The sequence below is a fragment of the Schistocerca serialis genome, chromosome 8, assembly GCF_023864345.2.
Source record: "Schistocerca serialis cubense isolate TAMUIC-IGC-003099 chromosome 8, iqSchSeri2.2, whole genome shotgun sequence".
Classification (NCBI taxonomy): domain Eukaryota; kingdom Metazoa; phylum Arthropoda; class Insecta; order Orthoptera; family Acrididae; genus Schistocerca; species Schistocerca serialis.
The window spans coordinates 52,461,423-52,736,932 of record NC_064645.1 but is presented as its reverse complement, the minus strand read 5'-3'; the positions used below and the strand labels follow the sequence as shown (position 1 = coordinate 52,736,932).

The 275,510-nt window shown below is 39.8% G+C and overlaps 1 protein-coding gene and 1 non-coding gene across 9 annotated transcripts; both read right to left on the bottom strand.

The window, feature by feature from the left end:
- Positions 1–101,740: 101,740 nt before the first annotated feature.
- Positions 101,741–274,266, bottom strand: LOC126416105 (gastrula zinc finger protein XlCGF17.1). Of its 8 annotated transcripts, XM_050083607.1 has the most exons (10): positions 274,057–274,264; positions 270,035–270,130; positions 248,647–248,804; positions 244,768–245,011; positions 242,327–242,568; positions 225,548–225,619; positions 201,351–201,422; positions 189,203–189,283; positions 168,644–168,681; positions 141,781–144,716 (listed from the first exon to the last, which is right to left on the bottom strand). In XM_050083607.1, exons 6-10 carry the CDS (start codon positions 225,605–225,607, stop codon positions 143,948–143,950), a joined length of 1,020 nt encoding a protein of 339 aa, XP_049939564.1. In that variant the 5' UTR covers positions 225,608–225,619; positions 242,327–242,568; positions 244,768–245,011; positions 248,647–248,804; positions 270,035–270,130; positions 274,057–274,264; the 3' UTR covers positions 141,781–143,947. The 8 variants fall into 8 exon arrangements, with proteins under 8 accessions (XP_049939570.1, XP_049939564.1, XP_049939566.1 ...); XM_050083609.1 differs by lacking the exon at positions 244,768–245,011; XM_050083610.1 differs by lacking the exon at positions 248,647–248,804.
- Positions 202,882–202,954, bottom strand: Trnat-agu (transfer RNA threonine (anticodon AGU)). The gene has a single exon. It is a non-coding gene; the product is annotated as a tRNA-Thr (tRNA).
- Positions 274,267–275,510: the final 1,244 nt, after the last annotated feature.

Genomic DNA, 275,510 nt, shown 5'->3' with positions numbered 1-275,510 from the left:
GCCCAACAAATTGAGAAGTATTGAGAAGAAAATAGACAATGATTTGTCTGTGTTGATCATGCTAAGTGTAGTTCCAGCAAGTTTCCAATCTTCATTATGAATGTGGGGAATGAAGATGTCACTATTAGTGGTAATTAACTAGTCATTGGTTAATCCAAGAAAGAACAGAAACACCAGTTTTTCGAGACAAATAAAACCACAAGTTTCGCACTGGCAGCTGGTAAGCACACCAAAACTGTAAACATTAGTTGCAATTAACTGAATTCCAAGTCGATAAAATGCTACTAACATCAGAAAATTCGTCATTAGTCGAATAAGTGGAGAACTAGAAAGAAACCAAACAAACAGAATTCAGATAATTCCTTATAAAGCTGAAAATGACAATGTTTGATGGCTCTTATTGCATCCTCATGTCAAAGTGTTTTCTGGATGCACAGAGCACATAATGACTAAAGGAGACATTCTCAACAACTTAGAAGTTATAAAAATTACAAAAGTTAGAGTAGCAGATTGTAGCAGTATTGAGTAGGCTTGAAAGGGTAATGTTAATCTTTAAGTTCTAGTGGTGACAATAACAAACTGGTCACAATTAACAAAGTTTTTATATGTTCCAGCATTTGGAATCTAGTGACTGACAAATAGTCAACCAATAATATGTGGGTTATGCATATTGTTCAGTGATGTACAGGATGCTATATTCTATAGGCATGATGCAGTTACCCACATATAGCGACTGCAGCTCAGGTGGTATAATATTGAGCCCTGCTCGTGATGTAATAACATACTATTTTCTATTTCTATCGTACTATTAAGATTTAACGATATAATTTAAGCACTAAGTCAATGAAATGAACTGGAAGTCAGTGAATATGTACGCCCAGAATAATGTGAGCGGCATAACATTATTGTCTGTGTTTTGTTCTACATAAGAATGCGCGCTCGTCTTTTCTTTCTTCTTCTTTAATCACGCTCATTTCTGACAGCACTTTACGCTATCAGGCTCCTATTTTGTTCCATTTCTTCAAATGAACTGAACTTGTATTCCTGTTAGGAATTTATGTAATCATTCCATTATTATCGCCAATTACGACTATTTTATTATTGTCAATACTTTATTCTATCGATCCAGAGTTTAGCTAAGATTATTGTAATTTCCTAGTATTTCGCCGAAATACGGCACAATTCTTTGTTATGTTCAAAACTGTGAGAATTATTCACAAAATGCTATATTTCAGTACAAAAAATTATTTTGTTAAATGATAATTGTTTAATTTAAGATTTCTACTTTCATTTCGTAGTAGCAATCACAGATCCCAATTTATAAATGTTATAGATTTTTTTACTACATTTTTTCTTACAATGCCAACACTTTACTCACAAGATTAAATTAAATCATTCAGTATCTCTCATGAGGCGAGAAGCTAGTTAGAAATTTCCTTGAGATTACAAAAACACAAATGAAACGCTTTCAGCATGCTACAAGTCTACTGAACTTTACTTCAAGCAACGAAAGGTAAAAAAGAGTAGAATAAACTAAGAAGTAAAGTGATCATCTTATGCCCTCGATAGTATTGTGTGCATTTTCTGATAAAAATAATTTTTGTTTTGAAAACTAAAAAGTGGCATGTGTGAAATACTTAATTCATTTACTTTTAGTTAATGATAAGAAGTGATACCTCTAATTAATCCATGTACTAATAGTTGTGTGTGACATTTAAGTAATAAAAATAACCAGTCTCATGCTCATATTTAAAAATGAAAATCAATAATAATTGGGATACATTAAGTTGAAGAAATTCAGCTTGATAATCACAAAAATACTAATTTGTCTGAATTATGATAAGAACTTGAGATTTCGTCAATCTGGTATTTCAAGTCATAATTAGTTTGAAATATTTATTCAAATATTGAATTATTACAAGTATATGAATATACCTATGCTTATTTTACATCCATTACAATTTATGATAGCCAAAGCATAAATTACCATAATCATATCCATCCATATTTATAAAATACTGTTGTTAAAGCTTTAGTATAGTGGCTGGAATGTATCAGATGCATAAAGTCTATCATCATGCAAATTCTGTAGAAATTGACAGTATTCATTATAGGAAAGAAGACTGTGACACCTGAATCAAATAGGTACAGATTTATTAATGCTAGAAATGGGTATTGACTGTATTGGAAGCCATCAATTTAGGTGTTTATTGCACAAAAGGGAAACAGTCTCGATAAAAGTTTTTAAAAAACATCAAACAGAAGAGCAGAATGTCTACATGAAACAGATAATTCTCATGTTTGTGGACCAGTGCTCATGGCACTGGAGATAGAGCAAATGATCTTTTTACTTTTGTGGATGATATGTCAAGGAAACCACTAAATTACTTGCTAAAAATCATCAAAAGAACTGTGTGATACTTTCATTGCGATCAAAGTATAATACAATGTAGCTGGTCGAAGAATGTAAGTACTGTACTTACATCAAATAATTTTAAAAATTTTACAGTCAGCATATGTAGGCCTTGTTTAAGAGGTATATTATTCGACATCAGACGACAAGTACGTTTACACCAGACCAAAACGTATTTTCAGAATGCCTTATTTGGACCTTCAGTGAAAAGTAAAATTGAGTTAACTGATGCAGGACTGCAGAAAAAGTTTCGAGGAAAAGCCACCATCACTGTTATTTATCTGAAATGTAGCTCTCCAACAAAGGCTGTCCAGAATGTTACTCCTGAAGATTTATAGTGTAGTCATCACATAAATTTGAGTCATCTACAAATCTTTGAACGTCGAGCAATTTTACATTAACTGAGAGAGAAATGAATGAAGTTATAAGGCGAATCCAAAGATTTTTAAGGTCTCAAGTGCACCACCTAAGAGTCAATTCACACTTGATAGTGCGTCATCTCATATCATGCCAAAACACTCCACAGTGCATTTCAAATGGTGGCATCCACACAGGCTGTCAATGGCACAGAATGTCACATTATATCATGTCACATCACTGGCAAGGTTTCTCGGTTAGAAAGCTTTGAAGGTGACACTGATGGGAGGAACTGTGTCATCAAAACCAAACATAAGAAGTTAACCTGTTTTCGTCACAGTATCTTATGTTATAGAAGCGGATTTCATGCTTTTATTTCTTCTTAATCTTCATTTTATTATTTTGCTTTCTTTTCATGCCAAATTGAAAATGTTCCATGAAGACTTTGATAAATTTTTTCTTTGAGTGTTCTTACATAAACGAGACCAAATATCTGAAGGCAAAAAATTGTTCAAAACTCATCGTTATGAATAATTATTCATTACGAAATTTGCTTTGGCGATTAATAAAATTTGTCGCCATTAGTTCCTCAATCCTGATGTTGAACTCCGACTTTTTGTATCACTAATGGTGTCTCATAACCTCATGTTCCCCATTTAGTAATGGGCTAAGCAAATCGACATGATGTGAGATGATGTCCTTGTGAGTACACCTTGATGTTGAAGTGAAATGAAATGATGTGACATCCCGTTCTGTTGATGTATAGCGTAAGCTGGTCTTATTTCATGGGCAATCAGACCAAATGCTCATCTCTGAAACAGACCATGATCAGTATACAGAAAAATGCAGACTTTGAAACGTTTTTAGGTCACACAATGCAGTTGCAACCATTTGCCACAAAGGGATAAAAGAAGGAAGATTAGGATTTACTGTCACATTGACATTGAGGTCATTAGATATGGGAAAAGTAATAGGATAGTCGACAGACCATATGGGACATATATTTTAGTAAACGACGCAATTGCTATCTTTAATCACAAAACTTCAGTAAATAAATTAAATTACTTCTCTAACAGTTTCATCAGTAACTATTTTATAAATCAACTGTTCACTATAATATAAACTTTCTCATTACTATGGGATACCAACCAATAAGAAAATCATTTCCCTACACTAAAGTTTATGGCATGGATTTGAATAAATCGATGTCTAAAGTTGTTGAAATTAATCTGCAGATCTCTTTCATCACAGAGGTAATCTACAAGTACAAGCATCTGTGGATGAATATAGACTTATCATACATAAAACAATAAAGTGCTAAACAAAATTTAAAAATGTATCTTAAAATTGTTGACTACTACTGTCAGATTCAAGCTGTTTTCAATTTATTGACTGGTTTGATGAATATATGTTATTTCAGTATTATCCATTGAGTCACTTGAAATCATTTTGTGCTTTGCTACATCTCTAGCATACAATGTACTTCACATGCAACATGACCACTTTTACTAATCTTTGATGGCAAATGTTAGAATAAAATGTACTGATTTTTCATTAAAGTTATAACACTAATTCTGATTTTAGGACTCAGATCAGGGTCCTTTCACAGATTTAGATTAGATTACATTCAGTTTTCTTTCCACAGACTCAAAAATTAGATGATTCACATGGGTGTGGAAGACGTCAGAGAACCTAAAATGAAAAATATGAAACACTTGAATATAATACTCACTACCTTATCATTTTTCAGAAGATTGTCAAAATATGTGAATACATTACAGTGAAGTGGAAATGCTAATATTTACTGGATTAATACACTGTCAGAATGAAAATAGTTATGTACTTTTAATAAATTTATCAAACACAAAATACTTACTCTTGACTGTTGTGACCAAAAGCTCTCAACACTGAAATCTAACAGACATTTTTACTAAGTCAGTCTAACAGTCCTGTTAAGATATTCATCTATAGAGTAGAAAGAGTTGCTTATCAAAAGGTCTTTCAAACTCTATTTACACTGTGCTTTATCTGATAGCAAGTTTTTAATGGTTGCTGGCAATTTGTTGAAAATGTATTTTCCTAAATACTGGACCCTTTTTTGAACCAAGGTAAGGAATTTTAGCTTTATATGTAGACTGTTCTTATTCCTAATATTCGTTCTATGCATTGAGCTGTAAATAGAGACTTATTATTTGTAACAAATTTCATTAAGGAATAAATATACTGAGAAACAGTGGTTAGAATACAAAGTTCTCTGTACAGGTTTCTACATGATGTTCTTGAATTTACACCACCAATGACTCTTATTACACGTTTTTGCACTCTAAAAGGTTTTGCTCAGTTTGACAAGTTATCCCACAGTATGATCCCATATGACATAGAATGAAAGTAAGTAAAGTATGCAAGTTTTTTATATTTGTGTCTCCTACATCTAGTAACATTCTCACTGAAAACACAGACTTGTTTAGGCGCTTCAGCAGTTCTGTGATATGCAATCCCAACTGACTTTAATATCGAATTGTAATCTCAGAAATTTAACACTGTCAACCTCTTCACTCTGTATGTCTTCATGTGATACACTCATGCTGGAAGGAAATTTCTTACAGGTTCTGAACTGTAACTCATATAGTGGGTCTTTTCAAAATTTAACTACAGTGAATTAGCTTTAAATCAATTATTAATGTCAGTGAAAATTTGATTAACAGCAATTTTTAAATCTTTACTTGACTTGCTACTTACTGCAATGTTTTTTATCGTCTGCAAACAAAACAAACTTGGCATCTGGAAATTTAACAGATGAGAGGTGATTAATATATACAAGAATTGATTCCCAATTAGATGAAGACTGACTGCATGCTGCACTGGTATTTCGTAACAACGCCCTTTGTTTGCTGTTAGGTAAGTATCAAACTATTTCGCAGCACTGCCAGTGACACCACAATATTCAGATTTGAATAAGAGAATGCTGCGATTCACACAGTCAGAGGCTTTTGTCAAGTCCTATAAAATACCAGTAGCCTCTAATTTTTTATCTAATAAATCAAGGACGCTCTCACTGTACATGTAAATAGGCTTCTCTATATCAGAACTCCCCCACCTCCCATGAACCATGGACCTTGCCGTTGGTGAGGAGGCTTGCAAGGCGCAACGATACAGATAGCCGTACCGTAGGTGCAACCACAACGGGAGGGGGGGGGGTATCTGTCGAGATGCCAGACAAACGTGTGGTTCCTGAAGAGGGCAGCAGCCTTTTCAGTAGTTGCTAGGGCAACAGTCTGGATGATTGACTGATCTGGACCTGTAACACTAACCAAAATGGCCTTGCTGTTGTGGTACTGCGAATGGCTGAAAGCAAGGGGAAACTACAGCTGTAATTTTTCCCGAGGGCACGCAGCTTTACTGTATGATTAAATGATGATGGTGTCCTCTTGGGTAAAATATTCAGGAGGTAAAATAGTCCCCCATTCGATCTCCGGGTGGGGACTACTCAGGAGGATGTCATTATCAGGAGAAGGAAAACTGGCGTTCTAAGGGTCGGAGCGTGGAATGTCAGATCCCTTAATCGGGCAGGTAGGTTAGAAAATTTAAACAGGGAAATGGGTAGGGTAAACTTAGATATAGTGGGAATTAGTGAAGTTCGGTGGCAGGAGTAACAAGACTTTTGGTCAGTTGAATACAGGGTTATAAATACAAAACCAAATAGGGGTAATGCAGGAGTAGGTTTAATAATGAATAAAAAATAGGAGTGTGTATAAGCTACTACAAACAGCATAGTGAATGCATTATTGTGGCCAAGATAGACAAAAAGTCCAAACCTACTACAGTAGTACAAGTTTATATGACAACTAGCTCTGCAGATGATGAAGAAATTGATGAAATGTATGATGAGATAAAAGAAATTATTCAGGTAGTGAAGGGAGACGAAAATTTAATAGTCATGGGTGACTGGAATTCGTCAGTAGGAAGAGGAAGAGAAGGAAACGTAGTAGGTGAATATGGATTGGGGCTAAGAAATGAATGAGGAAGCCACCTCGTAGAATTTTGCACAGAGCATAACTTAACCATAGCTAACACTTGGTACAAGAATCACAAAAGAAGGTTGTACAAGCAGGTTTCAGACCAAACCGCAGCTGTGTCGATCAAGTTCTCTCACTCACGACGTACATTGAAGCTGGGTTCCAAAGAAAGCTTAAAACCTCTGCAGCATTCATAGACCTGTCAGCTGCCTACGACACAGTCTGGAGAGAAGGCATTATTTATAAGTTCCTCCGCATAATCCCATGTAAACTAACAGCTCGCCTACTAAACAACATGCTGAATGACAGAACGATCCAAGTCACCATGGGTTCAGATATTAGTTCACCGAGGAAATTAAAAAATGGCCTACCTCAAGGACCGGTGCTTGCACCACTCCTCTTCAATCTCTACATTGCAGACATACCGGAAACAAGATCAAAGAAGTTTGGCTACGCCGGTGACTGGGTCCTTGCAACGAGAAGTCAGTCATTTGAAGGGGCAGAGGAGACCCTAACAGCTGACTTGGAGAAGATGGGAGAATATTTCCGAAAATGGCACCTGCAACCTAACGCCAACAAAACAGAAGTGTCATGTTTTCACCTAAACAATAAAGCGGCTAAGAGGGAGCTCAGAATAAAATTCGAGACCACATGGCTTACCCACAATCAAACCCCAAAGTACCTAGGTATGACCCTCGATAGAACACTCTCTTTCAAAGGTCACCTAATGAAAACAGCAGAGAAACTAAAAACAAGGAATAATATTATACAGAAGCTCTGTGGAACGACATGGGGAGCGGCAGCTACTACGTTACGGACATCAGCCTTAAGTCTCGTCTTCTCAGCTGCCGAATATTGTGCGCCGGTATGGCTAAACAGCCCCCACACCCATAGAATCGATGCACAGCTCAATAACACAATGAGAATGATCGCTGGTGTAATAAAGACTACACCCGTGGAATGGCTCCCAGTACTAAGCCACATACCACCCCCTAACCTACGCCGCACAAACGCTCTTATAAGAGAGTACAAAAAGATAATGAGCAATCGGAATCTACCCATCCATGAGAATTTTGAAGATGCCACCCAAAGCGGCCTCCGCTCCAGAAGGTCACCCATCAGAACCGCAAAAGCCACATCTGCAACAGAGGAAGAATTCAACATAACCAGCGCCTGGCACCAAGAATGGTCCTTAAAGAACATCAGCAAACTTCCATGTATCTCCCAGAAGCCTCCAGGTTTTGACTTATCACGCAAAACCTGGGCAACTTTAAACAGAATTAGAACTAAACATGGCAGATGCGCCTATTCCCTCTACCAGCGGGGCATGACAGAATCGCCGCTATGTCAATGTGGAGAAAATCAAACTATCCGGCACATAATAGAAGACTGCCCCAGGACAGCCTATGATGGGACTCCAGAAGATTTCCTGATGGCGACTCCAGAATCAATTGCATATATTAACTCATTAGATGTTTGCTTGTAATTACTTCCAAACTACTATAACTTTGTATAACTACTGTAACATGTGTATTATGTGTAATTTTGTATAATTTTGTATAATTCTGTATAACTATTGTAATAACTGTAAGAATATCAAATGCCAAATTATTACAATTTTGCATATTGACTGTAATAACAATTGTGTCTAAATGCCATACGCTAAATAAAAAATATACATGGAAGAAGCCTGGAGATACTAAAAGGTTTCAGATAGATTATATAATGGGAAGACAGAGATTTGGGAACCAGATTTTAAATTGTAAGACATTTCCAGGGGCAGATGTGGACTCTGACCACAATCTATTGGTTATGAACTGTAGATTAAAACTGAAGAAACTGCAAAAAGGTGGGAATTTATGGAGATGGGACATGGATAATCTGACTAAACCAGAGGTTGTACAGAGTTTCAGGGAAAACTTAAGGGAACAATTGACAGGAATGGGGGAAAGAAATACAGTAGAAGAAGAATGCGTAGCTTTGAGGGATGAAATAGTGAAGGCAGCAGAGGATCAATTAGGTAAAAAGACGAAGGCTAGTAGAAATTCTTGGGTAACAGAATAAATATTGAATGTAATTGATGAAAGGAGGAAATATAAAAATGCAGTAAATGAAGCAGGCAAAAAGGAATACAAACATTTCAAAAATGAGATCGACAGGAAGTGCAAAATGGCTAAGCAGGGATGGCTAGAGGACAAATGTAAGGACATAGAGGCTTATCTCACTGGGGGTAAGATAGATACTGTCTACAGGAAAATTAAAGAGACCTTTGGAGAAAAGCGAAATACTTGTATGAATATCAAGGGCTCAGATGGAAGCCCAGTTCTAATCAAAGAAGGGAAAGCAGAAAGGTGGAAGGAGTATATAGAGGGTCTATACAAGGGTGATGTACTTGAGGACAATATTATGGAAATGGAAGAGGATGTAGATGAAGATGAAATGGGAGATACGATACTGCGTGAAGAGTCTGATAGAGCACTGAAAGACCTAAGTCGAAACAAGGCCCCAGGAGTAGACAACATTCCATTAGAACTACTGACAGCCTTGGGAGAGCCAGGCCTAACGAAACTCTACCATCTGGTGACCAAGATGTATGAGACAGCGAAATACCCTCAGACTTCAAGAAGAATATAATAATTCCAATCCCAAAGAAAGCAGGTGTTGACAGATGTCAAAACTACCGAACTGTCAGTTTAATAAGTCACAGCTGCAAAATACTAACGCGAATTCTTTACAGACGAATGGAAAAACCGCTAGAAGCCGACCTCGCGACCTCGGGGAAGATCAGTTTGGATTCCGTAGATATGTTGGAACATGTGAGGCAATACCGTCTGTACGACTTATCTTAGAAGAAAGATTAAGGAAAGACAAACCTACGTTTCTAGAATTTGTAGACTTAGAGAAAGCTTTTGACAATGCTGACTGGAATACTCTCTTTCAAATTCTGAAGGTGGCAGGGGTAAAATACAGGGAGCGAATGGGTATTTACAATTTGTACAGAAATGTGATGGCAGTTATAAGAGTCGAGGGACATGAAAGGGAAGCAATGGTTGGGAAGGGAGTGAGACAGGGTTGTAGCTCTCGCCAATGCTATTCAATCTGTAAATTGAGCAAATAGTAAAGGAAACAAAAGAAAAGTTCGGAGTATGTATTAAAATCCATGGAGAAGAATTAAAAACTTTGAGGTTCGCCGATGACATTGCAATTCTGTAAGAGACAGCAAAGGACTTGGAAGAGCAGTTGAACGGAATGGACAGTGTCTTGAAAGGAGGGTATAAGATGAACATTAACAAAAGCAAAATGAGGATAATGGAATATAGTCAAATTAAGTTGGGTGATGCTGAGGGAATTAAATTAGGAAATGAGACACCTAAAGTAGTAAAGGAGTTTTGCTATTTGGGGAGCAAAATAACTGATGATGGTCGAAGTAGAGAGGATATGAAATGTAGGCTGGCAATGGCAAGGCAAGCGTTTCTGAAGAAGAAACATCGAGTATTGATTTAAGTGTCAGGAGGTCGTTTCTGAAAGTATTTGTATGGAGTGTAGCCATGTATGGAAGTGAAACATGGACGATAAATAGTTTAGGCAAGAAGGGAATAGAAGCTTTCGAAATGTGGTGCTACAGAAGAATGCTGAAGATTAGATGTGTAGATCACATAACTAATGAGGAGGTATTGAACAGAATTGGGGAGAAGAGGAGTTTGTGGCACAACTTGACTAGAAGAAGGGATCGGTTGGTAGGACATGTTCTGAGGCATCAAGGGATCACCAACTTAGTACTGGAGGGCAGGGTAGAGGGTAAAAATTGTAGAGGGAGACCAAGAGATGAATACACTAAGCAGATTCAGAAGGATGTAGGCTGCAGTAGGTACTGGGAGATGAAGAAGCTTGCACAGGATAGAGTAGCATGGAGAGCTGCATCAAACCAGTCTCAGGACTGCAGACCACAACAACAACATATCAGAACCCTTAAGGAATCCAAACTGTGACTTGGACAATATGTTATTTGTAGTCAGAGATTAATGACATGCTTGAACACAATTTTTCCAAACACTTTTGAAAAGCAAGCAAGAGTGAAATTGATCGATAGTTTGACAGTATCTCTTTATCCCTCTTCTTGTAAAGAGGCGTAATTTCACCGTATCTTAGCCAGCTTCGAAATGTTCTGCTGATAAGAGATTGAGTACACAAATGACTTGAGATAAAACTCAACTCGCGTAGACACTGTTTGATTTACTTTGTTGATATGTTATCTTAACCTCTAGAATACTTTGATTTTAAGGATTTTATGATAAATGCTACTTCTTTGGGAGATGTAAGTGTCTTTTCCATTTTACGGAAGATATTTGTAAAGACTGGTCTCAGATAGTCCATTGCACAGTCCGCAGAACCTGAAAACCCCAAGCTGTCAGTAACTGAAACAAAGTATTTATTTAAGAGGTTTGCGACATTACATGCACTTGTTACCAAAGTCCTATTTATTTTTAGAGCTATCTGTTCCTCTTCCTTTTTGGACCCACCTGTCTCTGTCTTCACTATATCCCTTATAGTTTTTAATTTGTTGTGAGCCGTAACTATCTTTCTCTCAAAATGGATTACTTGCTTCGATACTTTGCTGTCTTCTTTGTAATGCATTACAGTGCTAACATCAGAGCAGTTCCTGGATATTAGATACAGTTTCCTTTTTGTCCCACATGGTATCTTTATTCCTTCTGTAATCCACAGTTTATTTTTAGAATTCTTTTTGATTTGAGTTACCTTTATGGGTAAACAATTTTCAAAAGATGAAATAGCTTTATTAATGAGTGCTTTGTATTTTCCATTTGAGTCAGAAATATTGTAAACATCTATTCAACTTATGTCTTTGAGCAACCTCCTAAAATTCTCAATTTTTGAGTGATTTATTACCATCCTGTACTCAGATTAAATAGATTTTTTTATCCTGATAAGTTACAACATTGAAGATAACATGATACATGTCACAATCAGATAGCCCACTTACTACTGGTTTTATGATATGACTTTTATCAGTAGATTTTTCTACAAAGATATTATAAATGGTAGCAAAGTTCACAGCTGGAATTAAATTGAATGACGGTGTTATTGACTGCAATAATTGTTCACTGACAATCCTTTTCTATAAATCCACATTAATATCACCAGGAGCCACTATTTCCTTGTTTTTTACTGTGAGTTGGGACAACAGAGCTTTGAGATTTCTTTATGAAGAGGTTAAGGTTTCCTGAAGGTGCTCTGTGTATACTTACTATTATAAAGGACTTATTATGAAACACTTCTTCTGTTCCACAAGCTTATAAGTGCTGCCCTGAGCAAAATTTATTAACATCAGTATTCTTGAAATTAAAATAGTTTCTGACAAATGTGGCAACACCCCTCTTCTCCATATTTTCTAAACAGAAATAAGAAGATAACTAGAATCCTGTAATATTTAACATATTTAGTATGACATGGATCAATGGTGGTCTGAATACACGCAGTAAGTTAAGTTATGTCAATATATTTACAAGGAAATACATTATAAGAAGTGTCCCATATATTTTTACATTTCTAATGAAAACACTACTTTGAAACTTCGTGGAAGATTAAAACTGTGTGCCCGACCGAGACTCGAACTCGGGACCTTTGCCTTTCGCCTTTCTGTAAAGGTTGGAAGGTAGGAGACGAGACACTGGCAGAAGTAAAGCTGTGAGGACCAGGCGTGAGTCGTGCTTCGGTAGCTCAGATGGTAGAGCACTTGCCCGCGAAAGGCAAAGGTCCCGAGTTCGAGTCTCGGTCGGGCGCACAGTTTTAATCTGCCAGGAAGTTTCATATCAGCGCACACTCCGCTGCAGAGTGAAAATCTCATTCTGGAAACATCCCCCAGGCTGTGGCTAAGCCATGTCTATGCAGTATCCTTTCTTTCAGGAGTGCTAGTTCTGCAAGGTTCGCAGGAGAGCTTCTGTAAAGTTTGGAAGGTAGGAGACGAGATACTGGCAGAAGTAAAGCTGTGAGGACCAGGCGTGAGTCGTGCTTCGGTGGCTCAGATGGTAGAGCACCTGCCCGCGAAAGGCAAAGGTCCCGAGTTCGAGTCTCGGTCGGGCACACAGTTTTAATCTGCCAGGAAGTTTCACACTCCGCTGCAGAGTGAAAATCTCATTCTGAAAACACTACTTTGTTTGGAGCTATGATGTAAAGTTGTACATTGATGTCAGAGAGTACTGTATTGTTCTACTGATACACTTAATTATTTTCTGACACAAATAAAAACTGATACTGGCCATTTAAGTTGTTATGAGATGATAAGGCGAACCAAATGAATTAATGTGATGATATATAGAAGTACATGACAATATTACGTAATGGACAGATCGTTACTCACTATGTTAAACCACAAAAAGCACAGCAAAAGTCCTGCTAAACACGTAAGCTTTCAGCTAAAAGTCCTTCTTCTAAAGCAGACAACACAAACACATTCACACAACCATAGAGCTCACACACATATGAAAACTGTCCCTGGCTAATGAGGCCATATATAAGAAGGTAAAAGGGAAAATACAGGAAAAAGAGAAACAAAAGGAACGACACAGAGTAAAGTAATTAATTAGAAGATAGATAATAAGTTAGGAAAACAGCACTCGACGTGGAATGGAGGAAACTCCATTAGGCAAAATTAAACAGTGGAAAATCCAGGATGAAACAATGACAATATTATGAAAATGATAAATTGCTACTCATCATAAGGAGGAGAAATTGAGATGCAAATAGCCACAACAGAAAAACTGCTAAACATGTGAACTTCTGGCAAAAAAGCTTCTCCTTAAGTAGATAACACATGCACATTCATGCAAGCACACATATATCTCTCTCTCTCTGTCACACACACACACACACACACACACACACACACACATACACACCACACATGTAATTACTTTCTCTGGCCATCAGATTGTGTGTGAGTCGTAGTATGTGTGTTGTCTACTTTAGACGAAGCCTTTTGGCCAAAAGCTCAGACATTTAGTACTTTTTATTCTGTTCCTCTTGAGATGTGGTGCCTTATATCGCTCCTGTCTAGAGCCTGTGTATTGGGAGAATGCCTCATGCGTGCACAGTGACAGATGGTCTGAAGCGGGTTGAGTACATAGCTCTAATTTTCATCTGATAGAGGACAGTAGCAGACAGGACTAAAAAGAACGAACTATAATGCAGTTAAGAATTTTGACCACCAGAGTCCAGTAGTTCTCAGAGACATTCAAGAAACAGGTCAAGAGAATGTTTTTGTTATGTATATTTCTAGAAGGCTTTTTTGTTTATTTATATTTGTACAGTTTTTATATGCTTTTAGTACTGTGAATGATGCGTGAATGTGGTCTAAATTAATTACATAGATCATTGTTCTACTGATGATTGCTGTACGAACTACATGACGAAGTTTTAAGACAGTGAGAATGCAGATGATGGGGATTTTTGTAAGTAAGTAAGTTTATGGCATAAGGAAAGCCAATTCTTGTGCAAATGAAAACAGTTAATAATGTAAAATATAAACAAAATATCAGAATGTTAAATATTTTTTGGGGGAAAAACTACAGTACAAAAGCGTGTTATTTGTTGATTGGTTAGTCAAGAAAACCGCGGACTATCGCGGGAGGATAATGTTTTTCTATTGGCGTTAAAAAATACTGACCAATCAGAACGGAGTATTCTTCACACGTCTTTTCTCTTGGAGATAAAGAATGCTGACAGCAGTCTAAGAAGTCTAAGGAGTCCTTTCAATGAAACGGTCGTGTGTAGTATGAGCTCTGAAGGAAGTTGAAATTTGCCGGTTTTAGTTCTGATACATGTTTCAAAAGTGTTTTAAAGTGAAGGCATATTTATACCGGTTTTTTTTTAGAAAGTAAGGATTTTTTAAGTAATTTTGTGTATGAGAAAAGTAATTCCACGTGGCATATTAAGCAGATCGGTGATTAAAAACTTGACTGCATTAGACACCGATAAACTTAATAGTATGGGGAGCATTTTCATTTAAGAACAATCCGTGCGTAGTACCTGTTCATATTTCGGGAAATTTCCTACCATAAACGTGCAAACGTGAATGGAACAGTTTTTGCATGACTTTGTTAGGATTAGCACAGGCTTGGAAATGAATGCATACATTATCAAGGTTCAAAATCCACCAAAGTTTTGCAAGTATTTTCGCCTTTCATTCAAAATTTAGACCTTTTAACTATTCTTGGAATAGTTACGCTGTATGCAGCCTGGTGTGAGTTGCAGTACAGTAGGTTTCTGCTCAGTTTCTCCTAGTGGCGATCTGCTGCAACGAGTTCGCAGGTAGGTGCGGGTAAAGGACGAAAGAAACTGCGCCGCCGCACATGGTGCATCGGTGCCGGGAAAACATTTAAAAAGCCGTAGTACATTGAATCCATGGTTGAGAGAAATTATGTGAAAGACTGTATAGTGAGCGATAATGAAAAATTTAGTAAATCAGTACACGTAGAATTTTGAACGGAACCCACATCGTGTCGCCGGAGAGACTGACAAGAAAGAAGATGTTAAACGGTCAACATAACGAGGGTGCATCGAAGCAGCAGACGGCGTCATAGTGGTATCAATGAGCAGCAGTATGGCAGCGCAGCTCTGCCAACTTACACGACGAACTGGGACCCTGAAACTAAGTTTGTTACATTTGTTGAGTGTGTGTGCTGAAAGACTGAGTAACATAGAAAGTGATAAAGATTTTGTAAATACGATAAGAGAGGAAGAGATCTCATTCAGTGTAAGTGCTTCACAAACTTGCACACTAGAACAGAGGGAAGGGGTAGATGTTAAAGTAAGAGAGGAGGTTTTGATGATATTTCTGTGTTATTTACAGACAGTAGAGTCGAATCCGCTTCGAGGATGTCAGTTATTGTAAGTAGTGGGGATAATATAAATCCTGAAAGTGACATTAAGCATGAAATCGGTAACAACCAATTGAGTGATGACAGTGTTGGTAGCGTTACTGAATCAAATGTGTCAAATGTGGATACCAAATTTCATATAGTACCGGTGGAATAAGGTAAACAGGAAACAGTAATGCAGAAAATAGAACCTGGAAGTATACATTAATGGGTTCTAGGGAAGATGGAAACAAACAACATACTAATTTGGATGAAACAATTGATAGGAAATTAGTAAATTTGATGAAAAACACGAAAAGGAGACTGCTGTTTCAAAAGAAATGTGGAAAAATTATTTGAATTCTTTAGGAAATAAAGTGGATGGCAGAACTTCCCAATTTGAGAATAACTGCCAACAATTCATTACAACTGTAAAAAGTGAATTAACAGATGCCTTGAAAAAGTTGCTATTGGAAACAACAAATGGCAGAGGTAAAAGTAGCGGTGGTAGAGCCTATATGTGTAAATGATCACAAATTGATAGACAGTAATATCGGTTCTGAATATGCCAAATGTATGAATGAAGTAAAAAGTGTGTCTGACCAAGTGGGTGTGTCTGTAGAAAATGTTCTTCAGCTAACTAACCACGCAGAAGAGTTTGAAAATCAGTTGGATGAGCATAGCAGTAGATTACATCAAGTTGAAACTAGCTTCAAGCATGGAATTAACAGTAGTGGTTGTAGTTTTGTGGTAGAATCGTCTGAAATATCATATGTCACTAACAGGCAGTTTTTACGTTTTTATACGACAGGAAATGTACATCCAAAACAATTTTGGAATGATTTTGAAGGTGTTCTAGGTAGTTTGTGGTCAGACAGACAAAAAATAGCGTTTATTACATCTAAATTCTTGAGAGAGACTAGAACTTGTGGGGGGGGGGAAGCTGTCACTAATGAACAGTACGATACACTAGATAAATTTAATGAGGCGTTTTCTAAAGAATATTCGTACAAGCAAAAACAAATGGATTTGTTAAGTAGCTTCTGGGCTGGGGAAAAGTTTAATCCCAGAAAGGAAAGCGTAAGAAAGTTCGCGTTAAAGTGGATGACAAATTTGTCAGATTTAAACGATAAAGTCGAGGCAGAACAAATATTTATGGGCCTGGAAGGTAAACTGCCCATGAACTGGCGAAACAAAATTATTACAGCTCTGGGGGACGACGTTCATAAATTCATTAGTTATTTGGAGAGAGTTGAGAAGTTGTTGCATAAGGAGGAGCATGCATATCGCAATATCAGACCACCAAAAAATACAGAACCGCAGCAGAATGTAAACGTTAACAGAATTTGCGTGTACCGTGGAAATAGCAGGAGCAGAGGTGCCGGGGGGTGGTGCTATCCAGCAAAAGACAGGCGAAATAATGGGGAGCAGGTGCGAGAGGATGATGATGCGCCAAGGCGACAGCAAATGGTGGTAAACCTAAGAAATGGCGCAGAATCCCAGAATCCGTCAAACTAAATGCGGCCTGCGAAAGTGAAGTTTACCAGACGGGAAGCAGTAATTTGAACCCGCTAGCAAAACCTTTTGTACGTGTTGGCACTAAACAGACAGGTATTATAAGTGAGGTGCAGAAGAAGGCAATAACAGCAGTCAAAACGAGTTACATAAAAATCTGTACATTTAACAGACGTTTAGGGGATTTTTTGGGCAGACATAAAATAAGAACTGACGAAATTGGCGACGTATTAGCGGAAAATGTGACAAAACCTGATTGCCAGAAAGGCTTTAGCAACCAAGTGGAAGTCGAGTCATGTTTTGGCGAACAAGAAAGTACAGAAGCTTCAGAATTACGGGAGATTAGTGATGTCAATGTAGAAGAAATACTAGCGTCTATAAATGACGATATATGTGAGGCTATAAGGGAGAGGCAGGAAAATGGTGACCAAAATGGGGTTCAGTCAAGTAATTGAAAAACAAGACAGAGAGAAAATGGAGAATGGCGAAACGCCAGAAAAAAATTTGGAGCTGTTATTAGTGGACAGAATAGTTGGTATGGGGAATAAAAGTGATGAGGGCAATTCTGCAAAAATCTGTGTAGTTCCTGGAAACAGGGAAGGTTTCGGTAGAAGGGAAGTTGTGAACGATTTGTTGCAGGAGGGTTCTGGCACTAGCAGTGAAAGGAAGGTGTTGAGTCAGCCACTAATTAGTCTGCAAGTGTGTTACGAAGAAGTACAGCATTTAGCAGATAGTGGCAGTGATTTATGTACTGTGAGTAAAAGTTGTAATAATGCCAGTAATGGGGTGCAGATAATTGTAGCTACTGGAAAAGTTAAAAAACCTGTTAAAAACAAAGTTCTGTTGCCAGTAAAAATGAATGGTGTGCAAGTACCCCGTAACTTCCTTATAATACCTTATATATGTATAAAAATGCTAATTGGTATAGATTTCTTTAACAGTACAAAGGGAGATTAAATTTTAATGAAACTGTAGTAATTTTTGAAATAAATGGGAAAGATGTGGTTGAAACACTTTTCGAAAAAATAATTTGACCAAAGAAGAAGTAGCCAGTATTCCAATTAGGTATTGTAGAAGGATGGAAGATTTAGAGGGCTACAATTAGTATGGGGATGATGTGGGAGTGGACCCTGAGGAAATGAAAGTGGTACAAGAAAAATAGAACAAAAAGTAAAAGAGGTGACAGCCTTAGAGGAGCATCAAAGGGACAAATTAAAAGAAGTACTACTCGAAATGAATCTTTGATCAACCTGGCTTAATCAAGGAATATGAATGTTACTTAAATGTAAAAGACGACACTCCTTTTTTTCAAAACACCAATTGTCATCGCTGAACTACACAGGAAAGCAGTCAGAGATCTGATACAAAATATGATTAAATGGGGAATGGCAGAAAAGGCTGTGAGCATATATAACAATCTGGTGATTGTAGTAACTAAAAAATATGGATCCGTAAGATTAATGCTGGACACTACGGCTTTAAATAAAGTAGTGTTAATTTAACAGATCTAATTATTATACATCCATGGATGTGACATGTGATTATTGGAATCTGCCATTGGCCCATGAGACTAGAAAATATACTGCTTCTTTATCTGAAGGCGCATGTTATCAATATATGGTGGTACCCTTTGGTTTATGTATGTATATATATATATATATATATATATATATATATATATATATATATGTGTGTGTGTGTGTGTGTGTGTGTGTGTGTGTGTGTGTGTGTGTATTTGTCAGAGTTATGAACTACTTAAGAAAATGACAATGATTGTAGATGGTATTTAATTTCGGCTGCCACATGTGGAGAACATTGTATTTTGTTAAATAAAGTTTATGACGTTGTTGAAAAAGGGGAGTTCAAATTGAAATTTTGCTAAGAAAGAATAAAAATTTTAAGTTATATTATTAGTGGAAAAAGGATAATGCTAGACCCAGAAAAATTGAAGGCTATTCAGGAGTACAAAGCTCCGAATAGTAAAATGAATTTAAAAGGTGTAACGTATGACTATGTTTACGATGTTGCTCATCAAGCCATATACGTTATCTCGCATTTCTAGCTGCTTCTCTCACACAATTAATGATAAAAATTCAGAAACTCAGGGTCGCCACCAGTCCAAGCCCTTCCTAAGCATTTAGAGAAAAAAAGGAGCTGGAAAATTATTAGTTTAATTACTTTAATAATTTAATTACAATTATGCAAATTTCTTTAAGTAGACAGATAAATAGCACTCCATGGTGTGCATGAAGCAACTTTATTAATTCAGTGTTGGTAATCGGAGTAAGTGGGTAAGATCAACACCACAGAATTTATCTTTCAGATAGATTATTTATTGAATCTAAGTATTTGGCTGCACATCCTAACTACACATAACTGGTGCCTGACTAGAAATATTTAAGTAACAATTACATGAGAATATAACAGAGCACAATTTAACTACAGCAACAAGAAACACAGAAAATGGGGGTGGGCACAATGATAGTATCATCTCCTTTGCATTCATATCATAAAAATATCTCAGTGAGATTCGCCTTGCAATTCTATGCATGCACTATTCTGGACAGAGGTTTAACCAATGCATGAGGTTGTATGATAATTATTCAACATACTAACTGCGTCTGGTGATTGCACATGGCCGAACTAGAGCATGTGGTGCATTCTGTATCAAACTGTTGTGCTGCTTTGTAGAAAGCACACGAAAGAACAGATGTTCTTGCAGAAATTGTAGCTCATTAAACAAGCAAACTGTTAAAATAAAGCCTTTAAGAGCTACGATCCGTACTCACCAAGCGTTCACCAAAGAGTGCCGTTTCCTCTTTCAAGATTACCTAGCTCCCCGTGCAGCAGAAGCTACCAGAGGGGTAGCCCTCCGTCACCAACCTCACACACAAAAACAGCTTCAACACAGCCCTTGACTAAGATGGGTAAACCTCTCTGTTCAGGTATTGGAAACCTAAGTTGGTCATCCTGTGCTCTCCTTCGATCGAGAAGCAACATCGTCTGCTCCCAGCAGACGATGACCAATTCAGCGATTCCCACAAAACAAAACCGAAACCCCACATTAAAACACACATATAATATTCAATAGGCCTTATTTGAGTGCTCAGTCTTTCTGGAAGAGTTCATGAATTGTGCTAAAATCATGAAGTAAAGTGAATAAGTTGTACTGAATTCGACAAGCATCTCATGAAACGACTTCACAGAGACATATCAAAGGGATGTTCAGATTATTTGGATTTTACAGGCGTTTTGTACCAGGGCAATTATTTAATGCACCATGTTGAAGAAATCTGTTGAAAAAAATGTACCATACAAATGGACCAATGAATCTGAAATTGCATTTGAGGAACTAAAGAACACCTTATGTGAAAGCCAAATACTTCATCAACACGATTTTTTCAAACCTTCTTGCTTAATGGCAGACGTGTGTGGATACGGTATTGCAGTAGAGCTGTTTCAAGTGCATGAAGAAGGAGCTGAAGAGATTCCTAAAGCTATTGCATTCGCAAGCCGATCGTTGTAACAATCTGAGAAAAACTATTGCATTTCGGAACAAGAGGCGCTAGCGATCATTTTTGGCTTGGAAAAATGTAATTAATACCTGTTGGGACACAAAGTAATTGTATTCAGCTACCATAGGGCGTTGACATATTTGCAGACATGCAAATTGAAACACACAAGATCAACCAGGTGGTATTTATACTTGCAACAGTACGATCATGAAATTAAATACATAAAAGGATCTGAGAATTTTCTAGCTGATGCATTATTCATAGAGGGTGAGTAGAAGATAATGAGAATAATGAAAATATGTTGACAGACAAAGGAGGAATCCGTATATTCGCAACCATAATGAAAATTGATGACGAGGGACAGTTGAAAAATGTGAGTAAAGAATCAAGAAGGGAACAAAACCAAGATGAAAATTTGAAGTTAGTAAAAAGTTATTTAGGTGACCCAGCTTACCCTAAAGTTGCCATATATTATAAGAAGCATCAGAAGATTTTATTCTGTAGGAGAAAAAATGCGGATAGGCAATGGAAGGTTTGCTTCCTTGTACAACAGGTTAACTTACTAAATGACTATATACACAAACGATTTGGGCATTATGGGGCCAGAAAATGTGTAGCCAAAATTACTGAAACAGTGATCTTTAATAATATGTGGAGGCATGTAAAAACAAGGGTTGAAATGTGTGACAGATGCCAAAAAGTCAGGTCAAATAACATAATAATTCAAGGCCAAAATTATAGTGTTGAGCCACAAAGTAAATTGTACCTTGTGCCCTGTGTTATTTTCAGTCTATTACCTGTGTCATGAGGTGCTGTGAATACGTTTTCATGTTGGTGGATGGGTTGTGGTGTTTTTATTTTTTTAATATTTATATTTTGATTAAATTATTATTCTCTTGTGAAGATTCAGAAATCTGTTGTGAGTTTGGCACCACTTCTTGGCGGGAAGAGCAAAGACTTTTCAAAAATTTAAGTACTGTATTTGATAGTTTATATGTCACCTGAAATCGTTTGCAGAAGGCGTAGCATTCTTAATATTAACACTTAATTTATTTGTGTCATGATCATGTTCGATCATGACCGGACATGAGACATAGCAACTACAAGCAGAGAAACCTAAGGGACTAGACAGAGCTGGGAATTTTCTTTGTTATACTACATCACACATTAAAAGAAATTGGATTTAAACCACAAACAAGGAAAATAGCAATGCGTCTTCTGCCTTAACTACGATGTTTGCCAACATGCAGTCAGTCCCTGGTAGCTGTATGTTGCCATTAATAGGAGATGGATAGTATAGAAATACTTTAAGTAATAAGCAGGCACTACAGCACTCAGAGCACAATAACCATTGGGTTAAGAAATGTTATTGATCTAAAAAAAAATAAGTCCAGAGTTAGATGTGAGCTAAGCTTGGATGCCTCAGAGGGCATTACAATCTATGTAGTGCTAGGCCTTTGACAAACTCCAGGTGCTTGAGTTATTGAAAATGCTATTTCAGTTTCTTTTTGTATTGGCAATCTTTCTCTTCGGTCTTTCTGAGCTGAATCTATCATCTTTAATTTTCTTCGCTATGAGTGAAAGCAAAGTGTTTGAGAGCCTCAGAGGGCGATTTGGTTTCTTATGACGGGACAAGTTTCATGGTGAGAGAAATGAGAGCCCAATTGTAATGCAGTGAAGTGAGGACATAATTATGTTTACACAGGAAAATAATTAAGGTACAAAGGTGATGATGTAAAGGGAAAGTAGAAAAAGGGTGCATTATCCTGCTGAAATCTGATGGTAAGGATTGACTTTAGTAATATGAGAGGTTATTCCATGGTGTGTGGAAGTGTACAAAACATTAATGTATCAGTTAAATAAAGGCAGATAGGAAGGAATATGTAAAAATAAATTGGAGGCTGAGGGAAATGTAGGGAAACGAAAGTAACCAGATGTGACAAGTGCATTTAATAAAGGAGATTTTGACGATGAACACTAAAGTGTAGTGGTCAGGAAAAGATGTGTTGTAATGATGAAAAGGTATACACAGTTGCCACATAATTATAGGAAGTTTAACAAATGTGACAATTTATACATGGACAAAGCTGAAGAACATTTATTATGAAAGGAATATGAATGAATGTGGAGGTTATATATATATATATATATATATATATATATATATATATATATATATATATATAATGTTGATTTCTGTTCAATAGTGGTAACAATTAAGTGTTCCAAATAGAGAATGCATAAAAGTGGTAAATATGTATTATAAATTGTTTTAAATCATTGCTTTGTGTTAAATGCGTTTTTCACAATTAAATGTTCTCAAGTTGAGTTAAAGTACAGAAAAAGTTTAAGTTTTGCTTTCAATACCAACTAGTTTTTTTTAAAAAAACTCATGAAGACTTCTAAAGGAAATAAATCTTGTAGTAGATTTGATCTTGCTCATTAAAGTAAAATAAAGAAGCAACACTGTGTTAATTTACTTTCATTTGAAGTCAAACGACATAAGAAATTTGTATATAATTTCTTGTAATAATAAGTGTTTGTGTATTAGGATGTATGTAAAGAAAGTAGTCTTAGATGGAAGTATAGTTTCAGGGACAACATTGCATGTAAACCCTGGAAGGACAGATATGTGGAGAATCGAGAAATGTTCTGGACTCTACAATGCGAAGGTGCCATAATCAAAAACAAGGGAAATATCTGTGAAGAAAAGATGATAGTGATGTGCTGGTGCTAAGATAGGATAAAATACCATTATTAAATGGAAGGTAACAATCATAGCACCTTTAATTAAAAAAGTAAATAAGTAGTTAACATTAAAAGACTTTCATAAAAAATGAATTCAAAAATGTTGAAAAAGTTATTAAAAAGTTGAAACTTTATTTTGAAAATCTTCACCAAATTTTGCCAAGTAAGAAAGATTCCCATAAAGAAATTAAAAGATTAGGCTACGTTAGTTGTAGAGTGTCAAGTTCAGACAAATAAATTTGTAACTTTAGTATATCAGAATGAGGATTTTTTGAAAGATTTGTATTTTGAAGCCAACAACTTGCAAGCAACAGGGTTAGGCACTTTTTCTGTCACCTGGATCTCCTGGGTCATCAAGATATATGAGACATTTTGAGGATTAGGCTGCATGGTCACCATCGCAATTGATACAGATGGGACAAGGAGATAGACAATCGCACTCTTGAGCATCCCTACCACAAGTAACACATTTGGCTGTTTTTACACGATATTTGTATGTGATTGTAGCATTAACACTAGTAGAAGGGCATCGGGTTTGGAATGTATGGTCAGAGCATGGCAGATTCATAGCCTGCTTTTATCTTAGATGGAAGCCAGCTGTGCAACTAGCCACCAAATCTTTGCCTACAGCAGTGAAATGACTTGCTACACAACTGGCAGTCCGGAAAGGACAGAAGGAATGCCCCTGCAAAGACTTTTAATGTCCCTCCGACCAACAAACATCTGAGTCCATCTGCCAACTGCAAAGGCTTCAAAGAAGTCAAAGACAAATCGTTTTCACCTTTGCCGACTCGGAGTGTCCTCCGACCTCTGTGTTGATGGTGTGCACTGCCAACCGTTTTTCTGCCCTGGAATCTGCAGATTGACTCAGTAAGAATGCCAACACCGCTGTAGATCTCACGTAACAGGACCCTCCAGCCTCTGGGTCCTGTAGCAGTGGGTCGTTGAAGGCTGGCACTCGGCAGCCGCCGAGGTGATGACTTTACATTTTTTTCCCTCGTCCCCTTTCCCTTTCATGAACCTCCTCCAATGGAATGTTCACGGCATGAGATTCAACAAGGAAAAATTATGGTTGCTCTTTGAATTGCAGTGACCACTTTTTTCTGCTTCCAGGAAACAAAATTGCATCCTCACGATCGTTCTGACCTCTCACATTTCTCTGCAGTCAGCTTTGACCTTTCCCTGGAGGACAGCATTCCATGTCATGGGTTATTCAGCTTATCCATGATGATATTTAAAGTCAAACCATCTCACTGAACACTTGGTTGCAAGCTGCTGTACTCCGTATTTTCCTTCCTCGCCTCACTTTCCTCTATGTACCATCCACATCTCTCCATCATTTGGTGTCATCAGGGCAGACTTCCTCCAGCTTACTGATCAATTCCTTCACTCCGTTTTGCTTCTTGGTGACTTTAATGCGCACCATCCCCATTGGGCTCTTCCAGAACCTGTCTGACTGACTGACCTCAATCAACTCTACCTCATATACCTTAACACAGGAGCACCCACATTCCTTTCAGACTCTGTTGTTGTTGTTGTGGTCTTCAGTCCTGAGACTGGTTTGATGCAGCTCTCCATGCTACTCTATCCAGTGCAAGCTTCTTCATCTTCCAGTACCTACTGCAACCTACATCCTTCTGAGACTGCTTAGTGTATTCATCTCTTGGCCTCCCTCTTCGATTTTTACCCTACACGCTGCCCCCTAATGCTAAATTTGTGATCCCTTGATGCCTCTGAACATGTCCTACCAACCAGTCCCTTCTTTTTGTCAAGTTGTGCCACAAACTCCTCTTCTCCCCAATTCTATTCAATACCTCCTCATTAGGGCCATAGACACGGGTTCACAGGTAGATGCCGTGTTTCTTCACTTCCGCAAGGCGTTCGATACAGTTCCCCACAGTCGTTTAACGAACAAAGTAAGAGGATATGGACTATCAGACCAATTGTGTGATTGGATTGAAGAGTTCCTAGCTAACAGAACGCAGCATGTCATTCTCAATGGAGAGAAGTCTTCCAAAGTAAGAGTGATTTCGGGTGTCATAGGACCGTTGCTATTCACAATATACATAAATGACCTTGTGGATGATATCGGAAGTTCACTGAGGCTTTTTGCAGATGATGCTGCGGTGTATCGAGAGGTTGTAACAATGGAAAATTGTACTGAAATGCAGGAGGATCTGCAGCGAATTGACGCATGGTGCAGGGAATGGCAATTGAATCTCAATGTACACAAGTGTAATGTGCTGCGAATACATAGAAAGATAGATCCCTTATCATTCAGCTACAAAATAGCAGGTCAGCAATTGGAAGCAGTTAATTCCATAAATTATCTGGAAGTACGCATTAGGAGTGATTTAAAATGGAATGATCATATAAAGTTGATCGTCGGTAAAGCAGATGCCAGACTGAGATTCATTGGAAGAATCATAAGGAAATGCAATCCGAAAACAAAGGAAGTAGGTTACAGTACGCTTGTTCGCCCACTGCTTGAATACTGCTCAGTAAGTGTGGGATCCGTATGAGATAGGGTTGATAGAAGAGATAGAGAAGATCCAACGGAGAGCAGCGCGCTTCGTTACAGGATCATTTAGTAATCGCGAAAGCGTTATGGAGATGATAGATAAACTCCAGTGGAAGACTCTGCAGGAGAGATGCTCAGTAGCTCGGTACGGGCTTTTGTTGAAGTTTCGAGAACATACCTTCACCGAGGAGTCAAGTAGTATATTGCTCCCTCCTACGTGTATCTCGCAAAGAGACCATGAGGATAAAATCAGGAGATTAGAGCCAACACTGAAGCATACCGACAATCCTTCTTTCCACGAACAATACGAGACTGGAATAGAAGGGAGAACCGATAGAGATACTCAGGGTATCCTCCGTCACACACCGTCAGGTCGCTTGCGGAGTATGGATGTAGATGTAGATCTACCCATTTAATCTTCAGCATTCTTCTGTAGCACCACATTTCGAAAGCTTCTATTCTCTTCTTGCCTGAACTATTTATCGTCCATGTTTCACTTCCATACATGGCTACACTCCATATAAATACTTTCAGAAACGATTTCCTGACACTTAAATCAATATTCGATGTTAACAAATTTCTCTTCTTCAGAAACGCTTTCCTTGCCATTGCCAGTCTACATTTTATATCCTCTCTACTTCGACCATCATCAGTTATTTTGCTCCCCAAATAGCAAAACTCCTTTACTACTTTAAGTGTCTCATTTCCTAATCTAATTCCTTCAGCATCACCCGACTTAATTCGACTACATTCCATTATCCTCGTTTTGCTTTTGTTGATGTTCATCTTATATCCTCCTTTTAAGACACTGTCCATTTGGTTCAACTGCTCTTCCAAGTCCTTTGCTGTCTCTGACAGAATTACAATGTCATCGGCGAACCTCAAAGTTTTTATTTCTTCTCCATAGACTTTAATACCTACTCTGAATTTTTCTTTTGTTTCCTTTACTGCTTGCTCAATATACAGATTGAATAACATCGGGGAGAGGCTACAACCCTGTCTCACTCCCTTCCCAACCACTGCTTCCCTTTCATGTCCCTCGACTCTTATAACTGCCATCTGGTTTCTGTACAAATTGTAAATAGCCTTTCGCTCCCTGTATTTCATCCCCGCCACCTTTAGAATTTGAAAGAGAGTATTCCAGACAACATTGTCAAAAGCTTTCTCTAAGTCTAGAAATGCTAGAAATGTAGGTTTGCCTTTCCTTAATCTAACGCATAATTATGAAAACAACAGCTATCAGAGCGGCAGAGACCAAAATCGTGTAACGTGTCCCTCAATGATGCTCAGAATAAAAAATGGCCAAATACCAATCACGTTGTAAACATTGCAGAAGTGAGTCACGGGAGCGGCAGCACCCCGCCTCCCCAGACTGTCGGCCTTGATACCCTGCCGCTGACCGAAAACGAGAAAGAGGGTATGACGCTAATACACAATTATTTCATACGGTATGGCAAAGAAATCGGTATGCGAGATGACCTATACACATATAAGACAAATGATACAAAAAGAATAAACTATGAAGTACAGGCAATGATTGATGCCAACATAGAAACAAGAGATGTGCATGTGATACTATACACAGGAGAGGTTACAAATCTTGTTTCGTATAGCTTGTTGAGTGAAATAAAAGGGAAACGACGCCCACCTATTTACCTGTGCAGAATTGCCATTTTTTAGCAGCTATAGGAAATAAGTCAAAAGGCATCGAGTTACAAACCTATATTCCAATAACTTCTATGGAACCACAATTATTTTTACATTCCTAGAGGTTGAAACACTAATAGTTAACTGTCTCCTAGGAATGGATTTTTTCAGGCAATATTAAGTGAAAATTAACCTAGGCAATGGCTAATGCTACCTTTACTTAGGCAATGACATAACTTCAGTTGATTGAATAAAAACTAACTCTCGTATGAATAACCAGTTACCGCACGGGATTAACCGAGCAGTCTAGGGGGCTGCAGTCATGGACTGTGCGGCTGGTCCCGGCGGAGGTTCGAATCCTCCCTCGGGCATGGGTGTGTGTGTTTGTCCATAGAATAATTTAGGTTAAGTAGTGTGTAAGCTTGGGGACTGATGGCCTTAGCAGTTAAGTCCCATAAGATTTCACACACATTTGAACATTTGAACAATAACCAGTTAGCAGATAATGTGAGTATCCATCTGATGAATACAGAGGTATCTACGTGAACAACCAATGTAATGAACAGATCACAGAGGAAACGACAATTTCACACATTATTCAGGGCAGTTGGTTAGTTAGTGTTCCACCGAACCATCTCACGGAAACTGTCATGATGTGGAACGTGTCTAGTGCATAAGAAATGAACACATGATTCAAGTTTTAAACCTTAAAAATTTTGTACCTACCCCATTTCCGTAAAATGACAAAATATGCATAATTGTACCTATAGATTCATTTATTCCTATTCAAGAATTCATTTGTGGTATAGAAGGAGTTGTCAAGGAGACATGATTTCAATTGATTTTTAAAACCATTACCGCTGTCTGTCAAACATTTTATTTGATCTAGTGAATTATCAGAAAGTTTTACAGCAGCACATTTTACCCCTTTCTGTGCCGGAGATAGGTTAATTAGAGGATAGTGTAAGTCTTTCTTTCTTCTTGTATTATAATCATGAATGTCACTGTTGTTTTTAAAATAGTCCATGCTGTTGAGAACAAATTTCATTAGGAGCAAGTAAGCTGTGAGCTGTTGTACGAATTCATAACCTTTTAAAGAGATGTCTACAAGATGTGTGACTATGAGCCCTGGACATTATTCTAACTACTTTCTTCTGAGCAGTGAATAATTTTTGCCTAAGTTTCGAGCTACCCCAAAATATTTTTCTACATGACATCAGAGAGATAAAGAGTGCAAAGTACGTTAGCTTGCTAATTTCTATTCCTCAAAATTAGCAATTATTCTCACTGCAAAAGTTGCTGAACCTAGTCGCTTTAGGAGATCCCAAATATGAATTTTTCAATTAAGATTCTCATCTATATGTACACCCAAAAACTTAGTATGCTCTACCCTGGCTTCTGACTTCTGCTGATGCGTTATACGGGGTGTTCAAAAAGTCGCTCCGCAGTGCTGTGTAGTTAGCCGCGCGATCCGTATGCCGTAGTGAATATACTGAAATGAAACACAGTGAAATACAAGTTATTAATTTATTGAATATTCATTTTTACTTACAAATTTTCGCATTAAATGTTGAATGGGTCCCCTCCCCCCCTGTTGTTGAATACACAATTCAATTCGTCTAATTATGTTTCCAAACACAATCTGGAAAGTGGATATTGCAGTTTTCAATTCATCGGTGGATTTTGGACGGTTTTTATACACAGTTGCTTTCGCTGTACCCCAGAAGAAAAGTCAGGTGATGTTAGGTCAAGCGATCGTGGAGGCCAAAGTCCCTGTGAAATTATACGATCACCAAAAACTTCAGCAAGCAGTGACATTGAAACGCGAGCTGTATGCACGGTTGCACCATCTTGTTGAAAACAGCCGTAGAGTATTTCACTTAACACAAGTTCTCCTGTAAATGGGTACAGAATATCACTGAAGTATCGTTGTGCATTTATTGTTTCATTGAAAAACTAAGGCAGCCAAACAATCATACGGCACTGCGGAGAGACTTTTTGAACACCCCATGTTCATTGAAGGAACTGTACACCTTGGTGTAGAAAACTGGATGTTCTGTGTTCAGAGCAAGGCCATTCGCAGAAAACCAATCAATAATTTTTCCAAAGACATTATTTGTATCATTTTCTATTGGCGTTTCTTCTACTGGCTTAATAATTATGCTTGTATCGTTAGCAAACAGTGTCAGTTTAGTTCCTTGTTTCAGATAAGAACGGAGGTCATTCACATATGTCAAGAACTGAAGGGGATCCATGATCGAACCCCATGGAACACCTAATGTAATTTCGCCCCATTTGGATGAAATCGGAAACTTCCTTAAGTCATTTTGTTATGATGACGACGAACGAGTCGTCGCCAATGTTGACTGGTGGTCAATGCTAAATAAAAACATATAAATCACAGCAGGTTTGTCAGTAACGTCGGTAAGGTGCTGGCTGCATGGTCTGGATCTGCAACGGCTAAAATAATTAGAAGTCGTTGGTAAAATATAATATATATTGTACTTAACTGGTTGTACAGGATTCTTCTTGGCTGCAAACATATAAACAGTTATATTAAGGCCTCACTTAGGCCATACATTACTAAGCGCCTTGTTAGAGGTTGCTTCCTATCAGCTGAAGGCTATGCTATTTTACTACTTCATGTCCCGAGCAGGAGAGGACGAGAGCTAGCTAGAAACTTGATACAAGCCGCGGATCGGCGCCAGCGGCGCTGTCTTGACTCGCGGGTCCAACAATACTAATACAGACCGCAACCGATAACTGCAACCCCTAACAAGTGTGGTATCGAAAATTGATATCACACACTTAAACCATACAAAGAAACTTTTTGCTTCCTGTTCTGTAGGTATGACTTCAACCACTCATATGCTGTTGGGTTTATGCAATAGAATTCTAATTTCTGTAACATAATGAGACGGTTCACACAGTCTAAGCTTTGGATAAGTCACAGAAAATACCTATTGGTGACAATTTACTAATTAAGGACTCTATTATGTGGGTAGTGAAATTGTATAATGCTGTTTCAGTGGAACAGCATTATTGAAATCCAATCTGTGATTTGATAAGAATCCCATTACTGTTGAGACAGCTAACCACTCTTGAGTACTCCTTCTCAATGATTTTTTAAAATGCTGTCAGCAAGGATATTGGCCGGTAATTACTGACACCTGTTTTGTAGAGAGGCTTGACAGTGGCATATTCTAACATGTCTGGGAAGATAACTTGAGATAGTGATGCATTACAGATGTGACAGAACATCAGCTGCAACTGCTCCACATTGTTTTAATGTCTTATCACACACCAACAGAACATTTATTTTTCCAAGATTTAATGGTTTTACTTATTTCACAACAGTTTGTTAGAAGAAAACTAATCTGACTAGGATCTGTCAAAATTACATGTACTGCTTGGGTTTTTCTTTTGAACTATTCTCACCAATTTTTTTACCTACACTTAGGTACTTGTGAACTGTCAGTTAAGATGGTCTAATTATCTTCAATAGTAATACTACCTACCCCAGGGGTTAATTTTCCTGCCTCTCTTCTAATAACATTCCATGCTGATTTGATTTTATTGCCCGAGTTGTTAATTTCATCTGTAATATACATATTATTTGATTTTCTAACAACTTTTTTCAGTAAATTACAAAAATTTTTATAGTGTAAAATTACTTCTGGATCTTTACTAATTCTTGGTGCCTCATATAATTTTCTTTATCTTTCTGAAGCCTCTTTAACACCTGTAGTGATCCAAGGTTTCTTTGGAAACTGTTTGATGTTACGTTTAGTAATTTTTTTGGAGCAACAGTGTTCAAAAAGGGATATAAATTTATCAAGAAACATTTTGCATTTATCATTGGCATTTGGCTCAATGTACACATCTCCCCAATTAACATTTCTTAAACGTTCTCAGCAGTGTTTTATAGATACCAGGTGATCAGCAATACACTTTTACTTAATGGTTTCTGAATTGTACACACTGCCAAGTTTTGTAAGCTTATCAGTTGTGCATCATGTTCTGATAAATCATTTATCACAGGAAAAGTATGTGTTAGTTTTACGTCCCCTTGTTGTACAAATACATTATCTATTAGAGTGCTACTGTCTTGAGCTGTATGTGTACGGAAATTGATAGCTGATTTTACGTTATATGTCATTAATACACTTCTAGTTCACATTGAAATCATCACAGATTAATATCTTCTTCTTTTTGTCTGACTGACAGCATAATAGGAAGTCAAGTTTTTTATGGGTAGCTCCCAATCTCCTAATGGGGATGTGTACAATGTAGCTAATATAAAAACTACATTATCTAGCTGCAGTTAACACTCACACAAACTACAAAGTGCTGATCGACACAAAATGTGCTTACTTCTACAGTTTTGTAGTTATACTCTTGTTTTGTGTAAATGGCAACTGCTTCTTTATCCATGCTAGATCTGCAAGTGTAAGATGCTAAATTATACCCATTTATACTGACACTTTTCATACCCACAGTTATCGGGTGTTCAGACAGACAAAGTATCATTTCATTTCTGAAATCATTTAAACACACTAACAGCTCATCTACTTTATTTTTTATTCCCCTGATATTTCGATGAAGTAAATTGATACTATCCTTAACTTTATACCTATTTACTGTACATAAAGCTTCTCTGATTCTATTTTTCTTGATTATTCTCTGTCTGTCTGGACTTCGGCTTTAACCTGAAAAAAACTGTCTGCCTGCTCCCATTAACCACAGGGATCATCCTGTGTGTGACTGTGGCCCCCTTTACAGTATCTGCTAATAGAGAAGCTATCTTTGCCCTTCCTATCTAGGTGCAGGCCATGTGTAGTGTATCCCCACAAACCAATAGCATAAACTAAGCCACACATTGCTATGGGCACAAAATTGCCAGAAAGACTTTGACGCTATAAAACAGTCTTTGGTAAACTCTGTCATATTAGCGCATCCTGATATAACACAAGTATTTTGCCTCAGTACCATGCATTCTTCAAGGGTCTGGAGGCTATATTGTTTCAGATATACCATGACAATGAAAATTAAAAAGTAAATATAATCTGTTTTACTAGTCGCACATTGATAGAATGGGAAAGAGCTTATTCTGCAACCGAGCTTGAAGTGCTTGCACTAGTATGAGGATTTCGCAAATTCTAGTACTTCCTACAGGGAAATTACACCAAAGTATATTGTGACCAACAAGCACTTTCTTTCTTACTGACATGAAAAAGGCAGCACAAAAGGTTAGCCAGATGGTGTTGTTTTCTTCAAGGGTTCGGTTATGAGGTAATTTATATCAAAAGTAAAAAGAGTATTTTGGCAGATGCTCTGTCTTGACTTCCACAAGGATTAAACGAATATGCAGAATCAACAGAACAAAATCTGACTTTAGGATTCTACTCATACAAAATGGTACATAGAGGCCCTATTATGTGAAAATGTGTGAAAATATGAGTCAGCTTCGAGAGGAAGAAACTTGATGGAACAAGTTAGGGCGACAACTAATAAGTACTAGCAAAGAAGACTTGAGAACATGTTATAAGTTTAATAATGGAGTTTTGTTTTATCATCGAATGTCTTAGTCTGGTAAGTGGTATGTTTGTTTACCCTAAGTGTATGTAGACAGTTTTATCAGATATGCACATAACTACAGGGGTCACTATTGTGTAGCCAAGTGTGCTCAGAAACGAATGTCATATTGCTATTTCTCTAATGTTAGATGTAGAGCACAACAGGTCATCAAGAGCTTTGTAATCTGTCAAAATACCAAACATTTCAACAGGTCACGATTCAATGAATTACATGCTATTAAACCAGTAAAATCCCTTGATGTTGTATCAGTCAATGCCACAGGATCTTTTCTGATGGCAAAAGGAGGAGTGAAATATGTATGGTATGTTTTCTACATATCTGCAGCTGTCTGCCACTATAACTCTAAAGACAACACCTGTAATCAAGCGGATTGTGAGAGAATATTTTGTGAGAGTGAGTAAACCAAAAGCTATTCTGACTGATAAAGCAACTAACTTCACAAGAGCGAAGTGGAAAGAATTTGTCGAGTCACAAAACATAAAAAAATATTTATGTACCAAAATTTCATCCCATGGCCAGCTAAACAGAACGGGTATTTCGGGAGTTTAACAGTTTCATTAGAAGGTATACACCACACGGACACACTGAGTGGGCTGAATACATGATGTCGTTTTAGCAAATAGTAAATAATTTGCCACACTCATAAACAGGCTTTACACCAATTGAATTAATATAAGAGAAGTATAAAGTCGACGACTAAGCCATTACCTAAATTTTCTGAGGAAGAGATACCTTTAGAAAAAAAGGTTAGACAAGCCTTAATAACGCTGGAAGTACAGGTACGAGGTAGGAAGAAACAATATAACAAAAGAACAGGTCGCACAACTACTTTTCACATTGGACAGGAGGTCAACCAAACGCAAAAAGCTTAACAAAAAATGACAGTTGTTATACACAGGACCGCACATTTTTCACAGAATACCACACTTGGGATGCTATTTGTTGAGTAACCCAAGAAAAGGGAAAATATGTGGATTATATCCACTGAAGATATCAAAGAATTTATACACTAAAAAAAAAGAAGTCAATGCACCTCAACCACCTCAGCGCCTAAAGCTCTTACAGAAAATACAACAATCTATAATTGTTATAGAAATTTGGAGAGCCTATCTGATAGTAAAAAAATGAAAACACTTCTAGAATATGACTCAATATACCTTTTTCACTAAACTACATGCAAAATATCCATATTACTTTTGAAATAAATTGGAGAATCTCATAATGAATGTTAGACTAGGTACAATCCAAGGCAAATACGAAGATTCTTTGAAGTATTTTATGAAAATTTTGTTACTCTATTCAGAGCAAAATGGCAATACACAAACTATACGTTAAATACATTTTATGGGAACAGTGAATATGAATGACAATACAGTCTGGCAGTCTGCACTTGGTGCAGCCAAAGAGCAGGTGTTAGCTGAGTTTCAGGAGGTAAACATTTCCCCTTCTCTCTTCCCACTTTTGACATAGTCCGCAGTGGCCACATTCGCACATGTGCTCCATACCCAAGACACTAGTGTACCAATCAACAAACAATGATTGACAGCAAGAGAGATAGTGCATCATTCAAATGTTAATTAATAAAAATGCGAAAATAAGACATAATTGGGCAATGGGAATACTGTGAAAAAACTGCATTATGTAAGACCATATTAAAGTAAATTCGAACTAAGTGAAGTAGCCGTTTTTCCATGTTACATATACAACTAGTTATGGGAACAAACAGTACACTTGACGACCCATATCGTTAGCCATTTGATTAACAGCAAGAATGAACATATATAACAAGTATTATTATTACACACTTTGTATTTTCTACACTGATTTTGCAAGTATGAAATATTTTATCTCATGACATGCCCATTACCACATCATTACCTGAGAAATTTCAAAACCAACTTCACAACGTATGACCATTTGTAGATGTAGGACTATGTACAAGAAGAAAGATGTATCAAAGTAAGGAGCCTTATACAAAAGAAATTATTTACATGGAAAGAACTATGGTCATGCATGAGGAAAGAACTATTTACAGAAAGGTTACGATTACACTAAAGTAACAAATAAAACAAATGTTAACAACTAAGCTAGAAGAGGAACAGGCTAATGAATGTAGTGATGGTACTAAAATTAAGTGTGATTTATGCTACACAATCTACATCTGCTTACAATAGGAAAGAACTACACTACTTATATGAAACTACAACCTATTACACTATGATGAATATCCAGTACTTTACAGTATTCTATTGAAAACTATCTCTGTGTTAAAGTGAACATGAAAAACTAATGTACTGTATATGAAGAAATACAAAAAAGAAAAAATGCAATTCTGTGCAACTGATTAAAATGGCAACAACTTTGCATAGCCAGCAACTACAGGTCTCAAGGAAAGTGAAGGTTCATTATGGCAAATAAGCATTATTTACACACAGTGCAACTGGCAAAATACTGTCAAACAGTGCATAAGCAAGTATGAAATATTGACAAACATATACTCTGAGAAGTATGAAGACAAAACGTTATTAGCAAAAATACTAAGCATACTGAGTTGTACCTCAAATGTGCAGATGTGTAACTGAACATGTTGACTGACCTATTGGCAATTATGCATAATTAGGAAGTTGTGCAGTAATACGAATTTTGTAAAGAATGATGTCCTGCTTGGTGGAGGGATTGAATCGGAGGTGGAAGGTACCAAACAGAAGGGCCCCTCCAACATATTAGTTTATAAGTTATGTATAATTGTGATTGTGTGTGAATTTATCGAAAGGAGGATAAATAGGTCGATTTAGACTCAGTATGGTGAAACAGCTGAACTCGAGTGTAGATCTGACAGTTGAAGAGTGATAATGAGTACAGTGGATCGCACATTAACTTAGCCTGAGTGTTAAGTGATTACCTAGACCTTTGAGTGCTATGTCCAATGAAATACATACATGATTATGCAAGTCATATCTGAGGGTACATTAACACTTATGTTCACATTGTACAAAGTGTAATACAAAACTAGCATTGCATAAATTTGAATTCTATATTCAAGCACAGAGTTACCAGTGAACCTGAACATAAAACGCAATGAAAACGTACATACATATATATAAGGATGTAGCATACAAAGACGGTTTCAACAGTGATAATCTGAGTGAAAAATATAAATATTAAATAAAAGATTTTTGAGACATAAGTAGGAATATAAGAACCACTATGCTGTGAGTAGAACATGGATTTACAACCAGTATTTCAACTGTCCTCGTAGGAAGTAGCGTAAATTGTTTGTGAAAACAAATACTAATACAAGAAGATGCATAATGTTTGTCTTAAGCAGAAGTTCCTTGAAGAATTTCCTATGCTTTCGCTTTCCTTGCATAGTAGTGAAATTGCTTTTGATTTTGTTGATGATAATATCATTTTCTGGTTGTCAAGGGAGATGCAAAGATTTTGAGAAGTAAATTCTTCACTTGTGGAGAGAAATAACAAGGAGAAAATTTTCTTAGAGGTAAAATAAAGATGTTAGCAAAAATTAATTATGAGGAACCTCCAATAAGAATATAGATAAAATTTTGTTGTAACTGTGGTTGTATGACATTTATTTGTTTCATGTGCTTGTAAATATATTCACATATATTTTGTAAACCTGTGAAAACCAACTTTACACTACATCAGGGGTATTAGAAACTGCAAAGACTGCATTGTTTTTGAAATGTTAATCACTAGTGCATTTGACTAATTTATTATGAAGTTTGTGTCTAGTATATAAGATAACAACAGGAGAAACAAAATAGAAGCAATAGAAAGATACTCCATTCTAACACTATTGTAATACTTCTTGCTTTAGCTCAATTTCCCCACATTAGTGGATGTTCAGAGTTACCACTTCATACATGTCAAAACAAACAACCATTGACACTGTTCACAATAAGATACATTGCCTACACTAACCAGGCGAAAATTACCATATGTTTCTTTCGAAATTCTCTTTCTATCAAGTTATTGTGTGATTATAATGTTACAAACTGCATTCTAAAAACAGACATTGAAGATGTCCACCATTGCACAACACTTCAAGGAGTCACTTGCAAGAAAGATAGTTTCTCTTTACTCACCCTACTGCACTGACGATGCTGTATGTGAACCCACGACATTGCTTGAAGCCTCTCGGGATTCTGACACCAGTTATAGCTGAGACAGGTAGGTGCGAGTATTTATTGAACTGGCAGCTAATTACATTCACATAGCAGTATTGTTTATAGGGCAGCTGGTGCATAGAACCTAATGGGACATTGTAATAGAGCCATACAAGCAATACAAGAATAATTACCAGTTTATTAATCATAATCAGTATAGCAGTCAAAGATGTCGTCTTGCTCCGGTAAGTGCCCAGTGTGCAGGCTGTCTGTGAGCAGCGGCACATGATGGCTCAATACGCAGAACCAAGAGGTGGCCAGCTATACAGAGTTATCAGCCAGGCAGATGGTAGACGAAGAAACGATGCCAGCAACTGGCCATCGTACAGATGTATCGGGCCTTGGGCCCTATTCTATATCGTTCATACCGATCGGTGCAGTAGGTTAGTCTCAGTAGTGACGTCATTTTCGGTTCTTTATTCGAATTTCCTATTCAGAATTATTACTACATTAAAAAAAAGTTTTCGGTCAATGTTCTCTCAAAATACCTATTATTTTACGCAATTAAGAGTTTAAAGATAATTAAATATTAAGACATCGGCTCTGCTTACGTTTATTACATGAGTGTTAGCTGAAATTACTAGTGACTTCGCATGGTTTACTCATTAAGTATCAAAACGCATTTTAAACTTTTAAGTAACAATTCAAAGGAATTTTGTGAAGCCTGATAGTGGAAACCTTCCAAAATTTCATGCATTTACGGCTTACGCCTGCATCATTCGGCAACGAAGTCAGCCTGCGTCTCTTTCGACTCTAATTACATAAAATAAAGCTCGTGTAGTACACAAGCTGCAGTATCGATGTTGATAAAGCGACGAAGTGGACCCCTGGATACATACTTTGAAGTTGGCTGAAGTCAGCCAGTAGATGACCACAGCTGGATGAGACCAGTTCATTTCCTGGCAGTATCAGGACTTGGTGCAGTCCATAGATCTGCAGCTAGTGGAGGCAGCATCTAGTAGTCGTTGAGGCTGAATGATCCTCATCACTTCGACAACTAGCCTGGGGTACTTCTCAGTGCTGGCAGAGGATGGTGACAGATATTCCAGAAGAGCAGGTGTCAAGCAGTTCGGCTTGGCCCTCTTGTGACAGGTTATCAGTTTGGGTCATGTAAGTCCTGGAAGTGGTGCAGAACCAGGGTTGGACGTGGTTTATCTAAGTCACCACTGCGATGGTCTATCCCTCCGTTGAAAGGCAGGGGGGAGCTAGTCATGTTCCAGCCAGACTCACCTTAGTGCCCGTGCGGAGATTTCTGTCACGTCAACTCAGCCTCTTTCAGTTTCCGATCGAGAAATGCCGTGAAAGCTTTCTTCTCACTCGGCTGCAAGTTATGGACACCGATTTCATAGGCAGTGGCGCAGCAGTTATTTCCGCTTCCATGCTGATTACAAAGAAGTCAGCAACAAGAGCAAGATGTCGTTGGAATGACATATCAACAATGAAGTATTTCTTTATAGAGGATGGTCAGAAACTGTCTGAAAATCTTGCAGCGGTATCACAGAGTAGATTGTGCTGCGAAATAATTGTTAAGAAAAAAATTCGGTACCTTGCGCCATTTCCGAGTTAATTAGCATTGAAGTTAGCCAGTCACGCCGTTACAGCGCAATTTCAAGTGGCGCGATAGAAACAGCGTCGTCAAACGTGCTCTTCATTTGGTTTCTTAAAACCGAAAAACAGAGTAATAAAAAAATTGGACAGGGACCGCTAGTACGCGTCGAAACCAAGCCAAAGGTTGAGAAGTCCCATGTACTATCATCTACGCTATAAGAACAAGTAACACTAATTGTATCTTGTGGGCCACTTGAATCTGTAGACACAGCAGTCTGATGGGTAACTTTAGTGCTCATTAACTCGAAGACGGCGCAACGTACCGAATTTTTTCTTAACAATGGTTTCTCAGCACAACTATCCTGTGACACCCTTACAAGGTTTTGAGACTGTTTCTGATCACCCTGTATAATATGTTGTGGAGGGAGAGGGAAAGAAAACAAACAAAAATACTCCTGTTATAAACGGTATTACAGAAAACATTACATTTCTTTCATTGTTCCACAACAAGGTCCACTCCCCCCTTTGGCGTCATATGGGGTAATCTTACAGTTGCCAATCACATTTTACTCAGCGGTCACTGATTCATATTTGTCAACAAACATTTTCAATTGGAGCACAGCAAGTGAGGGGCAGCCTTTGTCTTCAATATTATGCAGATCATATACTGGAAACAATTCTTTAATCCACTTAAATTTTTCCAAACCCTTCACAAAGACAAGCAACTTAACAGCAATATCTGAGCGTATAGCATTCAGCGTCGTCTGCAATGCAATACTAGCTGAACCATTACTATGATGGTGGTGACTTGACATTAGCATTTCGTTGAAGTTGTATCCAACTCATAGCAGGGCATTGTCCACTCTAGAATGAAACCACCAGAAGCGACCACGCTACTTCGAGCACCACACAACATAGACTGTTTATGGTGCGACATCTTTGGCAATCAAAGAAGGCGTTGTACATGGCCTGTAAAGAAAAGGGAACATAACGATGAGAAATCCCACACAAAATCATACTCCCTCCCTAAGCACGTGAGAGGCTTTTTTGCTTGCCTTGAGTGAGATTTCTGACAGATTACTGATCAGTTATGGTTATCAAAGCTTGTTATATACTCTAAAGATCCAAGATGGCCGCACTTCCGATCACAAGATCATTATGTCACTACCAATCGAGAAATTACGGAACTTCTTTCACATGTACACCATTAAATCTCCCATATATGGACGTACTATGCGAATCGTTATCCCAGTGTGTACGATGATGGAAGTAGACCACACGCAACACTCATTACTTTCACACAACAGCACTTAACAGTATGGTGTCCTGATGCAAGACGAGCAAGTGCAATGCTCGTTGTTTTGACACTGGGTGTTAGGAGTAACTAGGATGCACTGATATAAGATGGACAGGTGCACTGTCCATTGTTTTCAAAAAATAATAAGTAAGTTATCCTTGTAGAAGGCCACTGTGCATAGGCACAATGCTGATACAGTGAAATGAATCAACTGAATCGGTAGTTTGAGGAAGGCAAGAAGTACCAAAAAATCAATTTTTTTTCACCAAACGTGTGTTAGCACGTTGTGGGCTCTAAAATGGGATCGAAAACCATTCATGCGCCGGCTAAATCGAACTTGGTAATATCCGTTAGTTTGAAGACGGAAACATATACCAGTTTCGAGTTCGTCCACCTCAACTCCATAACAGCTCATGTTCGTATCTGTTTTCAGCTGCTTCAAACCTCGTCTTTGCAGTGCATCAGAGTATTGTTTTGTGTTTAATGTTTGACGTCTGAGTGTAGATTCTAAGGGGATGTGTTTAAAAAATAAAGCTATGCTTTCTAATTAATCCTGATATGGTGCCTGATAGGAATAACCAACGACATGGACTATGCTTATTAGTCTCTGTGATGAGTCATTTTCATTTCGTATCTGCACTTCATCAACTGAGACATGATTCCCCATACACCTTTCCGTATGACAGGAGCTCGACTTGAAATAAATACGCCCAGAAAATGAAGTTAACTTCGCAACAAAATGAATTACTAACGCAATGAATAATGAAGAATCATGCGAGTCTTCAGAGGAAAGTACGCAGTGCAAGAACCTCTCAAGCATACCATACATTTCATTCGGACTGATCGACTGGGATTCAATAAGGAACAAATTATCGATTACTGGGTGAAGAAATAGCATGGGGGAGCTAGCGTTGGTTTCTGCAGGCGTTAGCAATCTCTTGGTTGTACTACTGAGTTACCCATTTGATCACATGTTTGATTTATTGGTTTACCTTCAACTTGGGTAATAAAAATATAAGGGATAGAGAACGTGACAATTACCTGATTCACATGCAACTGGTCTCATTAGAATCAATGATCTTGTTAGAGATTTAATCGATACGCAGGATAAAAATTGCGACAGGAACGCAACAACAGGAGGAGGAATAAAGTTCAGCCCTCAGAACACTCCTAATCGCGTATAACAACTGAATTATATGCACGCCGCAATGGTCACCAACCCTGCTGGACAGAATAAGCAGATTCCAAACGCACTGAGAATTTTAATATTTTGCTTCACATTAAGCGGTTTATCCTGCCATCATGAATCAGCCACTGGAGTAAGCACGCGAGGAATTTATTATGGAACTGAATCTTAAGCAATAACAGTTGCTAGTGGTGGACTTGGGAACATGTGGATGGTGTTACGAGACAAACCTACGCTGAGTTCCAACAAAGAAATCATCACTCAATTTAATGAAATTAACTCGAAAAGTAAGTTCACATTATTTACGATTAATACATAACCCGAGTATCAACCATTGAGATAGAAATTCCATTACACTTGGGCACCTACCGTTTGTTTCGAGATTAACACAATGGGCAACCACCTAAATCAAAATTACTGGGGCCGCTGCAACTCTTCTGTAACATACACAAGCCTGCAAAAAAAAAACACGAGTGCCGTGACAGAGCACCCGGAAACCGTTCGATGTTCACGAAGGGGGTGATCTACGCTCAGTGACTTACCACACATTCAAGTTCGACCCCTGGGTTTATCTATGCTTCTACCTCTAGTCTATGTTCTCTGCAGAACCTGCCATATATATCTATGGAGTGATCATAGCCTCCTTTGCATGTTCTCAATATCAGACTGGGCTAGTCACGTGATTTTGTGTGAATATTACGCGTATTCGTTTTGTTTTAAATTCGTTCCTGCACGGTTTAGTATTAGAAAACTGCAGTGCTGCAATATTGTTCTCGCTACAGATGTAAAGAGAAATGTGTGAAAGGAGAACCAATTGATTGAAAATCGGTATGTAGAAGAAATGTATAACTGAAAATGTATTGACGTAAGGCGCTTAATATGTTGGAAAAATTTGAGACACAGTATTATAAAGTCCAGTACTGTAAAGCTAACTTTTGCGATTTTTTAGCCATGTGCTTATGACACAAGCGTTAACTAAATTTGCGAATCTGTCTGAGTAAACTGCCAACCAGTGACAACATATCTGTGGCCGCGCGGGATTAGCCGAGCGGTCTAAGGCGCTACAGTCATAAGACTGTGCGGCTGGTCCCGGCGGAGGTTCGAGTCCTCCCTCGGGTATGGGTGTGTATGTTTGTCCTTAGGCTAATTTAGGTTAAGTAGTGTGCTGTGTAAGCTTAGGGACTTATGACCTTAGCAGTTAAGTCCCATAAGATTTCACACATATTTGAACATTTTTGTTCTATGTTCATATGCAGATAAAATTTATACGTGACAGATTAATTTCCTCCAATTTACGCAGGTTCTCAAACCGTTGTGTGTGTATAAGTATTTCAGCATGAGGCAGTTTCCTACATTCTGTGATTTTTGTGTTCTAGTTTCCCGAAAGCTGAACAAATTCAAAAATTGAAAATAATGGTGGACAAACAGGTGATGTGATTAGCTTATTTACTCTCACAGTTTTATTGTTCCAAATGAATTGTTTTAGTGACATTTCCACGCTGAGTACAGTGTCATTGTAACGTAAGTCATTAAAACACATTCGACAATACCAATAAGTGCAACACAAAACGTAAAAAGATATTGTTGACTCTCACTTCTTTTATTGTTTCAGAATTTGAGCTATGATCTTGTATTTTTTATTTTTTCGCGCATAATGTATGGTTTTTCTTTTCTCATGAGGTAGCGAAATTTTTTTAGATATTTTACGTCTTTGTGAAAAGCAGAAGTGTCAATGAAGAAAAACTGGAAATAATGGTATAAATAGTGGTGTAAGTCGCATATTACCTGTAACAATTTCATAGTTCCAAATGCTTTGTTTTTTTTTTGTGACACTTCAGCACTCCATATGGTGGCATTGTAACGTAATGAATTATAACAGAGATTCGACAATACGAATATGAGCAATACAAAATGTAAACAAATATTGTTAGATGTCACATTTTTCTGAAAAAACTTAAATAAAGCGGTATCTGAGCTATGACATTGTGACGAAAAAGCACAATACTCTTGCTCCTCATATCTTTAAGATAGCTTCAGTTGCACGTATTAAATAAATTATTAAGATGTCTATAAAACACATATACAATGTTTCACGGTGTTTATGAAGTGATCTATCTGTACCAGGAAAGTAATAATACTCAAAATACTGTAAGCCACAGTCGCCAGTAGGGGCGGCTGTGGCTAAGCACTACACAGGCTAAAATGCGCCGTCCCAGAATCACTTGACTTGAGCTGCAGGAGATGTTGCAGACAGAATTTTTCTTCTGCGCATTCGAATGCTAATTCCATAGATATTTATACTCTGAGGAGTCTGCCTAAGAATAAACGGCATCCTTGACATGCGTCTATGGCTACACCAGCAAGTATTCAAACACGCGTTTTAGAAGCAAGTATACATAATGGACGTTAAGCGAAGGGAAAAAAGAGCAGATGGAACGTATGCCAGTGAATAAATGAAACTCTATTGTCATTCTTCCTCACAGACCGCTGCCCACCAGTCCAGGCAAATTAAAACCAAAAAGATATAGCAATCGCAGCATGCACCAAACATAAAAAAAACACAATGAAATATGGAACGGCGCATACTGTACCTTCTCAGGGTCTTCTTCATTGAAAATAGCTGAATAATAGTTATTGACACAGTAACTGTTCTAGTCGTTTTTAAAACGTGTTCATTTGGCATTTAAAATGTCAGGTCATGTTTTTCTTGCAGGCCTGTGTTTCAATTATTTGGTGTTGAGGTTGTTCGCTGTAATGTATTCATCCACCTCTGAAAGTGATACTGACTACACTACAGCAAAAAAGAAGAAATCCGTCGTCCAGAAACAGTTATACGACTTCGTGGTGACAAGTAGGCTACACGAGTATTGGGACAGATATAACAGCAGTAAGGCAAATAATAGTGGTATTATTTTATTCATTTTTAGGTGAAGAACACCGTAGCTGTTTTTTTTTTTAATTTACGCTGTAGGAAATACTGCAACCAGCCACGAGGTTTTTTTTATGTTTTCATTGTACCATACAAGCTTCAGGCCTGATCCCATCGTCAAATGGTAGCATGACTTCTTTGCAAACTTTGTTATAAACTATGTAATCATAAAAATTTTGTTATGTTTTAGGACGCAAATGTAAAATCTTTTGTAAACTATGCATCACAAAAACTTTCTTATATTTTAGGACACAAATGTATGACAACGCTATCATTTGACGATACGTTCAGGCTTGAAAATAGTAATAGTACGACAAAATCATTATAAAAAATGCGTGGCTGGTTACAGTACTTTCTACAGTGTAATAATACACTCCTGGAAATGGAAAAAAGAACACATTGACACCGGTGTGTCAGACCCACCATACTTGCTCCGGACACTGCGAGAGGGCTGTACAAGCAATGATCACACGCACGGCACAGCGGACACACCAGGAACCGCGGTGTTGGCCGTCGAATGGCGCTAGCTGCGCAGCATTTGTGCACCGCCGCCGTCAGTGTCAGCCAGTTTGCCGTGGCATACGGAGCTCCATCGCAGTCTTTAACACTGGTAGCATGCCGCGACAGCGTGGACGTGAACCGTATGTGCAGTTGACGGACTTTGAGCGAGGGCGTATAGTGGGCATGCGGGAGGCCGGGTGGACGTACCGCCGAATTGCTCAACACGTGGGGCGTGAGGTCTCCACAGTACATCGATGTTGTCGCCAGTGGTCGGCGGAAGGTGCACGTGCCCGTCGACCTGGGACCGGACCGCAGCGACGCACGGATGCACGCCAAGACCGTAGGATCCTACTCAGTGCCGTAGGGGATCGCACCGCCACTTCCCAGCAAATTAGGGACACCGTTGCTCCTGGGGTATCGGCGAGGACCATTCGCAACCGTCTCCATGAAGCTGGGCTACGGTCCCGCACACCGTTAGGCCGTCTTCCGCTAACGCCCCAACATCGTGCAGCCCGCCTCCAGTGGTGTCGCGACAGGCGTGAATGGAGGGACGAATGGAGACGTGTCGTCTTCAGCGATGAGAGTCGCTTCTGCCTTGGTGCCAATGATGGTCGTATGCGTGTTTGGCGCCGTGCAGGTGAGCGCCACAATCAGGACTGCATACGACCGAGGCACACAGGGCCAACACCCGGCATCATGGTGTGGGGAGCGATCTCCTACACTGGCCGTACACCACTGGTGATCGTCGAGGGGACACTGAATAGTGCACGGTACATCCAAACCGTCATCGAACCCATCGTTCTACCATTCCTAGACCGGCAAGGGAACTTGCTGTTCCAACAGGACAATGCACGTCCGCATGTATCCCGTGCCACCCAACGTGCTCTAGAAGGTGTAAGTCAACTACCCTGGCCAGCAAGATCTCCGGATCTGTCCCCCATTGAGCATGTTTGGGACTGGATGAAGCGTCGTCTCACGCGGTCTGCACGTCCAGCACGAACGCTGGTCCAACTGAGGCGCCAGGTGGAAATGGCATGGCAAGCCGTTCCACAGGACTACATCCAGCATCTCTACGATCGTCTCCATGGGAGAATAGCAGCCTGCATTGCTGCGAAAGGTGGATATACACTGTACTAGTGCCGACATTGTGCATGCTCTGTTGCCTGTGTCTATGTGCCCGTGGTTCTGTCAGTGTGATCATGTGATGTATCTGACCCCAGGAATGTGTCAATAAAGTTTCCCCTTCCTGGGACAATGAATTCACGGTGTTCTTATTTCAATTTCCAGGAGTGTAGTTGTGTTTGCTCTTGTGAACGTAAATGTATTGAAAGGTTAAGAGTAGATGAGGAGGAAATTTGCTTGAAAACTTTGCCTGATGTACGTTCTAAGAATGACATGATGACCATGTATGACCTCTTTTGTGAAAAATATCCACATCTTTCGAAGGAAGTGAAATATGACGTTTATAGGAAGCACTTCCACGAAAATTACAATGATACATTCGACGTCTTCAAATCGATGTCTGTACTACCTGCGTAGAAGCCTACATCTGAACAACAATGCAAAGGAAGCTGCCGTCGCCGGAAAGACTGTTCATGTTTGTCAGGTTCAGAAATTTTACAATACACTCATATAAATATCTAATAACTCGAAAGGTTGGAGCGCTCGTACTTGACTTTGCAACACCCTCTTTTGCCAAAACTGTCTGTCAGGAAATGTTCTGTCAGGGGAAACTCTGTTTATATGTACTCTGCGTAAACGACATGAAGACAAATGCGGCAGATATCTGTATTTATCCAGAAGAAGAAGCTAAACGTGGACCTGACGAAATGTGTAGGATGCTGTGATTGAAAATAAAGAATATAGACCCCGAGATTGAAGAACTTCGCCTTTTCAGTGATGCCTGCGGAGGTCAAAACCGCAGCAACACTGTTGTGTAGCCGGCCGGGGTGGCCGAGCGGCTCTAGGTGCTACAGTCTGGAACCGCGCGACCGCCTCGGTCGCTGGCTCGAATCGTGCCTCGGGCATGGGTGTGTGATGTCCTTAGGTTAGTTAGGTTTAAGTAGTTCTAAGTTCTAGGGGACTGATGACCTCAGACGTTAAGTCCATACTGCTCAGAGCCATTTGAACCATTTGAACTTCAGTGTGCTTTATCGTGGCGCTGGTTGCTACTGGGCGATTTACAATTTTTTTCAGTACTTCCCATTGCGGGGACACTCCTTTCATCAATGTGATCGCAATTTTGGGACCGAAAAAAGGGAAATGAGATAACTGCAGTCTATTTAAAATTACTTAATAGTTAATACTACATGCATTGGAGCTGGTTCCCTTCCGGTTACTCGTCTGGCATTCTTTCGCGATGTGTTTGGACCCCGAATCATGATTCTGGCATTTTTATTTCGTATTTCATCATGCATGATAACCACACCAAAACCAACGTAGTACACACATAACGATGCTAATGAAATACACACATTTCATACATAGCACTAACTAAACACTACTGGATACTCACGCACAAGATTCGTTTCATCGTTACGTATGCGGTTATCACAACCACAGAGATCGTCTTACATAAGCTTCGCACGACAGTGTGTGAAACCAATTTTTTTGAAGATTGCGGTTCACTGTTGCGAATGAGTGATCACGGTCAAACACACAACAAACTGATTCAATGTTGTGCTACAGCATAATGGTTAGCACATAAAACTGACGTTTCGATGGTCGTATCTTCGAATCTTTTCAAATATCGCGAAATGTTTTTCATTTCTAAATCTTATCAAAAGACTTTGATTATCATTTTTTATTCAGTTAATTGGTTTAAATGTAATGTTTATTTATAATCCTTTGCAACATCATTTCCATCCTCGTCTTGACTTTATTTGCTTTTATTTTTCTACATGCCATTCTGTTTTCGTCTGGAATCTGTCTGAGTCACGTATAACCTGCAACCAAGTGCCAACAGAGACTGCTCATCGGCTGGTAACACAGCACCTTGTGTAATTAGTTTGGAGCTGTTTCCAAGTAACCGATGATAGCGAAAAATTACAGTTTGCTTTCAGCACTGAAACTGAATTTTTCTGTCTTGAGTATGCTCGTAGACGTTAGCTTTAATATCTGTGAACAATGCGACTGTGAGTTAAGTTCTGCCGCAGGTTACTGACAACCGCTACTTGGATACACTGCACATCACAAGGATGTGGTTAGCTTAGGACATAACTTTCAGTTCGGTGCTACGAAATGCGCCACCTGTCGCAATTCCCTCATTGGTCAGGGCTGTCGGGGGAGCATTTCGCATTTCCGACATTCCTCACGGCGGCCACTTCCGACATTGCTCCGTGTTCCACACTGACAGCATTTGTAATGTGATTAGCCGAGTTCGTGCGTTACGGTACCTGTAACCGAACGGTAGCTGGCCGCTGATGCGGCAACACCGTAGTGGCAAGTGGCAGCGTCAATAACCAAGTAATTTTAAGTGGACTATAAACAGAATTTACATACCACAAAGATATACTGATTTTTTTCAGTTCTCAGGGAAGACAGCATTCTATGTCACGCACATCTCTGTTGAAAGTATCCTGAATTTCAAGAACTGGTGGCCTAAGCTATATATATATATATATATATATATATATATATATATATATATATATATAAAAACTGCGTCCCTGGAAAAACCCTCACTTTCGGTTTCCAAATACATGCAGTTGGAATATTTCTTCCCATAGGTTGCTTAACGGCATCTGAGTTCTCTCATGGTGTAATTACAAACAGAAATGGCGTACAATGGAAAAATTCCCACGCAAGACAAAAAGATCCAGGATGTATGCAAGATAGTTATTATATTCCATATGAGTACAGACCATTGTATGAGGTCGTGTTGATGAGACCAACAACGGCTACTGAAGGGTTCGTGAAAGTGAAGGGCACTAATAAAATTCAGAATAAGTGTCATAGATAATACTTTCGGAACATAGGAGTAGTATAGACATTTCCTGTATATGTCGCTCTGAGAACCTTTTGTGAAAATATAATTATTTGTTATTTTGAAATAATAAGTTTAATGCCTAATTCGTAATCAGTTCGAAGAAAAGAACAAATATTTGGTTTTTAATACCGTGACGCATCTTTCAGGACTATCCAATTCATATTTCGAAGGTTAACGTAAAGGATCTCAAATAACAGTTTCATTAAGAGAAAGTTAAAAATAAGAACAGGAGACAGTTTCTTGTATTTTCTCATAAAGGCAGGTTTTGGATTCGTTCCCTTTTTCAAACTATCGGTTTAGTTGGGAATACAACTGGGTTTATTTGTTTTTAATGAGTCGTAATGGGTCGCCTGACCAGGAATAGATGTAGGAAAAATTGTAGGACAAATTAAAGGAGCTTGGAATCTAAATCAGGACTGAGATTAACAGTTATTAATTGCTCTGATGATTGACATAAATCAACTGAGGTTAACAGAGAGCAAAGTTCTGTATAATTGAAATTATATTACAAAACGACGGTAACACAGTTGCAGGTATCAAAAACAGTGGAAGACCGTACGGACCTATCACAACGAGATCTGTTCATCTGGCCAGCTTGCATAATCAGAGTCAATGATACAGCAACAAGCCACAAATGCAACCAGAATAAGTAACAAAAGTTACATGGAGAAGTGGGCTGGTAGCGATTTGCACAGAATGTGGATCACTGCTACTGTACTTGTGCTAGTTAAACAGCTGCCGTGAGCCAAACAGCACCAGGCAGAATGCTCTCCTTGCACTGACCTGGAACAGAATACCCAGAATATAAGTTCAAAGACCTCAACTCTGTACCCTCTAAAAAGTCCTGCAAGGAGGGGATGCTGTTGCAATTGTGATGGGCGAGAATTCATCAAAAGCAGGACAAAGTGACTATAGCTTTCCTCGTTTTATAAACAAGACGCACATTTTTGAGCACGAAGTTGGTACTCGGCTGAAGTAGGGTCTTCACGATTGGTCAATCTCAAGTGACAAGCACTCTGCCCTAACTGAAGCAGTACTATTAACTGAACCACATTTTCAGACTGAAGGAAACAGTGTGTCCCATCGCTGGTGACGTGGGTGGTGCCATGACATTTGAACCTTCATGCAAAAAACTGAAGACTGGGAGCCCACAGCTGCGAAGACGTTAATGAAAGATATTAGCTCCGATAATTAAATCACATTTTATCGTAAAACCAGCCATGGTTACTGGGCCAAAGTTAGTTTTGAACCATGACAGAAAACATTGCTCAGTAAGCTATTAAAATTTCTTCGTCCCCAAATATTTAAACTTTAACACATTATTATTGGTGCTCAACTACAGCTCTGCCCAGTTGGCAATCAATGCGAGAGGAATCATGGCTTAAGTTCCGAGTGGGTGGCGTAAAGTCGCATTAACGACATTTTTTAGTCGCACATGCTGGTGAAGAGTGCATAATAACTAACACAAAGTAAAGCACAGGCGAGATCGCTCAGTGCTCTACGGGCAAACTAGTATCCAAAAAATCCTAAAATCAGTTTGGTGAATACTACAGGACATTTTTGGCAGCCACCGTTAGACCGAAAAACTCACAGCTACTTCCGCCACGTGTCCCGAGAGCACACAAAACACGAAACCAGTCGTCTTCACGCCATACACAAAATCACTTTTGTGACACTTCATGATTTCGCTACATCCTTCAAAACATTACAACAGGGGCCAGAAACTAATGGTATCCCCAAAAGAATAATTCACTGTCTCATTAGAAAACTTATGTCACACAGCATATGGGTTCAGGGTAAAAAAACAAAACAATCACGTGTCGAATCATAAAAAAGCAATTTTAGAGGAACGACACCATAATTCATTATCTTCTTCCTAGTTCTGAAAGAAAACTGCAAGTAATGATGTGAGGCTTTAGCGATAGCTCTCGCTGATGGTGACAGCATCCCAATCTGAAACATGTGTGAAACAGCCATTTTGCTTCGGCAGTAAAGAACCGTTGCCCCATGCAATTTTGCATCCAGCATACGTGGCCGACGCACACATTTAAAAGTGAAAGTAACTTCAGACTGTGCTTCTCTCTGTGAGGCCCACACGTTTAGTCATTCGTAACTCGCCTCAAAAGCTAATCAAATGTACAAGACTCTATAATTAAAGTTCCAGTTCAAAAACGCTGTAGAAGGAGAACCACTGTTCGGAATGATGTCAGATTTGAACAGCACATTATTCACAATGAGTGAAACGCCATGGAAGAAAGAAATTGTAAAGAAAATTTGAAAAATAGATGACGCTGTAAGCCTTAGAATATGCACACCGAAAGATGCACGGCACATGACTGTTCCTCAGTTTGCAGATGAGACGCCCAGTGTGACTGTCTTCATGAAGGATCGTGTGCTCCTGGTAAAGATCTTTTACAAGAATGATGACTGTGCCCTGCAGATATTCTGGACACTCAACAGTATGAAAAAAGACATTGGTCTGATGTCTGCTAAGAGTCCGGAGAAAATGAAAATGATAACAAGTTGGACATGCCTGCAAGCACAGTGCGTAAAATCCTACAACACATTCTGTATTGCTATCCACAAAAAATCGTGTACACTGAGGATCTGCTTCCTGGTGACCTGCTAGCAGGACAAACAGTCGCTCTGAAATTCCTTGTTCCCATGGAGGTGGACAATGAATAGCCATGGAACATTCTGTGGATAAACGAAGCCCATTTACATCTCCAAGACATGTCAATAAGCAGAACTGCAGAATATGGGGAACGGAAATCCTCACACACATCAACTGGTACCACTTCATTTCACAAAGGTAACTTTGTGGTGCGGGTTGACAGCATAATTATTCGTAGGGCTGTATTGTTTCGAGGAGATGTTTCCTGCAGCCACCGTTACTTGTACTGCCACTGGTAAATGCTACGAGAGTCTTTTGCACATCAACATCAATGCCACCATTCAACAGCCAGGATCTATGGGTATTACAATTTTTATGCATGGCAGTGCGCACACTGCACACCCACTGAAGTGGCTGGTGCAGAGTCATTTTGAAAATGCTAGAATTATCAGCCATCATTCCTCTAGAGCCTGACCATCCAAATCAGCTGATCATATCCCATGTGATTTCTGGCTGTGGGGTTGTATAAAAGATGTGTTCAGTGATAAAACTGCAAACGTTGCTGAACGGAAGGCACCATTGCACATTGCATTCTGAACATGACCCCCGATACAGTCCAATCTGCTGTGGAATGTAATCTTTCTCGATTTCAACTTGTAACAGAAAACAGTGCACAGCGAATTGAAGATGTCTTGCACCAGTATCACGACAGTTAGAAACCGATGTCATTTTCCTTTTTATGTGGTTTTTGTCCCAGGCCATTTAAAAACCGATTTCATTTTGATTTTCATGGGGTTTTTCGTCTCGGGACAATTAAAAACATATTTTTTCTATCAAATGGGCCACAACCTTGCTGTGTTGGATGGTCTTACCTAACCAACACTACCAAAATGTAAACTGCCGAACTACTGCAGTCAAGCACATTGAACACTGTGGATGGTGTGATGTATAACTCAAATAATAGCTGTCGTATTGCCATTCATATGTCATTTGTATCCGACCCCATTTATGTTAAGATGCTTACAGTGCTAAACTTTTCGAAGTATGTGACTTGAGGTGTGACAAATTTTTCGTACTTACACCTGTGGAAGCCATAACTTTTGAATGAGAGATGTACTTCAAGTCGATATGCTAAACCTATATTTATTAATTACGTTGACTTGCTCAATAATTCTTTTGTTGTGAATGTGACTTGAGGTGTGACAAATTTTTCGTACTTGCACCTGTGGAAGCCATAACTTTTGAATGAGAGATGTACTTCAAGTCGATATGCTAAACCTATATTTATTAATTACGTTGACTTGCTCAATAATTCTTTTGTTGTGAATGTAACACACTGACGCTTTCATAGTTTTAATGTATTCCAATTCATAAAAGGACGTACGAGCGTTATGGTGAGTGGCTTTGTGTGGGTAGTGCCGTGTGCAAAGAGCGCGAACAAAGGCAGGGATAGGAAGCAGCAGTGGGACGTGGCTGTGTCGTTTTGGCAGATGCAAGTGTGTGTAGGTGAGTTAGATTCGTTATAGTAAAAATATTAAGTGTTCCTTTTTTAATATGAGTGGTATCAAGGAGAAGATGGCTGGGTTGGATGATAGGTAAAGTCATCTCCGTAATGCAAATAGTCGAAGTGCAAGAAATTCCGAATGCCTTGATGGCAACATGTCATGTACCTAACCAGGGTGTAACCAGGTGAAATGTATAAAGGCATATATGTAATGATGACTATCAGTACAGAGACGGGAAGACACCATCCACCAGTCCATAGAAACTACCTCGTCTCAACTCGTAACAACAAAAGACAAGGCAGGAAACTGCTATTTAATAACTTTCAGATAGGTTCAGAAAACCGCTGGTCCGTAATTTCAGTTTGTGTTCAGATTAGCAACAATATTACAGTCACTGAAATTCTTGTAAAGCTATTTTACCTTGAACAGCAATCCTCTTTTCTAAAGTAAATTCAGTTTAAATATCGGTATAAATAACCAAGTGAAATAGAGGCAAAGTTTAAAGACAAAATCTTGTCATTTTAAACAGCGTTATTTTATTATGCTCCTTCAGAGCAGCTCTATTACGGTAGTACCGTGTGCAAAGAGCGCGAACAAAGGCAGGGATAGGAAGCAGCAGTGAGACGTGGCTGTGTCGTAACAATAGATGCAAGTGTGTGAAGGCGAGTTAGATTTGTTCTAATAAAAATATTAAGTGTTCCTTTTTTAATATGATGGCTGGGTTGGATGATAGGAAAAGTCGTCTCCATATTGCAAATAGCTAGAGTGCAAGAATTTCCGACCACCTTGATGGCAACATGACATGCACCTAACCAGGGTGTAACCAGGTGAAATGTATAAAGGCCTATACGTAATGATGACTACCAGTACAGAGACGTGAAGACACCATCCACCAGTCCATCTCAACTACCTCATCTCAACTCGTAACAACAAAAGACAAGGCAGGATACTGCTCTTTAATAACTTTCAGATAGGTTCAGAAAACCACTGGTCCATAATTTCAGTTTGTGTTCAGATTAGCAACAATATTACAAGTCACTGAAATTCTTGTAAAGCTATTTTACCTTAAACAGCATTCCTCTTTTCTAAAGTAAATTCAGTTCAAATATCAGTATAAATAACCAAATGAAATACAGGCACAGTTTAAAGATTAAATCTTGTCATTTTAAACTCCATTATTTTACAAGGTTATGCGCTCCTTCAGAGCAGCTCTATTAGGGAAAAGACAATATTATAGCTCTTTATAGTTCAGTTGTTTAAAAAATTATCTTTCATTTAATGAAAAATTTCCTGAAAAGGACTATGAAAGTTAACATCAATTTGGTACATTCTCACTCACTGTACATAACTATAACATTGCTTCAGTGGCAAGTACGTTAAGAAAGCAAAAGTTCAGTTTGTGTATTAAACCGGGGACCTAGAAACGATGGAGAGGCTTCGTCCTGCTGTAGCCCTCAGTGTTTCACAACCCCACAACAGGCCACAGCAGTCCACCCACCTCACTGCTGCCCCACACCGAACCCAGGGTTATTGTGCAGTTCGGCCCCAGTGGAGACCCTCCGCCTCCCCTCCCCCCCCCCCCCCCCCCCGCCCCCAGGAGCGTCTCGTATTAGACAAAATGTAACCCCAAATGTCTGCGTGGTAGAGTAATGATGGTGTACGTGTATGTGGAGACAGTGTTTGTACACCAATTGCCGACATAGTGTAAATGAGGCGGAATGAAAGGAACCAGCCCACATTCGCTGAGGTAGATGAAAACCGCCTTAAAAACTATCAACAGGCTGGCCAGAACACTGGACATCGACACTAATCCGCCGGGCGCGTTCGTGCCGTCTCCGGTACGCCTTCCCACTCGGGAAGCAGTGCGTTAAACTGCAGCCAGGCAGGCAAGTTCAGTTTTCTTTTCCATCTTGCATCTGAGTACACAAAGAAATAAAATTTCATTTGCGCTAGTAACTTTACAGTAGAACAACATGTGAGTAAAGTCATCTAAATATTGCTAAAATTAATTTCATGTTAGAGTTTCAGTACGTTCATCCTGCAGAAATGTAGAACAAAATTTGCTTGTTCAGAGCTGGTGACCAATATTAGTACATTAGTTAAAATTTTGTACAGGGCAGAATTCACGGCAAGTAATCAATTGTCTCTTTGGGTCTTGCTGAGATTGTCTGCTGTTACAACTGCTGATTGGAATCCAAAACACAGAAGAGCAAGTCAGGCAGGATGTTTAATTGTGTAGGAAATTTCCTACCTAGGATTGAACCCCTGATCAATGTTTTGCTTCAATGATAAAGTTCGATTAAGCATATACAGGGTGAACATTAAGTATACAAACTGCAGGGATGGAAATGGAGAAAAAATGGTCCTATGAACATGTGTCCAGAAATAGACGGTGTGCATGAAATGGCAACAAATCATCCCAGAACACAGTACAGAGCTGCACTGCATCCGCATCACAACATATGTGTAAAGTGGGCTCCATGGGATTGCAGGTGTTGGGAATAGTAGCGGTTGTCATGCAGGATACACATAATGGTACTTTGGCTTATGCCATGTTGGTAGTCCATTTTCCTGGAGCTTGTACAAGGGTTCATCTCAATATCCTGTAGAACCTGGTCCTCCAGAGCTTGTGTACACACAGTCCGCCACCTCCAAGCATGTTCGCCTGTCTGAAAGAACGCAAGAGCACACAGACGCCCAAAAAGGGCTTGAAATGTTGTGTGACGTGGTTGGCTCTATGACGGAATTGGTTTTGGTATAGCTATGCTGCCTCTCGACCATTTGAATCTGCTTCGCCGTACACAGCAACCATCTAAAATATTTCCTGACATGAATACCGGACCATTCTACTGCTTACAGTGCACTGCATCAATCACACACATTGCAACACACAAAGAACACATGGTACGAGGGCAGAGGAACTGTCACTGATCAGCTCCATCTGCAGTGCCAACGACGCATTTCCAGACACATGGTCATGGGACCTCTTTTCCTCCATTTTCAGTCAGGAATCCTTACCTGCAGTTTTTCGGTTTTATTGATGTTAATCCTATATTTTGTGGTTATACAAAATTAATGTTTTCATTGGGAACACATTACAAACAAGTGTCATTATTCAGTAACTGAATTAGATAAAGTGGAAATATTGTATGTAGTATCTTGCTAATGATCAGCTGGTCAAATGACAGCGAAAAGCGTTGTAGAACGCGAAGGACAGGGCTGGCAACCTGTGTTTTTATGGACGAGGGCCACAGGACCACTCACGGCAGCAAAAAATCACCAAACGTGCAAGAGAAGAAGCAGACTGTGTCTGTCAATTCTAGCCAAGTGAACAAATCAAAAAATCAATATATCACTACACCACTAACACAAATACAGTTCATTGACGAGATTAGGGCTAAGGAGAGCCAGCTGTATCTGATATTACGGGGACTGAAATTAAATAAACTTCACTTACAGTGTAGATAAAAATAGATGTCAAAGGAGCAACATACAAGCTATACGATTGTAATTAAGGGTTTTACTCTCTATACCGCATTCCAGTCCAACAATAAATAATAACATTAATATAAAATAAATTATAGGCCCGTTGGAACACAAAATTTAAAACCAAACAGAGCCACTGCACCTGTGGGCTGAGTGACAGGATTTATTTTTAAAATTTTTAAAATATTATGTGTCGCCACAACAACAGAGTAATTAAGGTAACCTTCAGTTTCCTAAGTTTTGGCGTTGTAAAATAGATTCCACAATTCGTAAGTCTACAGCGACAGTCTGTAAAACAGTAGGAAGTCGGTCATTCAGAATAGTTTAGCAGTTTGTACTTGACTAACTGAAATTTTTAGTTAGGTGTGAACGAGATTAGCACAAGACAGCATCAGGTCATAATGTACCATACGAGACATCGATCACAAAATCGCGGAAAATACTGTATGACAGAATGACAATTTAGAAGATGGTTCTTGCATGATACCAGCAGTGAAAACAAAATTTTTCATACGTGTATGTAGGCAATACAAGTGTATTATGCGACCCATTAAGTGGATCTACACCGATTAGAAAAATGGAACAGAATTTCGATGTAAAAATTAAAACTGAACCAAATGTAAAAATGGAGGCGGTATAGGTGGGTACCGGCACTGATTTAGTGACTGTTAAGGCTCACATTAATAGTATAGGTATGGGGATTGCCACCAATATAAATGCGAATATGGCGCACGTCAATAATAATGTGTAACAGATCAACACAAATATGGTACCGATGGAAACTAATATGATGTAGATGGCGACTAAAATATCAGAAATGGAAACAAACAAGACGAAACTGAAAAACGAAATTAATACTCAAATGAGAACTGAATATGTTAAAACAGAAACCATGCTATCTGATTTGGATACAAATTTGTCAGGGAAAACTGACGCGAAATGGCAAAGCCAGTGCATAACTGAAGTTAGCAACCCGGTAAATAAAGTGAAGACTGTGGTAATTAAATTCATACAAAGTTTGCTGATATTGAAGAAATAGTCAAGAACTTGGGTTATTGCATACAACAGCAAGAAGCCACAATAATTCGTAACAAGATGGAATTGTTGTGTGTGCAGCTACAGAATCAGACACTGAATACGTGTAAACTTTTCATAACACAAAAATCTGAGATTTTCAGTACAAAGGACGAGATAAATTTAGCAATTGATAAACTTAGTAATTTAAAAGATAAATTTAATAACTGATTCGCAAACAAGAAATATTAAGCAATGGGGACTGAAATTGGACGTGGAGAATTTGACATTCTCTGAATTTAATAGTAAGTTTCAGGAAGAGTTTTGAACTATCCAGAAACAGGGCCAATGTGGTCAGAGTTTATCAACACACAACTGCCAGAACATGGATGGGGATCCAGGAAGAAACATTGTGGATCATGGTTTAAGAGATTAGAGTATCTGAAAAGTAGAAGATCGAATCATAGATAGCTTGGGAGCTTCGCAAAAAGCTGCAAGATATTTCCAAGCGACATGTAGGAAACAACCACCTTAATTTTGAAGATTTCATAGAAAAAATGGAGAATGGAGATAGAGGGCACGAAACTCGTTACCAAAGTGGGTTCTGGAATCACAATGGCCTTGAATGACATAATAGGAATGAGTCACAAGTAAACATGATTTAGAGCAGGTTTTGAGCGCGAGTACTCGCGTCTGCTCAGGCACGTGCTCGCAAGCAGGTGCAAGGTCGTGGAGTAGGGGGGAGGGGAGGGAGGGGAAATGCGCGCGCACGTATGAAAAGGACCGCAGCGTCCCTGTTGAATTCGCGCCGACTGTGTAACGTTAAAAGTACTACGATCAGCTCTAACAGTCACTTCGCTGGTTAAGAATCTTGTCAAGTCGCAGTTGTGTAACCCCAACCATGCTTTCGCAGTTCAACCCCCATTGGGAGGAATTGTATCTGTTTACAGAAAAAGATGGTATTGCAAAATGTTTAGTATGTCACAAAACGCTGAATTCTTTTAGGAAATTTAATTTGCAGCGACATTATATGTCGTACCACGCGAAAGACTACGGAAGTGGAAAATTTGATGGACCAGATCGTGCACAGGAAGTTATTAAACTTAAAAGGAAGCTATCCGAAGAAGATCTGAATGACGAAGAAAAATCAACTGAGGCAGCTCTCAGAGTGAGCTACAAAATTGCTTTGTTTTTAGCAAAATCCCTGCGCCCCTTCACTGATGACGATTTAATAAAAGATGTTTGGTAGTTGCAGCGGAACATTTGTGTCCGTCTCAAGTTGAACAGTTTCGTTTTGCGCATCTGACATGACCATTATGCGTCGCATACAGGAGATGGCAGACGACGTCCAGAGCCAGCTTGCAAATATCTATAAAGATTTTATGGCGTATTCTCTAGCTCTCGACGAAAGTGCTGATATCACTGGAACAGCGCAGCTTTCCATATTTATTAGAGGTGTTAATAGAGATCTTCAGGTGAGGAAGGAGCTCCCCGATGTAGTAGCCATGAAGAACACTACAACCGGAGGTGATATTTTACGTAGTGTTGAAGAAAGTGTTGAAAATATAGGATTGTCGTGGAATTATTTAGTTTCAGTGTCTACAGACGGTGCACCAGCGATGACAGGGAAAAAATTAGGTTTCGTTGCGCTGTTGAAGGATAAAATGCAAAAACTGACCGTGCCGAATGAAATAAGGGGCGTTCACTGTGTGATCCACCAGGAAAACTTATGTGCAAAGAGTATCACTCTAAAAAATGTGATGAGTGTTGTTGTTCATACAACCAATTATATAAGGAAGCATGGGCTACAACACAGACAATTTAAAAGCTGGCAGATTTAACTAGCCATCTGAATGCTTTGAACATTTCACTACAAGGTAAAGATCTGGTAATTACTCATTTCATAGATCGAATACGAGCTTTTAAAATGAAATTGACACTTTGGGTGAGCTGGAAACAGGAAATCTAGCTCATTTTCCTAAATTGTCATCCATTCAAGATGTTCACAAAGACTGGGAACGTTATTCACATAGTTTAGTTGTCCTTAAGGAAGAATTTGATCAACGCTTTCAAGATCTGACAGCACTAGACAGTGATTCTGATCTGTTCTCCTCTCCATATTCAGCGAATATTGAAGAGATTCGTCCCGAGCTGCAACTAGAAATTATTGACCTGCAGTGTGACAGAGAATACAGAGACAAATTTCAGAACAAGAAAAACATTTTGGAATTTTACAGACACTTCCCTCAGGATATATTTCCTCATCTGCACAAACTGGTGGCTACAATAATATCAGTGTTCGGTTCCATGTATGTTTGTGAATAACTGTTCTCTGCAATGAAATGTAACAAGACACGCCTGAGAAACGCATTGTCTGATCGAAATTTAAACTGCACACTGCGCCTACGATGCACAAGAACAATTACTCCAAACATAGACGCAATTGTAAAGGGCAAAAAGTACAAGATAACAGAGAATCCCACACTTCAGTGACACCTTTTATTGTGTAACAGTTCACAAATTAATACGAATGTAGAGGCATACACTAAGCTAATAAAATTATGTGGCACGTGTACATTCTCCTTTATTTGTTTCATTTGCACAGTAATAATTCGTGAGTGATATCCCTGCAGGTGGCCGCGGATTTACGTTGACTGGCGGCAACTGTTGTGTGCCCCACGTGACTCTCCCCACTCTCCGCTCTGGTCCGGTAGTGGGGGCATCGTGCCGCGCCTTGCTGCTCATAGCAGTGCATTGCTGCTCCGCGAGGACGTATGTTGTGAAGCCCTGATTTAGAGGAAGTCAAGGAGGTTATTTCCACTGGGGAAGAGGAAACTTTATTGGTAATAGGATGCAAGATGAACCAGAAAACTAAGAGCCACAAAGATCGAGGGCCTAACAAGTGCAAAAAGGAACAAAAGGCCCATGATTAATAGTGGCCGGTCTAAGAAATACAGGGGAAAGAAAAAGTTGGGGGGGGGGGGGGGGGGAGGAGAACGCTAAGCAATGTGTGCATGAAGAGCAATCCACAAACCGAAACTGTAAAAGAAGTAACGTCATGATACAAACTGAGGAGAGAGAAGGAGAAATGATTATTAGGGAGGACGAGATGGTAGAAGTTGAAGCAGAAGTTGGGGTTCAACGTAGAGAAGCTGGTAGTGTTCGAGGTCTATGAGCAGAATTATATAGCTAACTGCCAAATATGGGATATTGCTGTCAGATGTGATGACAGTGCAGAATGAAAGCAGAAGCAGGAAGTGAGCAATGTTAATGAAAAGAGAAAATTCAATCAACATATCGAGGAACTGCGATGAAGAGAAGACATAAAGGGAAAGGGAGGCAGCAGAGGGAAGCTTGGTGCAGAGATGCATCCATATTCAGAGATTATCATGTTCACACAATACACTGGACAACCAGACCAGCAACTTCTGTAGAAGAGATTAATTCTGACCCAGTCATGCAGTTAATAGAGAGCTGTGCCGATTTCAATGGGGATGTAGTGGTAGCAGATGTGCATAACTAAAAAACGTGGAGTATGCCAGCACAAAAGATGAGGTATCTGACATTGTAGGAATTTATGCACTCGACAGTTACGAGAAATATTTGAGCAGCTATGATGATGGGTTCATTTTTTCTGACAGAAAAGTTGATGGAATTGATTTAAACTTGCGCGAATTGTTCAGAGAAGAGGTGGGGCAAGAAGAATAGGTACCATGAAAGCGCACCATTGAAGACGACAAAGACAGGTATGATTCAGGTAGATTGTCAATTGAAGATAATGAAGAAATGTAAGGAATATACAGACTAACATCAAAATTCTTAGTGTCAGTTCTAGCTAAAGAAAATAAAACCGAAATCCAGCAGGAAAATATTGAAGATGTAAAAGAAGAGGAAGTTTCCGAAATTGCAGTGGAGGAACATAATCAAATGGACACTATAGAGGAGGATGCAGTCTTACAATATGTAGACACTGAGATACGAGGGAAAGAAGAATAGTAGGTAAAGCTGAAGCAGAGGGAGAAACCTCCAGTTAAGACTTTTAGTATAAAGATGGGACAGATATCATGGCAAGACCTTGCAGCTGACAAAGTTTTGTTATGGGAACAAGAGGAAGACTGTAAGGAGGACACTAAGATGCAAATCATAATTCGCATTAAAGTACATGGACAGGAAATATTTCTGCTTTCGGACACAGGAGTGCAAATAAGTGCCATTTCGAAAGCTTTTTTCGAAATGATCAGGCAAGAACTAGGTGTTGGGTCTTAAAGTTATAGGTGCTATGTGAAAGAGCAGCAAACCTATATCGTACCAGTATTATACATCTACATTTACATGGCTGCTATGCAAATCACACATAAGAGCTTGGCATTTGGTCCACTGAACCACCTTCACAATAATTCTCTGTTTTTCCACTCTCAAACAGCACACGGAAAAAATGAACGCCTACATCTTTCCATGTGAGCTCTGATTTCCCTTTTTTTTATGAGAATCGTTTCTCCCTATGTATGTCGGCGTTAACAAAATATTTTTGCGTTCGGAGGATAATATTGGTGATTGAAATTTCGTGAGAAGATCCCGCCGCAACGAGAAACACCTTTGTTTTAATAATGTTCGCTCCAAATTCTGTATCAAGTCCATGATACTCTGTCTCCTATTTTTTGATAATATAAAGCGTGCTGCCCTTCATTGAACTTTCTCGATTCACTCCATTAATCCTATCTGGCAAGGATCCCACACTGTGCAGTAATACTCCAGACGAGGATGGACAAGCGTAGCGTAGGCAGTCTCTTTAACAGATATGTTGTATCTTCTAAGTGTTCTGCCAAAAAGTTGCACACTTTGGTTCGCCTTCTCCACAGAATTTCCTATGTGTTCTTTCCCATTTAAGTTGTTTGTACTTATAATTCCCTAACATTTAGTTGTATTTTTGTATTTACAAACAATAGATTTATTGTGTAACCAAAGTTTAATGGATTCCTTTTAGCATTCATATGGATGACCTCACACCTTTCATTATTTAGGGCCACTTGCAAATATCGCACCAAACAGATATCTAAATCGTTTTGCCATTGGTTTTGATCTTCTGATGACTTTACTAGACGATAAACAACAGCATCCTCTGCAAACAACCTAACTGATTACTATCACCTAACATAAGGACAGTGTGGGGCAAGGGCAAGAAGAGGACAGAAAAAAAGATTGAATGTCTAGCATTCAGCAACATGGCCCATCCACTTGCAGAAGTCAATAGTGACAAATGCAACCAGTTGAGGGCCACCACAGGTGATAAAACATAAATAAGTATTAGAAACCGTGGCTGTGGACATTTTCGGTCCACTACCCAAGACAGTGGCAGCTTTTGTTTATATATTCGTGGCCACAGATTTATTTTCGAAATATGCAATATTGTACTTGGTAAAGGAGGCCACATCAAAGGTGGTATATAACGAAATGGATAGAGACTATTTTCAAAATATTGGGAAACCAAAGAGGATGCTCTTGGATAATGGAGTGCAATTTTACTCAAAGCAATGGCGAGAAAGACTGCATCAAGTGGAAGTAGTCCATATGACAGCATACCATCCATCAAGCAATTTGGCAGAATGGTAGATGCAGGAGACAGGCCGACTGTGTAGAACTTACTGCAATAGGAACCACAAAGGATAGGGGTACATGTAGGTGACTTCAAAGAAATCATGAATTCACTAATAAACGAGACCACTTGTTTCACTCCGGAAGAGATTCTGAAAGAAAAGCGATCTAAGAATTTGGTAGAGCTACTAGGATTTCCTCCCCGAGATTAGTCAGATATCAATATGAAAATGACAGTGCTCAAGAAAAGGTGCAAAAGTAAGCTGAGACAAGAATTCGTCATCTAGATGAAAAAATTAAGATGCCAAAATTTAAAATATCTCATGCTCTCTGCCAGGCACTTAAATATGACTTGCGGAGTATCCAGGTAGGTGTATAAGTAGATGCTCATGAAAACCCACAAGGCCAGTGAAATTAACCCTGAAGTAAGCAAGATTAAATTTGTGTATAATGGACCATTTAAGATATTGAACAGTCCAAACGTAAATATATACTATCTGGAGTACCCCGTGACAGGCAGATGCCTGGGTGTCAGGAATACAGTTCACCTAAAACACTATGAACCGACAGTTCATGCAAATTAATGTAAATATAGCAAAATTAATGAAAATTAAATGTTTTACTCAATTACATGTTGAGTCTTAACAGGAAGGAGTGAATACTACACACACATACACATACACACACACACACACACACACACACACACACACACACACACACACACACACACACATATATATATATATATATATATATATATATATATATATATATATATATGGTGTTACAAAAAGGTATGGCCAAACTTTCAGGAAACATTCCTCACACACAAATAAAGAAGAGATGTTATGTGGACATGTGTCTGGAAACGCTTAATTTCAATGTTAGAGCTCATTTTAGTTTCGTCAGTATGTACTGTACTTCCTCGATTTACCGCCAGTTGGTCCAATTGAAGGAAGGTAGTGTTGACTTCGGTGCTTGTGTTGACATGTGACTCATTACTCTACAGTACTAGCATCAAGCACATCAGTACGTAGCATCAACAGATTAGCGTTCATCACGAACGTGGTTTTGCAGTCAGTGCAAAGTTTACAAATGCGGAGTTGGCAGATGCCCATTTGATGTATGGATTAGCACGGGGCAATAGCCGTGGCGCGATACGTTTGTATCGAGACAGATTTCCAGAACGAAGGTGTCCCGACAGGTAGACGTTCGAAGCAATTGATCGGCGTCTTAGGGAGCACGGAACATTCCAGCCTATGACTCGCGACTGGGGAAGACCCAGAACGACGAGGACACCTGCAATGGACGAGGCAATTCTTTGTGCAGTTGACGATAACCCTAATGTCAACGTCAGGGAAGTTGCTGCTGTACAAGGTAACGTTGACCACGTCACTGTATGGAGAGTGCTACGGGAGAACCAGTTGTTTCCGTACCATCTACACCGTGTGCAGCAGCTGATTGGCCTCCACGGGTACACTTCTGCGAATGGTTCATGCAACAATATGTCAATCCTCATTTCAGTGCAAATGTTCTCCTTACAGATGAGGCTTCATTCCAACGTGATCAAATTGTAAATTTTCACAGTCAACATGCGTGGGATGACGAGAATCCGCACGCAATTGTGCAATCACGTCATCAACACAGATTTTCTGTGAACGTTTGGGCAGGCATTGTTGGTGATGTCTTGATTGGGCCCCATGTTCTTCCACCTACGCTCAATGGAGCACGTTATCATGATTTCACACGGGATACTCTGCCTGTGCTGCTAGAACAAGTGCCTTTACAAGTACGACACAACTTGTGGTTCATGCACGATGGAGCTCCTGCACATTTCAGTCGAAGTGTTTGTACGCTTCTCAACAACAGATTCGGTGACCGATGGATTGGTAGAGGTGGACCAATTCCATGGCCTCCACGCTCTCCTGACCTCAACCCTCTTGACTTTCACTTATGGGGGCATTTGAAAGCTCTTGTCTACGCAACCCCGGTACCAAATGTAGAGACTCTTCGTGCTCGTATTGTGGATGGCTGTGATACAATACGCCATTCTCCAGGACTGCATCAGCACATCAGGGATTCTATGCGATGGAGGGTGGATGCATGTATCCTTGCTAACGGAGGACATTTTGAACATTTCCTGTAACAAAGTGTTTGAAGTCACGCTGGTACGTTCTGTTGCTGTGTGTTTCCATTCCATGGTTAATGTGATTTGAAGAGAAGTAATAAAATGAGCTCTAACATGGAAAGTAAGCGTTTCCGGACACATGTCCACATAACATATTTTCTTTCTTTTTGTGTGAGGAATGTTTCCTGAAAGTTTGGTCGTACCTTTTTGTAACACCCTGAGTGTGTGTCTATATATATATATATATATATATATATATATATATATATATATATATATAGTTAGTATTTATTTAAATGTGCTCTTCATGTCAAAATCTTATTCTAAAAGAGTTTTCTAAGGCACAGAGCACCCAAACCCAAATAAGAGTATGCAAATATGCGAAACTGTGGTTTATGTTTATCCTTGAATGTATAAAGTTGAATAAATTCCATAGTGAAGTGGAAAGAGTGACCAAAACACTCACTAAAAATTAGTGGATATGAAGTGAGAAAAAAGGATGGGCAGAAAGCTGAAGGACGATCAAAGAGTGGGTCACCGACCTGAAAAAAAAATTACATTAAATTGTAAGCACAAGGTTGGAAAATATTTCATATGGTAATCTATATGACGATGTGTTAATTATTTCAGTAAAACTTAAGTAATTTGAATTTATTGTCAACACTTCATGAAAATAGGTTGAAAAACGTATGTTGTAAAAAGTCTCTTATGTATCAAAACAAGTGTAGAATAAGATAGTAATGATTTTAATATATTTTTGACATATTATCTTGTTGGAAAATTCCAACATGTAAATTTTCCGTTTTCATGCAAAGAAGGTTATATTGTGAAGAATAGTTCTTGCTGAATTGTCCCTTGAGGGTATTTCAGCAAAGAAGTGGGGCGTCGTCTCCATAAGGCAAACAGCCGGAGTGCAAGAGTTTCTGACTGCCTTGACGACAACATGACATGCTCCTAACAAGAGTGTAACAGCATCGAAATGTATAAAGGTGTAAATGTAATGATGACTACCAGTATGGAGACGTGAAGACATCATCCAGCCACCAATCCATCTCAACTATGGCGTCTCAACTTGTAAGGATCAAAGGCAATACAGAAAACTGTTGTTTAATAACTTTCAGATGGGTTCAGAAAACCGCCAGTCAGTAATTTCAGTTTGTGGTCGTATTACCAAATATTACAAGTCACTAAAATTTTTGTAAACTTCTATAACCTTAGACAGCATTCCTCTTTCCTAAAGTAAATGCAATTTAAATATCGTTATAAATAAGCAAGTTAAGTATTAGCACAGTTCAAAGACAAAATCTTTTTATTTTAAATACCATTATATTATGATGTTATATGCCCATTCAAGCAGCTCTGTTAGTGAAAAGACAATATGGTCGCTTTTTTTAGATAAGTTGTTTAAAAATTATTTTTCATTTAATGAAGAAAGCTACTGATAAGAACTGTTCACAAACAGCAAGATGGCGTAACATTCTGGATCAGAAACAAAGTGCAAAAGTTTTATTTTTCTGTGTAAAAAGCAGCCACACACCATCCAACAAACCTGCTCACATGGTTGCAGATGACATGATGTTCGCTAAGTAAAAAGACGGAAACAGAAAAAAAGAGCACAGAAAATATGTCACAAACAGCGCCAATAATTGCTTGAAACATGCTGTAGCATACAATATATAATATTAAAAAACCACACTGATGATGGTGATATATGTCGCCGAAACTAGTTTGGGATAATAAAGAAATAAACGAATAACTAGGTGTTTTGCATCAAGGCGGACTCAATTTGTGGTATTACTGTTTAACATCAGTTCAGTACATTCTTGGTCACTGTACATAACAATAACATTGCATCAGTAGCGAGTACGTTAAGAATAATAAAGGTTCACTTTACTTCTCCATCTTGCATCTGAGTACACAAAGAAATAAAATTTCATTCGTGCAGGTAACTTTGCAATAGAACAACAAGTGCGTAAAGTCATCTAAATATTGCTAAAATTAATTTCATAATAGAATTTCAATATGTTCACATTTCCTTCAAAAATGTTGAACAAAATTTGCTCGTTCAGAGCTGGCGACTGCTATTAGTACAATTAGTTAAATTTTTTTACAGAGTATAATTGATGGTATGTGTTCAGTTCTCTCGTCGGGTTTGGCTGAAATTGTCTGCTGTTACGACCACAGATTGTAATCCAAAATGCACGGAAGACATGAGGTGTTGCTCTGTACGAAAAGTCGGGCAGTGTTTCACCTAGGAGCGAACCCCCAATCAAAGTTATGTTTCGATGACAAAGTAGGATTAACCATATATTTTGTGCCTTATCCAAACTAAATATTTTCATTAGGAAGACATCCCAAACAAGTGTTATTATTTAATAAATGAATTAGATACAGTGCGAATATTGCATGCAGTATTTTGCTAATGCTCATCTGGGTGAAGTAACAGTGAAATACCTTGTAGAACGCAAAGAACAAGGCCGGAACCCTGAGTTTTAATGAAACAGGACCAGTCACTGCAGCAAAACGTGCAGGTGAAGAAGTAGTGTGTGGCTGCCGATTCCAGCCAAGTTAACAAATCAAAAAAATTATTATTCACTAAACCTCACGACGCTAGCAAACAAAATAGTCCATTGACGAGACTGGGAGTAAGGGGAGCCAGTTATATTTAACATTACAACGACTGAAATTAAATAAACTTCACTTACACTGTAGACGAAAGAGATGTCAAAGTAACAACACGCAAGCAATGAGATTTGTATTTGTCGTTAAGGGTGCTATTATTTATACCTCATTACAATCTAGTAACAAATAATAATATTAATATAATGTAAATTATAGTCCCATTGGAACATAGAAGAAAATGCAAAACCAAATTGTGCTGTGCAAGTGCCATCTGTTGGCCAAATTTTCATTAATTGTATGTGTGTGTGTGTGTGTGTGTGTGTGTGTGTTTGTCCCTGTGTCAATCACATACTGTTCAAATTTGACTGCATCTGAACAGTGGTTCTCTTTCTGCACCATTTTGAAACTGGAACATATAACTCTATCGACACCCTGTACATGCACACAACATTGTAACCACAACGAAACACACACTTGCACAAAATTACACAAAGTTAATTCATTGCTAATCTATATAAAAAAAGGCTTGGGTGTGTACACACCGACAGACTGTTCTGCATGATTCCCGACTCATGGCTGTGGTGATAGCAGCCCTTGGCCTCATGCTGTTAGTAAGGGAATTTGGTCGTGGTGAATGACAGTGAATGTGTGTGGCGAGCAAAAGTCCGCGAAATATGGAGCATTTATTGTTTCACTCGGCTCACATAACAAGATGCTTGTGTAGTATTGTCATTCAGACTTCAGTAAGGACATGCAATTTCAAACAGATCACTTTTTAATCTCTCAGCGCGTTTTCGTCAATCATACTTTACTGACGATCAACAGAGAGACAAAGAAAAATATCCAGATAGACTCAGAGATAAAAATACTTGTAAGTAAGAAATGAATAAACAAAGTACAGTAATTTTGGGTAAACAATTCGCTTATTCTTCATGAGTATAATCCTTTTCATAATTTAGTGCATTTTCATAAATCTCTTCACTCATTCTCCTTTTGTATTATTCTTCATGAATATAATCATTATTATACTTCTCTCAGTTATTGTGGATGATTTAATACTACTTATCACACATAATTTCATTTCCAGACAAGATGACACACTTTTATGTGAATTCACAATGAAGAAAACCAGCGTGAAGAAACAAAAGAAAAGAGGAAAGATTAGTGACACTTACTAAAACGCGCACAAGAGTGCAACGAATAAGAGACAGCAGAAGCGAGGAACAAAAAGCAAACATTAATGAAGCAGTGCAACTCAGAGTGTCTTTACTCAGATACTGTAAATCAGATAATCAACATCAAACCCAAAATGCACACAATAGTGACACAGCTGGCCAATATACGTAACAATAAATGCGTTCTGTTACAATAACATGTATAAATACAATGAACGTCCGAAAATACTCATCAGAAAAAATGAACAAGACATGCAAATTCTGCTCCACAAAAAATTTTAAAGGCAAAACTCTAGGTATGTGCTGTATGAGTGGTAAAGCCAAATGTTCAAGTGCTATTTCGTGAGCGTCTATGCAAAGAGGTACAAGGCAGTGAAACTACCGCTAATCGGTAAATGGTAGGATGTCCACGACTGTTCACAGAATGGAGGGTTTGGAGGCTTGTCTACTCTTAAAGTAGGATAGATGGTGAGCTGTGCCACCTCTGCTGAAACACTAGGATGCTGGTGTACGCACAAGCCTTTTGGAGCATACTGTTCATAGTATATTATCGAGTATGGAGCTCCGCAGCAAAAAACCTCTGTGTGTTCACATGTTTAGCCAATGACACCGTCAATCATGATTGCAATGGGCAAGGCACCAACCAGATTCGTCACTCGATCAATGAAACATGTCGATTCTTTGGGTGAATCACATTTTTGGTACACTAGGTCGATGGTTGTCTCCATGAAAGCTGTCGGCTCGAGACATGCAACACGCCACGAATGCAGGCTGGTGGGAGCAGTATTATGCTATGGGAGACATTCTCCAGCACTTTCTTGAGCCCTGCAGCAGTAATCGAAGACACACTGACAGCTGTGAACCACCTGAGTCCCTTCATGCTTGATATGTTACCCGATGTCTACATCATCTTCCAGCAGTATAATTGTCCACGTCTCAGAGCCAGACCCGTGCTACAGTAGCTTAATGAGCATTATAGTGGACTCACGTTGATGTCTCAGCGACCAAATTTGCCTGGTGTAAGTCCTATGAAAGCCTCCTGGACGCCGCCATCGCATACAAAAATCAGTGCCTCAATATTTATACTAATTACATGACCTGTGCACAGACATCAAATGCCACAACCTCCACAAACCTAACAACAAATCGCCAGATCCGTGATATGCAGAATTGGTGATATATTTCGTTCCAAAGATGGACAAACAAGTTATTATGTAGGCGATCATAATGTTTCGACTTATCAGTATATCTGCTATCTAGGAACAGCTCCAATGTTAGCATTGTAATGCATTACAAAGACTACTGCCAGATATTGAAGCGAGTAATCCAGAAATCTAAGCAGCATTATCACGAGAAAAAGATAATCACATCAGGCCACAAAATAAAAGCTGCATGGTTTATAATGAAGACAGAGACAGGAGGGGCCAGAAAGGAAGAGGAACAGATAGCTCTAAAAGTAAATGAGGCATTGGTAACAAGTGGTTGTAGTGCTGCAAACCTTTTAAACACATACTTTGTTCTTACCGTGAAATGACACTCATTTCTCAAAAAGAAGTAGCATCCATTATAAAATTCTTAAAATTAAATTATTCTAGTAGTTATGATAATATATCAGTGAAGTTAATCAAAGACTGCTCACTTCAATTCTATCTCAAATTATTTATGTAATCAATCTCTTATAAGCGGATTAATTCCAGACTGGCTAAAATAGGCTGAAATTAAGCCTGTTTACAAGAAGGTGAATAAAGAGATACCATCAAACTATCGAAAAGTCACAGTCTGGGTTCCTTAAATGTTCCAATATAGAGAAGGCTATTTACACTACAGTGAGAAGGTACTTAATTCATGTGATAACTAATTAGAGGCTACAGGCATTTTCTGTGGCTTGTCAAAAGCCTATGAGTAAATCACAGCATACTCTTGCATAAATTAGAGTATTATGGTGTCACTGGCAGTGCTGCTCGAGGCTTGCCTAATAAACAGGAAACAAAGGGGGTCATTGTGAAATACCTGTGCAATAAGCAATCGGTCTTTGTCCGATTGAGAATTAATTACATGTAGTATTCCTCAAGGTTCCATGTTGGGTTCACCGCTTTTTCTTGTATACATTAATGACCTCTCGTCTATTACACTGCCAGATGCCAAGCTTGTTTTGTTTACCAGTGATACATACATTGCAATAAATAGCAAATAAAGTACAGATTTAGAAATGGTTTCTAAAAAAAATTTCACTGCCGTTAAGAAATAGTTTAAAGCTAATTCACTGTCATTAAACTTCGAAAAAATCCACTATATGCAATTCAGAAACTGTAGGAGATTTCCTTCCAGGATGTGTATAACATATAAAGACATGGAGATAGAAGACGCTGACAGTGTTAGATTTCTGGGATTACAACTCATTAATAAATTCAGTTGGGAAGGGCATACCACAGAACTGGTGAAGCGCCTAAACAAGTCTGTCTTTGCAATGTGAATGGTATCAGATGTAGGAAAAATAAATATAAAAACAACTTGCATACTTTGGTTACTTTCACTCTACACTGAAGCGCCAAAGAAACTGGAATAGGCATGCGTATTCAAATACAGAGGGATCTAAACAGGCAGAATACAGCGCTGCGTTCAGCAACGCCTATATAAGAAAACAAGTATCTGGCGCAGTAGTTAGATCGGTTACTACGGCTATAATGGCAGATTATCCAGATTTGAGTGAGTTTGAACATGGTGTTATAATCGGTGCACGAGCGATGGGACACAGCATCTCCGAGGTAGCGATGAAATGGGGATTTTTCAGTACGACCATTTCATGAATGTAAAGTGAATGTCAGGAATCCGGTAAAACAACAAATCTCCAACATCGCTGTGGGCGGGAAAAGATCCTACAAGAACGGGGCCAATGAAGACTGTCAACGTGACAGAAGAGCAACCTTTACGCAAATTGCTGCAGATTTGAATGCTGGGCCATCAACAAGTGTCAGCGTGCGAACCACTGAACGAAGCATCATCGATATAGGCTTTTGGAGGCGAGGGCGCACTCCTGTACCCTTGATGACAGCACAACACAAAGCTATACACCTCTTCTGGGCCCGTCTACAACGACATTGGACTGTTGATGACTGGAAACATTTTGCCTGATCAGACGAGTCTCGTCTCAAATTGTATCGAGCAGACAGACGTGTATGGGTATGGAGACAACCTCATGAATCCATGGGCCCTGATTGTCAGCAGGGGACTGTTCGAGCTGGTGGAGGCTCTGTAATGGTGTGGGGCACGTGCAGTTGGAGTGATATGGGACTGTTGATAGGTCTAATGCGACTCTGACAGGTTACACGTACGTAGGCAACCTGTCTGATCATCTGCATCCATTCATGTCTATTGTGCATTCCGACGGATTTGGGCAATTCCAGCAGAACACTGCGACACCTCACACGTCCAGAATTGCTACAGAGTGGCTCCAGTTTAAACACTTCTGCTGGCCATCAAACTCCCCACACATAAACATTATTGAGCATATCTGTGATGCCTTGGAACGTGCTATTCAGAGGAGATCTTCACCCCCTTATACTCTTACGGATTTATGGACAGCCCTGCAGGATTCATCATGTCAATTCCCTCCAGCACTACTTCCGCCATTAGTCGAGTGCATGCCACGTCGTGGTGCAGCACTTCTGCGTGCTCGTGGGGGCCCTACACGATATTATGGAAATGTACCAGTTTCTTTGGTTCTTCAGTGCAATATGTCACAGGGGGTTATATTCTGTGGTAACTAGTCAAACAGAGCAAAAGCTTTTAGATGTGAAAATAAGGCTCATTTGTGGTGTAAATTCAAGAACATCATGTAGAAACCTGTTCGAGGGACTATGTATTCTAACCACTGCTTCTCAATATAATTATTCCTTTTAAAATTTGCTGCAAAAGTTCTAACCAACAGCTCAATACATAGTATCAGTAACAGGAATAAAAACAATCTACATCAACACCTAAAAACACTTACCTTGGTCTAAAAAAGGGTCCAATATTCAGGAACACACATTTTCAATAAATTGCCAGCAACCATTAAAAACATGATTTACTATAAAACATGGCTTAAACAGAATATGAAAGGCTTTTTTGTAGGCAACACCTTCCATTCTATAGATGAATATCTTAACGGGGACTGTTAGACCAACTTAAGTACGATTGTCAGTTAGATTTCAGTTTTTGTAGCACTGGGTCACAACAGTTAAGATTAGGTATTTTGTGTATAATAAATTTATTAAAAGTGCATAACTATGTTTCGTTCTGACAGTGTATTAATTCTGTACATATTAGCAGTTACTGTTCACTGTAATGTACTCACATATCTTGACAATCTCTTGACAAATGAACAAAAACTGAATCTCATATAATCAACTATGCAGAAGCATCTGGCATATGCCATCGCTAAAACTATCTATTTACCACAAGGAAACATCTACTTTTTTGCATCAGAGATGTATTGCTCTGGTACCTGTATCTTTGCTTTTTCAGTTCAGCATTGTTGCTTACGATGTAATTCGATTCTGAATTTATTTCTGTCCGTTCCTTTCTACTTTAAAGTGCATACACTCTGTAATTCATTTCATTCAGGTGTGTACATGAAATGAAGCGTTAGTCACAAGATCGGCAAAGAATAAAAATATCTACCAAACTGCGTAAAAAAAATGTCCTAGTTGATGAACGACGCAGCCAGCTCCAAATAGCTTGTAAATGTTTTATTTTAGTACCATAACCAGTTTTGGACTACTATGCCCATCTTCATATATGTATATGATGTAAAATAATTGTGTTCACTTATGTACATTCAGCATTCGAGTATATGGCGATTTGTTTCATTTATTTATAATTCACGACTCTTGATCGAGAGATCGTTAGTGCTCAGTGATGTCTATTTATCCCTGTTATGTTACATCCTCTTTAGCGGCCCCCAGAAAGTGAATAATACTGTGCAATATAATAGGCGTACTGCAAGTCTGCTCAATAATATTGTCGATTATATTGTCAATAATACTGTGCAATAAAATTATGGTTTGGAATGCTGGATGATAAAGACGCTGCTACTGTGAAAATTGCTGTACTTTGTTGCAAGAATAAAAAAAAAGTTTCTCATAACTTTTTGAGTGGTGTTGGAGATCCAACGTTTCATACATTAATGGAAATGGTTCTCCCCATACAATGGCAGGCATTCCCGTACATAGGCACTTCCCTGCCCCCCCCCCCCCCCCCCCCAAAAAAAAAGACCATAAAAATTTCTGCTGACATCCATGTGTCCATCATCAAAAAACAAAATAATGTAATGAGAGAGACGGTTCTAACAAATCATCTGCGTCTTCATCATACTTTGCTAGCTACCTAATGGTGTGTGGCGCAGGGTATTTCTTGTTAGCTGGCCGTTGTGGCCGAGCGGTTCTAGGCGCTTCAGTCCGGAACCGCGCTGCTGTTACGGTCGCAGGTTCGAATCCTGCCTCTGGCATGGATGTGTGTCATGTCCTTAGGTTAGTCAGGTTTACGCAGTTCTAAGTCTAGGGGACTGATGACCTCAGATGTTAAGTCCCATAGTGCTTAGAGCCATTTGAACCATTTTGAACCATACTTCTTGCTAATGGTACTACTAACTGATTCTCGCTACCCTGTTCCATTCGGGAATGGCGAATGAGAAGAATGATTGTTGAGCATATTTTTTGTTCTATCATAGGAACAACAAAAATGCGTGACTTTTTTCACCAGACGCGTTTCGCTTTATTGAGATAAAGCATGATCAGTAGTCTGTAATTAAGTTGTTTACATTTTGTTTTGCTTTAAGATCGAAAAACAGTTCGTTAAGAATATGTTGGTTTGTACTTATGGTGATTTTCGCTTGATTCCTCGCTTACATTACCCTCGAAAACTCTAAAGCAACTATGGACAATATGCCAACACAAATGAAGAAGAAGAATGATTGTCGATAAGGCTCTGTATTGGCTCCAATTTCTCGAATATTCTCGTCATTGTCATTACGTGGGAGGAAGTAATGCGCTCTCTCGAAATTTCAATGGTAAACCTCTCGATGTGCACAATGCCTTTTTCGTAAAGTCTGTCAATGGAGTTTGTTGAGCATGTTGAAAACGCTCTCGAGCCAACTAAATGAGCCCGTGACGAAACACCCTGCTCTTCGTTTTGGATCTTCTCTATCTCTTCTATCAGCCCTACCTGGTAAGGATTCCGTATTGATGAACACTACTCAAGAATAGGTCGAACAACCAACCGCCTTGTACGCCACCTCTTTCGTGGACGAGTTACAGTTTCTTATGAATCTCAGTCTGGAATCTGCTTTTCCTACTATTTCACTTACGGTCGCTCTGGATAGTTACTCCTAGATACTTCACAGTAGATACTGCTTCCAGCAGTTTTTCAGGTCAATAATGTAGTTGTACAGAAATGGCTTTCTTTACCTATGTATGCAAAACATATACTCATTAAGTTCAGGGTCATCTGCCAGAGCTTGCACCATTCATCAGTACTTCGCAGGTCATTCTGCAAATCGATCATGTGGCGTTTCTACTTTGTTACAGACAACCGCATCATCTGCAAACGGTCTTAAAGAGCATCCGACACCCTCTACTCTAACAGGTCCAGATATTGTGTGCGGGAGGGGGCAAGCTGGGCTCTCTGTCCTGGGCGAATTTTCAGGGGCGCCAAATTCATATTCTCGAGGTAAAAACCTTGGTTCTCAAAGCACCCAGCATTCAGCGCACGATAGTCTATCGATTATTCATATGATTTTGAAACGCGTCCCTGTTGGTTTTTGAACATTTTAAACATATCCTAAATTTAGTTCTGAACGAATCATAAGGTTATTTTTGAATGTGTGCGTAGTATACGTGATGTCTGTGCCAGGGAAATCCCCGTCGGATCAAGAAATAAAAAAACTTTCTCCCAGACAAAAGTGGGCAGGGCTGTAAGAGATGAGCCGAATAAACCCAGACGGGTGAATATCAATCGCTGGTTGTTTATGTGGTTGCTTGGATGAGCAAAATGACAAGTATTATTATAATTATTAGCGAAATCCATAGATTCAGACTAACTGGAATAACAGGTAAGAAAGATTACATATTATCTTCTCGGTGTATCCAAGAAAATGAAATTTTGACAGAAAATTTTTGCCAGATTGCTACACTACTAAGGCCCAGTGGTACAGTCCCCGGTGAGCAGTCGCTAAGTTCTATCCTCGGAATAGCGCGGATAACTAAGCGGTGATTCTGGCAGTGTCAGCGAAGTTAACTGCAGAACAAGTTTTGAGAATGACAGGAATATTTACAGAATTAATGATGACAAGATTGTTTGTTAGAACGAGGAAGGAGAAGAAACAGGGACATCACAAAAATTATATCGAAGAATATGACGATTCCAAATTTATCCACAAATTTTGTACTACTACTATTTTTGATCTCGTGCTTGAGAAACTGGAGCATATGAATGAAATGTGAAACTATTTCCTAACATAAACTGCTTGTAGTAGGCATAATGGGCATTTAATATAGCTAGTTCGTGAATTATATTCAGTTGTGCTATTTATGTAAATGGGGTAGATAAAAATGACTATTTGTGCCAAAACATTCTCTATTATTTGACGAGTGTTACAATAACAGCAATATTAGTAATGCCTATTTCATTTTATCTAGCAGACAGTGACAACATGGACGTAATCAAATCGAGAAACCACGCAAGTCGTGGGTTCTATTCGTATTAACAGATTTTCCAGTATTAGACAACATTCTTATTTTTCACGTAGCAAAGTGTTCCACAAATTTTGACGAGGTAATAGATTCTTTCGCAGAAAGGAAAGTACACCGTGTAAAGCCGTAGCAAGGTGAGATAGGAAGGGAAAAAAAAAGTGCTGGGATCTAGGAGTTGAAGAAATGTGTGCTGCCTTGCTTGTCTCTTGTCATTACTGGTTTTAAGTTTCCTATATTTAATTTTATGTCACACCAAAGAGAAAGATATTAGCTAATAGGCAATGAAGAGAGTACATTTCCTGACGAGTTCTTATTCTCCTGGTCGCAAAATAATCCCACCCAGTATTAACTGTGAGTTTTATTTAAAGGGGGGTAGCATGTCAAACCACCCGGCTGGGAGCAGGCCAGGCACCACAGCACATTTTAATTTCCATTGTTCTGAATATAGGTTTGATGCCTTCCATTACAAAACATACACGTTTGAATTCCACAGAGCGAAATACAGTGACATGCGATAGAAGAATGCTGTGGGAAAAGGCACGCTTAAGACTAAATAACATGTCTTACATTTCCTCGAACATATCGATGTTTTAAAATTTTTGACGTCCTATCTCAAAAGCTTAAGGGTAGAGGAGGGGGAGGGCGGGAGAGGGGGGAGGGTACTATCAAGTTTTTGCCCCGGTTCGGAAATATCGTAGATACGGGGCTGACTATAAACAGTAACGGCCTTTTCACAGTTCCTTGAAGTGCTCCGCAAATTACTTGTACATCTATTCCGTTCCGTTAACAGCGACGTGTTGAGTTTTACCTGCAACAATGTCTTGTATCTAGTCGCAAATCTGGTCCGATACTCAATAAGCTCTCTTTTTTTCACTAAACGGCAGCGCGGTATGGTGCCAATGCCTTTCTGAAGTCAAGGAAAACGGCATCAACCTGAGCGCTACAGATCTCATTAAGCAACAGAGCCAACTGAGTTTCGCAAGATCTCTGTTTGCAGAATCCATATTGATTTTTATAGCGGAGATTTTCGTTCTCCAAAAACGTCACAATTCTTGGTCATAAAACATTTTCCGAAATTCTGCAACAAATTGACATCAACGATAACGGTCCATAATTGTGTGCCTCTGTCCAACAGTCCTCCTTGAAAAGCGGAGTGACCTGCACTTTTTCCAGTCCCTAGGTACCCCTCCTTGCTCCAACAATCCATGGTAAACTGCTACTAGAAGGGGAGTAAGTTCTTCCGAATAATCTTTGTAGAATCTTATAGGTTTCTAATCTGATTCTGACGTTTTTCATTGCTAAGTGATTGTAGTTCCTTTGCTGTTTTGCGATCGGTTATATGAATATCTGCCATTCTTACGTTCGTCTGATGTTCGAAAGGAAGGGTACGACCTTCTGCGGTGAAACAATTTCACGCTCTCCTTGCGATCATTTTCGATCCGTTCAGCTTTTGTCAGATAAGTTTTGACTTCTCTTGAATCTCAGATGAAGCTCTCTTTGTTTACAAAGTAATTTTGTAACACAGCTATTAAACCACAGTGTGTTTTTCCCATCCCCTTGTTCGGAACATAATTATCTAAGACATACTGAACGATGCTTTTGGTTTTGTTTTTGATTTGTCCTACACATCTTCGTCCTCATCAAGTAATATTTCATGATGACTACTCAGATACTGCGTAATTAGTGTTCTGTCACCATTGTTAAGCAAAAATATCTTCCTACCGTACTTAACATTCCTTATCATAGTTGCTATCACAGCCTTGTGATCACTGCTATTTATTTATTTACTCATTCATCCATAGACGAATTTCTTTGTGCGGTTGGATGTCGTCACACACACACACACACACACACACACACACACAATTCCCAGTCCCTAAGCTTACACACTATTTAACCTAAATTATCCTAAGGAGAAACACACACACCCATGCCTGAGGCAGGACTCGAACCTCCGCCGGGACCAGCCACCCAGTCCATGATTGCAGTGCCTTAGACCGTCTTTTTTTTTTTTTTTTTTCCATCGTTGTGTTTCGTCGTTTCCGTTCAAGTTCGTTTGTTGATCCTTGATCTTTCCACTTAGTTTTTTATTACAGCTCGCTAACCGAACACGCTGAGCCACGGTGCCGGACCGCTCGGCTAATCCCGCGCGGCAACACATTTTACACACGGGCTATGCACAAGATCTCGTTGCCAATCAATAACCATAGAATACCATTTAACAGAGGTCTAATGCACTCAGCACAAAGTATCGTATGCACGACTATACATACTGGAAAAATACTTTTTTCACATGTCTCCAACACTCCCCATAAGTCTTCTTTGTTGGTACTTCTTGGAATCTTCATGCCTAAGTATTGATTAACTTCCCCTAAGTCATGCATATTAAATTCACACTGTAACTGTTTTTTTCCTTTTTAAAGGTCAATTTTATTTTCACTATTGGTCAAAATAAAAAGATCATCAACTCATATGACCATGACCGCAATTTCCTCCTTGCTCCTTCCATAAAATATCCCTGGATTTGCTTTTGACTGTAACATGCCCATTTTATCAAAGTTTTATGTAAATATTTGCCCCAATCATCTACTTTATACCAAACATTCCTTTCTTCAGACACAAAATTTTCCTTTTCCCTTGATACAATATTTTAACTTCATTAGGTGGTATCACATATGCTTACTCTTCCAGCTTTCCATTCAGGTAGGCTGTTTTCACATCAATTTGATGAATCAATATGTCATCCCTTTCTGCTAGAGCTAAAAGTTCACTGGTGGTGAGAAATTCTTGTTACTGTCTATGGTATTCCTTCTCTTTGACATTATCCTTTAACTACCAATCTAGCCTTGAATTTTGGTATTGCACTCTCAGGAATTTTAATATTGAATGCCCATCTTGTTCTTAGTGGCTTTTTATTTTCAGACATGTCAACTCATTCATACGTATCATTGTCCAAAAATGATTGTAATTCTTTTTTCAATAGCCTCTTTCCAACTTTTAGCATTGGTACTTACCAAGAAAAGAGGCCGCAGCCTTTTCAGTAGTTGCAGGGGTAACAGTCTGGATGAGTGACTGATCTGGCCTTGGTACACTAACCAAAATGGCATTGCTGTGCTGGTACTGCGAACGGCTGAAGGCAAGGGGAAAATACAGCTGTAATTTTTCCCGAGGGCATGCAGCTTTACTGTATGGTTAAATGATGATGGAGTCCTCTTGGGTAAAATATTTCGGAGGTAAAATAGTCCCCCATTCAAATCTCCGGGTGGGGACTACTCAGGAGGACGTCGTTATCAGGAGAAAGAAAATTGGCGTTCTATGGATTGGAGCGTGGAATGTCAGATCCCTTAATCGGGCAGGTTGGTTAGAAAATGTAAAGAGGGAAATGGATAGGTTAAAGTTAGATATAGTGGGAATTAGTGAAGTTCGGTGGCAGGAGGAACAAGATTTTTGGTCAGTTGAATACAGGGTTATAAATACAAAATCAAATAGGGGTAATGCAGGAGTAGGTTTAGTAATGAATAATAAAATAGGAGTGCGGGTAAGCTACTACAAACAGCATAGTGAATGCATTCTTGTAGCCAAGATAGACATGAAGCCCACACCTACTACAGTAGTAGAAGTTTATATGCCAACTAGCTCTGCAGATGATGAAGAAATTGATGAAATGTATGATGAGATAAAATAAATTATTCAGGTAGTGAAGGAAGACGAAAATTTAATAGTCATGGGTGACTGGAATTCGAGAGTAGGAAAAGGGAGAGAAGGAAACATAGTAGGTAAATATGGATTGGGGCTAAGAAATGAAAGAGGAAGCCGTATGGTAGAATTTTGCACAGAGCATAACTTAATCATAGCTAACACTTGGTTCACGAATCATAAAAGAAGGTTGTATACATGGAAGAATCCTGGAGATACTAGAAGGTATCAGATAGATTATATAATGGTGAGACCGAGATTTAGGAACCAGGTTTTAAATTGTAAGACATTTCCAGGGGAAGATGTGGACTCTGACCACAATCTATTGGTTATGAACTGTAGATTAAAACTGAAGAAACTGCAAAACAGTGGGAATTTAAGGAGATGGGACCTGGATAAACTGACTAAACCAGAGGTTGTACAGAGTTTCAGGGAGAGCATAAGGGAACATTTGACAGGAATGGGGGAAAGAAATACAGTAGAAGAAGAATGGGTAGCTCTGAGGGATGAAGTAGTGAAGGCAGCAGAGGATCAAGTAGGTAAAAAGACGAGGGCTAGTAGAAATCCTTGGGTAACAGAAGAAATATTGAATTTAAATGATGAAAGGAGAAAATATCAAAACGCAGTAAATGATGCAGGCAAAAAGGAATACTAACGTTTCAAAAATGAGATCGACATGAAGTGCAAAATGGCTAAGCAGAGATGGCTAGAGGACAAATGTAAGGGTGTAGAGGCATGTATCACTAAGGGAAAATTAAAGAGACCTTTGGAGAAAAGAGAACCACTTATATGAATATCAAAAGCTCAGATTGGAACCCAGTTCTAAGCAAAGAAGGGAAAGCAGAAAGGTGGAAGGAGTAATTAGAGGGTCTATACAGGGGCGATGTACTTGAGGACAATATTATGGAAATGGAAGAGGATGTAGATGAAGATGAAATGGGAGATACCATACTGCGTGAAGAGCTTGACAGAGCACTGATAGACCTGAGTCGAAACAAGGCCCTGGGAGTAGACAACATTCCATTAGAACTACTGACGGCCTTGGGAGAGCCAGTCCTGATGAAACTCTACCATCTGGTGAGCAAGATGTATGAGACAGGCGAAATACCCTCAGACTTCAAGAAGAATATAATAATTCCAATCCCAAAGAAAGCAGGTGTTGCCAGATGTGAAAATTACCGAACTATCAGTTTAATAAGTCACAGCTGCAAAATACTAACGTGTATTCTTTACAGACAAATGGAAAAACTGGTAGAAGTTTGGATTCTGTAGAATGTTGGAACACGTGAGTCAATACTGACCCTACGACTTATGTTTGAAGAAAGATTAAGGAAAGGGAAACCTACATTTCTAGCATTTGTAGACTTAGAGAAAACTTTTGACAATGTTGACTGCAATACTCTCTTTCAAATTCTAAAGGTGGCAGGGGTAAAATACAGGGAACGAAAGGCTATTTACAATTTGTACAGAAACCAGATGGCAGTTATAAGAGTCGAGGGACATGAAAGGGAAGCAGTGGTTGGGAAAGGAGTGAGACAGGGTTGTTAGCCTCTCCCTGATGTTATTCAATCTGTATATTGAGCAAATAGTAAAGGAAACAAAACAAAATTCGGAGTAGGTATTAAAATCCATGGAGAAGAAATAAAAACTTTGAGGTTCGCTGATGATATTGTAATTCTGTCAGAGACATCAAAAGACTTGGAAGAGCAGTTGAACGGAATGGACAGTGTCTTGAAAGGAGGATATAAGATGAACATCAACAAAAGAAAAATGAGGATAATGGAATGTAGTCAAATTAAGCCAGGTGATGCTGAGGGAATTAGATTAGGAAATGAGGCACTTAAAGTAGTAAAGGAGTTTTGCTATTTGGGGAGCAAAATAACTGATGAAGGTCGAAGTAGAGAGGATATAAAATATAGAATAGCAATGGCAAGGAAAGCGTTTCTGAACAAGAGAAATTTGTTAACATCGAGTATAGATTTAAGTGTCAGGAAGTCGTTTCTGAAAGTATGTGTATGGAGTGTAGCCATGTATGGAAGTGAAACATGGATGATAAATAGTTCGGACAAAAAGAGAATAGAAGCTTTCGAAATGTGGTGCTACAGAAGAATGCTCAAGATTAGATGGGTAGATCACATAACTAATGAGGAGGTATTGAATAGGATTGGGGAGAAGAGGAGTTTATGGGAAAACTTGACAAGAAGAAGGGACCGGTTGGTAGGACATGTTCTGAGGCATCAAGGGATCACAAATTTAGCACTGGAGGTCAGCGTGGAAGGTAAAAATTGTAGAGGGAGACCAAGAGATGAATACACTAAGCAGATTCAGAAGGATGTAGGTTACAGTAAGTACTGGGAGATGAAGAAGCTTGCACAGAATAGAGTAGCATGGAGAGCTGCATCAAACCAGTCTCAGGACTGAAGACCACAACAACAACAACAACAACAACAACAACAACAACAACAACTTACTAAGGCTTCATCAATTGTGGAGGGTTCACTGTTGAAGGTTTGGGTAACACACATTTCATACTCTGGATGTTGTTTTGGTTTTATTATACATGTGGAACACCTTAAATTGACTTACTCTATTGAATCTTCTTCCACAATTTTATTCTCAGATAGCACATTAGTTTGCTCTTTATTCTTATTTTTTTGTTTCAGTTTCCATTTCTTTTTCAGCACTATCACACTTTATATTTGGTTGAATTACTGTATTATTGTAACTATTTTACTTTATTTTAAATTTAGAATCCTGTAAAAATACTTTGTACCAACTGCTTATTATCTTCTTATTCACAGCATTAAAAAATTTGGGTCCTTTTAAATGCCCACAGTAACCAATAAAAATATATTTCTGAGATTTTGCATCTCATTTACCTCTTAATGGTTTTGGAATCTGAACTATGGCTTCACACGTAAAGACTTTTAAGTCTGTTAGGTCTGGTTTCTTCCCTATCCATACTTCACAAGTTGCCTTGTTTCTCACTGCTTTAGTAGGTAAGTTACTTAAGTACACCACATTTGACATGGCCTTTGCTCCCCAAAAACAATTAGGTAGCTCAGCATACTTCTTGCCTTCTCTACAATGGTTCTCTCAGGACATTCTGCAACTTCGTTCTGAGAAGGGCTACAGCAAATGGTAGTCTGATGCCTGATACCCATTTCATTTAGCTTCTCCTTGAGCTGTCTGTTCGCATATTCTGACCCATTGTCTGATGTAATAATTTTAATTTTCTTCCCAATATTGTGAGAAGGAAAGTTGCTACTCACAATACACACACACACACACACACACACACACACACACACACACACACATGCACGACTGCAGTCTCAGGCAAGTGAAACCACAATCCATCCTGCATTTTCCATTGTTTAATTTTCTACCCGATTTGTCTTTTGATCACTTTGCGATAAACAGCAAATACATCATTCAATTGATCCTTCATACTTATAAAGAAAACATGAATGTATCTATAAAAGTTATCTGTGACCAGCAGGAAATAGTAGTTACCTCTTAAGGATTTATTTTCCATAGATCCACAGAGATCTGTGTGAATGAGTTGCAAGACCTCTGCAGATCTGCTTTCACTTGATTTTAATGGCAGTCTGGCCTGCTACATATGCAAATACACCTCATATTGCACATTATTGTTTCCATGAAAATTCCATCCCAGTTGCCATATTCTTCAATAAGGCCATACTTTTTCTGTTCAAATGTCCAAGTCTCCTATGCCACAAGAAACCTATTGCACCATAAACGGGGTGATTTCTAGTTTCAGCAATATCTTGAATGATATTTAATTTGTAAATACCTCTTACATTAGTTGCAGTAACAACAATATCACCACAAGAGTCGATTATTTTGGCTCCCACTATATAAAAGATGACCTTGTTACCCTTATTTACTATTCTGCTTACTGACAGCAAATTAGCTGCAATTTTCTTCACATAGTGTACATCATGGGCAATAACAATTTGTTTTTCCCATTCACTGGCAGATTAAGATCAACTTTTCCTGTGAGGTCACACTTTAACTTAGACCCATCAACTGTGGAAATTCCAGTGTCAGTCCTTGAGTGAACATCATACAAAACTGATGCAGCTTTAATAATGTGTACAGATGCTCTTGAACCTAGAAATCGTTTTGCATGTTTGTAACTCACTTCACTAAAAGAATAAAAAGCAGAAAGTACCTTACCATTATGGGTAATTTTTCTCTCAGTAATACTAGAGTTAACGTGCTTCTTGTCTTTAATACTCAACCTTTTATTACACTGTGATGAAAAATGTCCAATCTTCTGGCATCTGAAACATTTTATTGGTTTCTTCTTTGTGTATTTATAGTATAAAGCCAATGCTGTTTCTATTTGGAGCATAAGAATCCGGCTCATTTTTCGCACCCTGTCGAATCCTTACCTTCACACTATCAGCTGTAATTGGTACTTCTGAACTTTCCAAACCCCTAGTCATAAGTGAATATTTCTATGGTAGACCAGCTAACAATAAAATGCCGATCCATTCTTTTGCACTTTCAAAAACAATATTCCTCAAATGGTTTGAGACAGAAATTATTTTGTTCATGTATTTGTCCAAACATTTGCATTTCTTCAATGTTGTTGTTATCAGCCCACAAAGCAATCTTACATTTCTAGTTAAATTTCCATCTTCAAATGCATTTTGCAGTGTGTCCTGTACCTTCTTTGCTAATGTAACATTTTCTCTGTGAACATAATTTACTGAATCAATCACTATATACAAGAAAAGTCTCAAAAAAGCTCAGTATGGAAAACTGAAAACCTATTTCTCTCTCAATGGGAAATAATGCAGAACTGTTAATAATGCTGAGAACAAGAAATGTAAGGAAAATGTACGCTATTTGGAAGCTGTGAGAAGTTTACTGTACTTATGACAGACTTCCAGACCAGACAGTGCATTTGCCACAAATTTTGTAAGCAAGTTTTGTAATGATTCAAGGTAAAACACAGGATGGCAATCAAGAGGATATTCAGATACTTAAAGGGAATTACTGATTAGTAGCTGAAGTATTCTAAACAGGGAAATGTAAATTTACAAGGGTACAGTGATGCAGACTGGAGAAGTAAGCTGGAAAGCAGACACTCCATCACTGGAAGTTCCTTGAAACTAATGGGAGGATTGATATCCTGGTCATGTAAGAGACAGAGGACAGTTGCTTTGAGCAATGTGGAGCTGCATATATGGCCTCATCCTTCACTATCCAAGAGGTTCAGTGCATCAGGACACTGATGGGTGAAATAGAATCTCTTACAAAAATAAAACTAACTGTTTGTGATAATATGGTAACTATTAAATTTGTCAACAATTATGTAACCAGTGTAAGATCCAAACATACTGACATAAAGCATCACTTCATAACAGATCACCCAATGGAGGGAAATATTGCCAGCAATTTTCCATGCACAGGGAAGAAATGTTATCAGATGTCCTAACCAAAGCCCCTCAATAAGGACATCTCTCACCTTTGATGGGCCGTGTTCAGTATCTGACAAATATTTCTTCAAGAGGGAGTGTTGGAGAAATGTGAACAAAGTATTTTTCCAGTGTGTATATTTGTGCATATGATACATTGAACTGAGTGCATTAAACTTCAGTTAAATGTTATTCTATGGTTATTGATTGGCAATGAGGTCTTGTGCATAGCCTACTGTAAAATGCTTTATTAAAGTATAAGGTTTTCTTTTGTCCCTAAACAATTTTTCTATAACATTTTTCCTGTGCTAAACTAAAGAATCCAACAGAAAGAGCCTGCTTCAAACAAGACAAATGAACCATAAGACCCCTCAGATAATACACCTTAGCTTTGTATTGCACAGAGTAAATTACAAACTACAGTGTATTTTGTTGCTTACAAGCATATCCATCCTCGATGTCTACTTTGTAATTGATCAACCTGATTATTTATGTGTAACAATTTTATGTTGTATGAACTCTTTAATGGAGTAAAAACTATTTTTAGTAAATTTTCTTTAAGATATATTTTAGATTTATAGAGGTCCTTTATGTTTTTGATATCTTTTGGCAGATTTTTACATATCTTGAGTCGTTGGTAAAACATAGTGGTTTGGGTTTTTGTTCTATTAATTCTATCCAGGTACAAGCAGTCACCGTATCCTGTTTGATAACCATGTATGGGGCTGTTTGCTGCATATTTCTCAATATCTTTGTGTATAAAAACTGAATTTTTGAATGCACATTCACTTGGAACTGACAGACTATGCATTATTTGAATAGCACAATGTAGTGGCCCCTTTTGTAACCCTTGCTCATTATTCTCATGGCTTGTTTTTGCGATATGAACACATTTTAAATATTCTAAGCATTTGCACCCCAGAATATTGTGCCATAACTGACATTAGATTGTATGTTTGCATTATATGTTGCTTTTAGGCAAAAGCTATTTCGCTCTGTGGTTAATGTTCCTGAGACATAGCATGCTGTGGTAATTATTTTCCCAAGTATAATGATAAACAGTAACTGACCATGCACTGGAAAGATATGTACCCAATAGAACAGTTGATAACAGCAGGGAACGGCCATGGTATACAACCACTGTAAACAAACTTCTAAAGGAACAGAGATTATTGTTTAACAGGTGTGAAACAAAGGGTAGGCCTACAGATAAAGAGATGATGAATGGAATTTGTTTGCTGTCAAGAGAGAAATGCATGGAGACTTCGGAGACCACCGCAGCAAAGTATTGTCAAATGATCTTTCACAAAATACAAAGAATTTCTGCTCATATTTAAAGGATGTTAGTGTCATCTAAGTTAGTGCAGTCCCTAGCGGATGAGACAGGAACAGAAATTGAGGGTAGCAAATCAAAAGCTGAAATGCTTAACTCTGTTTTCAAATGTTCATTTGCAAAGGAAAACCCAAGAGAATTGTCCTAATTTAATCCTTGTACCACTGAAAAGATGAGCAAAATAATTATGTGTCACTGGTCTTAAGAAACAGCTGAAATTGTTCAAGTTGAACAAAGCTCCTGGGCCCAATGAAATCCCAATCAGGTTCTATACTGAATTTGGGGCTGAGTTAGCCCCTCTTGTAACTCTAATCTATTGTAGACACTCAAACAAAATAAGAAGGGTAGGTGAAATGATCAACAAAACTACTGTCCAAAATCCTTGACATTCATTTGTTGTAGAATCTTAGAGATGACAAATTTTGAAATGAGCTTTCCAAAAAGATTAGTTAAAATCAACTCATCTAGCCATAGACACAAATTCTTGGATCACATCTGGCATTAAAAACTCTTCCAAGACTATGAAAAGACTAAACTCTGAAATGAAAACCAATACTGACCCTAATTTCAAAAAAACATGTTAGTAACTACAAAAAGGTATACAGAAGGGTAATTAATCTAGCAAAAGTATTAAGTAATGATACACTAATAAGGATGTCAGACAGTAAAACAAGGACCACATGGGAAATTGTTAAAAGAGAAATAGTACATATTGCCAATTTATTGTTCAGTGAAGGTGTGTTCCCCAAAGGCTAAAAATTTCTAAAGTTAAATCATTATTCAAAAATGGGGATATACAAAGGTAGAAAACTATAGACCTATATCCCTCCTTCTATCTTTATCAAAAATTTTTGAAAAACTGATGAAAATAAGACTCATAAGCTACCTTGACACCTTCAATCTTCTAAATTGTAATCAACATGGTTTTCGTACAGATTACAGCACAGAAACAGCTATACAGGCCTATATGAAAGAAATTATTAGAAATTTAGGCAATAACAAATGTGTGGTAGGAATCAATCTAGATCTTTCCAAGGCCTTCGATACAGTGGATCATCAAATTCTCCTTGACAAACTGGAGGCAATAGGCATCAGAGGAACTGGGAGGAAATGGTTTGAATCCTATCTCCAAGATAGAACTCAGGTCATCTCAGAATAAGCAAAAAATAAAGTGGGTATCTGATGCTAAGGAAGTGGCAGTAGGTGTCCCTCAGGGTAGTGTTCTTGGCCCCCTATTATTCCTAATCTATATAAATGACATTGAAAGATACAGCAGATCATCAAAAATTATGTTATTTGCAGATGATACAAGCATAATTATAAGTGATGACAGCAAATCCTTATTCACGACAGCTGAAAAGGTCCTGAAGAGTGTGCAACAGTGGTTTTACGCTAATAAGTTAACACTCAATTTAAATAAAACAAATTACATACAGTATGGTAAAGTAAATGAGAAGGATGATCACCATTTATCATTGAGTGACCATGAAATAGAGAAAGTCTGGTCTACAAAATTTTTGGGCATGTACATTGATCAGCACTTGAGCTGGAAAGACCATGTCACATACATAACCAAAAAACTCAATTCAGCATGTTTTGCACTGAGAATAATTTCTAGAGTTTGCAGTGCAGAGCGTACAAGATTAGTGTATATGGCTTATTTTGATTCTATTACATCCTATGGAATAACATTCTGGAGTGCAACTAAATGTTGCTTGAGAGAGGTTTTTAAATTACAGGAAAGGGCCATTAGAATTATTACACACAGCTCCCCACAAACACACTGCAAGCCCTTGTTCATGCAGCTAAATATACTTACAGTACAATCTTTGTGCATATAAAAAAGCATTCTGCGTACAAGAACACACTTGAGTAGTTTATGTGTAAATTCAGATCTTCATGACTACAATACACATATCTGTAAGAATCTGCATGCAGAAAGAACAAGAAAAACAAAACTCAAAAACATGTGAGCCACTATGGAATAAAGCTGTATAATGCTCTGCCAATCTGCATCAGGGGAACAGAAGATGAAGGAAAATTTAAGTCTGAATTTAAAACGTTTATGATAAATAAATGTTTTTATAGCATAGAGAAATATTTTGAATCCTTAAATCACTAACTGATAATTGTATTGTCAATATCATGTTCGCATTGTCAGTTCTATGTCTCATTTATACTCTTTTTAACTCTAACTCTAACTCTAAAATTATGTTTTCCAAAATGTATGAAATATATATAAATCCATCACATACGGTACATGTTAAAGGAGAATGTAAAAGAACAACAGATTACTTCAATGTTTTAATTTTCAACATAATGTTAATTTTGTGTGTTTGATATAAATTTGTAATATTCTGCTGTGCATATTGTGGACAGTATTATGACAATTCCTATATCATGTATATGATGAAAAGAATGATAAATGAAATGAAATATATTCTGAGCTTAAACGTAATGAGGTATATTGAACAGAATGACCTCCTCCATGCCAACTAACATCAATTCCAAAAACATCAATCATATGAAACCCAATGCACACTTTTATCACTTGAAATTTGGGATGTCTCTATCCTCTGCACTCTTGTCTGCTAGGTAAGGCTTAAACTGTTTATTCACCCCCCCCCCCCTCCCCTCCCTTCTTCCAAGTGCTTCAAGTTTACCTAGAAGTATTTCATGATCAACTGTGTCAAATGCTTTACCGAGGTCTACGAAAATGCCTGTTACTTGTTCCTTTTATCTATGGCTTGTAAAACTACTTTTGTAAATTTTGCTGTAGCAGCTTATGTTCCATTTCCAGACATGAAGCTAAATTGTTCTTTGCACAGAAGTTGGTGTTTGTTTAATTATCCATGAGTCTGTTTTTGATAATAGTTTCTATTATTTTTGGAAAGGAAGAAAGTAATGCAACTGGTCTGTAGTTCTCTGTTTTCTGTATCACCTTTTTTTTATGGGAGGAACTTTTGCATGCTTTAGGTAATTGGGGGAAGCAACCTGATGAGAATGACTGATATATATGTCTGTTAGGGGTGTTTTTCTGCTGCTAACATAGTCTTTTAGTAGGCACACTGGAACTTCATCTAGACCTGTGGACATTTTACTCTTTAACATGTATGTACAATCCTACGGATTTCCTCCCCAGTGGTGGGTACCAGCAGAATTGTGTAAGCTACATTGTCATTTATAGGTGTATTGTGTATTTTTGGAAGCTTTTGTTGCGGTTTGGTTGCTATATTACTGAAGTACTTGTTTTCAAGGTTGGCTAGGTCCTTAGGGTTATCTGTTAAACTATCTTTCTTTCTAATTTTTGTGTTCATCTGCTTTGGCTTTGCGTTACCAGTTTCTCGTTTTACTATATTCCAAATGGCTTTGCTTTTATTGTTTTGAGTTCTGTACGGTCTTATCATTTTGGATTCTTTTTGACTCATGCAGCAGTTTCTGTACATCCTTTTGTATCAGAGGAAGCACTGTACGATGGCTGGGTCACTTTTGTTTTCTTTAATAAAACTGAGATATTTGAGTTTCAGAGGATTTTCTGATAGCTTTTTTACCCAGTTCTTTCTACTAGATTTCCCAGCAGAATGAACTATCATAGGAAATGCCTCCTCGTATTTTAATTTGAATATCTTCATAAATTTGTTGAATTTTTCATTTACACGTGTTCCTGAACATACTTCTGACCATGACTGGATGGTGATCTCCATTGCAAATTTGCACCTTTTTGATTTCGAAAACACCCTTCTGTAGCTAAGCACTTTTGTTTGTTTCTTTGTAGATATTTTGAGTTCCATAATTTGACCAAAATGGTCTGATACCCCAAGGTTTTAAACAGCTACCTTACAGCTTTTATAGTTGATATATCTTTTAGAATATGGTCAATAGTTGAGAATAAGTGATTGGTTATTCTTGTGGCATTTATTACCTGTTGTGAGATACCATAACTGTACAGGATCTTATAGAATCTGTTTCTGACTTCATACATTTGCATCATATTGTAATTTAAATCTCCACAAATAATAATATGTCCTTTAGTATCTTGTCCAGCTCTTGTATTAATTTAGTGAAAAAGGTTTTGACATAACCATTAGGAGACCACAGTTTTTAAGTGTATTTTGCTCTATAAACTCTACTACTGGGAGTTTGTAATGTTTATCTTCGCTCAGACAAATCAGACACTTCTAACTAAGTCCTCTTTTAACATAACTACATGACATTCCACCCCTCTTTATTGTTCTGCTATACTAACAAGCTAATTCTTAAGAAGGTAAAACTATGAATTCAATTTCAGTTCCTTTGCACCAGTGTTCAGTAATGCGATCAATCAAGATATCTGTGGCTTCCATTTTAACTTCTAATTGTTGCAATTTTGTGTCTTATTGACTGCACATTCTGCCGTATTTTAATTTGAATATCTTCATGAATTTGTTGAATTTTTCATTTACACGTGTTCCTGAACATACTTCTGACCATGACTGGATGGTGATCTCCATTGCAAATTTGCACCTTTTTGATTTCGAAAACACCCTTCTGTAGCTAAGCACTTTTGTTTGTTTCTTTGTAGATATTTTGAGTTCCATAATTTGACCAAAATGGTCTGATACCCCAAGGTTTTAAACAGCTATCTTACAGCTTTTATAGTTGATATATCTTTTAGAATATGGTCAATAGTTGAGAATAAGTGATTGGTTATTCTTGTGGTATTTATTACCTGTTGTGAGATACCATAACTGTACAGGATCTTATAGAATCTGTTTCTGACTTCATACATTTGCATCATATTGAAATTTAAATCTCCACAAATAATAATATGTCCTTTAGTATCTTGTCCAGCTCTTGTATTAATTTAGTGAAAAAGGTTTTGACATAACCATTAGGAGACCACAGTTTTTAAGTGTATTTTGCTCTATAAACTCTACTACTGGGAGTTTGTAATGTTTATCTTCACTCAGACAAATCAGACACTTCTAACTAAGTCCTCTTTTAACATAACTACATGACATTCCACCCCTCTTTATTGTTCTGCTATACTAACAAGCTAATTCTTAAGAAGGTAAAACTATGAATTCAATTTCAGTTCCTTTGCACCAGTGTTCAGTAATGCGATCAATCAAGATATCTGTGGCTTCCATTTTAACTTCTATTTGTTGCAATTTTGTGTCTTATTGACTGCACATTCTGGTCAAATACTGTTACATAATTGAAGTTACTTATCTTGGGCACTTCTGCTTCCTACCTTCTATTAAAAAATCTGTTAGATGGGAAAGTAGCACTGTTCTCTTTTTACTCACACTCACACATGCTTGCCCTACTGCTGCTGCTGCTAATATTACAGCTGTTGATTCCAGCCCTGCTTGTGGTAATGATGCTGCTCCCATCACCATTGTTCTTCTCCTTTTGTCCACTTCACTGCATCCCAGATCTTCTGTTGCTTGTGATTTTATGTTACTTGCTGTTACTACTGTTGTTGTAGCTGTTGATGCTGACACTGATTCCTCTTCTGCCAATGTTATTTAAGCTGTCCCATTTGCAACTGTTGCTTCTGTGGCATCTGTATGTATGAGGGCAGGCTTATCTTCAATAGCCAGTTGCTGGTTGCCTTCCTGACTGCAGCCTCTTTTGTCTGAAGGTTACGTTGTCTCCACTGGAATTGGATCATTTATTTCACTGTTTATGTAAATAGTATGGATTAACTCACCAAATTTTTTACATAAATAGGATTTCCGTTTCTTGTTTAAGAGCATTCCACGTTTTGTGAAGAACATTATTTCCAAATCAGTTATATAAAGAAAGAAAACATTATCCATTGATCTGCAGATTTTTTGGTAAACCTTCCTACACTTTAACTGATTCGATCAGTTCAAGTCTGTTTGTTGCTAGGAGGTCTAAGACATTACTATCACTAGTTAGTTCTCTATCTGCTCAAAGTAATTTTCAGATAAGATGTTCAGAATAATGTCACATGAATCTCTGTCTCTGACTGCAATTTTGATAACATAACTCTCCCAATCTTTGCCTGGCAAGTGATTATCTATTATGCTATAATAGCTTGCTACTGGCAATTCTTTTGAAAACTTCAAACTTACAGTATCTGAGACATAGTTAAGGAAATATGTCATACAATAATACATTTACTAAAGGATTACATTCAGGTAACTAATGTATACACACAAGTAAATACCTATACGATACTTTTATTCATAACTTTGGATCACATTGGGGTCACCATTGTGGGATTTGGGTAATGAACAAGACGTTCATGATATGTAATGACTGTCAATGTTACTGATCCACATAGACAATATTTATTTATACCCATTATACGGACAGGTACAACTTAAACACTTGATGTCTCAGAACACACTGCCCCAGGTCCAGAGATACTGTTATTGTAGCGATATTCTTGGGGACGGAAGTCCATAGAACTTGTGTCCCCACAGACTCATTTTCCACAACAACAGATCTAACCTATCCTAACCTAACCCTACCTCCTTGGTCTGTGTAGCATGCAAGAGACTGTCAAGAAAATTGTTAGTACTGCCCACAGATGGCACAAGATTCCTGGGTAGTGCAATGTATTTCCAAAGTTTAGGATGTTCTCAATTTTACTGTACAACCTCTCAATCTCATTCCTAGATGGTCAGTAATATTTTGTATCAGTATATATAGTCTTACTGATTGTCTAGGGACCGTTTTATGCTGCCTTCTTTAAATAGAACAAAACACTGTGGTTGCTGTGACAGCTTTTTGGACATTTTAAATGCTCACTATGTCTGGATTATTAAAGATATATTTTTAAGAAATCAAAAATTCATGACTTATAGTGATTTTAGTTTAATATCTACCAAAATGCACAACTCTCAGTACAGTCTGCAAATCTTGGAACTGGAAATGGAGTGTGCTTCTACAGCATGTGTGTATAGTAGATGCGTTCTATGAAAGAGCAATGAAATTAATTTTCATATCTCTGGCATGAAAGCTTATGCTGGAAGCCCAGTCATTAAACTGACCATTTTATGCAAATAACTCATCCAAATCTCATGTACTACAGTGCAGTGAAATATTTTAGATGTTTTGTGTCTTCAAGGGAATGTAGGAACACGACAAAATATTTCATAACTTTTGTATAATAAGCATCCCTTCTAAATGTTGTCACATGCATTTTCTCTGATGTTTTGGCAGGTATTTGTACTTTTGTTTGCACACTGCATAGCTCGAGTCAGTCCAAACAAATAATGCTCATCATGCGTTTCAAATGTCACCCAGAGTCGATGGAAGGCAACAGTTTCTTTCCCGTTACAGTAAAAATGATTTTTGAAGCAGAAGCTTATGTGCCTATTCAATAGAGCAATCCAAAATTAGTTAAGTACAGTATTTGTTATATCTAGGCATATATGAATTGAAAGGTACAGTAAAACATGAAGCATAACAAGTATTCCAACAGCAATAGAGCAGTGCACTGCATCACATGATGGTAGTGGGTCAGGGTGATGCTGTTGCTGTTGGAGTACTGTTTTACTGTCCCTGTTAACACAAATTGCCCAAATGAATATCGTACAAGACTAATTTGGGTCCGCTCTAATGATGATCACCATCATCACCATCACTTGAAGGACGTGATGAGCAATATGCATTTGGGCTGACTCCATCTACACATAGCAAAACCAAAATTACAAATATTTGCTGAAGCACCAGAGAATGTAACTGATGACTCTTAGGACTCACTGAGAATATTCCAACTGTACTACTTACTCGCTGGGTAAATGACTCCATTGGAAGAATTGAAACAGAGAAGTGGTGGCAGAACTATCCTTTATATGAAATACATAGTAAATACATAACACATATCCTTCAACAAATGTAATATGCCTTGTTGTAGATGAGCACTTCATATTTTCTTTAATTAGATTTTTAAATATTATAGCGATTCATACATTACAGTATCTTCATGACGGGTAGTTTATAGAACTACAAAGTCACAGCAGTAGATGGTTCATACAGCTGCAGAGAGCTTGAACAGTACATGTATCACAGCTTTCAGTACTTACAGTAGCTTGGTAATGTGAGAAAACACTCGCTACATAAGAAGGTGTCTTGTATGCCGACATATAGATCAAGCGTTACCTGTAGAATAGGTGCCAAACAGTCGCAATTTTAATTAAAAATATTAATAATAAAACTCATTTTTGTATAGCAAATGATAAGGGAAGTATCCATAATTATGGTATTACTATTACAGTGTAAACTTCAAGCTTCACTAAATGAAGTGGGAGGAGTAACCCTATAGTACAAAAAAGAAGCACAAAACAGTACAATGTTGTGGAGTAGTTTTTGTAGAACACCAAGTCAGTCAGTCGAAGATTAGACATGATCCAAATGAGATCTTATAGTTTTTCATTTTTGACTTAATTTTTTTATTCCATATAAGAGGTAAATTCCTGTACAGTTCAAGGAGCTCATCTATATTACACCCGCAATGAAGGTATCCTTGTGGTTCATTTATTAATGTTAGCTGCCCACAGTTCTATTAAAAGCCACACATTATTAATTTACAGTATGGTAGTCCTACCAACTGCAAGAAACATCATCAGAAGAACTGCAACACAGAGCAGGTTCTAGACTGTCTAAATGTCTTCTCAAGTATGGCCCAACCACATCTTGCCTCCCTAAGAGAAATGGTTTTGACGAATGTGTCTATATGGCACCAAGGTAACTGCTCATGGTTGAAGCATCTGCTTTGAATTATCAGTGCTAGAGGGATGATGTAAAAAGTGGAAGAGTTAACAAGTGAGTTGTATGTTCCATGGGTGCCTTTGCATGATGTACTGTAATGGATCAGTATACAGAATATTAACTTAATTGGATATTAAATAATTGTGGCAACATGCTAACCATTTACAGATGAGTTTATATAACAGAAAACAGTCTTTAGATTAATAACACAACTAAGAATGCAACACTTGTGTATTGAATAAACTACAAGTTTTGGATTGTTATTACTCTGTGTTAGAGAATCACTTTTTCAGATTACTTTCAAATTTAGCTTTCCACCCATACAGCATTTAATATCAATGGGTGAATCAATAATCTTGGTAATAGCATTATTCATCCCTTTCTCACTTAAAGTCTGTTTTCATGAAGACTAATGTGTTGTGACTCTGATCTTTCAAAGTGCTGCCGTGCAGTTACACGCGTCCTCTACATGCGGCGCTGTCTGCCAGCTATGCAGCAGCAGTGCCACCTAAGCGGCCAGCCAGCCAGCGGCCGCTAGACTTGGACTCAGTTATAATTTGACTGTTTAAGTGTACACACATCTTACTCTGTTTACTTGATCTGTGACTTTCATGTATTGCGTCTTCCTTGAAATATATTTGTTCAACTTGAAGTTATTACAATTGGCGATAAGGTAGTGATTTTTCTTTTCCATCGTTGACCCACATGTTTCCATGGCTACTTTAGAGCAACTATTGCAAGGTCTCATAGAACAGCAAGTGCTTCTCACAAATGCGGTTCGTGATTTCGTTGGGGCATCAAATGCGGGGCATCTCTCATTGTTGTCTCTACCTACTTTCCCTACTTACGATGAGATGGCGGAAGACTAGTCTGATTACAAAAAACGTCTCCGACAGCACTTCTTGGCATTTCATGTCACGGATGAACAAACATGTAAGTCTCTGTTCCTTTCATGGATTTCACCTCAAATGTATCGGTTGTTGTTACAGTTGGCTCCTTTTAAAGATCCTGCGTCTTTGTCCTTTGCTGAAATGTGCTCACTTTTGTCCGTCTATTTTCAAAAGCAAACGCGTGTTGCCTTTTATCATTGTCAAAAACAACCGAATCAGTCCTATCGCGCTTGGGCTGCTGAACTTCATGGCTTCAGTAGAAAGTGCCAATTTGATATTGAAGTTCACAAATTCCTACGTCGATTCCATGGTACGGGATGCTATTATCTGATTGGCACCTGACAAAGAAGTTAGGCAACGTGCCCTTCAGTTCGCAAATCCGACTCTGGATGAAGTCCTATCCATCGCTCAGTCTTTTCAAATTTCTCGCGCCGCTGGAGCGCAAATAGAGGCATGGGGCAACGTCGGGGAAATACAACCTCTGTGCGATGTTGATGAAACGTGTGGTGTGTCCCCGCTGGCCGATGTGGCCGCAGTACACTCCCAAGCACAGCCTCAACCTAACCGTAAACAAACCTCTATGAAACTGCTGCAAAACCCACAGCAACTTCCTTGATGTCCGCGGTGTTTTATAAAACATTCATGAGAAGATTGTCCACAATGTTGGGCCTTGTGTCACAAATGCAAAAAAAAAGGGTCATGTGTCATCCGTTTGCAAATCTGACTGCATACATGATGTTCATGAACATGACACTGATTCTGATTCTGTGCTGTCTGTCAATTGTACTTCTTCCCTTTCAGGGAAGTTATTCCTCACTGTCCAAATACTTGGTCGAGATGTTCGCAGCAGCATGGATACTGGTTCTGCTGCCACTATCATCAGTTCTCAGATGTATCTTCAGTCGGGTTCTCCAATCCTGTCACCTGTCACTAGGCAATTACGGACTTACAATAAACAGAAGATTTCTCTCTTGGGACAATTTGATGCTGAGGTATCTTACAAATCTGTCATTTGCACTGTTCCCATATTTGTGGTCGACCATAGTAATGTGGAGAATCTTTTTGGTTTCGATGCCTTTCGCGTTTTTGGGTTCTCCATAGATGACTCTGTCAATATTGTCTCTGATGCTATTCCTTATGCTCAATTGGATTCCTTGTCGATGACATTTTTGTCCCTTTTTTCTCCTGGGTTAGGCCGTGCAAACGACTTTGAAGCTCATATCACACTCAAACCCACTGCTTGGCCTAAGTTTTTTCGGGCTCGGCCCATTCCTGTGGCCCTTCGTGATCAGGTCAAACGGGAGCTGGATCGTCTCACTGCTTCAGGAGTGTTGCTTCCTGTCACTTCCAGTGAGTGGTCCTCTCCTGTCATTGTTGTTGCTATGCCAAATGGTGATATTCGTCTCTGTGGCGATTTCAAAGCCACTGTAAATGCTCAATGCCTTATCGACACTTACCCTATGCCTCGACCTGAAGAATTGTTCATTAAACTTGCTGGAGGCCAGTATTTTTATAAACTTGACCTGTGAGAAGTTTATCATAAACTTCCTCTCGACGCTGCTTCCCGGCAGTTTCTGGTCCTTAACACGCCTTTCGGCCTCTATCAATACCAACGCTTGCCATTTGGGGTTGCCAGCGCCCCTGCTCTCTTTCAGCAATTCTTGGAACAATTATTGCTCACTGTCCCTGGGTGTATAAATTACCAGGACGACATTGTTGTCACTGGCTCCACCACTGACAAACATCTTCAAAATCTCCGCACACTTTTTCATGTCTTACAGACTGCCGGTCTTAAGTGTAATCTTCAGAAATCAAAATTTTTTCAGGCATCTTTCACGTACTTGGGGTTTCAACTCATTCAGGATGGTATTCGTCCACTTCAGCAAACTGTCACTGCCTTCCTCACCGTACATCTGTTACGGAACTGCAGGCCTTCTTGGGGAAAATAGCATACTATCACAAGTTTTTACCATCTGCTGCTTCGGTGGCTCAACCATTGCATCGCCTGTTGCATAAAAACATGCCTATTCACTGGTCCACATCATGCAATGCGGCTTTCCAGAAATTGAAGACTATGCTGAAACAGGCCCCATGCCTGGCTACTTATCAACCTGGACAACATCTTGTTCTTGCCATGGATGCCTCTCCATATGGAGTAGGTGCAATCCTTGCGCACCATTTTTCTGACAACTCATTGCTTATGCCTCCAAAACGCTCACGAATACCCAACAAAAGTATTCTCAAATTTGGCCATTATTTATGCTCTTCATAAGTTTGGTGTTTTTCTCTATGGATCCAAATTTCATCTTGTTACGGATCACAAACCACTTGTTTCCTTGTTTCATCTATCAACGTCACTTCCCAACAAGGCTGCACACCGCCTCCAGTGTTGGGCTCTTTATTGTCTCGTTTCAATTATGAGATTCATTTCTGGCCGATGGCTCAACATGCGAATGTGGATGCACTGTCTTGCCTTCCCATGGGTCCTGATCTGGCATTCGATAGGGACAAACTTTTGTATTTCCACCTGGATGTTGCCAAGCAGTGGGTTGTGGACGGGTTCCCCATCACCGGGGACCGGTTGGCAGCTGCTACGGGTTCTGACCCTACCCTCTCCCGGGTTTTAAGCTGTATTCAGAAGGGTTGGCTAGATCATCCATCCGCTAAGACTTCTGATCCGTTGCGGAACTACTACGCTTTGCGTTACCGCCTCACGGCTAGGGATGGTGTACTAAATGAAAGTAATCAGTGTAAGTTAACTTACTAATTTGCCTCTCTTTATCATCATTGTCATCAGATACTAAAGGCAACACCTTGCTGTAGTCACCCTTCTCTCCCCCTGGACATCTTCACCATCTGACAACAGTTACTACATTTCATTCCACTGACAACGATTTGTAATAAGAAGTTCTGGACCTGCCTCTTGATTTTTTCACAGGATTTTTTCTTCTAAGATGTTTGTCATGAACATGTTATGTCAAACTAGGTGTCCAGTTAATTTAATTTTTCTTTTCTGTGTCATGTTAATTGATGATCTTTTCTCTTTAATTTCTTTTAGTATTTGTTTATTAGTTTTTTTTCAGAAAGGATTTTTTGCAGCTTTTTTTACATATCCACATCTCTATTGCTTCTACAAGCAATTGCTTCTGCAACCTGCTCTCCAAGACATACAATAACAAGAACCACAAAACGAGGTGCATTGAGTTGTTTCAGAAGATCAAAAATGTGTTACTTCCAATTTAAATTCTACTAATTGTGAAGCTCCACTAACTATTTTCACTTGTCAGAAAAATGTTCATTGTCTACAGTTGATAAATTATGAAGTACTACTTTCTACATTTTTTGTTGTGTTGTGAGGCATCTATTAGAACTATGATTCAATCCCCTCATTTTTTAAACAAAGTGTTGTTATTTAGACACTCAAATCCCTTGTAGAGGCCCAAGAAAATACAAACTGATATTGTTTTCTTAACTAATCCTTGCAAGATATGGTGAATGAATATATAGATTTAGACCTAGCTTTAAATAATTTTTGTGATGTGGCATCTACCGGTTTATCTGAACAATGGTACAAGGAAAATCAATTAAGTCTTATAAATATAAGCAGATTTAAATTAGCAACTCATTACTGCCACAGTTTATGTAAAAATGGTAAGGAAAATGAATTAAGTCTTATGAATATAAGCAAATTTACATTAGCAACTCATTACTGCCATAGTTTACATAAAAATGGTAGAGTATGCATTTATATAAGAACAGGATTACAGTTTAAACAAAAACAGAAGTGGACCATCTAAATATTGAAAAACGTTTCAAATCATGTGCCACAGAGATAAAAACTGAGGAGAAGAGTAAAAAACTAATTGTCATATCAATATATCACCAGTGGGTAAAATTTTTTAAAAACCTCAAGGCAGTTTAAGCACTTTCTATAAGAATAAAGTGAAATTATTTTTATGTGGGGAATTCAACATTATTATGTTGATTGAAAATGAAGAAAGGAGACAGTTTCTGAGTACCCTAAACAGCTTTAAAGCGGAACCACTCTTTACAGTTATAAGATATAAGTGGGAATATAAAAGACATTTTTGCCCGGAAAAAGTAAATACTTTTATTCAGATGTTAGCAAAGGAAACCTGGGAAAATGTATTTTAAAAAACAACCAGTGACTCATACAAAGCTTTCTCGAGAACTTTCAGGTCTCTATTTGAGATGTGTTTTCCAAAAAAGGTTACAAAAATCAGTGTCATGCCAAGGAACAAAGTCCACTGGATGTCTCCTGCTGTCAGAGTATCTAGTCAAAGTCTAAAACATCCCAGTCAAATTAAAAAGGGCAACAAGGATAAACACTTTACAGACTATGTTAAGATATATAAGAACATTTATAGCAAGGTGATTAAAAAAGTGAAAACAATACACAATGACAAAGTATTTTTGAGTCAGCAAACACACAAAGATCAGTATGGAATGTAGTACAAAAAATAAATAAATGAAAATCTTAGAAGTCAAGATGACATTGTTTAAAATTATCATCATGGTGGGTTACTAAAAAGTCTTATCATAGTAAGTTAAAGAATAGTGGAACTTCTGTCCCAAGAGAACAAAGTGTCAATTCAATATTGCTATGCCTCACAAATAAGTCAAAAGTTCTAAGAATAAGAAAAAAAACAGGAATAAAATGTCTTCAGGGATTGATGAAGTACCTGGTTCAGTCCTCATAAACTGTACTGCCACCATATCAGAACCACTATCACACATTATAAACATATCATTATCAGAAGGAGTGTTTCCTCAAAGACTAAAAATTAAAAAAATAAAACCACTGTATAAAAAGAGTAATACATATGAAGTGGAAAATTATAGTCCATTAGCTTTATTATTTCCAAAAGTAATAGAGACAGTCATGAAACACAGAATTACAAATTTCCTTGAAAAATTCAATCTCTTGTCTGCAAACCAGCACAGTTTTCACAAAGGAATGAGTACAGAGTCAGCTATTTCCCATTTCACTGACAGTATCATAATGGGACTAGATAGAAACAACAGTACAATAGGAATAAATCTGGACTTATCGAAGGGTTCTGATACTGTCCAACATGATATCTTGCTAGATACAAGCTATTGGTATATGATGAGTTGTAAAAAAAATGGTTTCAATCTTATCTCCATAATAGAAGACAGATAGTATAAATTGTCTCAGCCAACATTAAAAACCAAAGTATTCCTTACAGATCTGATTTTCGGATTGTTCCAATTGGGGTACCACATGTAAGTCTTCCAGGGCCTCTCTGATTTCTAATTTCTGTAAATGACATCAAAATTCCAGTCAGTGGTACTCATATAACCCTGTTTGCTGATGGTACAAATATTGTTGTAACTGATGTAAACCAAATATTGCCAACATCTGCAACTATAGTTTAGGGATATTTACAAAAATGGTTTGAAATGAACAAATTAACTTTAAATATTTCAAAAACTAATTACTTCCATTACACAAAAACAAAGTCACAAAATTACATGGACCGCACAATTCAAAACAAAGAAGTTAAGAGAGTAGGTGTAACAAAATTTTTAGGTGTTCATATAGATGAAAATTGCTAGCAAGATAAGTTCTGCTTGCTTTGCACTATATGTAATTAGTAATGTGTCTAGTAAACAATGTAGCAGAACTGTCTACTTTGCTTACATTCACACTGCTGTTACCTACAGCCTCACTTTATGGGGGTCATAACACGTCAAATCTGAAAACCATCTTCACACTACAGAAAGAAGCTGTTGGAATAATTACCAACAGTTCAAGGCTAATACCCTCCAAGCAGCTATTTCAACAGCTAAACATTCTACTTTTACAATGCCTCTAAATGCAAAAAAGTGTAATTAACATAAAAAGGAGCATTGAAAATTTAAAAACCAACATGTATCCATGTAAAAAGAGTATACAAGGCTATTGCACAGAAACAAATAAACTTTCAAGGTACAAAACTGTGTAACAAACCTCCAGCACATATAACAGAAATAAAAACTTGTCTACATTTAAGGAAGCAAAGCAAGTTTTTAATGACCAACCACTATTCCAGTGTAAACAAATACCTTCAGCAACCTAGTTGCAAACAATTATACCTAAGTACTAGCTGATACTATATGCCAGAGTCAATATCACAAGTTTACTACTACTACTACTACCTCTACTTTAGATATCACTATCTGTTGAACAACACTCATGAAATCCAAATTATCACTTGATAAGTGCTTTATTATTGCCAACACGGAAAGCTATTGTGTCATAAATTACCAATTCAAAATACTTTGAAAATGGTGTCAGTGGAGAAACAGATTAATAATTATTGCCATTTTATATAAAGTTTTTTGAATTGCATATTTCAATCTCTGTCAAAAAATACCTAGAGTTAGTGATGCATTATATATCTTAAAGAGGATGATACTTCTTACATGACAACAGCTCTTCAGAACTATATTGGAAATATCATCAGCTACATGGGTATGAGCTTTTATTTTTGAGAGAGATTATTATTTCTATGATTTCAGATAGGAGGGTAGGTAAGACCCTGATTTTTCTGTTCAGTTCCTTGACACTATAGTCTCTACAACATTTAAAAATAATTATTAAAAGACATTATCATTGTGAGAAATCACTTATAACTTTTGTATTCACATTGATAGAGCTGTTATATTGTTACATGATCTGTTGTCCTGTCTCTTGCTTTACTGTGTTCCATGTAGACTTAGTTCATTATCCAAATGGTTAATTTCAGATGCATATGCTTACTCAGGGACTTCTAAATGTTCATTCTTAAAAACATGGGTAAATTTTTTATGAGCAAGCAAATCTGGTTCTTTACTTGTCCTTGTTAACATATAAACTTTCCTTCCCCATACATAAGAAACTATAATCCCATTAGAAACATTTTTGCATAGTTTTTTAATGTTGTTTCTGATTAGTTAACTGGGAAAGCTATCGTCAAATAACGACACAAGTGTGAAATGGAATATCTTAAATTTTTGTTGAAGGAAAATCAACAGCCAGTTTTGAGATTTGTGTGTGTGTGTGCAGGGGGGGGGGGGGGGGGGGGGGAGGGGCAGAAAATAATACTTACACCACCATGGTGCAAGGTAGTTGTTTTGTCACAACTAAGTGAACAAAAACAAGATATATAGATATTAAGCTACTCTCCTATGAGAATAAGGGAGCTGCTGCTATTTGCACACAGGGACAATATTACATGTTTCCTTGGTGTTTTGTCAGCAATACAAAAGATTTATTTGCAGGAGTACCAGAACAGAGACCAGTTCGATAGATCAAATGATAGGAATAATAGTGATGTTAATAGAACGGAGGTGAATAGAAGTGACAATAATCAGAAATAGGATTTCTGGATGAGTAACCATCTGAGGAGTGATTAGAGTAATTCAAGATGGCAGAGTAGTTGTTGATGATGATGTTTGGTTTGTGGGGTGCTCAGCTGCATGGTCATCAGTGCCCGTACAAAGTACCAATTTTTAACCAGTGCAATGTTTAATTCAATCCAATCTAGCAACTGTCACAAATAGTGATGATGATTATGATGATGATGAAGACAACACAAACACCCAGTCCCCGGGCAGAGAAAATCCCCAACCCAGTCAGGAATCGAACCCGGGACCCCGTAATCCAGAGGCAGCAATGCAAGCCACTAGACCACGAACTGCAGACAGAGTACTTGTTCTCAATATAGGAGAACAGTTACAGACACCAAGACAAAATCAGGAAAACAAGTGTCTGTGGAGGCCCCAACTGGGGCATATTAGAAAGAGGAACAAAATATAATTTTATGAACCAATGTAGAAGGAATAAAAGAATGAAGAGAACTAGGGAGGAAATAAATGATCACACAGTATAGTAAAGAAACATCTGATTTGGCTAAGAGAATAATTACTGATTAGTCTACAAGAAAATATTTTGAATTCAATGGTCCTAAAAGTGGGTGGGATAGAACTTTTAGCTGAGCAAAGCATGCAGAAGAGATATGAAGAAGATTTCAAGAATAATATCGGAATAAAGAAAGCAGAAAGCCTTGTACAGAACAGAGACCAGGAGCGTGTAGAACTGTGAGCCAAAAAAAAAAAAAAAAAAAAAAAAAAAATTGTGTGTGAGCTACATTGAAAGAGAAATATGTCAGTGATAATGCACAGGTGCCAGGATTGAGCAATGAGGAAGAAGAGTCCGATAATTTTGTAGATAAAGTGAAAACATTTATTTATGTTGAAACCAAGTAACTACATATTCATCTATAATACAGTAGTCCCACAGTGGTGTATAGTGGAGGGTACTTTGTGTAAAACTGTTACTTCCTCCTTTCCTGTCTCAGTTGCAAATGGTCCACAGAATGAGCAATTGTTGCTAGGCTTTCATGTAAGCTCAAATATTTCTTTTTTCGAGATTTCTGTAGGCGGGAGTAATATATTGGTTGATTATCCTAGCAATGTACACTCCACAATGTTAACCATAAGCTACACCATGATATACAATGCCTCTCTCGTAGCATCTGCTGCTGGAGATGGATGGGCAACTCTGTGACACTTTTGGACTTATTAAATAAACCTGTATTATTAAATAAACCTGTAATGAAAAGCACTGCTCTTTCTTGGATCTTCTCTACTTACTCATGTACTAGTGCCAAAGTAAGTGTGAGGAGGAGGAGGAGGAGGAGGAGGAGGAGGAGAAAACAGTATTGGAAAAAATAGAAGCTAGAGAGATTGTCAATCAAAATTTTAGTTTGTCATTGGCAAAGAGACTATGGCAGTTTAAAACAGGGCATAGAGAAAATAAACATTCATTAAGCAGTGTAACTCATGAACTGGACCATAGGAAGCAAGTCAGGGGTAATCTGTTACGAGCAGTAGAACAATTAGAGGTGCAAGCCATGCATGATTCTCCAAAAACTGTAAAAGACAAGACTGATCAGATGATCTGTTTTGAGCATTACCCCAAAGTGTTTTCAGGTAAACACAGGAAGAAGAGACAGCCAACATGTTTTGCTGTTACTTAACAGGGACCTGTATTCAACAAAATTAAACTCAAATAATTCTTTTAAGCCATTGTTTCTAACAGTATATGCTTCAAAATATTTGTAAATTAGCAGCCTATCTGCTACTGAGTGAACAGTATTTTGCAAAACATGAGCACAGCCAACAACAGCAAGTGATTTTACTGAGCGGGGTTTGCAGTGGTTAGCACACTTGACTTGCACTCAGGACTACAATGGTTCAAACACACATCTGGCCATCCAGATTTAGGGATTCCACGATTTCCTTAAATTATTTCAGGCAAATGTGAGAATGGTTCCATGGAAATGGCATGGCTGATTTCCTTTTCTAATCCAATGGGACTGATGAACTTGCTGTTTGGTCCCCTCCTCAAATCAACCAACCAACCAAGTGATTTATTTAATTTTGCTTGAAGTTTCTGGTAACCATTACGAATTCCATTATGGTTGCTTCCCCAAAACTAGTATTTGCATTGTTTGCAGAAAATGTAGCTACTTTGTCAACTGAACCATATTTTGTGAAAATTTTCTCAATAAAATGAATTTGAGTATCAACTGTTTCATTTGGAACATCACTATTATCCAAAATTTTGATCTTTGTGCTGAAACCAGGAATGTGATATTGTACCATTAATGGAATCACTTTTATTGCTTTACATTTTCATGCATCAGTCATAATAAAAGAATATTTAAAAGATATTTTGGTTTTTGCAATCCCTCGAACACATTAACAACAATTGCTTCAATTTTAGTTGTAGCACAACAATGTTTAGACCTGTCAAACAGTTTATGAACCAAAGAAGAAGTAAAGTCATTTGACTGAGAGCTACAACTGTGAAAGACAGCATGATAGGCGAACATATGTTATTCAGCAGCCAGTTTTAATCAGGCATTCCTGTACTGTCTCTCTTAAAAATTGAATTAATCTCCTTGTTACTTCTATATGCCGATGATGCGTCCTTGTACTTCTTGTTTTGGGAGTGATCATTTATGTCATTTTTCTCATCATGACCTATTGAAAATACTGATCAGCAAACCATACACTCAACATTATCGTTTATGCCACTTCTTTAAAAATATTATTCCCTTGACGTTTCTTTAAATGAACACTTCCATTTCTTTAAATGAACATTTTCACCAGACACCATACTATCTGAGTTTAACATTCACATTCACTGACTACTAACAATATTAAGTAGTAACTATGTCTTCACAGCTGATGATCTGGTGACTTTCACTCCTAAATCATTACTGTTGTCAATTGTTTCAAAAACTGGTAGTCTTGAAGTTTTGTCACTGAGTGAGTGAAATCTGCCAACAGTTCACTGTCCTTTCATTCAACTGCTGGCTCTTAGGACAAGTGTGTATATAAGCACTGCTAACAAATGCAGTGTCACTCACATTCATCACAACATTAACTTCCATATGGCTACAGTCCCAAGAGCAGAAATGATTTAAGTGATGATCCTTTATGCCTCATTTGGTTTTATTTGTCTTGAGGAACATAAAGCAGAAGATCGGCAAGTTAAGGCCAGCCAACGGGGTTACACAACACCTGCTTTCCTGCTCAATATATCTCTTACTCTTTCTTTAGGCATAAGCCGAGTTAAACCAAATGCAGTATAAATTGTGAGAATACAATTTCTATAATGTTCTCCTTCTAAGAAATTTACTTTTCACAAACATTTAATTAAATGAGAAGTATTATTGCATGATTTTGTTTCTGACTAAAAACCAGGCCAATTATGTGTCCCAAATGATTTTATTGGGACACTGGAAGATTTATGTGAAAACTGGGACTGTCCAGACAAAACCAAGACATCTGGTCAGCCTACACCCTAAGTGGTAGCTTATGTCACCTGGGCCATAAACAAGCCCTTTTAGTACCAAATGGTGTAAGTGAGATCCATGACAGAAACAGTCACAGAACAGTAACGGAATTGAGGGACTAACAACAAAAAAGATTATTAATGTCTGTTTTGGCTATGTTAATTTTTGGTTAACTTGACATAAATTACTTGACATGAGTAAAACTGTATCCAGATGATATTTTAGGTGGAAAAATTGCAAAAAACCCATCACACCTCAATGAAATAATTGAATATCAGAAAATTAAGTAATTCAAAATGATGCATGAAAGCTGTTGCATTTTAACATGTTGGAGAAGTTGGGATTTGTGAAAATGTCAAGACAGTCACATTAATCAATTTTTAAGTTTCAGGTTTCCACACAGCACAAAAACAAAATTTCAAATCAAAATTCAAAATCATGGACATGGACGATGTCAACACCATTAAGGCCAATTCACACCTTCCATCACGGCACCGTCACGTCACTGCACTATCATATCAAGGTGTATTCATACCGTCTGTCACATCAAGTCAATTCAAGTCACATGACCTCGACTTGCATTGCTGTCCTCAACTGTTCTTTTTGCGGGAATTGCAATGTTCACTAGATCAACTTTTTTTACACGTGAAGTGAATGTACAAAACACAGTAACTTATATGCGTGTATGCTGCAGCCCACATCTGTACATTTACATGTTGTATTTTGCTTTCAGCAGTTCAAGTGCCTTATTTGCACTGTGGTTAGCTAGTTAAACCACAAATATTGACCATTGACGTTCGCAAAACTTTTCACACTAAGTTCAGAGAGCTGCCTAACAATAAATAGGTCTACCACAAATACATATTTAAAAAAACTTGCAGTGTCTGAAGGTTTCAGTACATTCTGCATATAACACTAAAAATGCCTCACAATATACAAATAAATTCCACCTATTAATCAGTCTGATTCTACCCACTGTACATTTTTTCACTTCAAGTTGCAGCCATGTTGCAATCCATTTCATTGTAAAATATTAAATAAGGTACCAGTATCTATAAAAATCCACTTTATAATTGTAGTGGAGGGCAAGTAATTTAGTGTGCTCATGTTGTACAAATTGGATTGCTGTTTCACTGCTTCAATTACCTGTCGTCATTTTAAATTTTAACAAAAGAAATAGCTAAACAAAACAATTTATAGCATATACTGAACAATAAACACTGCCCATGGCTGTGTATTGGGAGGAAATTATATCATAGGTCATGTGATCAGCAATGGTTGGATGATGTCAGCTGTCAAAACTTTCTTCCATAGAAACCTTGGTGGTGCCATAATGTGACATGACAGAATGGGACAGCCAGTGTGGATGCCGCCATTTGAAATGCATTGCAGAATGTTTTGATGGTAAGTGATGTGATTTATTGTGACATGACATGACAGCCAGTGTGAATTGGCCTTTACTGACCAAAACTGAAATGCAATAATGGACAAGTAATATGATGAAATAAATCTGGAAATCAGTTACATGGGTGATCGACATAATAGACAACCGAAAAACGTAAGTACATTATTTCTTTGTGCAGTTGCAAAACAGTGGGTAGGTCATGTGAACTGTCAACCTTTATTTTTATGTATGCATATTTAAGCCAAGACTTCAAGGTAGAGAAGCAAAAAGAGTGTGCCAATGAATTATTACTGAAATCTATTTGAATGATTCACAGACTTCTTAGATCAGTCTCTGAGTGATTTCAATAAAGAATTAAAAAACAGTTTCGTTGGTGAAATTGGGGCAATAGCAAGTGATCTAAGTAATAGTTTAGAGGGTAAACCTGATATTATGAATAATGAAGTAAAAAAACTGAAAAACAAAATTCCAAACTTTTGTAACCAGGTCACAGCACTGAAAACAGAACTTGTAGTAGAACCAGAGCATAAACAATCAGATACATGGTTTATCTTCATTGAAAACAACATTATAAATGTAAAATTAAATCAGAAAAAGCCACTGAAAACATCTGTACTGTAAAAAATGAGATTTCGCCCAGGTGATATCGAAAATGTAATTTTTAATGTGGGCAGGTTGGCAGTAGTGGATGATTGTCAACAAACTGCTACAAAAGTCAGAAATGAAATTGCTTGTACCAATGTTGAACCCATAATTTATGCAAATGTCATTTGAGACTAGGAAAAATGTATGTCAAGTACTATTCAAATGAAGATACTGTGTGACTTGTAGACTTACCTGAGAAACAGTCTACCATGTGTTTGATTCCAACTGAGACTACAGGATGATATGTTATGTCAAATGTAAATAACAATGAACCTGCTAATTTAGTTCTGACATATTGGTCACTATTATTGAGAGTCAGTTACACTGTCATTTTTGACAGCATCATCCACATCTTTGCATCATGGTTGCCTTGTTTGGAATATCAGCAGCATTGCCATTGTCATCTACCAGGATAACAATGGGAGGATCTTTGTGGAGACCATTGCTGTTAGCTTCTTTCTAGTTAGGAACTAGTGTTTTGGATTTTTAAAGCACCCAGCTTGCTTGACAGCAAATTTCATTAGAAGTTTCAGTGGGCTTCACATCACTTATTATTTCACAGGAAGTGTTATTCCATGGTGATAGCATAAAGTTAAATCCCTTCTTGAGTGCTGAGATTGCACCAGTGTCAGTCATTCTTGGCATCATCTTGGTAATGGTGCAATCTGATAATTTAAATTCTGCATTATGTTATTCTTTCAAAAGTCTCTGGTTTTATGTGGTCCTCTTCAATGATGACATTTGTTGCCCTACTGTGGCTGCATCAATCAAGTCTGAGTGTATGGCTTCCTTCATGATTTACATGGAGGAAGATTCATCCGGCCATAACAGTGTTGATATGATGGAGTATGGCAAACAATGGGACTGTGTTCCCAACATAGCAGTGTAGAAGGGAGGCTAAATAACTTAACAGATTAGCCTTTTAGCCTTTTCTCATGCAGTTTCTCTGGGCATTTTATGCTACACTCATTCTCTACCCAAAAAGGTACACAATGCATATGTTCATGCTTTCTTGAATTAAATCTTACTCCAATGAGCTTTTGGTAAAACGGCCCTCAGTCACTGTGAGGTGGGGACTGAGTGCTGTTTGGTTACTGCCCTTACTGTTATAGTTATGGTACTGGCTGAGAGGTCACAAGTGATCAGTCCATTGCTATATAGGACAATACTACCATACTACATCTGCTGCAGCCACTTTAATTTCATGAAGACTGGGATCCACATGGTTCTCAGCAGCAAACTGCCATTGTTATTTTTTGTATTATCAGATATTTTTATCTTTGTAGCTTCTTTAATAGAGTTGCAGAAACAATTACCCTTTATGACAACAGAGTCACTATTGAATGAAATTTTACATCCATTTCTGAATGCATGTTCAGCTACTGACAATTTCTATGACTAGCTCAGCTGCTCGAGGGAGTGTTCTAACATATGCATGATCTGCCTGATGTTATACTATCTACATTTACATGGTATTTTATACACAACAGGAATTTTGAAGCCTACATTTACATTCACAGAGCTCATGAAATGGCATATTTTAGCTGGACCCCTGAGGACTGACTTGATGTTATGTGTCTTCAGGAGACAGTTAATCTTTCCTATCACTGAACAGTAAAATGGCAAAAAAACAAGCTTTTTACGTTCCTCCTTAGTGGTTTTCTGGTTGTGGCTATGTCTTGCAACTGGTTGTCACAATGGTTTTTTGTTGCAGACATTCCCAGTGAAAACTTTGTGTAAGTGAATCAGTTCTCATTGTAAGTTTTCAGCAACGGAGAAAACTTTTGTTTGACGAATCAAGGTTCTTACAATATTGTGCTTGTGGGTTTGGGTGGTGCTGGCTGAAAGCAACAAAGACCCACACAATCACTCTGTCTCACAGTCCTTAATATAACAAAGAAGGGTGAAAGGTGCTATATGTGGAATTAAAACAGAAGTAAAACCACATAAGAGCTAAAAGAAAGGGACATGGAAATGTGACTGGCAACCACCTCCCTAAAATTTTAGGAAACTAGTTGGACACATCACGAAACCAAAAAACTCTAACCACATTCATTTTACCATCACTTAAAATAGAGGGCATGTCTGCCACCAAATCAGCAGCTGCCCTATGGTCTGAAAATAAAACACAGTTCAGTAAAATGTGGTGCACAGTGATCTATATGCCACAAGCACCACACATTGGAGGGTCCTCTCACTGGAGCAAGAAGCATAACATCAGAGGACTGTGGTCTAAGCGAATATAAGGAGGACCTCATCCCATCTTCATGACTGGAAGGACCCACAGTACAACCATGTAGTGGGCTTTACGAAACACGGCTTATTATCTTTCACTTTCAACCACTCGTCTTCCCATTGAAACATGACCCTGTATCTCAACAACGAGGTAATAGCATGCAGTGGGGTGGCACACTGAAACAGCTGAGGACCATGATACGCCTCCTTGGCTGCTACATCTGCCATTTTATTCCCTGCAACACCCATGTGCCCTGGTACCCAGCAGAAAGACATGAAAGATGAAGGAAGGCATCCTGGATATCCTGGAATACTTTACGCTGTGTAAAAACATTGTAGAGAGTGATGGGCACTCAGGGAGTCAGAAAAGACAAGGAATTTAGCACTCGAAGATCATCTCATGTGCTCCAGTGCCTGTAAGATCGCATAGAGTTCCCTGTCAAATACAGTAAAGTTTCGACACAGTTGGACCTTGAGGACATGATCAAGGAAAACAAAAGTGCAACCAATGGAGTCCCAATGTTTTGACCCATCCTTAATGACAACTGTAGCATTGTGGTGCTCATTTAAAATGGCAGAAAATAAAGTATTAAAAACATATGCAAGAGTGCAATCTCTCCTGTACTGCACTAAATCTAAAATCACCCTGGGCCTCTGTAGTAACCATGGTGGCAGGTGGTTAAAACACTGTATTTGGGGCTGCACATGCTCCACACCAAGTGACTCCAGCACACGCTGCACACAGATCCCAAATGGCAGTGTTGCTCATGGACAATTGGAGAAAAAGCATTCCAGAGGTGGATGAGCAACAGTATGCTATGCTGGTGAAGTCAGAGCTGCAAGGAACTTACACACATGATACACCATGAGGAACTGTTACCATATGGTGAGTGACAGTTCCCCAGCCTCAGCACAGAGACTGGCTATGGTGCTGGTCTAGCCTGATCCCCTCATGGTGCATAGATCAATGATCTTCAGGCAAGAGGTCTCAGTGACCCGTACACTGTGCAGTCATAGTCTAACTGTGAACACACAAAAGTTCTATAAAACTGGAGCAGATGCACCCTCTCTGCTCCCCAAGACCTGTGGCTAAGGCAATTTATGACATTCAGTGCCTTCTAGGTTCTGACTTTCAGGTCTCTCAGGTGTGCTAATCAAGGCCGTTTGGAGTCAAAAAAAGATTGCAAGACATGTAAATTAAAAATATGACAAGAACGATTAAAATGAATGCACACACACGTACCACACACACACACTTCTCTGCAGGAAACTGAAAACCTGCCTTTGCAGCCCACTCCTCTAACCTCTGTTCTGTAAGTTGCAATTGGCAGGTCACTGTTGCAACACTGAAGGAGGAACAGAAAACAGGGAAATCGTGGGGAGCACTGTACAGGACTCCTCACTGTAGTCGTGATACTGTTTATGGCTATAGCAAAGAGGGTAGCCCTTAGAACACTGCCTTGAGGAACACCATTCTCCTGCACAAAATCGATCTGACCAACTCAGGACCTAAAATAGCGCTTAGACAGGAAAGACTGTACGAAGATTGGGGGATGGCCAAGATAGCCCCATTGATGAAGGTGCTTGAGAATACTGTGTCTCCAAGTAGTGTCGTACGTCGTGCTCATACCAGAGAAGATAGCAAGGCAGCGATGATTATATGGTAAAGCCTGCTGAATAACCATCTCTGGTGGGGTCAGGTTGTCAACAGTGGATCGAAATATCTGGAATCTATGCTGAAAGCGGCTAAGGAGTTGTCTGATCTCTAACCACCACATCAAACAACAGTTAACTGTTCACTCCAGGTATTTCCTACACATCTCATTGCAGCAACACTCCAGTAACTACTAGGAAATGTGCAGTGCTTGCCTGGTTTGAGAAGAGGTATCAAAATCACCTCTCTCCACGCATTAGGAAAGTTAGCTGTCCACTATACAAAATTAAAACATTTGATGAGGATTTGCTTTGATGCTGCTGGCAAATGTCAAAGCATGCACTACTGGATTTGATCGTGACTGGGTATAGTATCATGAGGCTCAGGCAATACCAGTTCCAACTCCCACATGGAGAAAGGGCAGTTGCAAGACTCAAAATGTGGGATCTGAAGTCCAACTTTCCCCTCTCTGCAGTCGCACGGTAATGGTGGAAAGCTGGATCTTGGCTGGTATTGACAGTAGTTTCTGCAAAAGCCTCTGCCAGTGTCTGAGCAATGTCTCCAGGCATTGTTTAGTGACACTCCTCTATCAGCAGTGCTTCTATTGGCAAATTAATGTGTTTATCAGAAATCCTCCTGATGGTTTCCCATACTTTTGTAGAATAAGTTAAATGGTTGATGGAGTCCAGGAATGCTTATCATGACATTTTCTTGCTTTCCTTAGTTACGGGTTGAGCCTTGACCTTGCAACCTTAAATGCTGTCAGATTATCTGCTGTTGGGAGATACTTAAAATGTTGAAGAGCAGTACACCTAGCCCAGATTGCTGAGTGGCACTCAATGGCCTACTAGGTACATGTTGCCTCCAAAGATGACTTGAGGACATAGGGATCAATTACTTGGCAGCATGATGGATCATTCATTTAACGTGGTCCACCCATTCCTGGACACTGTCATGATGTTCAAACACAACCAGTTGGCTGAACAGCATCCACTTAGCCCTGGTGACCATCCATTGTGGCTTCTCTTCAGGTAATGCTCCATCCAGTAGGTGAATGCAGATCAGATAGTGATTACTGGAATGAAGGTCATCAGTAACTTCCCACTAAACAGAGTCTATGAGGCCTGGAGAGCAGAAATGTCCCAGTAGCAGCACAGAAATGTCTGCCCCCAGTAGCTGAGTGGTCAGCATGACAGACTGTCAATCCTAAGGGCCCAGGTTCGATTGCCGGCTGGGTCGGAGATTTTCTCCGCTCAGGGACTGGGTGTTGTGTTGTCCTAATCATCATCATTTCATCCCCATCAACGCGCAGGTCGCCGAAGTGGCATCAACTAAAATGACCTGCACCAAGCGAATGGTCTACCCGACGGGGGGCCCTAGCCACACGATATTTCATTTCAGCACAGAAATGGGTGGGAATACCTGTGTTGAGGCTGCACAGCTCAGGATATGTCAGGAGGCTCTCCAAATTCTTACCCCTAGGACAAGTAGAGGTCGATCCCCACAAGATATGATGGGCATTGAAGTTCCCCAGTACGAGAAATGGATGCAGGAGTTGTTTCGCAAGATGTGTGAGAGCCTCAGAATCTACTGCATCTTGCAAGGTAGACACAGTGAGCAAGCAGTGATCCTCTGACACACACGAATTTCAATGGCAACTATTTGTAGGTCAGTAGCCTGGGGGAGAGCACAGGAGTCATGTGTGTTATTGACAAACGCAGCAACCCCTCCCGTGGCTCTGCCCCCAGTCAGCTCATCCTTTTCATGAAGCGTATAGCCCCGTAGCTCAGGGGTGTCAGTGGCTATAAAACGTGTTCTTTGTAAACACAGGCACAGGGGGCATTCCAGTGCTAGCAGTTTCAGTTTCTTCACATCTATCCTAAACCCGTTAATGTTCCACTGTAATGTGGGAGCCATCTATCATGGGGGTTGCACTTTCATCCTGTCTTTCCACCAGGGAGGGGAGCTCGTAATGGGTGGAGGCTCAGTCTTGCAGTGAGATGATTGCCGCAGGCCAACATCAAGGTCCATTAGCACTACAGAGTAATGTGAGAGACATCAGTTAGGATGATGTTGACATCGTTGGACTATTTACTTCATGACTCTCTTGGTGGTGGACGCTTGTTCTTACATATTTTGCCCTTGGTGAGCTTCCGAGCTGTAACTGTGTTAGTGGTAGTGGTAGTGGCAGCATTGGACGGTGGACCAGGAGGAATAGGGTGCTTCACATTAACAACTGTGGCCTTGTCTAATGTTTTGGGAGGCAGTATAGGCTTTGAAGTAACTGCAGCAGCACAAGTACACTGACATATGCAGGTGCTAGTGCTGAGACTAGCAACCTCTGTTTGTGTAGCAGGATCGGTTTTCTGTACTGGCTGTTTAACACCTAAAGCAAAGGAGGTAGCAAATGTCAGGGGCTACATGGTTTTATAAATCTTTTTGGTCTCACCATAGAAGATCCGTCTTGTGGTTTTCATCTCCTGTATCTTCTGTTCTGCAAGGAAGATATTAGCCCCTACTCCAGACAGGGTAAGACCCAGTGGAATTCACACACTTTGGAGGAGATGAACATCTGTCTTCTTCACGGGCAGTCATCACATTTGCCACAAGTGGCTTCTCCCTTACATCCAAGAGTGGTGTGTCCAAAGGGCTTGTTTTGGTTCAAAAATGGTTCAAATGGCTCTGAGCACTATGGGACTCAACTGCTGTGGTCATAAGTCCCCTAGAACTTAGAACTACTTAAACCTAACTAACCTAAGGACATCACACACATCCATGCCCGAGGCAGGATTCGAACCTGCGACCGTAGCGGTCGTGCGGTTCCAGACTGTAGCGCCTTTAGCTTGTTTTGGGTTAGGGACAGAAGACTGCAGGCTTAAATGAAGGAAATCCACCTTAATATGATGTGGGGGCTTTCTACTACTAAAAGTGGTGGTGATGGTGATGATGATGATGATGATGGATTGTGGGGTGCTCAGCTGCATGGTTTTCAGTGCCCGTACAAATTCCCAATCTTTACACAGTCCAATCTCACCACTTTCATGAATGGTGATGAAATTATGAGGACAATACAAGCACCCAGTCCTTGAAAAGTGAGAATGACTGAGTCAGATTTAATCAGATCACCTTACCCCCTTTTCTTAATATTCTGCACATCTAAAGTGTCTTCTTGAGCTCACTCAACTTTCAGGTCCTCTTTGCTGATATCCACCAGGTCCCTGAAGGTCACAACACCTTTGCTGTGGTTTAATGTGGCGTGGAGCTCAGTATCAATGGCATATTCCCAACGGTTTTGGCTTTCTGCAGGTTTGTCAGTTGTTGAGAACTTGAAGTTTGAACCAACAGAGTCCCATTTCATAGCTGCTTAACAGATTTTAAGGTATCTGCAATCCTCTCTAAATCCTTTTGAATGTACAGTGGTGAGACTTGTCAAAACTTCCCTCTTTCCTTTTAACTAGTAAAAACACACTCTGACTAGCAGCATGTATTCAGTTACTATACAAACTGGAAATCCAAAATGGTTCTTAATTGGAGGTTGGCTATTGGCTACACGAACCCTTTTATTAGAAGTGGTGTTTGTACCTTCCAGTAGCCCTTCCTTTCTGCTGGGAGGAGGAAAGAAAAATTTTGAAGGCTCAATCCCAGTCCCAAGAGCACCTAGGGAAATAACAGTCCAGTCAAACAGAGCCCCACCACCTGATTAAACCTTAGGCGACTGAGGTGCGGCAGGTCCTCCAGAGTTGTCTGCTAACGACTGTTTCAGCTCCGCAGCCAAGCATCTCATCAACACACAGCACAACTAAAGATTGAGGGTTTTTTATATAGATTCTTACAATCCTCGTGGTCAAGCCGAGACCCACATTCCCTGTGACACATGACATTCCACTGCCACACCGTACAGTGGTCTCTGGGGCATGGCCAGAGCTTACAGTGACAGGGGACTGGCAGTGCTTACCAGTCTCCATGTCAGGAGGAATTGCAGGGTCACCAAGCCCATACTCAGTAAATGAATGCTGGGTCCCTGAGGGCAGAAGGAGTACAAGGCACCATGTGTTTCAACATCCACCGTGAACTTGATGTGGTTATCAGTGCTACTGAGGTGCTTCAGGAACTCTCCCACTGTTTCACACCTGTGACCACTTAATTGAATACATTTTCAGCATAGAGGACAGAGGCAATTTGATGTTTTGGTAGATGTGTTCAAGACAATGTCCTCAAAGGTATCCACGAACAGATTAACTGTGGCCTGCATACAGGTATAGAGCAAGTAGACTGGCGAGCTGTTTCACCAGCTGCATGTCAGCAGTCAACTGGTATTAATGATAAGCCATGGGGATGCCTGCCAAAGATACACAACATCTACATTCAACAGAGTAATGGACACTACTGTGGTTATACAGCCACATGCTGATGAGCCAAAACTTTACAATCATCTGCTTAATAGCATGTTGGTACACCTTTTTCAATACATCGGCATTTCTGTGTGGCATTGCTTATTGTTCGTCAACTGCAGTTCCTCTTTTGAAGAGAAATATCACTGTCCACAGTCAACAGATGCTCCGAGTGAAATACAAACCACTAAGTCGTGGGCAGTGTTCCCTCCACGTCACTCCGTATGGCAGTCTCTGGCTGCAGAGAAATACTACATAATTATTTAAATGCTGGATCTGATTTATATATTATTTCAGTCAGTACAAAATTCAGACATTCAAGTTTGTAATGGTATAGAAATGTGTGTATGAAATTCATTTTTAGTACCACAACATATGGCATCTGAGGTGGATATAACAAAGTGTGTTTTGAAGTAATCAAGTGCTATGTTGTTGTTATTAATATTAATTAATTTAGGTAATGGATCTTGTTTGCTGTAGAGCAGTAGTTGTGTGTTGTTTCTGGGAATTGTTTTTGTGCAGTTGTCGGAAGGACGAGGTCCCATGTCAGGGAATGTATTTATGCGACAATGCAGTGCCACTCGTACCAGTCTGCCATCATCACTTATGATGACAGCATTGTCTTAGTCAGATCCGGCAGTGAGTTGTGCAAGAAGCCAGAACCATCTATCAAAGTGAATAGTCAATTGTACATTGAATTGAGACTATAACTCTGAATTGTATCAAATGACAAGTTTTAGTGTTCAGCAAACGTAACGTATACATACACATTCCTGTATACATGGTTTGTTTCCAAGTTAAGTATTCTATCTTGTTCCAAGTTTTAATAAAGTGATCAAATATTTTGTGAATGTTGTAGTATCCACTCTACCTCCTCCAGAAGTAAATCTGGGCTTGCTACAACCCACTACAGGGCTGTCACGAATGTCTCAAGTGGTTTTTGTCTGGTACTACAATGGTGATAATTATGCGCGCACATTTATTCCAGTGCATTGCCTCCCGTCCTGGTCTGCCCTGTGAATGTTTTTAATTTCACTGTTTTCAGCAGCCAACATAATATTACTACATTTTTTGTGCCCACTATAAAGTGTTGAACCATATTTGAGCCCCATCAAGTTGTTCAGTTTCGGGAACAGCAGATTGAATTATTGCTGCTCAGTGCACAACAAATGACAACCTTACTGTCGCACCATGCAGCTCCACAACCGATTGCTGCTCTCCAAGTTCTGTCAGTTTAACAGTAAAGGAGAGGACTGGTTGGAACACCACACCCAACTAGAGGCACATTTCACAGCATACGATATTAAAGGTAAGGTGCACACTGCTTTTTTTCTCCCAACACAAGGAGCCAAAGTGTACAGGCTGTGTGTCAAGTTTTTCCTAACTCTCATCTAGAAGATGCTGCCTCTGAGGAACTCATTCACAAACTCGACATACATTATGAATCATAGATTCATGTAACAGCAGCAAGATTTAGATTTTTTCATCTTAGGAAGCAGCCTGAACAGCCATTAAAACAGTGATAGCTGAACTTAGAGGGCTACCAAGATACTGCAGGTTCAGTGTTCCTGTGGATCAAGTTTCAGCGAAGTGTAATGTGATGACGCAGTGTAAAATGTGTCAGAGGCACACATTCATGTTGCTATTCTAAAATTGCCAGATCCAGATCTGAAAACAGTTTTTCCACCTGTATGTCTCAAAGTGTTGTGGATATGACTGAAGTTGACTTAGAAGCTCTCTCTTGTTCATAGTACATAAGACACTCAGTCTGAAATTCATGCTATCGTTAAAGTAAATAAAAACAGGGCCCAGATTAAAAATAAACATAAACCCTTTCAGTCTCATGTTATAATGGTGTACTTCAGAATAATGTGAGGAAGTCTTGCCCTCTGTGTTTTTCAAATCATGATAGGAAAGCTTTACATGTCCTGATGCATAGTGTTTCCAGCGTGGTAAATATGGCCATGTCTGGACAGTCTGTTTACAACACCTCCAGGGTCACTGCTTGTGAGGCAGCATAGCTATCAGGAAGTGAAAGTGGCATAATCATTACAGCTGGCGCCAAAGAAAGCTTACATTTCCATATTGCGAAAACCTTCTGCTGTAGTCCAGTCAGAACAACAAACTTTTTGTCCAATTAAGAGTGGCTCAAGAGACAATTAAATTTCAGTTAGACACAGGTGCATCTGTTTCCTGTATCAATAACGACACGTATGAAATGATCAGCAGCCCATGGCTACTTCTGTTTGTCTGCATTTAAGATACACAGAATACCAACACTTGGAATGTGCAGTTAGCCAGCAATTTTTCATCATGTTACATTTCATGTACTAATTCTAGAAACAATGATAACTTTTTCAGTTTAGAATTGTTTGATTTGGTCAACCTGGATATACAAGATAATGTGTTACAAATCAGTGTTTCAGTGCCTCATACTATTGTTTCTTACTTGTGTAATAAGTACTGTGAACCCTTTTAATGACGATTAGGAAGGGCTAAAATTTTGAGATGACTGGGCGGGGACTACTCAAAAGAACGTCGTTATCAGGAGAAACAAAATTGGCATTCTACATGTTGGAGCATAGAATGTCAGGTCCCTTAATCGTGACAGGTAGGTTAGAAAATTTAAGAATGGAAATGGATAGGTTAAAGTTAGATATAGTGGGAATTAGTGTTCGGTGGCAGGAGGAACAAGACTTCTGGTCAGGTGAATACAGGGTTATAAATACAAAATCAAATACGAGTAATGCAGGAGTAGGTCTAATAATGAATTTAAAAAAATATGAATGCAGGTAAGCTACTACAAACAGCATAATGAACGCTTTATTGTGGCCAAGATAGATACGAAGCCCACACCTACTACAGTAGTACAAGTTTATATGTCAACTAGCTCCGCAGATGACGAAGAGATTGATGAAATGTATGATGAGATAAAATAAATTATTCAGATAGTGAAGGGAGGCGAAAATTTAATAGTCATGGGTGACTGGAATTCGGGAGTAGGAAAAGGAAGAGAAGGTAATGTAGTAGGTGAATATGGAATGGGGGTAAGGAATGAAAGAGGAAGCCGCCTGGTAGAATTTTGCACAGAGCGTAATTTAATCATAGCTAACACTTGGTTTAAGAATCAGGAAAGAAGGTTGTACATGTGGAAGAGGCCTAGAGACACTGGAAGGTTACAGATAGATTATATAATGGTGAGACAGAGATTTAGGAACCAAGTTTTAAATTGTAAGACATTTCCAGGGGCAGATGTGGATTCTGACCACACTCTATTGATTATGAATTGTAGATTAAAACTGAAGAACTGCAAAAATGTGGGAATTGAAGGAGATGGACCTGGATAAACTGAAAGAACCAGAGGTTGTAGACAGTTTCAGAGAGAGCATTAGGGAATGATTGACAAGAACTGGGGAAAGAAATACAGTAGAAAAAGAATGGGTAGCTTTGAGAGATGAAATAGTGAAGACAGCAGAGGCTCAAGTAGGTAAACAGATGAGGGCTAATAGAAATCCTTGGCTAACAGAAGAGATATTGAATTTAATTGTTGAAAAGAAAAAATATAAAAATGCAGTAAATGAAGCAGGCAAAAAGGAATACAAACATCTCGAAAATGAGATCAACAGGAAGTGCAAAATGGCTCAGACAGAATAGCTTGAGGACAAATGAAAGCATATAGAGGCATATATCACTAGGGAAACCAGTTCTAAGCAAAGAAGGGAAAGCAGAAAGGTGGAAGGAGTATATAGAGGGTCTATACAAGGGCGATGTACTTGAGGGCAATATTATGGAAATGAAAGAGGATGTAGGTGAAGATGAAATGGAGGATATGATATTGCGTGAAGAATTTGACAGAGCACTGAAAGACCTAAGTCAAAACAAGGCCCTGGGAGTAGACAACATTCCATTAGAACTACTGATAGCCTTGGGAGAGCCAGCACTGACAAAACTCTACCATCTGATGAGCATGATGTAAGACACAGGCGAAATACCCTCAGACTTCAAGAAGAATATAGTAATTCCAATCCCAAAGAAAGCAGATGTCAACAGGTGTGAAAATACAGAACTATCAGTTTAATAAGTCATGGTTGCAAAACATTAAGACAAATTCTTTACAGACGAATGGAAAACCTGGTAGAAGCTGACCTCAAGGAAGATCAGTTTGGATTCCATAGAAATGTTGGAACAGATGAGGCAACACTGACCCTACAAGCTAGATTAAGAAATGGCACACCTACGCTTCAAGCATTTATAAACTTAGGGAAAGCTTTTGGCAACGTTGACTGGAATATTCTCTTTCAAATTCTGAAGGTGGCAAGGGTCAAATAAAGGGAGCAAAAGGCTATTTACAATTTGTATACAAACCAGATGGCAGTTATAAGAGTCGAGGCGCATGAAAGGGAAGCAGTGGTTGGGAAGGGAATGAGACAGGGTTGTAGCTTATCCCCGATGTTATTCAATCTATACACTGAGCAAGCAGTAAAGGAAAAAAATGAAAAATTTGGAGTAGGAATTAAAACCCATGGAGAAGAAATAAAAACTTTGAGGTTTGGTAAAAGGAGGCTATAAGATGAAAATCAACAAAAGCAAAACGACGATAATGGAATGTAGTCTAATTAAATCAGGTGATGCCGAGGGAATTAGATTAGGAAATGAGACACTTAAAGTAGTAAATGAGTTTTGCTATTTGGGGAGCAAAACACTGATGATGGTCGAAGTAGGGAGGATATAAAATGTAGACTGGCTATGGAAAGAAAAGGATTTCTGAAGAAGAGAATTTGTTAACATCAATATACATTTAAGTGTCAGGAAGTCTTTTCTCAAAGTATTTGTATGGAGTGTAGCCATGTATGGATGTGAAATGTGGACGATAAATAGTTTGGACAAGAAGAGAATAGAAGCTTTTGAAATGTGGTGCTACAGAGAATAGAAGGTTTTGAAATGTGGTGCTACAGTAGAATGTTGAAGATTAGATCGGTAGATCACATAACTAATGAGGAGATACTGAATATAATTGGGGAGAAGAGGAATTTGTAGCACAACTTGTCTAGAAGAAGGGATCGGTTGGTAGAACATGTTTTGAAGCATCACAGGATTACCAATTTAGTATTGGAGGGCAGCATGGAGGGTAAAAATCGTAGAGGAAGACCAAGAGATGAATACACTAAGCAGATTCAGAAGGATGTAGAGTGTAGTAGTTACTTGGAAACGAAGAAGCTTGCACAGGATAGAGTAGCATGAAGAGCTGCATCAAACCAGTCTCTGGACTGAAGACCACAACAACAACAACGACAACAACAGGTTTTCCAAACCATCAAGGAGCTACAGGCTGTCATGGGCAAGCTGAGATATTACATTAAGTTTATTGCAATCGAAATTGCTGCTCTGCTGAACAAGTTTTGCCAGAAAAACTGAGAATGTCGGGACACATTTCAGTGGTTAAAGGATGCATTGTTAAGATATCGTCATCTGACTCATTTTAATCCAGCGAAGCCTGTTGTGTTAGCCGTGGGTGCAACTTCTTACTGGATTTGAAGCTGTGCCTATACATCTAATCAGTTTTTCTAATCGACCTACTGTTTTTGTGTTGAAAACCCTCAACAAAGTGCAGTACAATTATAGTCAACTTGAAAAAGAGTGCTTGCTATTATCAATGGTGATATCAAATTCCACTTATGAGTACGGTCAGAAATTCTGTTTCGTTTTGTTAAAGACTTTACTCAATGCTTCCAAAACTGTCTCACCATGGACAGTGCAAAAATTGCAATGTTGGGCTCTGTTGTTGTTGGATTATCAATACCAGTTGTACAGGCCCACAGCGCAACATTTGAGTGCCGATGTCCCTGAGTTTGATTCATCCGGGGAATTTTGTTATCAAATTCACACTCAACATTTTGACATTCCTCATATTTTTCCTCAATGTTTGGCATATTGCTAGAGCAACTGCTTTAGACTGAGCTTTTCGGCTTGTTTTGCAATAAGTGTGCCATGGGTGACGTAGGTTGAAAGAAATCCACCACCCAGTTGCAAGTCGCTACTTTTTGCATTGTCACACACTGTCCGTACAGTCAGGTGTTCTACTGCCAATACCGAGAATGACGATGCACTGGTTGTGATTCCTCACTCTCTCCAGCCGGAAGTTTTGTCTTTATTGCATCAATGTCAGGCAACTTGCCTGAGGTCACGGGCACCCACAGTTAGCAAATGACCTCTGATTGCACGGTGTGTGCAGAGCATCAGTCTGCACTGCTGAAACGCTTTGCTCAGTGGCCACATATGTCCAGACTGTGGCAACACGACTGTGTTGATTTCATGTGTCCATTCTGACACATGAGATGGTTGTTGGTTGTAGATGCATACAGTAAATTTTCTTTTGTAGTCCCCCATGAAATCAATCACTACTTCTAGTACTGTACTGGGTTTGTCTTCTGTTTTCTGTCTCTGTGGTCTTCCAAGGTCCTTATGTCAGACAAGGAACCACAATGCAAGTCAGTCGATTTTAAACAGTTTTGTGCAGCTAACGACATACACCGTGTAAATACAGCTCTTTTTCACCCTCAGTCTAATGGTGAAGCTGAAAAATTTGTTTAAATGTACACAAGTCACATGGAAAAACTCGGTTCTTTCCACTCACAGGAGCAAACTTAACGATTTCTCTTTCCTTCCACTGCTCCTTGGCACATGACAGGGAGTCACTGCTGAAATTATTACATGGTCTTCGTCACTATACACTGTTGCATCTTCAGTGGCCTCTGCAAAAGCAGTTTGTTCTGCAGTGTCTGACAAAGTTTCAGCTGCAGGAGGAAGTTTGTGGCAAGAAACAGCATCAGGAGCACAGTGTAATCACTCAAGTCTTGGGTTGTCATTCTTACATCATTCAAGGTTCCTCCGGGATGAATCAGCATCACCAGAACCAGCTGCAGAGCTCTTACATCTGTGGTTCTGTCGCAGAATTTTTGCCCACATACCCAGCACGCTGCTGGGGTCCGCAACACGAATCCTCTCCACTCGTTGCAGTTGGCTGTGATCAGAGTGGTGCCATTGAAAATTGGCATTGTGCTGTCACCATCACCTTTCTTAATGGTCCTTATACTGTCCCCAGTGAAATACTAAGAAAAGACTTACAAAACAATATTTATAAATAAGAGACATTTAAAAATTGAATAATAAGTGGACAGTAGCCACTCAGACGAACATACATTTTTCTCATGTATCTGTATTATAATAATTTCTCTGTGTAAGTTGCAAGTGAAAAGAAATATAACAAAATGATCTAAAGAGACGACAAGATACGCTCTTTTGTTAATTTTTTAGTCATCTTCACCTCTGCTCTTGTCTTGGTTGCGTGTAGACCGACATCTTGCGAGTGCTGGGAAATTTAAGCATATTTGTACTAATTAAGCAGATAATATACTGATTTAAAATTATTGTTCACTTTTTATTTGTAAGAGGTGATCCCAATTTCATGTCCAGCTTCCTTGATTTAATCTGCATTCGAGTAATTTACAGTGCAACAATCGCAGCGGCCGATGCAGCCAACGACGCCATTACATGGCAACATGAACTCATAAAAATTAGCGGAAGCAAAAAACTCGTCTACTATTAACATAATATACATTTTTCTCCACAGCTGCCCGACGTCGCAGAAAATAAGTAGCTTTAAGACTCTTATTTTCAGTACAACAGCCGAGAGCCAGGGCCAGGACTCCAACTACAGTGCAATGGTTACCGGAGGTAAGAAAAAATACTCTCGCGCATGTATGGGCCACAATTATAATTAATAACTATAGATTTTTTGTTTTAAAGTGAACTGACTAACAAATTAATATGAAAAGTTTATTCCATTGTTCAACTTATATGCTCATGTTTTAAGATTCGGCAAGTCTAACGTTCATTAACGTAACAAATAATTTCCACTGAAGATTGATATTGCTAAAAAAGAGAACTTCACAAAAGTATTTAATTGTAAATCAAAATTGAATGAAATATCATTTTGATTAAGGCCCACCACGTAAGTCGGCGACAATCAGCATTACCAATCAATTTGTGTAGTAAATAATAAATTAAATTACGATGGCCGACACACGCGAGGTCCTGCAGCCTGAGCCAATGTCCATGGAGGTGCCAACCCCAAACAGCCATCATAATACCCCTCAAGTGCCATTTGCAGTCAACCTGACAACTATGCCTGCATCAATGGAGGTATGCGTGCACTCTGTGGCCAGTGTTCATGGTCACTCGTCAGGTGGGTACCGGGTTGTGCCCTGTCTCCTCACCTACATCCGCATTCAAACCTTCCCCTTGCCGTCACATGACACACCAGTACCCGACAATAGTGTGGAGGTTGTGAGGGAGAATTATGGTGCCATCCGCAGAATGTGTTCCCATGTCGAAGTTGGGAACCACAAGTAAGGACAGTCACTGCCTGATGAGTAACGAATGGCTCTCAAGAGGTTCCATACGCCGCCGCTGTTGCTGCTGGAGGAGAACTTTCTGAGTGCAGTTCCGCTCTGCCCAGTCTGCAGTCATCGCTTATGACAACAACACTGTCTTAGTTGGCAAGGGATCTGCTAGGAGAAGGAGATTTTCAGATAGTTTTACTATTGGTGTTTGCAATAGATATGACCAACTGTCAGAGTCTAGTGGAGAGGAATCTCTAGTAGCTGTAGATGTAGGAAGCATGCAGCAGACCTCAGCAGTTACGGTGGCTACGACAGTTGCAAAGTCTAAAAGAAAGAAGAAGGTTCTACTGTTAGGTAGTTCTCATGGTAGAGGTGTAGGCCAGCAGTTGCAGGAAGTGCTGGGGAGTGAGTACCAGGTCACCAGCATTGTGAAGCCTAATGCAGGATTGGCTCAGGTGACTGTTAACATAGGCGGGTTATGTAGGGATTTTACTAAAGAGGATCAGGTAATGATTGTGGGTGGTGCTGGTAATAGTATTGATAGGGATGGGGAGTATGACATAGATGGTGACCTGGAAAAGATAGCCACTCAGGCTGGCAACACGAATGTGCATTTCGTGGAACTATTTTAGCGTCACGATCGGCCTCATCTTAATACAGTCGTCAAGTGTAGTAACATGAGACTTGGGGGTGCATTGATGACAGAAGGCATGAGTCACACTTCAGTGGTGTCGGTGGAGTCTATCAGCAGGCCTGGTTTCACTAGACATGGCCTGCACCTCAACAGGTATGGAAAGGGGAGGTTGGCAAAGCTTATAGGTGACAGCATAGGTGGGGGTGGTGGGATCACTCATGGGAAAATTCCTGTACTAATGGGTGTTAGAGCTGCACCTTTTTTAGATTGAAGTCAGTTGATAGGTATTCCTGCATAAGGGAAGTCTCTCTATCAAAGAAACCACTTTCAACAAAGCTTAGGTATCCGAGTAATGAGGGAATTAGTATATTTAATCAAAATATACAAGGTATTAGAGATAAAGTTAGTGAACTGCTTATAGATGTTTACTCTGAAATTATTGGTATATCTAGACACTTTTTAAATAAGGAGATAATTCAGAGGCTTCCTTTACCAGGATACAGGTTGGTTGGCAGCTTTTCTAGGAGATCTTTGCGGTGTGGGGGAGTAGCCATGTATGTGAAAAAGGTATCCCATTTGAGTCAATTGATGTTTAAAGTACTGCACTGAAAAGGTGTTTGAATGTTGTGCAGGTGTGGTTAAATTTAGTGGAGTTAAACTTCTAACTGTTGTTATTTATAGATCCCCAGACTCCGATTTCACAACATTTTTGCTAAAGCTAGAGGAGGTTCTTGGTTCACTTTATAGGAAATACAAAAAGTTAGTTATATATGGTGACTTCAATATTAATTGTATAAGTGATTGTACAAGGAGAAGGATGCTAGTAGACCTCCTTAATTCATATATTCTTATGCAAACCATATTCTTTCCAATGAGAGTGAACAGTAGAACAACCATAGACAACATTTTTGTTCATTTCTCATTACTAGAAGGGCAGTCTGTTCGCAAAAAAGTGAATGGCCTTTCAGATCATGATGCACAAGTTTTAACTCTAAAAGATTTTTGTGCTGTAACACATGTTAAATATAGTTATCAACTTTTTAGGAAAGGTGATCCATTTGCTGTAGAGACCTTTGTAAACCTTATCAAGGAACAAGAGTGGCAAGATGTTTATAGTGCTGATACAGTAGGCGATAAATATAATGCTTTCCTCAAGACTTTTCTCGTGCTCTTTGAAAGTTGCTTTCCGTTAGAATGTTCAAAACAGGGTACTAGCACAAACAGGCAGCCTGGTTGGCTGACTAGAGGGATAAGAATATCCTGTAGAACAAAGTGGCAATTATATCAAAACGTTAGAAACAGTCAAAATCTAAATGCAGCAGCCCATTACAAACAGTATTGTAAGGTGCTTACAAAAGTTATTAGGAAGGTATGTGGTATGAAGATAGAATAGCTAAGTCTCAGCATAAAATTAAAACCATATGGGCAGTCGTAAAGGAAGTGGCTGGTCTGCAGAAACTGGTCGAGGATATAGAATCAGTGCGTAGTGGGAATGTCTGTGTTACTGATCAGTCGCGTATGTACAGTATTTAATAATCGTTTTCTGAATATAGCAGGTGAACTAAATAGAAACCTAGTCCCAGCAGGGAATCATATAGCGCTCGTAGAAAAAAGTGTTCCAAGACTGTTACCTGAAATGCTCCTCCACAATACTGACAAGAGGGAGACTGAGTTAATAATTAAATCGCTAAAGACCAAGAACTCTCATGGATATGATGAGGTATCTAGCAGAATACTGAAGTATTGTTCTATGTATGTAAGCCCAGCACTTAGCCATATCTGTCACTTTTCCTTTAGGAGTGGTCGCTTTCCTGACCAATTAAAGTACTCGGTAGTGAAGCCACTTTATAAAAAGGGAGACAAGGATAATGTTGACAATTATAGACCTATTTCTATGTCATCGGGGTTTGCTAAAGTTATCGAGAAGATTGTATATACAAGGTTACTGGAGCATTTAAATTCACATAATTTGCTGTCAAATGTACAGTTTGGTTTTAGAAATGGTTTAAGAACTGAAAATGCTATATTCTCTTTTCTCTGTGAGCTTTTGGATGGACTAAATAAAAGGTTGCAAACGCTAAGTGTTTTCTTTGATTTACCGTAGGCTTTTGACTGTGTTGACCACAAGATATTACTGCAGAAGTTGGACCATTATGGAGTAAGGGGAGTAGCTTACAATTGGTTCGCCTCTTACTTTAAGAACAGAAAGCAGAAGGTAATTCTCCGCAATACTGAGAGTGGTAGTGATGTTCAGTCCCAATGGGGCACTGTTAAGTGGGGCGTTCCCCAAGGGTCGGTGCTGGGGCCACTGCTGTTTCTTATTTATATAAATGATATGCCTTCTAGAATTACAGGTGATTCAAAAATATTTCTGTTTGCTGATGACACCAGCTTGGTAGTGAAGGATCTAGTGTGTAATACTGAAACATTATCAAATAATGTAGTTCATAAAATAAGTTTGTGGCTTGTGGAAAATAATTTGATGCTAAATCACAGTAACACTCAGTTTTTACAGTTTCTAACTCACAATTCAACAAGAACTGATATTTTGATCAGACAGAATGGGCATATTATAAGCAAGACGGAACAGTTCAAGTTCCTAGGCGTTCGGATAGATAGTAAGCTGTTGTGGACAGCCCATGTTCAAAAACTAAATGCTTCTTTATTTACCATTAGAACAGTATCTGAAATAAGTGACAGTTCAACACGAAAAGTAGTCTACTTCGCATATTTTCATACGCTTATGTCATATGGTATTACTTTTTGGGGTAATTCTTCTGATTCAAAAAAGGGTATTTTTGGCTCAAAAACGGGCTGTTTGAGCTATATGTGGTGTAAGCTCGAGAACCTCTTGTCGACCCCTATTCAATAGTCTGGGAATTCTGACATTGCCCTCACAATATATATTTTCCTTAATGTCGTTTGTTGTTAGCAATATTAGCTTATACCCAAGAGTTAGCAGCTTTCACTCAGTTAACACTAGGCAGAAATCAAATCTGCATGTGGAATGCACTGCCTTGACTCTTGTGCAGAAAGAAGTGCACTATTCTGCTGCATCCATTTTGAATAAGCTACCACAAGAACTCAAAAATCTTAACAGTAGCCCAAACGCTTTTAAGTCTAAACTAGAGAGTTTCCTCATGGCTCACTCCTTCTATTCTTTCTATTCTGTCGAGGAGCTCCTAGAAGAGCTGAAAAATTAAGCAAATTCCAGTGTTACATTGTTGATTTTCTTTATTTAAACTTACGAATTGTTGCCTGAATACTTTTCTTGTATTTCATTTTATCTGTTTCTACCATCGTGTTATAATTTCATGTATTGACTCATTCCATGACAATGGAGACTTCTCCTTAATTTGGTCCCACAGAACAATAAATAAATAAATAAAAATCCAACAGCTTGAGTTGTATTAGAAGCCAAAACTATCAATGTTAACAGTCAGTTATGCGTTGAGTTGAGACTATCATTCTGAATTGTATCAAGTGATAAGTTTCAGCATTCAGCAATAGTAACAGATACATAGACATTCCTGTGAAGACACATTGTTTCCAAGTTAGTTATTCTGTGTTGTTACAAGTTTTAATAAAGTGATCTAATATTTTGTGTGTGGTGTTGTATCCACTCAACTTCCACCAGGAGTAAATCTAGGCTTGCTACAATCTACTACAATGCTGCTGTAAATGTCTCAAGTGTAGCTTCATCTGGCACTGTGGTTTTAAAGGTCCCTGGGCACTGGAGAAACAGTGGCATGTAGAAAAGTTACCAGTTAACTGCAGATAAAGCTTCATGGCTTCTGGTATGGGGGGTGGGGTGTTCATGGTGTTGAACCACATGTAAGAGGCTTTCTATGATGCTCTCAATGTCTCCAAGAACTGAATATGTTGCTAATAACTTCTTTTTGAAATGATCACATGTAAAAAACAAGAAGTTTAGTTTCTGGGGTGCTCAGTTTGAAGCAACTTCGACTGACACCCAGGTTGTGATAGTAAGTCAGTATGTACCAGAAGACTGTCTTCTTATTGTAATTAAAAAAAGAATAGACTGAAGGAATTCCTTCTGTTAAGTGCTAGATGACATAATAAGGCTAAGTATTTGAAATTTATTGAAGTCATGCACGAGTCAATTAACTGAAGGAAGAGATTTATTAAAAATTGGATTGCATTGAAATCTTGCCAGAGATAAATGGGTGATGTGATTTACAAACACAAGGCAGCAACTGTACTTGGAAGCTTAACAATGTGTTGCGATTCTGATTTCTTCACACAAATTAACTCATGGAGGGAGGCTCATACAACCCCATTACAAAGGAAAAATTAGCACTGAAAATATATGAGATGACTTCCAGTTGAATATTTTCCAGAATCATTGTCTCACTATCAATAAAAAATCACTGGCACTCCTCTTCCGCGAGGGATGAAGAAATGGCCAGTTAGCACTTTAAAAATAATAAAGATTCCCTAACCATTACATCATATTTGATTGCAGTTAACCATCAGTTTATTCACAGTATTCACTTGAGAAATTACGAAGTGACAGCATCAAGCAATGGAAAGACCAGGATGAAATAACAAGGAGAGATTGCTACTCACCCTATAGAGGAGGCCCTCAGTCACAGACAAGCACCAAGAAAGAGGTTTGCAAGTTGTGTGTGTGTGTGTGTGTGTGTGTGTGTGTGTGCGTGTGTGCGTGGGTGGGCGCGCGCAACGCACGTTTTCCATTTCGGAAGATGGACTTTGTCTAAAAGCTTAAATATTTTAGCAGTCCTCCTCATTGTGCCTCATCTGCATAACAAGACACAGTGGTTTGTTTGACCTGTGGAGGAGTGTCAAGGAGATGCTGAAAGAACTGAACTGACAGGTGCTTGAACAGAAACATCAACTATCAAGCAAAAACTTTTAATCAGAAGTTTCCAAAACCGGATTTAAATGATGGATTTAGGAATATATTACAACCACCTGTGTATTGCTGCTGTGAAGACTAGATCAGTGAGATTACAGAACACACAGATATGTCTAAGAATCACTTTTCCCATGCTCAACATATGAATGGAACAGAAATAACTGCTGCAATGAAAGTTTACAGGTCAGTGGTCGTGTCCAGATATGTTGTCATCCAGGCGAACAGCTGCTCGAAACAAGCAGCGCACCATGGGTGCAGGCCAGTGGGAGCAGTGTTATGTTATGGGGGACATTCATCTGCACTTCTACGGGACTTACATAGTAATAAAAGGTTCTGTAACAGCTGTGGAGTACGTGAACATTATTAGGGACCACCTGTAACCCCTTATGTTTGATGTCTCCCCAAAAGCGGTGGCATGTTCTAGCAGTATAACTGGCCCTGACTCAAGGCCAAAATCGTACTGCAATGGTTTGAGCAGTACAATAGTGAACTCAGGCTGATGTCTTTGCCATCAAATTTGGGCTATCTGAATCCGATGAAACCCAGCTGGGATGCTATCGGGCATCAGCTTCATGCCCACAAACCGACCGCCCGTAAATTATGTGAAGTGTGTGAGCTGTGCATAGGCAACTGGTGCCACAAAACCTCTGGAAGCGTATCAAGTACTTTTTTTTTTTTTTTTTTTTGGCTCATCAGTATACATGTAGAGGAAGTTGACCTGCGTTTTATCTTCAGGGCATGAATTTCCAATACTGGGAAAGACGCAGTTAAAAAGTAAAAAACTATGGCAGTGCTGGAATTTTCTGCCCAAAGTTTATTTATGGTGAAGGGCAGATGTGGACTGGCGTGGGCTTGATACAGAGTCTTGATGAAAACCTTACCTGTCAACATGGCCTCACTACCTGTTCTTGGCACTGAAGGATAGCTTTGGTTTTCTATTATCTGGGGAATACACTGGAGTTCCAGCACTGTGGAAGGTGTACAACAGCCTTTTTTTTAGTTGCACTGTACTTACAAACTTTTATATACTGATGTAGGAGCTTCCTTTTTTCAGTTTCCTGTGGTCTGGAAATTTGTGCAGTATTTATTTTCTGTACAGTTTTAGAATGCAACATCTGTGAGCAGAATGAAGTATGAAAAACTGCTGAAATCAAATAAAACAGATTACACATCTTGTACCAAGTAATAAATCCCAATACACTGTGAGATCCACCATACCTCTGTTTATTTTCTGGTATTTAATTGACCTCACATTAGTAGGTTCCCAAATCCACAACAGCTGTGGATACATCTTTCTCTAATGTTGTTTCATCCAGAATTAGAGGTCAATGGCTCTGAGGTACATTTGTTCCTAACTTCCAGCACAAATAAAAACACATGCTAGAATCACACCAATATTGTTGTCGTCAGTGTTGCCAAAATAGCACTATTTGAAATGGAAGTACACTGCCCTCTCAAGTGACACACAGCATGTATTAACCTCCCCCAATACTGCCATACTGACTACTACATGCCACTGCCAATCTTGCTGGATCAGCTTCATCTAATGCACCTTCTTTTGCAATGGTTGATTGTAGCTTCCTTGTTATCACATCAACCATGCCATACATCATAATTACATGTCTTTTCATACACATAACTCTTCATATAATTATTAATTGAACTGAAGGCCAATCCACATGAATCTAAGGTACCTCACAGACTACCATGTTTATAGTATGTCAGTTGAATTGGATCAACATGAAGACAGTAGGATTAAAAATGCACAAAAACAAAAATGACTACAAAAAATCAAAGTTGAAACTGAACAGAATGTTGTTAATGTTATAACAAATGATTGACATAACAAATGACTGTGGTTGACTATGAAAGTACAAACCTGGAAATAGATTTTGTCAAGGGAAAGGTTTTTAAAGTTATCTAGTTATTATTAATTTCAATATATTTTAGGTGAAACTAGTTATGTGAATAAATGTATTTTGACCTCGTGCCTCAACTGATATACAATTGCTTCAAAAAAGGAGCTGAACACTACTCTCTAATCAGGATTAATTTGCTGAAACTGTTCCCCCCAAAATCTACTATGTCACTGTGAGTAAGAGGTGTTTCTAACAATGAATAAGTGTTAGTAATGTTAGGAACACTTTGCCCCTTAAAACTGCAATGCTGAGGAAGACAGTAAATAATGAAATGTCCTTATTGTGGGTATACAGTGGGGTAGGAGGAATACATGATTATCTTTTAGATAATTAGTGGGTATTTTATGCAGTACTCTAACCTCTGGTGGCAGCAACAGCTCTAATCTGTGTACGTTTAAAGCTGAAATACGCTCAGATGACAGACACAGGTATGTGCAGCTTCAGTTCTACACCACAGCTCAACAGTCACAGTAACCAGTAAATGGTAGCACACCAAGCTCCTGGCAACCTGAGACCACACGTTCACGGTGGGTGAGGGTCTGGAGAACACGCTGGGCACAGCTACAGTCGAACATGCCCTGTATTGATGTGGATCAGTCTGCATTCTTACTTTACTCAGATGAAAGTTCACATTGAGGAGACATCAAAGATAGCATACATCAGAAGTATAAGTCCTGCTGTCTAAATTATTGCTAATGCAAAGCAGAAATGAGCGTGTTGTGTACCCAATAAAACCCCACACCATAACACCAGGTGCTGGGACAGTACGATGGCGAATACAGTATGGCAACTTTCACTCTCAAGTGATGGTTTACACAGAACTGGGACCTCTCCTGTGCTTGGTGTTGTCACTGGGTGCACCAGTTTCACCAGGACTCACTCTGGCACTGCACCGAGGAGACAAGAGGAGAGGAGAATCACAATAGCAACTGTGACAGCATTTCGGCACTGTCTGCGTACATATTAGTCTTGCTGACAACTGGCCAATTTCCTGACTCGAGGTACGTGACATGGTTGTGCGAACCTGCGTGCCAAGTGACCTCTCTTCTCGGACCTAGCCACAAGGGACCAGCGATATCCTGTAAAGGGTCGAGTGTGGCCCACCTGAATCCATTGATTTGACATTCAGATGATAGTCATGGGGTTCCAATGAAAGAGAGTTGCAATACAGAGTAATGATAAATCACAGTTTCAAGATGGCATAATGCAGTCAGTGTCAAATTCTGACCTGTGCTGGTAGATCTCGCTCTTTCTTACACAAGGCATAACACAATCTGTTCACAAATGACTGAGATTTGAACAGGATTTCTGATGAGAAGCTGACTGCATAACCTCCTTATTTACAGAATGTACGTGGAGCTGCTGCTGCCAACTTTGTGTTGCTGTGCTGAAATGCTGATCATTTACATGTCTAAGCACACACTACAAATCGTGACAATATAATGATTGTTTAATGTTGTCATCATGGTACTGCATTTGCATTGACTAGCTGTCTCTAAGTAAAATGACTGGTAGTGAAAGAGATGCATACTTTCAAGCAATTTCATGTTTGAACAACTTACGGAAATGCAGCCAGGTGACATCTCCGACAGCAGCTAATATTTTGACAGATGCATGTCATTTCAAGACACAAATGTTATGGGTGAGTACTGTACAAGGAAATTTAAAACATCACAAAACACACACACACACACACACACACAGTTAATTACCAGCAGATGAGCAAGTAACATTAACTCTATTTGACCACGGAGAGAGCAGGATCTCAAGCAGAATTTAAGAACAAACCTCAGTCTCTATTTGTAAGATCACAGCTTTGGTGCATAGTATGCACCACAGCAGACAGCTACTAATGGTTGCTTCTTTGGTGTTTTCAATCAGCCCCGAAGCTGACGAAAACGTAAAATAAATCACCATTAAAAGCTCTCCAATTTAGTGAAAATGTTGCAGCACATGGTTTTAGCTCTGTCCCAACAGCTGAAAGAGCACAACAGAATCTCTGTGTTATATTCCATTGGATAATCAGTGCCAAGGCAATGTTCTGCAATAATACACTTGCTTGGATATTGTAACCATATTTTATGCTTTTTCTCCGTACACTAGTGCTCCACAGTCCAGAGGGTCTAACTAATACATGACACACTAAAACTGTAGGAGATACGGTAGGCATTTGCCTTACACAAACTAAGATCATCCTTTAGTGACCCTAAAAGGACCATAATCTTAGTTGGTGGTTAAAACACACACTTCACACTTTGTGTTCCCAGAATATGACCAATCTAACTAAAAATCCTTCCCGCAAACGGCAAAAATGGCGCAGTGTTTGACGTCACCTGGTTACTATCATCACTCACCTGATTCACAGTTCGTCAGTAGTGCAAGATGCAGCAAATCTCGCTTTCCTATAAACTTTCTGACAAAAGGTGACTGCAAGTAGGGCTACCTCAGCTTACAAACTTTCAGGATCTGAGACAATGCGCGCCCTATAAACCAAGGTATGAAGTTCGTCTTCATATTGATGTGGACAATGACAATTATCAGCCTGAAAGTACAAATCAGTGTGAGTTAGCTTCCAATAAATGGCATGTCACAATGCACCATAAGCTTCCTTCTAACAAACACATCAGGGAAAGGAATGGGTGCACTCCCTTCCACCTCTACCATGTAGCAAATATTTGGGTGGATTTAATTTGGGTGTTCTGAAAAGCTGTTTTAATATTTACTTCCATGAGACCCAACAACAAAAATATCAAACACTCCACAGGTGCGCTGGCAGTTCACAATGTCCAATGGCCACAATATCTCAGCAACCACACGTCGCCATCGTCAGGTACACTGACGAACTGACCCCCTCAGGGGCACATGATTGACCTGCGTCCCATCTCCCCTGAGGGCTGTTCTTTATGTGGTATGTCCCCGAAGGCTCATGCTGGTAGCTGAGGTTGTGACTGCGTAAAATTCTGGAGCTCTGTCAATAAGACGGAGATGACCGTTTTACAACTTTGCACTTTGTTAACGATGGCAAGGAAATGCAGGTATCCCACATAAACGCAGAATCAAATCAACTGTCAACCTGGAGGTTGCACTCAAAAAAGGGTAGTAATAATAATAATAATAATAAAAATAAGAATTTGAGTGAGCAATTTCCTTACTCAAGTTAATTTCATGGAATATAGGTCAACAATGCTGATACACACTGCAAAATGCTCACCAAACTGAGATTTACCAACCAAAAACCAATGATGCAGGATACTGCAATATCTATATATATACCAGGAAAGCCACTGTACAGTTTACACCGGAGAGTACATAGTACCAACATTGTCGAATTTCTTTACTATTCCATTTGCGTATGACTGCCTGTATGCTTCTGTTACCATAATCTCTCTTACCTTACTCTCATGGGGTGTATGTTGCTGGCAGAATGATGACACTTTCGTGCACACAAGAGTACTGTCAGCAAACAATGTTACAGTGTTGCTGATCCTACCTGATAAATTGTTTAATAATAATGGAAATTCCTTGATGCAGCAATCCCTAAAATAAAGGAACGGACCACTCACCTATAATGGATTGATGTATGGAGCACTGAAAAACATAACAGGAAACAGCATTCATACTAGCTGCGAGGACTAACTCTTTTTCTAGCAATAGTACACACACAACCACACAGACACCCAAACACACATTGCTGTGGCAACAGCAAGACTGATTATTGATATTCGATTATTGAAAACAGTTGCCTGAGCTAACGGAGGTAGAGAGGTTGTAGAGAAGGATTCAGCAGGAAAGAGGCAGATGACTTTAAGGCCCCACAACAACATGAAAAGAGTACAGAGGGTACAGCAAAATGAGATGTAGGAAGAGAGAGAGGCTGGGGGTAGGGGGAACTGAGTGGTGAAAAGGAGGCAGGGGGAAGACAGAAAGGTGGAAAGTGAGAAAGGGGGGGGGGGGGGGGGGGGCGGACAGGAGGTAAGGGACAGTGGTTGAAAACGAGGAAACAGGTGTGTGTGTGTGTGTGTGTGTGTGTGTGTGTGTGTGTGTGTGTGTGTGTGTGTGTGTGGACAGCACAAGGGAATACTTTTCTGAAACTCTGAATGAATCACATGGTGGAGTGGGGTCAGGCAGTGGGAAGCGGGTTCTTTCTCTGTCACCTTCACAAAAGGTATAGTACATCTAATCCTGTGGCCCGAGTGAGCTGCCCTTCCTTTTTAATCTTCCCCAACCTACCCCTCTATCTTCCACTTAGGAGAAACTATTTATTGCGAAAGTTGACATGTGCCTACCAGTAGCAGCCTACTAACATTTCACGTCCTGAAGGTACATATGGCTAGAAATTCTGTCTCGTAATTTTATAACTGAAGCTGTCTATTTTGTTCACTAAGAACAAGAACAATGTTATGTTTATCGTGATAACCACAAACAAAAATAGATTTGGCTACGACAAATGCTATTTTGATGAGTTTATGTCGATATTCTGAATTAAATGTCATGGCACATTGAAGGATATTTCCACAGGTCACAATGCGGGTCATTTTTATTGCATAACACTAACTTAATTTTTTGGAGGCACTGTGCAGTCTGTGATGTATGGCAGAATCCAAGACAGTTGCAGTAATACAATTATCCTGAAAGGTTTCAGCTAGGTGGTGATAACTAGGGCCCGGATTTTAATTACCTAAAAAACAGTGAAATATGCAAGCATTTATGACCTAAAACTTAAATAAATATGACCTTAAAAATCAAATATGACTTAATAGAAGTTTATTTAAAGCATTCTTGTTTGTTTATTTAATTTTTTATTCACCATAAAGTAATACAAAATTCACTTCTCAAAATATTGTAAGTATAGGTCTTTCTTTCTGTAGGGTTTGTGGCTAATTTGCACCTATTTTTTGAATGTCTGAATGTTTTATTTTCTAAACACAAAGTACAGTGAAAAGATCATCTATCAAAACAGTAAAACAATGTTTTTATCTCTACATAGTATTTTAAGTGTTTCACATTATTTAATACCGTATGTCACTCTTCAGTATCTGCAAAGTTGCTCTGGATCACACGGCGCATTTTCAGGTTTTCCACTGTCAAATATCTACGGTTGTCGCTGAGGATAGTTTTGTACCTGGAAAAGCTCCTCTCCACTTCACAAGAAGTCAGTGGAGCATATTTGAAGGCAGCCAGGTCACTGGAGTTCAGCTTTGTTTCAGTATCTTCAAATGTTGTGGCATTCCCTGAAAGACTGTCACTAATTTTGCACAGTGTAGAATAGCCAGGATTCCGTTGGAGAACATTTTGCAATTTGATTTTCACTTTGTCAGCCACATGACCACAAGCTTGACCCAACTCACTCTGCATGTGTTGCACAATACTCAGGGCCTCACATAGCTGAGTGCCAACAGCTTCCAGTACAGGAGATGGTGGTGTTCCTATATAGAAATCAACATACACTAGACAATTTCCGTTTTGACCACAACTACAGCACTCGCCACAGAGACAACTTCAAACTTCCAACACATCGTTTAAAACTTTATGCCCAAACGCCAGAGTATATGGGGTTAAAAATTTTCAATAAAATAAAAGGCAGTAATATATTTAAAATGGAGATTGGTTCACTGAAAAGATTGCTCTTTACTCTCCTGGTGGAAAAGTGTTATTATTCTGTCGATGAATTCATTGAGGACAGCTTCACAATCTGAACACAGGGATTGTAATACATTTATTATTTTATGTACATGTGTAGCTGTAACTTAGAAATGTAAAATATAATGTAAACTTTTGTATTTCTCTTAAAAAAGTGAAAAAAGTTTCTTTTGTAAACCTTGACATGTCTCCTGTACATCAAATCAAATGATTTGAAAATTTTATGTAATGAGATGAATAAACCACATAACATAACATTTGATGGATTTTGATATAACTGAAAAATTGGCGTTGATGTATGCCAAGCTTCGAGACAATACATCTGTAAAAACTTCTTTCACAATTTTGATAGCACTTGATTCATCAATATCAAGCTCACAGAAGATTGTCTTTATTTGGGTGAAGTTGGTGCAGTAATACTCAGCAGCATTAAGCCAAGAACCCCATCGTGTAAGAACAGGTTTAGGTGGGAGAGGAGTTGAAGGTGCTTGTTCCTTGAATTTCTGCACCCGTAGCGGAGCCTTCACATAGATTTTCTTGCCACAGGAAATTAATTTGTCCACGTCAGGGTAATTTGATCGCACCTGTTCAGCAACTCTGTGCAATGCATGTGCAAGGCAAGTGGCATACGCCGTACTGGGGTAGAGAATATGAAGCCTTTGGCTGCTTTAGCCATATATGATGCACCATTTGTTACAAGCAGCAAAACGTTGTCTCTTTTCACACCATCCGGCCACAGTAGCTTCAGAGAATTGTCAAACAAAATAGCAATCGTTGAATTGTTTACTCTACCAAGAGCTTCACACGCTAGTAGGAACATATCTCCAGGGCCATCAACTTTTAGAACACCAACAACAACATTTGCAATATATCGCCCACTAATATCCGTAGTTTCATCTATCGACAGCCAGATCTTTTGCTCAGCAATAGTAATTCATACTTTGTTGAGCACATCATTGTAGCATACGGATAAATAGTTCTTTCTCAGTGTAGATTCATCTGGAACTGGTTGTGTTGTGTACTTCTCCAAGAACCGTCTGAATGGTGGATTCTTCAGCTTTTTGCAGGACACCATCATCTCACACAAATCACTGCAGAATGATTGCACGGTTGACGATTGACCTGTCTGTTCAAATAACAGCGTTTGCCTGCTGTTATTTTCAGCACTCTGTTTCACACAGCTGCTGTGATTAGCGGTATTACAGTGCTGTTTCACATTAAAGTACTTTTCTGCACTAACTTTAACTTCACACAGTTTACAAAACAATATTTTCCCAACAGTACAAAAGAACTTCTCTCCACATTCTCAAACATATCCTCGCAACTTCACACTGTCGGAGCACTTTGCTTTAGGCATGTTGAACAAGGCAATGGCTGTATTCAAACTGGTTACTGGGAACACCTGTGCGACTGTGATGATTATTACGGCAGAAGCTGCCTTTGTTGGCTCTGAAAGAGTATTGTCGACTCTGCACAACAATGTTTTATGTTCGTGAAATGACTGTTGTGGTACACCGATTTTCTGCTAAAAGCTGTGTACTAATTTATCTGTTTATTTTTCACAATAGCACGTTGAATATTATCTCGTGAGCAACATATTCATTTTCTTATTCGTTGTCCTGTAAGATACGAGAAAAACCGTATATGCATTTTTGGCAAAAGTTGACGGAAATATGACCTATTATATCAAAAGTTAGCCGCAATATGACCTATTACTAAAATTTGTTGAAATATATGACTTTATATGCACAATCAAAATATATTTTTGACACTAAAATGCCTAGATTTGTGCATAAATTGTTCTAAAATTCACCCTATAGTTCAGAAAAAAAAGAGTTGTCATTAAAATCCAGGCCCTAGTGATAACACAATGGTCTGAGAACAGTTTCTTTACTAAATTGTTTTCTTGTTGAAATTTTATAACGGATGTAGCAAAGTCACACAACACAATCTTAGTTGTCAAATATATAAATCGTAAAGCTGCCTAGACCAGATGGTCAGGGTACAGTATCTGAATGAAGCTAAAGACCCAATGAGAATCAGTGCTACAGGCCAACACAAACAAATAAGAACATCAACTGAGGGAGTTATTGTAATATTTCTAAGTATGGACAGGACTCAATTTTCTGACTTTCATTTTCTGAATTAATGCTTTATACCAGGGATATTAAAAAGGGATGATGATAATAAATATTAATATTATTCTGTTTTTATATTATTATTATACTTTTGACATTTAATATTGTAAATAAAATGACAATCTTCTTCAATTTTTTATTTTTATTACTTGATGATACATACATCATAATCATATGGTGCCAAATACTAATCACTACACACCGCATCCTGTGTGTGTGTTTATGTTACAAAACATTGGATCTTTAGGACACCATTTTTTTTAAGATGTTACAATTTTTGAGTTGTATGATAGTTGGCTACTTGCATTATAAAAATTTGTTCCATTTGAACAAAAATAGTCACCAATGTGCTCATATGTAAATAGCCACTTATTTAAAGCTGAATGTCAGTTTACTCCATCACCCATGAAAAGGTGAACAATCATCACTGTATCGTTGTCATTTAAGAGTACTAATAATATTTAAGTGCAGCTGGAAGCTGCTGCTTACCATTTAGTGAAGTTTCAGAATGAGTAGACGCAGCACACAAACATTCAGGTGTCAGCAAGTCTGCATTCATGAAATCATTCTGCTTATATCGGGTGTTTCAAAATGAATATCAGAATTTTAAGGCTTTGTAGCATGTATTACCTTCAACTTAAAATAATAAATAATACATCAAATGAAAGAGCAACTCAGACAGTTTTTCTCATAAGTGTTTAATCTGAGCACCATTAGTCACAGAGCACATATGCTAACTTTGCAAATGAAATGTTACTGCATGACTACGGAGATTTTCTGTACAGTGTTCTTCAGTGATGAATCAACATTTCATCTAAGTGGAAATGTGAACACATCCGGGGGTCAGAAAATCCCCATGAGACAGTACAGTTGCAATGAGACTCCCCTATATTGAATGTTCTTGGTACCAGATCACAGCAGAAGATTTATGAGCCTTTCTTTTACCATGAAGCAACTGTAGCTGGTGTTTTGTATCTTGATTCACTATAACTATTTGTCCTTCCTCAACTGGAAGAAGCTGAACCACGTAACTGTATTTGGCAGCAAGTTAATGCACTGCCTCACTGGTATAACTCAGTACGATTGTTGAAAAACGATGTATCCAATCGTTGGGTTGGCTGCTAGGGTCCAGTTGACAGAGCTTGTTTCACGTGGGCTCCACGTTCGCTCGATCCGACGCCATACATTTTTTGTTTTCGGGTTTCTTAAAGGTTCTCTTTATCTGTACATTCGCTACAGCTGATCTACGTGACATAGGAAACTGGATTGAAGCAGTTGTTACAACAATTACTCCAGACACAATGATAAGGTCTTGGAAGAGCTCTGTGTGTGCTGTGTGATGAATGGTGCTCACATTGAACATTTGTATGACAAACTGAGTTGTTCTTTCATTTGATATTTTATTTATTATTTTATGTTGAATGTAATAAATGCTACAATGCATTGAAATCTCAATATTCATTTTGAAATACCTGGTACATAACCATAGGAGTATTCTAAGATTTTCTTTTCCCTCAAGTAGATTTCTTATCCATGAAGAAGCAGAATGAAAATTAGTTATCTTTTGTACCACAAGCCCAAATCTACTTTTCTCTGGCAGGAAACTTCAGGTTCCTGTAAAACATCTTGAGTTCAGGCTTCAGCAAACAGTACAAGCCTATAATGAGTAGTTTATATAGTGTGCTCAATTACTTAAAAATCAATTCAGTTTGACAGTCCTCAGTCCAGGAACTCAGATAGGCATGCAAAGCAATGCCTATAATCCTTTCAGTCTTCTCTATCCATAAATTCACTTAGGACAGGGCATCTTTACGCAATTCTCGGAAGACATAACACATGTGCCAACAGTGCATTGACTTCAACCTGTCTGCAGCAACTGTTTTTGACTGGATGGTCTGAGAGATCTCTCTGCATACAGCACAGATGTGAAAAACTTGTTCTACACATTGGTGCCACCCCCTCCCCCTCCCCCCCCCCAAAAAAAAAAACAATTCCTCATCTTTTATAGCTTCTCCCTTACTACTCCACTTCTTCAGTGATTAAGCTGCTTCCTTCCCTGATGGTCATGTGCTGCCTCATGGCAGATCAGGCTGTCAATACGATCTCTCCAGCCTCTCCCAGCTACTGCAGTTAGTATGAGAAACACAAAGCATCTGTTTTCTTATTGCAAACCAAGTCACAAGGCTGAGTGGTTCCCATAAATTTTCTTCTCAGCCTGCAAAATCTGAAGAAGCCTCAACAATTGAAGCTGGATTCTTCGAGGAGGTCCTCGTAATAGCAGCTGTGGACCCTGTGTCCTACTCTGCAGTGCTGACCATTACACTACTGAGTCGGCTCCCCATTATATGTGAATGCAAATGCCTCTTCAGATTGCCAAACTGAGTGAAGCCTTTCCCACAAACTCCACATTCATGGGGTTTCTCGCCCGTGTGTGACCGCATGTGGACTTTAAGAACACTAGGTCTAGGAAACGTTTTGTTACACACATCACACTTGTATGCGTTCTCCCCCGTGTGGGATCGTTTGTGGCTTGTCAGACTGCCATGGACAGTATAACACTTTCCACAAATGTCGCACACATATGGCTTCTCCCCTGCATGTGAGCGCATATGTCTCTTTTGTTTGCCAGAATCGGGGAATGATTTTCCACAAACGTCACATTTGAATGGCTTCTCACCTGTATGCGTACGGTTGTGGACATTCAGATGAGCTGTTTTCGCAAAAGTCTTTCCACAGATGCCACAAATGTAGGGCCTCTCACCGGTGTGTTTACGCATATGGTATTTCAACTGACAAGGTTTAGGGAAAGACTTTCCACATTCATTACAAGGATAGCTTTTCTCTCCAGTACGTGAACGCCTCTTCTTTTTCAAAGTGAGTCTCAATCTTGATAAAGTACTGTCATGTTCACTATAGTTGCTGTTCCACAACTTGTTACCATCACACTCTGACTCTTCTGGCAATGTGGTGTAATTTGAGTCATCCGTCAGATAAGCAGGAGTTTCTGCGTGGAGGGCTGCTTCTTCCACTGGAACACTGTTGTCATCAGCAGCAGGATTCGGCGGCCTAGTGAATGCCACAAATCAGTTCAAAGATACATGTTTAAAATAATTTAATTGTTTGTAAATGGGGGGAAAGTTACTTCACTGAACATAAGTTGCTATATGCGATCACTACTATTTTGTTATTCATGACTGATGGGATACATGAAAACGTCAATAACATTGCAAAAAATGAATGCCAATAACTACAGTAAGCAACACACATTTATGCTACCACTAAGGGAAACAGGAAAATGACTCCATCACTGGCAAATGTATTTAAAAAGGTTTATGCACATTTTTAGGAGACAAGGAGAACATTACGAAAGCCACTAACCTTTAAGTTAAACACTGCCACAGTACACTGCAAAGAAATGTTAATGTATCGTCAAGTTTTTACTAGCAGCTTCCAATGTTGTGTACACTAACTGCAATCATCAACATCATCATCGTCATCTGCTAAATTGTGTGTGTGTGTGTGTGTGTGTGTGTGTGTGTGTGTGTGTGTGTGTGTGTGTGTGTGTGTGTGTGTGTGTGTCAGAGATATAGGCTGGGCAAGAAAGATATGGAGGGTAAGAACTGGCATGGAGTGATGAGAGTAGGTGAGATAAGATGGGAGGAAGTGGAAGGGAGAGAGTGGATGTTGTTTCTACCTGGGCCTAGGAGAATGAGTTGAGGGTTGTTTTTTGGGAGGGGAGACCAGACAGCGAGGTCATCGGCCTCATCGGATTAGGAAAGGATGGGGAAGGAAGTCGGCCGTGCCCTTTGAAAGGAACCATCCCGGCATTTTTGCAGCGATTTAGGGAAATCATCCTAGGAGAATGGGGAGGATGGAAGTGGGTAGGGGTGATATATGAGGTAGAAACATAAGTACTGAAGAATAAGAGAGAAAAAGAAATGCGAGGGGAATGGGAGTGTTAGAGGGAGGCTGTAGAAAATATAGAAGAAACTGAGGAGAGTGGGCTTAACAAAACAAGCAGAGTATTAAAAACAGATCATAACAAGATGGCACCAATAAAAACATGTAGTGGCACAAGACTCTAGAAAAACAAGTTAACATCTAAGGGCACCCATACCTAAGGGGGGGAGGGGCATGGGGGAATGAGGGGGGGGGGGGTGTATGGGGGGTGGGGGCTGCAGGGAAAGGAAGAAATATACAGGGTGTCCCAGTAAAGTTGAGACAAACTTCAAAGGATTGCAGAGGGTGTCTTGAGGAACAAATCGAGGATAAGAAGTCATGTCCAGAAAAATCATCCAATGAGGCTACATAGTGCTGAAGTTACATGAGCCAGCAAATGCCACCTCTTCAGCCGTAAATGCGACGTTGTACCCTGGTGGAAAACAGGTGGAACATCTAGCAACAATGTTTGTTATTCAGCAATTGCCACGATCACCAGTGGAGAAGAAGGAGCTACACTCCTGCTCATAAATTAAAGATAATGCTGATACATGGTGAAACAACACTCTGGTGGGCAGTTTGCGGGTTTAAATCACCTCGGCATATGACCATATGGTGCATCTGACCTGCGGTCGTCGCACGGTGGCGCTGGCAGCAGTCCTCATACGCAGAGGTGTGTTGGTGCATGTCAGAGTACAGTGCAGCGAGTAAGTGTGCAGACATTTTCAGACGTGCTAATAGTGACTGTGTGTTCAAAATGGCTCAAAGAACACATATTGATGACGTTAAGAGGGGTAGAATACTAGGGTGACTGGAGGCTGGTTAAACACAGCAGGTCGTAGCACGGGACCTCCGTGTGCCGCAAAGTGTGATCTCAAGATTATGGCAACAATTCCAGCAGACAGGAAAAGTGTCCAGGTGCTACAGTACGGGACGTCCACAGTGTACAACACCACAAGAAGACTGATATCTCACCATCAGTGCCGCAGACAGCCACGGAGTACTGCAGATAGCCTTGCTCGGGACCTTACCGCAGCCACGGGAACAGTTGTCTCCGAACACACAGTCTACAGATGACTGAACATGGTTTATTTGCCTGGAGACCTGCAAGATTCATTCCACTGACCCCTGGTCACAGGATAGCCAGTAAAGCCTGGTGTCAAACACAGTACATGGTCATTGGAACAGTGGTCCCAGGTTATGTTCACGGCCGAGTCCAGGTATAGTGTGAACAGTGATTCTCACCGGGTTTTCATCTGGCGTGAACCAGGAACCACATACCAACTCCTTAATGTCCTTGAAAGGGACCTGTATGGAGGTCCTGGTTTGATGGTGTGGGGTGGGATTATGACTGGTGCACGTACACCCCTGCATGTCTGACAGAGGAACTGTAACAGGTTGGTGTACAGGGACGTCATTTTTCACCAGTATGTCCACCTTTTCAGGGGTGCAGTGGGTCCCACCTTCCTCCTGATGGATGATAACGCACAGCCCCACCGAGCTGCCACCGTAGAGGAGTACCTCGAAACAGAAGATATTAGGTGAATGGAGTGGTCTGCCTGTTCTCCAGACCTAAACCCCATCGAGCACGTCTGGCATGCTCTCGGTCGACTTATCGCTGCACGTCTTCAAACTCCTACGGCACTTCAGAAGCACCGACAGGCATTGGTGCAAGAATGGGAGGCTACACCCCAGCAGCTGCTCGACCACCTGATCCAGAGTATGTCAACCTGTTGTGCGGCCTGTGTATGTGTGCATGGTAATCATATCCCATATAGACGTCGGGGCACATGCACAGGAAAAGTGGCATTTTGTAGCACATGTATTTTGGGACGGTTTTCTCAACTTATCACCAATACCGTGGACTTATAGATCTGTGCCGTGTGTGTTCCCTATGTGCCTATGCTATTAGTGCCAGTTTTGTGTAGTGCCACGTTGTGTGGCACTACATTCTACAATTATCTTTAATTTATGAGTATGAGTTTAGCAGGTGTGGAGAAGATGTAGTTAGCATGTGCGTAGAAAGGCCTTGTCTCCTATCAATGTCAGTCCCTGCTGCCTTAGTGGATGACTGAAACAGTCACAGTTTCCATCTGCAGTTAATTTTTCTGCTGTACACTGAAAAACTTTGGAGACTTAACAGGGGTACGTCAGCATGCAAATTCACATTTGCTGCTGAAGGGGTGGCCTGGTGGCAGGTGGTGGTGCTTAAAACTTTGACACTCTGTAGCATCACTGGACTATGTTTCCAACACAGACGCCCTTCACAACCCCTCAAAGTTTGTCACAACATTTCGGGGAGGCACCATTTCAAAAAATGTTTTACATGTCTATATTACCTAGGTTTTAACAGCATCGGAACAGGAACTTTTTTTGTGGCTACTTACAAGTCACTAATTGTCTTCCAAAACATTCCATAACACCATAACACTGGGACTTTGTCACCAAGCTGCCCCCCCCCCTCCCCCCCAAAAAAGCTATCACATGGGTGACCATGTAAACATCTATAGCTACATCTACATCTACACTCTGCAAACCACTGTGATCCGTATTGCAGATGATATGTCCCTTCATACCAGCTATTAGGGTTTCTTCCCATTCCAATCGAGGATGGAGCATGGGAAGAATGACTGTTTAAGTGCCTCTGTGCTGTAATTAATCTAATCTTGCCCTGATGATCCCTTCATGAGCGATACGTAGTTCCTACAGACTGATATAGTATATTCCTAGAGTCCTTGTTTACAGCCAGTTCTCAAAATTTTTCAGAATAGTTTACATTTATCGTCAAGAGTCTGTCACTTCAATTTTTTCAAAATTTCTCGGATGTCCTCCAAACATATGACCATTCGTGTTGCCCTTCCCTGTATATGTTCAATATCCCCCAGTTGTCCATTCTGGTACACAACCAACACACTTGAGCAATATTCTAGGACGGGGTCCATGAGTGATTTTTAAGCAGTTTCCTTTGTAGACTCCATTTCCCCACTTTTCTACCAATAAACCAAAGTCTGCCACCTACTTTATTCAAGACTAAGCATCCCTACAAAGTGAGTTGGTGAGCTGGCTGATTCCAACAGTGACTCATTGATACTATAGTCATAGGATACTATATTTTTTTTCTTTTTTGAAGTTCACAATTTTACATTTCAGAACATTTAAAGGAAGTTGTCAATTTGCACCACTTTCAAATCTTAGCGAGATCAGACCAAATATTTACATAGCTGCTTTCATTGTAGATAATTTGCAACATCTGAAAAATGTCTGAGATTACTATTTAAATTTGGAGGTTACTATTAATATTGTCTGCAAGATAATTAATATACAACATAAACAGTACGGGTCCCAAGACACTCTTCTGTGGGGCGCTGGAAGTTACTTCTACATCTGTCAATGACACAATATCCAAAATAGCATGCCGCATCTTTCCTACCAAAAAATCCTCAATCTCATCACAAACTTCACTTGACACTCCACATGATAGTACTTTTGACAATAAGCACAGATGTGATGCCCAGTCAAATGCTTTTCAGAAACCAAGAAAGACTGCATCTACCTGACTGCACTTATTCAAAACTTTTAGTATGTTAAATGAGGAAAGTGAGAGTTGGGGTTCACATGCTCTACATTTTCAGAATCCAGGCTGGGAGGCATGGAGGAGATACCTCATTACGTTTGAGCTCAGGATATGTTCTAAAATTCTACAACAAATCAATGTCGAGATATTGGGCAGCAGTTTTGTGGATCACTACTCCTACCCTTCTTGTAAGCAGCTGCGACCCTTCCTTTCTTCCAATTATGGGGCAGAGCTTTTTGTTCAAGGAATCTACAACAGATTATAGTTAAAAGAGGGCTAATTCAGTCTCAAATTCAGTATAGAATCTGACGAGATTCCACTGGGACCTTGGAGCTTGATTTGATTTATTTTAACAATTTCAGCTGTTGCTCAACCCCACTGTGACACTAATACTTATTTAACTCACCTTTCCAGTGGCACGAGGAGTAATTTGGGGCAGTTCTCCCAGTTGTTCTTTGTAAAGAAACACTTGAAAATGGAGTTAAGGCTACCTGCTTTCATATTGCTACACTCAATTTCAGTTCCCGACTCATCCTTGAGTGACTAGATGCTACATTTGCTGCCGCTTACAGCCTTTACATAAGACCAGAATTTCTTTGGGTTCTGTGAAAGACCTTTCCACACTATTTTGCTATGTTAATCACTGAAGGCTTCACACATTGCTCTCTTGACAGCCAAATGTGTTTCATTCAGCATCTCGCTATCTATAACCCTATGCTTTGTTTTAAACCTATTATGCAGCAGTCTCTATTTAGTAGTTGAGTGTGAACTATGGAGGGTCCCTCCCTTCATAAACTGCCCTACTGGTTATTTATCTATGCACTTCACGGTAAACTATTCTTTTAAACTCGACCCATAGTTCCTCTATGTGCTCCTGCCCTGCACTGAAAGTTTCATGCTCCTCGTTGAGATATGACACTACTGCTTTACTTTTATCTAGTTTACTGAACATATACAGGGTGTCCCAGCTATCTTGTCCACCCAAAATATCTCTGGAACATTAACATCTATTGGAAAATGACTTTCACTGGTATCAATGTAGGGCTGGGGCCCATGAATGTACATATTTGGAAACATTCTAAAACGAAAGCATATGTGTTTTTTAACACAAACATATGTTTTTTTAAATGGACCTCCTATATTTTTTCTTCAGCAATCCATAGCATGACAAAGCACATACACAATGGCGTTGATTGCATCGCAATATTCCCATTACATCCCGAGATATTAAGACACGAAGTTGACGCTTGAAACACCCGACATGTGCTGCTAGCGCACGTCCTGAGGCTCAGGCGTGCACCACATGCTGCCCATAATCGTAATGTGATTGACATGCGTAATCACACTTCCATACTAAGCAAGAGGTCTGAAACGAATAATACGGTCTGCTGCTTGATTACGGGCAGCATGAGGTTCATGCCTGAGCCTCAGGACGTGCGCTAGCAGCGCATGTCGGGTGTTTCAAGCATCAACTTCACGTCTCAATATCTCGGGATGTAATGGGAATATTGCGATGCAATCAACGCCATTGTGTATGTGCTTTGTCATGCTATGGATTGCTGAAGAAAAAATATAGGAGGTCCATTTAAAAAAACATAAGTTTGTGTTAAAAAACACATGTTGTTGTTGTTGTTGTTGTTGTGGTCTTCAGTCCTGAGAGTGGTTTGATGCAGCTCTCCATGCTACTCTATCCTGTGCAAGTTTCTTCATCTCCCAGTACCTACTGCAGCCTACATCCTTCTGAATCTGCTTAGTGTATTCATCTCTTGGTCTCCCTCTACGATTTTTACCCTCCACGCTGCCCTCCAGTACAAAATTGGTGATCCCTTGATGCCTCAGAACATGTCCTACCAACCGATCCCTTCTTCTAGTCAAGTTGTGCCACAAACTCCTCTTCTCCCCAATTCTGTTCAATACCTCCTCATTAGTTATGTGATCTACCCATCTAATCTTCAACATTCTTCTGTAGCACCACATTTCAAAAGCTTCTATTCCCTTCTTGTCTTAACTATTTCCTAATCTAATTCCCTCAGCATCACCCGACTTAATTCGACTACATTCCATTATCCTCGTTTTGCTTTTGATGATGTTCATCTTATATCCTCCTTTCAAGACACTGTCAATTCCGTTCAACTGCTCTTCCAAGTCCTTTGCTGTCTCTGACAGAATTACAATGTCATTGGCAAACCTCAAAGTTTTTATTTCTTCTCCATGGATTTTAATACCTACTCCGAATTTTTCTTTTGTTTCCTTTACTGCTTGCCCAATATACAGATTGAATAACATCGGGGAGAGGCTACAACCCTGTCTCACTCCCTTCCCAACCGCTGCTTCCCTTTCATGTCCCTCGACCCATATAACTGCCATCTGGTTTCTGTACAAATTGTAAATAGCCTTTCGCTCCCTGTACTTTACCCCTGCCATCTTTAGAATTTGAAAGAGAGTATTCCAGTCATCATAGTCAAAAGCTTTCTCTAAGTCTACAAATGCTAGAAACGTAGGTTTGCCTTTCCTTAATCTTTCTTCTTATGTAAGTCGTAGGGTCAGTATTGCCTCACGTGTTCCAACATTTCTACGGAATCCAAACTGATCTTCCCCAAGGTTGGCTTCTACTAGTTTTTCCATTCGTCTGTAAAGAATTCGCGTTAGTATTTTGCAGCTGTGGCTTATTAAACTGCATTTCCTGTTCCACTTGCAAATACAGCGAGGGAAAAACGACTGTCTACGTGTGTCCGTATCAGCGCCCTAATTCCTCACATTTTATCTTCGTTGTCAGTAAGTGCTATGTATGTTGGCGGCAGCAGAATCATTTGACAGTCAGCTTCAAATGCCGGTTCTCTAAATTTTCTCAACAGTGTTTGTCGGAAAGAACATCGCATTCCCTCCATGATTCCCATCTGAGTTCCGGAAGCATCTCCATAACACTTACATGTTGTTCAAACCTACCAGTAACAAATCTAGCAACCTGCCTCTGAACTTTTTTGGTGTCTTCCTTTAATCCAACCTGGTACGGATTCCAAACATTCGAGCAGTACTCAAGAACAGGTCGCACCAGTGTCTTATAGGTAGTCTCCTTTACAGATGAACCACTTTTTCCAAAATTCTCTGAATAAAACTGAAGTCAACCATTCCATTCACCTTCCCTCCCACAGTTATCACATCCTCGTTCCATCTCATATCACTTCCCAATATTTTGCCCAGATATTTAAATGAGTTGACTGTCACTAGCAGGACTCTAGTAATACTGTATCCGAATATTACAGGTTTGGTCTTCCTATTCATCTGCAATAACTTACATTTTTCCACATTTAGGACTGGCTGCCATTCATCATAACAACTGGAAATTTTGTCTAAGTCACTTTGTATCCTCCTACAGTCACTTGACTTCAACAACTTATCACACACCAGAGCATCAGCAAAAAATCCCAGATTTCTGCCCACACTGTCTGCCAAATTATTTATGTATATAGAGAACAAAAGCTGTCCTACCACACTTCCCTGGGGCACTCCTGACAAAATACCCGTGTCTCTAATGAATACTCACATCGAGGGCAACATACTGGGTTCTATTACTTAAGAAGTCTTCTAGCTACTCTCATATCAGTGAACGTATTCGATATGCTCATATCTTCATTAACAGCCTTCAATGGGGCATCGTGTCAAACGCTTTCCATAAATCTTGGACTATAGATTTTTCCTGTTGCCCTTCATCCATAGTTCACACTCTGTTGCCCTTCATCCATAGTTCACAGTACATCATGTGAAAAAAGGCCAGCTGAGATTCACATAAGTGATGCCTTATAAACCATGCTGATTCATAGACATAAGCTTCTCAGTCTCAAGAAAGTTTATTACATCAAACTGAGAATATGTTTAAGGATACTGCAGCAAACAGAAGTTAGGGATATTGATCTGTAATTTTGTGTGTCCATTCTTTTACCCTTCTTATATACTGGAGTCACCTGCGCCTTTTTCCAGTTGCTTGGGGCTCTGTGCTGGGTGAGACACTTGCGATAAATGCAAGCTAAGTAAGGGGCCAGGGCCACAGACTACTTCTTGTAAAATCAAAGTTGCTGCCAGAACAGTATCTCCAACATGTTGAATGAGGCCCAAAGGCATATACACTGAGTGCACATGCTGTTCTTTCCTGTCTCTTGCTGCCATTTCCTTAAGTGGTACCATTATTTGCTGTATGTTTGTACAGTATGTAATGCAAGAAATGTCACAAACATGTCACCGATAACATACCTTTAGATCATGAAAAAGTACGCTAAAATGTGGAAAATTTATCATTGACAGTTTCCAATGGCCATGCTTTCAATTTTCTGTGTGATAAAATTTATTTCTAACATCTGCACTGTCATCACTTAAACAAGAAGCTATTGAAAAATAAATCTGTGTTGATTAAGGGCCTGGTACAAGTTTTCAACTGGACGCCACTTCAGTGAGGTTTCTTCCCCCTAACCTACCCGAGTTATCCTGTCCAACAGAGAGGACGTTCAGTTCAGAGTTATAAAATATGTATTTGCATAAAGACTCCATCTGGAGAATATAATCACAAAAGTATATACAAATGAATGTAAATGAAAATCTCCTTGAAGTGATAAAACTCAGGTTTCGTCAAACACATCTGTAGTAACTGACAAAGACCAACAACCTGAAGACTATAAAATAGGAAATAAATAACAATGGACACACAAAAATAAAAAAATAGGACACACAGTAGTGAAACTCATGACAAGAAAGATGTATCTCTCATTACAGACAACTCCATATTAAAGAAAGCTGATGTGCCAAATTCAAAAATTTACACCTGCCTAGGAACCTTGTCTCATCAATTGAATAAATACTTCAACAACATACTAAACTGAAACACAGACTCTCCAGATGAATCTCACATGTACTATGAAGATGTGTTCACACATGCAAGTACTAGGATTTTAATTAGTAGCAAAATATACAGAAGTTCAGTAAGTGAATAGTATACAGAGGGGATAAATAATACAATCAGAGAGCACAGTATTAAGTTATGAGGACTGAGGAGTATTTGTAGGTTCTAATAATTCATGTAGGAGGAAAGATAGTTTGCACTTCAATAGGTTAGGCACCAAGACAATTAGTACAATGTTAATAGGTACTAGCCAAATTTTAAGAACAGCATGAAAAATTAGCCAAGTCCACAACAAAGCTAAGATCAAAATGTTTCCAAAGCAAGTGTGTGCTTCAGTTATAAACAAAACAGAGACCAAATGTATTATGCACTAAAATGTAAACGATCACAATGCTGACTAACTGCAAACTGTTTAAAAGTAAGAAATTATTTTGACTGTTTAGATGAAGAATGAAATTTTGATGGCTGCTATGTAGAATTAGTGGACCTAAATGTTATTGTGACATCAATTTAGGTAACCATTAAACATCATCCATAAACATTTCATGGTATGCTTGAATACCGAAGTGTGCTGGAAGCTGTGAGACATTATTGCAAAAAGACAGCTACACAATGGCCTGCAACAGAGAGACTGGTTTAATTGGATACATTAAGCATTATAAAACTGTATCTAATAATGTTGTAAATGTGACAAAATAAATGTCAAAACAATAATTTTCAGCCACAAACATAAACGGGAGGTAGAGTGGTCTCTCACTTAACCCTGAATAGGAATTAAAGTCTGTAGCCATGAAATTTCTAAAATTAAACTTTAAAGTGACATTGTAAATCCTGCACAAATATAAAGTGCTTCAATGAATTTTACATAAATATACTGAAATCACATTTCCATGTATTGGGTTATCAGGCACAAGATAAATCCTTTTGCATTTGGTGAAAAGTGTAAGTGTGTGTATGTTTCAAGAGAGACTTAGAAAATAATATGAGTTTTCACTGAAAATGAAACTTCTGCAGGCTGGAATGGTATGCCCACTAAAGTAATTAAATCAGTGTATAAAACAATAAGTCATCCACTAATTGCATTAATAAATAACTCTTTTGAAAAAGGTTGTTCTCCATATAGATCTACACTTTACAAACCATTGTGAAGTACACAGAAGAGAGTAGACTGCTTCTCGTTCCAATCATGTATGGAGCATGAAGAGTATTATTGCTTAAATGCCTCTGTGTACATTGTAATTAGCATAATCTTGCCTTTCTGGTACTAAAAGGAGGGATATGTAGGGTGTAGCACTAAACACCTCGATTAACCATTTAAAGTAGGTATTTTAAACTTTGTAAGTAGGCTGAAGACGAAGAGATAGAGAAAGTATATGAGGACGCAGAAAGAGTAATACAGTTCGTGCACAGAGATGAAAATCTAATAGTCATGGGGGACTGGAAAGCAGTTGTAGGGGAAGAGGTATAAGAAAATGTTACAAGAGAATATATGGACTTAGGACAAGGAATGAGAGAAGAGAAACACTAATTAAGTTCTGTAACAAATTTCAGCTAGTAATAGTGAATACTCTGTTCAAGAATCACAAGAGGAGGAGGTATACTTGCAAAAGGCTGGGTGATATGGGAAGATTTCAGTTAGATTACATCACAGTCAGACAGAGATTCTGAAATCAGATTCTGGATTGTAGGGCATACCCAGGAGCAGATGTAGACTCAGATCATAACATAGTAGTGATGAAGAGTACGCTGAAGTTTATGAGATTAGTCAGGAAGAATCAATACGCAAAGAAGTGGGATACGGAAGTACTAAGGAATGACGAGATACACTTTAAGTTCTCTAAGGCTATAGATACAGCAGTAAAGAATAGTTCAGTAGGCAGCACAGTTGAAGATTAATGGACATCTCTAAATAAAGTAATCACAGAAGATGTAAAGAAAAACATAAGCACAAAAAAGGTAACTGTGAAGAAAGCATGGGTAACAGAAGAAATACCTCAGTTGATCGATGAAAAGAAGTACAAAAATATTAAGAGAAATTCGAGTATATAGAAACACAAATCGCTGAGAAATGAAATAATTTGGACATGCAGGGAAGTTAAGACGAAATGGCTGCATGAAAAATGTGAAGAAATCGAAAAAGAAATGATTGTTGGAAGGAATGATTCAGCATACAAGAAAGTCAAAACAGCCTTCGGTTAAATTAAAAGCAAAGGTAGTAACATTACGAGTGCAACAGGAATTCCACTGATAAATGCAGAGGAGAGAGCAGATAGGTGGAAAGAGTACACTGAAGGCCTCTACGAGGGGAAGATTTGTCAAAATGCAATAGAAGAAGAAACAGGAGTTGATTTTGAAGAGAGAGGGGATCCAGTATGAGAAACAGAATTTAAGAGAGCTTTGGAAGATTTATGATCAAATAAGGCAGAAGGAATAGATAACATTCCATCAGAATTTCTAAAATCATTGGGGGGAGTGACAAAAAGACAACTGTTCACATTGGTGTATAGAATGTACGGGTCTGGCAACATACTATCTGACTTTCGGAAAAATAACATCCATACAATTCTTAAGACTGCAAGAGCTGACAAATGTGAGAATTATCACACAATCAGCTTAACAGCTCATGCATCCAAGTTGCTGACAAGAGTAATATACAGAAGAATGGAAAAGAAAATTGAGGATGTGTAGGACGACGATCAAATTAGTTTGGGAAAGGTAAAGGCACCAGACAGGCAATTCTGACACTGCAGTTGATAAAGGGAGCAAGACTGAAAAAAAAATCAAGACACATTCACAGGATTTGTTGACCTGGAAAAAGCATTCGACAATGTAAAATTATGCAAGATGTTTGAAATTCTGAGAAAAATAAGAGTACACTAAAGGGAGAGACACGTAAAATACAGTACGTACAAGAGCCAAGAAGGAATAATAATCACCAAGAACGAAGTGCTTGGATTACAAATGGTGTAAGACAGCGAAGTAGTCTTTTGCGCCTACTGTTCAATCTGTACATCAAAGGAGCAATGATTGAAACGAAAGGTTCAGGAGTGGAATTAAAATTCAAGGTGAAAGTATATCAGTGACACAATTCACTGATGACATTGCTATCCTCAGTGAAAGTGGAGAAGAATTACATGATCTGCTGAACGGAATAAACAGTCTAATGAGAACAGAATATGGATTGAGAGTAAATCGAAGAAAGACAAAAGTAACGAGAAGTAGCAGAAATGAGAACAGTGAGAAACTTAACATCAGGACTGACAGTCATGAAGCAGATAAAGTAAAGGAATTTTACTACCTAGGGAACAAAATAACTAATGAAAGACAGACCAAGTGTCATCTAAAGCAGACTAAAGGGTGTATACGCAGACAAGGAAAAAAAATTCCTGTATTTCCTGACTAAAAATACACTTTATCCCGGATGGAAACACATTTTCCGTGCTAAGTGACAGTATATTGTCCCTCGGGAATGTAAAACTTATCTTTTTAATGGTTCTGGTTTTATACATGGGTGTAGAATTTCCCGGCACTTTAGAAAACAAAACTCAGGGAGAAAAAAACACGTTTTGGAAAGATCTTTGATGTGAAGCAACATGTACCCTGCATATTTTTGTATTACGAAAGTATAAATTCTAATTCCATCAAACACTGCATGTTACTTTCCCGAGCATTGAAACTGAGACTGCGATGCGCTTTTGTAAGGCTGTCATAGCTCATTTCACGTGATCTCGCCAGCCGGCAGATATTGAGAGCGTAGGACAAGTGATGTAGTCAGCCAATTAGCAACATCACTGTTAAGTAGTGTGAACACACAAACAAGCAAAGTTAATGGTTTAAACTGATATACATAGTGTTACTACAAGAAAAGAAAAGCTTTCACATATAATATTGGTCTCTACGGTAAATAAGCTGCAAGAGAAGCTAAGCTTCCAAATGCTGATCTTTTTGCACGTGTTACACTTCAAGATATATCACACAAATGTGCCAGTAAAATTTTTAATAATGAGATAAATCTCTGATCTTCTGGGCTCAAAATTCTTCCAAATGACTTGTCATTGAAGAGTTGATTTTTAAATGAGAGTCAAACGTAGTGTGATTTAAGAAATTCGTTCTACATTCTCGTACATAGTTCAACTTGTGTAAAAGGAAATTTACTTTGAAAGTTACACTTTTCAAATCAACATTCGCAATATTTTTCTGCGACCTGTTAGAAATATGTTTGTTTCAGCAGTTGCTCTCTGGCATTATTTGTAATCAGGAGAATCAAAACTCTTCAGAAAATTTGCACTCTTTGCTGCCTGTTAGCTAACAAGTTCCTGTTTTGTGTGACATGAAATTAAATATAGGATACATAAAACCAGTTATAACAAGAGACAAACAAGACAGTACACATTTCTTCAATCCTTAGCTCCTAGCATTTTTTCCCCTCTAATCTTGCTACAGCTTTATACGGTGTACTTTCCTTTCTGCGAAAGAATCTATTACCTCATCAAAATTTGTCAAACGTTTTGCCACATGAAAAATCGAAATGTCATTGTCTAATACTGAAAAATCTGTTAATACAAACAGCACCCAAGACCGGTGTGGTTTCTCGATTTGATTACGTATATTTTGTCACTGTCTACTCGACAAAACAAAATAGGCCTTCCTAATATTGCAACAATTTTAACACACACCAAATAAATGAGACTGTTATGACACAAATGGTCATTTTTGTAACACAACAGAATATAATTCACGAAGTACCAATATCAAATGCCTGTTAGGCCTACTACAAGCAAAAAGCTTTATGTTAGGAAATAGTTTCACATTTCATTTATTCTCTCCAGTTTCTCAAGCATGAGATCGAAAAGTAGTAGTACAAATTTTTTAATATAAATTTGGAATCGTGATATTCTTCCATAATTTGTGTGACGTCCCCGTTTCTTCTCCTTGCTCATTCTAGCAAACAATCTTATCACTGATTCTGTAACTATTCCTGCCATTGTCAAAACTTATTCACCAGTTAACTTCACCAACCCTGTCAGAATCATCAGTTTTGTTATCCCGCGATTGTTCTCCAGTCAGGCATTGTTAAATGTTCACGTTTTCCGCACTGCTTCCAGAACATAACTTAAGCGGCTGCTGGTCTGAGACTGTATAATTGGCCCTTACTAGTGTAGTGTTGTGGCCCAAAATTTTCTGCCAAAATTCCATTTTCTTGAGTGCACTGAGAAGATAATACATAATCTTTATTACCTGTTATTCCTGTTAGTCATTTATTTCCACTCTGGTTGTCTGAACCTATGGATTTCGCTAGTAAGTATAACAACGCTGATCATTCGCAAACCCAATCAACCATGTAATCAGACTGCAATTGGCATTCATCCGTTCGGCTTTATTCCACCCAGCTCACATAGCCCCGTCCCCTTTTGTCTGCAGGGAAGTTTATTTCTAGATATGACGAGAATTCCCGACAGACATCAAATACACTATGCACGCATTCAAAAATCAACTTATGGTTCATTCAGAAATAAACTTAGAAGGTGTTAAAATATGTTAAAAACCAACATGGATGCGTTCAAAATCTATGAATAATCGGGCCAGATACCTCGGTTGCCCCCTCCCCCCCCCCCACCCCCCCCCCACCCCGCCCTCCCACCACCTAGCCCGGTAGCATCTATGTGCTTACTTCCATTGCTTACACAGCCAACAGCCACATTTCTGTAGCCAGAAGCGGGAGAAGTTATGTGACTCAACTGCGCATGTGCACGAGCCTGCTCGTAACTGCTGTAACAAATCTAATGTAAACAGTTGTGATGTCACGTTCATCAGAGGCAATTTGTTGTTATGAAGCATTGCAGTCTTCCTAAAGCCTTTAACACATTTTGCTGCTGGCAGACGCTTGTACGAGTACTGTGTTTTGTTGTTGTATATGGCGCATTTCCTCTACGGTTTAAGTTTTATTTTCATTTTTGTCTCACGTTTATATTTTATTGCTGCAGCATTATTCTGCAGTAGGGGGATACAGTAATGTCCTTTATTAGAGTATCGGCTCTTAGCAGTCAAAATTACAAAAATTTAACTGAAAACTAAAACGATGAAAAGTTATCAGAATTCTAAAAAATTCTCGGGTTTATCCCGGATCTCCCGGTTGTATACAGCCTGAGACTATCACTGGCAAAAAGAGCATTCCTGCCCAAGAGAAGTCTTCTAGTATCAAACATAGGCCTTAATTTGAGGAAGAAGTTTCTGAAGATGTACGTCTGGAGTACAGCATTCTATGGTAGTGAAACATGGACTGTAGGAAAACCAGGACAGAAGAGAATCGAAACATTTGAGATGTGGTGCTACAAACAAATGATGAAAATTAGGTGGAAAACACTGACAAGGTGAATGTACAGGATGATAGGACACCTGCTAAGACATCAAGGAATGACTTCCATAGTACTGAAGGGAGCTGTAGAGGGTAAAAATTGTACAGATGACAGATATTGAAACACATCCAGCAAATGATTGAGGATGTAGGCTGCAAGGGCTACTCTGACATGAAGAGGTTGGCACAGCACATGAATTCATGATGGGCAGCATCAAACCAGCCAGAAGACTGATGCCTCAATAAAGTAAGCTTTCATGGGATAATTTTCACCTACCTTCCAACATTTGCCACAGGGATGAGAAAAAGTGATACTGGTATTTTACTTCTGAATAACTGGTATTTTCTTGGCCTCAGTTATATCAGTTTTTTATTTTTTACCCATAACTGGGTAAAAAAAGAAAACGAAAAAGTATATAAATTTGTCAGAGCAGTGGTGCTAAACTTTTTAGTTTTTCAACAAAACTTTTTTTTTCAATTTAGTAATGTTTATTCATAAAAATTCCACTGCTTTTAAGTACAGGATTTTTATACATATAAGAAAAGGTATCAGAGCTATTTTAACAACAGTGCTGAAAGTTAGAAATAAACAAAAAATGCATTACATAAGAAACAGTACAGCTATACTGAGACAATAATGTACCTATTGCATTTTTCTACTCAGAACCAGTGATCCTTTAATTTTTTTGGGAGCAGAGTACAAGGTGTATGCCAGCCATGCACCCTGTAGCCCCAAATTCAATTATTAACGATTGGAATTTTTGTGGCTTCAGAAGGATTGGTATCATCTTTGCACGATACTGTTTCTGATGAAAGGAGCTGACTATCCAATCAGCACATTATGGCGCAAGTACCTGTGAACTGATTGAACAACAAACATTGGCCAATGGATTAATTCATTACTGAAATTCTAACTGTTGTCAAGTAATTGTTACTGGTGAATGCTGTACTTTGCTTATTATCCAAATTTTTCATTTGAAAGGGAATGTTATTTTTGTCATAAACAAATCAAAGGGAAAAAAACGCTGCAAATTTTACAAAAAAAAAAAGCTTACTTTCCTGACATTTTCATGAAATAATAAATGAGAAATAAAATTAAGGAAAAATTAATAAATTAAAAACTTAATGATTCATTCATTGTTTATAATAAAAATAGAAAGCAGCTGATCTGCTGCCTGTGTTTGAATACTTATGTTCAGAAAAAACAAAACACCACAGAAATTATTAGCATTTCAGTCACCTCGGTTCAGCATGTGTCCTGTTGTCTAGTAGGCACAGTTTCTGACACAGGCCCTGATAACTTTAACCGTGCTTGTCGGTATCGACATATATAATGTGTGAATGGTCCTATGGTACAGCCATCCGTGCTGCATTCACCTGGTTCGAAAGTTCATCTCTGGTGGTTGGCATTGGGTCACAGTGCTGCACCTGTCATTTCACCACATCCCACACATATTTGATTGGTTACAAGTCTGGTGATATGGCAGGCCAGGCAAAAGGATGACATCCTGTGACACCAAGAAGCCACCTTTTCATGCAGCAACAAATGGTCGTACATTGTCTTGCTGAAAAAATGGTGTCTGGTGTGTTGTGCAGAAAGGGTATGGCTACAGGTCGCAGGATGCCATTCACATAGATCACACTGTTCACAGTGCCCTCGACACGCACCAACTGTGATTTGTGGTTGTACCCAATAGGACCCCGCACCATGTCACTGTGATGCCTCACCCCTGTCTGCAGAGAACCATAATGCAGCCATAATTTTCAAACAAACAGAACCTGGATTCATCAGCAAACACTATCTGATGCCATTCCTGCCCCCAGTGACATCTTTCATACACCATTACTGTCTAGCAATTTCTACACATTTGTCAAAGGTAGGCGGAAAAGTGGATGATGCACACACAACCCATGCCATTATAAACGGCAACGGACTATCACCTGGTAGTGTACGATGTGTTACACAATTCCACTGTTGCGCCAGAGTGGTTCAAATGCTTTTCAGAAATCAAGAAATAATGTATACCCCTGACTGTCTTGTCCATGGCTTTGAGAGTGTCATGGGGAAAAAGTGTGTACTAGGTTTTGCATGTCCAATGTTTTTGAAATACATTCTGGGTGGTAAGGATCAATCATTCTGTTCAACGTATCTCATTATGTCTGAGCTCAGGATGCTTTAATGACGGATGTCAAGGATAATGGGTGACAGTTCTGGGTATCACTTCTGCTACCCTTCTTGTAAATCGATGTGACCTGTGCTTTTTTTCCCAAGAACTGGCTCTACTCTTCGTTCAAGGGATTTATGATAAAACTATAGTTGGAAGAAAGGGCTAACTCAGCTGCAGCTTCTGTACAGAACTAGATATGGATTCTTTTGGAACCATGAGCTTAGTTCAATTTTAGCAATGTCAACCGTTTTTCAATGGCACTGATACTAATATCTGTATCACTTATATTTGAAATGGCGTAGGAAATAAACTGGGCAATACTCCTGCATTTACTTTTGTAAAGTAACATTTGAAAATGATATTCAACATTTCTACTTTTGTTCCATCTGTCAGTCTGGGCACTGACTCTAGATGGTACTGATCACCTTTACATATGACAAAAATTTCTTTGGATGTGGTGATGGTGGTGGTGGTGGTGGTGGTGGTGGTGGTGGTGGTGGTGGGTGGGGGGTGGTGGTGGTGGTGGTGGTGGGTGGGGGGTGGTGGTGGTGGTGGTGGTGGGTGGGGGGTGGGGGTGGGATCTCCCTATAATATTCTACAATGATAATTGTTGAAGATTTTGTGCATTACCCTCTTGACAGCCAAACATGTTTCTTTCAGCATCTTCTAGTTTGAAGATGTATTAAAATAATCTCAGGGGAAGAAATGGGGAAATATCATGCTAATATCTCTTTCCTTTTCTTCCCAAATGTATTTGCAAAGGTAGTTGCAATCCAGATGCAAATGTTTTATTATAAAACATGAGATTATTCTCAACACCCAATTTGGTTTCCAACAAGGAGATATGTACATGCCATAAATAAGTATATTGATAAGATTAGCATCTTGTTAGACGACAATAATAAAGTTACAGTAATATTTTCTGACCTTACAAAAGGCTTTGATTCATAAACCACATCTTGACAATCCCAAAAGTAGATACGTCAAGGGATTAAAGGCAATGTGCTACAGTGACTTAGGTCATGTTTACAGGGGTGAAGAAAAATATGAGAACACCAGACACACACACATCACCATACCTAACACCATGTAGGAAAACTGTTGGCATTCAAAAAAGCTTCCAGTCATCTTGGACTGGGAAAATACAGTATTCTTCCTGCAAAACAGGAAAGTTCAGGTAATGCTGATGGAGGTGGACAGGGATCAAGCACCATCTCTCCAAAGTAGACCATAAAGGCTCAATAACAGTGAGACCATCTGGCGGCTGTGGTGGCCTGGGGAGATGTGACAATTCATCCTCAAACGCGCAAAACCAGTCCCAGATGATACAAGCTGGTGTGAATAGGGGCCTGTCATCTTGGAACAAACACTGTACTGTGGAATGGACCTGGTCAGCAGAAATGGTCACTTAATGCTTGGCAATAATGTGACCTTGCAGAGTTACCACGGGGCATATGGAATAGCACAATATAACAGCCCAAATTACCACCAAACACCTGTGATGTTTCACTCTCGTGATGAAAACTCAGCCCGAAGTTGTAAATAGTGTGAAACAAGATACATCTGACCAAATGACATTGTTCCATCGCTCGATAGTCCTGGTTTTATGGCTCTGGAACCAAATTTTCCAGTTCTGGGCATTTGCATCACTAAGCAAACACGGTGACCTAAACCTAATTTTAATAACATAATCAGCCTTCATCACAAAAAAGTTTTTTTATGGTGACCAGATCATTTTCAGATTATAAGGAATCACTGAAATTTAACATTTCCTTCTCTTTCTTTTTGCGATCAAAGACGGATTATTTTATTAAAATTTGCTTCAGTCATGAGTGGTTTCCGAATTCCAGCTTGCCCTGAAATTGCCTGCTTATGGAGGTTCCTTTGTGTCAGTTTGGTGCTCACAGGGTTTGCAAGTACGACATTCAAGCTCCGCTGGGACATTTGCTGCTGTCATCCTCTTATTTTTTGTCACAGTCCTCTTCAATGACCATCTGTCACAATCACTGAATACACATTTCATCTGCATTGTGACTTAACAGACAATATTTTTCCACTTTCCCCATACGCGGTATAAATCTCCGATAAGGTTCCGCCTGAAACACCAAATACCTCAGCGAACTCAGTTATGGAAGCACCCGCCATACAAGCACCAACAGTTCGCTCACATTCAGATTCACTTAGCTCCGACATAATGCACTCACAACTACACTGAACACTGTTCTGACCGTGACTGACACTTGTAATGTACTGAGGACACTGTGCAGGAACATCTGTGGTTAAACACAATGCTCCAACTCGCAAGCTTGACTAGCATCTGCATTTTTGTTCAGTGTTTCCATATTTTTGTCCAATTCCAGCTTAGTCTAGGCAATTTGTGCTCAATTTTAAGCAGAGCAAAAACCAGTTATTCATGCATCTCCTGAACCGTGTGTTGTACAACAACATAATTTTGCATGTGTATTCAGTGGTGTGTACGGATATTGTCTGCAAACAGTGTTGCAGAGTCGTTAGTAAAGAAGTAATGAATTAAGATGCAGATGCTGAACTTTGATGGTATGAAGAATGATAATGTAGTAAGTGATAAACTTTTTTCCTGTCATCATTTTGTAGGGGTGTCAATGAGAAAAAGCTTTGCAAAAGTTTGAAATTAGGTGTAAAGTTTGTCAGAAGTCACTAAGTCATTCTCAAATATGGGATGAATATAGTCCAGCCATTTGAACAGTCAGTTACACTGCCTCAAGACAAACACAAAGTTTCTAACTGCAACAACTGTCTTACTGTGTACCTCTGAATGAACAGATAGTGATCGCATTTTCAATTCAGTCAATAACTAAGCAAAATATAGAACATAAAATTTCCAATGGGCAACGTACAACTGGTAGCAGGTACTGGGACAGTGGTTTAGTAATACAGATGTTAATGATTTGCCCAGCTATGCAAAATTACCTTTAGTACTGTCTGCAGATGATACATGCATTTTAACTGAAAATATTGAAGCTGAAAATATCTTTGATTTCATATGTAAACAATGGAAACTCCAGGTAGGCATTCCGGCCCGAAGTGCTGGAGTTGGCAGGCGTGTGTATGTGAAGTGTGCTTGCTCGTGTCTGTGACTGGCGTGTGTCACTGAGGAAGGCTGTGGCCAAAAGCTGCATGCAAGTGTCTTAAATGTGCCTGTCTGCAACTTGATGTGTCTCTTTACAGTAAGTAGCAATCTGTCTTTTGAACATTGTTCACTTCGTAATTAATATGCTGAACAACTTAGAAACAGATTGGTACTGAAGATCTCAAAAACGCATATGGCACAATTTGAGACACAACAATCAAAAATGTAAGGTTAAAGGTATGCCATAAAAATAACAGAACTGAATCCTACCAGATTTTCAGGACTAAATCTAGATAAGAATTTAAACTAAACAATGGAAAATTCACAATTGAGTAAGGACAATATTATGTCTCTAGCACATTCGTGCATGCACTCACAAAAGGAGCACTGCACTCCCCCTTCCCACCCCTAACCTGCTATCCCTCCCCCTCTCAACCCAGCCTCCTCCATACCTCCACCATTCACTGATTGCTTCTCCCATCAGGTGCAGTCAATCGAAATCTGGCCTCGGTGGCCATAGACAGTGTTCGTGCGTGCGTGCATGTGTATGTGTGTGTGTGTGTGTGTGTGTGTGTGTGTGTGTGTTTTTTACTCTAGATTAAGGCCTTTTGACTGAAAGTTGAAACGTATAGCAGTCTTTTTATTGTGCCTGTCTGTGACTTAAGTTCTTTCACAATACTCTCATAAGAATTCTAACTTGAACACGTATACCGGGCACCTATCGAGTAACTTGGGGAACCAGTGCCACCGACATGGACATGTGGGAATTTGTGTACTACAGTTATTTTGAATTGATGATAAGGTATGGAATTATAGACAGAAAATCTTCTTCAACTGATTTCTTGTACTAAATGTCACTGCTAAACTTGTCACATTAATTCTCTACAACAATCTGAGCTATCAAGAATACTCACCATTGTCTGTATAAGCAAAGCAGGTTGCTACACAACAGTCTGAACAGAAATGTTACTACTCAGTGGAAGAGTTCATAAATAACAAATTGGTAATTTAAGCAGGATGTCATTCATTATTAACATTATTATGTAAACACACCGGTTCACTGTCAGGAAAAAATTCTTAACGTTAGAATATTGTTCCACTGCCTCATTACCTACAATTTTATAAAAGTGAATTATGGCACAATACCATTTTTCACGTCTCCTGTACTTTAAACAGATGACTATCAAGACTATGTCATGAGATGAAAAAAATACTATTCAGTATCGGAGAGAATCTGGTGTAATTAGGTAGCAGTCCAGGAATGGAATGATCAGCTTTAAAGGTTGGAAGTATAGCTTGCTTTCAAGTCAATAAATGTTTTCAAATGATCTTCTGAAATAACAAACATATTTGGTTCAACAATTTTTATGGAGGAAATGTAATATTTTAAAAAACAGCAAGATAAAAAAAATTAGAATCCCACGACAGTCTTCTGATACACCTAGTACCACCTCCCCCCACATAGTCAATAACTTTTTCACATGAAACTGTCTGGAATTAAGTAGCAAAATTTCTGGACAATAATATGGAATAAAAAGTTCTGTTTTCTGTTCATTAAACTATTATTATGTGCTAGTCAGTAATTATAGTCTTTCAATCCTTTATTACAAAATTTTCAACATGATTTATTAACTTGTCTTATTCAAGGAAACTGGCATTAAATGGGGAAGGTTGGTTGGTTTGGGGAAGGAGACCAGACAGCGAGGTCATCGGTCTCATCGGATTAGGGAAGGACGGGGAAGGAAGTCGGCCGTGCCCTTTGAAAGGAACCATCCCGGCATTTGCCTGGAGCGATTTAGGGAAATCACGGAAAACCTAAATCAGGATGGCCAGACACGGGATTGAACCGTCGTCCTCCCGAATGCGAGTCCAGTGTCTAACCACTGCGCCACCTCGCTCGGTAAATGGGGAAGGGATTTTCGATGTGGCATGGGATAATTCTTTTATATAAACTCCATTTTGTGCTGTTATGTAAAAAGTGATGTTTAATAGGAACATATTTTTTAATTGTAAAATTGTCAGCTGTGTGTCAACTGATCTGCATTCAAAAATCACTGTTACTGATGCTAATTAAACAACAAGTGATTTAAATTGAAGGACGAGGGGACAGAAAGGAAGCAAAGGGGAGGGATCATTGACACCAGCTGCATCAGGACTTCGTGTGGCATCGGCAGCGACTAGTGAAAACCAGGATTAGAAACCGGGATCTCCTGCTTATTAGGCAGGTGCTTTGACCACTTGCACCACCTAGACACCGTGTTTATCACAGCTGCATGGACTCTCTCTGCACGCCTCATGGTTGACCCACCTTCCCCCCCAACCGCCACCTATCCGCAGCCCACATCCCTGTGTTAGTGCTTATATAGTCGCTTCATCATTGGACTACACGGCACTTAACATCACCCAGGAGAATGGCACAGAACTTGCCCACCTTCATCGGATGCCGCTTCTGGACTACGCCTTCAGTGTAATGCTTGCCGGAGTGCTGAGGGCAGCCACTGTGCACATGCCCCCATCGCCTTCTTTCCATACATTCGGCATTGCTTCACACATGTTTAAGTGGACATTGTCGGCCCTATGATAGCTGCCGCTAACCCCTTGCCATGGTGCACATGTTTACCCACTGGCCTGAGGCAATGCCAATATCCACCATTACCTCTACCACGGCAGCCTTATTTTGCAATTCTGTAATTATTTTAACAGGTTAGGTAGGGGAACATCCCTGAAGTGGCAACCTTATTAGTAGCAGGTGTTAAACTTGCATTTACAACCTTGGGCACACAAATTATTTCTTTTTTATGACTGCATAGTAGGTTGAGGTTTGAAAATAGATATAAAACTGTGAGCAGGTGGAATCACACTGAAATTACATTGACAACAGCAAACAGAATGTTTCACAATTATTTTTTCATTGTGAACACTATTTCTAAAAAATGATACTAAAATGAAAAGAATACCTTTCATGAACTGAATCTCTGTCCTCGGAATGATGTACCTGTAAAAATTAAGAATAAACTCAGGTAACAACTCATATTATCACCAAACAATATTTTTGTTTGGTGATTAAATTGCAAATATATACAGATAGTTCCAAGTCATTACATTTCCAGGGAATAATACATAATATTTCAATATTACACACACTGTTGAAGCACAAGTTATGAAATCAATAAGATATCACCCTCTGTTGACATCAATAACAACATGCAGAATATCTGTTAGCTCTTCAGGAAGGTTTCAAGCAGAAAACACCAAGCCATGATTTGACACTGAAAGTAAATTTGTAACTTTTGGCATCTCAGAGTCAGTGTGTGTGGCAGTGTTCAACAAACAGTACAAAGCTCTACTGTACAAAATGTTATGGTAACTGCATGGGAAATATCAATCTTCTCTAACTTCAGCAGGACACTAAAATAGCTCTTTTCTGCAGAAAAGAAAATTGATCATGTGAATTTTTTTTTTCAAACATTTTGATTCTGGCTGATGTATCTGGCACCATGTACCAACACAGGCTGCAGCTCTCCTTTCTAAAATGTTTTGCACCACCTGCATGTGTTTGGATTCCAGGGGAGCAAAGAGTGAAAGAACAAAGATTATGAAACTAGACAATAATTTTACTGCGAAATAAAACACACCAGTAACCAAAATGAAGGCAATCTGCTTAAAAGTGCACAACTTTGCACACTTGTTATGCCAAAATCTGCTGCTGGGGAACATTCTGTACAGCACTGCTCCAGCCACGCATTTCTAACATGCTCACATGCTTCACAGCATTCTCTGCCCATAAGGATATCGCAACACTATCACTCGAACTGGAAACTTACTTCACTGGTGGTCATCCTGAGAATATCCAGTGTGAGAGTGGTGACCCACAGCAAGTGTCAACTGCTCCCATGTACGCTCAAACTGATTCATGTCAGAAGGTCCTGCCGGCCATTCCATTTAGCAGATTCCTACCTGCCAGAGGACCGTATTCACGAGGTGGGCACAATCCAATCATGCTTTATTCTCTCAAAAGACAAACACATCACAAATGTCGACTGTAGTGCAGAACAGTGGGTTGGAGGATCGTGTTCTGTCACTGCACGGCCCTCCAATTACCCTCGATACGGCTGAGATGCACCTGACAGCCATATGTTATACTGGTACAATACACAGCTGATCCCACCTGCCTACTGATCCTGTGGGACTGTGATTCACATAGGCACTAGTAAATGTCATGTGACTAGGGCCTCCTGTCGGGTAGACCGTTCGCCGGGTGAAGTCTTTTGATTTGACGCCACTTGGGCGACTTGTGCGTCAATGGGGATGAAATGACGATGATTAGGACAACACAACACCCAGCCCTTGAGTGGAGAAAATCTCCGACCCAACCGGGAATCGAACCCAGGCCCTTAGGATTGGCATTCTGTCGCACTGACCACTCAGCTACCGGGGGCAGACATTAGCACTGGTACCTGCACTCATGCCATTTTCGTGGTGCAATACCAGGTGTTACCTTGCCTATCTTCTGCATACATCACTATGACAGGGGGTTGTACTGTTGTTTGTAATTAACACCTACAGAAAAATTGATTGTGTGAAGCATTCCGTCTAGGCTGGCACTGCCCTTACCGTGTGCAGTTTTGTATATATTGTAGCCTCCCCCGACAGTAGGCAATCAATGTTTTGTGAATACTGAATTAATGCTCGATTGACATCAAAATGGCAAATGCCAATTAGATAGGCTATTTCTTGTACTGAAAAAACTTCTTGCTGTAAAGTGATAATGTAGGCACTCTCTAAACTTGAAACAATTGTTCGAGGCATGTAGACCTAAGATCAGTGAGCACAGGTCAAATTGTTCCATTAATAACAAGGACACTGAACAGCACATATTTAAAGATCTTTGTTCATCTCCACTGCACAAGTGGGTGTGAGCAGTGACTTCTTGTGGTCAAATGTGTAGTGAGCAAGACAGGTTTCTGTTCAACAATACACAAATTACGCTAGGCATGAGAGTGGTGCAATGTTGTTGTTGTTGTTTTTGTTGTTGTTACTAGCACTAGTACTACTACTACTACTACTACTACTACTACTACTATTACTATTATTTTGAAGTGTTTTATGTTAACTGCACATTATAATCTGTGCATACTGCAGCAGCCAGAAATGATGACACAAAAAAATTCAATCTTGGAGGATGTGTAGAGCTGTATACATGCAGTGTCAGACTTCAGAGGAAAAGCCCACATGAAGGTGCAACAGCAGCCTCCCTTGTCTAAACAGCCGCATCAGTGATTGGAGACTGTGAGTCAGTTATTTGCCACAAAGAAACAAAGAGTAGTATGAGACAATACACCTCATCAACATCAAAAGGAGCAATATCATGATATCAGTAATTTCATGTGAGGTATGAAGATTCCTTAATGGGAATTGGTTTTGTTGTACTGCAACATTTCAGTTCTTCCAGGATATGTTTTTCAGTAGTGATGCATGTTTGGAAACAATGGGCAGCGAAGAGTTATATGCAGTGAAATGCACATACCAGATGATGCTATGCAGCCTTGGCACTGGGAATCTGACATCACATGCACACAGGTGTACCATGTCTTACAACCCATTATGTGGTGTCAGGTCAGTGCCAGAGTAGTACAGTACTGTTTGTAACAAGTGAAGCACTCAGCAGTAACAGTCTGCAATACCATAGGGTAAGAGGATGTGTAGAACAACAGAACCATGATAAGTGATTTAAATGGCAGAGAGCTGGTGTGCACATAAGCCCAACAGAACCCTCTTTTGTGTGTCTGGATAGATCAGTGTTACGTGACACTCAGTCGATGTGGAGCTGTCATACGAAATCAAAATGTGTAACAAAGTGCCACTATGCCTTGTCAACATCACAGGGTGGAATACTGGCATGAACAGGACAGAATGATTGGTCTCTGGGAGGTGGGTTTGTCGTTCCATAAAACTGTGGCTTGTACTGGGCACACTGCTTCAACAGCGAGGTGTTTGTGGAACCAGTGGAGAGAAGAGCGTTGTACACAGTTCTGACAGGATATTAGATGACACAATATGACCACTCCGCAATATGACTGTCATCTTGTCCTCTTGGCTGTAATGGACGGAATAGCTTTGTTCACAGTGTTGGCTGAACGCAGCAGCACTGCAACAGGTGTGGACATGTCTATTTTCTGTGGGCTGGACTGGTGGCATGTGTGCTATTGTGTCAGCTTGCATTGACCAGAACCCACCATGCTACCAATTGCAATGGGCATGTGAATGCCGACACTGCCATGCTGAGTGGCAAAATGTAGTGTTTTCAGATGAGTCCTGCTTCAATTGTCCTACAGTGATGGCCACATGTGTGTTCAACGCCGTTGTGGTGAACACAATCTGGCAGACTGCATTCATAGTGGACAAACACCATGTGAAATGGTTTGGGGTGCCACTGCCTATAACGTGATCTTGCCTCCTGTGTCTTGAGGGCAATCAGAACAGCTACCACTGCATCACAGAGGTTTACCAGCCTGAGGCACTGCCCCTCCTGAAATCGATTCCACACACCATATTTCAGTAGAACAATGCCTGGCCCCATGTGGCGAGGAATGTGCAAACCTTTTTTGAAAAATAATATGTACCAGTGCTTCACTAGCCTGCCAGTTCACCTGACATTTCTGGGATGCAGTCAGTTGACAACACATTCGTTCAGGGCCTCCTGTGGCCACAGTTGAAGCTCTGTGGACACACCTACAAACCGCATGACGGAGTATTCCACAGCAGCATATTCAGGTGCTCCTTGATTCCATGTGATGATGTCTAGTGGCTCTGATTGCAACACATGACGGCACTACTCCATACTGAATTTCCACAGTCATAGTGCATGTACAGGTCTGTCATTTGTGTAGTGTCATGTGCCACATCGGTCGAACAAATTTCATCATGATCACAACTCTTGGTCATGGTGTTCCACTTTCTCCAAACAGTGGTGTATAGAGGTAAGAGAGGTGTCTGCATTGACATCATCAGGTGGCTTGCGGAGTATGGATGTAGATGTAGACAGTTCGAAACCTCCTGCTACGGCATCAGTGGGGGCATCAGGCCAGATTTTATAGACTAGAAACCACAAATTCCTCAGAATGCAGAGGAGGCACTTGTTTATGCTTCAGCAACTCTGGCATGTCCAACGCTTTGGCTTTGATGACATACCAAACTAAGCACCAAACTGTCAGAATCAAGTGTAGCAACAACAGCTCCCTGAACGGGTATCTAATCAAACTATATAGGTCTTTTGCTATCAAATAAATTGTGATTCAACCAATACTTACACTCAGTTTTTAGGTTGACATGTGCTTCCTACTGCATAATATTTCACTCATGTTAGTGGGAACCACTGTCAAAGGCAAATTAAGCACCACAGCCATCAGCTGAAAGCTTGATACAGTGGACAGCGATTGTAGTAACATGGAGGTAGACTGAAGAATCTGACATTTGAAAGACATTATTATAATTAAAGCTGTTGCAAATTTATTACTTTGAATCATGTTTCTGAGTAATTCACTGTCATAATCAAATTGGGAATTTTATCAACAAAATTTAACACTTAGAGTTGATTGGTTGGTTGTTAGAGTTAAAGAGCCCAAACTGAGAGGTCATCAAACCCTTCATCCTATATGTATCAATCTAGGAATAATCCTCACAAGAGGGTGACAAAAAGGCAAATCTGGGCATCCCAATTTTAAACAAAGTACAATAAGATAGAGATAAAATCAAGGAAAAGGGGCAAGGTGGGCGAGCCGCTCTGTGCAAAATGCATTTAAGAGGTGCCCAGAGTGTGGTATGTGGAGAGAGACCTACCCTCATGTCTGAGCACAACAAAAAAGATGGTGAAATTTTAGGAAAGATATAATATTAAAAATGGCGAACATACAAGATCAAGGAAAATAAAAAGGTGAAAAGGGTAGGAGTAAGGGCTGCCATGGGACCCATGGGCCAGAGCAGGTGAAGGGCGTCCCTCCAACCCACCGGCAGTCAATGAGGCCAAAGTGCTCCACCTCACCAGAGATAAGCATGCGTGAAATGTAAATCCAGATTAGCCGCTAGCACCAGAGGCAGTGTGTCCCAAAGATTAAGAGATCACCACAAAGCAGCCAAATTTGGGTAGTCTAGCAGGATGTGGGTGTCACTGTCAGGCAGACACCACATCAGCGATAAGGTGGGTCCTCACCTTGGACAATGTGGCTGTGGGTTACGAAAGTGTGACCAAAGCTTAGTTGACGAAGGACAGAGGATTCCCTCAAGAAGTGCGATGGGAAGGCTGCCATGCTTTCATGGTCTGCTTTATTACCCTCTGTTTAGGAAGTCCAGGGTGAACCATTCCGAGTTCCAGACATTTAACAATTGATGGCATACAGCTGACCAAAGGTCCAGTTCTGAGACACCCCATTTCCAAAATCAGCATCCTGGTAGCCAACTTTGCCAAGAGGTTGGTACCTTCATTTCCTGAAATCCCAACATGTCCAGGGGTCCAAACAAAGGCAACCAACCGTCCAGCTTGATGGAGGTCTGAAATAAGCTGCTGGATGCTTGTAACTAATAGTTGATTAAGGTAGCACTGGTCTATAGCTTGAAGGCTGATCAGAGTCACTGCAGATTAGAAGCATCTTGCTAGTGCAGAACAAGCATGACTAAGGGCTCATTTGATGACCACCAATCCAGTAGTCAAGCCACTGCAGCCATTAAGTAAGGAGTGTAGTTCACTGCACCTTGCGTGCTTGTGTGCAAAACCAGTTCATCCATCCATCACTGAGCTATCACAGTGTATACCACTTCCAAACCTGGAAATTCATTGAGGACAGCCAGGAACAGGTGGTGAAACACCATGGTGTAAACTGAATCTTTCAGTCCAAAGGATAAATCGAGATAGATCCGAGATCAGGGTACACGCCATGCTCCCCGACAAAAGGAGACAGTGGGGAAGTTGGAATTCAGAGCAGAGACACTGTAGTTGAACTGCAAACTGGGTCTCCGTTGTGGGAGGTGGAACTCCCTACTAGGAAAAAGGATGTGGTAGGGTGCTTAGGGTATCTGCGAATGTGTATAGCATAACTGAGTGGCTGCTGTTGGTGCCTGATCTGTCGTGGAGGGACCCCAGCCTCCGCAAGTAGGCTATTCACACGGCTAGTTTGAAGGGCTCCTATTGCAATTCAGACCCCACAGTAGAGTATCTGGTACAGTGACTACAATTCTGAGGGTGATGCCGAACCATATGTCAGACTCCCATAATGATGACTGGGCTGGATCAGAGCTTTGTACAGCTGCAGACGTCTGTACCCCAGTTGGTGTTAGTGAGGCAGTGAAGTATATTAGGGTGTAGCCAGCATCTTTACTTAAGCTGGCATAGAAGACCAGTCCCAAAATGTGGTAAGTCTCCACCATGGTAAGTAATTGGTTGTCGAGGTAAAGTTCTGGTTGTGAATGAATATGACGACAGATGTGCACAACACAAATCTTGCTGGTGAAAAACTGAAAGCTGTGAATGATGGCCCATAACTGTGCCTTTCAAATAGCACTCTGCTGTCTGTTTTCAGCAACATCCACTTTAGAGGAGCAATTGTAAAAGCAAAAATCATTAGCATACAAGGAGGGTGATACTGAAGACACCACAGCTGCTGCTAGGCCATTGATGGCCACTCAATACAGACCCTTGTGGGGAACCATTCTCTTGGGTGTGGGGGTAACATGTAAAGCACCAACTCAAACCTGGAAACTATGGTGCGACAAGAAGTTCTGGACAAAAATTGGAAATGAGATGTAAGGTAGTGGGGACATGGTATCATTATGTGATGTCATAAGCCTTTTGTATGTTGCATAAGGAAGCAATATGGGGTTGATGTCGGTCAAAAGTTATCCAAGATGGCAGACTCCAGGAAAACCAAATTATCAACAGTGGAATGGCCTTGGCAAAAACCGTCCTGGGACAGAGCTAGAAGGCCGCGACATTCAAGCAGCCAACACAGTTTCCGGCTCACCATGCATTCAAGCAACTTAGAGAGAGCCTTGGTGAGACTAATTGGATGATAGCTGTCCATCTACAAGGATGTTTACCACATTTCAGTACCAAGATAATGATGCTCTCCTGCCTTTGATAGTTCTCAGATGCATAGGCTCGAACACAATGCAGAGCAAAATGTTTAGCTATGGCGGCTGGGCCACTGAAAATAGCACCATTCAAGAAAATACCAAGCACACATGTAGATGACTGGTATCCACAAAGGCATCTGATCTTCGCCCAAACTTCCAAAGAAGGCATAAGTAGTCCAATGGTTGAAATGAACCGTTCACAGCATTCTTGCTTCTGTTGTTTTATTAATGATGGAGGCATTCAAAGACAATGAGGTGCACCATTCATGGATGCCACTTATGGAGTTGGAGACTCTCCTAGGATCTTTAATGGTCTCGGCAATTTCCACTCCACCAAGAGGGGATCACGAATAATCGCCAATGACTCCATTTAGTGGGGAGCTCAGAGTGACAGTGGAGGTGAAAGCACCCCAGTCAGAATTGTGGAGAGCCCATCTACATGGGCAGGAACAGGAAGGCTGGGAAGTGGTCGATACCACACACATCATCATGGACCCTCCAGTGGATGGACAGGAGAAGATCATGACCACAAATGGAAAGCTCAATGGCCAAGTAAGTTCCATGTGCCACAATGAAGTGTGTGGAGGCACCAGTATTCAAGAGACTAGAGGTCGAGATCTGTCAGTAAGTTTTCCATGCCTTTACCACAGTCTGTGATTGTGGTTCCGCCCCAAAGGGTTACGGGCACTGAAGTCGCCCAAGATTACAAAAGGCGAGGGGAGTTGAGAAACCAATGCAGACAATACATTCCGAGGCACTCCGCCACTGGATGGGAGACAAACATTACAGACGTTAAAATCCTGAAATGCCCTTACCTGAACAGCCACAGCCTCCAAAATTGTATCAATAGGTCCAAGTTTGCTATATACAGAGTTCAGAACGTTTGTGCAAACTCCACTTGACACCCTATCATAATCATGCAATTCTTAAAATATCCATGGTAGCCACAAATGGTGGGGGTCCATGTTGCTGAAAACCAAGTTTCCTGAAGGACAATGCAGAAAGCAGGGGAGGAGCTTAAGAGATGATGTAGCTCAGCCAGATGGAAAATAAAAAAGCACTACAATTCCTCTGGAGAAACGTGCTGTTGGTATACTGCGTGGATGTGAAGGGTCCAAAGATGCAGGTTATATCCCAGGGTTATCTACTGCCACTGGTTGAGAGGCTATGGTATGAAGACACACAGGTTCTGAGATATTCTGTGTGGTGTGATCTCGAGGAAGAGCTTCCCCGAATTAGTTTCGAGGACTGAAGAAGATCGTCAAGCCCTATGACCAGCAGTCTATGGCTATGTCAGCCACTGGCTGGTATCCGGTTGTAGAAGTTGTAGACAGGCGGGAACCTTGCAGGGGAGTGTCCTGAGGGATCCTTTTCTGGCATGAGAAGTCATACAAGGGTGGTGTGTGTCTGTCTGGGGCATGAGGATCAGCATCCCTGTGCGTGAGGAGCCATTGCTCCCAAAGTGGGTGGGGGAGGGGGGGGGGGGGGGGAGAGCCCCCAACCATCAGGGGAGCAGCCATGGTCATGCAGCCCTGAGGGCTGCCTGTAGGATGCAAAATGGAGGAGATTACTGTCAGCAGAGGGGGGACAATCGCCATAGTTGTAGTGCACAACACTATCATGCATGCAGGATATAGATGCTCATACTTTTTCCTGACCTCTTAGTATGTCAGTCTGTCCAGAATCTTATGTTCTTATGTTTTTCTTGCTCTCTCTGAAAGACAGTGCAGTCTGGTAAGTAGAAAGAATGGTGCTCCCCATAGTTGATGCAGACAGTGTGGGGTTGGGGAGGAGGGGGGGGGGGGGCAGTGTGGCACAAGGAATATTGAGATGCAACAATCATCCACTATCTGTACAGACGCGGCTGGCATCACAACATGAAGACGTGCCAGAATTTCATAGTTCTGCATATCGGGGGAATGTACGGTATCACATCACATAGGTATACCATCACCCTGACCTTTCAGGCAATGAATTGCCCTCGAAGACCAAGATGAAAGTCCTTTGGCTCACTACGGACATGACAAAGTGTACACCCAGTCACTCAAAGTTGGTGCTTAGCTCATAACCAGACTGCATGAGGCAGTCACAATGGAAAATGATGCCTTGAATCATGTTGAGACTATTATGGAGTGTGCTAGTCTTTGTAACATTACCCAGCTTGTCACAAGCAAGCAACACCCATGACTGGCAGGGGATGCTGTTTTAATCAAAATTAGTCCACTCTTCACTTTGAAGATAGCTGCAACTCCCAAAACCTGTCCTGTATGGTCTCCACAAAGAATGTAGGCTTTATGGCCAAAAAAATAATCACCCTCTGTCCTTGTACAAACCAGGTAATGAGGTGGGGGGGGGGGGGGGCGGGGCAGGCAGGGAGTATTTCTCTGCTTGTTGTTTGCCCAAGGTTCCTCCAACAGCGTAACCAGGGAAGGAAACATTTTGGTGTTGTATCTCTCTATGTTGAATGAATTCTTTCCTTCTGAAGACATTGGGAGAAAACTTTATCTGCTTCATATTCAAATCATCCTCCATGGTGCCACCCTCTACAAACAAGGCTTTCCCCATGGGTGCCACCTAGCCTCAGCAACAGATACCTGGCTGGTAATCCACTATTCCGAGCCCTTGTGCTCCAGTCATGATGGGCATGTACTTCTTGGCATAAATGGGTAGGTTTTAGCTTGGGGACCAACCATGTGATCCCTGCGTGGTCAGGGGCTACTACCGTGCAAGTACCTTACAAGTTCCCTCCACATTGGGATGGCTACCATGCTGGGTTTTGGTGTACTACCTTATTGAAAAGGAAGGGTGCTAAGATGGAAATGCAAAAAGGGAACACACACCACACTGGGCGACCCCTTCACAATCCATAGTTCTGAAAAATTTTGAAAAATGTTGGCAGGTGAAACCCAACAATTGGAAACATGTATTTATTAATGAAAAGAAGTAGAGAGCGTTGGAAGTGAAATGGAAAACTAGAGTCCAAAATCATGTACCAGGTCCAAGCGGGGTTTACACCAGGAAAACCATTCGATGGAAACCAGAGGGGAAGGGGGGGGGGGATAGTGAGAGGGAGGGGGGGGGGGTTGAGAGATAGTGGTAGTATAGGATTGGAACACAGAAAAGGAAGCAGTGCTGCAAAGGCTTGAGCCCCATGGTACTGTGGTAGCCAAGTATGTACTCACAAAAGAGTTGTGAGCCCTCTGCGGGGAAACAGATAAGATTGGTTGGTTTAAAAGAGCGGGAGGGGGGACCAAACTCCTAGGTCATCGGTTCCTCATTCCAATCAAGGGTGAGAGTAAAATAATCGAAAAATACAAAAAACAGCGGCAAGAAAGGAGAAAACCCCAAAAATGACAGAAGGTCAGTCAGTAAACACTAAACTGGACCAAATCAGACAGGAAAACCACAGAGAGACGCAAGAAACATGTAGAAGAGATCAAAACAACAGAGCAGATTACCATGGCTGGCTGACCATGAGAATAATAAGGAGAAGCCAGCCATTCTGCAACACATGAAAACCTCCACCCTAAAAGCACTAGGGTGGAGGACACAGAGGGACAAAGGACATGCGCTAAAACACAGATCAAATCATAATACCCACCCTCACAAATAAAATGTAAAATGAAAGCTGCTGTTGAGGCATTGTCACCCAATACTGAGAGTAGGGTGCTGGGAAAGTTAAAAGTCCACTGCAGAGCGGCTAAAAGTTGGCAGTCTGGCAAGAGGTGGATGACTGTCATTTGTGAGCCACAGTGACACCAAGGTGGGTCCTTGCAACGGAGGAGGTAACCATGCGTTAGCCATGTGTGGCCAATGCGGAGCCGGCAGGGGAAAACTGATTCCACGCAAGAGGACCACATGCAAGACTTCGACACATTCGTAGTCTCCTTAATGACATGCAGTTTGTTGTGCATACTAGTCTGCCATTCCGTCTCCCAAAGCCAAAAAACCCTGTGGCATAAGACAGAACGCAGATCAGTTTCCGAGATGCCCATCTCCAGAAGCAGTTTCCGAATAGCCTGTTTGGCCAGCGTGTTGGCAAATTAATTGCCTGGGATTCTAACTTGTCCTAGAGTCCACACAAACACCACTGAACGACGGGGCCATTCCAGGGCATAGATGGACTCCTGAATGGAATCTACCATAGGATGGTGAGGGTAGCACTGGTCAATAGCTTGTAGGCTTCTCAATGAGTCAGTACACAGAAGAAATGACTCCAAAGTCTATGTGACCACCAGCCATTGAGCCATCAATGTAAACCATTCATGGCCCCAGTACACGTTGAGAATCGAGAGGAAGTGATAGCGGAGAGCCACAGGGTTAATGAAACCCTTAGGGCCACACAAAAGGTCCAGAAGAATCTGCACCCTACGTGTCACCATGGAGGTGTATGTGAATGGACCTTGAGGAGAGGTGGTAACAGGAAGGACTCCAGTTCAGACAGAAGGGACCATAAGCGAACCGCAATCCTGTTGCTGTTGCTCAGGCAGCGGAGGGCATTGAGGTGCTGCCAGCAGTTCCATTTAAGCTGACAGGGTGGGGTAGCCAAGTCAATAAGGTGCCGAAAACCAGTCCTAAGAATTGATATGCCTCCTCTATGGTGAGTGGCTCATCATTAAGGTAAGGTTCTGGTTCTGGATGTACAGTGCGACACCATCAGAAATGTATGACACACGACTTCGCAGCTGAAAACTGTAAGCCATGGGCTAGAGCCCATGACTGCGCCTTGTGAATGGCTCCCTGTAGGTGCCGCTCAGCAACACCAGTACTGGAGGAGCAGTACGAAATGCAGAAGTCATCCACACACAGAGAAGGTGAGACCGACGGTCCTACAGCCACTGCTAGATTATTTATAGCCACTAAAAATAGAGAGAGACTCAATACGGAGATCTGCGGAACGCCATTCTCCCGAACACGGGGGGCAGGCACCAACTTGGACACGGAAAGTACAGAGCGACAGGAAGTTTTGGATAAAAATCACAAGCGAGCCTCGAAGATTCCACTCATACAGTGTGGCAAGGATATGATGTCTCCAGGTCATGTCATATGCTTTATGAAAGTAAAAAATACGGCAACAAGATGTTGGTGTCTGGAAAAGGCAGTTCGGATGGCGAACTCGAGGGACACAAGATTATCAGTGGTAGAGCGACCCTAGTAGAAGACGCTCTGACATGGAGGCAGTAGGCCATGTGGCTCCAGGACCCAACCCAACTGCTGACACACCATACATTCCAGCAGCTTACAAAGAAAGTTGGCAAGGCTGATGGGCCAGTAGCTATCCACATCAAGCGGGTTTTGACTGGGTTTGATCACTGGAATGATGGTGCTCTCCCGCCATTGCGATGGAAAGATGCCATCGCACCAGATCCGATGGAAGATGACAAGGACATGTCGCTTGCAGTCAGATGAGAGATGTTTGATCGTCTGACTGTGAATCAGATCCGGCCCCGGAGCTGTGTCGGGGCAATGTGCAAGGGCGCTGAGGAGCTCCCACTCTGTACATGGGGCGTTATAAGGTTCACTGTGGCATGTAGAGAATAAGAAAGGACTTTTATTTCCATCCGCGGTTTGAGGGTGCTCAGCAAAGTGCTCAGCAATCACGTTTTCTTTCGGTAGGTAACACACAATTGGAGTTAGTGGCGGGTACCCAAAAAGACATCTGATCTTTGTCCAGACGTGGGAAGATGATGTATGGCACCCAATGGTCGACACGTACCTCTCCCAACACTCATGTTTCCGTCATTTTATAAGCTGGCGTACACAGGCACAGATCCACTTAAAGGCTATTAGGTGCTCTAGAGAAGGGTGCTGCTTGTGTTGCTGTAGAGCTCGCTGACGCTCTTTAATTGCCTCAGCGACTTCCGGCTACCTCCAAGGAGATTCAGTGGTGACAGCAGAGGTGAAGGCTTCCCAGGCTGCCTTGTTTAAAGCCCATTGGGGAGGGCGTCCGTGGGTATGACCTCGGGGGAGTGACAGGAAGATAGGGAATTGCTCACTACAATACAGGTCGTCATATGCTCTCCAGTGGATAGATGGGAAAAGGCCAGGACTGCAAACCGAGAGATCAATGGTCAAATATGTGCCATGTGCTACGTGTGGGGGCACCTGTATTTAGGAGGCAGAGGCTGGATTGTGATAGTAAATTTTCGACCTTCCTACCTCGGCCATAAGCATGCCGCCATCCTATAACAGATTATGCGCGTCAAAATCTCCCAAAAGTAGGGAAGGTTTAGGAAGTTGATCAATTCGTGCAGCCAAGACATTCAGGGGTACTGCACCATCTGGAGGAAGATATACATTGCAGACAGTTAGTTCCTGTGTCGTCCTTATCCTGACAGCAACAGCTTCAAGAGGGGTTTGAAGGGGGCCCAGGTTCACTATAACCAAGTTCAGGACATAGACACAAACTCCACCTGACACTCTATTATAGTCGCTATGGTTCCTGTCATATCCCATATAGCTGCGGACAGCAGAGGTCCGCATTGCTGGGAACCAGGTTACCTGGAGGGCAATGCAGAAAGCAGATGTAAAGCTCAGGAGTTACTGTAGCTCAGCCAGGTGGTGGAAAAAATCGCCGCAATTCCACTGGAGGATTACGTGATCATGAGACTGGGAAGGCATGAGACATTCAATGAGGCAGTCTATGCCCTAGTGTCACCTGCTGCCACCAGATGAGTACCTGTGCGATCGACATCCATTGTGTCTGAGGGTCCAGCGAGATCTAGGTCCTCAGCGGATGCCAGAATCTCCACCTAATCCTCAGACACAGAGTTTGTCGGTAGTGGTGGTGTGGGTGCAACAGCAATGTCTTGGTTCTTGGGGGCTTTTTCTTTTTAGGTTTCTCTCGCTGCTCCTTAGGTTTGTCCGGCTGGGAGAGCTTCTCCGATTCATCCTCAGGGACTGAGGAGGACCGTGAAGCCCTACAACCAGCTACCTGTGGTTGCTTCAGCCAGTGGCGGGTGTCAGCTTTGCCACTGGTAAGAACCAGGGATCCTTTCCTGGTGAGAGGAGCCAAGGAAGACTTACTCTTCTCCGTCTGAGAAGTGGGGACAGATGACCCCAATGGTTGGGGGGGGGGGTTGTTGCTCCTGAAGTAGGTTGTGCAGGAGCAACAGGGAGGGAAATGCTCCCCACCATCAAGGTGGCAGGTGGAGTCTGAGGGCTCCAAGAGCCAACTGTACGCGGTGTAACAGAAGATGGTAGACCTTTTGTGTAGCGGTGGCATAGGCTGATGTCATATGCACAGGATGTAGCCTCTCATTTTCTCTTAGCCTCGGTGTACGTCAGTCCGTCCAGGGTCTTTTATCTTATAGTCCATTATTTTTTTTCTTTCTGGAGAATCCTGCAGTCTGGCAAGCAAGGCAAATGGTGCTCTCTGCAGTTGACACAGATGGGAGGCGGGGCACAGGGAGTATTGGAATGTGAAGGATGTCCACAATCCAAACATGGCCGAACTTCCAGCACTTAAAGCACCGCATTGGAGGAGCGATATATGGCTTTAAGTCACAGCGGTAGACCATCACCCTGACCTTCTCAGGTAATGTGTCACCATTGAAGGCCAAGATGAAGGTACATTGGCTACCTGATTATCTCTTGGACTGCGGTGGATGCGCCGGATGAAATGGACACATCGACGCTCTAAACTGGCGCGTAGCTCATTGTCAGACTGCTAAAGAAGGCTGCTGTGAAATATGATACCCTGGACCATATTTAAGCTCTTATGGGGCGTGATGGAAACAGAAACATCCCTCAGCTTGCCACAGGCAAGTAATGCCCGTGACTGGGCAGAGGATGCTGTTTTGATCAAGACTGCCCCTGACCGCATTTTGGACAAGCCCTCCAACTCCCCAACTTGTCCTCTAAATGCTCCACAAAAAACTGAGGTTTCACTGACAATAAAGATTCCCCACCAACTCTTGTACATACGAGGTACCGGGGTGAATAAGCTTCGCTGCCATCCTTATCCTGGCATTCCTCCCATGGTGTGGCTGGGAGGGGGAGGGGGGAGGGGGAGAGTGGGGGCGAACGATTTGGCGTCGTATTTATTAGCACTGAAGTTAGATCTTGACTGCTTAGAGACTGCTGGTGTTGGACCACCAGCAAGAGATGACGTACTATGCTTCATGGCGTGTCATCCACCCTGATGCCACCCACTCCGACCAGGGGCCCTCCCCATGGGCGCCACCCAGCCGCAGCAAAGGCAATTGCCGGGAGTCCCGAGGGTGACTGGCATCTACTCCTTGGCATATGTGGGGAGTTAATGGTGCAGACATCAACACAGCAAGCCCTGTGTGGTCAGGGGGCTACAACCAACAGGGTACAAGGCAGCTCCACCACAACGGACTGGCTACCGTGCTGGATATCAGGTGCAAACGAGCTAGTAAGTCCATTATTGTCAACAGTGCAGAAAGCAATATTTCACAGAGGATGGAGGAAAACGCTCGCAGAAGGGTGACCGCCCCACAGCTGGAGAATGAGCGGAGGTGCAGATTCACGTCGATGAAGGATGTGAGAGGTCTCAGCACATGATGGACACTATGCGGCATGTACGACGCCCTTCCCCAATTAGCTCCCCTACGGGGACCATCACACAAAGGCCGAAACGTGTGAAACTCCCTTTATTCACCTCTTACGACAGGCAGGAATAACTTGGGCCTATTCTAAACCCCAGACCCACAGCGGGAAAACAGTTAAAGATCAGTTGATATAATGCTCTGAAGGGATTCAACTGTACGTTCAGGTACAAAATAAGTGAACGAAACTTGAAAATATTGTCTTCTGGAATGACACTAGCATGTTGTTCGATTATTGTCTGATGACCAAAATGTTATCTACTAGTAAGAAGCGGTCATGAGAAGTCTACTGAACTCTATTGTATGCATTTTCACTGTGCAAAACTGCAAGCCAACTGTGCCAGATGATTTGCACATCAGAAATGCTATGCACCCAATATTAATGTTGAAAAGTATAAATGAGGCTGATCGGATGTCATGTCAACAGTACTCTCCTGCAGCACACAAAGAGCTGGAGACATATCAGGTAATCATAAATGTTAGTTTCATGTTCCATGGATCATGTTGCCCAACAGATTGTAATGATGTGGAACGAGTCGTTAAAAAAAAAAAAAAAAAAAAAAAAAAAAAAAAAAAAAAAAAAAAAAAAAGATATACAGTTGTGAGTCAGTAACTCCTACCTACCACCTTTTACACACCACAGTAATAGAAAATCATCTACGGAATAGGAGAAGTTGTCAAGGAAAAACTTTTTCAGTTTGTTTTCTGATTTTACTTTGCTATCTGTCAGACATTTTATAAGACTGGGTAAGTGATCAGAATTTTCAGTTGTAGTATTGTGCACCCCTTTTTGTGCAAAAGACTATCTACATGTGGAGTAATGACTGTCGCTTTTCCTTATGGTATTGTAATTATGTACATTGTACATCACTGTTCCTTTTGCACTGTAGTGAATTATTTGGTTCAAATGGGACTTAACATCTGAGGTCATCAGTCCCCTAGAACTTAGAAGTACTTAAACCTAACTAACCTAAGGACATCACATACACCCATGCCCAAGGCAGGATTCGAACCTGCGACCGTAGTGGTCTTGCGGTTCCAGACTGAAGCGCGAATTATTTACAACAAATTTCCTGAGGGAATTAATATACTGTGAAGCCATAGTCACAATGCCCAACTCCTTAAACAGATGTCTACAAGAACATCGGTGAGCGCCACATATTATTCTTACAGCACATTTTTGTGCAATGAAGACTTTCTTTCTTAAAGATGAGTTATCCAGAACATTATTTCATATGACGTTACTCATAAAAATATGCAAAACATGTCAACTTCCTGATTTGTCTCTTCCCAAGATCTGCAATGATTCTCAATGCATATGTGGCTGAGTTAAGTAGTTTTAGGAGTTCCAAAATGTGCTTTTTCCAATTTAAATTCTCACCTATGTGGATACCTAAGAATTATGAAGTTTCTACCCTATTTATTATTTCCTCACCATGTGTTACACTTATCATGGTGAAGCATCAGTAGATGTGCAGAACTGAATATGTTGTGTCTTTTTAAAACTGAGGGTGAGACCACTCACAGAAAACCAGTCACTAATACTTTTACTATCTTTGTTTACCATATCTTCTGGGTCAACGTGTATGCTTGGATTGATTACAACATTGAGAACTAGTTATGGTTCTTGTATGTCAGATGGAAGACAGTTTACATCTATGAGGAACTACAGTGGACCTACGATTGAGCCTTGGGGAACCCCATACGTGATTTCTCCTCAGTCTGATTTATGTCCTCAAACTATATTGGCTGAATTACTATGTGCAGCTTTCTGTATTCTGTTAATTAGATATGACATTATCTACTGGTTGGCAAACTTCAACTGATCTGGGAAAATACTGTAATTCACACAATCAAATGCCTTGACTAGGTCGCAGAAAATACCTGTTGGTGCTATTTTATTATTTAATGCCTGTAGGCTTGGTGATTGAACATATACATGGCATTCTCAGTAGAGCAACTCTTCCGAAACCCAAACTGTGATTTGCTGACGATATTATTGTTGCTACAAATATTTTGGAAAATGATGTCAGGAGTGAAACAAGTAGGTAGTGATGTTTAACAACAGCATATTTCAGTCTCTCTAAGAAAATACCTTGAGTTAGTGAAGTATTACATATTTCAGATAAGACTGGGCTTATTACATGTGAACAAATCTTTATTACTCTATTGGAAACACTATCAAAACCAGATGGGCTTATGTTTTTGGGAGAATGTATAATTTTCTTAACTGCAGATGGAGAAGTTTGTGATATATTCATATGATTGAATTTTATGAGATTTATATTTTCAACATACTACTGTGATTCTTCTCTTGAACTGTTATCCCTATGTTTTCTGCCATATTTCAGAAATGATTATTAAATACATTTGCTACCTATGACTCATCCTTTACAATGCTTTCATTCAGTTCAATAGTGATGTTATCATGTTCCGTGGCCAGTTATCCTGTGTCTCGTTTTACTAAATTCCATATAGCCTTAAGTCTGTTGCCGGAAGTACTGATTTTTGGCATTATGTGAATTTTTTAATAACTTTTCTTAGTAATTTTGAATAGTTTTTGAGATGTGCAACTACTGTAGGACCCCTACTTGTTCTTGCTAAAAGATACATTTCCCTTTTCCTTTCACAATATACTATAATCCCTCTAAGTGATCCATGGTTTTTTCAAATGACTGTTTAGTGTCTTTCTGATTAGATTATGCAGAAAGCTATTTTGAAATAATGATGTGAATTTATCACAGACTAGATTAAATTTTATTTCAGTATTTGGTTCATTATAAATTTCTTCCCAGGTCATCTACTGGAAATTATTCTTAAAAACATTGGTCCTGGAGCCATTAATTATTCTGATTTCCACTGAGGAGTATTCATCTTTTAAGGCACTATATTAGCTAACTGTATATCATGATCAAAGAGAGTTTTTTGTTACTGGGTAAACAGCTATTTTCTTATTTTGTGCTTCACCAAAGAAAACATTATTAATTAGTGTCCTATGTAGGACACAAATAAGGTTTCCAGATCATTTTTCCTATCAGAATCCGTTGGAAAATCTACACTGCAGTCACCATAGACTATTAACTGCTTGCTGCTGTCTGACAGTAAGGAACCCGGATTGTTCGTAAACAGTTCATAATTTCCCAATGGTGATCTACATACAGTTACAATTAAAAGTGAACTATTTTTCAGTACTAATTCACAAGCACACATTTCTATAAGCTGATCAGTATATATATATATAAAAAAACTACTTGTCTCGTTTTTGAACTTGTGTTCTGTCTTAATACATGTAACAACTCCTCCTTTTCCCATATTAGTTCTGCACGAGTAAGCAACTATAGTGTAATTTTTTATATGTAACTTATCTAACCCTGTGGTTATGTGGTGCTCAGACAGGCACAGGACACTTATCTTTCCAGAGCGCTCAAAATTTTTCAAACAGAGAAGCTCTTCTACCTTCTTACTCAATTCTAGAATATTTTGATGAAATAAGCCAACCTTCCTTATCTGTAAACTTTTAAGAATTTTTGGGGCTCTTCTAGTTATTTCTATTTCTTTTACAACAGGATACCTGAATCCTGATTCTCACATAAACGTGCCCCTCTGTCACCAGTAACCACAGGGATATTGCTATGTGTGATGCTGGCCCCCATGTATATTATTAGCAAGAAGCTCAGACAACCTATCTTCCCCTCTGTCAATGGAAAATCCAGGATGGAATGTAACAATATTATGAAAAGGATCATCGCTACTCATCATATAGCAGAAATGCTGTAGCAGACAGGCACAACAAAAACACTGTCAGAATAGCAACAATCCTTTTCAAAATATTGTTACTATATTTCTCTCTCTTATTCATGTGTAGGACATGTCTAGTACATCCCCATCTCCCAATTGTAGCAACAGGCACTGCATTCAAATGAGATTTAACTTCAGTCACAGCAGGCTGCTCAACTCAGTGTTCACATGGCTCACAGTGGTGTTAACCCGGGGCTGGTCATGGCACTGTACACCTCCACAAAAATCACATTTGCACGTATAGTTGCTACTCCTATTTCATCTAGGTCACCCCTTATGCTGTAATTAGTGTTCCTAGCCAGGCCGCTCCCTGTTCCACCTACTACAATAACCTGATCTTCGTTGCCAAAATCTTTGTACAAATTGCCTCTGTCCTCTGTCAACCGTCTAAGGCTAGCACTTGGCTTTACAATACTTGTGCTCTGGTACTATGTTCCTAATTTGTCCTGTATCGTATGGCCTACACTCTTCTCATGGCTCCTACCTAGCAGCAAGACTCTCTTCCTACTCTCTTCCGGTACAGACCTTCACAAGTTTCTTCGATAGAAGTCTGCTGCACCCTACTGTGACCTACAGCTGGATGATGCTCTTCTCCTTCTTCAGGCAACAAGTCAAATTTATTTGATACTGCTAGCTCAAATGTAGATCTACAGAGCCACTGGAACTGATAAACATGTACACATCTTGAATAGGAAGGGGGGAAAAGTAAACAGTGGTCCCTTTGTTGCACTTTCTTACTGTACAACTGTTTAAAAGTGCTGTACCAGTGAAATTATTTGTCTGCTCATTATAAAATATATTATAAAATTAACTGAATTCCTCATCAGTGCTTGACAGAACATGACAATAATATAATCATTAAAAAGAAAGACTTTCCTAATGTTCTGAAAATATTATTTATTTGATCGCAAGTTGGCTTTGGACTTCTTAGCTAACAGCTGCAACAAGCTAAAACACCAACTGCTTTACTTTCCTATGAAACAAAATTGTTTTAACTTTTGATAATGGAATATCACTTACTTCTTCTCCTTCTCCTTCTTCTTCACCTTTAATGTGTTGTTGGCTATGTTCCTCGCTGTCATGAAAAACAACTGAGCAAACCTGTTGTAAGTACAAATAGTGAATTAAAGAAAATCTAAAACTGTGACAGATTTATTAATGCTGAATTTTCCTACTGATTTAAGTATACTAAAAATAAAAAAATGAAAGAAACATATATGGCAGTAGCTACTAGTAATTTGTTTGTCATCAGAAAAAATAATGCACTGACAAATTAATGTTGTCCACTATAAATAGAAAGAACCATTAACACTGGATCAAGATCAATATACACAATCCACAGGTTTCTGATTTGGCAAGCATTGTTCACAGAATGCAACTATTAATTCTATCAGAATTAATATGACTAGCAATTTCATCTGAAGTTTAAAATTCTAATGTTATTTTCATATTTTTTAAATATAAAAAAGTTGTATGAACTAGCAGCAATAGCAAAATAATGAAAGTAAAAACTGACAAACATTTTTAACTGATGGAACTGTACCTTTTATAACTGGAAATTGTTGCTGATAATCATGGTTGACGGGTTACGTTATTGGCAGGAATCTGCTTGCCTTATCTCCATTCATCCACTTTTGAACTGAACTGTCTGTCATAGTGAGCTAATGTGTTTGTATTTCATAGATACTGTATACTGTACTCTGTACACAATCAGGTGTGATTTCACTCTTTTTTCCTTCTCTTTTTTGGTACTTTGGATCAGATTTGTTTGTTGTGTGAATCTCTTCACAATGTGGGAAAATATCTGAGAAAATGACTATGCTATTTCCAAATTTCACTTTAGTAATAACAATAAGACTGTCCCAGCAAGTAAATAAATTTTGGAATCCATTCCGGTTGATCTGAAGACAAATTTCTCATTAATCTGACAATAGATGTAGATGTAGATGTAGTAGTAGTAGTAGTACATTCTCAATGCTATATTTCAGCACTCCGTAATCAGACAGATTTTGCAAGAAACACAAGTGTTCAGCAGAATCAATATCTTTAGTGTGTAAATGAGTACAAATAAATATTTCTTTGTGAGTAAGCTGACACAATGTATACTATCAACTGCACAAATTAAAAGAACACCACCATGTTAAGAAATGCAGCATGGATACAAATTTTCATAAGGGAACTACGTTTGAGAGTTTTATTTCACCCATTTTTGTTCACCCTGCGTGAATATCAGGCACAACAAATACTGTGGTTATTTATTGTTTTTCCTCCACCTGCTCAAGCAACGATGATTTACTTGTAAGATCTCTCCATCATAATCTCTCTTAACAGTCCTGAAGATTTTTGAAGCATTTTAACAAAACCAGCTAGGGACAACTCAGTATTTTTGTTTATTTTCCATGGTGCTAAAGCCACGTAAAACATGTTTTGATCAATATCAAAATTGTATTGCACATACTTATATTTGTAATATTCATTCTTTGAAAATCTACACCAATATTTTTATTCTCTGTTTTATAACTGGATTCTGCAACTATGCAGTGCAACTGTTTATTCTCTGAGTCATGTTGTGGACATTCAAATCTTGTCTTTCACCATGAATTAATCGATTCAGCTTTTATTTATTTTATTTAAACTTTTTTTATTTATTTATTTTTGTTCCATGGGAGCATATGATCAGACTAAGTTGATCAAACAATGGAAACTCCAGGTAGGAATATCAATAATGAAGGAAAAGATACATTGCTACTTACCATAAAGAGGACATGTCAAGCTCCAGACAGGCATGATTAAAATACACTCACATATAGCTTTCGGCCTTCATCAGTAAACACACACACACACACACACACACACACACACACACACACACACACACAAAGCAAGCAAGCAAGCACTTCTCATGCGCACACAACTGCCAACTCCAGCCGGATTCCGGCCGGAATGCAACATCACTTGGGATGCATGCAGCAATATAGAGGGAGTGGGGAAGGGGAACAGGAAGGGATGGTAGTATATGGGTGGGGAGAGAGACGAACACTGTCCGATGGAGTGTGCAGGAACTAGACTACCAACAGGTGCAGCATCAGGAGGTTGTGGGGCAGGGTGGTGCGGGGGGAGGGGGGGGAAGGAACAAAAAAGGAGAGGAATGGGGAAAGTGTGCAGATGCGTTGGCAGAGGGCTGCAGATAAATAGGTTGGGAGATGAGAATGGGGAGGAGATGATAGGAGAGAGAAGGTGGAAACTGTTGGGTGGATGGTGTGTTACTATAGGTTGAGCCCAGGATCATTACAAGAGCAGAGAATGTGTCGTAAGGATAACTCCCATCTGCGCAGTTCAGAAAAGCTGGTGGTGAAGGGAAGGTTCCAGATGGCTCAGTGTGAAGCAGCCATTGAAATCAAGTGTGTTCTGTTCAGATTTATGTTGTGCCACAGGGTGGTCTACTTCGCTTTTAGTCACAGTTTGGTGGTGGCGGTTCATGCTGGTGGACACCTGGTTGGTAGTTGTACCAATACAAAAAGCTGTGCAACGATTGCAGCATAGCTGGTAAACGACATGGCCGCTTTCGCAAGTGGGCCGGTCCCTGATGAGATAGGATAAACCTGTGACAGGACTGGAAAGGGAGTTGGGATTGGGAGTGGCATTCGCACGGACTAGGATGTTGTGGAGGTTGGGTGGGCAACGGAACAACACTTTAGGAGGGGTGGAAAGGATCTCGGGTAGGATGTCCCCCGTTTCAGGCACAGCAATAGGTAATCAAAGCTCTGGTGAAGGATTTGGTTGAGTTGTTCCAATCCAGGATGGTACCTGATGACAAAGGGGACACTCCCTTATGGATGGTTTTTAGGGGTGGTGGGAGGTTTGGAGTTGTGAGGAGAAGTGGCACAGGAGATCTGTTTGCAAACTAGGTCTGGGGGATAGCGCCTGTCTGTGAAGGCCTTGGTGAGACCCTCAGCATACGGAGCAAGGGAGTTTTGTCATTGTAGATATGCCGTACCCCGGTGTGCAGCACTATGTAGTATGCAAATGTGGCTTCTTGCACTGAAAGGTGCTTATCCATGTCTGAAACTATCGTCACCAATACGTAGTTGTCAATTTTTTATCTTTAAGATTCAACTTGAAGAGCAGCTTTATGTTTTTTTGTACTTCATGTGAGTAACAATGTCAGTGTGTCCTCCATGTGAAATCCTAAATTTCGCACCACCAACTGTACACTCAGCATTCTCTCCTGGTCTTTTAATAAAGGGCAATTCTTGCAACATTTTAATCTTTAGTTTGTACTTGAGTGTTTCCAATTATTAACACAGACAATATTTAGATAAAGGTTATCAAAATCACTTGCTGCTGCAAGTCCCGAAAACATTAAGCTATCATACAACAGAAAAACACGCCACAGGTAGAAAATATGCAATTGTTAAGAAGACTGTCGCATTATCAAGTTTCTGAATGAATCAGTATACAATAACGAATCTCAAATACAGTTTAGTTTTTTCATACAAATGAAGTCTAATGTCTATGTTCCAAAACTTCAGGTGAACAAACCATTGTGTAGGTGATTAATTTAGAAAGGAAAAAAAGGTCACACTGTGAAATATGAAAATCCAAAGAGGATTTGAGGACTTTGAGACATTTTGTTAAAATCAGGACTGTCCTAAAAAAAATCAGAATGAATGGAATCCCTACTTACGTATTACCCACCACTCACTTATTGGCAGGTCAGTGACTGCACCCTCAATATTTGTTTAATCTAATTAACTGCCTCGTAGTGACCTGCAAAATGATCCACACCCGTGGTCCAGGCGCATAGTTGTATGGTGTGCCATGGAATTTGCAAGACGCTACCACTGGCAGAGATCTCCAGTCTTGGATGCGCACCCAGCCTCTCCATAGTGCACTCTACTGCCAGCTGACAGCTTATAGAGTCGAGCCCAACTAGTCTTAACCTCAGTCATATGTTTACATCCAACCTCTGTCTCTCAGGCCAGTAGATCAGCCAGTATATGGCAAATATTCTTGGAGTAATAAAGTGTTGTGTTTGTTATTATCTGTGTGTTCTTGCAGTGAAATGAGACTGGCAATGAGTAGGGTCATTTTTTGTGTTTCATTCTGCAGTTGCTTTTCTCATTGTGTTGTGACATGAAAGCTCTGCTTCAAATGTTGTTGCACCTGCAAGTGGACACCAGTGTGTCAGTTTTCCTGTTTAATGCCCAAACATATTTATATTTCAGCTCTCCTTTGTTGTCTATCAGTAAACAGGCACCTAGGGGGATAAGGTAAACGGCAAATCCCCTTGCTTGGTCAATTCACAGCTGACGTTACCTATACATCAGTAACTCGGCCTACCTTTACTGTTGTTCAGGATGCTAGTGCAGTCAACATTTTCTGGCTTGGTGGCTCTCATGCCTTTGGCTTTTCAGTCATGGACTCCATACAACTGATATCTGCCAATGTCCCTCATCAGTCACTGAATTCTCTGTGCTCTGAATTTCAGGATATTTTTTACAGAAGACCTAGTATGTGCCACAGACTTTAAAGCCCACATAACCTCGATGTAGTCGGCTCATCCTAGACTTCTCTTTGTTCTTGGTGGATTCCACAGCAATCTGTTCCAAATCCAAGACGGAGCTGGACTGGCATCTCTAGGGGCTGTGGTTTCAGTTTGCTCTAGTGAATGGGCGCACCCCCTGCTATCATAAAATCCCTCTGGTAAACATTGACTTTGCTGTGATTTTAAAGTCACCAGGAATTCACAGTCTTTGGTTGGCACATACCCACTGCCACATCCGGAAGAGCTGTTCACACACTTACCAGGTGTCAGTTCTTTTCCACCGTACCATCAGTTAACCTTCGATGAGGAATGCAAGCATATCATGGTTCTTACCACACCTTATGGTGTGTGTCAGTACCAAAGGTTAATGTTTGGCATGGCAAGTGCCCTTGCAAATTTTCAACACAATAAGGAGCACGTCGCGTCCACTATTCTGCACTGTTTCACCTATCTGGACGATGTTACTGCATGTAATACAAGTGACATCTGCACAATCTCCGAGTCATTCTTGAAATAATTCGAGCTGTGGGTCTGCATTGTGATCTACAGAAGTCTAAACTTTTCAAACCCTCTCGAGTACCTGGACCACGGCCAGGTGTTCAAACACTAGTGAGCCTTTTCACTGTATGAACTGCAGGCTTTCTTGGGTAAAATTGCCTGTTATGACCAATTCCGTCCTGGGGCATCCATCATTGCGCACACTCTCTACCTTCTTCTCCACAAGGGTGCTTCCTCTCTCCGATCTTCAGTGTGCAATCAGGCCTTTTCCACGCTGAAGGACTATCTCAGGTCAGTGCCATATATAGCTACTTTTGATCCTAACAAATCACTGGTTTTGGCTACAGATGTCTTGCACTATGGCGTGAGGGCAGTTCTTGCCCATTGGAATGCAGACGGCTCAGAGCAGCCACTGGAATTTGCATCCAAAACTGTCAGTCCTGAACAAGTCCACACTCAGGTTGAGACAGCAGCTCTGGCGGTCACCGAATTTCATGTGCTCTTGTATTGCATCAAATTCTAACTCGTTACTGACCACAAGCCATTAGTTTCATTATTCACCCCATCCGCACAGGTCCCCGATAAGGCAGCCAAACCCACAGGTTACTGTGATGGGCATTCTTCCTTTCCAAATATCACAATGACATCCATTTTCGTCCCACCTCATGCCATGCCAATACTGGCACTTTATCCAGGCTTCTCACTGGTCCAGACTCCAAGTTTCATAGAGACGAGCTCTTATGCTTTCAATTGAATGTTGCCTTCCGCCAAGCAGTAGACAGCTTTCCTATCACTGATACCCGGGTCACCAGGTCACAGCATCCGACCCCATCCTCAAGTAGGTCATCCACCTTGTCCAGCTGGGTTGGTCATGCTGTCCTTCAGGCCGCACTTCCAATCCACTTTATAACTACCTTGTCATGCATAATCGTCTCTCGTTCTTAGACAGCGTCCTCCTCCTCCGCCTCCCCATGGACGACGCAGCTCCCAGGGTGGTCATTCCTGGGAGTTTGCGGTGGGAGGTCTTACAGCTGTTGTGTGAGGGTCACTGGGGTGTTTCCCACAACAAAGCCTTGACTTACAGATATGTGTACTGGTCCTGCATTGACTGTGAGATGGAGCATTTGGTTGCTGCCAGTCCCCAGTGCCCTAGTCAACAGGCGGGTCCAAAGGCTTTGTTTTCCCCCCAAGGCCTCAAGCAACCTAGACCTAAGAATGCATCCATGTGGATTTTGTAGGTCTGTTTCTGAATGTGTCTTGGCTGACTGTCATTGACGAGTTTTCCATACAGAGTCTGCTGCTCCTAAACCACTACAGAACTTGATATTCAAACCCTTTCAAAAAAAATTTTCTGTGGAACGTTTCTTGACTACTCCCGTTTCTGACAATGGATGTCAGTTCTTGTACCAGGCAATTTGTGATTTCTGTGTGCAGTCAAGCATTCGGCATGTTTGCTCTCCTCACTTTCACTCCAAATCTAATGGTGAGGCCAAGTGCATGGTTCACACCTTTAAGGCCCAGAAGAAAAAATATCTGCAGGGATTCCCCACCAAGGAGGCATTACTGTTTTTCCTATAGCCTACTGGATGACTTGCATTGGTTCCAGTAACCCTGCCAAGCTTCTCCATGGATGGCCACTGTGGATGTTGTTATACCTCCTCTGTCATGTTCTCACCTGCAGTTGTATTCCACCGTACCACACTTCTTACCAGGGAAGGTTTTGATCAGCACCTCCGTGGTTACCAGCGACCACTGTGTGTCAGAACAGATGCCACATCTATGCTCTCCGGACTGGTGACTGGGAGGTCTGGCACCATCAAAATCAGCTCCAAGTCCAGATGGGCACCTATGTGTCCAGCTAGGCTGCACCACCACCTTCACCGGTGGATAGGTTGCTGGGTGTCACCTATCCACCAGTATTCCAGCCACAATTTTTGCCTGCATCAGTGCCGCTGATGAGACTGTGACATTACAACCTCTGGCAGCTGCCCCAGTGCCCCTCCAGCTGGTGGATACTACCATTACTGGTTCGATGTCATTTGCGTGGCCTCAGCTTGCAGTGGAGTCACTTCCACTCTTCCTCCACTGTCTTATGTCATCACAGATTCTGGATTGGAATGCCTGTCACTGGTCCCGTCATTTCGCGCTCCCACAGTGGGGCTTCAGAGCACTCTTCACACTGACCACTTTCATCCTTATTCCTCTCTGCTGACAGAGAGTAGTTCTCCCCTCTCACCTCCGAGGTCTCCGTGGACATGAACACCGTCTCCACATTGAGGTCATCCACTCCTTGCCCACCTCTCCACATTGAGGCTATCCACTCCTTGCCCAGTGTATCAGTGAACCTCCATCCCCAAGGGGAGAGGGGTGTAGCTACATGTGTAAGGTTCCATATCCGAGATCCAGGTGTGTAGCTTTATGCCACGTCACAGAAATCACAAGAAACTAGCAGCGCCAGACATCTCTGTTCTCGTATGTGCTCACAGCCTCTAAATATTTCACTCTACAGGCCAGACGACAGCTTATGGAATCGAGCTCGGGCAGTCTCGCCCTGTCATATATTTACATTCTGGCAATGTGTCTTGGACAAGTATAGCAGCCACTCCATGGCTGTACCAGTATTCTTGAAGAAAAAAAGCATTGGGTTTGTTGTTATCTGTGTGTCTTGTAGCCAGAACATGCCTGGACGGCTAAGTGGTAAGAGCACTGCCAGCTAATGGCAAGACTCTTGATTCTGAGCTAGAGTCCCAGTCGAGCACACAGTTTTAACCAGCCAGGAAATTTCATAAAAGCACTCACTTTACTGCAGAGTGAAAGACACACTTTGAAAAAAATGCTTTTTTTTATGGGATTGATTAATTATCCAAACAGTCAACTGTGAAGGTACTACCAACATGAACGAGTGTCGCTGTTTATCTCAACTAACAGTCCAACAAAATCTGTTGTTCCTCTACAGAGCCCTTATCATTCTGCATTCTGTCGCATTGCAGCCAAGCCATGTGGAGACTCTCCACACCACAGCAGCTGCATCAGTGTGCCAGCTCTACATTTCACTGTGTCAACAGCTCACCTCCCTGCACTCAAGCCACTACTATGCCTGCCACCCAGTGCCAGAATATTACGAGAAGAATGAAACACACTATACTATCCAGACTTTTTATGTTCATGGTGGAGTCAAGTTGAATGATTAAATAAAGAACTGTGTTTATGTCCACCACTGGTGTGACTGCAGCTCCCCACAATTCGCACCTGTCTCCGAAATCGTGCTGCATTTGGGTGCCCATTGTGGGGCCATCTTGCTTTCACTTTTTGCATTTGCTGTCAGAATTGAGATGGCTGGGAGACTATATCTATCTACATCTACATGATTACTATGCAGTTTACAATTAAGTGCCTCGCAGAGGGTTCATCAAACCAAATTCAAGCTATTTCTCTACTGTTCCACTCTCTAACAGCATGCTGGAAAATGAACAAACAAATCTTCCTGTACAAGCTCTGATTTATTTTATTTAGAGGATCATTTCTCCCTATTTAAGTGGGCACCAACAAAATATTTTCACACTGTTTAGAGAAAGTTGGTGATTGAAATTTCATGAGAATATCCTGTTGCAATGAAAAATGGCTTTGTTTTAATGACTTGCCACCCAATTTCACATATAATATCCATGACACTTTTCTCCCATTTCATAACAACACAAAACAAGCTGCCCCTCTTTGGACTTTTTGATGTTCTCTGTCAGTCCTAACCCATGTGGATCTGACACTGCACAGCAAAACTCCAGAAGAGGGCAGGCAGGCATAGTGTAAGAAGTCTCTTTAGTAAACTTGTTGCATTTTCTAAGTTTTCTGCCAATTACTCACAATTTCTGGTTCACTTTCTACGCAACATTATTTTGATGATCGTCCAACTTGAAGTTATTCATAATTGTAGTCACTAAGTATTTAGTTGAATTGATAGCCTTTAGATTTGTGAGATTTATCGCAAATCCAAACTTCGCAGATTTGTCTTATTACTAATGCTTTCATTGCTTAGAGTCAACTGCCACTTTTTGCACCATACAGACGTCTTGTGTAAACCATTTTGCAATTGCTTTGATCATCTGATGAATTTACAAGACAGTCAATGACAGCTCATTGGCAAACAATCTTAGTGGGCTGTTCAGGTTGTCTCCTAAATTGTTTATGTAGATCAGGAATAACAACAGAGCGCCTGTACCTCTTCCTTGGGGAATGCCAGATTTTACATCTGTTTTACTCTATAACTTTATCAGTTACTATCAATTGTGAGATTTCTGACAGGAAATGATGAATCCAGTCGCACAACTAAGACACCACTCCATAGGCACACAATTTGATTAGCAGTCGCTTGTGATGAATGCTGTCAAAAGGTTTCTGGAAATCAAAAAAATATGGAATCAATTTGACATCCCCTGCCGATAGTGCTCATTACTTCATGAGAATAAAAAGCTACCTGTGTTTCATAAGAATGATATTTTGTGAATCCATGTTCGCAGTTTGTCAATAAACTGTTTTCTTTGAGGTAGTTCAAAATGTTTGAGCACAATATGTGTTCCAAAATCCTACAGCAAATCGACATTAATGATATCCGTCTGTAATAAATGAGTCATATTTTCTTACTTTGGTTGTGGTGAGACGTGTACAATTTTCCAATCTTTCTTTTGATGAGTGAGCAGTTGCATGTAACTGTTAAGTACGGAGCTATTGTATCAGCATGCACTGAAAGGAAGCTGACTGGTATACAATCTGGATCGGAGGCCTTGCCTTTATTAAGTCATTTAAGCTGCTTCACTAGAACAAGGATGTCTACTTTTAAGTTATTCATACTTGCAGTTGTTCTTGATGCGAATTCTGGAATATTCGCTTCATCTTCTTTGCGGAAGGAATTTCAGAAAACTGTATTTAGTATCTCTGCTTTAGTGTCTGTGGTCATGCGTGCAAGAGTTGCATTTGCGTGAGTGTATATGTTTATGTTGTCTATTTCCGACAAAGGCCTTGTTGGTCGAATGCTCACTTGCTGACAGTCTTTTTGTTGTGCATACCTGTGACTTAGCGTCTCTGTTATATGGTGAGTAGCAACTATTCTTTCCATAATACTGATACAAAGCAGCCATATGGGGAGGCACTGCACAGGTGCGACAAGAGTTACTGGCCCTGACACCATTAATTAAACCACTCCGTTTTCAGGAACACACTGGACATAACAGCAGTAAATCCACCAACGATGTCTGTAGAAACTTATTATAAAGGGAGAACACAATGAGAAAGTTGTACAAAGACTTTTTTGTATATTACGAGCAGCATGGTAGTCCAGTAAGTAGTCTATCAGGATACAGAGGGAAAAAGCATATTATGGGCAAAAGAGAGTAGTTGGAAAGTGACTGACAGAGGAAGTAGATTCATGGCATCTGAGAGGTCCGTGACGAGAGGCCACTGGACTACGCACATTGCCTGCAGCCTGTCAGCCACCACTACGAGTTGTACTGAGTAACTGCAGTGAACTCTGCTGCTGTTGGGTCGATACCTATGGATCTCTGCCATACCGCCCCAATGCTGGCAGCCAGCATGCTGCCACCACCTCCACAGGATCACTTAACACCACTGGAGTCCAACCAGCAGTTCAGAGTCTAGAGCTGGGCAGCACCGCATGCTGGCCAACATCACTTGCAGCCCATGCCATGCCACGGCTGAGCCACTTGCAGTCCATGCCATGCCACGGCTGAGCCACGTGCAGACACTGTGCCACTGCTGGTTAGCAGTGTGCCAGATCTACATTATATTGTGTAAGCAGCTCACCTCTCTGCACTCAGACCATCACTATGCATGCCGCTCAGTGCCAGAATATTATGTGAAGAAGAAAATGCACTACAATGCCTGTAATAGCTGGATGGAAAAGTTAAAGACTTTCTTGGCAGCTGTGCATGCAGCAGCAAAAAATATAGGGAGGCTACTGATATAATCAAACACTCTAATACAGAGGATAGTTATGGTCTCGCTGCCAGTAATTCCAGCCCAGCGGGCCATTTGTGTTCACCAGCCAGCACCACCACTCAACCTGGATTTAGTAGTGAAAACAGTGGCCATGAGGGAAATGCCGTGCAACCTTAATGCTTCCTGTGGGAGAACATTACCCTGATTTGCTATAGCCTATCATACAGCTGTCCCCGTCCTTAACAATCTCTCTTCAAACTGTCCAGTGACATCCCAGATATGTGATACTGATGGCTACCAGATAACCAAAATAGATAGTATATAAGGGAAGACATTCAATAGTATCCAGTAATTAACTGCTCTGAAGAGGATTACAGAAAGCCAGCTGAAACCTTGGCATTTTAGTTGCATTTGCATTTTACAATGACACGGCCTAATACCCATTTCATTCAAAATGACATTTTGCCATGGAAACCTACAAACATATAAATTAAAAGACATTTACGTTCATGGTGGAGTAACGCTGAATTATTAAATAAATGACTGTGTTTACATCCACCGCTGCTATGGCTGCAGCCTCCCCATAATTCACGTGTCTCCCAAACCACCTACAGAGCCTACATCACCCAAAAGGTCTCTAGCATATCCTGAAAACCAAGAACTGTTCACATTTCACAGTGGTTTCTCTGCAGCTACCACCTTCCTGTCACAGTGCAAATGACAGTTCAGCTGAAACTGATTTTTATTGGCAACAGCATAAAGCATTAAGGAGAAAATTTATTGGGAGAGTGTGAAAACTCCAAGATCCTTAGGGGGCCTCTGCATGATATGTTATCTACTTCACACATGCTATTCTTACACTTCATATTTGGAGAACAGAATGCTTTATTTACTTTATGGGCACTAATGCAGAAGACAATTCCTAAAGAAGGAAGTGCAAATATGCAAAAATATGCCAACAGCCCTGCCTTTTAGTCTACACAATGAGAGTGTTCTAAGAGTGAATCATTCTGAAGTGACAAAAATGTGGTGCTACTGTAATACCAGTTACATTCAGGAACAGGCCAACAGGCTGCAATGCGTTTGAAAATAGAAATATCTTGTATATACTTACACGAGTTGCCATTTTAAATACATATATTATACAAACTGACATACGTGTGTATAACTCACCTCAGATGCAACTGGTTTGACTTCATAGTCTTCTTCAGATTGCTCCTCCTTCACACACACAAATTCAAAGGGCTGTAACAGAAGAGAAGTGACAGTTTAGAGGTGAAAAGAGCAGCTGCTAATTGAACAAGCAGTACAAAAACCAGACAAGAATTGTAAATCATTAAAGATTCACTTTAGATACAAAATGGGGAAACTGAAAAGGCTTTATAAAAGAGAAAAAGAGTCCTATTTTATGATGTGATTTGGAGAAAGTGGAACCGCTATTAAAAATTCTGCAAATTGTACAGGAAAGGAAAATAATGACTTCGACATAATGAGTATGAAGCACACTTACACAACAGAAATTCATTAACCTTGGTGGATATTGTGGGAATCTCCAAGAGTCCATTCCCCAATTATGGTATTATGTGCACAGGTTGCAACACCAGAAAATGGCGGCAAAACACAACAGACCTGCACTGGACTGACACTTGGTGCAAGAACTGGCAGCTTAATCACACTAAAAATATAATGTATCGAATGTACATAGTTGGAGACATTTAGTAGGGTTTCATTACCATTTATAATGGAATGACTGTATGGTATTACTAGCCAAGAAGACAAGTCTGGAGTTGTTCAGTTGCCTGGTGCATGTCATTCTATTTGATCCCACTTCAACAACTTCCACATGTGTGATGGAGATGAGAATATATAAAAGGTGATTTATAAATGTCAGTTGTTGCATAAAAAAGAGTTCTACCAACTGACAGAAGTTTATATCCAAACGTTTAACAAGAAGCTTGTATCAATACTAAATAATCAAATAACAGGAAATAGAGACTAGTTCTTGCAGGAAATAAAATACATGTGAAATACCGGAACTATTTATTATACTGACAAATTAGTGTAGAGCAAGATCATTCCAGCAAATTCACATGGCAGAAATAAAAAATAACTTCAGTCACCAAAAAATTGGTACAGGCCTTTACAGAGGAACTGTGCACCAATGCAATGGCTGGAAGTGTTGAAATGAAACACCATTCCACTTCTGGAAAGATGATTACAATATGCCACATTCGGAATAAACAGGAGTTTGTCCACAATGCTGGTTTGCTTTTCCCCCAGGCAGAAGATGGTACCAATTATCATTGAGAGACAAATGCAAAGCTCTATTAAGGGTGGTTCAAGAAAATTAAGAAAAATTACCTACATAGAGCTATGACTGTGACTGATAACACTTTGTATCAGATAATGAAACAGAGGAAGGGTTCTATTGTTGAATGACTTTACAATGAATTTACAAAAGCAGTTCCCATATCAAACACCAGGAACTCATTAGTAGAGCGAACTGTGTTCAGTAGATAAAGGACTCAAAATTCTGTGCTTGCTAATCACATACTGTGAATTCCACATCATATAACCATATATGTAAATTGAAGGTAGAGAGGCGAGGAAAGGAATGGAATGGAGAGGGGAGGGGAGGGGAGGGATCACTGCTGTCAGCTGCATTGGGACATTATGCAGAATCAACAGCAACATGTAAAAATGTGTACCAGACTGGGATTTGAACCCATGATCTCCTGCTTACTAGGCAGGTGTGCTAACCACTGCGCCATCCGGTACACAGTGTTATCGCAGCTGCGCCGACTATCTTGGCACTCGTCACGGCCGATCTACACTACCACACTACCATCAGACATGTCCGAAAGAACAGACACCACACATTCATATAAATCAGATAACGTGTTTGGGATGTGTCAAAAACATGGTCACAATAGAATACAAGACTTTTAACGCAACTGTCACACTATACCTTTGCTGCTCCATTTTGCAAAAAGCAACTGAGGGATTTTCTAAAATCACCATTCTTACCTACAAATTTTATTCCATCTAGTTACCGCATTTAGTAAGTTGACTTTTTATTTACTGGTGCTAATGGGCATATTCTTTAAGAACTGTTTTATATGGAGAGTTCATAAGCTGTCTCCAATTTTCATCTTTCTCAAAAGCGAGATCTCTCTCCATGGACATGTGACAGCCAGTTAACATAGATATGCTGCACCAAGGGTGGATAGCACATTTTTCACTCTCTACTGTAGGATTGTCAATCATTATGACGGCAGCAGGATGGTGCTTTAGCAGCTGTAACCTTACACGGATTGATGCCAGTGACCAATTTGTTTACAAAGTTGCATGTCACAAATATGAAAATTGTTAATAAGGAATGGTTTGTAATACTACCAACTAAAGTTAAAGGAATACAGCATCTTTAATTTCACCAAAATAGATACGAGGATAGGCCCAATCAAAGTGTATTCATATAATATTCCTGCAAGAAAATGACACAGTAGAAATCATCAAAAACAAGCCAGTAATTAGGGAATTTAAGTCCTTAAGACTATCAACAGGAAATTGTTCACGAAAAAATGGTCTGGATTTCCAGTTCTTCAAAGCTGGTATTCCCTAAAAAATGCCCAAAAAGCATGCTTTTATAAATACTACAGCAAGTGTCACCTTATTTGCTACTAAAGAAGCATTGGAACTCAAGATGAATTCAAAGTGAGAAGTAAATTGTTATGAAATGAATAATTCGTCAGCTCACCACCACCACCACGCTCAAGATTACATTCACTTCACAGGCAGTCTGGTTGTTGTCCCCCCCCCCTCCCCCCAATACATACTGCAACTGTACAATCACTGAAAGCTATCACTACTGACACGCATATGATGTGCAGACCTGACCTGCCTGACAAATTGTGGTAGCTGCTGTTCTACTTGTCAACACAGTACTTGCAAACAATCACCACAGCTGCTAAATTGGAATTTACTATCAACACTAAACACAACTTTGTGCAACTCATCCTCCCACCTGCATCTCTCATCTATACCACTGGAGGTTGGTTGCAAAGTGGAGAGGTGCCAAGAGGGAGTGCTATGCACACCACCCTCAATCTCAATCTCCTAGTCCATCTTTACGATAAGATTCACTTTGCTCTTAGCTGACATTTTGGATGCTATTGTGTGATCAGTGAGACGTTCCTGCAGGTACAAATCTGTACCTATTGCCATCCAGAACCAGCAAGAGCACACGTACCACTCTTCAACTGTCTAATACATATATGCACACACTGATACACAATTGACATCAACATGGGCAATTTGGCAGCTTTCCACTGGCTGATAATACAAGCTGATGGAAACTCAGTCAAGCTCACAAACTGCACTAATCAATGTCAGCTTGGCACAACTTGGCAGCTCTTACTTAATGTTATGGGTATCATACTCTGTGGATCTTGTGGAGAGGTGTTTCTGGGATGTGGAAAGAAGAGAAGGATGTATATTTTATTAAGTGTAATAAAATGAAAAACCTCAAATTTACCAATGCTCATAAAGATAGGGTACTAATATAAATAATATTGTAACTCAAAACATTAATTTTAAGGGTTCTGTGAAGGTATTCACTACTAGAGCAGAAAGAGTTATTCAACAAAGTTCTCCAATTCAGCCAAACTCCACGTCACTCTCAACACATTCAACATGCACTGGCACACATGAGTACCCAGTACCTGACTTCTTTCTCCACAAATGTGAAGGTTTTGAAGTCTTTGTAGAGTTTACTTAAGGTCCTCGTGATGTATTCGAGATATATTTCTTAAGAAAAGAGAAATAATGGTAACAACAAAGAACACTGGTAAATGTGTGTATTGTGAAAATTGTCAAAATACCATATGTTTTGGTGGCATGTCTTTCAAATAACATTAGATATAAATCTTACAAAGTACTTCTGGTACCTATAGAATATTATCTCTTTAAACTAAATTTTCAAAACACAGTTCTAAAAGCCATTTGTTAGTAAAGATAGGTGGAATTTTTAAATATCTACAGCTCTAACCTTGCTTACTGAAAATTTATTTGAACTAAGAAGTCTGATATTATCCCTCTTAAGGACTGTAAGTTAATCATCATCATTCTTTGGCATGTAACACACAAGTATAAGGAATGTTATCCACGGAGTCAAACTCGCATCATCTGGCTGTCTGCATTCAACATTTTCTACACACACACACACACACACACACACACACACACACACTTAAAAAGCATACAAGAATTGTCATCAAATAAAATTATTCATACATGACTTCTATGCCTCACTTTAAAATTGACAACACTTAATACTCTGTTTTGCTTCATCATGCTACCACTCATTCACTGCATTAACACTGGTCGCATCTGCATAATGCCACACCAGCTGCCTTCCCATACACTGACTTGCTCCATAAACATCAAGTATACAGCACCAACTGGTTGCACTGAACCACCAACTATTCCATTGTATCCCAGAGATGTCAAAGCAGATATGGAAAAACAACAGTCCCAATAATTATATACACATGGAGCCATGAGTGTGCCAATGGTTGCAGCAGAAAGAATAAGTAAGTTAAACATCATCAACAAGTGGTAGTAAACAGCACATATGCTGTAAGTACAATGAGGTGACAAAAGTCATGCGATACCTCCCACTATCATGAGGGACCTCATTTTGCCAGATGTAGTGCAGCAATTTGGTGTGGCATGGACTCAACAAGTCAGTGAAAATCCCCTGCAGAAATACTGAGCCATGCTGCCTCTACAGACAACTGTACCACTGGCTCTGAGCACTATGGGACTTAACGTCTATGGTCATCAGTCCCCTAGAACTTACAACTACTTAAACCTAACTAACCTAAGGCCATCACACAACACCCATTCATCACCTCTACAGACATCCATAATTAAGAAAGTATTGCTGGTGAAGGATTTTGTGGACAAACTGGCCTCTCAATTATGTCCCATAAATGTTTGATAGGATTCATGTCAAGCGATCTTAGTGGACAAATCATTCACTCAAATTGTCCAGAATGTATTTCAAACTAAGCATGAATGACAGTAGCTCAGTTACATAACTATTTTGCTTGGGAACACAAAGTCTATGAATGGCTGCAAATGGTCTCCAAGTAGCCAAACATTATCATTTCCAGTCAACGATTGGTTCAGTGGGACCAGATGACACAGTCCATTCCATGTAAACACAGCTTACTCCATTACGGAGCCGCCACCAGCTTGCACAGTCCCTTGTTGTAACCTGTGTCCATGGTTCGTGGGATCTGCACCACACTAACTCTACCACCAACTCTTACCAACTAAAATTGGGACACATCTGGCCAGCCCACAGTATATAGTTGTTTAGGGTTCAACAGATATATTCATCATATGTCCCACTATGATTTTTAGTGCTGTTAGTCTGTCAGCACTGACATCTCTACGCAAAAGCTGCTACTCTTGATCATTAACTGAAGGCCATTGGCCACTACACTGTCCGTGGTGAGAGGTAATGCCTGATTTTTTTTTATTCTTGGCACTATGAATCTTGGAATACTGAATTCTCTAATGATTTCCAAACTGGAATGTCCTATGCCTCTAGCTCCAACTGCCATTTCATTTTCAAAGTCTTTAATACCCGTAGTGCAGCCATAATCACATCAGAACCCTTTTAACATGAATCACCTTGGTACAAATGACAGCTCTGCCAGAGCACGGTCCTTTTATACCTTGTGTACGCAATACTACAGCCATCTGCATAAGTGCATATCACTATCCCATGACTTTTGTCACCTCAGTGTATGGTGAATCACCTAACCCACAATGGAATGAGGAAACAAAAAGAACTACCTAAGGACAGAAAGATTGGTATTGTGCCATATCTAGAGAATATCTCAGCAAAACTTGTGAATACATTTAAACCGTACAGTGTCCAGGTGGCATTCCATGTGGAAAAACTTAGAATAGTTTAAAGTAAACTGCAACAAATGGAAATATACAGAGTGTATCATGCAACACAAAGTATGAAGATCAAACAGGAAGAATATACTTGACAAGTTATAGAAAGAGCACACAGACCATACAGCCAAGGAAATTATAGAATAGCTCCAGTAGGCAAGTGCAATTACAACACAATCCATCCAGTGAAAGGTATTGAAGAGGATTTAGGCTTGGTAGCAAAGAAAGGAAACTTAACCTACTTGAAGAACTAGAAACTATGTTTCATTCCATAATGTGCTCAATGGACAAATCAGAGAAAACTCTAAACATTCTTCAACGAGGCCATGGATTTTTTTGAATTTAGCAGTAATATGATATAGGCAAGCAATTTTCATAGATAACTATTGGCAATATTGTTTCTTCATGTCCTCTTGACAAATGTGGAATACAATGGAGTGGTTAGTGGTTCATTGGTGCCGAATACTAGCTGTTTACAAAAACGAGTCAACGTACAGCAAGGCAGCTGGTGTGACATTAAACAGATGCAATAGGTGTTACTGCTACAGAAAAGCAGCACTTCGATGAATGGGTGGTAGTGCAGTGAAGCATAATAGAGGATCGGGTATTCCCAATTTTGAAGTCAGACACACTTGACTCCCAAAACATATGGCTGTGATTAACATTCTTTTTATTTATGTGTTGCAAGTTAAATAATAATGACAATGAACTAAGGTGCTTCAATAATTGAAGGGTGTCAGTTATCTAGTTAACAAACTAAACATTATCTACTGCTTGTATTTCATTCGTTTGAACACACTAGTTTAGCAGCTTCTATCAGAAGCACTACATTCCATTCAATGAGCCTCGACAAAATTTAATAATGATCAACCTGTCTCATATTACCAACTGATAGGATCATTTGCTGATTTTTCAGTATGAAAGCTCATGCTATTTCTTACTCCCGAACTTTTATTATCTGGAAACAGGTCAACATTTGCACCATCTGGCAATGCGAGTGGAAGGCAGGTCATATGTATTAGAAACAACATAGGACACATAGTAGAACCTTGAGTCACATCACCTCTAACTGATTCAAATTTCAAGTGCTACACAAGCACCATGGAATGATACATTTTGCTATCCATCTTGCAGAAAAAAAAAAAAAAAAAAAAAACCTGCTGTGTCTACTACCCCATAAAATCCATAACACTGTCACACAGAAACCAGAATTGAGCACCAGTTACGATAGCAGGGTCAATAACAGTAACTACCACTTCACACTTAAGTACATTTATCAAGCATGCACAACAGTACAAATGGCGCCGACCTGCCTGTCGCAGAAGAGTGTGCTCATATTTATATGTTTAATAGTCTAGCAAACTAAAATATTCCACAATTAAGTAAATTCAAGAACCTTAGAAAAATCACAAATGATAAATAATTGCAGTATGCAGTAATTGAATCAGTGACCTGCACATTCCAGCCAGCTAACAACTACAGTCTCTACACTGCAGCAAATGACATACTTGCAGCTACTTTTTTCACATATTTAGTCAGTTTCCTTCACATGGCAACACTGGTGGATCCTATGTTCTGGTTGTGTTGTCGTGTCCTTATGCACACAATGATTTTCAGATGGAATTATTTCTGTTGATTCACAACAATGCACTGGACAGGCCTTTAAATTCATTTTAGAAGGCCCTACCACAAAACACATTTCAGAACTAATAGGGTTTTATGTAAAAGACATGGATAATGCATGTCAATTTCTGTCTCCTCGGTGTAGACCACAAACCACATTTCAGAGCTGTGATAGGGTTTTATGTAAAGGACATGGATAATGCATATCAATTTTTGTCTCCTCGGTGTAGGATTATCATCCTAGACTTTATATGTGGTATCTGAGAAGTGATAAGAAATACAGTCGAGGCCAAAGTACCACTTTTATTATTTTTCTGGTAGCCCAACCATGCACACACGTGTAAAAATCAATACAAAGTACAATGGGTTGCATCTTACAGGTCAGTGTTTGGCATTATAACATTCGTGGTCAGGATCCCGGGCATCCGATGTCTGTATGGCAGCTCTCTTGCTTCTTCAGTTCTTGTGATGACCTGTTTGACATAATCGTCCTGAGCATCATCAGGCTGAAACACAGAGTACCCATTTTCTCAGCCTTGTTGAGAGGATCATGGGAAATTGCGAAACCTGTAGTAACTTGCTTTGCAGTGTCGTACACAAGTGTCATAACAGGCAGTATCATGTCACAACCTACCCACTTGACACCAACAAAAATCAAGAGCATATCTTCCGTCACCTTTTCACAAAAAATTCCTTGAATGCATTTGTCTATGGGTGCTGGACAACTATCATTCTGTGGATAATGCTGCATCATGAAATTATTTCTGATGTCAGTTTCTACTGAAACAGTTTTACATGCTCAGTGATCACTACGCAGGGTGCTCCATGCTCAAAGTTATGTCTTCGGAAAAAACATGGCAATTTCCAGAGCTACAGATGTCAGAATGCCTTGTTGATAGCACAGCTGATGAAATATTCAGTGCATTTATTTCCACTTGAGAAGCCTCTGCAAGAGGTCAGTCCAATCCAGTGAAACACAGCAACAGCAGGAGCTCAGACATTATTGCTGGTTTTTTAATTAGTTTCCACTCTCACTAAGTATTACAACAATCAGGTAGAGGTTGCTGCAGCTCATTACAAGCTCTTTCATTTGTGGAAAAAGCCAGAACACACATACTGTTAGTGGATCACTGAACTTCAAGGTTTGACCTGACTGTGTCACTTTCAATGTAGCTGTCAACGGTACTATAGTGACACAATGATTCATGATGCAATTGCGTACAACGTGCCAGACAGTAGGATTTGTGAAAAAATTCTCAAACATTCTGATCCTACACTGAATCAAATGTTACACAAACTGTTTGTGAAATTAGTCATTGCCAGATGCTGTGTGCTACTTAAGTTAGACACTGGTACTTCCGTTACACTGTTAAATCGTGGCACTTGTGAACAGTTGGACTCACCACAGTTGACAAAACTTGCACATAACTTACTGTGTATAACGGTCAGGACATGCCAGTGCTTGGAACATGTAGTCTGCCTGCCACATTTCAGTCTCTCACCAGAACTGTGACAATTACAATTTTGCGTTTGCAAAACTGTGGAAATGTTTTTGGATTACATTCACTTCATTTGTCTGGTATTTGTATTCAGGACAATGTACTTTCTGTTTCTGCTCTTAACCCAAAAGCCAGTGTTACTCAATGGCTTGCGGAGTTACCACTTTTATTTTCTGAAGGACTTGGCAGAGCAGATAATCTTGTGGTGCACGTTAAAATGAAGGACAATGCGCAGCCTAAGTTTATTTTGTGCATGTTCTGTCAGTCTTGCACTTAAGAGACAAAGTTTCAAGTGAACTTAGAGAATGGGGAAACAACAGTGTTATAGCTCCTAGCTAGTCCTTTTCCCTTAGTAACCTTAACACACCTTTCTGGAGACTTTGTGTTGACTTCAAATCCGTTGAGAGTCCACAAACAATAATGGATGCTTATATGTTGCCTCACTCTGAGGAACTAATGGACAGGCATGGTGCAGGCTGATATTGTTCGAAAATTGACTTACACAATACATATTTGCAAATTCCACTAGATGAAGAGTCTCAGAAAGTGTTTGTGGTCAACACACATTTACGCTTCTTCAAATTTTTGCACTTACCAATTTGCAGAGCTTCAGCACCTGCCGTATTCCAGTGCTAATTAGAATAAATTACTGCAAAAGTTCCATTCTGCTCAAATTACTTGGACGATATTGTGGTGTTGGGATGTACACTGGAGGAACATATCAGTAACCTTCGTATGCTTTTTCAAATGCTTTATTTCCAGACTGAAATTCAGTACTTGGGTAATACTTTATGTAGCCATGGTGTTCATCCCCTTTACTCACATATGCTGGCCATCGGGACCTCCCTGCCCTGCGGAATATGACAGAATTGCAGTCAGTTCTCAGGAAGGTGAAAAATTATACCCATTTTATACACTACGCAGACCAGACAGCAACTCCATTGTATTGCCTGCACTGGAAGAATGTGCCCTTTTGTTTGGAACAAAGAGTGTCAGGATGCATTCCAGATACTTAAAAGCGTCTTGTTGAGTGATAGATGCCTTGTTCATTTTGATCCTGCTGAGTCTGTGGTTTTGGCAGTGGATACTTCTTCATAAGGTATCGGAGGTGTGCTCTCACACAGATTTGGTTCACAGGACAGACTGATTGATTGCTTTCACTTCCAAGTTATTGACCAAGACTTGAGCAACTACTCCCAAATACCGAAAGAAATGCTCACTATTACCTATGGCGTAACAAAGCTCCACAGTTTTCTGTTTGGTCGGAAGCTTTACTTAGTGACAGACCATAAGCCACTTCACTCTTTGTTTCATCCATCCAAACCTGTTCCACCATGGACGGCTCAGGAGCTACAACACTGGGCTTTGTTACTGTCACAATTTCAGTACAAATATTGTACCTGCCCATGTCAAAGCATGCAAATGCTGACACCCTTAATCAGCTTCCTGTTGGTCCTGAAACTGAATTTGATGCTTCTGCCGCTTCTTGTTGTCGAATTGATGCACAAGACTTTTCCCTTGAACTATAGGAAAATTGTGCAGGCTACAGAAGTAGACACTGACTTGAACCTTCTGTTGCACTGCATCTGTAATGCTTGGCCTAATTCAGTGAAAAACATTCAGCATTCTTTTTTGTGCTGATATTTTGCTCATCGGCATAGCTTCTCCATCTAGCATGGTGTGATTTTATTCCAAAACAACTCTGAAAATTCGCATGTTGCAAAAAAATGTATTGTGACTACTCCACCACAGACACTGGAGACTTGTATGCACCAAACAGTTAGTGTGTTGGCACTGTACTTGGCTGGGCATGTATGCCCACATTGAAGAGATGACTTCACAGTGCACACTTGTGCTGAAAATGTATTCGCACCAATGAAAATGTTTTCAGCTTGGCCAAAGTCTCAATTGCCATGGCAATGAGTGCATATTAACTTTGCTCATCTCTTTGGGAATACTACTGGCCTTATTGTTGAGGACTCTTCTAGCAAATATCTATTTGCAGTGCCCATGAACTCTACTACATAGTGTAGTATCATTCAGGCTGTGTCATCTATTTTTTGCTTGGAAGGATTGCCTGAAGTGTTGTTAGTTACAGACAATGGATGACGGTTTATGGCTCAGGATTTTGAACAGTTTTGTAAAACTATTGGATTCACTCAGCTTACCAGCTGTCCATTTCATCCTCAGTTGAATGGAGAAGCTGAATGATTTGTGCATACATTCAAGCACCTGATGAACAAACTACATGTGTCCCACGCATGGGAGCTAGCACTGCTGCTCTTCCTCACAATGTCCAGCTCCCAGCCCCGCAATGGTCCATCACCGGTGGAGCTTCTACATGGTTGGCATCACTGCACTCTGCTCCAGTTGCTGCACCCACTGCACCACACGGCATCTCCCACACTCCGCATGTATTGCTTGGCACCTAATGATTCTATTTTTTTCAGATCTTTTGGTTGCACCAGGTGCTGGGAGAGAGGAATGATTCTTCAAAATTTGGGCACTTGCATGTATTTAATTCAAAGTCCTGCTGGGAAGCTGTGCCATCATCGCACATTTTCTGTCCCGACTCGCATCCTAGCAGGATCTTGCGGCCAGCGCAGCTACCCCCGGGACCAATGGAGCTGGACCCATCACCTTCACTCCGCAGCAGCTCAATGACCTGGTACCCTCCATGGACCTGGGAGGTGCTGCTGTCGCTATCATCGTCATCTTCGCCGCACTCTCCGTATTTTGTGAGACTGACTCAGAAAGGGGGTGGATGCCTTCCCACGGTTTTCCAACCAATGTTACCCTTGGAGCAGAGGACAGATGTCGGTGTGCAGCCAGAGGCTTGGAGTTGGTCCCAGTTGCGGCTCCTGTCTCCTCACCCCACACAGCTTCCTGCCTCCGCCCCCTTCCCCTGTTGTCATAAGATAGCTCCATACATGACAATGGTGTGGCACTTTGGGGGGGGGGGGGGGGGGGGGGGAATGGGCATTCCTACAGCATCGACTGCACATCGATCGTTCAGAGCATCAAGAAGGCGCTGACCTATGTGCCAACAGAATAAGCAGGCAGCACCACATCTCCGGGAACACAGAGTACAGTGCCTCCTGTCAATGTTGGCTTAAGCAGCTGCCCATCACTGGTTACCTCCAGTTCGGTAGCAGAATTCAAGTGTACCAGTGCTGAATAACAGGAAGACAATACTTAGCCTGCATGTTGCGAGTAGTAATAGAGAATAAAGTACTTGTACATAGGAGACATGGGAAGCACAGGAATCACAGTGAGTTATGGTTCTTCTCTTTGTAGAAATAAAGTGTTAGATTAATCAACATGTGATATTCCTGCTACTGGCCATCGCAGCTTCTCTCCTTCCTTGTTTGTGTACGTGCTGACTCCCACAGTAGCCGACACAACAGTAACAATACTAAGGAATGGCTGGCTATAAATGAGCTGGGCTGGTCAGCAACCATTTTCCTTCCCTTAGATTATAATACCTTTCATATACTCTTCCTCCTAACAATCTTTGATCTTCTTTGATGTTTCCGTCTTTCTCAAAACACTTCAGTAATGTTGGCTCTTTCCTCTGTTCATCTGCAGTATTTATTCATGCAGCAATGACTGGGATATCACTAGCACTGTGAAGGTCCTCTAACAGATTCTAAGAAAGGGAATTAGAATTCTTCTGTTTGTGTCTATTTTTTTAATACTACAGTAATTAAATATTTCTGATGCTTCAGTGCCCATCTCACCAGTTGTTCTAACGGATCCTCCAGGCTTGTCAGCGACCACAAAGGACTGTCATCAGTAGCAACAGTGAATGGTCTGCAGTATAAATACGGTCAGAACTTGCTGATAGTTGAAAAGCAATTGCAAGACACTCTCTGTCAGTTATAAAGTAATTCTTCTCAGACTTACACAGTACTCTCATGTTGAAATTAATTATTCTTTCGCCAACTTCCTGTTTTTGCACTAGAACTTCACTTATCCTACAACTAAAAGCATCAGTCTGCAGTTCCATATTGCATTCTCATGAAAAAGTGCCAGGACTTGTGCAGATGTCAGAATAAAACCAGTGACCCCTCATGTCACAAACCATTGTCTATAACCTCTATGTCATGGCGAATGACACACAGCATGCAGTAGTGTTTTAACTTTTACGTGAAGATGATATGGTACACAAGAAAAAGTCTTAGTTAAATCACTAAGTACTTTCACTGGTAATAATTTCTGATTTCTTTATTTGAGTGTGTCATATTTCAGGACAAATATTGCCTGTCTTTATGAAAGCTACACTTTGCATTAATGAAAAAGTCTTTCTGAAGTAAGTGAATATAAAGTCCATTGGTATATAATTTTTGGCAATTTTTGAAAATTCTGACAGTAATGAGACTGGTAAGGCATTCTTTACTATCCTCTCATCGTCTTTCTAGTAATACTGCTTGTCGAAAGCATAAGTATGTTCCTAGGAAAACACCAAAACTAATTACATAAGCAACTTATTATATTACATAACTCTGGTCACATTTGATTATTTACTACAGATTTTACTGTAACCCTTTTGACATTTAGTTTTCAGAGGGTTGATAAGAATGAAAATTTTTGGAATGCCTATCCCATGTAAGACTAATTACTAAGGACTTGTTCAAATCTAACTTACTTAGAGTCAGGAGGTAGAACAGCAATATCTAATACCAGAATGATGCTGAAGAAAACATCATATGTACGTATCCTGAAATGAAATAATATAATGCTAACATATAAATCAGTAACACTGTGATAACATTTTGTGCATGGTTGCCCTTACAGTTCTCGAAAAGGGACACTTGTTTGTGAAATACTATTTCTGCAGTTGATCAACTGTCAATTACTTTTGGTTGCTGGGCTAGAGGAAATTCATTTGAAGACCTAAAATTCACAAGTGCAATATTATCCCCATCAATAATCCTAATCATATAGGAAACATGCTCAGCTATCATAAAAAGCTTGAAACATTATGTACATGTAAGGAAAGGTGTATATACATATTTAATGCTGAAACTGTGGTTATATATGAATTAGAAATGATTTCTTATTGCCACAAAAAGGTCACAGCTACAGTAGCCTGTCAGCTCCAGCTCCACTGTTTTGATGCACTTCCTTTTCTGAGACTACAACAACATTCATGTCTTTAATAATTGTAGCTTATCTGTTTCTGGATACATTTCCCTATATTTGAACAACTGATCCTATTGCTCAATTACCTTCAGGCAGTTGTCATACTCAGCTGATTTTACACATCACAAGGATGGCAAACTCCTACAGACCTCCAATATTTCTAAAATGAACACGTTTTCCACAGATTTCAAAGCAATTTCCACATTTCAGTTTACACAATGCAACAAATCACAGAAAATAAGCAGTTTTACATATCGAATTGAGTTGACAAAGATATAAACTCTAAACCACAAACAATTGAATACAATCATTTTGCACAGTAAAAATCTAACTTCAGTAGACCCGTCAATGTATTGCATAACCTTCTATTTTATCCACAGACTGTGAACAATATTGTACAATAAAAAATATTGTATATATTACTGAGAGTGTAGGGGTGCTTTACAATGAAGATTTCATGTAAGGATTACACCTATCTCCATCAGCTATAAGAATGATGCCACTGTTTACAAATTTTGTACCTTTGTTTGTAACAATATAATCACTGGGTTAAGCACAACAATAAAATATTACCATCAGTAGAGTTGAAGTTTCTGTTATCTTACTCCATTATCGTTAATCCGCTCACTTAACATGGACTGATTTACTGGAATACATCCCTAAGACATCACGCAAAAGATAACTATGTTCTTGGCATAATCCATATCACATCATGGTATCAGATATTATTGAATTTAGCATATGTCAAAATTCAGGAGTAAGTAATAAACATGTATTTTTTTTCTCCAAAAAATTCCTGCCCTGAGATACAGGCCTCCAAAGATGACACTGCAAAAACAATTTTGAAGATGCGAATTTTGGGAAAAATTTTTAAATGCTGTATCTATGTAACAGTTTTAGATTTTTTGTTAGAGTTTGTTTTTTTATTTGAAAGATAACTGCTTTTTGATTACAATGGTATCCTCCGTTTGGATGTATCTGTCAAAGTTCTTTTACTGTCACCTTCTGAATTTTTTTTACACTTTACAGAAAAAAATTTTTTTTTCAAAAATGCCGATCCAGAAAAGTTAGATTTTTATCCATTGATTATTACCATGTAGTACTACATTCTCTGCGAAGGAGAGCTTCCACTTTTTAAGTTGGACAGGTTTTTAACTTTCAAGGGTAATGTATGTCTTCACCGAAGTTGTTTCTTACTAATTTCTTTGTTACAATATTTATTTCTTATCATATTCTTTGTTGCAGTTATTTCTTTTCACTTTCATTGCTGCAGACATTTCTTACACTTTGTTGTTGTTTCTTGTCAGTTCCTTTGTTGAGGTTGTTCATTGCAGGTTTCTGTACTGTAGTTGTTCAGTGCTAATTTGTTTACTGAACAGGCTTCTAAGAAATCTGAGACCATTTAGTGAATTCTGCGTTTTCGTGAGGAATTTGCCAGTTGACACAGTTGCAGTGTGTTTCGTGAAATGGACTGTTTGAAATGTCTTCTGACTGGGGCCACAGGAGAGTGAAGTGTGCTGACTATTTGCATTGCAATAAAAGAGTGGTATATAAGACAAACAACAAAACAGACTTTGTTTAGGTTGGGGATAGGTGTTCACATTTGAAGACTCTGTTTCAAAGTGAAGACTCTTCTAGAGACAACTTTTTGTGTTCTAAATGATTTGACAGAATAACAACAATGATACTATGTGAACCAGGTGAGACCTCCCAAGGAGCAGATGATGCAGATTTTGCATCATTGGAGAACAGTTAAATACCCTGAATCAGTCAACTACAGAGGTAGGTGTTAATCCTGTTGAGAAACCGTGGTCAGTGAAGTCAAGCCATAAGCCCTATTCAATCAAGGAAGCACAGAGAAATTACTAAAGCTATGGATGAATACGCTACAGCACAACTGGCAACAATCTTCAAAGTAGAAATTCCACCTTCAGAAGAAAATGAACCAAAGCAGTCTCACACCCCTTGCCAGCAATTTTTCACAAATATCAATTCAACTGTTGAATATTGCGCATCCTACAGTGCAAAGGTGCAAGTTTTAACTATCATTCAAGAGACATTTTTAAAGAAAACAATTTTGAACAACGTTCCATCAGTATCATAGTAAACTGCCTATTAGCTTCTGTCTCGGGTTCTTCGGCCGACGTTCATCTAATGATTTTTCTGACGTTTCACCAGTACGAGTGGCTGGCATTGTCAAAGCTTCACCCTCCATTGCCGGTGGTGAACTGGAGCCGAGCTCGCGCCCGCAGACTATATGTACCTGGCGCGTCAACGTCTGAGGGCTTCTCCGCGGTCATATCCGGTGCGGTTCTCCTCTTGCTACCTGCGACGGTCATTCGCTGCAGTACGGGAAGCCAGGATCCGTTTACCTTAAGGCTTTCCTCTTTCTTGTTCAAACTGTTCACATGTTTTTGTATTTCTACAGCTTCTCTGAACATGCGCGTGTGATAGTGCTTCTAACCTGCAATGTCGCTTATGCTCTTTGATCCTGGTGTTAATGGATCGTCCAGTCATTCCGACATAAACTTTTCCGCATGTGCATGGTATACGGTATATTCCCGACATTGCAAGTGGGTCTCTTTTCTCCTTCGCCGACCTGAGACACTCTTTGATCTTCCTTGTCGGTTTGAAAATCGTCTTTATGCCATGTTTGCGCAATATACGGCCAATTCTGTCCGTCACCCTGGGAATGTACGGCAGAAAGGCCGTACCCGACATTTCTTTTTCTGGTTCCTTACTTCTCTGAGTGTTTCGCTCTGTTACATTTCTAATATAATTTGTGGAGTACCCATTGCTCCTCAGGACAGTTTCCAGGTGTTGCATTTCTCGTTTGAGGTGTTGCGGCTCACATATTCGTCCTGCTCTCGTTACGAGCATACTGACTGTGCCTCTTTTCTGGCTCGGGTGGTGGTTTGACAGTTTGTGCAGGTATCAGTCCGTGTGTGTCGGTTTTCGATACACGCTGTGTCCCAGGTTTTCGCCGTCCCTTGTGACCAGCACACCTAGAAATGGCAGTTTCTCGTCTTTTTCTACTTCCATGGTAAATGTTGTGTTGGCATGGAAGCTGTTCAAGTGTCTTAGGAAGTCACCGAGCTGTTCTTCACCATGGCTCCACACCACGAAAGTATCATCGACGTACCTGTACCACACCTTAGGTTTGCAAGTCGCCGAGTCCAGTGCCTGTGCTTCGAATTGTTCCATGAAGAAGTTGGCCACCACTGGACTGAGAGGACTACCCATGGTGACGCCTCCCAGCTGTTCCTAGAAATTGCCATTTCACGTGAAATAGCTCATGGTGAGACATGCATGGAAGAGCTTTCTGATGTCCTGCGGGAAAATGGAACCGATGTGCTCCAGAGCGTCACTGAGTGGCACTTTCGTAAATAACGAAACAACATCAAAGCTGACCAGGATGTCGTTTGGTGCAAGTTTCAGTTTCTTAAGCTTCTCAATGAAATGTCCTGAGCCCTTAATGTATGTGTCGGTCTTCCCCACGTGGCTGGAGGAGAGAGGCCAAGTGTTTTGCCAGTTTATACGTTGGTGAGCCAGGAGCACTAACGATCGGTCTCAGTGGAACGTTGTTCTTATGGATCTTGGGTAATCCATACAGCCGAGGTGGTGGGGCTTTTGTGTTGCGCAGGTTTCTCTGTATGTCCGCCGGCAGAGAAGACGTCTTGATTAATCGATTTGTATTCCGAGTGATACGCTGCGTCGGAACTGCGCTTAGTTTTCGGTACGTCGTCGGATCTAATAAGTCTCGGATCTTTTGCTCATAATCTTCGGTCTTCATTACGACGGTCGCGTTCCCCCTATCCGCAGGCAGTACCAATATACTCTTGTTGGCGTTGAGATTCTTAATGGCTTGTACCTCTTCTTTCTTCAGGTTGCAAGCTGGTGGTTTTGCTCGGCGCAGTATCCTGGCTGTTTCAGTGCGTATTTCCTCTGCCCTTTCACAAGGAAGGGTCCGAATGGCTACTTCGGTGTTGGCAATTGTTTTGCAGATTGTACCGACGCCTTGACCAACGACGGAAGTAGAAAGCGCGACTGATGTCCTCCCTCGCCTTTCTGTCACGGTGCCGAGATGAATGTGCTACACCAAAGTTCTTGAGATGTAAGCGCCTACTTACCACCGCCCAAGCACATCGTATCTACGACAGAATGGAACGAGCTTTTCTTCGTGAGCGAATACAGACAACACGGAGAGACTTGGCAAGAACGGATCAGGAACTTCTGGACATTTTCTATCAACTAAGTAGCAGAATGCATCGAGACAACTGGGACAAGATCGACAGCATCACTCACAGGAGCATGCAGAACGAACTCGAGCGCTGCACCGAGCGACAGAAGAAAAAGTTTGAAAGATGCCGGAAGCAGACCGACAAGGCGAGTCCCGACATGTCACACACAGTGGTCAACCTCACTGAACGACAATAGACCAAAGAGGAAGTGTCTGTTCTTCAAAAGGAGGGAATTTCGCTATCATCCCGAGAACTATACCTATGGAGGACATCATTGCCAACACCGAAGCAGCCATTCAGACCCTTCCTTGTGAAAGGGCAGAGGAAATACGCACTGAAACAGCCAGGATACTGCGCCGAGCAAAACCACCAACTTGCAACCTGAAGAAAGAAGAGGTACAAGCCATTAAGAATCTTAACGCCGACAAGAGTATATTGGTACTGCCTGCCAATAAGGGGAACGCGACCGTCCTAATGAAGACCGAAGATTATGAGCAAAAGATCCGAGACCTATTAGATCCGACGACGTACCGAAAACTAAGCGCAGATCCGACGCAGCGTATCACTCGGAATACAAATCGATTAATCAAGGCATGTTCTCTGCCGGCAGACATACAGAGAAACCTGCACAACACAGAAGCCCTACCACCTCGGCTGTATGGATTACCCAAGATCCATAAGAACAATGTTCCACTGAGACCGATCGTTAGCGCTCCTCGCTCACCGACATATAAACTGGCAAAACACTTGGCCTCTCTCCTCCAGCCACGTGGGGAAGACCGACACATACATTAAGGACTCAGGACATTTCATTGAGAAGCTTAAGAAACTGAAACTTGCACCAAATGACATCCTGGTCAGCTTTGATGTTGTTTCGTTATTTATGAAAGTACCACTCAGTGACGCTCTGGAGCACATCGGTTCCATTTTCCCGCAAGACATCAGAAAGCTCTTCCATGCATGTCTCACCATGAGCTATTTCACGTGGAATGGCAATTTCTAGGAACAGTTGGAAGGCATCGCCATGGGTAGTCCTCTCAGTCCAGTGGTGGCCAACTTCTTCATGGGACAATTCGAAGCACAGGCACTGGACTCGACGACTTGCAAACCTAAGGTGTGGTACAGGTACGTCAATGATACTTTCGTGGTGTGGAGCCATGGTGAAGAACAGCTCGGTGACTTCCTAAGACACTTGAACAGCTTCCATGCCAACATAACATTTACCATGGAAGTAGAAAAAGACGAGAAACTGCCATTTCTAGGTGGGCTGGTCACAAGGGACGGCGAAAACCTGGGACACAGCGTGTATCGAAAACAGACACACACGGACCGATACCTGCACAAACTGTCAAACCACCACCCGAGCCAGACAAGAGGCATGATCAGTATGCTCGTAACGAGAGCAGGACGAATATGTGAGCCGCAACACCTCAAACGAGAAATGCAACACCTGGAAACTGTCCTGAGGAGCAATGGGTACCCCACAAATTATATTAGAAATGTAACAGAGCGAAACATTCGGAGAAGTAAGGAACCAGAAAAAGAAATGTCGGGTACGGCCTTTCTGCCGTACATTCCCAGGGTGACGGACAGAATTGGCCGTATATTGCGCGAACATGGCATAAAGACGATTTTCAAACCAACAAGGAAGATCAAAGAGTGTCTTAGATCGGCGAAGGAGAAAAGAGACCCACTTGCAATGTCGGGAATATACCATATACCATGCACATGCGAAAAAGTTTATGTCGGAATGACTGGACGATCCATTAACACCAGGATCAAAGAGCATAAGCGACACTGCAGGCTGGGGCAGGTGGAGAAATCGGCAGTGGCAGAGCACGCACTGAATGAGGCCGACCACGTAATAAAATTCGCTGATACGGAAGTTCTGGCTGTAGAGAAGCACTATCACATGCGCATGTTCAGAGAAGCTGTAGAAATACAAAAACACGAGAACAGTTTGAACAAGAAAGAGGAAAGCCTTAAGGTAAACGGATCCTGGCTTCCCGTACTGCAGCGAACGACCGTCGCAGATAGCAAGAGGAGAACCGCACCGGATATGACCGCAGAGAAGCCCTCGGACGTTGGCACGCCAGGTACATACAGTCTGGGGCCGCGAGCTCGGCTCCAGTTCACCACCGGCAATGGAGGGTGAAGCTTTGACAATGCCAGCCACTCGTGCTGGCGAAACGTCAGAAAAATCATTAGATGAATGTCGGCCAAAGAACCCGAGACAGAAGCCAATAGGCAGTTTGTCAACAAGTGGCCACGAAAGCCTTAACAATTTTGTAGTATCTTAGTAAGTAGTACACAAATGCGAGGTCTGTAAAAGGAGTCTTTGGAAGACCAGATCTCCATTATGGTCATCCTGTAGAAGCAGCTCAAGTTCAAATAGTGCAGTCATTTTATCTGTAAGATAAATGGGACTGTTCTTGCCAGAGTGCCAACAAAAAAAAAAAAAAAAAACACTATAATTGTAACAGCTGAAGGTCAAAAAGTTGTGAAAGTGAAGAAGTACATGACTCGCAGTATTAAAGAAACTTTTGCAATTTATAAGAGCAACTATACAACTTCATATCTACATCTACATATATACTCCGCTAGCCACCAAGCAGTGTGTGGCGGAGGGCACAATTTGCTCCAAAGTCATATTTCCCCCCCCCCCCCCCCCCTCTTTGTTCCACTCGCGGTTCGCGCGATGGAAAAACAATTGTCTGAACGCCTCAGTACGAGCTCTAATTTCCCTTATCTTTGAATGGTGATTTGAAAGTTGATGGTAATAATATATGCTCTACATCCTCGGCAAAGATCGGATTGGAAGATCAAAATTTGATGCACTGTGACCTAAGTGGTTAGTTCCACACCCACCTAGAGATGTCTGTTATGTGTGTACTGCGCAAATATTGAACTTTATGAGGTAACTTTGAAGAACTTACTGGAGTACATGACATATGACACCTTGGTTGGGTGTGTGAAGTCATTAGTAGTCTGTGAGGTAAGTGAGAGACTTGTTTGTTTCAAGAATGTGGTGACAGCCCTGGAAAGGGAGGACTGTCTTTACAGACACTTGGCCTCATAGACATAGCAGATAACTCTGCAGAAATTACATATGCGACATGGTAGGAAAATAAACCAATTAAGAAAACTGTTGCCTTTGACAGTTTCATTGAGGAACTTGGTAAATGGTCAGTGAAAGCAGTAACACACCAGTATCTAAAGAAATTGCAAAAACAACATATTGCAGAAGTGAAAGGGTGCGTACAGGCTAAAAAACTATGTTTAGTGCTTCACAGTGATTTTCTGAGAACAACTGGTCTGTAATTCTCCCACAAGAGGAACAAGGGTATCTTCTGAGTAATGACCAGATTTCAGTTTTTACGGGAGTGACATATTTTCAAAACAAGACCACAAGTGTTGCAGTTATAAGTGATTATATAGGACATGACTCAGCACATGCTTTGTTAGCAATGTGCAAAATTCTTCAACTGCAAAGAGGGGCAGAAAAGGTCATCATTATTTCTGATGGTGCTCCTAGGCATTTTAAAAAGTATTACCAGCTGTTTGAATTGAGTAAGTCGCTTGTGCCAACTGACTGGGTATACAGTGCTACTGGTCACGGGAAGGGGTCTCCTGATGGTGTAAGAGGCCTGTTGAAGCACCATGTTACAAAACAATCTTTCCAGACCAAATACAGCTGCGATTCAGAATGTTGAGGATTTTACAAGTGTCATGAAATCTTACACATCCACAGCCCTCATTCTTTTGTCCAATGAGGAAACCGAAGACTTCAGTGAGCCCAAAAAAGAAGAATGGTCCAAACAAACTACACTTGTGAAAGGAGTTCAGAAGACACATTTCTGGACTCAAATTGATGGGCGAACTCATACTGCACACACTTCAAAAGAGCAAGAAAGAAGAAATTTCATTTGTTTGGCCAACACCTCAGAAAAAGCAGGATAATATTCAGATTCACAACCTAAGAAGGGGATTTTTGTGACATGTGTGTATGACTGTGACTGGTGGACTGCAGAGATTGTAGACATCAGTTATGAGTTAAACGAAATTGTAGTGAACTTTATGATACCCCATGGACCAGATGCTGGATGTAGGTTTCCAGCTGAAGAACAGCAACAATGCCATCAATGCTCACTTCCTGTTAACAATGTTTTGAAGATTGTCAGTGCTCCAGTTTCTATTGGTACAACAGGAAGGCATCACTCTATATCAAAGGAAGATACTGATGCAGTGGAACACATTTTTAGTTCATTACCCGGCTTATTTCATTACAAAACAGACTCCACAGAAGTTGTATAAATTGAAACCTTTAAGTCTTTGGACCTTTCACATACATTTTGGAACCATTTAAAATGATTGAAAAATGAGTCTCTTTCTCATCTTTCAAAACTAACATTTTGTTAAAAAAGACGAGGTTTTGATTTTTACGAGCCTGTTATGTGATAATGTGGTAATAATACAGGTTTAATGTATGGCAAAGATTTCAATTGTTTATAAAAACTGTTCAACCTAAAAGCGGAAGCTCTCCTTTCCAGGAGATGTAAACTATGTGCTACTACTCAACAGAAAAAAATTATGGCTTTGCATTTTTGAATATATGTACAGCAAAATATCTGGAACTCTTCCAGGGATACAACACTTTAAAATTTTTTCCAAAATTCGCATCTTCAAAATGGTATGCGCAGTGCCATCTTTGGAGTGCTGTATAGAAAACAAAAAATGTGTGTTCCTTACTTAGTCCTTCATTTCAACATATGCTAAATTCAATAATATCCGGGATGATGTAGGTAAGATTTTTTCCTAGCCTGCCTGAACTGATATGGACTATGCCTTTTGCAACATCGAAACATACCGTAAATTATTTTTGTCAGACACAGCTAACGTCTTGTGATGGAAATATTGCTTCAAGGCTGTTGAAAGTAAAAGCAAATATTAGTTTCCTTTATGATGGGAAATAAAAGACATTTCTTGCAAGACTCTGTGTGACACCAAAACTTTTCTTGTTGAAAATATTAGAGAAAGAAGTTGTTATAACTAAAGTGATCCCCAAGATTTTATTATAAATGCAGAGAATTAAGATGTTTGGGTTCAGTGAATCTCTTGTGCACGACTCAGATCGTTAATGTCAAGGAAGAGCTATGTTTGAAGAGAGTACCGCAATTAGGAAGCATAAAAAATGAGAAATTATAGAATCGACTGTTCAGTTCATGTCTGCAGTTCCACATTTTCATACGCCTGCAATCAGTTTGGATAGTCCAGCGCTGCCTGTATAGCAATTCTGTCTTTAAGAATCACTCAGATTGTAAGGGAAAAGAAATCTGTAAAACATGCTCTACTAAAATATCAAATACATCAACCATCCATGGACAAAAAGTTATAAGACACTGATATTTTGCTGACCCATATTACTAAGGCACTGTTGGAATTTTTGCATTTTACGTTCTTGCCTTGGAACAATAGTGACAAATAGTGAGAGCTGTACTTTACTTGGCACGGGTATCATTCGCAAGCCGAGGCGACTACTGCCGAGATGACTGCTGCCGATGGAGAAGCAAAGTGCTCTCCTCTCTGTGCCTCACAATGCAGTCTGACAGCTCAGCCTGTGCGGCACTACCTGCAGAAGGCAACGTCCCACATCTCTTCTACAGTCTGTCACTCAGCCTCAGCCTGACACTGAGTTTAAATCAGGTGCGGCTCCCTCATTTATCCAAAATCCTTGACCCAGAGAACAGAATATAGTGCTTCTTCAATTACATCATGTTACATAGAAAGATATGCAGCATACACCAGCCAAGTCTAGCGATGTGTTAACAAGTTGAGGACTATCACAAAAAAGTGAAAGTATCGCGTGACATAAAAGTGGATAACTCACCTGTGTCACAGGCAATTCCTCAGTTTCTGCAACTTTTGGTTTCTGCTGATCCTCAGACATGTTTTCAGACACCTGCATCAGAAAAGTCTGACATTACTCACATTGAAAAGATTAAATAAATCATTCTGCCGACACTTCCTTGAAGAATAAATACCTCAAATGTTATGAAAACACACAGATCAGTGGTGTCTTCAGATAATACGTAACGATGATGATGATGATGATGATGATGATGATGATGATGATACGTTTCCTTAAAGGCATGACACACTATCATTGTGTGAGTAACTTTGAAAAACGAATAGTGTTCCGTTTCTGGAAATCAGGTCAGTGATACCGTGACAATTTTGTCTTTTTCGGGGCATGCTGCAATGACGGTGACATACAGGATAGATCAGGGTCAAATGCAGAGCCACAAAGATGCTGGACCATACACTGTGACTGTGCCATAGTATAACCGCCACCTCACGCCCACAGCTGTAAGGCTACATCAATAGTTGGGGTTCAATGCAGGTCACTGCGATTGGAGTGAAACTGTTAACGTCACTGGTTTCCGCATTGTCTGCTCACATGCAACCTTGGCTCCTACATATCGAGGAAAATATGAATAGCATTCCCTATAAGAGTTAGACTTCAGAGCCCAAACACAGACATATGTCGTCTCCTTCAGGCATCTTTGCATGTCTTATGCCACTGGGACATAGCCCAGCCCTTCTGGTACAGTGACAGGTGTGGGTCCTTTCCTGGCCTGATAATCCTCCTGAGCTGTTGTGGAAAGCCCACATCCAGGATCTTGTTCAGAAACTAAATGCTGCTTTATTTACCATTAGAACAGTATCTGAAATAAGTGACAGTTCAACACGAAAAGTAGTCTACTTCGCATATTTTCATACACTTATGTCATATGGTATTATTTTTTGGGGTAACTCTTCTGATTCAAAAAGGGTATTTTTGGCTCAAAAACGGGCTGTTCGAGCTATATGTGGTGTAAGTTCGAGAACCTCTTGTCGACCCCTATTCAATAGTCTGGGAATTCTGACATTGCCCTCACAATATATATTTTCTTTAATGTCGTTTGTTATTGGCAATATTAGCTTATTCCCAAGAGTTAGCAGCTTTCACTCAGTTAATACTAGGCAGAAATCAAATCTGCATGTGGAATGCACTTCCTTGACTCTTGTGCAGAAAGGAGTGCAGTATTCTGCTGCATCCATTTTCAATAATCTACCACAAGAACTCAAAATCTTAGCAGTAGCCCAAACACTTTTAAATCTAAACTGAAGAGTTTCCTCATGGCTCACTCCTTCTATTCTGTCAAGGAGCTCCTGGAAGAGCTAAAAAATTAAGCGGGTTCCAGTGTTACATTGTTGATTTCCTTTATTTAAACTTAAGACTTATCGCCTGAATATGTTTTTTATATTTCATTTTATCTGTTTCTACTATCGTGTTATAATTCCATGTATTGAATCGTTCCATGACCATGGAGACTTCTCCTTAATTTGGTCCCATGCAACAATAAATAAATAAATAAAAACGAGTCACCCATTGATCACATGGAAGGAAGGAAGATTGGAGTTTAACATCCCCATTGACCACAAAGTCATTAGAGATGGAGGACAAGGTTGGATTTGGAAAGTATGGGGAGAAAAATTGGCCTTGTCCTTTCAGCAGAACTATTCTGGCATTTCACTTAACCAATTTAGGGAAATGAGGGGCAATTTAAATCTGTATGGCCAGATGGTGATTTGAACTCTTTCCTCCAAAATGTTACTTCAGTGTGCTGACCACTGCATCACTTTGCACATTACTGATCATCTGGGATACAGCCAGTCGGCAACTACTTTACCTGTGTCACCTGGCAGTCACTATCAAAACTTTGTGTGCTCTCATCCAAACTACAAGGAAAGTAATTTCATGACAACAGGATGTCTTTGAGTCTGTTCCACATTCGTCCACATCTATATTCTGCAAACCACCAAGAAGTGCATGGCAGAGTGTACATTCATTGTACCAGTTATTGGGGCTACTTCATGTTCAATTCACGTATGGAGCACAGGAAGAATGATTGATTGAGCACTTCCGTGTGTGCATACTTATTCGAATCTTATACCCACGATACCTATGTAAGCAATACGTAGGGTGCTGTAGTATGTTCCTAGAGTCATCATTTAAAGGTAGTTCTTGAATTTTGTTAGTACACTTTCTTGGAATTGTTTACGCCTGTCTTCAAGAGCCTTCAGTACCTCTGTGACACTTCCCCATGGATCAAACAAACCTGTGACCATTCGTGCTGCCCTTCTCTGTATACGTTCAATATCCCCTGTTAGTCACACACACTTGAGCAATATCTAGAACCGGTTGCATGAGTCATTTGTAAGCATTCTCCTTCGAAAACTGACTGCACTTTTCTAGTATTCTACCAGTAAACTAAAGTCTACTACCTGCTTTATTCACAACAGAATCCACATGATCATTCTGTTTATTCCTACAATTGTTACATTCAGGTATTTGTACAAGTAGGCCAATTCTAATTGTGACTCACTGATATTATAGTCACAAGATAGTCACAAGATACAACAGTTTTTCCATTTTGTGAAGTGTAAAATAATATATTTCTGAACATTTAAAGCAGGTTGTCAATTTTTCCCTCAGTTTGAAATCTTATCAAAATATTTTTAATATTTATGTAGCTTTTTTTTCCATTATAGATAACTGCACCATGCACCATCTGCAAAAAGTCTGACTTTACTGTTAATATTGTCTGCAAGGTCATTAACAGACAACGTGAACAGCAAGGGCCCAACACACTTCCCCAGGCCACACCTGAATGTACTTCTACATCTGACGACGACTCTCCATCCAAGATAACACACTGTGTCCTCGCTACCAAAAACTCTCCAATCCAGTCACAAATTTCATTCGATACCCTTATGATTGTACTTTTGACAATAAGCACAGGTGTGGTCCCGAATAAAATGTTTTTTGGAAATCAAAAAACACTGCATCTACCTAACTGCCTTGATTCAAAGCTTTCATTATGTCATGTGGGACACGTGTGAGTTGGGTTTCATGTGATTACTGTTCTCAGAATCCCAGCTGGCTGGCACTGAGGAGGTAATCCCCTTCAAGATTTCGCATTATGTTGGAGCCCACAATATGTTCTAAGATTCCACAACAAATCGATGTCAAGCATATTGGACAGTAATTTTGTGAATCAATTCTACTACCCTTCTTGTAGATGGGTGTGACCTGTGCTTTTTTTCAAGGAACTGGGCACAGAGTTTTATTTGAGGAATCTATGATAGACTATAGCTGGAAGAGGGGCTAACTCAGCCACAAATTCAGTATAGAATCTGGTACGGATTCCATCAGGCCCTGGAGCTTTCTTAAATTTTAATGATTTCAGATTTTTTCCCTTATTACTTATTTCATTCATATTTTAAGTGGTACGAGGATTAAACTGGGGCAATCCTCCAGGGTTTTTCTTTGTAAAGAAACCTTTGAAAATTGCGTTAAAAATCTCTGCTTTGCTTTACTAACCTCAGTTTCAATTCCCATCTCATTTGCTAGGGACTGGGCGTTAATTTAGGTTCAAAATGGTTCAAATGGCTCTGAGCACTATGGGACTTAACTTCTGAGGCCATCAGTCCCCTAGAACTTAGAACTAATTAAACCTAACTAACCTAAGGACTTCACACACATCCATGCCCAAGGCAGGATTCGAACCTGCGACCGTAGCAGTCGCGCGGTTCCAAACTATCAATTATTGATGAAACTATTTAATTGGATGGTTAAAAAATCTACTCACCAAGCTGTGGCAGAACACACACATAAAAGGCTGTTGTGACTGGCAAGCTTTTGCAGCAGTGGCTCCTTCTTCAGGCAGAAGGGTTGAAGGGGAAGGAAGAAGGGGAAAGGAAAAGAACTGGTGAGGTTTAGGAAAAGGGTAAATTTTGGGAAAGTCACCCATAACGGCGGGTCAGGGGAGACTTACCATATGGGACGAGAAGGAAAGACTGTATCAGTCTTTCCTTCTCATCCCGTACTCCTGGACCTCTCCAATTCTTTTCCTTCGCCCTTCTTCCTTACCCTTCAACCATGCTGCCAGAAGAAGGAGTCACTGGCTCTGAAAGCTTGCCAATTACAACAGTCTTTTATGTATGTGTTCTGCTGCTGCTTGATGAGTCTGTCTACATTCAGCATTTCCAACTTCAGTATGTGGTGATTTCAAACTGTACTGAATTCTCAAATGTGTTAAGATCAACTACATGACATCTGTCCCTTGCAGTGATGAAATTTTCATGTGCACTAGTCTGTATAAAGGTGCTAGGGGTACACAACTTGGCAGATTAGTTGGAGGTGTTATACACAAGTGTGATAAACAATGAATAATCAAGGCTAGGTGAGAAACTCTTTAAGAGCAGTGGTGACGTGGTTCAAGGCAGAATTCCTTATTGGATCTGCTTGTTGCTGTGCATTTTCCAGCATTCCAGCAAATTATGTTATGCAAACTACCAGACAGAGTACAAAACAAACTGTAGAAGGCCGGTGCTGTCAGGGTGTTCTATTACATATGTACCAATTGTAAACACTTTAATACTTTGGACTTGTTTTGAGGCTCCTTACAAATGCTTGGCTGCCAGTCCTGAGGAGGAATTTATGTCTGAGGAAGGATGGTAACAGAACACACACACACACACACACACACACACACACACACACACACACACACACACACACACACACACACGAGAGAGAGAGAGAGAGAGAGAGAGAGAGAGAGAGAGAGAGAGAGAGAGAGAGAGACGCTGTGTGGCAGAGTGTGCAGGGGCTAGAATGCCACAAGGCGTAGCGCATCGTGGTAAGAGGATGTATGGGTCAGGTCTTGCATCTAGGTCTATTACAGGGGCATGAGCCATGAGGTAAGGGATTGGGAGCAGGGTTTGTGTAGGTTCGGTGGACCACAGAATACCAGTGTGGGAGGTGTGGGAAGGATAGTGCGCAGGACATTTCTCATTTCCGGGCACAACGAGAGGTAATCTTAACCCTGGTGGAGAATGTAATTCAGTTACTCCAGTCCTGGGTGGTACTGAGTTATGAGGGGAATGCTCCTCTGTGGCTGGACAGTGGGACTTTGGGAGGTGGTGGGAGACTGGAAAGATGCAGCACAGGAGATTTGTTTTTGTACCAGGTTGGGAGAATAATTACGGTCAGTGAAGGCTTCAGTGAGACACTCGGTATATTTCAAGAGGGACTACTCATCACTGCAGATGCGATGACCATGAGCAGCTAGGCTGTATGGAAGGGACTTCTTGGTATGGAACGGGTGGCAGCTGTCGAAGTGGAGATATTGCTGGTGGTTAGTAGGTTTGATGTTGACGGAGGTAAATGCATTTTAGACATCAACTGTACTAATTATTTTTAATTCTTTACCAGTTTTTGTCATATTGACCACTGTCACAAGAAGAAAAAGTGGTACATCACATGGGAAACAAATTCATCTTGCCTTTAAATGGGTTGAAAGCCATCAAAGTTACAAGGTGTTACCCAAAGCACTGTTACTGTGACCCTAAAGAACATAAAACTGACCTTCAGTACATCACAGCTGAGTATGAAGGAAATGGCGTCAGGACTAATCTCTGCAACAGGAAACTTCTCTAAGTTTTGAACTGAGGTATGTGTACAGTGTTCATGATATGAAAGAAAAATACAACATATTTATTAATACAGTCTTCACCTTATTTGAAAACTGTTTTCACCAAAAGTAGCTCACATTAGGCCAAAATCTAGCAATGGATTACTCAAGCAATAAAAGCCTATTGTAGGCCCAAAGGAAAGTGTATCTCTCAGTCAGAAGCAGCATTCATGTTGATGCTATAGTCATTACAAGGTGTACTATGGAATATTGAACATTATTATAAAGACATCGAAACAAATGCACTAAGAGAAAAAGATAGTACCATCACATAAGAAAATACAATGAGACGACAAAAGTCATGGGATATCAATATGTACATGTTCAGGTGGCAGCAGTATTATATACACAAGGTATGGGCAGCGCATTGGCGGAGCTGTCATTTGTACTCAGGCGATTCATGTGAAAAGGTTTCTGATGTGTTTATGGCCTAATGACGGGAGTTAACAGTCTCTGAACATGGAAGATAGACACATGGGACATTTCATCTTAGTAATCATTATGAAATTCAATACTTCAAGGTCCACAGTGTCAAAAGTGTGTTGAAAATACCAAATTTCAGGCATTGCCTCTTGCCAAGGACAACATAGTGACAGCTAGCTTTCATTTAATGACCTAGAGCAGTGCTGACAAACAAGCAACACTATGTGAACTAACCATAGAAATCAATGCGGGACACACGACAAACATATCCATTAGGGCAGGTTGTGAAATTTGGTGTTAACAGGCTATGGAAGCAGACAACTAATGCTAGTGCCTTTGCTAACAACACGACTACATGGTCTGCAGCACTTCTCTTGGGGTTATGACCATATTGGTTGGACCCTAAATGGCTGAAAAACTGTGGCCTGATCATATGAATGCCAACTTCAGTTGGTGAGAGCTGATGGTAGGTTTTGAGTGTGGTGCACACCCCATAATGCCATGGATCCAGGTTGTCAACAAGGCACTGTGCAAGCTTGTAGTGGCTCCATAATGGTGTGGGCTGTGTTTATATGGAATGGACTGTGTCCTCTGGTCCAGCTCAATCAATCATTGACTGGAAATGGTTATGTTCAGCTAATTGGAGAACACCTGTAGCCATTCTTGGACTTCATGTTCCCAAACAATGATGGAATTTTTGTGGGTAACAATGTGGCATGTCGCTGGGCCACAATTGTTCACAATTGGTTTGAAGAACATTCTGAATGATTAAAGAGAATGATTTCGCCCCACAGATAATCCGATATGAATTCCATCAAACATTTATGGGACATAATTGAGAGATCAGTTCATGCACAAAATCCAGCATGAGCAACACTTTTGCAATTATGGACTGCTACAGAGGAAGCATGGCTCAATATTTCTGCAGGGGATACTTGTCTTGGGAAGCTGCAGTCTTCATATCATGCATGGTGCATTCAAATATGGAACTGAAGCCACCAACTGGAATTTTAATGGCAATTTATCATTTGTTTGAAGACATACCAACTCGTTGTACTCAGTTATCAGAGTACTCACGATTAAATCTTTACCCTAAAAAAATCTTGTGCAGTCAGTCTGGTAGAAAATTAAAGTGTCTGAAATCTTAAAAAAAATGAAGGAGGGTTTACAATCAGGGTGTATATGTGGACAAGGAAAAAAAAATTCCCGGTTAAAAATACACTTTCTCCCAGGTGAAAACATACTTTTTCCCTCTTACCTGACAGTATATTTTCTCTCGGAATTGTATAACTTATAAGTCCTTTGAATGATTGTGGTTTTATACACGGGAGTAGAATTTCCCGGCACTTTAGAAAACTAAACACTGGGGGGGGCAGAGGGGGGGGGCACGTTTTGGAAAGATCGTTGATGTGCAGCAACATGTACACATTTAAATCGAGATTGCAATGCACTTTTGTAAGCCAGTCATAGCTCACGTCACATGATCTCGCCAGCCGATGACAGCAGGTATTCGGAGCTTACGACACGTGATGTCATCCAATAGCAACATCACTGTTAAGTAGTGCGAACGCACAAACAGAAAAAGTAAATGGTTTAAATTAATATACACAAAGCTTTCACATATAATATTGGTCTGTAAGATTAATACGCTGCAAGAGAAGCTAAGCTTTCACATACAATGTTGGTCTTTTATGCGTGTATTACAATTTAAGATATATCACATAAATGTGCCCGTAAATTTTTTAATAAAGACATAAATGTCTGATCTTCTGGGCTCGAAATTCATCTAAATGGCTCGTCATCAAAGAGTTGATTTTTAAATGAAAGTCAAACCCTCTGTGATTTAAGAAATTCATCGTACATTATCGCACGTAGCTCCGTTGTAACTGCCAGAATGGTACTTTGATGGTAACGCTTTTCAAACCACCATTCGGAATATTTTCCCGTGACCTGTTAGAAATAGGTTCGTTTCAGCAGTTGCCAGAGAGCGCCAGACGACAGGCGTCACCACGCTTTTGCTGCTACGATGTCGTAGGGAGCCCGTATGTTCGTACGTGTAAAACATTAAAAGATCGTACATTATGTCATAAAGGAAACAAGAAATCAGAGGATACGCTAAGAGCATCAGAATTTTGTGACCCATATTGAAATGTGCACATTTGAAGTGCACATTCGTATGTCCATATTCCCAGTTAAGTATGCCACAACCCGATTTTAAGTTTTTCAATGTGGTTTTCAGGATGTAAATTTTCTTGGAGTACCAGTACTGTGTTATCTCATGTTTGGTTCTTTCTTATGGCATAATGCCATACGTGCTACAAGTTGAAAACGTGCACTTGAAATGCAGCGAACAGTGTGTGGAATTAAACACTTCGTTTCAAATATATTGTCTGCCTCAGCGGAAAAGATTAATAAAAGAAAATTTATTTAGCAAACCAACAAAAATAACTTCATTGTTCTGCAAGGCAATTAATGCTTGCCTGTCAGAAAGGTGTAAATCTGAAATCTGTTTTGTTTTCATTTGACACGAGAGCAATAAACGAAGAGGAAACAGCAAAATCACTAAACGTAAACACGGGTCACATGGAGACTACCCACTTCCCCACTGTAACTCAGAATTCTCTGCGCATCAGCCCCAGATCTACGATATTTTGGAACCGGCACAATACCCCGCCACTCCCTCTAGCATCTGAGATAGGACGTCAAACGTTAAAAAAAAAAAATCGAATTTTCAAAAATATGTTCATTTTGTAGCGCACATCTTTCTGAAGGTTAGGTTAGGTTAGTGTTGTTTAACGTCCCGTCGACAACGAGGTCATTAGAGACGGAGCGCTAGCTCGGGTTAGGGAAGGATGGGGAAGGAAATCGGCCGTGCCCTTTGAAAGGAACCATCCCGGCATTTGCCTGAAACGATTTAGGGAAATCACGGAAAACCTAAATCAGGATGGCTGGAGACGGGATTGAACCATCGTCCTCCCGAATGGAAGTCCAGTGTGCATCTTTCTGAAGAGCCTGATGTATAAAACATGTGTGTTCGAGGAAATGTAAGACATGCTATTTGGTCTTAAGTGTGCCAGAAGTGCAGTGCCACCCCTCTTGACACAGCATTCTTCTATCGCACGTCACTGTACTTCGCTCTGTGGAACTGAAATGTGTATATTTTTTAATGAATGCCATCAAACCATATTCAGGACAATGGAAATTAAAATGTCCTGTGGTGCCTCTCCTGCTTACAAACGGTCGGTTTGACATCCTGTCCCTCTTTTTTTTTTAGTCCTTAGCTCCTAGAATTTTTCTCTCTCTAATCTTGCTGCAGCTTTACATGGCGTGATTTTCTTTCTGCGAAAGAATCTATTACCTCATCAAAGTTTGTCAAACATTTTGCTACATGAAAAGTCGAAATGTTGTTGTCTAACGCTGAAAATGCTGTTAATGCAAATAGGATCCAAGACTGGTGTGGTTTCCCAATCTGATTACGTCTGTTTTGTCACTGTCTGCTAGATAAAACAAAACAGGCCTTTCTAATACGGCAATGATTGTAATATACACCAAATAAATGAGACTGTTTTGGCACAAACGGTCTTTTTTGTAATGACAGAATATAATTCACAAAGTACCAATATCAAATGCCTATTAGGCCTACTACAGGCAAAAAGCCTTACGTTAGGAAATAGTTTCACACTTCATTCATATGCTCCAGTTTCCCAAGTATGAGATCGAAAAGTAGTAGTACGAAATTTTTATACTAACTTGGAATCGTCATATTGTTCCATAATTTGTGTGATGTCCCCGTTTTTTCTCCTTCCTCGTTCTAACAAACAATGTTGTTATCACTAATTCTGTAACTATTCCTGCCGATATCAAAGCTTCTTCGCAGGTTAACTCCACTAACTCTGCCGGAAAACTTTAATTGCTCAACAATTAATATATGAGTATACCCTAAATGAAACAAAGGAGATGTTGCAACTCTTGATGCTCCAAAATCTTTAATTCATTCTGTCAAGAACTTTTATGTAAAAATATTCAATAATTTGATCTACCAAATATTAGAATTTTGATTTGTACTACTTCATACAAGTCATTAGCTTATTTTTGTGTTACTCATTTTTAATTATGTACATTTTATGAGATTTTAAAATATTTATAAAATACCGACTGTGGCAATGTACCCAAAAATGAATAAAATAAAAAAATAAACTTTTTAAATAAACATACTTAAATGTGTCGTCTTAATTTTTGTGAGTTTCATATCGGATTTAATTATTGACAGTCAGAAAACAAAACTTTAATTGCATTTATAATACAAATCAAATTTCAAGTCAGGGAAAAGTATTACAAACTTTAATATAAAACTGTAAATATCAAGGAATTTTTGAATCATTGGTTTGTGGCCAGCCTGCCCTAAACACTCAGCTTTGCCAAAAACTGATAAGGAGAACTGCCCCATCTGGCCCATACTACTGTATGATTAGTCAGTGTCACCAGCTATGTTGCGTTTAATAGTATCATATACAGGGTGTCCCACTTACCTTGACCACCCTAAATAACTGTTTGTCCAGATGGAAATTACAAAATGTTTCAAGCAAATATTCTTTAGCTGTTAGGGGGACATCAATCAGCATGATTGCCTTCGTTGTAGCTTTGTTTTTTACAAAGATATCAACAGTGGTAAATGGCATCCTGTATTTGTTATTCGGTAATTCATTTCCTCTCCTAAAGACCTATTCAAAAACGTATCACAGTGTACCATTCACTGAAACACAACATTATTAATTACATATACAATACTGACTTTGAGCCTGGGATCACAAACTCGTCCACTTGGTGGAGTTGTCAAAAAATAAATGAAAACCAAGTAAAAACATAACACAAAATTGACTTTGACTCTCCTGTACCATTGCCCAGGAGAAGAACATTCAAAGGTGCTCAAAGTGGTGACCCTGGACACCGATACACTCGTTGAATGAAAGAATTATTTACTGCTTCCAGTGTTGCGTGCTGAAGAGAATTAAAAGCAAGCACGATACGTTCCTGCATGTCCTCTGGAGTTGTTGGGATATCGCGATAGACAACGTCTTTAATGCATGCCCAAATAAAAAAGTCCAGAGGATTTAAATCAGGAGACCTAGCAGGCCAAGTAACTGTTCCTCCTCGATCAATCCATCTGGCAGGATACCTTCAGTTCAGAACACGACGTGCATGCAAGGCATTATGTGCTGGACATCCATTGTGTTGATACCACATAAGCATTCTGGTTCTTAGCGGCACTTCATCCAGAAGAAGAGGAAGAATTCGTCTGAGGAAGTTGGCATACTCTATGTTGTTTAGACTACCATTGATGAAATAAGGGCCAATAATTTTAGTACCAAGCATCCCACACCAGACATTAACTCACCATTGTCGCTGATGATCCACCTGTCTAAGCCATTGTGGGTTGTCGGTGGATCAACAATGCATGTTCCTTGTATTTACCTGTCCCTTGTTTGAGAAGGAACATTCATCAGTAAATAGAACATTGGAGAAGTAGTTCAGGTTGGCAAGGATTTGCTGTGCCCACTGACAGAACTGAACACGATTCTGGAAATCATTCCCATATATTTCTTGATGTAGGTGTACATGGTAAGGATGGAACTGGTGACATGTAAGAATACGATGTACACTGGTTTTAGAAATTCCAATCTCGTGTTCAAGCTGTTGTGTGCTTACATGTGGATTAATAGCAATGGAAGTGAGAACATTAAATTCGGCAGCTTCATCTGTGGGAGTGCTATGACAATTGCATTACTATGGGTTGAAACTTCCTGTTTCCTGAAGCACCGCAACAAGACAAGAAAACATCCGTCAGGAAGGTAGGTTCTTGTCAGGATATCGCTCTCTGTACAGTTCCACTGCCTGCATAGCATTTCGCCTACATTCAACTTCAACAAAAACAACAACAACAACAACAACAAAAGAAATGTTATGTCAATGCGGTTTGTAGAAAGGACACCCCTGACTGTATGCCTACTCTACACAACTGTGTTTAAAAGGACTAAACTACTGTACTAAATGTACCTATACATAATAAAACAGTATTGCAATTACTATTCTGCTAACTTACATTCCCCATAGATCACTAGCATTTCTACATTTGGTGTACATTCTACTCACACAACTCTTCGACTGACGGAATGACGGGTGTGCATTCTACTTATGTTTACATTTGTCCTCTGTCAACGTCAGCATGTGGATGTGTTCCATTACCCCGAGTACCTGCACTAAGTGCTGTTAGCGTCAACGTCATTGCTGTGTTATGTAATTAATAACGTTGTGTTTCAGTGAATAGGTCTTTAGGAGACTAAATGAATTACCAAATAAAAAATATAGGGTGCCATTTTAAAAAGTCATACTGCTGTTCATATCTTTTTAAAAAACACAGCTGCAATGAAGGCAACACGCTGATTGATGACCCCCTGATGGCTAAAGAACATCTGCTTGAAACATTTTGTAATTTCCATCTGGACAAGCAGTTATTTAGGGTGGTTAAGATAAATGGGACACCCTGTATATAAAAAATACGCAATCATGTTCAGCAGCACATTTCACCTGTGTATAAGTGTAATTTGTTTTATTCTTTTACATAAGGTGCACGTACTGTTGTCGCTGGAACACTGATCTGACTTGGCTCATGTACACTACCTGTACAACCCCAAATGAATCGCGTAAGTTGTGTTAACTTGTGTGCATTTTTATACTTCTTACTTGTTGATGTTTGCACATAATAAATTATACCATTCTTTTCTCTCTTATTTTAGTTACACTGAAAATCGGGCTATAATATTCACAAACTGGTCTGCAAAATAAACATATTTAGTAGATGTATAATGAATTTCTTTTTCTCATACAACACAGCAGCTGTGAGCCTTGTCCATTTCACCAGAATATGGGGAAGGCTCAAGATTAAATACATTTCCTTGAAATTCATCCAACAAGTTTCTCTCTGAAACCTGACTTTCCTGCAACTACAAGGGGCATTCAATAAGTAATGCAACACATTTCTTTTCTCAGCCAAGTTCAGTTGAAAAAAATGGAGAATTTGTTGTGGGACATCATGGAATATTTACACTTTTGTTGCTATTGTTTCATGAAGTTCTGTTAAGTGGCAGCACTATGCATAGCCTTCAAAATGGAATCTGTAACTGATGCGCGTTCCAAGCACAGAGCTGTCACTGAGCTGCTTTTGCAGAAACCCTGAGCATCACAGATATTCACAGGTGCTTGCTGAATGTCTACAGAGACCTGGCAGTGAACAAAAGCACTGCAAGTCCTCGGGTGAGGCATCTGTCATCATTGCAACAAGGTCGCAAAAACCTATGCCAGCTGGCCGCACATAGCTGTGACTCTTTCAATGTTGGAATGTGTGGACACACTCATTTGAAGTGGTCAACAGATCACAATCAAAACACCTTGCTGCACAGCTGGATATCTCTGTTGGTAGTGCTGACAAACCAATGAATTGCTCATTATAAGGCTATTCGTGACAATATTTTGTTGAACATGAAAAATAGGTTCATCACTAAAAACTGGAAACAAAACAGCAATCCAAAGAGTGGCATCCATCACCTCTCCTCAGAAGAAAAAATTCAAAGCCACACCCTCAGCCAGTAAAGACATGGCAATGGTCTTCTGAGACTTGGAAGGTGTTATTCGGTTTGATGTCCTCCCTCGTGATGTAACAATCAACTCTGAAGTGTACTGTGCTACCCTCAGGGAACCGAAGAGACTCCAGCGTGTTCAACACCACAAAAATGCAAAGTACTTCTCCTTCTCCATGGCAATGCAAGACCTCACAAAGTCTGCTTACCTGAGAGAGCTTACAAAACTTCTTTGTACTGTTCTTTCTCATCCACCCTACAGCCCAAATCTAGCACCTTCCAACTTTTTGCATTCCACAGGAAGTGATACATGGAAGGTGGGGAGGTTACTGATGCAGCAAGACTGACTCCATTATCGACCAGCAGAGTGGTATCGAGCGGGCATACAGGACCTAACAGGAAGATAGTGTCACAATGTACAGAAATTATGTCAAAACATGGGGTTTTGCAGCCAAAAGAGTGGGAAATAATATGATGTACTGGAATCCTGATAAAACCAAGCTGCTTTCAGACAAAAGTGTTGCATTACTTACTGAATGCCTCTTGTAGTTTTATATAGTTGTTCCACATTAAATAGCTATGCATATTTTATAATCATGATTGCTTCCAGTGATTATTCATCAAGAGTGTAATCAAATAACAAAGAGGGTTTCTGCTTATGCAAACAAAATATATAACACACATTTGTGTGGAGGGTCAGTCAATGGCCAAGTGACAGTCCTTTGCAGATGTTTCTGGATTTTTTTTTTGGTATTTTCTGATGTGGCCTCTCTTTCAACAACAGCATCATCCATGAAAAGCCTGACAAAATTTACAGTACACACCAGGTCATGCATGCAATTCATGAACAGAAGCAGTGTTTATAGCACTTCACTGGCATACACTCAAAACTACTTTAAATCTGATGACCTCTTCCCATTGAGAAACACTGCAAGACATGGGGTAGGACACAATAACTCTTTTAGACATTTGTATACTGACTGTTGTTTGTCTTAATTTATTTGCATTTTCTGTGACCATGCCAAGGCTTTCAATTGGGTAGATCACAGAAATCTACTAGGGAAACTAAAATAGTATGGCATTAGAGATTTCCCCTTTCATGGTTGGACTCATATCTTAATAACAGCAAAAGGTCACATTAGGAGTAAGATTGAATTCTGAGTGGGGAAATATTACATATGATGAGCAGAAAGGTTTTGTGCTGTTCACAGTCTACACAAATGCTTGGAAGACTCTTCAAAGACTGAAATGTTTGCTGATGAAACACATTGACAAAGGGCTCGAACACATCCACACCAGACACAGCTAAGATGATAATGGAACAGGCTTACAGCTGAGTCACAACAGACTGTTTAGTCTCTAATCTTGCAAAACTAGAATGCCACTCCAAACAAATAAAAATTACTTTGACATACTGGAAGTACAGGAAAGAGGGCAAATGCAAATGAATCTGAGCATGTGAAGTTCCTAATTACCCAGTAGGAAAATAAATTCAGATGGCACCAGCATGTGCGTAAGGTAACAAGAGAGCTCAGTTCTGCCTGCTTTGCATTCATAAATTTTTCTCCCCTTGTTGACCAGGCAAGATTGCTATCACACGTTCACTCATTTTGGCTGTATGGCAAACTTTTATCTATTTACTTTTTTTTTTCTCTGCGCTGAACCATCAAAATGAAGGCTTTTGCAAACCTCAGAAATAATATTAATTACACTTACTTGTTACAATTGTTGCACCTTATTACATTTATTACTTTACAGCTAATATACTACAGGCTTATACCACAAACAATGTATTAAAATTGACTAAATGAATATAAACATTTTTATAACAGAAAATATTTTAATTTTGTGTTAAAATTATTTCCATTATATGTTCTTAGAGAGACCTGTATTTTGTTAATCTAAATCAAACCACTAGCATATGAGCTTTGATCTGTAATTTTTAATTTCATTCCTCACCAAAAGTAGTTATATTTTGCTCTGCTGTTGTGATCATGTACATCACTTCATTTGATAGGTTCAGCTGTTTGATCAATAAAAATGAAAGTAATTTAAAAGTTTGTAAAGGATATACAGTTAACTACTTGTTATGCATAAACACTTCATGACATGACTTTCTATGGCCTATTCCGGGTATTACTGCCCTTTTGTGCAACAGCAATAATCTTTTTAAGTGCACATCAGCTGTGCAGCCCAATTATTCAATTCCATAGTTAAGAAAAGGGGTAAATTATTCCACAGTATACTATTTTTAGTGTTTGGCTAGACACTACTTTTGTGAGATAGCTAAGGAGACATAAGCCATTGCTGACTTTTCCACATAAAATTAATGTGGTTTATCCATCTCAGATTTTCACCCACTTACACAGCGCAAGAAATTTACAGCTGCCAGATTATTCTGTTGATATGTTACATAAATTATTCACATTGATTTGGCAAAAGCTGCCTGTTTTAAATGTCACTAACTGAGATTTGATAACATTCTCTTTGACATCCTGATTGTTGAAGTATTTACTTAATTCTGTTACATCACTCCTTTCACATTCTAGCAAGGAATAAGACTAATGAGTTGTTCAATGTCATTCATATATGAGGAACAAGAAAGGAGCAAGGATTGAGCTGTGATGTACACCTTGTCTTAGTGTTAAAACTGATTCAACACGTATGTAGCTACAAGATGCATCAGTGGATTTACGATACAATATGGCTAGTGGCCAGCCCTTTTCTTTATTTTTATTTATTTTTTAGAACCAACCTATGATTTATCTGAGTTGGAAGCTTTTGTCAGTCTAAAAAGATACCTGCAATCTGCATCCTTCAATCCTACTAACAGAACACTTCTTTGAAGAACTGTGTAATTGCTGAGATCATGATTAGCTCTTTTCTAAATCCGTGCTGAGAATCTGTAAGGAGTTTGTGCTTTGAGAAGAATGTTCTAAACTGAGGTAGTACAATACATTCGAATATGTTACTTAAGATGGGAATTAATTATACTCGTCTATAGTTGGAGACATCTTCGTTACTTGCCTTTTTTATACTGCTTTCATAACACTCATTTGTAGGACTGGGAGATACATGTTCTTCCTAAAATGTGGAAGTTAATCATGTAGGTATCAGGTTTTTAAGTTCCTTTTAAGCCAACTGAGTATTTGCACTAGAATGCCAGCCTGTCCTGATGAATACATTTTGCATACTTCTTGTTCATTTACCTCCACAAATTCAAATTCAACACATCAAGTGATGTGTCAATAAGGTCTTGGCCAGTGTACCTGTAATGTGTGTCAATTAGTCAACTGGAGATGTGAAATAGTTATTAAAATATTACATAATATATTTTTTGGGTTTTTCACATTTTTACCATCTTGTCTAATGCTGAATGGTTTCATATTAATCTTTCTGGGACATTTATGTTATTTGTCAATTAGCACCATCAATGTTTCACTTATGTTATCAACTCCTCTGTTGCTTTGCTGTTATTCTGCTTCCTAATGCTTGCAATTTCAGTTTTAAGTTATGTAAGTCTTATTCTATTTTTCCTCAAAAATCTGCATGGTAGTAGCTTTATAAAGCAGAACGATTTAAATCACGTACACTCTGCCTGAGTCTAATCAGACCTGAAGGCAGCTTCAATGTAATATTACTTCCATTCTGGCAACATTTACTACCTTTCGTATTTCTCTGACAGGACATAGATAATCATGATATCTCAACAGAGTTGAATAGAAATCACTCCATTTGTTGTCAGAAATGTCCACCTGGCACACCAAATCTTATTTCTTCTTTGTTCGTTTGTATTTAAAGACACTAGTATTTGTGCTATTCAGAGCTTGTGACTGCACAATAACTTTCACAGTGCTCTCTCATTGCATTTATGCCTTGAAAATGACCAAGAAGTGACCTATTGAAATATCAGCAGTTGTTCAAGATGTCACCTGGCTGCATTCTTGCAAGTCATTTCAACATTTCATATTCTGAGAGAAACTCAAATTTCACAACTTTCATTATTTCTGGCACAGCTAAATTCGTGTACTCAATCACCTGACAAAAGTCAGAATAATGAAAATGTTAGCTTCTGAAATTTACTTTTAAGCATACTTTTAAATGTACCTATTTGCCACTCAACACCACCTCTATGCCATAAGTAGCAATTTATCCTAATTCATATTGACGCTGACGTAAGTCACACTAGTGAAAATGTTTCTGTTCACTGTAGTGTGTTACTGTTACTCTAGTGTCCGAGCTTAGTATATCTAAAAGGTTATATCAACTTCAGGCAATAGTGAGTTTCATGTTTAGTATTTGAATTTGCATCAATATTAAGGTCATTAAATACAGTTAAGGTCATTAGAACCAGTCTGACCAATAACACCACTAGGTCTGTTCAAATGGCTCTGAGCACTATGCGACTTAACTTCTGAGGTCATCAGTCGCCTAGAACTTAGAACTAATTAAACCTAATTAACCTAAGGACATCACACACATCCATTCCCGAGGCAGGATTCGAACCTGCGACCGTAGCGGTCGCTCGGTTCCAGACTGTAGTGCCCAGAACCGCACGGCCACTCCGGCCGGCACTAGGTCTGTTTCTGAAACACTGTACATGAGCATTTGGTGGGGAATATACCATAATCACTTCTTGCTTCGATAACTTAAGATAATTACTGCAAAACACAACACTTGTCATTTTGACTGATCCTTCTTTGTTGTGGTTTTCAAGAAAATAAATTCTTTAAACGTTATATGTTTATGTGCTAAACATTCTTCGTTTACATGAAATGTCAAATCTGCGTACAATTTCAAGCTTGTGACAAAATCCCCCATTGTCTTTGTCATGAACAACTGGTCACGATGGCTGCTGTTGTAGCAATCACTTACAGCCCATACACAGCTTGTGATTTATTGGCAATAATTATTTGCAAGTACGTACCCTTCTAATTTATAATAAATTACTTCACTGGATTTTATCCATGTTCAGTTATTACCAACACATTTGGTGGATGTCCCTCTGCAAATATTTGCAACAAATTGAGTTTGTTTCTCCGATATGTAAACTGAAATGCATTATTTTTAAGAGTGTTATTTTTTCTTGTCGATTTACCACTTCGGGTGAGTCACTTTTTTTTAAGTTACATATTTTTTTTGCAATGTCCTATAGCAATACCTGGATCTTTATGACTATGTTGCAATGACTGACTACTGGCTTTTCTCAAAGTATTCTGGCCTGAGATACACTTTAACTACATCTCTCAATAACAGTATGCTATCCCTCTATCATAAAAATCTCTCTTGGGTGTAGTCTGGGGCAACTGGATCATATTCCTTACTAGCTCTATCACACAGGTCACTTATCTGGGTAATGAGTTTAGCCTTTCCCTTCCTATGTTATTCATGGCTTGAGTATTCATTGTGTACAATTTTAATTATGTCGAGCAAAGGTATATAATGAAACTTATCACATACTTTTTTACCTGTAGTAATGAATTTCTTTATTTATACAGGACCATTGTCGCAAACTTCTTGCAACGGCATTTGTGTTGCCTATGTTCATATTAAATAGTTTCAGCAATAAGTTTCTATAACAATGAAGGGCTGCCTTGCTTTCATTTTTATGTGCATCACTGCTGCATCCATAATCAGAATATGCTCATCTCTTTTTTCCGTTGACTTGCAATATTCTTCACCACTGCATTAACAGGATGCCAGGCTTAACATCTGCAAAAATGTTTTGTGCATATACGATGTTTACATTAATTGGGACAAGCACATTTCACATGGAATTGAAGTTGGTTAGTTGTGAGCAATTTTATCTGCCTGATTATCAAACTCTTGGTGGACTATTGTTACCTTGACTAAGGACAGTAATTGTAGGTCCCCCACTGTTCAGCTGAGTGCTTGTATGTTTAGCAACAGTGTGCGTTATTTCTGTGTTCTCAGCAGGAAAACTTTGTGTTTGTGTTAAAATGGGCATTTCACCTAAGAACACACATTGCGTCCTGAACAGACATCTAATGGGTATATTAAGACACTGGCTCTGTTGTTGGCACGGGAAAAATCTATTGTATTAAGAATTATTAAGGCATATAGAGAAACTTCCTCCTCTCTCCAAAGAGAAAAATCAGATGTAGACAAAAATGAAAAACCACCTCTAGAACTGACAAAACTCTACTTATAAACAATATAATTTATCCTCAGAGGACAAGTAAAGATTATAAACCATGTAATTTACCATCACACGAGAAGTGAAGACCTTCAGAGAGAGTTACTGGCTGCTATGGTTGGAATTGCTTTTCGACGGTATGGCGTAGGCTTCTCCATTGTGGGCAGAAGGCATGAAAGCCAATAAAGAAGCAATTGTTAACACCTGACATGACGAAAAAATGGTTGCCTTAGGCCAAATAATATAAATCTTTGACCTCCATGGCTGGAAAACACATAAGCTTCAGTAAGGAGTCATACTTTATTGTTCAAAGATATGGAACAAGGGTTGTCAGCAGAAGAACCCACAAAGCAGTGAGAGTTGAGCATCTTTAACAGTCTGTAAAATACCCTCCCAAAAGAAATTTTTGGGATTTCTTCACTGCAACTGGTCCTGGGGAACTTGTTCAAGATGATGACATGTTCAACCAAAACATGGAAATCCTTACACAGAGGATTGTGCCATTGCTACAAACCTTTGCATTTGGTGGAGGAACATTTCAACATAATCTGGCACAATGTCATACTTCTAAAGCAGTCAAGATTTTCATAAAAGAAGACAACATTAATCTGCTTCAGTGGCTTGGTAATTCATTAGAATTAAATCCTATTTAAAATTTATGGAGTAATGTGAAACGACGACTTGGTATAATAGACTGTAATAAAAGGATCCGTGTTATTAAATGTGCTAAAGTGTGGTTTCAGGACCACAAATTACAAACCATTTGCTCTAACCTGGTCGAATATCTGCCACTACATGTTCAGAAGCTCAATAATCTTCTTGTCCCAATTAATTTGCACACTACTGAATTCAAGGACATCACCGCTAAGGTAAAGAAACTATTTATTTTATGGAAGTGAGCAATAAGAATATTATGTAAATTTGATTACTGAAAATCAGGCAGATGCCTGAAGAGGCTTGAGATCCCTTTACTTACAAAACAATTAAGATGATCCTCTTTGCAAAATTATGTGAAAAACAACACTTGCAGCTTTGTATTCAACTTATGTACTCTTCAAGCATCACAAATTGCTGGAGTGGCACATTTTCGAAGGAGGAGAAATTATTTACTAAATAGTTCAATGAATAATAATATAAAGAAAGATGCACTCATCTTTTTTGTTTGTCCTTAATACACTGCTCATCGTTTAGCTAGATGAACTCAAGCCTAGGATTTTTATTCACAAAGTGAAGACTGTTTCACATTTTTACAGCACATTTTATTTCACATTTTAACTTCATCACAACAGTAAAAATAAACCATTCACATTTTTAGCATTAAATCAAGCTTTTTTTTTTTGAGCCTTTATGGAACAAAATACATGCGACAGGTGTGCTGAAATGAAGACTAATGCACACACTCCTTACCAACTACTGACAAATAATAATTTGGCACACATTCAGTTCTAGATATTAAAACATAAACTTCTAGTATGTTCTAGAAGCTGTACTGTTCATATTAATGATTATAATAACTTTCAGTTTTTGTATTATTATCAATTTTATGTAAACTTATCATTATTCACTGTTTCAAAAATCAAAGGATAAAAGCATGGTAAAACTTACTTTATAAAATTTCAAAACAAAAACTTTTGGATTCTAAAATATGTCACATGTAAAGGACAGCATTTATTTAACTTTTACAATATATTGAATTAGTTACAGAAAATTTAAATGTATTTTTGGAACAGATGGTAATAATAATTTTTTGTTTAGTGAACAAAAAAAAAAAAAAAAAAAAAATGGTTCAAATGGTTCTGAGCACTATGGGACTTAACATCTGTGGTCATCAGTCCCCTAGAACTTAGAACTACTTAAACCTAACTAACCTAAGGACATCACACACATCCATGCCCGAGGCAGGATTCGAACCTGCGACCGAAGCAGTCGCGCGGTTCCGGACTGAGCGCCTGAACCGCTAGACCACCGCGGCCGGCTTTAGTGAACAATAAATGTCCACAAACATTTATTGATAACTCATGTAAAGTGAAATGTATAAGATCACTAATTTTTATGGCAAAAAATTTTTACAATGAAAAGTGCAAATAATGTTTCAATATATTGTGAAATAATTTGGAAAAATACAGAATTTTTGTAAATACTTTAGTATAACGCATTGGTCCAGTAGACATGAATCCTGTACTCTATAACTGCAATTAGAATGAAAGTGGGGGGGGGGGGGGGGGGGGGGGAAGGATAGGATAGGATAGGATAGGATAGGATAGGACAGGACAGGACAGGACAGGACAGGACAGGACAGGACAGGATCACAGTTTTCTGTACTCTGAGGATGGTATTGCAAACTATATTCGCCATAGGAATCCCATAATCTTGGTTTGTTATACAATACATATACTCTCTTAATGGTATATGTTATTATTAACAAGATTGAGTTCAGAATTAACTCAGAATACCAGATTGGTTGGTTGGTTGTTTTGGGGAAGGAGACCAGACAGCGTGGTCATCGGTCTCATCGGATTAGGGAAGGATGGGGAAGGAAGTCGGCCGTGCCCTTTCAGAGGAACCATCCCGGCATTTGCCTGGAGTGATTTAGGGAAATCACGGAAAACCTAAATCAGGATGGCCGGACGCGGGATTGAACCATCATCCTCCCGAATGCGAGTCCAGTGTCTAACCACTGCGCCACCTCGTTCGGTCAGAATACCAGAAGTAGAAATAAATTCCACATATACTATGTATCCTTCTCTGGGGTTCAGAATGGAGCAGAAGTCTATAACAAGAGTCAGTGAGTATAGGCAGGAATCCGAAGATCCCAGAATATTCAAAAAGAATGTATAAGAACATTTAATTAGTCATAATTTCTACAATTTATTGGTATTCTTGGGTAAAGGGATGTAAATTGTGCCTAATATCTGTATTAGACAGATCCTGACTTTGCCGGTGTAAAAACAGCTGATAGTGGAGTGTGGTAAAATTACAATTAATGGTTTCTTCAAAATATAGACAAAAACAGCAGCTGAGTGATATAGGAGGAGGGGGAGGGGGGGAGGGGGGGAGGGGGGGAGGGGGGGAGGAGGGGGAGGGGGGGGGAGGAGGGGGGGAGGAGGGGGAGGAGGAGGTGGAGCGTTTTAGCTTTTCTTTATTTCAAAGAAGCTGTTTTTCTTCTAAAATAGACATACACAGTATTTACCAGATTTTCACTTCGAGTAGTTTAACTCTGGTTGGTTGGTTTGGAGCAAAATTGATTAAACTTCAAGGTCATCAGTCCCTTCATCCACTAAGTGGCAAACAAGCAGCAGTCATCAAAGGAAGGGGGTGAAAGGCAAATCCTGGAAAGCCCAAGTGTAACTAAAACACACAAAGACAAGGCATTAAAACTGAGAAATGAAAAAAAAATAAACAGAAAATAAAGTTGGGAAGTGTAGAGGCCAGGTTGAGGCACTGAGCGAGGGCTGCCAAGAGACCCATGGGGGTGGGGGAGGGAGCCATAAAGGTGTGATCCACTAATCCCTCAGGCAGTCAATGAGGTCAAAAAGCCCAACATTACAGGCATGAATAGAAGTCACCTTCGCAAGCAAAAAGTAACACCAGGCCAGCCAACTTGGCGCCGGCTGATAACATCAGAGGAAGTGTGTCAGGAAGATTAAGATGCCACCTCAAAGCAGACAAATTAGGGTAGTCTATGAGTAAGTGCGCCACCATCAGGTAGGCTCCAGATCGGCAGTGAGGGGGATCCTCACGTCTGTGAATGTGGCCATGGGTCAGCCAACTGTGGCCAATGCGGAGTGTACACAGGACGGTGGACCCCTGTGAGAAGCACGCAGGGAAGACTGCCACACGGTTGTGGTCTCCTTAATTGTCCTCAACTTATTTGGGAAGATCAGGGCAAACCATTGAGTTCCAGACTTCCAGCTGGAACTCAACAACCAAAGTTCCAGTTCTGGGACCGCCTTTCCAGAATCGGCACCATGGTTGACAGCTTAGCTAACTGGTCAGCTCAATCATTTCCCAAAATCCCAACATGACTGGGGGTTCAAATGAAACAACTGCATGCCCAGCTTGACAGAGGTCTGAGACAAGATCCTGGATATCAGTAACCAGCAGGTGAGGAGAGTAGCACTGATCTATAGCCGGAAGGCTGCTAAGGGAGTCACTACAGTTTAGGATACTCTTTGCGGTGTGGCTACAGGCTAATTTAATGGCCATCAATTCAGCATTGAAGACACTGCAGCCATTTGGCAGAGTGTGGAGTTCACTGCAATTAGTATGTGTGTATACAAAGCCTGTTTGTCCGTCAATTTTCACCCATCGGTAAACACCGCTTCCAAATCTGGATACTTCTAAATGACAGCCAAGAACAGGCGGTGAAACATCATGTGGTCAATGGAATCTTTTGGGCCAAAGGAGACTCTGAGACGAATCCGAGATCTGGGCACACGCCCTGTCTCCCTGACCTGAGGCAACAGTGGAGGAAGTGAGACAATGGAGGTATGCAGCAATAGTAAACCCAGTTCTGGGTCGCTGCTGTGGGAGGTGGAGCTCCCTTCCAGGAAAAAGGACATGGTAGTTTGGACGTTCAGGGAAGCTACGAACATGTATAGCATAATTCAGCAACTGCTGTTGGCATCTGATAGGTAATGGAGGGACTCCAGCCTCGATCAGTAGGCTGTTCACAGGGCTACTTCGGAAAGTTCCTGTTGCATCAGACCCCCACAATGATAAATGGGGTCCAGTATCCACAATCCGCAGCTGAGGGTGATACTGAACAATATGGAAGACTCCCACAGTCAAGACGGGACTGAATCTTGGCTTTGTAGAGCTGCAAAAGGGTAGAACGATCTGCACCCCAGCTAGTGTTACTAAGGCAGTGAAGTGTATCGAGGTGTCACCAGCACTTTCCCTTACGTTGGTGGAGGTGGGGAAGCCACGCCAGCTGGGAATCAAAGACTGTTCCCAGAAACAGGTGGGTCTCAACTAGAAGTAGTAACTGGTATGATGGTGACAATAGTGCACGACAAGTCTTGGCAGCTGAAAACCAGAAGTCATCGGTGAGAGCCCACAAATGCGCCTTTCATACGGCACCTTAGCTCTGGTCACAATTTGTTGTTCGTATACTTTACAGAAGTAACCAGCAGTTGCTTCTGCTTGTTAATGTGCAAACTGATTGGACAATACTGCAACCTGCATAGCCAATGGTGGCGAGTCATTGGCAAATACTACAAGCTGCCACATGGCAGGCTGTTGCTAAACCACTCAGCCTATTCAGAGTTGTCCAATGATTTGGTACACATGACTGCCTCCATTATTAACTTAATGAATCGTTCACCTTATTCAATTCACTTCCTTTTGTCTTCTGCTTTATATCTTCTCTGTGCATACAGTGATCACTATAACGTGGCTTAACATCAGAGTTTCTACTTTGTTCTCTGACTAGCCTGGCACAGTCCTACTGTCTGTCTACAGCAATTGAAACAAATATAATGATACATGCCCAATTAACATTTTTTTTTGTTTAAATTCTATTTTGGTTGGCACCAACATATACTTGTTTATAATGTGTATTGCAATGTTTCTTTTCCTTAACTATGTGCATTTTTTACTGGTCTGGAGATAAACCTCAGTCCTTACTTGCTTTTCTTCTTGAGAGTTTAACATAGTCATTCAATGATAAATAATAATAATAATAATAATAATAATAATAACCCCGTGGAGGCCCGGGAAAAGAATAGGCCTCCGGTATGTTCTGCCAGTTGTAAAAGGCGACGAAAAGAACAAACCACTAATAGGGCTAACCCCCCCTTTTAGTGTGATTGGTTGGTTCAGGACAGAACTAAAGAAGCCTCGGACAAGCACCGTCATGGTCGGGGACGACGCTTGAGCCCTATGCCCGCCCACAATGGTAACGACACTGCTAGCCAACTGGAAAATGATTTAAATCCAAATAGAGGTGTTTTGCAGGATATGCTTCCTGCAACCACCCTAGAAGGAAAACAAAGATAGAGGATGAGATGGTCAGATGAAGTTAACCGACACCTCATGTTCTGTTATTACCAAGCAACAAACCTAGGAACCAACACAACTGGATACAGATCACAAGTATACACAACATTTATTACCAGATACCCAGAATTAAAATTTTTAACAGAACAACGACTAACTGATCAGATCCGTGTAATAATAAAAAATAACAGGATACCCCAGTCAGAATTAGAACACATCAAACAACAAGTACAACAAATACTGGAACAAAATAATGTGCAGTCAGAAGAAGAAAATACAGTAACGAACTCAAACATCCCAGAGCAAACAAACAAAGAACAACACGCATCAATTCAACAATCAGAGGAAAATGAAATCTTAAGACAGCCACCAGAACAAGCACAAATAGAACACGAAGTGACACACATGTTAGATATAGAAGAAAAATTTCAGCTGACATATATAGAATACAAAGACACAAATACAGACATTAGACCATTCTTGCATAGATCACCAAATAACCCACAAGTTGAAACAACAATAACAACTATCAACACAATCATACACAACAAAATAAATGAAAATACAACTATGGAAGAGTTACAACTACTGGTTTATGTAGGAGCAATCACTACACTAAATATACACACTAGGCAGAGATCAGAACCAACCAACACACAGAAGAAACCCACAAAACCAGCATGGCAACACAGGCTACAGATCAGAATAGAAATACTGAGAAAAGATATCGGACAGCTAACACAATTTATAAGAAATGAAATATCAGACAAAAAACGAAAAAGGTTAGGTAAAATCTCACAACAAGAAGCGACAGAGCAATTAGATGAAAAGAAGCAGAAATTACAAGCATTGGCCAAACGACTTAGAAGATACAAAAAAAAGTGAAAATAGAAGGAAACAAAACCAAACATTCACCACAAACCAAAAGAAATTTTACCAGACAATAGATAACACGCACATTAAAATAGACAATCCACCAAACATAACAGACATGGAACACTTTTGGAGCAACATATGGTCAAACCCAGTACAACATAATAGACATGCACAGTGGATACAAGCAGAAACAGACACATACAAGATGATACCACAAATGCCTGAAGTGATAATCTTGAAACATGAAATCACCCGAGCAATTAATTCTACGCACAATTGGAAAACCACTGGAAATGATAAAATAGCAAATTTCTGGCTAAAGAAGTGCACTTCAACACATTCACATCTAACTAAATTATTTAACAATATAATAGAGGGAAACATTCCACGTGGGAAAAATTATATTATATGTCTGCTTGTGTCTGTATGTGTGGATGGATATGTGTGTGTGTGCGCGAGTGTATACCTGTCCTTTTTTCCCCCTAAGGTAAGTCTTTCCGCTCCCGGGATTGGAATGACTCCTTACCCTCTCCCTTAAAACCCACTTCCTTTCGTCTTTCCCTCTCCTTCCCTCTTTCCTGATGAGGCAACAGTTTGTTGCGAAAGCTTGAATTTTGTGTGTAGGTTTGTGTTTGTTTGTGTGTCTCTCAACCTGCCAGCGCTTTCGTTCGGTAAGTCACCTCATAAATTATTTAACAATTACATTGCAGACCCATACACAGTCCCTGATACACTTACACATGGAATAACTTATCTGAAACCTAAAGATCAAGCAGACACAGCAAACCCAGCAAAATATCGCCCCATAACATGCCTACCAACAATATACAAAATATTAACTTCAGTCATTACACAGAAATTAATGACACATACAACACAGAACAAAATTATAAATGAAGAACAAAAAGGCTGCTGCAAAGGAGCACGAGGATGTAAAGAGCAACTGATAATAGATACAGAGGTGACATATCAAGCTAAAACTAAACAAAGGTCGCTACACTACGCATACATTGATTACCAAAAAGCTTTTGATAGTGTACCCCACTCATGGTTGCTACAGATATTGGACATATACAAAGTAGATCCTAAATTGATACAGTTCCTAAACATAGTTTTGAAAAATTGGAAAACCACACTTAATATCCAAACAAATTCAAACAATATCACATCACAGCCAATACAGATTAAGCGTGGAATATACCAAGGAGACTCATTAAGTCCTTTCTGGTTCTGTCTTGCTCTGAACCCACTATCCAACATGCTAAATAATACAAATTATGGATATAATATTACTGGAACATACCCACACAAAATCACACATTTGCTATACATGGATGATCTAAAACTACTGGCAGCAACCAATCAACAACTCAACCAATTACTAAAGATAACAGAAGTATTCAGCAATGATATAAATATGGCTTTTGGAACAGACAAATGTAAGATAAATAGCATAGTCAAGGGAAAACACTAAACAAGAAAATTACATGTTGGATAACCACAGTGACTCCATAGAAGCAATGGAAAAACAGATGCCTATAAATATATAGGATACAGACAAAAAATAGGAATAGATAATACAAATATTAAAGAAGAACTAAAAGAAAAATATAGACAAAGACTAACAAAAATACTGAAAACAGAACTGACAGCAAGAAACAAGACAAAAGCTATAAATACTTATGCTATACCAATATTGACCTACTCACTTGGAGTAGTGAAATGGAGTAACACAGACCTAGAAGCACTCAATACACTTACACGATCACAATCCCACAAATATAGAATACATCACATACATTCAGCAACTGAAAGATTCACATTAAGCAGAAAGGAAGGATGAAGGGGATTCATTGACATAAAAAACCTATATTATGGGCAGGTAGACAATTTAAGAAAATTCTTTATAGAACGAGCAGAAACTAGCAAAATACACAAAGCAATCACTCATATAAATACATCGGCTACACCACTGCAATTTCATAACCACTTCTACAACCCTTTAGATCACATAACATCAACAGATACAAAGAAAGTAAATTGGAAAAAGAAAACACTACATGGCATGCACCCGTATCATCTAACACAGCCACACATCGATCGAGACGCATCCAACACATGGCTAAGAAAAGGCAATATATACAGTGAGACGGAAGGATTCATGATTGCGATACAGGGTCAAACAATAAACACCAGATATTACAGCAAGCATATTATTAAAGATCCCAATACCCCAACAGATAAATGCAGACTTTGCAAACAACAAATAGAAACAGTAGATCACATCACAAGTGGATGTACAATACTAGCAAATACAGAATACCCCAGAAGACGTGACAATGTAGCAAAAATAATACATCAACAACTTGCCATAAAACATAAACTAATAAAACAACACATTCCCACATACAAGTATGCACCACAAAATGTACTGGAGAATGATGAATACAAATTATACTGGAACAGAACCATTATAACAGATAAAACAATACCACATAACAAACCTGACATCATACTCACCAATAAAAAGATGAAATCAACACAACTAATCGAAATATCCATACCCAATACAACAAATATACAAAAGAAAACAGGAGAAAAAATTGAAAAATACATCCAACTGGCTGAGGAAGTCAAGGACATGTGGCATCAGGATAAAGTTGACATTATACCAATTATACTATCAACTACAGGGGTCATTCCACACAATATCCACCAGTACATCAACACAATACAGCTACATCCAAACTTATATATACAACTACAGAAATCTGTAATTATTGATACATGTTCAATGACCCGAAAGTTCCTAAATGCAATGTAACATATACTGTACAGTTAAAAGGAAGTCATGCTTGATGAAGGTCCGCGTCACTTTCCATTTTTAACCAGACCTAAGGTCTGAGAAAGGAAAGAAGATAATAATAATGTCATCTGGCTCAACGACTTGGTCTAAGTCTTTCAACTGGACACTACTTCAGCAACATGCATTTCCTTGAGCCAGTAGCATCTGGTGTTGCCAGATGTCGCCCATACAAGTACTAACAATGCCCATCATGTCTTAACTTCAGTGACCGAGCAAGAACCAGTGTAACTAACGTGGCACCGCCACTGGTTCAACAATTTAAAAAAATAATGTGAAGATGCAAATTTGTTCTTAACAACTTTTAGAGTATTCTTTATTAGTATCTTAGTTAACTGATATTTGTTCAAAAACTTACTAAAAACGTTGAATATATCACTGCACGAAACTACCACCATTGGGGATTTTTATTTAAAGCACAAGAGAACACTACAGACATTTTACTTGTTCACAATACTTCACTTCAGGCCAGGAATGCTTTTCATTTTGAGCCAATGAATGTTTTGACAACTGCTTAAGTCTTTGTTACTGCAGTAACTGTGGTGTCACCGCCAGACACCACACTTGCTAGGTGGTAGATTAAATCGGCTGCGGTCCATTTAGTACATGTCGGACCCGTGTGTCGCCACTGTGTAATCGCAGACCTAGCGCCACCACAAGGCAGGTCTCGTGATACGAACAAGCACTCGTCCCAGTTGGACGGACGACCTAGCTAGCGACTAGATGTACGAAGCCTTTCTCTCTCATTAGCCGAGAGACAGAATAGCCTTCAGCTAAGTTAATGGCTACGAACTAGCAAGGCGCCATTAGCCTTACAGTGATTGTAATTAAAGTCTCCTGTGTATAGTCAAGAGCGATGTACCACAATGATTGATTAAAGATAAGTATTAATCCAGCTACGTACTTTTCTTCATAGCATTAATTACGTAGCCTGTTCCAGAATTCACGCCCGTCTGCGTTAGATAGCGTGCCTATCGGCCCCCTCAAAATAACACTGTGTCGGCACTTCTGTCGACACATCAGTAACCACCAGAAAGATCGCGGGAGGCGCACATCGGCATGGCGCGTCATGGACAGTAGTTGCCGCAAGTAAAGTCCCGTCCACCAGAGGGCACGCGAGAATTCTGCCATGCCCTCTGCCGGCGGAACAACAACTCAGGCAGTACGGGCCACGCCCAGTCAGTTTTTACATCGGGCATGCCTAGCAGACAGTTCCCGGTCTACACTATGTGAAGTGCGACGGACAACGTGAATCGTATTAATACACATTTGGCGATGAATAGGGTTGTTCTTTCGCGTGTTGCGTCGTCGTTCCGGTTTCGCAGCTTATCCACGGCATGGAGGATTTAGTAGTACGGGTTTTGGTTGAGCTGCAGACGGAGCTAATGGCAACCACAAAACAAGCGCTTCCGGCATTGCTCTCCACGCAGTCTGCTCCAGTGCCGTTCCCTCCTCCCTTTCCCCTGTATGACGAGACGGCGGAGGATTGGGGAGCATATGAACATCGCCTTCGGCAGCATTTCCAGGCGTTTCATGTTGCCAATGCGGAGGTATGTCGTGCTCTTTTCTTGTCTTGGATATCTCCCTCACTGTATCAAGTTTTGCGGCAGCTAGCGCCGTTGCAGGAACCCTCGTCCTTGTCTTTTGACGCATTGTGTTCCTTGCTGTCTTCATATTATCGCCGCCGCACGCATGTTGTGGTGGCTAGGGTCGAGTTCTATCAATGCAAGAAACAGCCCCATCAGTCTTACCGGGCGTGGGCTGCTACCCTGCACGGTCTTAATCACAAGTGTCATTTTATCACGGAGCAGTCGCGAGAGTCGTATGCCCACATTATGGTGCGTGACGTCATTGTTCGTTCGGCCCCTGATAGGGAGGTCCGGCAACGGGCCCTGCAGTTGGAAGACCCTTCCCTTGAGGAAGTCCTGTCCATTGCTCAATCGTATGAACTCTCTCATGCCGCCAGTCAACAGTTGGAAGCAGCAGTTCAGGGCGGCGTGGCCGTGTCCACTGTGTCTGGGCTGGACGACGCGCAAGCAGTACAATGCGGCCGTTACGGCGCGTAAACAGAGTTCCGGCCGCCGGCCCGTTACCGTCCTGTACGTCGTGCTATATACATCATGATCGGTCAGAGTGCCCCCAGTGTTGGGCGGTTTGTTGCAAATGTAATAAAAAAGGACACATTGCTAAAGTTAGCTGCTCAGCCTCAAAAGAAACGAAGGAAGCAGGTACAGAGGACATGGACATTGACATTCAGGAAGTTGCATGCGAGCGAGCGTTCACCTCATTGAAGAGCCTCCTCACGTCAGTGCCTTGTTTGGCTACTTTTGACCCCAATAAGCCGTTGGTCCTGGCTACAGATGCTTCACAGTATGGGGTGGGGGCGGTCCTAGCCCATCACAACGCGGATGGCTCCGAGCAGCCACTGGCGTTTGCGTCTAAAACTTTTAGTCCTGTGCAGGCCCATTATTCCCAGGTGCAAAAAGAGGCTTTGGCCATTGTCTACACTGTTACCAAGTTTCACCCTTTCTTGTATGGCATGAAGTTTCAGTTAATCACTAACCATAAGCCATTAGTATCGTTATTTGGCCCCACCTCTCAGATTAGGGATAGGGCGGCCCACAGACTGCAGCACTGGGCCTTGTTTCTCTCTAAGTACCATTATGACATTCATTTTCGCCCTACCGGACAGCATGCCAACGCCGACACTCTGTGGGCACGGATCCTAAGTTCGATCGGGAGGAGATTATGTGTTTTCATTTGGACGTGGCATCCCGTCAAGTGGTTGATGGCTTCCCAATCACTAGTTCTAGAGCCGCAAGGGAAACGGCAGCTGACCCAGTTCTCCAGCAAGTAGTTCGCCTCGTTCAGCACGGGGTGGTCGTCCCGACCTCCAGGCCGGGCCTCGGACCCCCTTCGTAATTATTTTGTTCTACGAGACCACCTCTCAGTCTTGGAAGGAGTTCTCCTTCTGGCTACCGATGATACAGCTCCTCGCATGGCTGTTCCTGCAAGTTTGCGAAGGGAGGTCCTCACGTTATTACATGAGGGGCACTGGAGCGTTTCCCGTACTAAAACCTTAGCTTGCAGACGAGTATTGGCCCCGTATTCACAGAGAAATTGAGCACTTGGTGGCCGCATGTTCCCAGTGTGCGAGCAAATAGGCGTCTCCCGGGTCAGCGTTCTCTTCATGGCTGCCTGCAACCCAGGCATGGGAACATGTTCACATAGATTTTGCGGGCCCGTTTCTCAATGGCTTTTGGCTCATTGTCATTGATGCTTATTCCCGATTCCCAAATGTGGTTTGCTGCTCCTCAACCACTTCAGAAATTGCAATCCAGGCACTCGCAAAAATCTTTTCTGGGGAAGGTCTGCCAGTCACCCTGGTATCGGACAATGGACCTCAGTTTATTTCGCGGACCTTCCACGATTTTTGTAGGCGCTTCGGTATTCGTCACGTTTGCTCTCCCCCCTTTCATCCACAATTGAATGGGGAAGCCGAGTGCATGGTGCGCATGTTTAAGATGCAGATGAAAAAGTATCTGCACGAATTTCCTGTGGAGGAGGCATTGACGTTTTTCCTGACGGCATACTGAACCACACCAATGGGCAAATGCAGCCCCGCAGAGCTCCTCCACGGGTGCCAACCTAGGACTCTGCTGCACCTCCTCCAGTCTGGTCCTCGCCAGTCTGGTCCTCGCCAGTCTTCGCAAAACGGGGTACCCGGCTTCCCACCGGGTATGTCGGTCTGGGCACATGGGTTTGGTCACTATCCACGTTGGATACTGGCGGTGGTCCTGCGCCGCAATGGCCGCCGGCACTATACCTTGCACGTGGGGGACGGGGAGGTACGTCATCACCAAAATCAGCTACGTCCACGTCTGGGCACCTTCCCTCCGACCCCTCAGGCGCCGGCTTCCTCATTGCCGGCACCCATGTTGTTTTCTCAGGGGACACTACCGCCCCTCCCACCTGTGACTCCGCCACACTGTGATGGTTCTCAGCCTTGGCGACCTCCAGTAGCTCCAGCACCGGCATCGCCATCGTTAGAGATGCCCTGGCGAGAGCCGGCCCCCCTCGCAGGTCCGGTTTCTCAGGAGGCTGGTTCACCTGTGCCGTGCCTCCCCATCATCCCCGCCACTGGGTCTTGCCCCTCACGAGGTGGAACGGGATCCGGAAATCGACAGCTTGTTGCCCGTTCTGCCCCGGGCTCTGGCGGTGGGACGACGGGGGCCTCTTTGTGTAGGTCACTTCCCACCGTATTTGAAGGTTCCGGCTCGAGGGTTGGCAGATCCCAGACTCCAGCATTCCAATGGAAGTGGAGGTCATCGCTACTGCACGACACTTCACCTTCCGATGCAGAGGATCACAGTGGCTTCACCCCCCGAAAGAGAAGGAGTGTAGTAGCCACCAGAAAGATCGCGGGAGGTGCACATTGGCACTGCGCGTCATGGACAGTAGTTGCTGCAAGTAAAGTTCCGTCCACCAGAGGGCACACGAGAATTCAGCCGCGCCCTCTGCCGGTGGAACAACTACTCAGGCAGCACGGGCCGTGCCCAGTCAGCTTTTACATCGGGCATGCCTAGCAGACAGTTCCCGGTCTACACTATGTGAAGTGCAACGGACAATGTGAATCACGTTAATACAGTTACTATTTTTCCATGGGTCATGCCATGGTGGCTACACATCTGATATTAATCCCCAAGATGTCTTTTGGCATTTGAGGCAACTTCAACCTCTTCCAATGCTGTTTGTCCCTGGAAAAACTTTCACCACAGTTCAGGCTCCATGTATAACTGAAGATTTTCCTTCATTTTATCGACATTTATTATTGTTGTAGCTATGGCCAAGTCACATTCAGTCACAAATGCTGGACAAGCTGAGTCACAAAAGGACCCCCCCCCCCCCCCTTCTCTCTCTCTCTCTCTCTCACACACACACACACACACACACACACACACACACACACACACACACAGAGAGAGAGAGAGAGAGAGAGAGAGAGAGAGAGAGATAATTTTTTGGTTGATAGGAGTGTTACTACTTAGCCACAGGCAATAAAATTTTAGCAAGTGACAAAAGATGGTAAAACTGACAAGTCTGATGTGGGAAAGGTGGTCTCAAGTTAATTGGTCTCTACATACCGCAAGCATTATAAGTAACAAAATGATAAATCTGGAAGAGGAATTAAAATTAAAGTGTTTTAGATTTGCCTATGATATAATTGCCAGAGACAGCAGGGGGCTTGGAACAGCACTTGAGCAGAATGGGTAGAGACTAGATGAATAGATCAGGTAACTAATGAAGTAGTACTGAATCTAATCATAAAGAGGGGAAATTTATGGTACTATAGTTACAAGACGAACATCAACAGAAGTAAAACTAAGTTAATGGGGTATAGTGTTGCGGTCTATGGTCAAAAACTGGTTTCATGCCACTCTCCATGCTACTCTATCCTATACAAGTATCTATGTCTCTTCATAGTTACTGCAATCCATCTCAATATGAACCTGCTTACTGTGGCCAATTCTTGGAGAGCCTTTATGTGTTTTATTCCACCATCTGCACTCCATTACCAAACAGATGATTCCTTGATATCTCAGGATTTGTCCCATCACATGATAACTTTTTTTAGTCAAATAGCACCATAAATTTCCCTTCTGTATGATTAGACTCAGTACCGCTTCATTAGTTACCTGATCTATTCATCTAGTCTTCAGCATTCACCTGTAGCAACAGATTTTAAAAGATTTTGTTCTCTCTGAACTGTTTATCATTCGTTTTTCATTTCCATACTAAGCTACATTCTGACAAATACCTTCATAAAATATGCCCTAACACTTCATTTTGTATTTAAAGACAACAATTTTCTCTTTTTCAGAAAAGCTTTTCTTGCTATTGTCAGTCTCCATTTTAGATCATACCTATTTTGCTGTTCAAGTAGGAAACTCATCTACCACTTTTAATTTCTTGCTTCCTAATTTAATTTCCTTGACACTGCCTGATTTAATCATATTCCACTGCATTTGTGTTATTTTTGTAGATATTCAATTTTAATTTCTCTTCAAGACACTATCCATTTCATTGAACTGGTTGTCCAAGTCCTTTGCAGTCTCTGAAAACTGTTACTAACAGTTAATTTCTTCTTGCTGCATTTTATTTCCTTTCCAAATTTCTCCTTGTTTTTCTTTATTACTTCCTCAATATACAGGCTGAATTACCTCCCCCCCCCCCCCCCCCAGTCACTTGTATGGGTGCCCGGATTAAGTTGTCCAACAAAGTCTATTAGGCATTGCCTTTTTGCCTATTCCCAAAGCTACCTACCATTCAGCCTTTAATTCATTCCTTTCCCCTTTTTCAGTCAGTTGTTGGCTAATGCTCCCTTTAAAACTCTCAACAACCAGAGGTTGTTGCAATTTATTCATTTCCTATTTCCTTACTTCTGTTTTAATCTGCAGTTCATAACCAATAAACTGGTCAGAGTCCACAACTGGCCCTGGAAATGTACTGTAGTTTAAAACCTGATTTGGAAATGTCTGTCTTATCATTTCAGAATCCATTTGAAATCTTCTAGGTCTCTTCCACATATGCAACCTCCTTTCACGATTCTTAAACCAAGTGTTAGTAACGATTAAATTGTGCTGTGTTCAATGTTCTACCAATCAGCTTCTTGTTTCATTATTTCCCCCAAGTTAATATTTTCCTATATCTTCCTTTAATTTCCTTGTTTCCAATCAAAACTAAATTACCACCGAGCGAAATGGTGCATTGATTAGCACACTGGACTCACGTTCAGGTAGATGACTGGGCAAACCCCCATCTGACCATTCTGATTTAGATTTTTGTGATTTCCCTAAATTGCTTCAGCCAAATGCTGGGATGGTTCCTTTGAAAGGGTATAGCCAATTTCCTTCCCCATCCTCCTCTTGTCTGACAGGGCCAATGACCTTGCTGTTTGGTCCCCTCCCCCAAATCAAGTAACTAACCAACCAACCAGCCCCAACCAACTACATTACCACCTTCCTTACCAATACGAGTAGGCTACATTTTATCATCACATCACACATTCTTTCAATAACTTATTCATCTGAGGCACAGGTAGGCATATGAACTTTTACAAATGTGGCAGGTATTGGCTTTTTGTCTTCTTGGATGTAGTCCTTTTAAAACAGGAAAAGCTCAAGGAATTAGAATAGCAAATGAGGAACTAAGCTAGTAGTTAAGTTCTGCTATTCAGGCACAAAAATGCAGAAGAAATTAGATTAGGAAATGAGAAACTAAAATCAGTAGTTGTACTTTGCTATTTGACAGCAGAATAGCTGAGAATGGCCAAATTAAAGAGGATACAAAATGCAGACTGGCAATAGCATTATCATATTAAAATTTAAGTGATAGGGAGTCTTTTCTGAAAGTATTTATTTGGAGTATAGTATCCTACAGACATAAAATGTGGTTGATAAACAGTATATACAAAAATGTAGCAGCATTTAAAATGGGGTACTAAAGAACAATGCTTAAGATTAGATTGGCAGATTGAGTAACTAACAAAGAGGTATAGGATTCCATTAAGAAAATGACAAATTATATGATAAAACTTGACTAAAACATGGAACAGGATTATGGAACCATGAACTAATGAGTTAATGAGACAACTGATAATGCTTCTTTCTAACAACTTTCTTTCTTTTTTTTCTTTTCTTTTTTTACGACGATGACATAATTCTCAGTGCATTGCAACTGCTAACTACAACCCCTCAGTAAATGAAGCTAGCTATCCTCACTGAGAGTAGATATTTGTCATAAAAGATGCTTTCACTGAACTGCTCCTCTCCCTAGTGACACTTGCTCCACCTCCAACCCTATTTAATATTAACCAAATAAAAATGTGTGCATTAAGCAGAAATTAGAAGACTTCAGGCTGCCGAAGCTTTGTGCTTAACCCTGCCATTAATAACAATAATAATAATAAAACAGTGTGGGACCTACAGCAATGTATCAGTGATTACACAGTTACTGTTGTGTTGTGCTGTTTATCAGTTTCTTTATTTGTTGCAAAGGGAATAACAAAGCAACTTCTGGTCCATTGCAAGAACTACCTACAACTTGGAGAAGGCATTTTCATGAGATAGTTACGCACAAAAGATGTGTATCTCTCAATTTTACTGTCATAGATGAATGGTGCAAAGTACATGTGTAGTAGGTGGACTACTTGACGAAGATGAAGTTGATATTTGTGTTTCACAGGCTGTAACCTCCCCCACACTGTGTGACATGTTTTGCTATTATTTAAAAAATACATATAATTATTGGTAACTAACTAAATCAGCATTACAGTCTAACAAAATGGTGATATTGGTATTGATCTTTTAAAAACAGTGTACAAGGTGTAAAACTTTGCTTCCACCATTTTTTCCCAACATTTGAGGCTTTAATGAAACAAACTGGTTACACAGGTATCATTCAAAGCATTTTCCATTGCTGGCCACTACTTTCTCCCATCTTTTGGGCAGTGCACGAATCCCATGTCTAAAAAATTGTTCGTCTTTTGAAGCGATCCACGAATCGATCCAATTTGTGACTTCCTCATGAGATCATAAGTGTTGGTCAACCAGGCCATGCTCCATTGACCTAAACAGGTGATAGTTACAGGGATCAATGTCTGGAGAATACAGCGGGTGAAGTAAGATTTCCCATTTTAATGTTTCCAAGTATGTTTTGACATCTTTTGCAATGTGGGGCCGAGCGTCGTCATGCTGCAAAATCACTTTATCGTGCCTCTTGCTGTATTACGGCCTTTTGTCTTTTAATGCTCTGCTCAAACACATTAATTGCGATCAATAACGAGCACCTGTGATTGTTTCACTTGGTTTTAACACCTTATAGTACATGATGCCGAGCTGGTCTCACCAAATGCAGAACACAATCTTGGAGCCGTGAATATTCAGTTTGGTCATCGAGGTGGAAGCATGGCCGGGATATTTCCATGAATTTTTCCGTATAGGGTTATCATAATGAAACTATTTTACAGCCCCAGCCACAATGCGGTGCAGAAATCCCTTCCGTTTTTGCCTCTGAAGCAGCTGTTTGCAAACACACAAACGCCGTTCAATGTCTTTTTGTTTCAGCTCACACGGGACCGAAGTTCCTTCTTTCTGAATCATGCCCATAGCCTTGAGACATTTTGAAATGGCTTGCTGTGTCACTCCCACTAATCATGCAAATTCTTCTTGAGTTTGACACGAGTCTTCGCCCAGCAATGTCTCCAATTCTGCATCTTCGAAAACATTTTCTCTTCCACCACTATGCCACTCTACTACGTTAAAAATCACCGTTCTTGAAATGTTGAAACCACTCACAACATGTTCTTTCACTAATAGCATCCTTACCATACGTACTTGAGGGCATTCGATGAGACTCAGCTGCTATTTTCTTCATACTGAAACAAAACAGTAACACCTCCCGCAAACGATGAGAAATAGGCTCGTAAACTGACATTTTCAATCACGAACAACTTTATGATGCAGACACAAATTGACTTATGTTTGAATGAAGTCATGTTGTCCGAGGTCCCAGCTAACTGCATGATGTCTGCTGCATGCTGATGTTTCTTTCGACCACTACTAACCGTTGTCGCCACCAATCGGCAAACTGCGGAAGCAAAGTTGTACACTTTGTAGTTTTGTAACTAAAACATAATTGAACCATTTTTTTGTAGCCCTCAGAAAATTTAATTTTACCCCTGAAAGGAGTAACTAATCCTAGGTGTTGTGCAGCCCCTCAATGATTATTCTTTTCCGTACACTACAGCGTCATCGGCAGACTCCTGCTCGTGCTACCCACCATATCATTTATGTTTACAAAGGACAAGAGTGGTCCTATCCCATTTCACTACGGTACTCCTGATGATACCATTGTCTCTGATGAATGCTCATCATCAAGGACAACGTGCTCGGTTTTATTACTTAAGAGCATTCAAGCGACTCCAGTAACTGGAGAACTATTCAGTATGCTCACACCTTTGCTAACAGTCTGCATTGGGGCACCATGTCAAACATTTTGCAGAAATCTATAAATATGGAATCTGCTTGCTGTCCTCCGTCCATAGTTCACAGAATATGGTGTAAGGAAAGGGAAAGCTGAGATTTGCACGAGCAATGCTTTCCAAATCTGTGCTGTTTTTTGGAGCTCATCCAACAAGGAATATAAAAAAGGCAAATAATTCAAAATGCTACAAATAAGTTGCTGGAATGATTGTGCTGCATTGAAAAGATCAAATAGCATCTTCAAAAATTCAAAAAGTCTAATTGGCATTATCACAGCTGTTTTAGGCACTACTAATGGCATAACAGGTATGTGGTGACAAGCTCAGAAAAGGTCAATTTTAGAGAAAAACTGTTTGAGAGTTGGCAGCTGAAATCTTTTAAATGAGGTGCTGGGTGCAGTCTGGCACAGTGACAGAATTTAAAACTCAGTCTCCACAGGGATTATAGTTTCCATCTTTCTTTTGAACATGATGGAGAAGAACAGACCAGCAGCTTTTAGAAGAACAACATATTCCAAGGCTGATAATCTCTTAAAATTCAAGTTTACCTTGAGCAAATTTTTATGGTGATAAGCACCCAGCTTGGGCATGCACTGGAGGTCCTATAGTTATTATTGTGTATTCTACATCTACATCTACATCTATACTCCACGAGCCACCTTACGGTGTGTGGCGGAGGGTACTTATTGTACCACTATCTGATCCCCCCTTCCCTGTTCCATTCACGAATTGTGCGTGGGAAGAACGACTGCTTGTAAGTCTCCGTATTTGCTCTAATTTCTCGGATCTTTTCGTTGTGATCATTACGCGAGATATATGTGGGCGGTAGTAATATGTTGCCCATCTCTTCCCGGAATGTGCTCTCTCGTAATTTCGATAATAAACCTCTCCGTATTGCGGAACACCTTTCTTGAAGTGTCCGCCACTGGAGCTTGTTCAGCAGCTCCGTAACGCTCTCGCGCTGACTAAATGTCCCCATGACGAATCGCGCTGCTTTTCGCTGGATCATGTCTATCTCTTCTATTAATCCAACCTGGTAAGGGTCCCATACTGATGAGCAATACTCAAGAATCGGACGAACAAGCGTTTTGTAAGCTACTTCTTTCGTCGATGAGTCACATTTTCTTAGAATTCTTCCTATGAATCTCAACCTGGCGCCTGCTTTTCCCACTATTTGTTTTATGTGATCATTCCACTTCAGATCGCTCCGGATAGTAACTCCTAAGTATTTTACGGTCGTTACCGCTTCCAATGATTTACCACCTATGGCATAATCGTACTGGAATGGATTTCTGCCCCTATGTATGCGCATTATATTACATTTATCTACGTTTAGGGAAAGCTGCCAGCTGTCGCACCTGCATTAATCCTCTGCAAGTCCTCCTGGAGTACGTACGAGTCTTCTGATGTTGCTACTTTCTTGTAGACAACCGTGTCATCTGCAAATAGCCTCACTAAACGTAAGTGCGGAACCGTATCAAATGCCTTCCTGAAGTCCAGGAATACGGCATCAATCTGCTCGCCAGTGTCTACGGCACTGTGAATTTCTTGGGCAAATAGGGCGAGCTGAGTTTCACATGATCTCTGTTTGCGGAATCCATGTTGGTTATGATGAAGGAGATTTGTATTATCTAAGAACGTCATAATACGAGAACACAAAACATGTTCCATTATTCTACAACAGATTGACGTAAGCGAAATAGGCCTATAATTATTCGCATCTGATTTATGACCCTTCTTGAAAATGGGAACGACCTGCGCTTTCTTCCAGTCGCTAGGTACTTTACGTTCTTCCAGCGATCTACGATAAATTGCTGATAGAAAGGGGGCAAGTTCTTTAGCATAATCACTGTAGAATCTTAAGGGTATCTCGTCTGGTCCGGATGCTTTTCCGCTACTAAGTGATAGCAGTTGTTTTTCAATTCCGATATCGTTTATTTCAATATTTTCCATTTTGGCGTCCGTGCGACGGCTGAAGTCAGGGACCGTGTTACGATTTTCCGCAGTGAAACAGTTTCGGAACACTGAATTCAGTATTTCTGCCTTTCTTCGGTCGTCCTCTGTTTCGGTGCCATCGTGGTCAACGAGTGACTGAATAGGGGATTTAGATCCGCTTACCGATTTTACATATGACCAAAACTTTTTAGGGTTCTTGTTTAGATTGTTTGCCAATGTTTTATGTTCGAATTCGTTGAATGCTTCTCTCATTGCTCTCTTTACGCTCTTTTTCGCTTCGTTCAGCTTTTCCTTATCAGCTATGATTCGACTACTCTTAAACCTATGATGAAGCTTTCTTTGTTTCCGTAGTACCTTTCGTACATGATTGTTATACCACAGTGGATCTTTCCCCTCGCTTTGGACCTTAGTCGGTACGAACTTATCTAAGGCGTACTGGACGATGTTTCTGAATTTTTTCCATTTTTGTTCCACATCCTCTTCCTCAGAAATGAACGTTTGATGGTGGTCACTCAGATATTCTGCGATTTGTGCCCTATCACTCTTGTTAAGCAAATATATTTTCCTTCCTTTCTTGGCATTTCTTATTACACTTGTAGTCATTGATGCAACCACTGACTTATGATCACTGATACCCTCTTCTACATTCATGGAGTCGAAAAGTTCCGGTCTATTTGTTGCTATGAGGTCTAAAACGTTAGCTTCACACTAGCTTGTACACTAACTTCATTAAAACCATAATTATGTTTCTCTGTGAGAATGTTAAGATATTGCTTTAGCACATTTTGATATTTGGGGTGTGGATCCATCAAAAATACAAAACTGTCAGTAGGCACAACTGCAGAGCCAATACTAGCGATCAAAATTTATCAGCTGAGCAGATTTTTGGTTTGTGTGTCAAACAACAGATGACAAAAAAAAAAAAAAAAAGGCAGCAATAATAGGCTGGCAAACATCTGCAAGAAGAATGGCCACAGAGATCTTCTTCGAAGGCCTATTTTGAGGATCAGTGGGTGTTCACCACAGAACTGTTTGCAGCACACAGTTGCTGTTTCTCAACATTGTGATCTATTGTGTAGCTGGTAATTCGGAGATGTCTGCTCTGGAATCAAGCAAAAATCTAGGATTTGTGTTGCACTCAGTTATGAACAGATGGCAAAACGATTTAGCCTCCTCATGCAATGATGCGCCAAGTGGAGATAATACTAAATTTCTATCTGAGCATTAGCAAACTGTTGAGGAACAAATGAACATGGTGGTGGACATTTTCTCGCATTCTGATTCAATTTATGAGACCAAAACAAAGAATGCTTCTATGCATCCTGCGGTGATTACAAGCTGCTTCTCAATCGTATCCCAGTTTGTAGCTTCACAATCTGGCTCGTTAGTTCTGAAAGCTGCTTTTCCAGATGGGAAAGTCTGTCATTTTGAGATGGAGGCAAAACAGTTTCAGCACTATATACAAACTAACTGGGCATCACAATCTCTTCAATTCTGTCGGCCGCAGAAGCCACTGTATCGAGACTTACATCTTGATTAGCTGCTTTGATACGACATGTATTGGTTGGTAGTCATTGTTTGGCAAAAGCATGCATCTCTCTGACAAAAGTACATGCCCTTTTGTTTCCTTGTTCTACTTCAATTAGTAATTTTTTCACTTTACATGACATTCTTCAAACTCTGAGATAAGGTGTGTTTATAAGTATGTACATGGGGTAATCAGTAATGGTTTGGACATTAAACCTGAAATGAGCTCAGCAACTTTGCTATCTGGTGATTCCACAATGTAATGATATTTTGTCACTTCACTGTTCATATTTTCAGTAACAAATTAAGATTCTCCTCACAAAAATCATATTTTGATATTTTCCGTCAGAAGAGTGGTATTTTAAAAGCTACAAGCAATATTCCATGCTGCCATTGTTTCATGGTGGGTTTGCCATAAAATCGCATATTTAAATTAATGTAGTGCAACTGGAGTAACATCTATGATTTTTGTTTACTTGCAAACACATCATGGGTTCATCAGTTGGGGTTCTAGTAAAGGTAAATATCCATTTAGCACCACCAATTGAAAGTATAAACAGGAAAAACCTAACTATTTCAATATGTGTCAATATTTTTAAGAGAGCTTATATTTCACTGCATCAGTTACAGCAACGGTGCCAGTCATTATCACAATATGAGGTGAGGATATGTCTGCATAGCAATCTAAAGTAGATAAGCCCTCTGATGAAATTAGGAAATTACTTAACCACTACAAAGTTCAACGCACGGTGAGTGTTTTCAACAGTCTTGCTAGTAGAACACCACAATTTAAGAAGCAACTTTGTAAAGCTATTGTAATTTTTTTTTTATTTGGTTGGCGAAATTTTTACTGCAAATGAATAAGTGAAAATTGATCACAGTATTACAGAAATGAAACATAAGCTCACATGTTCATGCAAATTAAAACATACAAAATCATTTACAAGCTCTTATATTCAATTGTAAGATAAATATCAACTACTGTAATGGTATAAGACATGGCTTATAACCATGGAATAATTATGATTCCATTAGTCCATATCATTGTGACTGAGACCATTTACTGGTTACAGGATTTTGAAACAACAATAAATTTCTTTTGTGTTTTCTATTCGAAGCATTATTGCACATATTCCAAACTAGTAGATCATCTTGCTTTTACATGCCTTGATTTGTAACAAGTATATACAATAAACTGAACATTGTACATTGTTAGATCAATGCAGAAATCTGGCTGGTATATATTTAAATTTAAATCACAGTGCAATCTCTCAATATTTGACCATCTGACAATATGAATATACCAAACATTACCTGTGTTGTGTGCAGCCCAACATGTTCCATAGTTTATATTCTTGTGCTGCCCAAGACACTCTTCTGAGATCTGTGGCCTCATGAACTGGAATGTCACTGTAGCAGAAAAAAATAAGTTGCAATTGACTTCTAACCATATTACTGAGCAGCTGTATGGGAAAAGTGGGTAAATGTTAATTGGATTACATTAGATTCAGTTTTTGTTCCATAGACCCAAAAAATGAGATGATTCTCGTGGGTGTGGAACATGTCAGAAAGTATAATACAATACTTACTACCTGATCACCTGATCATTAGTCAGGAGATTGTCGAGATAGGTGAATGCAATGCGGCAAACTGGAACAGCTAATATTTATAGAATTAACATGCTGTCAGAATGAAATACTGTTAGGCACTATTAATAAATTTATCGTACACAAAATACCTAATCTTGACTGTTGTGACCAAGTGCTGTCAAAACTGAAATCTAACAGACATTTTTACTTTTGCTGGCTTAACAGTCTCTGTTAAGATATTCATCAATAGAGTAGAAGGAGTTGCCTATCAAAAAGTCTTTCAAACTCTGTTTAAACCATACTTTATCCTTATTGGGGGGGGGGGGGGGGGGGCATTCCTCCCATTTTTCAAAGTTTATGTCTGATATATGTACAGAATATGCAACAAAATACTCACTGTAGACTTGTACATCATCTGACATGAGTTTCCTGATTTCACCTTGCATTTTTAGCTTTTATGATGAAGGACATGTTAAATATTGCAAAGTGTGGCAGATACAGCATGAATGCAAAAATATGCTACAGGTCATTCTTTTACCACAAACCTTTATTTGTCATTCTCATTCAATGGCTTTGCCTACTCTCCACCCAATTATTACCTTTCAACTTAATCTATACTTCAGGCTACACTACAGATCAGTGTCACCATAACCAAGAACCAGCATCATACTCTAACCAGGACAGACTGCATACAGACGTACAGGGTGACTGGTCAGTCGAGGAATATCTCTGAGTTCGTAATTTTATTCTGAAATTGTTCTTGTATGCACTTCAACCAAGCTACCAACACGAGTTCCTGAAGTATCGGCATGTGAAGCAAGACTGTCCTTCAGGATTAAAAAGCTCATTCCAGTAAAAGCTGCTGACAGCAGATGCCTTCGGCATGCTGAATAAAGTGGTGTACCCACACAACCGTGTTAACTAATAAGGAATGTGGAAATCAAGTCACATGTGGGTGCCAGAGGATCTTTGAGGGCAGAGTGCAGCTGCTCACCTCTTTCGTGTTTGAACCTCCATACATGACAGATACTCTCCCTCTTCCATGAATGGCTACTGGCCACACAAATGTAAATTGCCACCACTCACAGTTCCTATTCTCTTCATTTATTTCTCCACTCTTGTAGACTGGCCATCAACCTTTATCTGTGGCCCCAAGATGAGCCCTTCACCACCAAGAACACAGACCAGGTTTTCTTCATTTAACTCTTATTTCATCACCTAATGCACACCCATTCTGCTTCTCATCCTGTACACCTAACTGCATACACTGATGAACTTTACCACCCCCCCCCCCCAACTGATCCAGTATCAACCATTTTGTGTTACACAAAAGACTCCCTCCATATCTCAGAAATGAAATACCAGCAGAGTAGCAAAAGACAAAGTTACAACAAGTAGTCTCCACACCGTGGAGAGGGTAAAAAATTTTCTGGTTTGCATAAGTTCCCAAGTTTTTTTTATAAAGCTTGCTTACAGAAGTTCAGCATGCTGTTATCACTAATATAATTATTAAAACCTCAAATAATGGCAAATATCCAGAACATTTCAACTATTTCTAGTCTCACCAGTGCATAAGAAAGGAGACGGAATCTTCAGATAACTACCAACCTATATCACTTATATCTATAACAGCCAAAATAATAGAGCATTGCACACATAAAAAGATGAGCCAATATTTTGAATGTAATGATATACTTTGCTTCTCACAACACAAACTGAATGTGGCTGATGATAATTTGATTCTATTTATCCATGATAAGCAATTATATATGATGCACTGAAATATCAGAAAATAATATGCTGAACACAAAAAGTGAGAAAGTGTTACCTGTGTACAAACAAACAAAAAATGCATGTTCAATAAATATGGTCAACGAGATTACTTAGCCTTGTGACCTATGTCTTGGGGGTCAACCAGGAAATGATCACAGCACATTTTACCTATAAAGTTGTGAAAACACTTTAAAACTTCACATATTGGAAATACAAATTCGACATAATGGCCTGCTGACCTTTGTAATATTAGTCCCTAAACAATTCTTGCAATACATAAGCATTATACTGAATATTCTAGTATCTAGTGAATCAAACACATGAGACAATGATGATAAATATTCAACAAATGAAACATAACAACCAATACTCAAAACTTAATTATTCTAGTGAAGATCTATAATGCTACCAATCCTATTTTGAGATTACTACGGGCATGGTTATCATGAATCTTAAATCCAGTCCTGAATTATGACTAAATTGGCCGCAAACAGCCTTGTGAAACAAGGAGATACGGGAGTTTGTGGCAAGGAAGTTGTGCTGCTACGATAACTCTAATCTGTATAATTCAGAAAAGCAAATGTTGGAGGGAAGAACCCAGATCACATAGGTTTATTTATTTTATTGAAATCTAGCATGCTGGTCTCAGTAGCCACTGGGTGGTCAATTCTGCTCTTGTAATGGTTTGTCTGTGGCCTTTCATTATTGTGCACAGCTGATTGGTGCTCATGACCACACAAAATGTGCAGAAATTGCAGCAGAGCTGGAATATGACATGGCTGCTTTTTACGTGGCTCTGCCACTGATGGTATAGGATAAGCCTGTGACAGGACTAGAGTAGTATGTGCCAGGGGGGTGTATCAGACAGATATTGCATCCGAAGTTTTCCATTGGGATTTGAACCAAGTGGCAAGACATTGGGAAAAGGTGTGGCATAAGGATGGGCAAGTTTAAATATTTTTTAGGTTGGGTGGATGGCCGAAAACCAGTAATTACACTGTACACAGAAGCATTTTAGCTCATTCATCCTATGTGACTGTAATAATGAAATGTATTCTATGATTATATTTTATACTTTTGGTTACAAACAAATAATCCATTTCATTTAAGTATGGGCCACATACGACATAATTACCCTTATGGCACAATACTGTACAGATTGAAAGAATTACTTAGCACAAAACAGACCTACACTAACTGCCTGCAAGGATGATTTTGAAATGAGAGGGTAAGAGAATATATATCAATTGTGTCCTTTCACGAAATAAAGTTGGCTGATTGCATATTGTGATTCATCATTATCAGTTCGAGCGTGTAACATGCTTTTAATAATAATATCAGCAATATTATGCGGATTATTTTGTTTTTCCCAGCCCCTTCTCTAGTCCGCTCTCATCTGGCCCGATTACGTAGGTTTGAAATTCAGTACTTTTCTCGTCTGAGCTTCCAAGTAATAGTAATAGGAAGCAAAATGAACGATTAATAATCCATATTTTAGTCCAGTTGATGTTCAGTCACATTACAAAGGGTAAATTGCGTAGCCCATGCTACATGGATTGAAACACAGTATCACTTCATTTCTGTGACTGTGGTCATTTAATATCCTATCAGTTGTGAAAAGTGACCGAAATGTGATGTATATCAAGCCCAAAGGTCCTATTTCAACTGCTTATGTCACGTGCTGCTGACTTACAACGCAGCAATACATTCAAACCAGCTAATATAGCAGAGTTGTGTTTCACTTATATACATTTTTAGTTTTATATACAAAGTACGTTATTTATAGTTATACTTTAAAGCCGCCTTATCCACTGCTCTCACTGTACTTCGAAAATAATACAATTCGTCAACGTAATAGAACACAGCACTAACGTAAGCGACGCATTTCTTTTCCTTTATCATCTCAAAATATAGAAACATCCTTTTTTCCTTACTACTATAACCCTCACAGTTCTAGTTGATATTGAATAATACCTGTAAATGCAGAGTTTCACTAAGAACTTCCAAGCACTGGTGCTTCAAATCAGCAATAACGGAAGTATCACGGTCCTTCTTCTACTCGTTTTACACCCAAACTTTAAAATTTGTTTACAGCGGTACAACTTGTTTTGACTGAACGAAGTACCAAATGAGAAGAAATGAAATGCATAAACAGTCGAAAGATACTTCCATTAAATAGAGATATTTCTACTCTACGGTTACTTCAGTGGAATATCTGCCACTGGCTTTCTCAGAAATCAGGGCCGAAATGAAAATAATGACAGGCAAAACATTGCGAATAATAGCTTCGTATACCTGTTCTGTTCCATCGTTAGGGAGCCGGTTGAAAATACTTAATGGCTTAAGTTACCACCAAGTTTTTAAGAACGTGTTTAATCACACTATAAGTTTTGGAATAACGGTTTAAAAAACAAAGTTCTGACACAAACAGCAAATAACTCATCCCCACTCGATGGTATTCCAGATGAAGAGTAGCAACGTAAAAGCGTTGTAGTTCAAACAAAAATAAATTTATTTAGGCACCAAACTTTTGACGAAAATATAGTTTTCGCTTATGGAAAAATCACGAGTAGATATGAAGTTGGGACCTTATCAAATTTTTCTGAGACAATCTACGCATCAATACAAAAAGGAATGAATCAGATAAAACAATGTGGGAACATAGAATTTACTCCACAAGGGAAAGAACTGATTGACCCAGTGTAGTTCAAAAGCTAAATAATCTAAATGGAGCAGTTGCAAAAAAAACAGTATATTATTCCTTAATTTTAGAAGATTTTATAACTTGTAACGTTGAATAACTGTAATGTATGATTTTGTTGTTTTATACTTCCGTCCACTGTAGTATATGCTCAAATTTGTAGTTATTAACATATTTTATTCCTGTACACGTTATTTTAGTTTGTAATTATGAGCCTACCGTGTTTAGTTACGGGCAAGTGGGATAACTTTGTACCACGTTTTAACATTTTCTGAAAATTCTGGACACAAAATCAATTTCACAACGCAACAGACATTGTAACATTTTCCATCTATAGTTACTGAATGCCTGGAAAACCGAAAATGTGACTATGCCCTATTTGAGCAAAATTTCAATTTTAATGCCAGCACAAAATTACACAGTCATTCAGGATAACTTTAGACTAGTCTTTCAAAAAAAGAATTTTTCCTATATATAAAGTTCAATGCACAAATAGGCCAAGAAAAAAAAATACAAAACAACAGTAGGAAACTACCCGGCTCACAAAAGGACAAACAGAAATGGAGAAAGATTAATAGAACTATGCAAGGGTCATAACTTAAAATTAATGTCTACAAATTTCAAAAAACCTCCTAAGAAACAAAAAACATGGAAATCACCAAACACAAGTATTGGAGAGTTCCAGATAGATCACATAGCCATCACACACTATAATCAAAAAGAAATA

Bases quoted from the DNA above. Each gene is read 5' to 3' on its own strand.
- LOC126416105 (XM_050083606.1), bottom strand. From the start codon at position 270,064: ATGGAACATGTTGGGCTGCACACAACACAG. The intron at 225,620-270,034 runs GTAATGTTTGGT...TTTCTGATGCAG, and splicing joins TTGGGCTGCACACAACACAG to GTGTCTGAAAACATGTCTGA. The intron at 144,717-168,643 runs GTATTCTTTTCA...GGCATTCACTAG, and splicing joins AGAGATTCAGTTCATGAAAG to GCCGCCGAATCCTGCTGCTG.